Source organism: Biomphalaria glabrata, chromosome 8 (genome assembly GCF_947242115.1).
Source record: "Biomphalaria glabrata chromosome 8, xgBioGlab47.1, whole genome shotgun sequence".
Classification (NCBI taxonomy): domain Eukaryota; kingdom Metazoa; phylum Mollusca; class Gastropoda; family Planorbidae; genus Biomphalaria; species Biomphalaria glabrata.
In genome coordinates, this window is record NC_074718.1 from 23,351,522 (window position 1) to 23,592,083 (window position 240,562).

A 240,562-nucleotide genomic window follows, 5' to 3' on the forward strand; every position below is an offset into this window, starting at 1 on the left:
CAGTGTTTGTATAGTGTTTGTATTGTGATAGATTTTTAAATGTGTTCATTAGTTGAAATGCAGTTAAGTCTTTATGTTTGGTTGAATATTTTTAATTGCTTCAATTTAAATTGTAGGGATTTAAAACAACAACAACAATACTAGCCTACTTGTAGAAGTTATTGTTGTAAATTTAAGAGAAATTGAAGTATAAACGCACATTTTGTTTGCTCTCGTACATTTTGTTTGCTCTCGTACATTTTGTTTGCTCTCGTACATTTTGTTTGCTATCGTACATTTTGTTTGCTATCGTACATTTTGTTTGCTCTCGTACATTTTGTTTGCTCTCGTACATTTTGTTTGCTATCGTACATTTTGTTTGCTATCGTACATTTTGTTTGCTATCGTACATTTTGTTTGCTAGCGTACATTTTGTTTGCTCTCGTACATTTTGTTTGCTATCGTACATTTTGTTTGCTATCGTACATTTTGTTTGCTATCGTACATTTTGTTTGCTATCGTACATTTTGTTTGCTAGCGTACATTTTGTTTGCTCTCGTACATTTTGTTTGCTCTCGTACATTTTGTTTGCTATCGTACATTTTGTTTGCTATCGTACATTTTGTTTGCTCTCGTACATTTTGTTTGCTATCGTACATTTTGTTTGCTAGCGTACATTTTGTTTGCTAGCGTACATTTTGTTTGCTCTCGTACATTTTGTTTGCTATCGTACATTTTGTTTGCTAGCGTACATTTTGTTTGCTATCGAACATTTTGTTTGCTATCGTACATTTTGTTTGCTCTCGTACATTTTGTTTGCTATCGTACATTTTGTTTGCTATCGTACATTTTGTTTGCTAGCGTACATTTTGTTTGCTCTCGTACATTTTGTTTGCTATCGTACATTTTGTTTGCTCTCGTACATTTTGTTTGCTCTCGTACATTTTGTTTGCTATCGTACATTTTGTTTGCTATCGTACATTTTGTTTGCTATCGTACATTTTGTTTGCTATCGTACATTTTGTTTGCTATCGTAGGCCTACATTTTGTTTGCTCTCGTACATTTTGTTTGCTCTCGTACATTTTGTTTGCTCTCGTACATTTTGTTTGCTCTCGTACATTTTGTTTGCTCTCGTACATTTTGTTTGCTCTCGTACATTTTGTTTGCTATCGTACATTTTGTTTGCTAGCGTACATTTTGTTTGCTCTTGTACATTTTGTTTGCTAGCGTACATTTTGTTTGCTCTCGTACATTTTGTTTGCTCTCGTACATTTTGTTTGCTATCGTTCATTTTGTTTGCTATCGTACATTTTGTTTGCTATCGTACATTTTGTTTACTCTCGTACATTTTGTTTGCTAGCGTACATTTTGTTTGCTATCGTAGGCCTACATTTTGTTTGCTCTCGTACATTTTGTTTGCTATCGTACATTTTGTTTGCTCTCGTACATTTTGTTTGCTCTCGTACATTTTGTTTGCTATCGTACATTTTGTTTGCTCTCGTACATTTTGTTTGCTAGCGTACATTTTGTTTGCTAGCGTACATTTTGTTTGCTCTCGTACATTTTGTTTGCTCTCGTACATTTTGTTTGCTAGCGTAAATTTTGTTTGCTCTCGTACATTTTGTTTGCTAGCGTACATTTTGTTTGCTCTCGTACATTTTGTTTGCTATCGTACATTTTGTTTGCTCTCGTACATTTTGTTTGCTAGCGTACATTTTGTTTGCTATCGTAGGCCTACATTTTGTTTGCTCTCGAACATTTTGTTTGCTATCGTACATTTTGTTTGCTCTCGTACATTTTGTTTGCTCTCGTACATTTTGTTTGCTATCGTACATTTTGTTTGCTCTCGTACATTTTGTTTGCTCTCGTACATTTTGTTTGCTCTCGTACATTTTGTTTGCTATCGTACATTTTGTTTGCTAGCGTACATTTTGTTTGCTATCGTACATTTTGTTTGCTATCGTACATTTTGTTTGCTCTCGTACATTTTGTTTGCTCTCGTACATTTTGTTTGCTCTCGTACATTTTGTTTGCTCTCGTACATTTTGTTTGCTCTCGTACATTTTGTTTGCTCTCGTACATTTTGTTTGCTATCGTACATTTTGTTTGCTCTCGTACATTTTGTTTGCTCTCGTACATTTTGTTTGCTCTCGTACATTTTGTTTGCTCTCGTACATTTTGTTTGCTCTCGTACATTTTGTTTGCTCTCGTACATTTTGTTTGCTCTCGTACATTTTGTTTGCTCTCGTACATTTTGTTTGCTCTCGTACATTTTGTTTGCTATCGTACATTTTGTTTGCTCTCGTACATTTTGTTTGCTCTCGTACATTTTGTTTGCTCTCGTACATTTTGTTTGCTCTCGTACATTTTGTTTGCTCTCGTACATTTTGTTTGCTCTCGTACATTTTGTTTGCTATCGTACATTTTGTTTGCTAGCGTACATTTTGTTTGCTCTTGTACATTTCTTTTGCTCTCGTACATTTTGTTTGCTCTCGTACATTTTGTTTGCTCTCGTACATTTTGTTTTCTATCGTACATTTTGTTTGCTCTCGTACATTTTGTTTGCTCTCGTACATTTTGTTTGCTATCGTACATTTTGTTTGTTAGCGTACATTTTGTTTGCTCTCGTACATTTTTTTTGCTATCGTACATTTTGTTTGCTCTCGTACATTTTGTTTGCTCTCGTACATTTTGTTTGCTCTCGTACATTTTGTTTGCTCTCGTACATTTTGTTTGCTCTCGTACATTTTGTTTGCTCTCGTACATTTTGTTTGCTCTCGTACATTTTGTTTGCTCTCGTACATTTTGTTTGCTAGCGTACATTTTGTTTGCTCTCGTACATTGTACATTTTGTTTGCTAGCGTACATTTTGTTGCTAGCGTACATTTTGTTTGCTCTCGTACATTTTGTTTGCTCTCGTACATTTTGTTTGCTCTCGTACATTTTGTTTGCTCTCGTACATTTTGTTTGCTATCGTACATTTTGTTTGCTATCGTACATTTTGTTTGCTAGCGTACATTTTGTTTGCTCTCGTACATTTTCTTTGCTATCGTACATTTTGTTTGCTATCGTACATTTTGTTTGCTCTCGTACATTTTGTTTGCTCTCGTACATTTTGTTTGCTCTCGTACATTTTGTTTGCTAGCGTACATTTTGTTTGCTATCGTACATTTTGTTTGCTATCGTACATTTTGTTTGCTCTCGTACATTTTGTTTGCTAGCGTACATTTTGTTTGCTATCGTAGGCCTACATTTTGTTTGCTCTCGTACATTTTGTTTGCTATCGTACATTTTGACTGCTCTCGTACATTTTGTTTGCTCTCGTACATTTTGATTGCTCTCGTACATTTTGTTTGCTCTCGTACATTTTGTTTGCTAGCGTACATTTTGTTTGCTATCGTAGGCCTACATTTTGTTTGCTCTCGTACATTTTGTTTGCTATCGTACATTTTGTTTGCTCTCGTACATTTTGTTTGCTCTCGTACATTTTGTTTGCTCTCGTACATTTTGTTTGCTCTCGTACATTTTGTTTGCTAGCGTACATTTTGTTTGCTCTTGTACATTTTGTTTGCTAGCGTACATTTTGTTTGCTCTCGTACATTTTGTTTGCTATCGTACATTTTGTTTGCTCTCGTACATTTTGTTTGCTCTCGTACATTTTGTTTGCTCTCGTACATTTTGTTTGCTATCGTACATTTTGTTTGCTATCGTACATTTTGTTTGCTATCGTACATTTTGTTTACTCTCGTACATTTTGTTTGCTAGCGTACATTTTGTTTGCTATCGTAGGCCTACATTTTGTTTGCTATCGAACATTTTGTTTGCTATCGTACATTTTGTTTGCTAGCGTACATTTTGTTTGCTAGCGTACATTTTGTTTGCTCTCGTACATTTTGTTTGCTCTCGTACATTTTGTTTGCTAGCGTAAATTTTGTTTGCTCTCGTACATTTTGTTTGCTAGCGTACATTTTGTTTGCTCTCGTACATTTTGTTTGCTATCGTACATTTTGTTTGCTCTCGTACATTTTGTTTGCTAGCGTACATTTTGTTTGCTATCGTAGGCCTACATTTTGTTTGCTCTCGAACATTTTGTTTGCTATCGTACATTTTGTTTGCTCTCGTACATTTTGTTTGCTCTCGTACATTTTGTTTGCTAGCGTACATTTTGTTTGCTCTCGTACATTTTGTTTGCTCTCGTACATTTTGTTTGCTCTCGTACATTTTGTTTGCTCTCGTACATTTTGTTTGCTCTCGTACATTTTGTTTGCTCTCGTACATTTTGTTTGCTATCGTACATTTTGTTTGCTCTCGTACATTTTGTTTGCTCTCGTACATTTTGTTTGCTCTCGTACATTTTGTTTGCTATCGTACATTTTGTTTGCTAGCGTACATTTTGTTTGCTCTTGTACATTTCTTTTGCTCTCGTACATTTTGTTTGCTCTCGTACATTTTGTTTGCTCTCGTACATTTTGTTTTCTATCGTACATTTTGTTTGCTCTCGTACATTTTGTTTGCTCTCGTACATTTTGTTTGCTATCGTAGATTTTGTTTGTTAGCGTACATTTTGTTTGCTCTCGTACATTTTTTTTGCTATCGTACATTTTGTTTGCTCTCGTACATTTTGTTTGCTCTCGTACATTTTGTTTGCTCTCGTACATTTTGTTTGCTCTCGTACATTTTGTTTGCTCTCGTACATTTTGTTTGCTAGCGTACATTTTGTTTGCTCTCGTACATTGTACATTTTGTTTGCTAGCGTACATTTTGTTGCTAGCGTACATTTTGTTTGCTCTCGTACATTTTGTTTGCTCTCGTACATTTTGTTTGCTCTCGTACATTTTGTTTGCTCTCGTACATTTTGTTTGCTATCGTACATTTTGTTTGCTATCGTACATTTTGTTTGCTAGCGTACATTTTGTTTGCTCTCGTACATTTTCTTTGCTATCGTACATTTTGTTTGCTATCGTACATTTTGTTTGCTCTCGTACATTTTGTTTGCTCTCGTACATTTTGTTTGCTATCGTACATTTTGTTTGCTATCGTACATTTTGTTTGCTATCGTACATTTTGTTTGCTATCGTACATTTTGTTTGCTATCGTACATTTTGTTTGCTATCGTACATTTTGTTTGCTAGCGTACATTTTGTTTGCTAGCGTACATTTTGTTTGCTAGCGTACATTTTGTTTGCTATCGTACATTTTGTTTGCTATCGTACATTTTGTTTGCTCTCGTACATTTTGTTTGCTAGCGTACATTTTGTTTGCTATCGTAGGCCTACATTTTGTTTGCTCTCGTACATTTTGTTTGCTATCGTACATTTTGTTTGCTCTCGTACATTTTGTTTGCTCTCGTACATTTTGTTTGCTCTCGTACATTTTGTTTGCTATCGTACATTTTGTTTGCTAGCGTACATTTTGTTTGCTCTTGTACATTTTGTTTGCTAGCGTACATTTTGTTTGCTCTCGTACATTTTGTTTGCTATCGTACATTTTGTTTGCTCTCGTACATTTTATTTGCTCTCGTATATTTTGTTTGCTCTCGTACATTTTGTTTGCTATCGTACATTTTGTTTGCTAGCGTACATTTTGTTTGCTCTTGTATATTTTGTTTGCTCTCGTACATTTTGTTTGCTAGCGTACATTTTGTTTGCTCTCGTACATTTTGTTTGCTCTCGTACATTTTGTTTGCTATCGTACATTTTGTTTGCTCTCGTACATTTTGTTTGCTAGCGTACATTTTGTTTGCTAGCGTACATTTTGTTTGCTCTCGTACATTTTGTTTGCTCTAGTACATTTTGTTTGCTAGCGTACATTTTGTTTGCTCTCGTACATTTTGTTTGCTAGCGTACATTTTGCTCTCGTACATTTTGTTTGCTATCGTACATTTTGTTTGCTCTCGTACATTTTGTTTGCTAGCGTACATTTTGTTTGCTAGCGTACATTTTGTTTGCTCTTGTACATTTTGTTTGCTATCGTACATTTTGTTTGCTAGCGTACATTTTGTTTGCTATCGTACATTTTGTTTGCTATCGTACATTTTGTTTGCTCTCGTACATTTTGTTTGCTATCGTACATTTTGTTTGCTCTCGTACATTTTGTTTGCTCTCGTACATTTTGTTTGCTATCGTACATTTTGTTTGCTCTCGTACATTTTGTTTGCTCTCGTACATTTTGTTTGCTATCGTACATTTTGTTTGCTATCGTACATTTTGTTTTCTCTCTTACATTTTGTTTGCTAGCGTACATTTTGTTTGCTCTCGTACATTTTGTTTGCTATCGTACATTTTGTTTGCTCTCGTACATTTTGTTTGCTAGCGTACATTTTGTTTGCTCTCGTACATTTTGTTTGCTATCGTACATTTTGTTTGCTATCGTACATTTTGTTTTCTCTCTTACATTTTGTTTGCTAGCGTACATTTTGTTTGCTATCGTACATTTTGTTTGCTATCGTACATTTTGTTTGCTCTCGTACATTTTGTTTGCTCTCGTACATTTTGTTTGCTAGCGTACATTTTGTTTTCTCTCTTACATTTTGTTTGCTAGCGTACATTTTGTTTGCTCTCGTACATTATTTTTGCTAGCGTACATTTTGTTTTCTCTCTTACATTTTGTTTGCTAGCGTACATTTTGTTTGCTCTCGTACATTTTGTTTGCTATCGTACATTTTGTTTGCTCTCGTACATTTTGTTTGCTATCGTACATTTTGTTTGCTCTCGTACATTTTGTTTGCTATCGTACATTTTGTTTGCTATCGTACATTTTGTTTGCTATCGTACATTTTGTTTGCTCTCGTACATTTTGTTTGCTAGCGTACATTTTGTTTGCTAGCGTACATTTTTTTTGCTAGCGTACATTTTGTTTGCTCTCGTACATTTTGTTTGCTCTCGTACATTTTGTTTGCTCTCGTACATTTTGTTTGCTCTCGTACATTTTGTTTGCTCTCGTACATTTTGTTTGCTCTCGTACATTTTGTTTGCTCTCGTACATTTTGTTTGCTCTTTTACATTTTATTTGCTATCGTACATTTTGTTTGCTCTCGTACATTTTGTTTGCTCTCGTACATTTTGTTTGCTCTCGTACATTTTGTTTGCTCTCGTACATTTTGTTTGCTCTCGTACATTTTGTTTGCTCTCGTACATTTTGTTTGCTCTCGTACATTTTGTTTGCTCTCGTACATTTTGTTTGCTCTCGTACATTTTGTTTGCTCTTTTACATTTTATTTGCTATCGTACATTTTGTTTGCTATCGTACATTTTGTTTGCTATCGTACATTTTGTTTTTTGCTAGCGTACATTTTGTTTACTCTCGTACATTTTGTTTGCTCTCGTACATTTTGTTTGCTCTCGTACATTTTGTTTGCTCTCGTACATTTTGTTTGCTAGCGTACATTTTGTTTGCTATCGTACATTTTGTTTGCTATCGTACATTTTGTTTTTTGCTAGCGTACATTTTGTTTGCTATCGTACATTTTGTTTGCTATCGTACATTTTGTTTGCTATCGTACATTTTGTTTGCTAGCGTACATTTTGTTTGCTCTCGTACATTTTGTTTGCTATCGTACATTTTGTTTGCTAGCGTACATTTTGTTTGCTAGCGTACATTTTGTTTGCTATCGTACATTTTGTTTGCTAGCGTACATTTTGTTTGCTATCGTACATTTTGTTTGCTAGCGTACATTTTGTTTGCTAGCGTACATTTTGTTTGCTAGCGTACATTTTGTTTGCTAGCGTACATTTTGTTTGCTATCGTACATTTTGTTTGCTATCGTACATTTTGTTTGCTATCGTACATTTTGTTTGCTATCGTACATTTTGTTTGCTATCGTACATTTTGTTTGCTAGCGTACATTTTGTTTGCTAGCGTACATTTTGTTTGCTATCGTACATTTTGTTTGCTAGCGTACATTTTGTTTGCTATCGTACATTTTGTTTGCTAGCGTACATTTTGTTTGCTAGCGTACATTTTGTTTGCTCTCGTACATTTTGTTTGCTAGCGTACATTTTGTTTGCTATCGTACATTTTGTTTGCTATCGTACATTTTGTTTGCTCTCGTACATTTTGTTTGCTCTCGTACATTTTGTTTGCTCTCGTACATTTTGTTTGCTCTCGTACATTTTGTTTGCTATCGTACATTTTGTTTGCTATCGTACATTTTGTTTGCTCTCGTACATTTTGTTTGCTCTCGTACATTTTGTTTGCTATCGTACATTTTGTTTGCTATCGTACATTTTGTTTGCTATCGTACATTTTGTTTGCTCTCGTACATTTTGTTTGCTCTCGTACATTTTGTTTGCTCTCGTACATTTTGTTTGCTCTCGTACATTTTGTTTGCTCTCGTACATTTTGTTTGCTCTCGTACATTTTGTTTGCTCTCGTACATTTTGTTTGCTAGCGTACATTTTGTTTGCTATCGTACATTTTGTTTGCTATCGTACATTTTGTTTGCTCTCGTACATTTTGTTTGCTATCGTACATTTTGTTTGCTATCGTACATTTTGTTTGCTCTCGTACATTTTGTTTGCTCTCGTACATTTTGTTTGCTATCGTACATTTTGTTTGCTATCGTACATTTTGTTTGCTATCGTACATTTTGTTTGCTCTCGTACATTTTGTTTGCTAGCGTACATTTTGTTTGCTATCGTACATTTTGTTTGCTATCGTACATTTTGTTTGCTCTCGTACATTTTGTTTGCTAGCGTACATTTTGTTTGCTATCGTACATTTTGTTTGCTATCGTACATTTTGTTTGCTAGCGTACATTTTGTTTGCTATCGTACATTTTGTTTGCTATCGTACATTTTGTTTGCTCTTGTACATTTTGTTTGCTAGCGTACATTTTGTTTGCTATCGAACATTTTGTTTGCTATCGTACATTTTGTTTGCTCTCGTACATTTTGTTTGCTAGCGTACATTTTGTTTGCTATCGTACATTTTGTTTGCTATCGTACATTTTGTTTGCTAGCGTACATTTTGTTTGCTCTTGAAATGTATTGTTATGTGTAATGCACAATTGTAAAATCAATTTTCTCAAAATATTATTTGTATATGACTATGACTGTTCACTCTTACAAACACACAATGTATCCATAATATCTAAAAGTAAAAACACATTAAGTCTAATTCATTGGCTGTATAATAATAAAAATAATAATGATAATGATAACAACAATAATAATAGTATAGACCTACATGAGATCATTTAATGAACTCTATTTGAACGTACACAATAATTAATATAACAAAAGAATTCATCACGAGAAGATTCCTCTATACAGTGTGCTCAAGTCTAGTCAGAGTTTGTAGGTGGGATTGGGGGGGGGGGCGGAAGTCTAGTCAGAGTTTGTAGGTGGGATTGGGGGTGGGTGAAGTCTAGTCAGAGTTTGTAGGTGGGATTGGGGGGGGGGCTGAAGTCTAGTCAGAGTTTGTAGGTGGGATTGGGGGGGGGGGGCTGAAGTCTAGTCAGAGTTTGTAGGTGGGATTGGGGGGGGGGCTGAAGTCTAGTCAGAGTTTGTAGGTGGGATTGGGGGGGGGGGGGCTGAAGTCTAGTCAGAGTTTGTAGGTGGGATTGGGGGGGGGGGCTGAAGTCTAAGAGTTTGTAGGTGGGATTGGGGGGGGGGTGCTGAAGTCTAGTCAGAGTTTGTATGTGGGATTCTTTTTTATTGGGGGGGGGTGAAGAGATACATGACACTTGAATTCCCATAACAAAGGTATGGGGGGGGGGCGTTATAAGGCTCCTCCAATGAAACCTAACCTATATCTAAATTCACGGGCTAAAACTACCTAGCTATATGTCACCCTCACTTTTTTTTTTTTACAATTATGTTACGTATTTTCAATGAAATTTTAATTAACTTTTACTTTCCTGCATATTTTAAAAATGGTGTCTTTGTACAAAGGAAATCAATTTGCATGATTGATATGAAAACAAAAGTGTTCACTTTCAGAAGATATAAAGTTGCCCATGCACCTAGATCACATACTGATATGAACAAGAATTTTTCAATTGCTTTTCTAATTTTTCGAGATCTAAACGAGACAGACGGAGAAACGGACAGCCACATTACATAGAAGTGATAGCGGCTCTTCCCCTCGTGGAGGTTGCTAAAAATCATAAAATAGAGAAAGATGAAAAGGTGTATACACAAATGCTCAGCCTATTGACACTACATGCGTTACTAAAGCTAAGGTGAGGCCCAATTGATCTACTACTTTTCTCACATGCAAAAATAATTCTCTTCTGAAATGGTAAATTGTTTATTATGACGCTGTGGCTCCAGACTCTTACCCCAAAGATGACAATGAGTGATCTCCCTTTGAAACGTAGTGTTTGTGTACTTTCCTAGTCCCCCTAGCGGACGTCTGAAGAATGCTCTAAATAAATAGAGTTTACTAAAGCCTTCACTAAAATAAGCTTCTCACATATAAATGAAACATTGGACTAGAAAACAATAGAAAGACAAAAACCAATTAGATATTTCTTAAAAAATACTCCTTGGCTGTCATGCCTTCTAAAAGCTCACACTACTTACTACAAGTATGACAGCTTTGTGCGTAAAAGGGGAGATAAAAGTAACTTTAGTGCATTTTAGAACAAAAGAAAAAAACTAAAAAAAAATACTTAAAAAAAAATAAACAAAGCTTATATGAAGTGTAATTGTATCAATTAGTTTGCATAAATCATGCAATTGAATATGTAACAGATCTAGACTAACTATAGTAAATGTGTGCGATAAGAATTATTTTTAACATTTGTAGTTTGTGCCCACTGGGCTATTTTTATATGCATTTGTTTATATCTAGTACTTGTATAGGCTAGATTTATTCTTATGTATTTATTTTTAAATACTTTTAAAGGTTAGAGCTATTTTTGTATATCCTTCTATTTTTTATAGGCTAGTGCCAAATTTACTATTTGTACTTCCGCCTATGGTTATATAGGTTACCGTGATCGCTTTATAAATGCATTTTATAAAACAAAGTTGTGTGACTTGAGTTCGACCTCAGGGGCTCAAGCCTCCTCAAGGTAATACACTAACCACTGTGCCAAGGAATGCAAATGAAAATTGAAGGTTATGTAGTTATCTTTTTAGTTTCAAATGTTTTAGCGACGACCTATTCCTCTACACAAAGTATCAATGGGTCTAATTGAAATTATACTACCACATTTTCTTTATTGTTCGATCAAAAAAAATTAATTACAAATGCTTAATTACCTTATTGGTTACTTTTTAAATATTGACTTTTGTTTTGTCAGAAACAAGAAATAGTTCAGACAGACAGGCAGACAGACAGAGTGAGTTGATATAAACTTTGTAAAAAAAAAAAAGACTTCTGAAGTTTATTAAACAAGATACACTCCCTTGATTAGTCACAATTTAAATGTTTTTACAGCCTTCATTTTTTTTTTTGACCCATTTGAATTTTTAAAAAGATTTTTTTAAAAATATTTTGGAATCTTTGCCTGCAATGAGGTAATTTCTCGTTTACACATACCGCACGCTAGCAGCTAAACTATGCATCCCTTTATGCGACTGTTTGATACACTAGACACCTTCAAAGTTTGAATAGAGAAAGAAAATACATAGCTCATAGACGATTTCATGCCAGACAAACCCACAACATTAAATTGTTAGCTATAGAAATCAACGTTTGAAACAGTGCTTGGTTGTAACTTTCCCAAATGTTGAAGAAGTTACATGAAGCAGTAATACTCTGACGTTCACTTTGAAGCTATGACTGTAACAGTCAATGCAGAAGAAAAGAAAAAAAAATGTGAAGACGAGATAGTTATCGCCCGTGTTTGGCTACAGCTCATTATACAAGGGAGAGAATCAGCGTGACCTGAACATCTTTGAGCTCGTTCTGACTTCTCGCTTTCACGTTTCTTCAGAGGCGGATCATTTCAGGCTTTAACGTGGCAGCACGCTACTCAATGAGGCTGCTAGGGGGATGGGGTGGAGCAGGGCGTCTGCGAGGGGCAAACCAGACGCAGGATCGTTTCCAGTGGTGAGGGGAGAGACAAGGTTAATCGCTCTGCCGGGGTACCCAAATTGGTCACATTCATATTTTTTTTTAAGTTACCCTTTAGCTAGTAAAATAGTTTTACGCCAAACACAAACTGTATTTCTTGGCTATTACAAGCATTTTTTGATGTCAACTACACTAAGTCTTGAAAGAAAGGAAGCTGTTGGCATGGATGTTTGGATGATTGTCTTCAGTTCTGAGGGGAGGGGAGACTTGTTCAACAGTAGTGGCATGCTTCATTTAAATGTGTGAATTTATTTTATACGGTAGGGAGGAATGTTTCTCAAACTGCAGGACGGCCATACCCAAAAAAAGAGACGCGATAAGGCGCAAATTTGTTTTTCAAGAGATTAAAACTCTGTTGTATTTGTATTGGAGTTATAGATCCCTATTGAATTAGTTATACATCCCCTTGTGAAACAGTTATAGATCCTATTTGAATCAGTTATAGATCCCTATTTGAATCAGTTATAGATCCCTATTTGAATCAGTTATAGATCCCTATTTGAATCAGTTATAGATCCCTATTTGAATCAGTTATAGATCCCTATTTGAATCAGTTATACATCCCTATTTGAATCACTTATAGATCCCTATTTGAATCAGTTATAGATCCCTATTTGAATCAGTTATAGATCCCTATTTGAATCAGTTATAGATCCCTATTTGAATCAGTTATACATCCCTATTTGAATCACTTATAGATCCCTATTTGAATCAGTTATAGATCCCTATTTGAATCAGTTATAGATCCCTATTTGAATCAGTTATAGATCCCTATTTGAATCAGTTATAGATCCTATTTGAATCAGTTATAGATCCCTATTTGAATCAGTTATAGATCCCTATTTGAATCAGTTATAGATCCCTATTTGAATCAGTTATAGATCCCTATTTGAATCACTTATAGATCCCTATTTGAATCAGTTATAGATCCCTATTTGAATCAGTTATAGATCCCTATTTGAATCAGTTATACATCCCATATGAAACAGTTATAGATTCTATTTGAATCAGTTATAGATCCCTATTTGAATCAGTTATAGATACCTACTTGAATCAGTTATAGATCCCTATTTGAATCAGTTATAGATCCCTATTTGAATCAGTTATAGATCCCTACTTGAATCAGTTATAGATCCCTATTTGAATTAGTTATACATCCCATATGAAACAGTTATAGATTCTATTTGAATCAGTTAAAAAAAGTAAAGTTTCCCCTTTCAGACCTTATGATTTATTAGGGCAGATGATATTAAGGTCACCTGTTTCTTTGGCCAACGGTTAACAAGCAGGGTGTTATGTGGCCAGCACAACGACCAACCGCCTTTACTTTCATCAACTAAAGTCAGGTACCCATTAGAGTTGGGTGGACTCAAGGGCGCCCTAAAAATGCCGAAATTCTAAATCCCAGTCTTTACCGGGATTCAAACCCAGGACCTCAGGTTCGGAAGCCAAGCGCTTAACCTCTCGACCACAGCGCCCCCTTGAATCAGTTATAGATCCCTATTTGAATCAGTTATAGATCCCTATTTGAATCAGTTATAGATCCCTATTTGAATCGGTTATTGATCCCTATGTAAAACGATGTAATTAACAATGCTTAAAAATTTCAAATCGTTAAATTAACCGTTTCACCTTCTAGTATTTATACATTTCTGCAATAGACGTCTGCAACAAGATCGACTCAAAATGTTCTATTGTCTCTGATATTTACTATTCTCTAACCGTCTTTTCAAGTCAGAACGAGCACATGTGTCATCGAGTTTGGTCTCATCGTTTTGGCGACAACTTCTGCGCTATCGAAAAAAGTCCGTGCTCCCTGGTTCTTTCGCTGACTCTCATTGCAGACATTTCTGCAGCTCGGAACGCCAGAGAACAGCTTGCAGCGCATTCTACAAAGTTTATATCAACTCACTCTGTCTGTCTGTCTGGTAAAATGTTTGTACACGTTATTTCTCCCACACCCAATCTTGGACCAAGCTGAAAGTTTGCACAATTAATTATATTTACATGACTACACATGAATCAATACAATAAAATAATCAATTAGTTAATTAACTAACTATTGGTAATTAAATATTATGCTTGGAATCTCAATCTGAAGAAAAGATAATTACTAAAAGATACATCTCTGGATTGAATGAACAAATAGGTTCAATACAAAGACTAGATGTTCCTCTGCTCTGTACGCACTAGACACAGGACAATATCTTGTTGTAAAAAGTGAATCATTTCTTCATTTTCTTCGCCTTTCTAATTCTCCTCTCACTGCTGCTATGTTTTTCTTTCTTTTAATTGCTGCCCATGTGATCGAGTGCAAAATGCTCGAAATGTCTTTACGATGTTCGTGTCTCCATTCCACAGATGCAGACGTGTTCTAATCTCTCTCCCCCCTCCCTTCCCAGGTCGTACTCATCTGGCCTAACGACTCGTACAAAGTCTCGTTTAGATCTTGCCGTTCACGTGATTGACTTACAGCATGTAAGACACAAGTCATTAAGATTAAAAGACTTATTTTGATGGACGAAGGAAATATTGAAAGAGGGTGTTTGAATTTATCATTTGTATATCAATAGTGGATCTCGAGGTGAATCTCTGAACAATTTATCTTCACAATTTCTTTTTCCTGGGGCTATTTGTTTTAATCCTATACTGGCTTGGGTTTAGAGGTATTTGTTTCTTTTCTATATTGGCTTGGATTAAATAGTATTTTTTCTAGCTCTATACTGGCTTGGGTTTAAAATTATTTGTTCATGTTAAGATTTGAGTATAAGATGATTAAGATCTACTTTGACTTATCTTTAAAAATCGTGTCCATTTTATTTACGTAAAAACGTCTTTAAATTAGAACAAGATTCTTGTCCACTGACTTTTAAACACAACAAATTAGGTGTTCAACACCAGACGGAAACAAACTATCGGCACATTTAGGCTATCATTGAACACTTGGGTAGGACATAAATAGACCGCCAGTGGACATTTGTCTGCACAAAATACGGGAAAATGTGCAGGTTGCAACTGGGTTTGCTGTAGTCATGTAAAACACTGTACTCATCCTAAATCTTCGGAATCGATGACATTGTGATTTACTTAATAAGTCAGGGTTGTAGTACGCATTTCGACATTTGAAAGACATTTCAACACATTTCATTATAACTGTATTGTTTCGGCTAAAGTTTTAGCAGAGCCATATGAACTGTACAGTTCTGCCAGGAGGTCCAGCCCCAGACCAGCCCCACTTCAGCTGTTCCTGTTTTGACTTAAACGGTTTCTTTATGTTTTCTTTTTTCCACGAGTTTCTTCCATTTAGAAGGAAATGGCCCTTGAAGTGTCTCCAGCCTTTTATTTTCTTGTAAAGCGATCGTTTGACTACGCGCATCTGTTAGCGAGCGAAGCGTCCAGTACCGGAACTGGATCATATGAGAGGGGGGGATGCCGGGATGGGTTTAAAAAAAAAATACGCATGGCTCAAGCTTGGCGGCTCGTCTTACTAATGAGGCGCCTGCTAGAGATGGACGATTCTAACATAGAACCAAAATAGAATCGATTTCGATATTCGATTACCTCTTTAACACTAAAATCCATTCTAGAAAAGATAACACTTTTTGTGTGGTGGTCTGACTCTGAATTATTTTTTTATGGTCACATTTTAAAAATCTGATTTGATTTATTCTAAATAAAAAAAAAAAATTAAAAAATCACATACGCACACACACACACAAACAACACCATACACACCCATGTACAGTACACACAAAAACAACACCCTATACACCTTTGTAACCTAAAAAAAAATACTTAGAAAGACACTAAGATAAAGAAATGTTTTGTCCACATGCTTCAATCAGTCATTAGAGGTATACTTTCTCTCTTAGTGTCATGAGAAGAGTTTTAAAGTGTGTAAAGCGTACAGCTTGATAAACACGGGTAGGATGTCATTACCTTCTTCATGTTTATATTCAGAGATTATGTAATATATAAGTTAACACAAGGATCTGGTTTGTACTTGTAATGTTTAAAAATGTATCGATACTTGCATTGGAATCGTATTCATCACTATATCCCGAGCAGAGAAGGAGAAACATTTTAGGTTGGTTATTTATTGAAATCTCTGTGGGTTCTGTTGGTTTGTAAACATGAGACAAAGCATGATTGGGGTGGGGGGAGGATGGCATGGAACCCTGGGGAAAAGGTGTGTGCGTGTGTGTGGGTACTTTTCATTCATTCCCTTGAGTTCCTGTTAGCGCCTGGCTGATTTAGCGAGACGAGCTGTTCCAGGAATATCACTCAACCGCAGCAGCATGTCTTGTGGCTAAACGGTTTGACAGGGCCAGCCCAGGCTGCAGGCTTGGCGACCCTAAACGATTTATTAGAAGCGGTAGAAGTAGGTGGGTTGTGCAGGCGGGAAGAGAGGGGGTGCTGGCAGCTACAAGATTTTTGTTCCCTCTAATTCCTCCTGCGGTAAGTTGTAATGAGACTCGAGACATATGTCTCAGGAGTTGGAAACACTTAAAAACAAATCCAGAAAAAAGATTTCTTTGGGGGGTCGACCTCTTTTTAGCAAGACTCAATAAGACGTCAACTGTGGGAGATGAAGCTGTAAGATGTTGATGGAAAGACACTAAAGGCCAGGTGTGGGCTGTAAAGCCAATCTGTTGATTAGGCGTGTCCAAACAGTTTTATTTCTATGGACAAAACTTAATTAGGTATGTGATAGACACATTACGGCATTAACATAGACCGAGTACCAAGCACTGCTTTACTCTATGATAAACACACATAACGTTCAGCTCATATTTGCCGTTTTGAGAAAGTAACAACAATGGAACCATGAAATTATCGTCCATTGAAAGTTCAGTAACAATTAATAATATTTGCTTTTTAGTCAATCTTATCTAGTTTAAAACATCTGTTTTAGTCAAGCTTATCTAGTTTGAAGTATCTGTTTCAGTCAAGCTTATCTAGTTTAAAACATCTGTTTTAGTCAAGCTTATCTAGTTTGAAACATCTGTTTTAGTCAAGCTTATCTAGTTTAAAACATCTGTTTTAGTCAAGCTTATCTATTTTGAAGTATCTGTTTTAGTCAAGCTTATCTAGTTTAAAACATCTGTTTTAGTCAAGCTTATCTATTTTGAAGTATCTGTTTTAGTCAAGCTTATCTAGTTTAAAACATCTGTTTTAGTCAAGCTTATCTAGTTTGAAACATCTGTTTCAGTCAAGCTTATCTAGTTTAAAACATCTGTTTTATTCAAGCTTATCTAGTTTGAATCATCTGTTTCAGTCAAGCTTATCTAGTTTAAAACATCTGTTTTAGTCAAGCTTATCTAGTTTAAAACATCTGTTTTAGTCAAGCTTATCTAGTTTGAAACATCTGTTTTAGTCAAGTTTATCTAGTTTAAAACATCTGTTTTAGTCAAGCTTATCTAGTTTGAATCATCTGTTTCAGTCAAGCTTATCTAATTTGAAACATCTGTTTTAGTCAAGCTTATCTAGTTTGAAACATCTATTTTATTCAAGCTTATCTAGTTTGAATCATCTGTTTCAGTCAAACTTATCTAGTTTGAATCATCTGTTTCAGTCAAGCTTATCTAGTTTGAAATGTATTGTATCTGCCATTCCATTAAGCGACATTTGCAATCTGTCTAAAGCAATGAGTTACACATAATGAAAGACACACATATACGTACATACACAGATACATAAAACACATACACGCGACCAGGCTATTTCAGTAGGCGATTTAATTTGTATTACAAAGCTTTATTAACTCACACTGTCTGATTGTCTGTCTGATTGTCTGTCTGATTGTCTGTCTGATCAAAATTTTGAATACGCTATTTTCCCCACACCTATTCTCGGAGCAGGTTGAAACCTAACACAATCATTTATTGTACCTGACAAAACATTAAACAATTAAAAACGTAAACACCTAGTCAATTAATAACTAGTAATTAATTATCTTGCTTGATACCAACAAGTGAAATTCATCCTTTAGTATTAAGCGATATGACTAAATATATGGAGTTTGTTCCCTTAGATAATTGTACACGTTATTTCTCCCTCACCAATTCTAGGATGAAGATGAAATTTCTCACAGCTATTGGTCGTACCTAACAAAACGCCAATCAATACAAAATTAACCAATTAGTGTCTTATTAGTCGTCATTGATTATTTTGTTTGATATCTAAAAAGGGAAATAAATTTTATATTTTAAAGATATATAGTTGTAAATGTGAAGTTCTTCATTTACATAAGCTTTTATTTTCTTTTCAAAGTATATTCTTTATATTTTGCTTGTTTTAAAAGTAAAACTATATCTATTATTATCTTTTGAAACATCTCTCAGTATTCTGAACTCTTGTTCATTATAGAACGATTCACTGATGGCATTTTGTTCAATTACAAAAATAATGAAAGTGTTAGATTTTTGTTTTTGTCACCGTGATATCTTCCGTATTGGTCCAACAGCTCCAGAACAGTTAGCACCTTCCGTATTGGTCCAACAGCTCCAGAACACTTAGCACCTTCCGTATTGGTCCAACAGCTCCAGAACACTTAGCACCTTCCGTATTGGTCCAACAGCTCCATAACACTTAGCACCTTTCGTATTGGTCCAATAGCTCCAGAACACTTAGCACCTTCCGTATTGGTCCAACAGCTCCATAACACTTAGCACCTTTCGTATTGGTCCAACAGCTCCAGAACACTTAGCACCCTAAGCTGTGGAATGATGCTAGTTAATGGTTTTGTTTCATAAACATACGCATATTTTCCTGTTTTCAATGTCTCTGGTCTGGCTTTGGGAGTTCAGCGGGAAATAGAGCAAGTGAAAGAGGAATGACAAGCACGCACACACACACACAGACACAAAGTTTGTGGAGGGGAGAGAACTAAAAAGCTTCACCACATGTCAGAGTTACCGCCTCCTCCATTTAGACACGCAACCATATGACTTCAACTGAACAATATATTAAATGAAGATGGCAAATTTAAACGGAGCATTAAACTCCCAGGGTTTGCCTGGCAGACTTTTATTAGTGACAAGGCGCCCCCCATCCTTACCAGACCCAGAAACACATCTTGAATCATTTGGTCAGCACTTAACTCTGTTGACTCGTAGTAAAATTTTAACTCTAACCAGGGCGCAGGTACTTGTGACGTTAAGGCTAATATAATGAGATAATTGATGAGCATTGGGGGAGTGAAGTCCCCTCATTCACATTGAAATTAACTCTCTTCTTTCTGAACATTCAATTAGTTTGAAAATATTGACATCAGTTGTTTAGAGTGTCCAAAAAAAAAAAGTCGACCGACGTCCCATGCCAAGTCAAGGATTTAATCCACTAGCCAGGACTGAATTTTCATCGACTTCTTCGAGGAGCCTTTTAGTACATTATCATTTAATCAATTTTTTTTTGCAAGGGCCCATCACCATTATCAAAGAGAAACTAAAGGATGCTATCTCCTTTCCCAGAGACTCTTTTCATATTCGTCATCCAGATTCTATATCCCCAAAGAGTGATGCCATAGCTCAGAGGAGCAGGTTCCCTCTCTAACCTATCCATTTCTGGGTGTCTCCCCTAGGGCAACATCCAAGAGAGATTTCCTGACTAACAAGTAAATTTTTTGGAACGATGTCTATGAACACTGTTGACTTAACGATGACTATGACCACTGTGGACTTAAGGGCTTTAGTCAGCCTGTTTGTCTTGAATGTTGATGATTCTAGTTAGAAACTAATGACATTACTGTTGGGCACGTCACAGAAAAAGACACTCATATAGAGAAAAAAATCTGATAGGAGGCACTAATAGAAAAAAGCAATCAAATAGTAGACACAGAAAAGACAATCAAACAGACGAGATTGACAGAAAGAAGACATTGACAGAAAAGATACTTAAATAGTAGACATTGACAGAAACACCTAAATAGTAGACATTGAAAGAAAAGATACCTAAATAGTAGACATTGACAGAAAAGATACCTAAATAGTAGACATTGACAGTAAAGATAACTAAATAGTAGACATTGACAGAAAAGATACCTAAATTGAAGACATTGACAGAAAAGATACCTAAATAGTAGACATTGACAGAAAAAATACCTAAATAGTAGACATTGACAGAAAAGATACCTAAATTGAAGACATTGACAGAAAAGATACCTAATAGAAGACATTGACAGAAAAGATACTTAAATTGAAGACATTGACAGAAAAGATACCTAAATAGTAGACATTGACAGAAAAGATACCTAAATAGTAGACATTGACAGCAAAGATACCTAAATAGTAGACATTGACAGAAAAGATACCTAAATAGTAGACATTGACAGAAAAGATACCTAAATAGTAGACATTGACAGAAAAGATACCTAAATTGAAGACATTGACAGAAAAGATACCTAATAGAAGACATTGACAGAAAAGATACTTAAATTGAAGACATTGACAGAAAAGATACCTAAATAGTAGACATTGACAGAAAAGATACCTAAATAGTAGACATTGAAAGAAAAGATACCAAATAGTAGACATTGACAGAAAAGATACCTAAATAGTAGACATTGAAAGAAAAGATACCAAATAGAAGACATTGACAGAAAAGATACCTAAATAGTAGACATTGACAGAAAAGATACCTAAATTGAAGACATTGACAGAAAAGATACCTAATAGAAGACATTGACAGAAAAGATACTTAAATTGAAGACATTGACAGAAAAGATACCTAAATAGTAGACATTGACAGAAAAGATACCTTAATAGTAGACATTGAAAGAAAAGATACCAAATAGAAGACATTGACAGAAAAGATACCTAAATAGTAGACATTGACAGAAAAGATACCTAAATTGAAGACATTGACAGAAAAGATACCAAATAGAAGACATTGACAGAAAAAATATCAAATAGAAGACATTGACAGAAAAGATACCAAATAGAAGACAAATAGAAGAAAGTAACCGAATAAAAGTTTTTTTTTAAATAATAAAAAAATGTAAGCTGCTTATTTTTTAAATCTTAAAATAATTATTTGTGTCCTTTGTAGATCTCGCTGTCCCAGTCTTGATTAAGGCATGGGTCATCCAGACTATCAACACCTGAGAATACAAGCTCCGTAATTTGGATGTGAAAGAAAGAGAACTTTGGAAATGACTTAGTAGCAACATTTGTGATGATTATGTCCCTTAGCACTAGAGCACCACTACTTGGTGATGCGCATAGACTAGACTTCAGCAGCATACCAATAGCCAACGGGGCTTTAATAGGGATATCAGCATAGTTGGCGAAAGTTGAAAAGTGTCTCTTTTTTTAATTCCTGATAAGGCTAAATTCAGAGTCTTACTCTATTTCAGGCATGGAAAGGTTGATATCGAAGGTATCACTAGCAAATATTCATCAGAAAATTATGAGAGAGGAGATCGATGACTCACCGACATCTGAGGAAGTTGAAACAGCGATTCATAAACTCAACAAAAAAAAACAACAACACTAAGCACCTGGCTCTGATGGACTTTCGGCTGAAATATTTAAAATGGGAGGTGTCGCCCTGACCGAGAGGCTAACAGGCTGGGAGAGGTGCATTGTTCCACCTGAAATTCGAGATGCCGTAATCATATCCCTATACAAAAAAGGGTGGAAAGTCTAGCTGCTCTACCTATCGAGGCATTACACTTCTGTCAGGAGCAGGAAAGATCTTTGCACGAGTCTTGCACTCTTTAGTGGACGAGGGGCTATTCGAGAGCCAATGTGGCTTTAGTGGACGAGGGGCTATCCGAGAACCAATGTGGCTTTAGAGCCCGTAGAGATACAGCTGTGACCTACATATTTTGCCACATCCAGAGCAAGCATAACCATTGTCCACAGGTGGTCTATTTAGATTTTTTTTTGATCTCATAAGTGTATCTCTCGGAATTTGTGAATGACCTCCAGCTGTCTTGTTCTGAGGCCGCATGCAACCAGGTGCTCTCTTCCATGTCAGCTAGGCAAGTTGGCGCCTAAGCTGGTTTTTGATGCGTTTCCGTGGGGCCCCAACTCAATAATAACTGAATGTATGTACAGCCTCTAAGCAGTATAAAACCAAAATCTAGTTCTATGCCCATCAACAGCAGAAGGGCTGGTTGGATTTAAACAAAAGAAGAGAATTGGGAGGTATGAGAAAGAATGGAGACAACTTCTAGAAGATACAAACAATGCTCGGACAATAATGCACCCATCGTTTTACAGTAACTAGTTGTCAAAACATTTCTTGGATAAAGTATTGGCCTTCTGAGTATTGATGTAATGTAATTTATGTAAACATGTTTTTGAAACACACATTTTGTTTTATTCTGAAATGAACAGATGGACTATGTTTTGTCTGTGTATGTCTAATGAAGAGTGGATCTTAGAAGAATTAGATTTAGCCTTGGAGAATCAAAAGATTGCAAGATGTCCTGCTCTGCGCATGCGGTCATGTCACATGTAAATATGGCTATTCGACATTGATACATTAAATTCTAATACTTTCATAGAGTTGGGAAACTTTTTTTAGGGTCTTCAGTTTGTTGTAGGAATGCTTTAAATATGTTAGTTTTACCGTTAATATCCAAGGAACATTTATGCAAAGATCGGTCAAACTGTTTTGAGTTTCATTCGGGACATAAAGACATACATACATACGCATTAGTTTCGTGCTCTACATTATAGATACATAAATATATAGATATCTTAATATATAGAGCAGAAAGTAAGGCGTATGTATGTATGTATGTCCCGCATAGAAATCAAAACCATTTGATCAATCTTGATAAAACTTGGCAAAAAGGTTCCTTAGATCACGGCGGAGACCATAGTATATGTTTGTGGTCCCTACCACAACTGCACGGCCTTAAAAATAAAAATAAACACTAAATTTATCTCTATTAAAAAAACAAAACAATATAAATTAAAAAAAAAACTGTTTAACAAATCGGGAAAACCCCTTTTTAAAGTATTTTATATGTAATACGAATATGTCGGCTGAACGTGTAAACCCATTTTCACACTCTACTTTTATTTTTATGACAAAGTCTAAAACATTTGAAAGAAACATATGTTAGACATCGATCGAAATCCAATTCACTTGATCAGTAATACCCAAACTTAGACCTTCAGGCTGCGGGTCATTTCCGGCTAGTATAAATATATATAGATACATAAATATATAGATACATAAATATATCGAGATATAAATATATAGAGATATAAATATTTAGAGATATAAATGAGTATCCTCGGAGAGTGTGCTATTGCTCCAGTGTTAGACGTTAAGATGTTCCAGTCATCAAAAGACTGAAGTAGGACTTTGAGTTGCTCGCCAGCGACCCACCTCCTAGGCCTAGACAACGACCTTCACGACCATCCTGGCAATCCCTATGTATTGGCGGTTTGTGACATTATCTATGTTTGTACTTTGATTCAGTACGCTTTCTTATGTTTGTGTCTATATTTTATTCTACAGTTATTAGCATGCAGCATTATATATATATATATATATATATATATTTCGATTTGTCGATGTCGCACATTAGAATGACGTGTTTTGAAGTGGGCGGCCTCTGTCTTTTAGGAGAGCCAAATAAAGACTGATACAAAAACAACCAAATCTTCTCAGCGGCCATCTTGTAGGCCTACTATCTAGTTGTAATTATTTGAAACAGAGTTGTGTGGATCGTCTGTGACTAAATCTCTGTGCATAAACATTGGCGCCATATTGGCCGCTGACCTTCTACGTCACGTTCTGGGATTCTAGAGCTAGATCTAGATAGAATAGGCTCTAGTAGGGCGATGAATCTTACCTAAAACTGCAATTCGGCCAATGGGCAGACTGGGCTCTATAGCTTTGGTCAGCAGCCAGTCTAGGAGACGGACACTCCGATATAACACCTACGGCTATCTGTGGTTCACAGCCGTCTCAGACGTGCCACTGTGGCCTACATTTAAAGAGTGGTATTGGCATGCGCGAGCCAGTTATACTTTCAAAATACTTTGCGCAGGCTGGAGGCTATACAATATGACTAGCCCACAAATGTCTAGCCGCAACAGAGTCGATTATATATATATATATATACCACCCTTTAAATCACAGTATAACGAGCGTTACTTCCAGTTATATAAATCACCGGATAACTAGAAAATACATTTCAAACAAGATTTCTTTATAAAATTAGTAATAAAAATATCTAGATACAAAAGTAACCATTTTATTGTCAAAATTCATTGAAATGAAATAGCTCTATTTTTTTCTCATTATCAAATGACCAACAAGAAATATATTGTTAGTGTGAGTATACATTGACGTTTGATCACTTCTAAGGAAGGCGCAATCTAGAATGGGTTCGCGACTCTCATGATTGAAATTAGGGATCAACCGCAGAGCCTTTCTCTTTAATTTCAGCTTCTGTGAGTTGCGTAGCTGTTTTAACAAATTTGACCTCAGGAGAAAGCACTCTACTGGAGAAGCTTGCCCTAGACGCTCCACTAACCCTAAGACCTTCTCTAGAAGCACTGACCCTATCTTCATGGATATTTTGGAGACTTGAAGACCTCCTTGTGTGAAAATGATCAGAATTCGATGGTTTGCTCCGATTCTTTTTTTCAATACCTGATTTTCTAGGACGGGAGTCTTCTGAGTCATTTTGAAAATCGTCATTATTGATCGTTAAGTCCGAGTTGGAATCGCTAGAGGAGTCGCTTCCTTCTCGAAATGTTACTTGGTTTTTCGAAGGGAAAGCTTTCACCGCTGCACCGCTGTTCTCAACAAAAGCTCCAGTCACAGTAGAGTTACGTACTTCAGATATCACAGGTTTAGTGTCCTTTAAGAAAAAAAATATCTATCTATTTATATATTTATCTATCCATCCATCCACTTATCTATCTATCTATCTATCTATCCATCCACTTATCTATTAATCTATCTATCTATCTATCTATCTATCTATCTAACCATCCACTTATCTATTAATCTATCTATCTATCTATCTATCTATCTATCTATCTATCTATCTATCTATCTATCTATCTATCTATCAATCCATCCATCCACTTATCTATCTATCTATCTATCTATCTATCTATCTATCTATCTATCTATCTATCTATCTATCTATCTTTCTATCTATCTATCTATCTATCTATCCATCCACTTATCTATTAATCTATCTATCTATCTATCTATCTATCTATCTATCTATCTATCTATCTATCTATCTATCTATCTATCTATCCATCCATCCACTTATCTATCTATCTATCTATCTATCTATCTATCTATCTATCTATCTATCTATCTATCTATCTATCTATCTATCTATCTATCTATCTGTCTGTCTGTCTGCTTATGTTGTTGTTTTTTGGTTTAAATCTAAGATGTCCACAGAAGTATTTACATAAGGTCTGCTAACCACTGGGGATCCCACTACCCTTTTCTTCTCCTGTTCCTGTTCCTCGTTGTGTTTACTGTCTCTCTTTGTAGTTGTTTGTTGCTTGCTCAATGGCGTCAGTAATTCATCTTTTAGCTAATGAAAAAAAATGTTAACAAAACTATACAATTGATTCTTTTTGGATAACTTAAAAAACTTTTTAGTTTGATTAGAAACTGAAACTTGCGCTCTGCTAATTCATTCAGTCAAGTTTTAAATGCTTAGTATTCTAAGGGTAGCTTTAATTGTAACAGTTGTCCCGGTTATGTGGCGTACGTCACATTGGACTAGAATGTATCTGTCTGGCTAATTCTCTTCACTTTGTGACAATCGACTGCAATCGTTGGTAAGTTATCCCATCATGAATCCCATTGATCAACTGTATCCTTTTGCCCCCCCTTTTTTTTTGTACATAGCTATTATCAACTCTTGTACATAGCTAATATCAACTCTTGTACATAGCTTATATCAACTCACTGGTAAAAATCAAGAGATAAAAGTATTTCTAATCGCAAAGATTTATTATACAATTCAAATGTAATTTCCTGACTAATCTAAACTAATTGATACAACTACGCTTAATATACGCTTTGTTTTATTTTTTTAAAGTATTTTTATACTTGCTTTTCTTTCCTTAGCACCACTGGCAAGTGTTGCACCCTAACACAGGATGGTTCTTGCCAACAAAGTCAAGTTTGTTTTTAGGGTTTAATTACCCATGAAAGACCATAATGTATTATAACATACATTATAGTGTATTATCAAACTGAGTAGTTAAAAGCTTTGTTCAATTTGGTGCCTGATTGATGCTCGGTTAAGTAACTGCTAGAACCCCAGAGGTTTGCTTCTGAAGGAGTTTCATTTTCAGCTTGGTAACAGCTTGGCAGTGCTTCAATCAAATACAAAAGTTCACCTATTTAGGCAGCGTTATCACCAACGATGGAGGTGCATATGCAATGGTGCATGTTGGATAGGGAAAGCAGAAGCCGTCTTCCAAAAAGTAAGGAACCAATGAATTGGCCTTGAGACCAAGATCCACCTCCTCACTACAATCATTATCCCAACAGCCAACTTTGCTTGCCAGACGTGAAATCATCAATAAAGGTTGAAAAGAGGTTGAACGTGGCACAGTAGCGAGTAAGAAGGATCCTTAATATAAGATACCGAGATCATGTCACCAATAGAGAAATCCTTGCCCGAACCGGCACTCACCGTCTCAAGTCTCTAAGTGAAGCGCTGACCTAGAGTCGTATGGCGTTCGCGGAATATATCCTTAGACGAGACATGTTGACCAAAGTCAGCCACAACGAGAAAGCCGAAAAGAAGCAAGAGGTCGTCCACGTCTAACATATAGGGTTTCGAGCTGTGGAAGTCGCCTTTGACCAATCTCTGTGGAGGGAGCTTACTTGTGCTGCTCTTTACGCAGCGCTGGGGGGGGGGGGGAGTAAGTCCATCAGTTTTAGCTCAATGGTTGTTAGGGAAATAATTAAGGCTATTGTCCGACCAAAGCGCAGCAGCGGACCCTTGAATGGTAAGAACGTGTTTGACATTAGACTGTGGTCACACAGTGAAATTGGTTTCTTGCAGGAACTGATAAAAGTTTGTTTTTGAAAGCATAACTACGTGCTCACCTCTACCCCCGAGACGCCATAGAACAAAAACAAGATTATTCCAGTCATGCTGTTGAGCAGTGTAAACAGGTAGCGAAAAACAACACGCTCAATGTACAAACTGAGCAATGCACAAAGTACAGCCCCGTAGAATAACGCAAAGACGACAATGCCAACTAGGAGATGAACCCTGCAAGATAAGAAAACAAATGGTATGGGAAGAAAAAAAAACACAAACAGACGAACGGACAGACAGACAGACCACACAAAACTAATAGCTTCTATTTCTCTTTCAGGGGCCGCTTAGATTTTAATTCATTATAAAGTGAAGGTATTATTGTTTGAAAAATTGTTGGCTCTAATTATGCATTTGTTGTTGTAATACACCATTGTAAAACAAGTTCAACACGATTACTGTCATTATAATTAGACACATATACGTATACTATCATTTACTCATCTTCCTAAATAATTTACATTTTTAATTTACAATATATCCATTAAACATGATCCAGTCCTATCACCACTTTGAACAGTATTTGCATCATAGAAAACAGATGAAAGCCAACAGCACAACTGAAAGCTATAAATTATGGAAAAAAAAATGAATGCCAATTTCGAAAACGCCAAAAATCTTATAAAACATTGACATCGCAAAGAAATGAGAAAATCTGTAGAAATAATTATGGCATTCAATTGAACTAAAGATCGGATCTTTGGAGTTACTTTGATTCATGTGGGGAAAGTTAGGGCGAATGTCATTGAACAGGTTAAATAACATTTTGGTCACGCTTCAACGAAATACATTATTACATTTTAATGCAGAGGTCCCTAATTGATAGACTTAAAAATTGTACTTTTTTTTCACCCCGTCGCAATTACCGCCTGAAACAAAAATCCTGGGAAAGTGAATGAATATATTTAGTAAACACAATAATTTTAATAGGCCTATAGATTCTTACCAAGGATATGGTGCAAAAAATGTTAAAAAAAAAAGATTGTCTAGACTAAATTAATTTAAGAAAATAATATTTAACAAAATTATATCGGTTGAAGTAGAGTTATCCCAATGTGGCCACTTAGCTAGTAATTCTTTCCTCAAAGAAACTGTCAAATTTCTAGGAAAATCGTTAGAACTGTTTTAGAGATCCGTGTCCACCCAGTTTCCAGTTGAAACTGTTGCAAGGTAAGAAGAGGAATAGTACAAAATCTGAACCTTTGAAAACATTTGCCTTGGGTTTTAATGATCATGTTCATTACCACCATGTTTTACTTGAGAGATATTACTGTAAGTACTTTTAGGAGATACAGTTACTTACACAACAGTAACCTTATCTTCCACTTCAAGCTGAGCCACTAGAAGCCCAGAAATGAAGTACATCACCATCATGACCTGAAACAACCAGAACATAAGTAGCAATCATATATACTGTGTACCACTAGGTGTAGCATAAGTAGCAATCATATATACTGTGTACCACTAGGTGTAGCATAAGTAGCAATCATATATACTGTGTACAACTAGGTGTAGCATAAGTAGCAATCATATATACTGTGTACCACTAGGTGTAGCATAAGTAGCAATCATATATACTGTGTACAACTAGGTGTAGCATAAGTAGCAATCATATATACTGTGTACCACTAGGTGTAGCATAAGTAGCAATCATATATACTGTGTACAACTAGGTGTAGCATAAGTAGCAATCATATATACTGTGTACAACTAGGTGTAGCATAAGTAGCAATCATATATACTGTGTACCACTAGGTGTAGCATAAGTAGCAATCATATATACTGTGTACCCCTAGGTGTAGCATAAGTAGCAATCATATATACTGTGTACATCTAGGTGTAGCATAAGTAGCAATCATATATACTGTGTACCACTAGGTGTAGCATAAGTAGCAATCATATATACTGTGTACCACTAGGTGTAGCATAAGTAGCAATCATATATACTGTGTACCACTAGGTGTAGCATAAGTAGCAATCATATATACTGTGTACCCCTAGGTGTAGCATAAGTAGCAATCATATATACTGTGTACCCCTAGGTGTAGCATAAGTAGCAATCATATATACTGTGTACAACTAGGTGTAGCATAAGTAGCAATCATATATACTGTGTACCCCTAGGTGTAGCATAAGTAGCAATCATATATACTGTGTACCACTAGGTGTAGCATAAGTAGCAATCATATATACTGTGTACCACTAGGTGTAGCATAAGTAGCAATCATATATACTGTGTACCCCTAGGTGTAGCATAAGTAGCAATCATATATACTGTGTACCCCTAGGTGTAGCATAAGTAGCAATCATATATACTGTGTACAACTAGGTGTAGCATAAGTAGCAATCATATATACTGTGTACCACTAGGTGTAGCATAAGTAGCAATCATATATACTGTGTACCACTAGGTGTAGCATAAGTAGCAATCATATATACTGTGTACCACTAGGTGTAGCATAAGTAGCAATCATATATACTGTGTACCCCTAGGTGTAGCATAAGTAGCAATCATATATACTGTGTACCCCTAGGTGTAGCATAAGTAGCAATCATATATACTGTGTACAACTAGGTGTAGCATAAGTAGCAATCATATATACTGTGTACCACTAGGTGTAGCATAAGTAGCAATCATATATACTGTGTACCACTAGGTGTAGCATAAGTAGCAATCATATATACTGTGTACCACTAGGTGTAGCATAAGTAGCAATCATATATACTGTGTACCCCTAGGTGTAGCATAAGTAGCAATCATATATACTGTGTACCCCTAGGTGTAGCATAAGTAGCAATCATATATACTGTGTACCCCTAGGTGTAGCATAAGTAGCAATCATATATACTGTGTACAACTAGGTGTAGCATAAGTAGCAATCATATATACTGTGTACCACTAGGTGTAGCATAAGTAGCAATCATATATACTGTGTACCACTAGGTGTAGCATAAGTAGCAATCATATATACTGTGTACCACTAGGTGTAGCATAAGTAGCAATCATATATACTGTGTACCCCTAGGTGTAGCATAAGTAGCAATCATATATACTGTGTACCCCTAGGTGTAGCATAAGTAGCAATCATATATACTGTGTACAACTAGGTGTAGCATAAGTAGCAATCATATATACTGTGTACCACTAGGTGTAGCATAAGTAGCAATCATATATACTGTGTACCACTAGGTGTAGCATAAGTAGCAATCATATATACTGTGTACCACTAGGTGTAGCATAAGTAGCAATCATATATACTGTGTACCCCTAGGTGTAGCATAAGTAGCAATCATATATACTGTGTACCCCTAGGTGTAGCATAAGTAGCAATCATATATACTGTGTACATCTAGGTGTTGCTTAGTAATGCATACCACTTGTTTTAATGTATTTGTAGATCTATGTTTTGCATAGTTATGCATATCACTTCTTGTACTGTCCATACTTATAAGACTAAAAGAGATCTAACTATTGGAGCTTGAAGGAAGTTTTAGTTTAAACAATAGAGGCAAGCACATAACAAAAGACAAACGTCATTGCCAGATGACTCTGTTCTTAAATTTGTAGTTGTCAGGAATTCTCGACTTAAAGTTTCTCGACACACTTTCAGCATTTGGTATTTAAGATTAATGTTAGATGTCATGTTGAAATTAATGTTAGATGTCATGTTGAAATTAATGTTAGATGTCATGTTGAAGATTAATGTTAGATGTCATGTTGAAGATTAATGTTAGATGTCATGTTGAAGATTAATGTTAGATGTCATGTTGAAATTAATGTTAGATGTCATGTTGAAATTAGGGTTAGGTATAGGCTTACTAGACGTGATTGTGAATTTAAATTTAGGGACGTATGTTTTGAAACGCGTAGTCTTTTAGATGTGATTGTGAATTTCATTTTAGGGACGTATGTTTTGGGACGTATAGACTTATTGATGTGATTGGAATTTAGATGTCGGGACCAATGTTTGGGGACGTATAGACTTATTGATGTGATTGGAATTTAGATGTCGGGACCTATGTTTGGGGACGTATAGACTTATTGATGTGATTGGAATTTAGATGTCGGGACCTATGTTTGGGGACGTATAGACTTATTGATGTGATTGGAATTTAGATGTCGGGACCTATGTTTGGGGACGTATAAGACTTATTTATGTGATTTTGAATTTAGATGTCAGGACGTATGTTTGGGGACGTATAGACTTATTGATGTGATTGTGAATTTAGATGTCGGGACGTATGTTTGGGGACGTATAGACTTATTTATCTGATTTTGAATTTAGATGTCTTGTCGTATGTTTGGGGACGTATAAGACTTATTGATGTTATTTTGAATTTAGATGTCGGGACCTCTGTTTGGGGACCTCTGTTTGTGGACGTATTGTTGTGATTGTGAAATTAAGGTTGTGATGTTAAGCTGAAGGAAGTGCTAGTAAGAACAATGTAAGACTAAAGTTTTACAAAATTTTTTTCTCTAATTTGAAGTATCAAGAATTTTGAATTCGAGGTGTAGGGCTAATATTAGGGATATTTTTTATTCTCCCCTAAAAGGTTTAGGATTAGTAAAAGTTTTAGAAAATTTACTTCTGCATTCACTCCTGCAATGAAAAAAAGTGTATGACTCACCCCTGCGACGACTGCAGTTGGAGGAAAAGCGAAAGTCACGAGAATATTTCTAGTCATCAAACAGCTGGGAAGAGAAACACGTGGCCATGGTCATTTCACGTTAAATAGTTACATGTGTATAGAGTTGATACACTGCTGCTGCTCTGTGGTAATAGCCGTAGACTTATGTGTGTTCAATATAGAGACACAAATTAAGTTTAAAGATTATAATATTTAAAAAAAAATCATATCGATCAAATCAGAATATTGCATGTGTTTCAAATTAGCTAACAATTTTTTTCCTAAAGATATAGTAGCTACATAGACTATCAAATTTCTAGGAAATTCGCTAGAGCCGTTTTCGAGAACCGTGTTCGCCCAGATTTTGGCTTTTTTTAAAGCGGAATTGTAATTTTAAAAAAAGGGGTTTCACGGATTTGAAATAAAAGAGGGGCCCGGCCTGGGCATCATTGGTCAGGCTGAACCAATGTGCTGTACAAAGACCTAGCTATCAGTCAAAGGTCAACGCTTTTTTTTCTTACCGTTCAGGCTCCGTGTAAGAGGTTTGGAAGGTGGCCACAATAGCGGCAACAAAAACAATAGGCACAACTGGAAGAAACAATCATAATATTGAGGAGATCACAACATCGTCAAGATGTGTCATATCTAGCTGTCAGTCTTACTGTCTATGTAGCTGTCAGTCTTACTGTCTATCCAGCTGTCAATCTTACTGTCTATCTAGCTGTCAGTCTTACTGTCTATCCAGCTGTCAGTTTTACTGTCTATCTAGCTGTCAATTTCACTGTCTATCTAGCTGTCAGTCTTATTTTCTATCCAGCTGTCGATCTTACTGTCTATCTAGCTGTCAGTCTTACTGTCTATCTAGCTGTCAGTCTTACTGTCTATCTAGCTGTCAATCTTACTGTCTATCTAGCTGTCAATCTTACTGTCTATCTAGCTGTCAATTTCACTGTCTAACTAGCTGTCAATGTTACTTTCTATCTAGTTATCAATCTTACTGTCTATCTAGCTGTCAATCTTACTGTCTATCTAGCTGTCAATCTTACTGTCTATCTAGCTGTCAGTCTTACTGTCTATCTAGCTGTCAGTCTTATTTTCTATCCAGCTGTCGATCTTACTGTCTATCTAGCTGTCAGTCTTACTGTCTATCTAGCTGTCAGTCTTACTGTCTATCTAGCTGTCAATCTTACTGTCTATCTAGCTGTCAATCTTACTGTCTATCTAGCTGTCAGTCTTACTGTCTATCTAGCTGTCAATCTTACTGTCTATCTAGCTGTGAGTCTTACTGTCTATCTAGCTGTCAGTCTTACTGTCTATCTAGCTGTCAATCTTACTGTCTATCTAGCTGTCAATCTTACTGTCTATCTAGCTGTCAGTCTTACTGTCTATCTAGCTGTCAATCTTACTGTCTATCTAGCTTACAGTCTTACTGTCTATCTAGCTGTCAGTCTTACTGTCTATCTAGCTGTCAATCTTACTGTCTATCTAGCTGTCAGTCTTACTGTCTATCCAGCTGTCAATCTTACTGTCTATCTAGCTTTCAGTCTTACTGTCTATCTAGCTGTCAGTCTTACTGTCTATCTAGCTGTCAATCTTACTGTCTATCTAGCTGTCAATCTTACTGTCTATCTAGCTGTCAGTCTTACTGTCTATCTAGCTGTCAATCTTACTGTCTATCTAGCTGTCAGTCTTACTGTCTATCTAGCTGTCAGTCTTACTGTCTATCTAGCTGTCAATCTTACTGTCTATCTAGCTGTCAATCTTACTGTCTATCTAGCTGTCAGTCTTACTGTCTATCTAGCTGTCAATCTTACTGTCTATCTAGCTGTCAGTCTTACTGTCTATCTAGCTGTCAGTCTTACTGTCTATCTAGCTGTCAATCTTACTGTCTATCTAGCTGTCAATCTTACTGTCTATCTAGCTGTCAGTCTTACTGTCTATCTAGCTGTCAATCTTACTGTCTATCTAGCTTACAGTCTTATTGTCTATCTAGCTGTCAGTCTTACTGTCTATCTAGCTGTCAATCTTACTGTCTATCTAGCTGTCAGTCTTACTGTCTATCCAGCTGTCAATCTTACTGTCTATCTAGCTGTCAGTCTTACTGTCTATCTAGCTGTCAGTCTTACTGTCTATCTAGCTGTCAATCTTACTGTCTATCTAGCTGTCAATCTTACTGTCTATCTAGCTGTCAGTTTTACTGTCTATCTAGCTGTCAATCTTACTGTCTATCTAGCTGTCAGTCTTACTGTCTATCTAGCTGTCAGTCTTACTGTCTATCTAGCTGTCAATCTTACTGTCTATCTAGCTGTCAGTCTTACTGTCTATCCAGCTGTCAATCTTACTGTCTATCTAGCTGTCAGTCTTACTGTCTATCCAGCTGTCAGTTTTACTGTTTATCTAGCTGTCAATTTCACTGTCTAACTAGCTGTCAATGTTACTTTCTATCTAGTTGTCAATCTTACTGTCTATCTAGTTGTCAATCTTACTTGCTATCTAGCTCTCAATGTTATTGTCTATCTAGCTGTCAATCTTACTGTCTATCTAGCTGTCAATCTAGCTGACATTTTATCTATATGATAATTATACTGACAATCTATATGTCAGTCAGTCAGACTGTTTATCTAACAGTCTACCCATCTTGTCCTCTGTCAATGAAATTCTCTATCCAACTCTTAAACCTTCTAGTTTTCTATACATTTTTGAAATTAAAGAATCGAGAATTAATCTTTAAAAAAACAACTTCATACCCCATGAAAGGATTTGCATGACACCAATACACAACCCTTTCCAGGCAATTAGTATCAGGAAGATCTGTATGGACAAACAGCAGAACCAGAAGCAGGTGGCGGTAAAACTAAAGTGCACAGGGATCAGTAGGAAGTAGCACAGCACCTGTAAGAGTGAGTGTAAATAGGCTATACACGTCAAAGAACAGTTACAGCTGAGCAGTGATTGACTCGGGTATTGTGTGCATTGTACAATTTTTAACTTTCAGGTATAAGGTCTGATGACTGAAATCATGAAATGAATAAACACACAGAATATTACAACTAAGAAAGCATAGCAACACATTAATTTTAATAACAAATCCACAGAAGCGGACTCATCATGAAGTTTAAAACTTATGGACGCCCCTAACAACCTTGTCTAATCTAATTATACTTTTCGAAGTTGAAGGTTGTCGAAAAAAATTGTAATGGAAATAAAAAAAAAACCAACAGGATTACAAAGAGAGTTTGTGTTATCACACAAACTCAGAGGCGTCCCTGCCCCCTCGAATTCACCCAAGAACCAGGAATATTTATGCCATGTTTTTTTGGGAGTTTAAAGACTTCTGAAAGTGAATCCAATCTAACAATATGACCGAACCAGCTCAGCTTGTGTCTCTTCACAGCGTCTCTTGACAATATAGAACCTGAATGAATATAACCTCTGGAGTCTGAGGGTCAAGTTGACGAGAAGAATTGCTAAACCTCACCCGCCTCCAACATAGAGTAAAAAGTAAAGTAACCCTTTCAGACCTTGCCATCTATATGCTGTAAAGGTCATCTGTTTTTAAGATGACCTCTTACTTAGGGATATATTATATCCAATTTATTTATTCTGCTCCAATTTTTTCCCCTTCAATCGGTAACTACTTACAGTCTAAGTAAGATAACTTTTCGAAAACTATTTCAATACAAAGATAATGAAGGTTTCAAACACAATATGAATACATTATTATACCATGCTTTTTTAAAGACCATGACTTACGAATGTAAAAAAAAAAAAAGTAAAGGTCCCCTTTCAGACCATGCGATCCATGGGGCAGATGATGTTAAGTCATCTGATTCTTTGGCTAACGGTTAATAAAGCAGGGTGTCATGTGGCCAGCACAGCAACCAACCGCCTTTACTTTCCCTAACTAAAGTCAGGTACCCTTTAGAGCAGGGTGGATTCAGGGCGTTCAAAAAATCCCGAATTTCAAAATCCCAGTCTTCACCGAGATTCGAACCCAGGACCCCAGGTTCGGAGGCTAAGTGCTTAACCGCTCAGCCACCGCACCCCCACTCAGGAACGTATAAATGATATATTGGACGTATAAATGGTTTACATCAAGGCAAACAATTGTTCTACTTTAGGCCCTATAAGATATCAAAGACCAAACAATGGGAACAAGAAAAACAAACATAATTTAAAAAAAAACAAAAAACAAGGTAATCTACAACACAGTAGCATCAATTACTTTGAATCAGTTCCGTAATTAAATTTGCGATAAATCTAGACTAACAAGAATAAATCTGTGAGATTAGAAATAATTGTACAAATTGTTTTTGGTTAGCGCAATTTTATGATTTTAGCTTTCTCAATGCACTACGATCCTATCACGGGGGGGGGGGGGGGGGCGGAAGGGCTTAAATGTATGAATGTTGACGTGATCGCTTTTTAAATGCATACAAACAGTTGTACGACTTGAAGTCGAACTCAGAGCTCAAGCCTCCTCAAGGGAAGTAATTAACTTATACCACATCTGTTAAGTGCGATTTCTTTCCCTTGTCCGATATTAAACAAAATAATTTATTACCATAGTTAATTAACTTTTTTAAAAATATACTAGTCGACCGGCGGCGTAGCATACGCCGCTATTTTACAGGGCCGGCCTTAAGCCACTGCAACTTATGCGACCGCAGTGTTAATCTAAAAATACTTTGATATTATCACAAATTACGTAAACATATTTTCCAACTCTCTTCCTATCCATCCCTTCGGCTTCCACCTTTTTAATCCCACTTCCATTCAATATCCAAATTCGCACCATTTTCATTCACAACACCATGCTGCGCTACGACCGTAACAGAGAAATAAGAGAGTGATCTTTCCTTTACTCGTTACTACTCGTTTAAACTTTTAAGGGATGAAGAGAATTATATATATAGATTGATTGTTGTTTTGACAGGTACTAGAAATAATTGTGCAAAAATTTAACTTGATCCGATATTGACTGTGGGAGAAATAACTTGTACACATTTTTTACCAGACATACAGAATGAGTAGATATAAGCTTTGTAATAAAAAGGCTAATTGTGTATTAAAGCAATTAATGTCTTTCGTATTTAAAATTTTGTGTGTGTTTGTATTTATCAGAAAGAAAGGTAGTTATATACACTTTCTGGATAAAGATAAGAACTCGCTGATCACGAAAGAACAAAAGACCTCCACAACCAAGAAGCAAGATAGATCTTACTTTTCTTGAAAGTTAATAAGATGTAAATTATCATGAAGAAGGATCAGAACTTATCCCGAAGGAAGATCAGAACTAACTTTTTTGAAGGAAGATGAAACCTAAATTATCCCGAAGGAAGATCAGAACTAGCCCATCCTGGAGGAAGATCAGAACTAACCTATCCTGAAGGAAGATATAACTAACCTATCCTGAAGGAAGATGAAACTAAATTATCCTGAAGGAAGATATAACTAACCTATCCTGAAGGAAGATCAGAACTAACCTATCCTGAAGGAAGATCAGAACTAACTTATCCTAAAGGAAGCTAAAACTAACTTATCCTGAAGGAAGATCAGGACTAACTTATCCTGAAGGAAGATAGAACTAACTTATCCTGAAGGAAGATAGAACTAACTTATCCTGAAGGAAGATCAGAAGTAACTTATCCTGAAGGAAGATAGAACTAGCCTATCCTGAAGGAAGATAGAACTAACCTATCCTGAAGGAAGATAGAACTAACTTATCCTGAAGGAAGATAGAACTAGCCTATCCTGAACGAAGATAGAACTAACCTATCCTGAAGGAAGATAGAACTAACCTATCCTGAAGGAAGATCAGAACTAACCTATCCTGAAGGAAGATCAGAACTAACTTATCCTGAAGGAAGATATAACTAACCTATCCTGAAGGAAGATAGAATTAACTTAACCTGGAGGTAGATTAGAACTAACTTTTTTGAAGCAAGTTAATACTTATCTTACTGATTCTACAGTTTTGTCGAGCCTGGACATCCAGAAGAACAAAAAACAGATCTCAAATAGTAGTAGAGTCAACCCAAGATTCCAGATGACTACATCCAGGCCTTCACTGAGAAAAAAAAAACGTGTGAAAAATATAGATCACAATAATATTTCATTGTTTCATTCATTTTATGCTGTAAATAATAAAAATGAAATTATGAAGCTTAGAATAGATAACTATAAACTTTCTATTTCAAAAGCGATTCCTTGGCACAGTGGTTAGTGTGTTGGCTCAAGCCCTAAAGTTTGAATTCAGGACTTTCAACTTTTCTTTATAAATGAAATTAAAAAGCGATCACGGTAACAATAACTCAGATACCACTTTTGTTCTCCCCACCCCTTTCCAACTGATCCAGACAAGTGATAGGATCATAGCGTATTGAGAAAGCTAATAGCACGAAATTGCACTAAACAAAAACAATTGGTAAAAATATTTCGTAATCGCACAGATTTATTGTTGTTGAATTTAGTGACAAGACTGATCCAAACTCATTGATACAATTACACTTCGTATAAGCTTTGGTTTGTTTTTTTTAAGAGTATCTTTCTATTTTTCTTGTAATTTTATTTTATTGCTTGTCTGTTTCATATTCTCTCATTTTTATCTTAGTATTTCCAATACACTTCAGTTATGTAGTACCATAGTGTCAACAGCAGGGGTGTGTAACATGTGAGATTGTGTGTGTTTATTTTATTAGTTGTGAGTTGTGAACTGTTTTAGCACGGGGTTTTTAAGGGGGGGGGGGACAATAAGGTTTCCTGTGGTCAGTCTAGCCAGTTGGAGAGCTGGCCTGGTCTGAGTATAGTGTTGGTGATTATTATTCTTGCTATGTCTATACAGAATATTTGGGGTAATGCAACGTACCCTTATCTAGTCTATTATTAAATCTAGCCTATGCGCCCTGGAATACTTAATTTGAGCACATTTAAGACTTTTAGTATTGATGATTATGTATTCTATAGTATTCTATAGTATGCTAATTTTCTACTCCTTTGTTGAATGTACTTTATGATACTTGTAACGCTTTTAATGATCTACAGTTGGGGCATTAAGTTACGCCCCTCAAAGAACTAACTTAAAATCTTTACACATATGTCGCAGTTTGCAACTTTAATATCAATGTATTTTATCCCTGTGAAATGGTGATTATGACAAAGTTAATAACACATTTTATAGAATGTTTTTTTTATTATTGATGATATATACGCAGTCTTTATACAATGTTGACATGAACATTATACAGAAGATAGTCTTTGATATAATCTTGACATGAACATTGAATTCATTAATTTCACTCTAGATATCTTTCAATTCTGGTCACTAATTCTCTACACAAGGTTTATCTAGCCTTAGCTTAATACACCTTATTCTCTACACAAGACTTGTCTAGCTTTAGCTTAATACACCTTCTTCTCTACACAAGACTTGTCTAGCTTTAGTTTAATACACCTTATTCTCTACACAAGACTTGTCTAGCTTTAGTTTAATACACCTTCTTCTCTACACAAGACTTGTCTAGCTTTAGCTTAATACACCTTATTCTCTACACAAGACTTGTCTAGCTTTAGTTTAATACACCTTATTCTCTACACAAGACTTGTCTAGCTTTAGTTTAATACACCTTATTCTCTACACAAGACTTGTCTAGCTTTAGTTTAATACACCTTATTCTCTACACAAGACTTGTCTAGCTTTAGCTTAATACACCTTATTCTCTACACAAGACTTGTCTAGCTTTAGTTTAATACACCTTATTCTCTACACAAGACTTGTCTAGCTTTAGTTTAATACACCTTATTCTCTACACAAGACTTGTCTAGCTTTAGTTTAATACACCTTATTCTCTACACAAGACTTGTCTAGCTTTAGTTTAATACACCTTATTCTCTACACAAGACTTGTCTAGCTTTAGTTTAATACACCTTATTCTCTACACAAGACTTGTCTAGCTTTAGCTTAATACACCTTATTCTCTACACAAGACTTGTCTAGCTTTAGTTTAATACACCTTATTCTCTACACAAGACTTGTCTAGCTTTAGTTTAATACACCTTATTCTCTACACAAGACTTGTCTAGCTTTAGTTTAATACACCTTCTTCTCTACACAAGACTTGTCTAGCTTTAGTTTAATACACCTTATTCTCTACACAAGACTTGTCTAGCTTTAGTTTAATACACCTTCTTCTCTACACAAGACTTGTCTAGCTTTAGCTTAATACACCTTCTTCTCTACACAAGACTTGTCTAGCTTTAGCTTACTGCGTTAGTATTCCTCTATATTAGATATTAAATCAAAACTAATTAATTTTGAGTAATTAATTCATTTTTTGGGGGGGATATCGTGTGTTGTCATAGAGTATGCAAAATTTGATGACCATTAAATAAATAGAATTTGTCGAAAAATCAAATGCAAAAATCAGAGCATCCAAAAACAAAAAAGATATAGAGCGAGTTGATAAAATGGTTGAACAAACAAAGGTGACGCCCAAGGGAAGGAGTGGAAGGCCGGGTGTGCTCATTAACATTCGAAGTCCTAAGGAACAGCTTGAAATAGGGAACATAAAATGTTTCAAACATAAGAGAGTAACGATTAAAACGAATTCATTATATTTGTATCGCTATAAACATTAGAACAGCATCTTAAAGGACACATTTAAAAAAGGATAAAACTTTAATGAAAACAATGTTTATGATGCTGGGAAAATGGTCTTGGGCGCTGCTCTTTAGAATGAACACATAGTGATCGTGGGTTCAACTATCGAAGTTCGAGTGTAACACTTTTAACAACTGTTGTTCTTCACTAACCTCTTAGTTTGCAGCACACCCAGGAGAAAGATGCAAGATAGAATACTGAAGGCGAATCCAACATAAACTTCATTTTCACTCTGACTCTCAGGTTTTTCTGGTTTCTGACAACAAATACATCATGAACGAGATTGATAGGGGAACATCTGAATAGGAAGTAACGCCATACCTTTCCCTCCCCCCGAGTAACATAACAAGAATGTGTCCTAACGGCTAATTAGCAACAGGAATGTTTTGCGATGACGTTTTCATTTTTTTTTTTCAATTCTGCACATATAGATCTACATCGAGCGGCCACCGGCAAACCCGGGAGGAAGGGGGGGGGGGAGGACTCGTGCTGTTTAAAAAAAACGTGAATATTTGTTCAAGTACTATTTTTTGAAGATCCATGGTATAGCCCTTACTGGAAAGTCGGACCCGCGAAAGTCACTTGACCACAGTACCAGTTATTTTATTTGATTATTTTGTGCTTTGTTACGTAGTAAATCTTCATATCTTCTCACCCGTGTAACAAATCCATTACTCCCCCTTTAGTGGTTAGGTAATATCCGAACGTTCCATGGGCGTTTGCGTTAAACCTAACTGTAATAGTTTAACCAAGACTACTCAAGCACAACTTAAATCTAAATCTAAACCACAACATCACTCTGGAATTAAACAGTAGAATCTGTTACTGGAACCAGAGAGAGAGAGAGAGAGAGAGAGAGAGAGAGAGAGAGAGAGAGAGAGAGAGAAAGAGAGACAAGAAGGAAAGGAAAAAAGAAACATGTAACATCAAAAAAGTTTCTTTACAAATCAATTTCTACTTTTACATGATGGTTGTCTCATTCTGTTTATTGCTTCATTATCGTAAGTGAAAGTTTCCAGTAAACAAAATCAAGTGCTTCTTCGTCGTAAATGTTTAAAGAGTTGACTCTAAGATTCTTGTAACTATTAGACAAACGTCAGCTCGCCTTTATCTGCATATCTGAACTAACTTCTGTCTGGGAACCAACGTCAGCTCGCCTTTATCTGCATATCTGAACTAACTTCTGTCTGGGAACCAACGTCAGCTCGCCTTTATCTGCATATCTGAACTAACTTCTGTCTGGGAACCAACGTCAGCTCGCCTTTATCTGCATATCTGAACTAACTTCTGTCTGGGAACCAACGTCAGCTCGCCTTTATCTGCATATCTGAACTAACTTCTGTCTGGGAAAGATCCAAGAACACCTACATTTTCACATCTCTATTATCGATAGCTTTGATCTCAAGATGATCGGATTGGAAGCGATGCTGAAGGCCGAGCACACCGGGGAAGATCCCGCTCATTCATTTCTCTTTAGCACGACATTCGTGAACATGTTCGCCATCATAACGACCCTTTGAGGAACAGTGTGTGGAGAGTAAGATGTTTGTTGGAGTCAGATGTTTGTTGGAGTAAGATAATTGTTGGAGTAAGATGTTTGTTGGAGGAAGATGTTTGTTGGAGTAAGATGTTTGTTGGAGTCAGATGTTTGTTGGAGTCAGATGTTTGTTGGAGTAAGATGCTTGTTGGAGTAAGATGTTTGTTGGAGGCTTTCTTACATATCCGCCAGTATAATGGACTCGATCCATAGGCACCGCAACAGGGTTGTTTTTCTTCCTTATTGGACTATCGCTTCCTCTAACGACCGTTTTCGTCCGAACTCCATGTTCTTCTATTACGAGTCCATCTTTTCATGTCAAAAATGTTCATTACAAAGAAACATTTGAGAGAGAGAGAGAGAGAGAGAGAGAGAGAGGAAAAGAGAGAGAGATGGAGAGAGAGAGAGAGATGAAGAGAGAGTAGAAATAAAAAAATTAAATGACTTCACCTCTTGGGGTATAAGATTAATAATTCCAACATCGACCATTTTTTGACATTGACACACAACACTTGTGACTGTTAAATTAATAAGCGTGCATGCATCGTAATGCCACAGTTTGTCATAGGAGCTAGTCAAAAGGAAAGCAGAAAAAAAAACTTCAACATTGGAAATATTCAATTGGATTTTCTTTATGTACAAAAAGCTAGATTCTCTATAGTCTGCCTTAAGAAGTTTTTTTTTATAGCTTTTATTCCCCTCACTCTTCATGTCCTACATTTCAATGACCTGGCATCTTCATGTTCTAGTTTAGTCATTTCAAATCTCTCAATCATAGTATTTTAATGCTTTTAATTCCCTGATATTTCAAAGCTCTCAATCATAGTATTTAATGCTTTTAATTCCCTGACATTTCAAAGCTCTAATTCCTTGACATTTCAAAGCTCTAATTCCCTGAAATTTCAATTCTTTAATTCCCTGACATTTCAATGCTTTTAATTCCCTGATATTTCAAAGCTCTCAATCATAGTATTTTAATGCTTTTAATTCCCTGACATTTCAATGCTTTAATTCCCAGACATTTCAAAGCTCTCAATCATAGTATTTTAATGCTTTTAATTCCCTGATATTTCAAAGCTTTCAATCATAGTATTTTAATGCTTTTAATTCCCTGATATTTCAAAGCTTTCAATCATAGTATTTTAATGCTTTTAATTCCCTGATATTTCAAAGCTCTCAATCATAGTATTTTAATGCTTTTAATGCCCTGACATTTCAATGCTTTAATTCCCAGACATTTCAAAGCTCCATTCATATATTTCAAAGCTCTAATTCCCTGACATTTCAAAGTTCTTTTCAGATATTTCAAAGCTCCAACTCCCTCATATTTCAGAGCTCTATCCAGATATTGAAAAGGTCTAATTCCCTGACATTTCGAATCTCTATTCAGATATTGAAAAGGTCTAATTCCCTGACATTACGAATCTCTATCCAGATATTGAAAAGGTCTAATTCCCTGACATTTCGAATCTCTATTCAGATATTGAAAAGGTCTAATTCCCTGACATTTCGAATCTCTATCCAGATATTGAAAAGGTTTAATTCCCTGACATTTCGAATCTCTATTCAGATATTGAAAAGGTCTAATTCCCTGACATTTCGAATCTCTATCCAGATATTGAAAAGGTCTAATTCCCTGACATTTCGAATCTCTATCCAGATATTGAAAAGGTCTAATTCCCTGACATTTCGAATCTCTATTCAGATATTGAAAAGGTCTAATTCCCTGACATTTCGAATCTCTATCCAGATATTGAAAAGGTCTAATTCCCTGACATTTCGAATCTCTATTCAGATATTTCAAAGATCCATTTCCCTGAAATTTCATTTCAATTTTTAATTTGAAGATATCTTTTCCAGTCATTTCAAAACTCTATTGCCCTGACTTTTTCAAACTCTGATTTCCTGAAATAAAAAAAAATCTATTTCTCGAATATTTTACAACTCATGTCAAGGACATATAAATATTTAATCTCAAAACATTTCGTCCATTATTTATACTATCTTAGCGTTTGCGATGTATTCATTTCTACAAAACCATGCATTTCGACGTTATTTAAAACTATTAATTTCTCCTTAGTTCTTCTACTGGCACATTGTCAGATTTAACTGCCCACATTTTAACCCTAAACGACTTTTTATCTGTTTTATTTTTAAATCTCATTTTGTAGAAAGTAAACTATATAAATGGTAGTTTTTCTATTATAATTTCCAATTTAAATAGACAGTAAACAAAGTAGGTTTGTGCTGAATGATTGCAACGACGATGCATGGATAATCTACTTTGAGTTGAAATAGTTCTGTATTTTTACAAAGCTTATATCATCTCATTCTGTCTGTTTGGTAGAATGTTTGCACACGTAATTTCTATCACACTCAAATCTCGGATCAAGCTGAATTTTTGACACAATTAATTCTTTTACCTGACAACACAAAATCAATTTTAAAAAAATTAACCAAGTAGTTAATTAACTATTGGTGATTAATTATTTTGTTTGTTATCTCTAACAATGGAAAGAAATTGTACTTGTACTTGACTGATAAGGTGGTAGAAATTGAATTAGTCCCCTTGACACCTTATAGCGAATTAAAAAAAAAGAAACTATCTCATCTCATGTCTGCCTGTGGTTCCTTCTTGGGCATAGGCCACCAGCCAGCTTCCTTCGGGCGTCTTGGTTTTGGGCGAGTCTCTCCAATTGTCCCCGCGTCTTGCATCTGTTTCCAGATCGCGGCGCAATGTATTTCGGGGCCGTCCCCTCTTTCTTTTTTCTTGTGGTTACCAGGTTAGGGCTTGCTTTGTTATGTTGGATGCAGGCTGGCGAAGGGTGTGACTTATCCATCTCCAGCCTCTCTGAAGGATATCTACTGGGCTGCTGCTTTGTTCTTTGCCACAGTTCCTCATTCGAGATCTTGTCTGGCCAGCGGATCATAAGAATCTTCCTCAGCTAGGTATTGTTGAAGACCTGGATTTTTTCCATGGTGGTGATGGTCGTTCTCCGGGTCCCTGCTGCTCCATAAAGTAATATTGGCTTAACAATTGTGTTAAAGAGCCTGCGGTTCTTTCTCTTTTGTAAATAAGCTTTGCTTTTTTATAGCTCTATTTTCCTGACATTTCGTACCGACATTTCAAGGATCTGGTATGGCCATGTTCTATTTCACAGACATTTCATAGCTTTCTATCGCGGTATTTCAAAGCTCTATATCACGGTATTTCCAAGCTCTATCCAGACATTTCATAGCTCTATTCAGATATTTCAAAGCTCTATATCACGGTATTTCAAAGCTCTATTCAGACAGTCCAAAGCTCTATTCAGACATTTCAAAGCTCTATTCAGACATTTCAAAGTTCTATTCAGACATTTCAAAGCTCTATTCAGACAGTCCAAAGCTCTATTCAGACATTTCAAAGCTCTATTCAGACATTTCAAAGCTCTATTCAGACATTTCAAAGTTCTATTCAGACATTTCAAAGCTCTATTCAGACAGTCCAAAGCTCTATTCAGACATTTCAAAGCTCTATTCAGACATTTCAAAGCTCTATTCAGACATTTCAAAGTTCTATTCAGACATTTCAAAGCTCTATTCAGACATTTCAAAGCTCTATTCAGACATTTCAAAGTTCTATTCAGACATTTCAAAGCTCTATTCAGACATTTCAAAGCTCTATTCAGACATTTCAAAGCTCTATTCAGACATTTCAAAGCTCTATTCAGACATTTCAAAGCTCTATTCAGACATTTCAAAGTTCTATTCAGACATTTCAAAGCTCTATTCAGACAGTCCAAAGCTCTATTCAGACATTTCAAAGCTCTATTCAGACATTTCAAAGCTCTATTCAGACATTTCAAAGCTCTATTCAGACATTTCAAAGCTCTATTCAGACATTTCAAAGTTCTATTCAGACATTTCAAAGCTCTATTCAGACAGTCCAAAGCTCTATTCAGACATTTCAAAGTTCTATTCAGACATTTCAAAGCTCTATTCAGACAGTCCAAAGCTCTATTCAGACAGTCCAAAGCTCTATTCAGACATTTCAAAGCTCTATTCAGACATTTCAAAGCTCTATTCAGACATTTCAAAGCTCTATTCAGACAGTCCAAAGCTCTATTCAGACAGTCCAAAGCTCTATTCAGACATTTCAAAGCTCTATTCAGACAGTCCAAAGCTCTATTCAGACATTTCAAAGCTCTCTATCACTCTAATATCCTGCTTGTTTAGCTACAAAAAAAAAAGAGCACCAAAAGATCTGAATATAGTTTTATGTCAAAACAAAACAAAACCAACAACAACGAAATAAAACATGTGTACATGTAAATATAACAAGGACTTACTCGGAGTATAGATTCAGCTCACCACACCGTAACGTCAAGTCAGAAGAGAGTGTAACATTGGATTTTTCCTTAAGTAAGATCAACATTTCACAGTTTGTACAAAAAAGGTAACAACTAAGTTGAGTTCTAATGAGATCAAATCTACAAATATTTGACATGTAAATTTATATCATTAAAGCATGGAATGGGTTGTCAGCAGTAGTGTACTAGGGATTTGACATCGTTTGGGGGCCAGGGGGGCTTGACCTCTTTGGGGACCCCTGCATTTTGTTTAGTATTTAATATTTAATGTAAACAAAATTTCTAACACTCGTTTGGGGGACCCCTAAAGTGGGGGCACGGGGGATTTCCAATTCTCCCCCCTCCCCCACCCTAGCTACGCCACTGTCAATTCGCCGAATGTCCTTAGAGCATGGAACGGGTTGTCAGTTTGCCGAATGTCCTTAGAGCATGGAACGGGTTGTCAGTTTGCCGAATGTCCTTAGAGCATGGAACGGGTTGTCAGTTTGCCGAATGTCCTTAGAGCATGGAACGGGTTGTCAGTTTGCCGAATGTCCTTAGAGCATGGAACGGGTTGTCAGTTTGCCGAATGTCCTTAGAGCATGGAACGGGTTGTCAGTTTGCCGAATGTCCTTAGAGCATGGAACGGGTTGTCAGTTTGCCGAATGTCCTTAGAGCATGGAACGGGTTGTCAGTTTGCCGGATACCGCTAGATTGTCAACGACTTAAAGTCTTTCATTACAATGCACAAATAGAGTAACACATGGATTAGCGATGGTAAATAATAATCAATTGGGAAGGAAACGTCTCTGTATTCTATAAGAGAAAACAAAGATACAAATGAAAGGAAACATTTCAAAAGTTAATGTATATGCATCTTGACATACTGCTTGTTGATTCTTACTGTTAGGCCTATATCATTTTAGTTTTAACAAGGGAGATAATATTCGAAATACATGGCGAATTCGGGCCTTCACCTTTTAGAAATCACTCTGTCTTGGTGACAAAGTTTATACAGGTAATGTCACCCACACCCATCCCTGGACTGTCTTGGTGACAAAGTGTATACAGGTAATGTCACCCACACCCATCCCTGGACTGTCTTGGTGACAAAGTGTATACAGGTAATGTCACCCACACCCATCCCTGGACTGTCTTGGTGACAAAGTGTATACAGGTCATGTCACCCACACCCATCCCTGGACTGTCTTGGTGACAAAGTGTATACAGGTAATGTCACCGACACCCATCCCTGGACTGTCTTGGTGACAAAGTGTATACAGGTAATGTCACCCACACCCATCCCTGGACTGTCTTGGTGACAAAGTGTATACAGGTAATGTCACCCAGACCCATCCCTGGACTGTCTTGGTGACAAAGTGTATACAGGTAATGTCACCCACACCCATCCCTGGACTGTCTTGGTGACAAAGTGTATACAGGTCACCCACACCCATCCCTGGACTGTCTTGGTGACAAAGTGTATACAGGTCATGTCACCCACACCCATCCCTGGACTGTCTTGGTGACAAAGTGTATACAGGTCATGTCACCCAGACCCATCCCTGGACTGTCTTGGTGACAAAGTGTATACAGGTCATGTCACCCAGACCCATCCCTGGACTGTCTTGGTGACAAAGTGTATACAGGTCATGTCACCCAGACCCATCCCTGGACTGTCTTGGTGACAAAGTGTATACAGGTAATGTCACCCAGACCCATCCCTGGACTGTCTTGGTGACAAAGTGTATACAGGTAATGTCACCCACACCCATCCCTGGACTGTCTTGGTGACAAAGTGTATACAGGTCACCCACACCCATCCCTGGACTGTCTTGGTGACAAAGTGTATACAGGTCATGTCACCCACACCCATCCCTGGACTGTCTTGGTGACAAAGTGTATACAGGTCATGTCACCCAGACCCATCCCTGGACTGTCTTGGTGACAAAGTGTATACAGGTCATGTCACCCAGACCCATCCCTGGACTGTCTTGGTGACAAAGTGTATACAGGTCATGTCACCCAGACCCATCCCTGGACTGTCTTGGTGACAAAGTGTATACAGGTCATGTCACCCAGACCCATCCCTGGACTGTCTTGGTGACAAAGTGTATACAGTTCATGTCACCCAGACCCATCCCTGGACTGTCTTGGTGACAAAGTGTATACAGGTCATGTCACCCAGACCCATCCCTGGACTGTCTTGGTGACAAAGTGTATACAGGTCAGGTCACCCAGACCCATCCCTGGACTGTCTTGGTGACAAAGTGTATACAGGTCATGTCACCCAGGCCCATCCCTGGACTGTCTTGGTGACAAAGTGTATACAGGTCATGTCACCCAGACCAATCCCTGGACTGTCTTGGTGACAAAGTGTATACAGGTCATGTCACCCACACCCATCCCTGGACTGTCTTGGTGACAAAGTGTATACAGGTAATGTCACCCAGACCCATCCCTGGACTGTCTTGGTGACAAAGTGTATACTGGTCATGTCACCCAGACCCATCCCTGGACTGTCTTGGTGACAAAGTGTATACTGGTCATGTCACCCAGACCCATCCCTGGACTGTCTTGGTGACAAAGTGTATACAGGTCATGTCACCCACACCCATCCCTGGATCAAGTCGAAACTTTCATTAGTTTACCAACAAAAAAGAATCAATAGAAAAAAAACAACAACTGGTCAATTAATTATTGGTAATTCATTCTTTTTGTTTGATATCAAATAAAGGCAATAACCTCTAAATTCCTGAGTTATTTAGTTGTACATGCGGAGTACTTCCCCTAGTTGAGCATTTTTTTTTAAAGAAAGGGATTTAAAAAATTTTGCTAAGTATTTCTATATAAATATATACATGGGCGTAGCCAGGGAGGTTCTTGGGGTTCAAACCCCCCCCCCCGAAATGAAATCCCCCCCTGGGGGGGGGGGAACGGAATTAAGTGACTGATTTTTGCTTCCATTTTGTTTATTTAAGTTGAGATTTTAATACTAAATCATCACTTACCACAGCACAGACGAGGCAGTTTTGAGTTAAAAACACTCTACCAGGGTGTTTTGAGTTTAAATCCCCCTACCAGGAGGTTTTGAGATTTAAAAAAAACCCTATCAGGGGGTTTTGAGATACAAAACCCTCTGTAGGGGGCTTTGAGTTTAAACCCCCCCCCCCCTACAGAGGGTTTTGAATTTTAAACCCCCTACCAGAGGTTTTTGCAGTTAAATCCCCCTCTCTAAAACAAAACAAAAAAAAATGCAAACAACAATCCGCAAATTCCAACAACACAGTTGAGGAAGATTTTGATTTTAAAACCCCATCCAAAATTTACGCTAAACCCCATCTTCAATATAAAAAAAGCAAATTACACACTCAAAATTCTATGAGCGTAGCCAAAGGGGTTTTGAGTTTAAACCCCCCCCCTCCAGTTGGGGTTTGAAGCTAAAAAGTACCTCTTCAATATAAAAAAAAAGCAAATTACACACTATAAAATCTATGAGCCAAAGGGGTTTTGAGTTTGAATCCCCCTCCTCCAGATGGCTTTTTCTTTAAAGTTTAAAACCCCTCCAGATGGTTTTGAGTTTAAAATTCCCATACAGAGCGTTTAGAGTTGAAAACCTCTCTATATATTATTTTAAAGCAAACTACAGTCACCAAATTCTAAGATCGTAGCTAAATGGGGTTTTGAATTAAAAACAAAACAAAAAAACTTCTTAGTTTAAAACCCCTCAACAGATGATTTGACGAAAAAACTTTCCTTTTCGATATAAAATCTAAAGCGAAATATAGGCATGAGTGAGGCATGTAATTCCAAGAGCGTAGTCAAGAAAGGTTACGAATTTCTACCAGTGGCTTGGGCTCCATTAATAAAGTGTGAATAGTCTTCTGCAGAAATTGAAAATCATTAAATGTCTCAACAAAGATGGCTAAGACAGATTTTAGGAGTCAGTCATAGAGATCGGGTCTAAATCAAAGAAATCATATGCCGAACTGGGAGTCGAATCCTTAGTAAGGTTGTGACAGAGCGTCGCATGAGTTTTTGCGTGACATGTTCTCACACAAAAGGAATTACGCAAAATAAGAGTTGCGGAAACAGCTTGCCGGAAAATGCGCTGAATGGCGCGAGAGGGTCTAAGTCAGTAAGAATAGCACATTAGGTTTTTGAAATAAAACTTTTTAATAGCAAGATAATGCACTGTAGATACCTCAGAATATGCATTTTGTTGGCTTTCAATACCAGAAATAGTGCTCGGCGCGGGGCGAAGCCCCGCGCTGGGGGAGCGCTGCGAACTCCCCCAGATCCCCTTGCTAGCAAGGGCGGGGAGTCTACAATAAACAATAAACGTCTTCCGAAAGGGTCAGAATTTAATAAAGATTAATTATGTACACACACATATATATGTCCCCCCCCCTAAACCCTCCCCGAAAAAAAATCCTGGCTACGCCCATGAATATATATAATACCGGCAAAGTGTGAAGTGCAGGTATTCTATAGAAGGCTGGGCGTTTATAGGCAAAGTACGAAAGGCTATTGCTCACAATGTACCACTATTTCAATCTACACAGTAGTCTTTGACTTTAGAGTCAGCCTACAATACTCGAACTAAATTATTTCATTCTTTTAATAGATTTCTGTCCTTTCTTAAATAGAGCTCGTTTTCTTCTTGAACTAAATCTTTTCTTTTCCAAAACTCTATCCATACACTCTTTTTACTACATCAATTTGTTTTAGTAATAAAACTTTGTAAATATTTCTTTAAATAAAAGCAGGCCATAATTTCATTAGACCTTGTGAATACTTTAGTCTGTAAGGTATCGCTCACGGTGGGAAAGCAGACAAATCATGAAACACTATAGAACTTGGAGATCATGTCAAGCTCATCTCTTTCTATGACCGACGAAAAGGGAGGGTATATTGTGTCCAGGACAGCGACGAATCCGCCTTTGCTTCTTCGAAATATGTCAGGTTAGGGGTGAACTCAAAAATCCCGAATAAAAATCCTAGACTTTGTCAGGAGCATAACCACTCGGCCCGATGCATTAAAAATAATAAATTAATTCTTACATCAAAGAGTTCAAGTTGAGTGATCCTAAACTGAAAGGTCTAGTTCGGTACCAAGCTAACAAATCCACTGATCAATATATTCGCTGTCTCTCGTTACGAAACATATATCGTTTGGGGGAGGGAGGGTGAAAGAAGAGCGATAAACCGATCTCTGATTGGTTGATCAAGTTCAAAGGGGAAGGTCATATTACCGGAAATGTGAATGTGACTTCCACTGGTTCTTTAATGCTGCTGTTATCGTCGTCAAACTCATTTGGGTCCACGAGTCTCATAGATAGTAGCGGACTAATCAGCTGAGCTGTTTCACTTGTTTGGCTGTTTATACAAAACAATTAAAAAAAAAGTAATGGCTCAACCATCAAATATGAAGCCGCTTTTTTTTAGTGTCCCCCAAAAGAGGGAATAGCTGCTATTAGTTTTTGTGGTCTGTCTGTCCGCCAGTCCCGTTTAGATCTCGTAAACTAGAAAAGATATTGAAATATTCCATTTTGAAAATCCATCTTCATGATATTTTAGACCTTTTAAAGTTTTAAAGCAACGATTACTTTTTGCTTTTCTGAAAGCGAAAAATTTAATTTTTAAATCAACTATGCAAGCAGTTTTTGTTTCATACAAATACACCATTGTTTCAACTATCCGCTATTAAAAGTAAGAAACACAGGAGACTATTTAGTAAGGGAGATAGCTCTTTACCATAATTTTTACATATTTATGCAAAAGGTTTAAGATTTTTCATGAATTAAAAAAAAATGGTATTACTAAATTGAGTAATTTCTATCATATATCACTCATTCTGCCTACGAAAATCAATGTCTACCAGGCAGTGATTCTCTCTACCCTTCTATATGGATCTGGGACATGGATACTATATAGTAAGCAACTAAGACTACTTTAGCGCATTCATCAAAGATGCTTGCGCTCCATCATGGGCGAACGCAGGTATGGACAGTATAGAGGTACCTCTTGTGGTCCGACAGCTTCGCTGGGCAGGCAACGTATCCCGTATAGACGATGAACGTATGCCAAAGGCAGTTTTTTTTGTGAGATAAAAGGTGGTCGGCGTAACAGAGGCGCCCCACGGAAACCCTTAGCTTAGGCGTCAACTTGCCTTAGATGACATAGAAGAGAGCACCTGGTTACATGCAGCCTCAGAACGAGACAGCTAAAGGTCACTCACAAAGGCCGCGGGATACACATTTTGGACCAAAAGATATTCCGCTGCCGAGGACAGACACAGACGGCGAAAAGAAAATCTAAATCGACCACCTGCGGACAATGGTTATGCTTGCCATGGAAGTGGCAAAATATGTAGGTGACAGCTGAGGCTGCGCAGCCACGGGAAATACTGCATTCCTCACTAATCTTTGTATTCGGAGACAAGCCATATTATTATTATTATAATTTCTGTCATACTAGCTAATAAATTAAAAATAATATTTATTTTTTTCTCAATAGAAAATGTCTTTTTAGTATGTATATAAATGGAATATAATTTAAAACAACAATTAATAAGTAGTGTTTTATATTATGCATCTAGATAACAATTTAATATAGAGAAGTTTTTTTAAATTTTTTTTTAGAGAGAAACGTTTTCTTTCTTGAAGCTTTGATCTCGAGATTTCACCTGTACAAAACAATTAGATATATTACATTATCATTCAATAACATCAGAGGCTCACATTTAACTTCACCTTCACCTATCCCTTAGTCTGTTGGACCATTGGAGCACCACACAAGATCTGTCTACCATCTTTCTTCATTTCTCTGTCCTTTGCATTTGATAAAATTTCATTCACTGTCTTCCCATCGCTTTCTCTGTCTTCCTCTTCATCTTCTTCCTGGTACTGTTCCCTGAAAGAAGGTCTTTCCAAACCCTGAGGACCTTGTGATGTGGCCATAGAGTTGGAGTTTGGAGTTTACGTTTTTTGACAGTGGTTAGCTGGTCATCGTGGGGATCCAATGGCTGTATTAATCCTGTTTCTAATCTCTTCATTCGTAACGCGGTTTTTGTAAGTGACTCTATCTTTATCAGTTTATCGAATACTTATGAATATTATAAATGTAATAATAGTATCAAGTCGTTAGTCGAACTAACAACACAACAGTATCGGTAACACATCTCTACTTTTTGTATCGACGAAGGGTTGTAGTTGTTGATAGTTTGTACTTCATACTTTATGATATTCTTTCCGAAAATATTCAAACCTGCCTTTTATATACCTGAGCGGACCACTTCGGGGGCCGATTTTGAGTTTGTGTTTCCACACAAACTTTCTTGGTAACCTTGTTTATAAAGTAATTTGACTGACTTTGAAATGAATGTCACATCCCCACGTTCGAAGATGGCCACAAGAATTGTTTATCCTTAGGGATGAGATATGAGACCAGACAGTTCCTTAGGCTTAGCCCGTACCTTACTACCTTAGGATTGTGATTTTCCCTTTGGCTTGTCTTTCTAAAGAGCTGAAAGATTTAACCATTTCAGTTTCCGGTGCTGTCCAAAATCAGCACAAAAGGATTACAGCAGGACTAAAACGATAATCGCCCCTGACAATCGTTGCGGTAGCGCTGACCCCTATTCCAGACAATCAAATTTATAGAATAAACTGCCCTTAAGATATTACCAGTAAACGGATCTCTAAATAATTTTTATCTTATAGTGTTAAGTCTACTCACATGATTTGTGGGCCCGTCCACATTTGCATGATGTCCGATATATGATAATACTTGATGAAAGTCAATCGTTTTTCAAAATCTAGGCAGTTTCAAGTGATAACAGAAGATACGATAGATGTTATATATATATATATATAGACATTACAATATGCAAGATTACGTTATTGAGTTAATATCGAGTTTATCTAAATGTTAAATAAATATTACACAATAACTTTTTATATCCTTTGAAAGCAACAGCCCCCCAATTTTTTTTGCTTGTTTCATTTGTCCACAGGCTTAACACTTCCTTTACTTTTTCCCAACTTTATCAAATCAAATAAAATCTTCCTATCCCTAGTGCACATTCCGAGATCAACAAGGATTTAAACTAGGATCCTAGGTTTTACAAGGAATATATATATATATAAATTGTCCTAACAATATTAGTCTCTAACATAATAATCATTTTGAAAGATTGATTGAAATACACACAAAGTATTCAAAGTCTCGTTCTGTAGCATACAAAGTAGAAGAATGATTTCAAAAAGTTATCTTTGGCGTTATTAGAGTTTCATAAAAAATTCGATTCGGAATAATTAAATTTTGGCGACGATTGGTATGAACATGTAAGTAGTATAGGTTAATTTCTTTTTCAAAACAAAATTCGGAACATTTTTTTACCGATAAAAAGTCTTTTGTGATGTAAAAGAAATTTGAATGTAAAATAAGTCTAAAATGTGATTTTCAACAATTTTTTGATATTTCTGTAAAATAAGTCATTTGACATCAATTTGATTTAAGATGAAAATCCGGAACAATTTGATTATAGGTAATAAAACATAAGTCAGTATACAGATTTTCATTTAGCTTTGAAATGTTATTTATTTATAAAACCTGGTACAACATATTTTTAATCATGAGTATTTGCAACGTATCATCAAGAGAATTTAAAGTAATATACGCTAGAAGGCGCAATACCAAACAGTCATTGGAATTGATTGGTTTTTCACAAAATCATCCAGAATAACTTATTAGAGATATTTTGGAATGAAAATTAAAGGTTAAACCCGATTTTAATAAATTTTAGTCTTTATTCTGACAGACGAACAGATAAAACGCACAAAAGTTAGCGGATGGTGATTTTGGCACAAAGGGAAAAAAATCTGCTAATTTAATTTTTGATGGAACTAATTTGGTATTATGTGGCCGCGGCCGTCACTCTATTGTATGATAGTCAGAAGGACATTTTGCACAAACCTAACAGCGGTTCCCCCCCCCCCCCTTTTTACAAGGGCCACTAAAAACATTAAAAAAAAACATAAAACGTTTGACATTTAGAATCGGGAATGTGGGACGTACCTTGTTTAAAGAATAACTCAGCTTGTTTAGGGGGTATATAGACGTTCACTCCGTCGAAGATAATCTCTTTGGCTGTAGTCCACTCTTGAATCTGTAATTCTGAGGAAAAAAGTAGGTTTAATCTATCTATTTATCTATCTATCTATCTATCTATCTATCTATCTATCTATCTATCTATCTATCTATCTATCTATCTATCTATCTACTATCTATCTATCTATCTATCTATCTATCTACTGTTTATTATGGTTAGTTACCCCTTTTTCTTTTCTTATGCAGCTTAAATAAAAACGGAATGGTCCATGGCAAAATAAACAATATATACCAGAATTGGCGGGTCAATGACATTATGGGGCCTTTTTTTAGCGTCCCCCGAAAAGGGAAATGACGCTATTAGTTTTGTGTGGCTTGTCTGTCTGTCTGTCCGTCCTTTTTAGATCTCAGAAACTAAAAGAGAAAATGAAAAGCAGACATCATGATATTTTAGATCATTCAAAGTTCTGATGCAACGGCTACTATTTTCTCTTCCGAAAGTGAACCATCTAATTTTTAAAATTATATATGCAAGCAGATTTTTCAAAAAATTACACCACTTTTCAATGAAATACTTCAGGGGAGGTAACTTTTTTAAAAAAAAGTCATGGACTTCTTCATTAATAACTCAAGCTTCATTCATAGATTCGCCCAGTGGCGTCACTAGGGGGGGGGTGCGAGGGGTGCGGTCCGCACCGGGTGACACCCGATAGGGGGTGACACCCGAGTGGAAAGAAATGCCCTTTTCCAAAACAAAAAGTATCAACTTTAAAACATGACAAAAGCAAGATCATAAAGCATAAGGATGCTTGAATAAACCTTTTCTTAATGTGGAAAAAATCAATAGCAAGATTTTCTTGTTTGATAACCAGTGGGCATATCCACAATTAGAAACTCTCAAGAAGAGTGAAGAACATTTACCAAGCTTTCAAATTTGGAATATTTTGGCAGCCGGACTTTAGCTTAAAAAAATTGACAGGGAAGTCATTACTATCATTGACGTATAAATGGGAAAACAGAGGAACATCTTGTACTTATATAATGTTAAAAAGTTTCCATTAATAGCTGTTTAATGTTTACTAAGGAAAGGACGATCAGTTGATGTGTAATTTGTTTGTAATTTAAAAATCTTAGATATTAATATATGTAATAATTAAAGATAAAATGTTGTCAAGTCCTAGGGTGATTTGATATTATTAGAATGTTCTCTGTGCTGCTATTAAATTACTTTGCATTTATCAAACTTGTTGTGCCGTAGTGCTACTAAGACTGCTGAGTAATCAGATCACGACACAAGTATATGTTTGTTGTTTTGTTATAAAGAAGTAACACTTTCTCAGCATGGAGTCGCGGTGGCTGAGCGGTAAGGCGCTTGGCTTCCGAACCGGGGACCGGGGTTCGAATCCTGGTGAAGACTGGGATTTTTAATTTCGGGATCTTCGGGCGCCTCTGAGTCCACCCAGCTCTAATGGGTGCCTGACATTAATTAGGGAAAAGTAAAGGTTGGTCGTTGTGCTGACCACATGACACCCTTGTTAACCGTAGGCCACAGAGACAGATGACCTTTATATACAGACCAGAAGGTCTGAAGGGGAACTTTACTTTACTTATAAATGGATATATGGAGATGCTGTGGCTGGGTTTCCACAAAAACTGTCTTTGTAACCTTGTTAAAATTATTATTGTTATAAGTAAGAAAAACTAAGTCACGTGCATGCTCTAATGGGCGATTCGTCTAGCTGCACAAGGACGTAGTCCAATGCAAACAAAGTCAAAAAAGAAGTAATCGAACAGAAAAAAAAAGATTCTTTTGATTTCTGCTTCAAACTTTGTTTTAACAAAAGTGTCTCATTGGTTCATTGACGCGTTGGTGTATAATGTAGTGTGCGCTCATACAACGTATACACATACTAGTCAATGGATTTCAAATGTAAATTATTAGCAAGGTATTAGCCTACATATTTGTCTCGGGAATAAATCTAAATGCTTGCCTAGGGAATAAATCTAAACACTTGCCTAGGGAATAAATCTAAACACTTGCCTAGGGAATAAATCTAAATACTTGCCTGGGGAATAAATCTAAACACTTGCCTAGGGAATAAATCTAAACACTTGCCTAGGGAATAAATCTAAACACTTGCCTAGGGAATAAATCTAAACACTTGCCTAGGAAATAAATCTAAACACTTGCCTAGAGAATAAATCTAAACACTTGCCTAGGGAATAAATCTAAATACTTGCCTAGAGAATAAATCTAAACACTTGCCTAGAGAATAAATCTAAACACTTGCCTAGAGAATAAATCTAAACACTTGCCTAGAGAATAAATCTAAATACTTGCTTAGAGAATAAATCTAAACACTTGCCTAGGGAATAAATCTAAATACTTGCCTAGAGAATAAATCTAAATACTTGCTTAGAGAATAAATCTAAACACTTGCCTAGGGAATAAATCTAAATACTTGCCTAGAGAATAAATCTTAATACTTATCCATGTTATAAATCGAAATACTTGCCTAGGTTTTCAAATTTTAAAGAGTTGATTGAATCCAAAGCATCTGATGTTAAATTTTTCAACAAGACATTTTGAACTAATCTTTGGGCGGAGCTTATTGTCCGTTCCAGCATCTGTAGCACGAGTTTCTGAAAAATTTATAATTTTATATGAAGCATATCGGTGTAAAAACACTAACAAAAACAACAACAACAAAAAAACAGACGATTTAATGTGTAGCATCAAATTCTCATTTAAGGTCTATTGGTGCTTAGGTCAGATAATGTCAAGGGCGTCTGTTTCTGAGGACAACCGTCTTTGCTCTATCTGATCTACTTTTCGTGACGATCGAATGGCTAAGACATCCCCGTTCTTGGGGCACTGCAACCTATGCGGCCGCAGTGGGCCCCACACTTTCATAGGCCCCGAGCTAACCCTAGTAGTAAATTATTAAATTAAACCATTTTAACTTATAACAAGGTTTTCGCGGACTCCTGATTTTCCAGGAACTCCTGGAAATCTGAAATTGCAAAGTATACGAAAAAAGTCATTAAAATCTCCTGAAATTATTAAAATATCAAAACATGTTTTGGGCATGGGCGTAGCCAGGATTTTTTTTCGGGGGGGGGGGGTTGGGGGGGGATCTTTTTCTCACCACCCCGCTCCCCCCACCCGCGAAAAAAATATTTGTATGTATGTATGTGTGTGTACATAATCTTTATTACTTTCTGACCCTTCATTCTTTCGGAACACGTTTATTGTGCCCGTGTATTGTTCTTCCTGTAGTTAGTGGAAAAATTGTTGACTTACAGCCATTGCTACCAAGGGGGTTTGGGGGAGCGCTAGGAGCCCCGCCGCCAAGCACTATTTCTAGTATTGAAAGCTAACAAAATGCATATTCTAAGGTATCTAAGGTATCTACAGTGCATTTTTCTGCTATTAAAAAGTCTGATTTCAAAAACCTAATGTGCTATTCTTACTGACTTAGACCCTCCAGCATCGTTCGGCGGCGCATTTGCCGTCAAGCTGTTTCCACAAAAATCTGTCACTGGTAATTTCTGAAGCCTCTTCCCACCTGCTCTGAAGACCTCCATGAATGTGTGTACTAGGATGTCATCGCAACTCTTATTATGCGTAATTCAATTTGTCGGAGAACATGTCCCCCAAACCTCATGCGACGCTCTGTCACAATCTTACTAAGGGGTCGACTCCCAGTTCGGCATGGGATTTCCTTGATTTAGACCCGATCTCTGTAATTGACTCCTAAAATCTGTCTTAGCCATCTTTGTTGAGCCACATTTAGTGTTTTTCAATTTCGGCAGATGACTATTCACTGCACTTTATTAATGGAGCCCCGCCACTGGTAGAAATGTGTAACTTCTCTTGAATACGCTCTTGGAATTAGGTGACTGTAGTTTGCTTTAGATTTTATATCGAAAAGGGAAGTTTTATCGTCAAAATCATCTGTTAGAGGTTTTAAACTAAAAATCTAAGGACTTTGTTGTTGTTTTTTTAAATTCAAAACCCCATTTAGCTACGATCATAGAATTTGGTAACTAGTTTGCTTTAGAGTAATATTGAAGATAGAGGTTTTCCACCTCAAAACGCTCTGTAGGGGGTTTTAAACTCAAAACCATCTGGAGGAAAGGAGTTTAAACTTAAAACCCCCAATTGGCTTGGCTACGCTAAAATAATTTTAGTGTGTAATTTGTTTTTTTTTATATTGAGGTATTTTTTTTTAGCATCAAACCCTTCTGAAGGGGGATTTAAACTCAAAACCCCTTTTGGCAACGCTGATAGCATTTTGAGTGCGTAATTTGCTTTTTTTTAACATTGAAGATGTATTTTTTATCTTCCAACCCGCTGGCGGGGGGTTTAAACTCAAAACTCTTTTCTACGCTCATAGATTGTAGAGTGTGTAATTTGTTTTTTTTTAATTGAAGATGTATTTTTTAGCTTCAAACTCCACTGGAGGGGAGTTTAAACTTAAAACCCCCAATTGGCTTGGCTACGCTAAAATAATTTTAGTGTGTAATTTGTTTTTTTTTTATATGGAGGTATTTTTTTAGCATCAAACCCTTCTGAAGGGGGATTTAAACTCAAAACCCATTTAGCAACGCTCATAACATTTTGAGTGCATAATTTGCTTTTTTTTATATTGAAGAGGGGGTTTATCGTAAATTTTGGAGGGGGTTTTAAAATCCAAATCTTCCTTAACTGTGCTATTGGAATTTGGGGATTGTCGCTTGCATTTTTTTGTTTTGTTTTATAGAAGAGGGGGATTTAACTACAAAAACCCCTGGCAGGGGGTTTTAAAGTCAAAACCCCCTGGTAGGGGGTTTTAAACTCACCCCCCGGTAGGCGTTTTTAAACTCAAAACCCCCTGTTAGGGGGTTTTAAACTCAAAACCTCCTGGTATGGGTTTTAAACTCAAAATCCTCTTGGCTGCGCTGGGGCAAGTGATGGTTTAGTATTAAAATCTCACCTAAAATAAACAAAATCAAAGCAAAAAAAAACAGTCACTAAAGCCCGTCTCCCCCCCCCCTCCCCGCAGCGGGGGGGGGATTTCATTTCTGGGTTCAAACCCTCCTCCCCCCTGGTTACGCCCATGAATTCTGGTGTGTCATTCAATATGGAAAACGCCAATCTTACTCGCGATAAAAAAAAACGGCATTGTCAGCTTTCATTTAATAAAAATAATAGGGTTAGTTCCAATACTTAATTTACTGTAATAGTCACTGTCATACAAATATAAATCTGTTCCAATACTTAATTAACTGTAATAGTCACTGTCATACAAATATAAATCTATCTCGATCTCTTAAAAAAAATCAAAAGCGATATTTTGATCGTTTATAGTAAATCTAAAAGGCAGATCTGAATGTTCATGGACCTTATGTTGGAAATCTACCTTCTATTGTAGATGGCTCGTAAAGTTAATTTGATTTTGAACTTAGTAAAATACGAATAAAATGCAAAAAAAAAATATTTTCTAACAACATTTTTTTAATTTCTTATTATCCTTATCCCTACCCAGACTAGGCCCCGCGCAATCCGTTTTGCATAGGGCCCCGCAATCTCTACTAACGGCCCTGTGTCTACTGATCGTCGTTTCCACACTGGCCGTATCTTGAATCCTTATTATCTCTGAATCAACCAAAGTATGCGCCTATTGGGCAATGACTGACTCTGAACTGGGATAGGACGGCCAGTTGAACTTGGCTAAGACGGCCTGTTGAACTTGGCTAAGACGGCCAGTTGAACTTGGCTAAGACGGCCTGTTCTTGTTTGAGCTGTTACCACACGTATGTGGTCAGGTCACATTGGCCTTCATAACTCTTTACCATGTTGTTGGACTAGTACATTGTTTCCCAAACTTTTGACATGTGTGTACCCCTTTCATTTTGACATAAATTTAGTTTTGCGATGGCAGCGTTCACTTTATTTTGAACGTGAAACAATACATGTTTTCTTCTCCTTGTAGCGATAAGTTGTCGCAATTTAAAACAGAGAATACATCTGCTAAATATGCAATGTCAACATCGACTTGAACCCACTGTCATTTAGACCTCACCCCAAATGCTCTACAATACTAGAGTTAAAATACATGGCGATCCGAAACTTTTCAAACCACATATATGGAAATGAAACGTCTATTTTAAGATGCGTAATGAACAACCGCTACTCCGCATAATTTAATTTTAAAGTAACTCTCTTATACAATTTTTATGATACATCGAAAACTATAAATCTATTACAATGACGTATTTACTAATTAGTGAAAATATAGATTTTAAAACATTAGTCAATAAAAAGAGTTCTATTTTTATTCATCATTTTAGTCATCTACAGTAGATAGTAGTTTTTCAACAAAAAGCTGAACAAATCTGCCTTTTAGATTTACTATCGACTAGCAAAATATCGCTTTTGTTTTCTTTAAGAGGTCGAGATAGATTTAGATCTATATTTATATGCCAGTGACTGGCAGTGACTATTAAAGTAATTTAAGTATTTGAACTTCTTGTTTTGGTTAAAAGTTGCCTTATTATTACATTTTTTATTAAATGAAAGCTGACAATGCCGTTTTTTTTAAAATGGGTAGTAGGATTGGATTTTTCCACATTGAATGACACCCAGAAATGACAATTTTGTTTGTTATTAAGGAGATTTGCATAAGTTTTCAAAAGATTTTCATGACTTCTTCGTATATTTTACAATTTCAGGAGAATTCCAGAAACCCTTTAATAGTAAGTTAATTTGGTTTATTTTAATAATTTACACCTAGAATTCGCGCGGGGCCTATGAAAGTGCGGATCCCACTGCAGCCGCAAAGGTTGTAGTGGCCTAAGACCGGCCCTGCTTGTTTCTCTATATAATAATAATAATTTTATTTATAAAGCGCTGTTAACAAACAAAATGTAGGCTCAAGGCGCTGTAACAACATTACAAACAAAAACACGAGAGCTAAAATGACAGTTAATCTAAAAAAGTTTTAAACAGATAGGTCTTAATGTTCTTCTTAAAAGTGGTGTAGCATGTTGTCTGTCTGAGATCAATGGGGAGTTAGTTCCAAACGTTTGGTCCGTGAACTGAAAAAGCACGCAGACCATAGCTATTTTGGAAGCCTTCCTTGTATCTAAAGACTATAGGATTACCACGCAAGCTCTTAACATGACAATTTTGGTTTCAAATACCGTTCGGTTTCGGTAAAGACAACATCCTGACTTGTTGGTTCAAGAGGCTATCATTGTTTATTAGTTCACCTTGACATCAATAAAAACATGAAGCCGGAAGCAACCAATTAGTATCGATTATTTCGTAAATAAACGACATCCAATCGGATTTAAATAGAAAAACGAGTAGTGATCAAGTTTGAACCAGTTGTAAGGCTATAGCTATTTCTACAGGAAGAAGTCATAGGTCATTTATATTGTTGTAACAAAAATGTGCAACTTTTGAAAAATTGATTTTTTAAATGAAAATTATTAAAGAAATATAGTGTTTTCATGACTTACTAGAGAGTTACGTTCCGAGGTCGCGCGGGAAAGTAACATTTCTGCGGTATTTAATTTCGTATGAATACACTATTTTTGGATACGAACAGTATCACAAGACATCCCCTAACACGTTTATCTCATAAACAACTATTTTTCATTCTATAAATAACATTTACGTACTAACTTTCTGACGTCACGACCTGTGACGGGGCAACGAGCTATTGGTCTACACAGGCTGCGACGTCTTAGGTCAGTTTTGAGGCCTACTTTAACGATTGGTCTCGAGTGAACCAGTCAATGTGCTATACTGTGTTATTTCAGCCAATCAGCATCCAGGAAGTTTGGCTTTGGCAATGACGTACTCATTCCCCCCCTCCCCCCCCCCAAAAGATACTCTGCATATGGGCGTGGGAAAATTCGTGTTCAAAAAATAAAAAATGTATTTAAAAAAAAATCCGCGAAAGAATTTTGATTTCATTTTGTTCTTTTGAAAACTTTTGAAGTCGTATCTGTGAATGTGAAGGGACAACTGTATCTCCTATCACACACCTTGTTCTTAAAGAGACAACTGTAGCTCCTATCACACACCTTGTTCTTAAAGAGACAACTGTAGCTCCTATCACACACCTTGTTCTTAAAGAGACAACTGTATCTCCTATCACACACCTTGTTCTTAAAGAGACTTCTGTATCTCCTATCACACACCTTGTTCTTAAAGAGACACCTGTAGCTCCCATCACACACCTTGTTCTTAAAGTTGAAACAACTGTAGCTCCCATCACACACCTTGTTGTTAAAGTTGAAACAACTGTATCTCCTATCACACACCTTGTTCTTAAAGAGACAACTGTAGCTCCCATCACACACCTTGTTCTTAAAGAGACAACTGTAGCTCCCATCACACACCTTGTTCTTAAAGAGACAACTGTAGCTCCCATCACACACCTTGTTCTTAAAGAGACAACTGTAGCTCCCATCACACACCTTGTTCTTAAAGAGACAACTGTAGCTCCCATCACACACCTTGTTCTTAAAGAGACAACTGTATCTCCTATCACACACCTTGTTCTTAAAGAGACAACACTGTAGCTCCCATCACACACCTTGTTCTTAAAGAGACAACTGTATCTCCCATCACACACCTTGTTCTTAAAGAGACTTCTGTAGCTCCCATCACACACCTTGTTCTTAAAGAGACAACTGTAGCTCCCATCACACACCTTGTTCTTAAAGAGACAACTGTATCTCCCATCACACACCTTGTTCTTAAAGAGACTTCTGTAGCTCCCATCACACACCTTGTTCTTAAAGAGACAACTGTAGCTCCCATCACACACCTTGTTCTTAAAGAGACAACTGTATCTCCTATCACACACCTTGTTCTTAAAGAAACAACTGTATCTCCTATCACACACCTTGTTCTTAAAGAGACTTCTGTATCTCCTATCACACACCTTGTTCTTAAAGAGACAACTGTAGCTCCTATCACACACCTTGTTCTTAAAGAGACAACTGTAGCTCCTATCACACACCTTGTTCTTAAAGAAACAACTGTAGCTCCTATCACACACCTTGTTCTTAAAGAAACAACTGTATCTCCTATCACACACCTTGTTCTTAAAGAGACAACTGTAGCTTCCATCACACACCTTGTTCCTAAAGAGACTTCTGTATCTCCTATCACACACCTTGTTCTTAAAGAGACACCTGTAGCTCCCATCACACACCTTGTTCTTAAAGTTGAAACAACTGTAGCTCCCATCACACACCTTGTTCTTAAAGTTGAAACAACTGTATCTCCTATCACACACCTTGTTCTTAAAGAGACAACTGTAGCTCCCATCACACACCTTGTTCTTAAAGAGACAACTGTAGCTCCCATCACACACCTTGTTCTTAAAGAGACAACTGTAGCTCCCATCACACACCTTGTTCTTAAAGAGACAACTGTATCTCCTATCACACACCTTGTTCTTAAAGAAACAACTGTATCTCCTATCACACACCTTGTTCTTAAAGAGACAACTGTATCTCCTATCACACACCTTGTTCTTAAAGAGACAACTGTAGCTCCTATCACACACCTTGTTCTTAAAGAGACAACTGTAGCTCCCATCACACACCTTGTTCTTAAAGAGACAACTGTAGCTCCTATCACACACCTTGTTCTTAAAGAGACAACACTGTAGCTCCCATCACACACCTTGTTCTTAAAGAGACAACTGTATCTCCCATCACACACCTTGTTCTTAAAGAGACTTCTGTAGCTCCCATCACACACCTTGTTCTTAAAGAGACAACTGTAGCTCCCATCACACACCTTGTTCTTAAAGAGACAACTGTATCTCCCATCACACACCTTGTTCTTAAAGAGACACCTGTAGCTCCCATCACACACCTTGTTCTTAAAGAGACAACACTGTAGCTCCTATCACACACCTTGTTCTTAAAGAGACACCTGTAGCTCCCATCACACACCTTGTTCTTAAAGAAACAACTGTAGCTCCCATCACACACATTGTTCTTAAAGAGACAACTGTAGCTCCCATCACACACCTTGTTCTTAAAGAGACAACTGTAGCTCCCATCACACACCTTGTTCTTAAAGAAACAACTGTAGCTCCCATCACACACCTTGTTCTTAAAGAGACAACTGTAGCTCCCATCACACACCTTGTTCTTAAAGAGACTTCTGTAGCTCCCATCACACACCTTGTTCTTAAAGAAACAACTGTAGCTCCCATCACACACCTTGTTTTTAAAGAAACAACTGTAGCTCCCATCACACACCTTGTTCTTAAAGAAACAACTGTAGCTCCCATCACACACCTTGTTCTTAAAGAGACAACTGTAGCTCCCATCACACACCTTGTTCTTAAAGAGACAACTGTATCTCCTATCACACATCTTGTTCTTAAAGAAACAACTGTAGCTCCTATCACACACCTTGTTCCTAAAGAGACAACTGTATCTCCTATCACACACCTTGTTCTTAAAGAAACAACTGTATCTCCTATCACACACCTTGTTCTTAAAGAGACAACTGTATCTCCTATCACACACCTTGTTCTTAAAGAGACAACTGTAGCTCCCATCACACACCTTGTTCTTAAAGAGACAACTGTATCTCCTATCACACATCTTGTTCTTAAAGAGACAACTGTATCTCCCATCACACACCTTGTTCTTAAAGAGACAACTGTAGCTCCCATCACACACCTTGTTCTTAAAGAGACAACTGTATCTCCTATCACACATCTTGTTCTTAAAGAAACAACTGTAGCTCCTATCACACACCTTGTTCCTAAAGAGACAACTGTATCTCCTATCACACACCTTGTTCTTAAAGAAACAACTGTATCTCCTATCACACACCTTGTTCTTAAAGAGACAACTGTATCTCCTATCACACACCTTGTTCTTAAAGAGACAACTGTAGCTCCTATCACACACCTTGTTCTTAAAGAGACAACTGTAGCTCCTATCACACACCTTGTTCTTAAAGAAACAACTGTAGCTCCTATCACACACCTTGTTCTTAAAGAAACAACTGTATCTCCTATCACACACCTTGTTCTTAAAGAGACATTTGTAGCTTCCATCACACACCTTGTTCTTAAAGAGACTTCTGTATCTCCTATCACACACCTTGTTCTTAAAGAGACACCTGTAGCTCCCATCACACACCTTGTTCTTAAAGTTGAAACAACTGTAGCTCCCATCACACACCTTGTTCTTAAAGTTGAAACAACTGTATCTCCTATCACACACCTTGTTCTTAAAGAGACAACTGTAGCTCCCATCACACACCTTGTTCTTAAAGAGACAACTGTAGCTCCCATCACACACCTTGTTCTTAAAGAGACAACTGTAGCTCCCATCACACACCTTGTTCTTAAAGTTGAAACAACTGTATCTCCTATCACACACCTTGTTCTTAAAGAGACAACTGTAGCTCCCATCACACACCTTGTTCTTAAAGAGACAACTGTATCTCCTATCACACACATTGTTCTTAAAGAGACAACTGTAGCTCCCATCACACACCTTGTTCTTAAAGAGACAACTGTAGCTCCCATCACACACCTTGTTCTTAAAGAAACAACTGTAGCTCCCATCACACACCTTGTTCTTAAAGAGACAACTGTAGCTCCCATCACACACCTTGTTCTTAAAGAGACTTCTGTAGCTCCCATCACACACCTTGTTCTTAAAGAAACAACTGTAGCTCCCATCACACACCTTGTTTTTAAAGAAACAACTGTATCTCCCATCACACACCTTGTTCTTAAAGAAACAACTGTAGCTCCCATCACACACCTTGTTCTTAAAGAGACAACTGTAGCTCCCATCACACACCTTGTTCTTAAAGAGACAACTGTATCTCCTATCACACATCTTGTTCTTAAAGAAACAACTGTAGCTCCTATCACACACCTTGTTCCTAAAGAGACAACTGTATCTCCTATCACACACCTTGTTCTTAAAGAAACAACTGTATCTCCTATCACACACCTTGTTCTTAAAGAGACAACTGTATCTCCTATCACACACCTTGTTCTTAAAGAGACAACTGTAGCTCCCATCACACACCTTGTTCTTAAAGAGACAACTGTATCTCCTATCACACATCTTGTTCTTAAAGAGACAACTGTATCTCCCATCACACACCTTGTTCTTAAAGAGACAACTGTAGCTCCCATCACACACCTTGTTCTTAAAGAGACAACTGTATCTCCTATCACACATCTTGTTCTTAAAGAAACAACTGTAGCTCCTATCACACACCTTGTTCCTAAAGAGACAACTGTATCTCCTATCACACACCTTGTTCTTAAAGAAACAACTGTATCTCCTATCACACACCTTGTTCTTAAAGAGACAACTGTATCTCCTATCACACACCTTGTTCTTAAAGAGACAACTGTAGCTCCTATCACACACCTTGTTCTTAAAGAGACAACTGTAGCTCCTATCACACACCTTGTTCTTAAAGAAACAACTGTAGCTCCTATCACACACCTTGTTCTTAAAGAAACAACTGTATCTCCTATCACACACCTTGTTCTTAAAGAGACAACTGTAGCTTCCATCACACACCTTGTTCTTAAAGAGACTTCTGTATCTCCTATCACACACCTTGTTCTTAAAGAGACACCTGTAGCTCCCATCACACACCTTGTTCTTAAAGTTGAAACAACTGTAGCTCCCATCACACACCTTGTTCTTAAAGTTGAAACAACTGTATCTCCTATCACACACCTTGTTCTTAAAGAGACAACTGTAGCTCCCATCACACACCTTGTTCTTAAAGAGACAACTGTAGCTCCCATCACACACCTTGTTCTTAAAGAGACAACTGTAGCTCCCATCACACACCTTGTTCTTAAAGTTGAAACAACTGTATCTCCTATCACACACCTTGTTCTTAAAGAGACAACTGTAGCTCCCATCACACACCTTGTTCTTAAAGAGACAACTGTAGCTCCCATCACACACCTTGTTCTTAAAGAGACAACTGTATCTCCTATCACACACCTTGTTCTTAAAGAGACAACACTGTAGCTCCCATCACACACCTTGTTCTTAAAGAGACAACTGTATCTCCCATCACACACCTTGTTCTTAAAGAGACTTCTGTAGCTCCCATCACACACCTTGTTCTTAAAGAGACAACTGTAGCTCCCATCACACACCTTGTTCTTAAAGAGACAACTGTATCTCCCATCACACACCTTGTTCTTAAAGAGACAACTGTAGCTCCCATCACACACCTTGTTCTTAAAGAGACAACTGTATCTCCTATCACACACCTTGTTCTTAAAGAAACAACTGTATCTCCTATCACACACCTTGTTCTTAAAGAGACAACTGTATCTCCTATCACACACCTTGTTCTTAAAGAGACAACTGTAGCTCCTATCACACACCTTGTTCTTAAAGAGACAACTGTAGCTCCTATCACACACCTTGTTCTTAAAGAAACAACTGTAGCTCCTATCACACACCTTGTTCTTAAAGAAACAACTGTATCTCCTATCACACACCTTGTTCTTAAAGAGACAACTGTAGCTTCCATCACACACCTTGTTCTTAAAGAGACTTCTGTATCTCCTATCACACACCTTGTTCTTAAAGAGACACCTGTAGCTCCCATCACACACCTTGTTCTTAAAGTTGAAACAACTGTAGCTCCCATCACACACCTTGTTCTTAAAGTTGAAACAACTGTATCTCCTATCACACACCTTGTTCTTAAAGAGACAACTGTAGCTCCCATCACACACCTTGTTCTTAAAGAGACAACTGTAGCTCCCATCACACACCTTGTTCTTAAAGAGACAACTGTAGCTCCCATCACACACCTTGTTCTTAAAGTTGAAACAACTGTATCTCCTATCACACACCTTGTTCTTAAAGAGACAACTGTAGCTCCCATCACACACCTTGTTCTTAAAGAGACAACTGTAGCTCCCATCACACACCTTGTTCTTAAAGAGACAACTGTATCTCCTATCACACACCTTGTTCTTAAAGAGACAACACTGTAGCTCCCATCACACACCTTGTTCTTAAAGAGACAACTGTATCTCCCATCACACACCTTGTTCTTAAAGAGACTTCTGTAGCTCCCATCACACACCTTGTTCTTAAAGAGACAACTGTAGCTCCCATCACACACCTTGTTCTTAAAGAGACAACTGTATCTCCCATCACACACCTTGTTCTTAAAGAGACTTCTGTAGCTCCCATCACACACCTTGTTCTTAAAGAGAAAACTGTAGCTCCCATCACACACCTTGTTCTTAAAGAGACAACTGTAGCTCCCATCACACACCTTGTTCTTAAAGAGACAACTGTAGCTCCTATCACACACCTTGTTCTTAAAGAGACTTCTGTAGCTCCCATCACACACCTTGTTCTTAAAGAATATCAATTTGGCTTCGGCATTCGGGCCGCGCATCGGGAGAGAAGATTCATTATATTAATATTAGTGCTTATTGACAAGCCAGGAAAGTTCCGTGACTGAATTCGTCTGTGAACGTCTAAGCAACTATTTGGTTACTGCAAGTGTTCGGTTCTCCTCAGTAATTAATACTTACTTTCCGACTCCAGCAGAAATTATCATCATCTAGTTTTTTTTGTATAATTTATGAAAAATGTTTCTGAATCATTAGTTAAGTTTATTAACATGAAAAGGTGAAATGTTTCGTGCAGAACAATTACAATACAGTATGTAATTAGTGAAAGGCCAGTAGAACAATACCTACGTAAAGTACTAAGTTTACTAGCAAAAATAAAGCCTACATAGTACGAGGCGGATGAGCCCGTCAAAGTGATATGGTACAGTATATATAGGCTCAGGGCCCCGCAATCTACTAAGGCTGCCTCTGCAAGTGATCTTCTCGTTGATGGTGGCGCTTACGGAGAGAGGGGGTTGGCAAAGAGCCTTTATCGTCCCTGGTTGTCTGTAAGAAATCCCTTTGATCAAAGGTCCCAATGGCTCGAATCTATGCTTGTTGCCAACTGCAGTGCAGAGGACAACTAATAGACAACAAAAGCAGTGCATTCTAAATCTCCTTCTTTGCAAAATGTGTTGTCAAATGTACAGACTTCGTTTTTTAACACAAAAATAAACGTTTTCTGTTAAACGATTAACTGTTTGTAGCTTATACACCAGAACACACACAAATGAGTAATACATATGTATTTTTATAATACTATTTCGGACAATGACAAAACTGTATGTATACTTTCACGGTTATATAATGTTTTATAAGAGTTGTGTTTTTGTATATAAAAAGGCAGAATTCAATTTTAAGAAGGAAAACGTTTTCCTTCCGAACACAAATAGTAAACTGTCCTCGTTTAATGTGCGTGAAAAGGCCTTGGCTATGTTTTATCACGCTCACATCTGCAATATTTTAAGATTTAATATCACTGCCTGGTATGGCAATCTGAACATTAATGGCAGCTGTTTGAGACAAACATTCATAAAAGCTAAAAAGATTCTAGAAATAATAAGACTTACTTCCCCTTAAGTTTTTCATTGAAAAATGGTGTAATTTTTTGAAAAATCTGCTTGCATATATTATTTAAAAAATTAGATGGTTCACTTTTGGAAAAGAAAAAAGTAGCCGTTGCATCAGAACTTTGAATGATCTAAAATATCATGATGTCCGATTTTCATTTTCTCTTCTAGTTTCTGAGATCTAAATGGGACGGGCGGAAAGACAGGCCACACAGAACTAATAGCGTCTTTTCCCTTTTCGGGGGCCGCTAAAAAATCACTTTTTGAGTTAGGATTTTGTGATTTTACCATTACAATAGAGATACAAGACACCGATAGCAAAGACAAACAAACACAAAAACTATTTTTTTCTTTGGCAATCAAATCATTAAATAGAAACAATCTGATATAAACTTTTCGCATGTAAATTCAGAGTGAGTCTGGTGTGAATGTATCGTTTGATTATCTATTAATATAATGTTTTGTTTGGTGTATTGTAACATAAATTTCCTTATGGATAATAAACATTATTATTATTATTATTAAATGTGGTGAAATGAAAATTGTTTAGTGGCTTTTTTAGATCTAAACGTGACTGAAGGACAGACTATAGACAACTACTAAGCGGCTTTTCCACATACAGGGGCCGCTAAAATAACGCAGATGTTTTGTTTGTAAAATGTTTTACATGTTTCAGATGTTTCTTCAGATTTAAAGACCATTACACCCCAGTTACAAGAAGTTGCAAAGGGAAAAGATCGTCTCTCGAGAAGTAAAATGCCACAGACACCCCAGCCCAAAACCCCAAGAAAGTCGACGGTAAATGGTAGTGGACAGGGTTCGAGTCTTAAACCCGGGACCATCGAGATCATTGAACGACAGTCCAGAGCGCATACCACACAACCAGGTAGCCTACCTTTCTTGTATATTTTAAGTAATGAAAAGTTTGTTGACCTACAAGGCTATCCACGATATTCAATACGTTCTGTGGAAGAGTGAGTTACAATTAGAATCACAATTTTATCTATCTATCTATCTATCTATCTATCTATCTATCTATCTATCTATCTATCTATCTATCTATCTATCTATCTATCTATCTATCTATCTATCATCTATCTATCTATCTATCTATCTATCTATTGTTAAGCGCTACCGCAGTAATGAGTACTTGAAATGTAACCAAACTCCAATGGAGGTAACACCGAACTCAATGCTGGCACATGAACACCGACGGGCTTTCAATAGTTATAATGTTTTGTTTGATGTAGTGCACAAATTGTAAGACCAATTTACTTATGGATAATAAAGATTATTATTAATGGATTTCTAGTAGTTATACCTTCTACCTTTCTAACAATATTTCCCATATGTAGTAATCAAACAATTTACACTTCAGCTGCATTATCAATAAGGCCAAACCTTCCAAAACCAATTTATGGCCATTGAATCATTTTAGTTTGGGCTAAGTTACTACTGTTCCTGTAACCTGACTTACTTTAATATACTGAATAGCGAGTTTCTCTCCCAATTTGGTTACATTTTGAAACTGTTGAAGGAGCTGCTCCAATGTACTGGCCACAATGAAAAAATCTCCAGGCAAGACAACATTAGCTCCAACAGGGGATGACTTGATCGGACTGGTGAAGTCGTCTACTGCTTGTATGAAAGTTGTTAGACTGTTAGACTTGTTACCGTGGCTAGGAAAGATATAAGTACCATTAGACACATCTCTCTCGTTCTTTCTCTCTCTCTTTTCTCTTTCTGGCTGTTTCTTTCCCTGACAGCCTATCAGTTTGCCTACTGACCCTACGTAAACAAACCCTTTTGATTTGATGCTTGAATTGTTTTAACATTGTTGAGAGCTAAGAGTGACGCAGTTCTCCAGATAGCAAAACAAAGTATATCAATGGTTAGAGGTCAGTGGTTAGAGGTCAGTGGTTAGAGGTCATAAAATGATTAGAGCTTTCAAATCTTTCAAGGTGAGAGGACTACTGTAAAAAAAACAATTTTTATTATCCAGTTTTGTTTTGTTTAACTTTTATTTCCCTTGAGACAACAAAACTTAGAACAAATATAGATAGAACTAATTGTTGCCACATACCATCTAGTCATGTTGATCATCTGGAGCCAAAAAGTTTGTCCTTTGACTGAACAAAAGGACATATCCGGATTTAGCCACTTGCCTACTTTGGAACTATTTGTATAGCCAGTACATTGTCTAAGAGATTCACCTGCATATTACCAAGACAAAAACAAACAATTCATGAAACATGTTAAATGCATCTTTGATGTAATAAAAAGAATGAATGTCAATAGTACAACAAACTATCATTATACGTATGAAGGTACAATGCAGACTAATTGCTTCGTTCAAGGTAGGTTTGTGATTTCTAGCCTGGCGAGACATTTCCGGCCTGTAAGAAGTTGCCTCCTGCTTCTTGAAACTACTGCCCAGTGCATGAGACCATAGAGCCTCAGTTCTAAGTCTCTTGAAACTTCTGCCCAGTGCATGAGACCATAGAGCCTCAGTTCTAAGTCAACAATTTGAGGCGGCCTCAATCAATTTTAAAAAATATCTTTAAGACTAAAACACAATGTAGTGAGTAAAAGTAAAACAGTACAACAAGCACATTGGATTTGTTATCTCCCCTTTAAAAATGTAAAATGTTTGACATGTTTCGGATGTTCCTTCAGAGTTGAAGATAATTACTTCCTAGTCCGAACCTCCCGCAGGATGACGGGGGATGGGAGCGGGCAGGGTTTGAATCAGGGACCATCGATAAATCTGAACGACAGTCCAGCGTGCAAACCGCACGACCAGGCAGCCTATTTGTTGTACGCTACAGTGGGCGGTGAATTCGAAACTTTCACTAAAGCTGTCAGTTTTGTACATTTAATTGTGAAAAATAAGCAGAAAAAAACCAATAGCGGCATTTCCTTTGGGGAGCAGCTAAATAGTCTACAATCCTAACTATTGCTCTTACCGACAGCATCGTTTGGACAAATACTGACATCATATTGGCCTACAATTGTGTTGTTCCAAGTGATACTTTTATCTCCACTGCTAGGCGTAGCTTCCGTAGAACAAAAGGGCTGATCTAGACATGAATATATAGTATGCATTATGTCTGGATGAAGTGATCAATATACACATATGTTATAAATCACATAGACAATATTTTAGTAGACAATATTTTAGTAGAGTTATTTCTTTACAATTTATTTAACAAGATTACAGTAAACAATGAACGAGCAGGTAGATACAACATAAGACCAAGGATGAACAGTCCTAATTGCAAGGTCTAAGGTCGTAATGAAATAACTCTACAAAAGTAACCAGCATCTTGGTTTTATTGTACAAGATTACAGTAGACACTGAACAATCACGAATTCGACCTCTGACGTTTGAAACAGACGCTTCGGATATAACAATGGCGGCTACCGTCAAAAACAATCTTCAAAGATGAAAGGCGGTACAAAGCAATAGAAAAAGAGGCCTACGCCATCGTAGAATCTTTAAAGAAATGGCACCACTACTTTGTAGGAAATCGCTTTCCCCTTGTCACGGATCAACGCTCCGTGGCCTTCATGTAGTGCAAACAGAGCAAGGGAAAATAAAGAATGAAAACTATCTAGAGGTGGAGACTGGGACTGAGCTGTTTCCACTACGATGTCTTGTAGAGAAAAGGCTGGGTGTTTCCTCAGGCTTTTTAATATATATATATAGTATAATCCCCGCATTTTAAGGAAGTTCTCGGTCTTGGCCACTTGCTCCAACACTGAATTAAAAGACACACACCTCTGTCAAATTACCATCTCAATAAAATAAATCCCACACAACTCCCCCTTTGTAGACACTGCGCCCGCCCTTATGAATCCGTAAACCATATCCTTTTTGAATGTCCCTTCCTAATCCACCTTAGGCAGACCCTACTACCACTCCAGCCCAACATAACCAACACCCTTTACGGCAGTGTTGAACAACTGAAGAAAACAGCACACTTTTTTTCCTTGGCACAGTCTGCAAAAGAGCTCAACAAGCTCAGCAGCAATCAAGCTGGCTAGAAGAAGAAGAAGAAGTAGAGACAAGGCAAACACAATGTAGCGGCTGCTGATACGTTTTCTAGAAACAGGTGTGTGTGTCAGCTATGAGTCGAAATGAATTGAAACTGATCCACGACTCTCTGTGTCATTCATTTTGGTTCAAATGTCAGAACGTTATTTCGAGTTTGGTGCATCGAAACTCAAACGCAAAGGAGGAGGCGTTTCTTTCAACACAAAGAAGTCGCTTTATTTGAATTTCCTTACTCGTCATCAGCCGCCATATTCGGAAGCATTAGCTTCTAATACTCAGAACGAAGAAGTTATACAATCGACTTATTAGACAAGGTGAGAGTTACGATAAGTGGCTGATGGGGTTTCAAACTCAAAACCTACCTTGGCTACGCTCATAGAATTTGGTGACTGTAGTTGGCTTTAGGTTTATATTGAAGAGGCTGGTTTTAAGCTCAAAACCCTTTGGAGGGGGTTTCTAAATAAAACCCTCTGGAGGGGGTTTCTAAATAAAACCCTCTGGAGGGGGTTTCTAAATAAACCCTCTAGTGGGGGTTTCTAAATAAAACCCTCTGGAGGGAGTTTTAAATTCAAAAACTTTATTGGTGACTTGTTTGCATTAGTTTTACTTTGAAGAGGGCTTTTTTTTTTAACGTCAAAAAAATCTCTGGAGGGGGGAAGGTTTAATCTCAAAAACCACTTTGACTGCGCTGGGGAAGTGATGGTTTAACATTAAAATCTTAATTATAACAAAAAAAGTTAAAGCCAAAAAAAAATCACAGCCACTGCGGGGGGAGGGATTTCATTTCGCAGGGGGATGGGCGTTGAACCCCAATCCACCCCGGTTACGCCTATGACTGTTTTATTCGAACTATTACAATGTCGCCTTTTATTTTTGCTACAGATCGTTGTCTAGCTAACACTGGAAGCAAATAGGCAATTGGAGGAACTTGACCAGTGTCCTAGCAGACCAGCTGATCATGAATCTTCCAAGTAGCACGTTCGTGCTCTCAGTGCTGGATTAATCTGGAAAATGGGTTGAAGGAAAGAAAGACAATTGACAAGGAGACACAGAAACAAAGTTGAAAGAAAGAAAGACAATTGACAAGGAGACACAGAAACAAAGTTGAAAGAAAGAAAGACAATTGACAAGGAGACACAGAAACAAAGTTGAAGGAAAGAAAGACAATTGACAAGGAGACACAGAAACAAAGTTGAAAGAAAGAAAGACAATTGACAAGGAGACACAGAAACAAAGTTGAAAGAAAGAAAGACAATTGACAAGGAGACACAGAAACAAAGTTGAAAGAAAGAAAGACAATTGACAAGGAGACACAGAAACAAAGTTGAAGGAAAGAAAGACAATTGACAAGGAGACACAGAAACAAAGTTGAAAGAAAGAAAGACAATTGACAAGGAGACACAGAAACAAAGTTGAAAGAAAGAAAGACAATTGACAAGGAGACACAGAAACAAAGTTGAAAGAAAGAAAGACAATTGACAAGGAGACACAGAAACAAAGTTGAAAGAAAGAAAGACAATTGACAAGGAGACACAGAAACAAAGTTGAAAGAAAGAAAGACAATTGACAAGGAGACACAGAAACAAAGTTGAAAGAAAGAAAGACAATAGACAAGGAGACACAGAAACAAAGTTGAAAGAAAGAAAGACAATTGACAAGGAGACACAGAAACAAAGTTGAAGGAAAGAAAGACAATTGACAAGGAGACACAGAAACAAAGTTGAAAGAAAGAAAGACAATTGACAAGGAGACACAGAAACAAAGTTGAAGGAAAGAAAGACAATTGACAAGGAGACACAGAAACAAAGTTGAAAGAAAGAAAGACAATTGACAAGGAGACACAGAAACAAAGTTGAAAGAAAGAAAGACAATAGACAAGGAGACACAGAAACAAAGTTGAAGGAAAGAAAGACAATTGACAAGGAGACACAGAAACAAAGTTGAAGGAAAGAAAGACAATTGACAAGGAGACACAGAAACAAAGTTGAAGGAAAGAAAGACAATTGACAAGGAGACACAGAAACAAAGTTGAAGGAAAGAAAGACAATTGACAAGGAGACACAGAAACAAAGTTGAAGGAAAGAAAGACAATTGACAAGGAGACACAGAAACAAAGTTGAAGGAAAGAAAGACAATTGACAAGGAGACACAGAAACAAAGTTGAAGGAAAGAAAGACAATTGACAAGGAGACACAGAAACAAAGTTGAAGGAAAGAAAGACAATTGACAAGGAGACACAGAAACAAAGTTGAAAGAAAGAAAGACAATTGACAAGGAGACACAGAAACAAAGTTGAAGGAAAGAAAGACAATTGACAAGGAGACACAGAAACAAAGTTGAAGGAAAGAAAGACAATTGACAAGGAGACACAGAAACAAAGTTGAAGGAAAGAAAGACAATTGACAAGGAGACAGAAACAAAGTTGAAGGAAAGAAAGACAATTGACAAGGAGACACAGACACGTGTGCTAAAACAAACGAGTTTCTGAACGGTATTGAACACTTCGTGACACTAGCAATGGAAGTGTGTGGGTATTGGTTCAATTGTTAGCAAACGGTCAGGACTGAGCTCTGGTCAGCCTGGGTCTCCTGTTTACTGTAGAGGAGAAGGGGGGCAAGTCAGGGTGTTGACTTCAAAACTCTTTTTGTTTTGGATTGTTTTACTTTGTGAGATGTTTTTTTGAAGTACACATACGTATATTAGAGAAGAAACCAACCTTGACACAAACTATGATTCATTCCAGAGGATCACTTTAACATAACTAGGTCCATTTTCATATTGTCAGACTATTCTGCTAGGCCACGTGATGATAGCTCAGATAATGTCAAACTTATCTTGTTGGCGAGAGAATCCTAGACTAAGTCACTCACCTAGAAAACATTCTTCCACTGTGCACAACTTCTGTGAGTCGCAGATAATGTCAAACATCTTGTTAGCGAGAGAATCCTAGACTAAGTCACTCACCTAGAAAACATTCTTCCACTGTGCACAACTTCTGTGAGTCGCAGATAATGTCAAACTTATCTTGTTGGCGAGAGAATCCTAGACTAAGTCACTCACCTAGAAAACATTTTTATCCACTGTGCAAACCTTCTGTGAGTCGCAGATAATGTCAAACTTATCTTGTTGGCGAGAGACTCCTAGAGTAAGTCACTCACCTAGAAAACATTCTTCCACTGTGCACAACTTCTGTGAGTCGCAGATAATGTCAAACTTATCTTGTTGGCGAGAGAATCCTAGACTAAGTCACTCACCTAGAAAACATTTTTATCCACTGTGCAAACCTTCTGTGAGTCGCAGATAATGTCAAACTTATCTTGTTGGCGAGAGACTCCTAGAGTAAGTCACTCACCTAGAAAACATTCTTCCACTGTGCACAACTTCTGTGAGTCGCAGATAACTAACTTCTGCTTTCGTTTACATATACACTGGTACCGATTGGTCTCTGCAGTGACCTTCACAGTACAGATGTCAGAGTTGCACAGATTCTCGCAATGTCCATAACCTTTTAGTATAAGTCAAATAGAATTCATATACAAGAGAGTAGAACTAAAAGAGCTTTATCTTTCTCTTTTCTTTTCAAAAAAATCAAAAATATATTTTACCGCCCCCCTTACCGGTCCTAAAAAAATAAATTTCTATCCAATGACAAAAAAAGAAAGAAAAGAAATTACTTTATGCATTGAGTATTTCCCATGCTCCTATCAGAGCACTCTGGTCCAATCTCTTTAAAGGACATATAGTGGTGCACGTACTGCCTTTAGGCGCTCACTAGAAGCACAAATCAGTTCAAGTTGAGGCGCTCATTTTATTCCTAGTCTACCTCGGCTTTCGAAATCAAGTTCCTTGGTAAGGCAGTCAGTCGGTTTATGATACTCAGCTACACATCCCATGCATGGTAAAGTATTTCCAAACCACACAGTACACACATACTTACACAAGTCAAACACAACACACACACACACACAGATAACCCTATAATTCCATTCACAACTAGAAGATGTAACGTGTCCATACTCTTTGAACTGCTCCTTCTTCCCTAGTGCTATTAGAGCATGGAATGGGTTGCCTGAGCCAGCCAGGAAAACCAGTGACTTAACATAATTTAGGTCATTGGTTACTATGCATGACTAAATGCATGACGCGTAGGACATAATCATCTTCTTTTTTGAATTAACGTCTGTATTATATAAGATAACTTTCTTTCTATTCCATATAACAAGAAATGAAAGAGGAGTGTCAGGAAGATCAAGTAATAAAGAAAATAATACTCATGACAAGTACATTATATTTAGTGCCCGATTTTAGGGAGGGCAGGCCAGGGGGTACAAAAAGGGGGGGCACAATAGAAAAAAAAATATTTCGGAGGGTCAGCATCTTACTTTTTCTTAAAACATTCTTTTTTAGCATTTTAACCAACACTACTTTCAATCTTACGTTTTGCTAAATTGTCACGTGGTTAATAAGTGTCCGGGTTTAGAGTGCTCGTAACAAAAGCAGCTTCGGATCTACGCCAATGCATAAACCCCCAAAATATACATTTTTAGACCGAAATATGCATATTAAATATTTAAAAAAATAAGTACGTTGGATTAAATGTACAAGTATCGGTATTCTATTTCTGTTTTTTATTGGTACTAAATATGGTATTCTTTTAGATGAAAGTATTACTATTAACAAGTGGATTTCCATTAAAGCTTTTGAAAAAGTGTTGGGGCCTCCACTAAAATCCTTCCATGACTAATGACCACAAAGTTTGAGTTTTTTGGCACATCGGCACTAATGACCACTAAACAATGACGTCCATATTCAGCGTTCGTTTTGCTTTTATTTATTTCTAAAAGACTTTTCTGAATTGTTTCTTAATTCTAGAGATGGGAATCGAATCCAACTTTAAAAGTTCTGGTTCGGTTCGGTCAGATGTAAGTTCGATTTCAGTTTGGTTCAATGGCGAGTATAGTTCGGGTTCGGTTTGGTGAGATCTAAAGTTCGGTTTGGTGAGATCTAAAGTTTGGGCTCGGTTCGAAGTTATAAAATTAGGTAATAGCAAAAACTATGTTATTATAATAATATTCAATTCAATTCATCATTTCAAACAGGGAAAACAGACTCTGCTCAAACCGCAGGCCACATTACAGAAAAGATGCAAAATAATTATGTTGTATAAGATTTAGACATTTACATATGGTTTTGTTTTATACAATTTAGACTTTTCAATATAAATGATGATTGTTAAGTTCTATTCCGAATTTCATGAAGATTGCAGGGGATGGAAGATTGCAGGGGATGGAAGATTGCAGGGGATGGAAGATTGCAGGGGATGGAAGATTGCAGGGGATTGAAAATTGCAGGGGATGGAAGATTGCAGGGGATGGAAGATTGCAGGGGATGGACTATTGCAGGGGATGGAAGGTTGCAGGGGATGGAAGATAGCAGGGGATGGAATAATGCAGTGGATGGAATATTGCAGGGGATGGAAGATTGCAGGGAATGGAAGATTGCAGGGGATGGAAGATTGCAGTGGATGGACTATTGCAGGGGATGGAAGATTGCAGGGGATGGAATAATGCAGTGGATGGAATATTGCAGGGGATGGAATATTGCAGGGGATGTAAGATTGCAGGGGATGGAAGATTGTAGTGGATGGAAGATTGCAGGGGATGGAAGATTGGATAGAATATTGCAGGGGATGGAAGATTGCAGTGGATGGAAGATTGCAGGGGATGGAAGATTGGATAGAATATTGCATGGGATGGAAGATTGGATAGAATATTGCAGGTGATGGAAGATTGCAGTGGATGGAAGATTGCAGGGGATGGAAGATTGGATGGAAGAATGCAGGGGATGGAAGATTGGATAGAATATTGCAGGGGATGGAAGATTGGATAGAATATTGCATGGGATGGAAGATTGGATAGAATATTGCAGGGGATGGAAGATTGCAGGGGATGGAAGATTGGATAGAATATTGCAGGGGATGGAAGATTGCATTGGATGGAAGATTGCAGGGGATGGAAGATTGCAGGGGATGGAATATTGCAGTGGATGGAATATTGCAGGAAATGGAAGATTGCAGGGGATGGAAGATTGCAGGGGATGGAAGATTGCAGTGGATAGAAAATTGCAGGGGATGGAAGATTGCAGTGGATGGAATATTGCAGGGGATGGAAGATTGCAGTGGATGGATGATAGAAGTGGATGGAATATTGCAGGGGATGGAAGATTGCAGGGGATGTAAGTATGCAGTGGATAGAAATTGCAGGTGATGGAAGATTGCAGGGGATGGAAGATAGCAGGGGATGGAAGATTGCAAGGGATGGAAGATTGCAGGGGATGGAAGATTGCAGGGGATTGAAAATTGCAGAGGATGGAAGATTGCAGGGGATGGAAGATTGCAGGGGATGGACTATTGCAGGGGATGGAAGGTTGCAGGGGATGGAAGATAGCAGGGGATGGAATAATGCAGTGGATGGAATATTGCAGGGGATGGAAGATTGCAGTGGATGGAAGATTGCAGGGGATGGAATATTACAGGGGATGGAAGATTGCAAGGGATAGAATATTTCAGGGGATGGAAGGTTGCAGGAAATGGAAGATTGCAGGGGATGGAAGATAGCAGGGGATGGAAGAATGCAGTGGATAGAAAATTGCAAGGGATGGAAGATTGCAGTGGATGGAATATTGCAGGGGATGGAAGATTGCAGTGGATGGAAGATTGCAGTGGATGGAATATTGCAGGGGATGGAAGATTGCAGGGGATGTAAGTATGCAGTGGATAGAAATTGCAGGTGATGGAAGATTGCAGGGGATGGAAGATAGCAGGGGATGGAAGATTGCAGGGGATGGAAGATTGCAAGGGATAGAATATTGCAGGGGATGGAAGGTTGCAGGGGATGGAAGATTGCAGGGAATGGAAGATAGCAGGGGATGGAAGATTGCAGGGGATGGAGGATTGCAGGGGATGGAAGATTGCAGTGGATAGAAAATTGCAAGGGATGGAAGATTGCAGTGGATGGAATATTGCAGGGGATGGAAGATTGCAGTGGATGGAAGATTGCAGTGGATGGAATATTGCAGGGGATGGAAGATTGCAGGGGATGTAAGTAAGCAGTGGATAGAAAATTGCAGGTGATGGAAGATTGCAGGGGATAGAAAATTGCAGGTGATGGAAGATTGCAGGGGATCGAATATTGCAGGGGATGGAAGATTGCAGGGGATGTAAGTATGCAGTGGATAGAAAATTCCAGGTGATGGAAGATTGCAGGGGATCGAATATTGCAGGGGATAGAAGATTGCAGGGGATGGAAGATTGCAGGGGATGTAAGATTGCAGTAGATGGAATATTGCAAGGGATGGAAGATTGCAGGGGATGGAAGATTGCAGTGGATGAAATATTTTAGGGGATGGAAGAATGCAGTGGATAGAATATTGCAGGGGATGGAAGATTGCAGTGGATGGAATATTGCAGGAGATGGAAGATTGCAGGGGATGGAAGATTGCAGGGGATGGAATATTGCAGGAGATGGAAAATTGCAGTGGATAGAATCCTGCAGGGGATGGAAGATTGCAGGGGATGGAATATTGCGAGAGATGGAAGATTGCAGGGGATGTAAGATTGCAGTGGATGGAATATTATAGGGGATGGAAGATTGCAGTGGATGGAATATTGCAGGGGATGGAAGATTGCAGTGGATGGAATATTGCAGTGGATGGAATATTACAGGGGATGGAAGATTGCAGTGGATGGAATATTGCAGTGGATGGAATATTGCAGGAGATGGAAGATTGATGGGGATGGAAGATTGCAGGGGATGGAAGATTGCAGGAGATGGAAGATTGCAGGGGATGTAAGATTGCAGTGAATGGAAAATTGCAAGGGATGGAAGATTGCAGGGGATGGAAGATTGCAGTGGATGGAATATTGCAGGGGATGGAAGGTTGCAGGGGAAGGAAGGTTGCAGGGGATGGAAGATAGCAGGGGATGGAATATTGCAGGAGATGGAAGATTGCAGTGGATGGAAGATTGCAGTGGATGGAATAATGCAGTGGATGGAATATTGCAGAAAATGGAATAATGCAGTGGATGGAAGGTTGCAGGGGATGGAAGATTACAGGGAATGGAAGATTGCAGTGGATAGAATATTGCAGGGGATGGAAGATTGCAGGGCATGGAAGATTGCAGGGGATGGAAGATTGCAGTGGATGGAAGATTGTAGTGGATGGAATATTGCAGGGGATGGAAGATTGCAGGGCATGGAAGATTGCAGGGGATGGAAGATTGCAGGGGATGGAATATTGCAGGAGATGGAAGATTGCAGGGGATGTAAGATTGCAGTGGATGGAATATTGCAAGGGATGGAAGATTGCAGGGGATGGAAGATTGCAGTGGATGAAATATTGCAGGGGATGGAAGATTGCAGGGGATGTAAGTATGCAGTGGATAGAAATTGCAGGTGATGGAAGATTGCAGGGGATGGAAGATAGCAGGGGATGGAAGATTGCAGGGGGTGAAAGATTGCAAGGGATAGAATATTGCAGGGGATGGAAGGTTGCAGGGGATGGAAGATTGCAGGGGATGGAAGATAGCAGGGGATGGAAGATTGCAGGGGATGGAGGATTGCAGGGGATGGAAGATTGCAGTGGATAGAATATTGCAGGGGATGGAAGATTGCAGTGGATGGAAGATTGCAGTGGATGGAATATTGCAGGGGATGGAAGATTGCAGGGGATGTAAGTATGCAGTGGATAGAAAATTGCAGGTGATGGAAGATTGCAGGGGATCGAATATTAAAGGGGATAGAAGATTGCAGGGGATGGAAGATTGCAGGGGATGTAAGATTGCAGTAGATGGAATATTGCAAGGGATGGAAGATTGCAGGGGATGGAAGATTGCAGGGGATGGAATATTTCAGGGGATGGAATATTTCAGGGGATGGAAGATTGCCGTGGATAGAATATTGCAGGGGATGGAAGATTGCAGTGGATGGAATATTGCAGGAGATGGAAGATTGCAGGGGATGGAAGATTGCAGTGGATGGAATATTGCAGGAGATGGAAAATTGCAGTGGATAGAATATTGCAGGGGATGGAAGATTGCAGGGGATGGAATAATGCGGGAGATGGAAGATTGCAGGGGATGTAAGATTGCAGTGGATGGAATATTACAGGGGATGGAAGATTGCAGTGGATGGAATATTGCAGTGGATGGAATATTACAGGGGATAGAAGATTGCAAGGGATGAAAGATTGCAGTGGATGGAATATTGCAGGAGATGGAAGATTGCAGGGAATGGAAGATTGTAGTGGATGGAAGATTGCAGGAGATGGAAGATTGCAGGGGATGGAAGATTGCAGGGGATGGAAGATAGCAGGGGATGGAAGATTGCAGTGGATGGAATATTGCAGGAGATGGAAGATTGCAGGGGATGGAAGATTGCAGTGGATAGAATATTGCAGGGGATGGAAGATTGCAGTGGATGGAAGATTGCAGTGGATGGAAGATTGCAGGGGATGGAATATTGCAGTGGATGGAATATTACAGGGGATGGAAGATTGCAGGGGATGGAAGATTGCAGTGGATGGAATATTGCAGGAGATGGAAGATTGCAGGAGATGGAAGATTGCAGGGGATGGAATATTGCAGGAGATGGAAGATTGCAGGGGATGTAAGATTGCAGTGGATGGAATATTGCAGGAGATGGAATATTACAGGGGATGGAAGATTGCAGGGGATGGAAGATTGCAGTGGATGGAATATTGCAGGAGATGGAAGATTGCAGGGGATAGAAGATTGCAGGGGATGGAATATTGCAGGAGATGGAAGATTGCAGGGGATGTAAGATTGCAGTGGATGGAATATTGCAAGGGATGGAAGATTGCAGGGGATGAAAATTGCAGTGGATGGAATATTGCAGGGAATAGAAGGTTGCAGGGGATTGAAGGTTGCAGGGGATGGAAGATAGCAGGGGATGGAATATTGCAGGAGATGGAAGATTGCAGTGGATGGAAGATTGCAGTGAATGGAATAATGCAGTGGATGGAAGATTGCAGGGAATGGAAGATTGTAGTGGATGGAAGATTGCAGGGGATGGAAGATAGCAGGGGATGGAATATTGCAGGAGATGGAAGATTGCAGTGGATGGAAGATTGCAGTGAATGGAAGATAGCAGGGGATGGAAGATTGCAGGGGATGGAAGATAGCAGGGGATGGAAGATTGCAGGGGATGGAAGATTGCAGGGGATGGAAGATAGCAGGGGATGGAAGATTGCAGGGGATGGAAGAAAGCAGGGGATGGAAGATTGCAGGGGATGGAAGATAGCAGGGGATGGAAGATTGCAGGGGATGGAAGATTGCAGTGGATGGAAGATTGCAGGGGATGGAAGATAGCAGGGGATGGAAGATTGTAGGGGATGGAAGATAGCAGGGGATGGAAGATTGCAGGGGACGGAAGATTGCAGGGGATGGAATATTGCAGTGGATGGAATATGGCAAGGGGATGGAAGATTGCAGTGGATGGAATATTGCAGGAGATGGAAAATTGCAGTGGATAGAATATTGCATGGGATGGAAGATTGCAGGGGATGGAATATTGCGGGAGATGGAAGATTGCAGGGGATGTAAGATTGCAGTGGATGGAAGATTGCAGGGGATGGAAGATTGCAGTGGATGGAATATTGCAGGAGATGGAATATTGCAGGAGATGGAAGATTGATGGGGATGGAAGATTGCAGGGGATGGAATATTGCAGGAGATGGAAGATTGCAGGGGATGTAAGATTGCAGTGGATGGAATATTGCAAGGGATGGAAGATTGCAGGGGATGGAAGATTGCAGTGGATGGAATATTGCAGGGGATGGAAGGTTGCAGGGGATGTAAGGTTGCAGGGGATGGAAGATAGCAGGGGATGGAATATTGCAAGTCTCAACTGGAGACCATCGGACGACAATGGTGAGGCATAAAAATCCATGAATGAATCTACCAAAAAAAAAAACAACTATCTAGAAAACAAAATACTTATATTTCTGCAAAGTACATCAAAAGGTTTGTTTTAATGGGTTTAAAAAAACAACGTATCTGGTCTGGTATCTGGTCTAGTATCCGGTCTGGTACAACTTTATTTCGACCAAAAGCAATGCGTAGCTATTACAAATTGTTTTCATTGTAGGCTTCAACAAAGTGACGAGTATCACCCGTTAGATTGATGAATTATGAAACAGAAAGGAATATTGTTCTTCTAACTATAAATGGTAGATCTTAGCCAATCGAATGAAACTTGTCTCACCTCCTTACTGCCACTACAGCCCATACGGTGCCCAAATGTGGGAGATCTTTATGCCGCACCTTATACAGAAAGATGGGATTACAATATTTTTTTTACCTGATAAAAAATTACTAAATCATTCACGAATATGCCTGTAAATACCTTCGACCTCATTTTGTAAACATTTTGTTAATTTTAAAAATTATATTAGTATAGATCCTATCTAAAAAAGAAAACTTTCACGGGCGCATTGACAATATGCACCCCCTTGAATAAAAAGGACCCTATCGCCTCTGTCCATGCTCTACCATATCTACTCACCGAGTACAGGAGAAATAGTGACGTTGAATTGACCCCACCAGTTGCCCACAGTCTTGTCTTTAATGGTAGTGGGCTGTACAAAATTATAGATCAGAATCAATGCTTGCCTTCTGATAACAGCCATGTTAGACGAACACAGGCTATCGGTATAATTCCTGCTCTCGAATTCACTGTACACCTGAAGATCACACAAAATTCATCAAGTGATCGATTACTAGAGTACTTGAAGGTATTGAGTGTAGACTGGATGCGAGATGGCTGAGTGGTAAAGCGCTCGGCTTTCAAACCGGAGGGTTTCGGGTTTGAATCCTGGTAAAGACTTAGTTTTTTAAATTTCGAGGGCACATCTGAGTCCACCTAGTTCTAATGGGTACCTGACATTAGTTGGGAAAAAATAAATGCGGTTGGTGATTGTACTGGCCACACGACACTTGTTAATAGTGAGCCACAGAAACAGATGACCGCGTGGTCTGAAAGAGAAACTTTTTTTTACTCTGGTGTAAATTTGGGGAATTTTATGACTTCTATCCGCAAATGTCATTACTGCCTTTTCAAATGTTGCTGGGTCTGAATTCAAATTCACAAACTCAAGGTCTCGAGTCTCAATGAAAGCCGACACGCTAGCCACTGAGCTATACAAGGATAACCAATAACTTATCAGGGTTTAAGCTATTAACATGCATGATTAGATTGACCTAGGGACACGCGAGGGACGTAATCATCTCTTTTTAAGTAGCGTCTGCATTTGATAATATAAGAAAACACGAGATGAAAGCGAATTCTGCTACCTTGGATCTACAATTCAAGGTGACCTGTCACTAGAAGAGGAGACAGAATAAAACTCATAGTAAAGGCCGCATCAACCTTCGCTAGACTCCCACCAAGTGTTTGGGAAAACTAGAAGCTCACCACAGCGACCAAAATTGTGGTCTACAAGGCATGCGTTCTTAGCACGTTACTGTACGGCAGTGAGTCGTGAACAACCTACACAAAACAAGAGAGAAAACTAAACTCATTCCACTTGCGCTGCCTTCGAAGAATCTTAAAAATAACATGGAAAGAAAGAGTGAAAAAAAACTGAGATCCTCGCAAGGACAGGCCTTCCCATCATCTGTACGTTCCTCAGGGAACGCCGCCTGCGCTGGCTCGGACATGTTCGCCTGACGGATGACAATTGCATCCCGAAAATCATTCTGTACGGACAACTTGCGACTGGCTCAAGAAAAACTGGTCACCCCACCTCCTTACGTTGATGTGATAAAAAGGGATTGAAAATCAGATCTGATACTGACCAGGGGAAGACATAACCTTAGACCGCACTAGTTGGAGGGAGACGGTGACCAAGAATAGATAGCGAGAAAACATGGGCCTCGATTCTTGAAGAAAAGCGTGCCACACTGAAAATGGCCAGCTCCTCTAGCACCAAATCGAACGCCACCTTGACCTGCAATATATGTGGACGTAAGTGTCTCTATAAAATTCACAGCCATATGAAAAAGTGTTCGCAATGAACCATAGGCGTTTCACGACTGAAGGAGGCCAATGGAAGAAAACACGAAGAAGGAAATTGGGGAAATGAAGAAATGCCAGAAAAATTTCTTTGGAATCGCCATAACGGTTGCCGTGATGAAGAATATATTTATGTTTAGGTCTTAAGTTATGTAGTTTAATTTTACGAATGATCTGGCTAATATAATTTTTAAAGTCACTACAATTTTTATTTATACAATTATTTTTTGTGTGTGAAATTGTGTATCGGAAAATGCAGGGTACATAAAATAAGCTAGTCCTAATAACAATACACAGATCTTGGGTAAAAGACTCATCAAATAAAGTACTGTAAATGTGTACTTTCACAAGCTTTTTTCAGGTCTTTTCCTATTATAGCCTCTATCGGGTTTGATCCCAACTCCCCTATTTTTGTGCACATTTTTGTTTTCTTGATCAGTTACACTTCCATTCACTGCCAAATAATGTCCCTAGATTTAAACAAAGACAATGGAAAAAATGCAAAAGATTGTGTAAGGAAAAGGTCCGGCCCTTTTTAGTTTCGATCCGAGAACCAAGACGCGTCCGAACAATATCGACCATTAATTATTTTATTTTGTTTGGTCCCTCAAACAAGGGAAAGACATAGCACTTGACTAATAAGGTGGTATTAGTCCTCTTTGTGCTTTATAGGTCGCCGCTTTAAAGTTTGAAGCTAACAACTGAGAACTATAAAACCTTCTATTGTCCTATTGCCTAGCACCCAGGCTAGTGTGTACTGGCTTGAAGATGCGGAGCCCTCCAGTTTGAAGTCAAGTCCTTTTTTTTTTGTATATAAATACATTTAAAAGGCGATCACCGAGATACCCCCCTTCTTCCTTTCCCATCCCTTTCCAACAGGTCCAGACAAGTGAAAGGATTATAGCGTATTGAGAAAGATAAAAGCATGAAAGCTAAAACCTAAACAAAAATAATTTGTAAAAATATCTCTAATAGCACAGCTTGTATTGTTAGTCTAGGTCAATTATCTATATATATATAATTCTCTTCTTCCCCCAACAGTTTAAACGAGAAGTAAAGGAAAGATCACTCTCTTATTTCTGCGGATAGTCCACGAGAAGACAAGAGCGGGGGGGGGGGGAGAACACGAAGTCACAAAATAGCAGGGCCGGACCGTTGTAACAAACAAATATCACTGTTTTTTTATTTCTACCTCACGTAAAAAACAAAAAAAAGGGGGGGGGGAATAAATCTACTATGTAGTAACTATCGAGGCGAAAGAGCACGCTTAAGAGTTTGGACACCATGGAAAGATCACTCTTTTATTTTGCAACTCGGACGGAGGGAGTTATCCTAGGTAATTAAAGATGCAAAAAAAAAAAAAAAAGAGGGGGGGGGGGAAGTGGTATTCATCCGTCACTAAATAGCAGAAACGGACTTAACCATTGTAGAGCCCTATGCGAAACGGATTTCGTGTGTCCAAGTTTGGGTAGGGATACGGATAATAAGTGGAAATTAAGATTTTGTATTAGAAAATAAATTTGTCTTTGCATTTTATTCATTCTTTACTATGTACATAATTACTTTACGAGCCTTGCGTGTAGCGAAGTCATACAGTACATCATAAAAATTCTATTTCCTACATAGATCACGCTCAATAGTAAGATTTACCAAATGTTTCAATCTATCTACGAAAATAGTTGATCTCAAGTAATTCTTCATTAGTTTGAGGCGCGAGAAGCTTCTTTCACTAGATTCCACAATTGCGGGCATTGCATAATGCCGTTTTTTTTTTATCGCACTTAGGATTGGGGTTTTCCTTATTAAATGACACCTCAAAATGACAATTTTCGTCTATATATTTCAGGAGATTTGTATGAGTTTTCAAAAGATTTTAATAATTTCCGGATATTTCCAGGACTTTTTCGTATATTTTGCAATTTCAGGAGATTTCCAGGACCACCTGTTAAATCGACAGGAGGCCGCGGGAAATCTGTTATAAGTTATAAAATGGTTTAATTTAATAATTTATACACCTAAAATTAGCGCGGGTCCTATAAAAGTGTTGGGCCCACTGCGGTGGCATAGGTTGCAGTGGCCTACGCCGCCGGATTATAACTAGATCTAATTTATACAATGAGCTGGTTTTTTAGCGGCCCCCGAAAGGGGAAAAGACGCTATTAGTTTTGTGCGAAATGTCTGTCCGTCTGTCCGTCCGTCTCGTTTAGATCTCGTAAACTAGAAAAGATATTGAAAATCCGACATCACAATATTTTAGACCATCAAAGTTCTGATGCAACGGCTACTTTTTTTTTCTGAAAGCGAAAAATCTAATTTTTAAAATCAGTTATGCAAGCAGTTTTTCAAAGAGAAAAAACTAATTAGTATGCATTATAAAATAGACCTAATTTAAAATGAATAGTGATCTTATAAACTTCATTTTTCTAAACATTTTTTTTATTGCGGAATTTTTTATTTTTTTTTTGAGGATTCGAATAAGAGATTGATTAAGTAGCTAACACTTGAGGATTTATTTCTGTGGATTACTTGTGTTTCTGTGGTTTTTTTGTGATTCTGTGGATTTTTGTGTGTTACTGTTTAGAGTGGACGGCGCGAGGGTTGTGTAGTAAAGTACTGTGTAGTTTGTAGTGTAGTTATCGTCTCTTTTCTGTCTCTGTACTTGTGATAAACCTTTGTAAAATGTCAGTTAAGACATTTTTTATTGAAAAAAAAGGACCAGGTACCTTGCTTCTAAAGCTGTCAGGCCAAGGGGCTGTTAAGGCCACTATGGTGAGCCTAATAGAGGGCCTGAAACTAACACCGGACGAAGTGAGTTCTCTCTATCGCTTCGAAAACCCCTTTGTCTGGTTCCTGGTCCAAACATCCGCCCGAGTGAGAACCCGTATACTAGGGAATCATTCGGGAATGATAAGGACTTCAAGGTAGATGTCTGTACCTTAGAAGACGAAAAAATCAGGGTTACCCTTCACTGGGTAGCACCAACCATAAACAAATCAAAGATAGGAGAAATCTTTGGAGCCTTTGCAGAAGAAGGCTCCAAGATAGAGCCAATCAAGCTAGGCAACTCAGATAAGTGGGCGGCTTGGATCAAACTCCGCAAACAGACTGAACTCCCCCATTATATTCAGTTACGATATGAGGACGATCCGAGGACCTAAAAGGTCCTCGTGACCATCCCGGGACGTAGACAACAGTGCTGGCATTGCGGACAGGATCAGCACTGGTCAAACCAGTGTCCAAATAGGGCGAACCCCAGACGGGACCAAAACCCCACAGAAGGTGCAAAGGAGGTAGGAGGGAAAATCTCCTATGCCATGGCCCTTAAAGGGGAGGGAGAGAAAAAGCAATCCGAGATTGATCAACAGCTAAAAAAAGATGGCTTCACAATGGTTGAAAGCAGCAAAGGAGGGGGAAAAAAACAAATAGAAGCTATGGGAGCTACTCCAAGTGGTCTCCCCCCACCTAACAGCCCTGAAAACAAATCTAAGCAAAGTAAAAAAATTAAAACATCCGGAGGGGCAAGTTCAGCACCCACCACCCCAACCAAAATAACAAGAAAGAGGGCCCTCTCTCTCTCTTCCTCATCAGAGGATCTAAACGAGGATCCCCGGGTAGAGGAGGAGAAAAGAGAGGAAGAACAGTTCAAGCTCGAGCTGAACTTTCCAGACTCCCCGTCAGTGCTAGTCATAGATGAGGGCGAGGACCCTAACACACATTCAAACACATAAACAACAAAGCAACTCTTAAAGATAAAACGCACACACACACAATAGAATAACAAACACGCAAACCAATCTCACACACTCATGGCAGACATCAAAATTTTGACACTCAACATCAGAGGGCTTAACTTTAAACACACCTACATAGCACACCTCACAAGGAAATACAAGCCAGATTTTATCTTTCTGCAAGAGACCAACACACAGTTAGAGTACAAGGCCAAAAAAGCAGTCTCTCTTATGGGCCTCCGGGAGCGTTATTTTAGTTTAGGTAGAAAGCCACGAGGGACAGCCATTTTACAAACATCCAATAGGTTTTCAACCACACACTCATATCAAGACAATAGCGGGAGGATAGTAATAATTAGGACAAGCTCACAAAAACACACATACACGTTAGTCAACATTTATGCACCCGCTCAAAAAAAAGAGAAACAAGAGTTTTTTGGAATGCTAAGTGACATTCTACACACTCAGTACGCAGGAGAAAATTTGATAGTAGGAGGTGATTTAAATTACATTGATTCCCAATTAGACAAGCAAAACACAAACACAGAGGGTCCTACTCCTCATGTAACAATTAAAACGCATGACTATTTGGGGGGAGTCATCAAGGCTTTCCGGTTAGTAGATGCCTATAGAGAAGTAGAGGTCACGGGCCGGGTCACCACGTTCAGGGACAAGGCACACCAAATAGAAACACGGATAGATAGAGTGTATGTGCCAAGGGCGTGCGAAACAAAAAGTGTAACACATCTCGTAGAGACGTTACAATATACAGACCACAAAGGAGTCTTAGTGGAACTGCTGAACCCAAAACTAAAAAAGAAAAAACAAAAAACACCGATCTGGAAACTTAACAACGACCTCCTAAATGACCCGCTCTATTTAAAAACAATCGCAAACCTCCTCAAAAATATAATACATGACTCAAACACACCCCATTTCAAAGTCACACAAATATGGACGCTAATTAAAAGCTCCATTAAGCAGCAAAGCCAAATACTGGCCACACTAGTTAACTCAAAAAGGAAAAAAAGAAGAGGAAAGACTTAAAAATTTACTAACACACGAAGAAGACGAAGCAGCCAAAACACATATACTAACACAACTAGAAGAACTATTTAACTATCAATACAAAGGAGCGGAATTGAGGTGCAAAAGTAAAAAAATAACCGAAGGGCCTAACAAACTTTTTTTATCAGCAGAACAAAACATTCAAATTGACAGAACTATTGACAACATTGTTGATAGTAAAGGAGAAACTATACACGACCTGGACAAAATAACAGACACATTTACGAAACACTTTACTAATTTGTATGACAAGGAACAGACGGACGACAACGCACAAAAAGTATTTTTACAGAACTGCAAAGAAATACCAATTACAGAACAGATAGAGACAGACGCTCCCTTTACGCTAGACGAACTGAGGGCTGCTTTAGATACAACACAAAACAACAAATCCCCTGGCCCAGACGGTCTGACGTTTGAATTTTACAAAGCCTTTTTTCCCCAAATAGGACCCCTACTATTAAATCTATACAGCGACATGTTAGTGACAGAACAGTTACCTAGAGATTTCAACTTAGCATACATCACACTTCTACCAAAAAAACAAGAAAACAACACCTCACCTAGCGACTTTCGACCGATCTCACTTCTAAACACCGACTACAAACTCCTGACGAAAATGATTTTTTTAAGACTAAAACCCCTCATACCACACTTAATAGGACAGGACCAATACTGTAGCAACCCAGACAAAAACATCGACGAACTTAACCATTTTTTAAGAGACATTATATATTACTGTAAAGACAAAGACTTGAAAGCAGCCTTCTTTTCTATTGACCAGGAAAAAGCCTTTGACAGAATAGACCATGATTACCTTTTCAAAATACTAGACAAGACGAAGACAGATGGAAGAATGAAGAAATACATAAAGCTAGTTTACACTGATGCCACAAGCAAACTCATAATAAACCAAACCCTTAGTGGCAGTATCCCTATTAGAAGATCTGTTAGACAAGGGTGTCCCCTTTCTCCCTTTTTATACACCCTTTGCCTAGAACCCCTTTTAGAAACCATCAGGCTAGACAGTGGAATCACGGGGATAAAAATCCCAGGCCCCACGCCCGTAGTTAAAGTTAAAGCATACGCTGATGACACCACCCTTTTTCCCTCCTCAGAAAAAGACATAGACGCAATCATAGATAAGTTTATTCAATTTGGGAGGGCAAGCGGGTCAAAAATCAACATAAATAAATCTTGTATTATGGGATTGGGCAGGTGGGAAATCCCCTTAAACATCCCCTTTAACCTTAAAATAGAGAAGGCAATTAAAATATGCGGCATCACGTGGACAAGCAACCCAACATATTACCACACACAGCAGTGGGAAAATATTTTAAACAAAACCAAAAACACACTTAAAAGATTTCATTATACAGCAACTACTATATTTGGTAGAGCAATACTAGTAAACAACCTGGTCATCCCGAAGATAGTTTATTTAGCAAACATCACAGAACCTCCACCAACTTTTATACCAAGCATAAACACAATCATTAGGAATTTTATATTTAAAAGCACTATCAGGAACATTAAACACACAACACTTATACAAAACAAAGAGGATGGGGGGATAAACTTACAGGACATCAGAACCAAAATACAAGCACTTAGATTAAAATACATAGGACAAGTAGCCAAGAACCCAAACAATTTTCCATTAACAATATACTACTACGGCTTAAGGTTAAATAAAATAATTCCAATAAAAAATGACACCCCACACCACTTTGGTACAAACACACATCCATTTTACAGATCCATATCAAGAATACTCCCTGGCAATGAACATCTAATACACAGTAAATTAAAAGACACATATACAACACTTAAGAAACAGTTACAAGAAAGATTATTCAATAGGATCAAATGGAGTAGAGAGTTAGGTGCAATAGATTTCAGAGACACTTTTATAAACCTACACAGCAAACACATTACACCCAAAGCCAGAGAAATAACATACAGACTAATCTTCGGGATGACCCCTGTAGGAAGTAAGAAAAGAAATGTACACACATGTGTTTTCTGTCACACAGATAATGGTAACAATGAAAGCCATATGTTTTTAAAATGTAAAATATTTGATAATGTTAGATGCACTATGAAAGTCCTACTAGAGGCAAACTGTAACCCCAATGTTACTCTTAACCTAGCTATTGTTTTAAATAAATTGCCTAAAATCAAAAGTAAGAGGATTCATAAATTTAATCTAATAATAGTGAGTGAATACAGAAGTCTTGTGTGGCACAGTAGAATTAAAGTTGTTAATAACAATGTATCTTTAAATCCTTATAATCTAGAGTTAATATTTAGAAAAATAATTGAACATAGAATTGATAACTATACTGGTTAGATAGAAATTGTAATTATTGTATAATTTATTGTCCTTGATTAAATTGTCAGACCTCAGAGATAAAAATCTAAATACTGTAATCATTCTGTAAAGTTACTCTATTGGTATTATGTCAGTTAGTTTAAGTGGTTATGCGAGTGTGTGAGAGTGTGTATGTACCTGGGTTAAAGAGAGTGTGGGCTGAGAGATGCGGGATAGGAATCAAATCGAACTTTATTTATCTATGGAAAACTACTCAAGAACTGTTTTTTAAAGGGAAGTCAACACTTTTGAAGAATTATTTCTCCCTCGCGGTTACGTCCTCTTTGATCACATGATCGGAGAGCATGTCACAAGTCAACATCAAGTGTGTCTGTACAACACTCACAGAACACGGCAAGCCCGTGGAAACGTAACAAGAACACTATGACAATGTCTATATCTTAGCGGCAGCCTCATCCTAGACATACCGGGAAACAAAGGAACAAGAAAACAAGACGCAACTGAATGGAGCCTGCGAAGAGACTAGAAACAAAAATAACCAAAACCAATAATCCTAAAGAATATAGACAAGGGCAGACAATTGAAAGTCAAGAATCTTTTATGAATAATGCAATAGTTTAAGACAAATTAACTATTTTTTATTTATTTATCAATTTTTTTTATTTTTTTTTTAAACCCCTCGTAATGAGAGAAAAAAGAATCCTTAATCGACACCCCTATCCTGAAATAATTTACACATGACCCTAACAGAACCCTGAACAATCGTGATACAGCAGTACCTTTGCTTGGTTAACTATCCCAGAACGATTCTAACAGACCCAAGGGCCACCTTGATGATTCCAGAGTAGCCCTCTTACATCTCAAGGAGACCTTTAAAAATTGTCGTGAGAGGGATTAACCTGTTCCCTGATCAGTCTTTTTAAATACACAAGGCATACAAGGCAGCTGTATAAAACCTATATTAGCTTGCCTTGCCTAATTACTTGCTACTACCTGGGAACATAGCATTGCTACAAAGTCAATTTCCGGAAAGATTGTTAATGTTGCTGTGCAGCTTTGTTAATAAACTCATTTATGTAGAAGATTGTTACTGTTAAAGCAAAAATACTGAGGCCACTTATCAAGGAAGTCCTTTTTCTCTGTATTACTTTATAGAAAAGATGTTGTTCTGTTGTGTAAAATTAATTATTATTATATGTCTAAAATACTATTTGACGAGACAGAATGGAGGCTTAGGATGAAATCAGTCACTTTTTCCTTTTCGTACTACCACCAAGAGCAATACATTATGTCCCCTTTAACCATAAAGTGACAATGACAATGCCAAGTGCTTAAAAGGAAACATAAACTAATTGGATACAATCACACTACAGATTTCCCTTTGTTTCGTTTAATTTTTTTGGAAAATGTCTACAAGATAAGATAACTTCAATTCAGTTTGACTACAATTGACAGCGTTGTCAAACTAGTGGATATTAAATGAATTGTAATTTCTTGACCACTCATGTTTTATTTTTATTTTTTTGAAAATGACTACAAATTAGTAGAAATTAAATGAACTGTAATTTGTTGACCACTCATGTTTTATTTTTAATTTTTTGAAAATGACTACAAATTAGTAGATATTAAATGAATTGTAATTTCTTAACCACTATTGTTTTATTTTTATTTTTTGAAAATGACTACAAATTAGTAGATATTGAATGAATTGTAATTTCTTGACCACTCATATTTAATTTTTTTTTTTAATTTTTTTTTTTAAAATGACTACAAATTAGTAGATATTAAATGAATTGTAATTTCTTGACCACTCATGTTTTATTTTTATTTATTTTTAAAATGACTTCAAATTAGTAGATATTAAATGAATTGTAATTTCTTGACCACTATTGTTTTATTTTTATTTTTTTTTTTAAATGACTACAAATTAGTAGAAATTAAATGAATTGTAATTTGTTGATCACTCATGTTTTATTTTTAATTTTTTGAAAATGACTACAAATTAGTAGAAATTAAATGAATTGTAATTTGTTGACCACTCATGTTTTATTTTTAATTTTTTGAAAATGACTACAAATTAGTAGATATTAAATGAATTGTAATTTCTTGAAAAAAAAAAAAAAAAAAAAAAAAAAAAAAGAATAAGAGACCGAGCCTTTTCAAAACAATTAGATCAATTATAAGACATCAGTTAGGCCAGGGAAGGCGCGGTGGCTGAGCAGTAAAGGCTTGGCTTCCGAACCGGGGGTCCCGGGTTCGAATCCTGGTGAAGACTGGGATTTTCAACTTTGGAATCTTTGGGCGCCTCTGAGTCCACTCAGCTCTAATGGGTACCTGACATTAGTTGGGGAAAAGTATAGGCGGTTGGTCGTTGTGCTGGCTACATGACACCCTCGCTAACCGTAGGCCACAAAAACAGATGAACTTTACATCATTTGCCCTATAGACCACAAGGTCTAATAGGGGAACTAGTTAGGCCAGGTTCACATCTAACTTTACATTCACTTACACCTATCCTTTGATATGCGGGACCGTTGGGGCACTACACAAGATCTGTTAACCTTCTTTCTCCATTCTTATCACTCATTTGTCTTTGATATAATTTCATTTGGATGTTCTTTCTGAAAATATTGAAGCCTGCCTGGGTGGACCTCTTCGGGGGCCGATTTTGAATTTGTTTTTCCACACAAACTGTCTTTTGTAACCTTGTTATTTTTTTTTCTATTTTTCTTGTTATATCAACTACTCTGTTCTCCTCTCTTGTATTTATCAACTACTCTGTTCTCCTCTCTGATATATATCAACTACTCTGTTCTCCTCTCTGATATATATCAACTACTCTGATACTCTCTGATATATATCAACTACTCTGTTCTCCTCTCTGATATATATCAACTACTCTGTTCTCCTCTCTGATATATATCAACTACTCTGTTCTCCTCTCTGATATATATCAACTACTCTGTTCTCCTCTCTGGTATATATCAACTAATCTGTTCTCCTCTCTGATAAATATCAACTACTCTGTTCTCCTCTCTGGTATATATCAACGACTCTGTTCTCCTCTCTGATATATATCAACTACTCTGTTCTCCTCTCTGATACATATCAACGACTCTGTTCTCCTCTCTGATATATATCAACTACTCTGTTCTCCTCTCTGGTACATATCAACTACTCTGTTCTCCTCTCTGGTATATATCAACTACTCTGTTCTCCTCTCTGATATATATCAACTACTCTGTTCTCCTATCTGATATATATCAACTACTCTGTTCTCCTCTCTGGTATATATCAACTACTCTGTTCTCCTCTCTGATATATATCAACTACTCTGTTCTCCTCTCTGGTACATATCAACTACTCTATTCTCCTCTCTGGTATATATCAACTACTATGTTCTCCTCTCTGATATATATCAACTACTCTGTTCTCCTCTCTGGTACATATCAACTACTCTGTTCTCCTCTCTGATAAATATCAACTACTCTGTTCTCCTCTCTTGTACATATCAACTACTATGTTCTCCTCTCTGATATATATCAACTACTCTGTTCTCCTCTCTGGTATTTATCAACTACTCTGTTCTCCTCTCTGGTATTTATCAACTACTCTGTTCTCCTCTCTGGTATTTATCAACTACTCTGTTCTCCTCTCTGGTATTTATCAACTACTCTGTTCTCCTCTCTGGTATTTATCAACTACTCTGTTCTCCTCTCTTGTATATATCAACTACTCTGTTCTCCTCTCTTGTATATATCAACTACTCTCTTCTCCTCTCTGGTATATGTCAACTACTCTGTTCTCCTCTCTGATATATATCAACTACTCTCTTCTCCTCTCTGGTATATATCAACTACTCTGTTCTCCTCTCTGGTATATATCAACTACTCTCTTCTCCTCTCTGGTACATATCAACTACTCTGTTCTCCTCTCTGGTATGTATATATCAACTACTCTGTTCTCCTCTCTGGTACATATCAACTACTCTGTTCTCCTCTCTGATATATATCAACTACTCTGTTCTCCTCTCTGATATATATCAACTACTCTGTTCTCCTCTCTGATATATATCAACTACTCTGTTCTCCTCTCTGGTACATATCAACTACTCTGTTCTCCTCTCTGGTACATATCAACTACTCTGTTCTCCTCTCTGATATATATCAACTACTCTGTTCTCCTCTCTGATATATATCAACTACTCTGTTCTCCTCTCTGATATATATCAACTACTCTGTTCTCCTCTCTGATATATATCAACGACTCTGTTCTCCTCTCTGGTATATATCAACTACTCTGTTCTCCTCTCTGATATATATCAACGACTCTGTTCTCCTCTCTGGTATATATCAACTACTCTGTTCTCCTCTCTGATATATATCAACTACTCTGTTCTCCTCTCTGATATATATCAACGACTCTGTTCTCATCTCTGGTACATATCAACTACTCTGTTCTCCTCTCTGGTATATATCAACTACTCTGTTCTCCTCTCTGGTACATATCAACGACTCTGTTCTCCTCTCTGATATATATCAACTACTCTGTTCTCCTCTCTGGTACATATCAACGACTCTGTTCTCCTCTCTGGTATATATCAACTACTCTGTTCTCCTCTCTGATATATATCAACTACTCTGTTCTCCTCTCTGGTACATATCAACTACTCTGTTCTCCTCTCTGGTACATATCAACTACTCTGTTCTCCTCTCTGGTATATATCAACTACTCTGTTCTCCTCTCTGATATATATCAACTACTCTGTTCTCCTCTCTGGTACATATCAACTACTCTGTTCTCCTCTCTGGTACATATCAACGACTCTGTTCTCCTCTCTGGTACATATCAACTACTCTGTTCTCCTCTCTGGTACATATCAACTACTCTGTTCTCCTCTCTGGTACATATCAACTACTCTGTTCTCCTCTCTGTTCTCCTCTCTGGTACATATCAACTACTCTGTTCTCCTCTCTGGTACATATCAACTACTCTGTTCTCCTCTCTGGTATATATCAACTACTCTGTTCTCCTCTCTGGTACATATCAACTACTCTGTTCTCCTCTCTGGTACATATCAACTACTCTGTTCTCCTCTCTGATATATATCAACTACTCTGTTCTCCTCTCTGGTACATATCAACGACTCTGTTCTCCTCTCTGATATATATCAACTACTCTTTTCTCCTCTCTTGTATATATCAACTACTCTGTTCTCCTCTCTGATATATATCAACTACTCTGTTCTCCTCTCTGGTACATATCAACTACTCTGTTCTCCTCTCTGGTACATATCAACTACTCTGTTCTCCTCTCTGGTACATATCAACTACTCTGTTCTCCTCTCTGATATATATCAACTACTCTGTTCTCCTCTCTGATATATATCAACGACTCTGTTCTCCTCTCTGATATATATCAACTACTCTTTTCTCCTCTCTTGTATATATCAACTACTCTGTTCTCCTCTCTTGTATATATCAACTACTCTGTTCTCCTCTCTGGTACATATCAACTACTCTGTTCTCCTCTCTGGTACATATCAACTACTCTGTTCTCCTCTCTGGTATATATCAACTACTCTGTTCTCCTCTCTGATATATATCAACTACTCTTTTCTCCTCTCTGATATATATCAACTACTCTGTTCTCCTCTCTGGTATATATCAACTACTCTGTTCTCCTCTCTGGTACATATCAACTACTCTGTTCTCCTCTCTGGTACATATCAACTACTCTGTTCTCCTCTCTGATATATATCAACTACTCTGTTCTCCTCTCTTGTACAGATCAACTACTCTGTTCTCCTCTCTGATATATATCAACTACTCTGTTCTCCTCTCTGGTACATATCAACTACTCTGTTCTCCTCTCTGATATATATCAACTACTCTGTTCTCCTCTCTTGTACATATCAACTACTCTGTTCTCCTCTCTGATATATATCAACTACTCTGTTCTCCTCTCTGGTACATATCAACTACTCTGTTCTCCTCTCTGGTACATATCAACTACTCTGTTCTCCTCTCTGATACATATCAACTACTCTGTTCTCCTCTCTGATATATATCAACGACTCTGTTCTCCTCTCTGATATATATCAACTACTCTGTTCTCCTCTCTTGTATATATCAACTACTCTGTTCTCCTCTCTTGTATATATCAACTACTCTGTTCTCCTCTCTGGTACATATCAACTACTCTGTTCTCCTCTCTGGTACATATCAACTACTCTGTTCTCCTCTCTGATATATATCAACTACTCTGTTCTCCTCTCTGGTATGAGACTTGTACACGTTATCCCTTGCACTTCCAATTATCGGATCAAGGTGAAACTTTGAACAACACATGAAGTATTCGGAAAAATAATAAACAACTATTGGAGCATTAATTAATTAATTAATTTTGTTTTATATATATTTGCTTTGTTTTTTTTTTTTTTAGTTTTGTCCCTCTTAATGAGTTTTAAGAAATGTTTAAAGTGTTTCAGACGTCGTTAAACAACATGACAGTATAATGTAGAATATGTTCCGTAATAACGTCTTTAAGGTCTAAAATAGAGCACGGGGGGGGGGGGAGCACCATGAGCTGACCGCACCGGGTGACACTCAACATAGTGATGCCACTGTGTTTGACGAATCACATGTGACATAACTACGGTATACGCGGTATACGTATGCTACGCCGCTATTTAGTGACGGGTGAACACTTTCTGAAAGACACAGTGAGAGACGTGTTAGCAAACCAAACCAGCCGGAATGGAAGAGAACAATGGAAAGGCAACGTGGCTCAGACGACTGTTGGGGATACCAAAGTGACTGAGGACACAGTAGTGGCTGAGGTACACACTGCTGCTGGAATACACTGCTGCTGGTACACACTGTTGCGCATGCCTGGAGAGTGAGGGAAAGCGCGGGTGCTGAAGGAAGGGGGCATGGTTGGGCGACGTATAGGGAATTATATATACAGAGACGATTAATTGTTTCTTTTTTTTTCTGAAGCCGCGCTCTATAGAGAAATAACTTTTGTAATTTCTATTACTAAAAATTGGGGCAATTCGCGTCTGACACATATATCATTTTTTACGTTCAGCTACATTGCCCATTACCAATAGTTAATTAACTAGTTGGTATTTTAAAAAAAATTGATTCTTGTTTTGTCAGGTAAAAGAAATAATTGTGCTAAAATTCAGCTTGATCCAAGAATGGGTGTGGGAGAAATAACGTGTAACTTTTTACCAACAGAATAAGCTGTTTAAAAAAAAAAAGACTTGTACCACAGCGGTGTTCATATTACAGCTCGGCAATGGTGACAGTGTTTCGTTGACAACGGCGATGATAGATACATGAAACTCAGATCCCACAAACCAGCGGCACACTGTATTGGATTGTGGAGCACTCGGGTAGTTGGGCGTTCTCAGGAGGACACTGTTCTCGACCACACCTCCACACAAACCTGAAGTAGGGGAGACAAAACAGATATGAATCAAACCCTTTCATGGTCTTCTTTTTCATTTTTGGCGAAATTTTCTATGCAGTTTCGATAGAGAAGAACAAATAAAAATCCTTTTTTAAAAAGCAAAGCTTATCTAGGGGAAAGAACTCTTCCCTTACAACTATATCTATCAATAATATAGAAGTTTTTCTCCCTTATTCGATTTCAAAGAAAATAATTGATTATTAATTAATAATTGACTAATTAAAAAAAATTGATTAACGTTTTTTTAGTTGCAATAAATAATTATTTGAAGTATCAACTTGATCAGAGAATGCGTGTGGGAGAAATTGCGTTAACAATTATTTAAGGGGACTAAACTCTACCGATTTAGCCTTACATGTGAATACTGAAGGATTAATTTCCCTTGTATTTATCAAACAAAATAATTAATTACCAGTAATTATTTGACTAATTCATTAATTTTTTAAATTGATTCATACATTGTCTACGTCAATGAATAATAGTGCAAAGTTTCAACTTGATCCAAGAATGGGCTTGGGAGAAATAACGTACAAACAGTTTTTAACAGACAGACAGACAGATAGAAAGACAGGTAGACAGATAAACAAAGTGACTTGATATAAGCTATGTAAAACGTGACATTTATTAAAGGTTTATACCTTCATATACAGCATTGAATCCAATAGATGTATTTTCATAATCACTGTAAAAAACAACCTGAATCTGATTCTCCAAGGAGGTCACTTGAAAAGGTGTTGTTATGTAACCACAGTCAAAAAACAAGACGCTCTCAGAATCTGTGACCTAGTTTACAGGTATACAAAAAAATGGAAAGGTCGGAATCCTTAAACTTTAAATATTTTAAAGCAATGATAAGAATTAGACATTCACCTCTGACCTGTTGACGGTCTCAGCCTTTTGTTTTCAATGGAATCTCGTACACTAACAGGCCCGCCCATTCTTTGATGTTGTCTTCCCATCGCTTTCTCTGTCTGCATCTTCTTCTTTTCCCTGGTATTGGCTTCCTAAACAAAGGACTTGGCGAGTCATAAGGACCTTTGGATATGGCCATCAAGTTATAGTTTGCGTGTGTTTTTTGACATCGTGGGACCAAATGGTCATTGTGATCCTGTTTTAAATCTCCGCATTTGTGATGAGTGACCTCGTCATTTCTTATATGCATTTATTTCACTGTAACGTATATTATTTCACTGTAACGTATATTATTTCACTGTAACGTATTTTATTTCACTGTAACGTATATTATTCCTGTAAATATTAATTTCCTTAGCACGGAATAAGTATCTAACGATTTATCCGCATGCATGGGTCTACACATGCCAACCACACCATATTATTTTATTGAAATATTTTCCATATTTTAGTTCGGAGACTTTGTTCCAGCTAAAATATCTATTAATATTCCGACGTACATCATCCATTGATCGCCCCTTTTTCTTTTCTCCATACTCTATTATACAGAGTTATTATAGCTTTCATATAGCGCTACTTTCATGCTTATAGCATGCTCAAAACGCTTTTGGTCCAATCTCAGTTGTGGACCAGTGGGGGGAGGGGGGTACCTAGGAGTTGGTTTTCCGTGCTGCCTTTAGGCGCTCAGTAAACACAACTCTGCCCGAGTGTCGAACCTCCAGCCCCCTTCTAGGTAGCCGAGCCAAGCCAAGTTCAAGCACTTGGCCTCTCGACCACGCTTCCCATTAAAGGTTAGTATATATTAGGATAAAGGATATTAAAGGTTACAATTTATTCTGTTAGTTAATATATACACTATGATGGCTTGCCTAAGGGACTTGACCATTCTCATTATTGGAGTTATTACTTTGTTAGCACCCTGTCAATGTTCAATGTTAAACATAGGTTTAATCAGATTTATTCTGAAGATCTCCCCTGAAGGGCCTCTGCACCGCCATAGTGTCATCAAAGCTAATCTGTAGATATAATTCTCTACGTCGCCCAACCATGCGGGACACCACGCACGCACACTGACTCTCTAATTACGTACGTATTCCATTTTGCACATTACTATACAGACACATTCATTGTTCTATAAGCAATGAAAATGAGAACGATTACAGCATGGAAAGTGTTGCATGAGCTAGCCAGGAAAACCAGTGACTTGGCAGAGTTTTAAGTCATTGGTTAATATGCATGCCTAGATGCATGACGCGTAGGACGTAATCATCTTATTTTTTAAAGTAACGTCTATATTTTATAGGATAAGATTAAAACCCTTAATTGCCGTAGTCGCAACTTTCATATGCAATAGTCCCAAGCGGAATATACTCATGTTTGCTCTACGATAACCTACCTCTACATAGTCATCACACTCATTTTCATTACTGTTGAGATTAAAAGTTTTAAAAGTGATTTGGATTTTTGCCGCACTGGGAATATTAATGACCCAGATGCATCGCTGATTGTTGTCATACAGACCACTGTCAAATCCAGGGCTCTTAAACTCTGCTGACCAATTCGACATAGTGGCCGGTTCGGACGGGGTTGAGCCACACTCTGATTGAAAAAATGCATAAAAATTAATCCATTTTATAACTAGTAAAGACTGCTAAGCTAAAATACAAGGAATTTCCTTTTAATGATTACAATTCCTCTATTCAACTTGCAAATTCACTGGACCTGGGAAAATCTGGAGACTGATTTTGAAAACGGCTAAAGATTTTCCTAAAAATTTGACAGTTTGATGTTTATCTTTGGGAAAAGAATGACTAGCATACGCCGTTATTTTGCAAGGCCGGCCTTAGGCAAATGCATGTCGTGAATTTGTTTATTTGATTGTCACCCCTAGTGTTTGTTTACATTTGTAAGACTGTCTACTGACCATTTTTCGTGTCGTGATCTTTACCATGTGTAATTGTTTGTCATACAGTGTACAAAAACATGTTTTTTGTTATGTTAAAGTACGACAATTTATTATACTGAATTTATGAGGTGTGGTATTGATTCTAAGCATGGATAGACTGCTTCGACCGGAAAGTTTGATGTTGAACCTACCGCACCACAAGCATCAGAAAAGTGGTTACACTGGTATGAAACCTTTCAAAACTTTTTGTCTGTTGTTACCATAGAAAACATTGATAACAAGAATCTATTTATAAACTACATTTCGCCATCGGTGTACCAGATGATAAGTGACAAAGGAACGTATGAAGATGCAATTCAGTCACTAATTAACATCTACATTCAGCCTAAGAATGAAGTATTCGCAAAGTACAAGTTAGCCACGTGTGGACAGGAACAGGGTCAAAGTATTCACGTCTTTCTTCAAAAACTCCGCAGTCTATCCAAGGACTGCAACTTCAAAGCCGTGACAGCTCCATACGTGATGCATTCATCACAGGGATTGCCTCCAACAGCATTAGAAAACGTCTCCTAGAGAAAACAGATTTAAAGTTGAAGGATGCATTTGAGGAAGCCAGAGTACTTGAACACGCCTATCAACATTCGTTATTGTACGAGTCACAGTCAGAAACCACTAGTGGGGCTACTACAAATGCTATAAGAGAACACTCTGCTGATTCTGTCGCTCCCCAGCTGCCTGATCTACGAGCCTCAGTTACTTCGGCTAAAAAAAAACAAGAGGTAAACGCTACATCTAGCAAGTGTTACTACTGCGGCAGAGTGCCCCGCACGTGAAGCAACATGTAATCTGTGTGACAAGAAGGGAAATTTCCAGAGATCTTGCAAATCAAGAAAATCTACTGCATTTGCCCTCGCTACGTTGCACTCTTTAGGACAAGGAAAATAAAACCTCGTTGATTCTTCTCAATGGGGTGCTACTTAAAGCTCTGATAGACACTGGAAGCTGTGAGAGTTATGTATCATCACGAGTTGCCAGAAGACTCAAATGGCCGATAAAAACGTCCGTGGATAGAATATTTATGGCTTCTACTCACTTGTCTCGAGTTACTGAAGGCCATATCTTAGGTAATATTCGACTCAAAGATGAAACATATAAAAATATTAAACTGTCACTTTTAGATGGATTATGTTCAGATGTAATTCTAGACTTAGATTTCATAAGCCTGCACGAGAATCTACAGATTCACTTTAGTGGAAAGAGACCACCTCTGTGTGGAAGTACTCTTAGACCAGCTAAAGTAGAGGTGCCTAGTCTTTTTGGTAACATCTTCAAACTGCACTCCATTGGCAACTAAGTCACGCAGACACTCACTACAGGACTCTAAGTTTATTATTGATGAGATTCAGAGACTACTCAAAGAAGAAGTAATAGAACCTTCAAAATCCCCCTGGCGGGCACAGGTTCTAATAACATCCAATGAGAGGCACAAAAGACGGATGGTTATTGACTATAGCCAGACGATAAACAGATTTACGTTGTTAGACGCCTATCCCATGCCAAGAATGGATGAATTAGCAGAGAAGATAGCACAATTTTCTGTCGATAAAAAACACTATGGACCTCAAAAATGCTTATCATCAGATCCCGATTAAAGAAGAAGAAAGGCCGTTTACAGCTTTGGAAGATGGGGGTAGATTTTACCAGTTTCGAAGAATTCCATTTGAGTCAAAAATGGAGTGGCTTGTTTACACCGAACTGTAGATAAAATAATCGACGACGAGCAACTAGAAAATACATTCGCTTATGTGGACAATGTGACCACCAGTGGACATGATACCGAATCTCATGATAGAAACCTGCAGAGATTCTTCAAAGTAGCTCAGAAGTATGGTATTACCTTCAACGAAGCTAAAAGTGAGATCGGAACACATATGGGATACGAAATATCTAAAAATCAGCTCAAGCCTGACCCAGAAAGATTCAGAGCCTTGCGGGAATTAAATACTCAGTCGAACCTGCGAGAATAGAAACGAATAGTGGTCCTGCTGGATTCCTAATTTCTCAGACAAAATCAGCTTGTTAGCTAGAAATAAATGCAACCTATGCGACCGCAGTGGAACCCGCACTTTCAAAGAACCCGCGCTAATTCTAGGTGTAAATTATGAAATTAAACCATTTTATAACTTATAACAGAATTCCCACAGCGTCCTGATTTACCAGGAGCTCCTTGAAATCTCCTGAAATTGCAAAATATACGAAAAAGTCATGGAAATCTCCGGAAATTATTAAAATCTTTTGAAAATTCAAAAAAAAAAATTAAAAAATTTCCTGAAATATAAAAACAAAAAATTGTCATGTTGGGGTGTCATTCAATATGGAAAACGCCAGTCCTACTCGTGATGCAAAAAAAAAAAAGGTATTATGCATTACCCGAAATTGTGTAATCTGGTGAAAGAAGCCCCACTTTCGAGTCACCAAGTACATTCCAACAGGCTACCACAGTAATACGAGAGTGGGTACATGAAAAATGGTTGAAATCCTGGGATGACTCCAACACTTCCTGGGGAGTCTGGCAGCACATGCGTCGCCCAAATCGAGAGGACCCGTGGTGGAGGCTAAAAAGGTCGGAACAAACAACAATAGCGCAGTGGCGTACGGGACACTGCCCATAGGTGCGTACTTCGCCCGGTTCCGGCCAAATTTTGATGCCCGTTGCCGACACTGTGGGGAATCAGAAGAGACGGTGGCGCATGTCTTGCAAGAGTGTCCGCAGCTCCGCGAGCTGCGGGAAGACGTATCCAGTGGTTCACTATGTTTGTATGGAAGCTATGAGGCACTAGGCCAAACAGCAGAGTTCCTTACCAGGGCACTACGGGAGACCTAGGTCTCCCTGCCTTGTCACCAATTGGAGTTCATCTCATGTGAAAGAAGCTTCTCACGCCTCAAACTAATGAAGAATTACGTGAGATCAACAGTTCTCGAAGATAGATTGAAACATTTGGTAGTTCTTGCTATTGAGCGTGATCTATGTAGGAAACATATTTTTTATGATATACTGTATGACTTCGAGACACGCAAGGCTCGTAAAGTAGTTCTGTACGTAGTAAAGAATGAAATAAATGCAAAGATGAATTTATTTTCTAATACAAACTTTTAAATTTCACTTATTATCCCTACCCAAACTTGGACCCGCGAAATCTTTGTACAGTCAATGTTACGTGTTGTCATTTGTGCAGTATTGGCTTTTACGTTGGATTGTCAAGTTCTTTGTGTTTTAGTGTCATGTGGTGCAGTTTGCAGAGAGCCTGGATAGTGATAGCCGTTACAATATATATATATATATATATATATATGGAATATTATTTATTGTTGTTGAAACATTGTTATACGATTATTATCATAAACTTTAATTATTTTCTCTACTACCTATAAAATGCTTCCTAATGGCATGCGTTTCAAATAGCCTCTGACAACCAGTCCAACTCCTGGCCTTCACGTGTGGCTCAGATATTGAGTCCGGCGGAACTGTTCTCACTAACAGAAGAAGGGACAAAGGCGAGTACATGGCGCCTTAGCCAGTAAGCTTTGGGCATGATGGGCTCGTTAGCTATGGCTGGAGAAGGAAAACTCTGAATTCAAAGCTATGTTGCCTTGCAGCTATACCAAATCATGAGAAAGGCTTCGGGAGTCAACCCTGAGGAAAAATCAGGAGATTGCGACCCTAAGGCAGATTGCAGCACCCAGTGCTACACCCTGGCAGAACCTGCGACGTAGCTGACCCCAAACTGTATCGGCACTGCCGTTCCTATAGATACATCTGTTGCGTGGAGAGGGGGGAACTGTTGTGTGGGCGACGTCGTTCCGACCACAGCTAATTCCCAGGCATTTATCTCATTTCCATGAGATGATCCATCCATGAAGGAGGCCATAGTAGTCTACTATTTTCTAAAGCTAGATATTTCATATAGCGGTAGTTCCTGAAATAGTATGTGTCACGAGTCGGTAATGTGACCTAATTCGACCAGTTTCTAGAAGCCGAGGTCAGAAACACGTTAATTTTAGTCATCCAATGAGAGAAAGAGGTTAAGGGAAAAAAAGCATACGTCTGCTTCTAGAAGGTCACAGTTAATAAAATAATGAGGATAGAAGATTCTACGATTCTGGAAAGTACGGTTTAGAAAAGTATAAATTAGGGGAAAGTTAGCTAGTCGGGGACCTCGCATTGTAACTATATTTGCTTTGTAACAGTCTTGTGTTACAATGAGTTTAAACATTTGCTGGTCCATTAGATGAAGTTATACTAGTAAAAGTTTCCCCTGGGGTGTCATCCCCCCTCCGATAGGTGTCACCCGGTGCGACCCGCACCCCCACTGACGCCTAAGGGTTTAATTATATGTTTAAGCGGAAACTATAAAAAGACGTCCATCTAGATTCTCCTGCTATTAACAAATTATAGTTTGGTGCTAATGAATGAATTAAAATCCAATAAATATTGACCTAAAACACATCAGAATCCCACTATAAACTAGCAGAAGGTAACACGGCCGTGTCGCGAGACGTAACAGTGAAAGCAGGAATCGTCTCGCTGTCCAGATGCTATTTCACTACAAAGTGCTGAACAATGCGATGCAAATGTCATAAAACCTCATCTTATTGTAACAAGTCATGAATAATTCACTTCCTATAACACAGTATCAGATTTAGTTACTGGTTTTAAATAACGTTTTTAGCCTAAAGATATGTAATAACGAAATAAAAGCGAAATTTGAAGACATGACCGTTTTCTGGTGTCTTTGGCCAATCGTCCCTTGCCATAGTGTGATTCTAGCTGGGTATTTTTGTTTTCCTGTTGTTGTTTTTTTTTTTAATTAATGATACATTCGTTATTATAGTAAAGTAATAGCACTTTCAAAAAGTCATTAGCTTCATAACTGGGGAATTGTTTTTTTTATAAAGTTTTGTGTGTGTGTGTGTGTTACTTGTTGCTATGACCTGTGACATATCCCAAAAAAGGTGCTGACCTTAACATTATCAAAGCAAAGTCAAAACTTACTCATTGGGGGTCGAAATGTCAAGTGTATTTTCCCAATCCAGCGTTTGATAGTGTTGTTAATTGTCATTTTTAACTTCACTTGTCCTTGCAACAAGACCTCTTCACTGGAACATAGGCGGCTTTGCTGGGTGTTGTTGGAAAGCTTTTTAAAAAAGCAAGAAAAGACAACCTGATGCAAGATCAGAGCAGACGACAGTTCGCAAGAGTGTATGATTTTATCATTGTTAATATACTGACGGCCTGGGTTGAAACGAGTGTTAGTAGAGATAAATAGACTAGTAGAGAAGCAAATTAGAGCCTCGTTTGAGGAACAAAATGGAATCAAGGGCATGGAAGAAAGCCCTAACAGCCTGTAATAATCTGAAACTTTTTCTCAAGAGGTAGTTTTCGCATTGGCGGACACTCACCTTTAATTTTGTGGGTATCACCACCACCTTCATCTGTCCCTTAGTCCTTGGGACCGTTGGGGCACCAAACACGATCTAACGACCGCCTTTCTCCATTCCTCTTTGTCTTTTGCAGTGACTAGAACCATTTTAAATGACAGGCCCGTCAATTCATTTAATATTGTTTTCTCATGTATGGGTATATTCTCCAGGAAGTCCTCGACCGTATTAGTTCTGCACTAGCCAAATGTCTAAGAAAAGGGCTGCCGGAGAAAATTGGTGAAACGAATTTGCATCTGCTTCCAACCTTTTCAGAGAGAACAAAAAAATTGCTTTCATTTTGGCCTTTTGATTGGGAGTTTCCTTTGCTTGGGAGTTTCCTTTGAAATGGAGTTTCAAGAGCCGTAGTTTCAACCCTAATGACAATCACAAATTGACAGTTCGGTCCAACACATAGTGCACACCAACTTTTTATTTTATTTTTGGCCTCCTTCAGTCGTAGAACGACTATGGTTCATCTCGAACACCTTTTCATGTGACTGTGAGCACTATTTTGGAGAGACACTCCTGTCCACATATATTGCAGGTCAAGGTGGTTTTCGCTTTGGTGGTAGAGGAAACGGCCATTTTTCTACGGCACGCTTTTCTTCAAGAGCTGAGGCCCATGTTTTCTAGCTGTCTATAGCTTTCTTGGTCACCGTCTCTCTCCAACTAGTGCGGTCTAGAGCTATGTCTTCCCAATGGTCAGTATCAATGTTCACTGTTCACATGCAAACTATGTTTAGAATAAAATAAAGAAAAGGAAAACAAAAAGAAGCTACCTATCCAGGGTATTCGCTAGTTAGGACTACTCGCTGCCTCTTACCTCCAATGGGGATTGGTCGCAAGCAGGAATCTCCTTGTTTAACCCTTCTAATTGGAGCATGACAATTCTTTGGTCAGCTTCAATAAACCATAAGCAAATCATATTCCAAGTAGGTTTGTTTGGATACCCGGGTGTGAATAGAACCATACTATTGCTGATGTTGCCATCACATATACCTGCAGGAGACCACAAGCACAGAAAAGAACATTTCACAAGCATAGCAAGACGTTTTGGTGCTACATGTTTTAGTCCCAAGTATGTGTGTTAATTTTATCCTATACTCTAAAATAAGCTGTTCTTGTATGTATGTGTACATGTATGTATGTATTGTATATATATTTATATATACATTTTTATTTCGAAAACGGCTGTAACGATTTTCTTTAAAATTTCAAGGTCTACGTGTATAAAGAAAAAAACAAACTAATTCTGAATTATAAACCACATCAGGAAAACTCGAGATCGACCGTTATATCGGTTTGAAAATGTTTCAACATCAAGACATTAATTTTGGCTAGAATGTTTTATGAATGAAAATTTTCCGAATGATGTCAAAGGGAAACAAAAATTGACACTGATTACGTCACTTGGCTTACAGCATTACACTAAAATATTTCTTTACAAATATAAACAAGTTTTAATGAATCAATAGGCTAATTAAGCATTTGTATGCATTATTAACCTTTTCAACAATGTCAAAGCTATCTATACGGTTTTCCGCAATTAAGGTGTAAACAATAAAAAAAAACAACACTTAGACCACAATAACTAACCTCCCCAAGCAAATTTAATTTCATTTTTTTTTTCTTCCATAGTTCCATAATTAATAAATCTACATGAGAGTTTGTAATAGTCTTTGCATTATTAAAGTACAAAATAAAACGATAAATATTTATGAATTGCTTTGTGAATACTCTTTTCAAAGTGCATCTTTCATGCTTATAACTTTCACAGAGTCCAATCTATTTGGTCCAACAGTGAGGGAGGGGAGATCTGGGAGCAGGTTTCTGTCCTTTCTTTAGGGCCCCCCATGACTCAGCCACGCACCGTATACCTTATGACTTGAAGGATACATAAAATGTCACATAAAAGTGTTTTTCTTTCTTTCAAATGACGTGTAATATGGAAAAAACTAAACATTACAAGTAAAGAACTATACATTTAGACGCATGTAAATATTTTTATGTTTGATGGTTTTAAAATGTGCTAATTGGTGACTTCCTTCTCAGTTTGACTCCTTGTTAAGACTTATTTTGACCTGGTTAACAAATAGATATTATTGATAAATCTGATAGATCAAGTTTTCTTTTCAAAACAAATGACTAACTATTCCCAGTTTAGATAACTTTGAATAATTAACATAGTTCTGTTACGGAGGGACCAGGGCAATATTTTATTTTGCTGGTAAATTATTACAGTGTGATCAATCTTCGACGTCCACTGTCCCATACCAAAACAAAGGAAATGATTGTAACACAGCTTCTTGACGTCTTATTTGCTCACTTTGATAATGATTTCCAGCTCGTGGTCAATGAATTTGTGTACGCGGCGGCCTCTATATTATAACTATAAACCTTGGAAAAACCGAAAGTCCTGTTCTAGATATCACCCACACAAACCTACTCAGCCCCAAAGATCACTCTGAACGGACACCCCTTAACGTGGTAGATCTCTTCCCATAGATCAAGGAAGCATGACATCAAATAACGCATTGCTTTTAACGGAGGTTGATAACCGTCTGGTCAGAGCCAGTAGTGCTTTTGGGTGCCTACAGTGGAGAGTGTGGCAGAATAAATCGCTCCGCCTGGCAACAAAAACCAGTGTCTACTAAGTAGTGGTTCTCTCAACCTTTCTATATGGATCTGAGAGATGGGTACTATACAGAGAGACAACTAAGACTTCTTGAACGCTTTCAGCAAAGATGTTTGCCTTCCGTCATGGACATACGGTGCCAAGAGCGCCCCACAAACAGCGATGTTCTTGTGAATGACGGAATGCAGAGGCGTAGTGAGGATATTTGGCGATCAGTGCGCTTCACTTTATTAGCGCCCCACCCACGTTTTCAAGAAACATCACATAGTAATATAGGTTTACATATAGATTTCCTTTTATAATAAGAATACATTACATATATAACAATAGAATATATTAAGTAATTAAAATATCTACACTATACATGTATAAGGAATAATTATTAAAAGTAGCTTCTACAAAATATTAGACTGTTTCTCGTGTTAAAAGGGATACTAATTTCCCGTTAAGTTTCAGATTCACATTTAAAGGTAATGTTGTTGTTTTTTTAAATTCTATCTAGGTACAGTGTCTAAATCTATTGCAACAAATATCAAACTGCATAAAGTCTATGCTCTCCAAGCACGTTACAAGATGGTAGGCCTGTAAACGTTGGAACTCGATACTACTTGTTGTTCAGTTTGATCCACCGCTAATAATCATTTTTTTTAACTCCTTCTCTCCTAATTAACGATACTATCGTTGATTCGACCCCATTAAATAAAATTAGCTTTTGGTTTTATAAACTTGTATTTGTCTTATATAAAAAGAGCATGAATTCTCCTATAATTCTATACCAAAAGTAATGTTTTCTGATTACAAATAAAAATGTTATTAAAGTTGAATGATAACAGGGTAAAATGTACTATTGTGAAAAATGAACAATTCTATCAGAACTTTGACAATTAATTACGGAGATAGACAGAGAGTTAAAATGTCATGGAAACGATAAAAAACTGGTCCCATCTATTACCACAATGTCAAAATAAATTTAAGAGAGTTAAGCATTTAATATAAGAATTAAAGCATAAATTCTGAGAAATAAATATTTTAAACTTTTATTTGATTCGACCTCTATCATCACAAAGCTTATATGAACTCACTCTGTCTGTCTGGTACAAAGTTTGTATTTCTCCAACACCCAGTCTCGGATCAAGTTGACATTTTACACAATTATTTTTTGTGCCAGACATAACTTGAATCAATAAAACAAAGTAAACATTTATTTTATTAACTATTAGTTATTAATTATTTTGTTTGGCACTGAACAAGGGAAAGAAATCGTACTTGATAGATGTGGTGGTATAAGTTGAAGTAGTCCCCTTAAGTTAAGGAGGCTTGAGCCCTGAGTTCAAATTCAAGTCGTTTATTTTTTTTCCACTCATTTAAAAAGCGATCACGGTAACATTGACAGAGATACACCTTTCGGGGGGGGGGGGGGGGGCAAGGGGTTATCTCTGTCAATGTTACCGTGATAGTTTTTTTTCCCTTTCCCAACTGGTCCAGACAAGTGATTGCATCCATTATTATCTTATTTATTTTTTTCACCACCCTTAAATGTGTTCTTTCTCAAAACGACGTCCGCACAGTCGTGGACAACAACAAAAGGTCATGCCTGCCACCTACCTGTGTAAGTGAGTCGAAACCCCTTGTTGTCTTCGTCGTTCTCGTCTGAGTGGAAAGTCACGTTCACCGACGTTTCAAGTGTGGACACAAATTGGGGCGTTTTTCGGGAACCGCAGGTGAATACAAGTGTACTGTTCCCGGTGGAGATCTGGAGATTGGCAAAACTAGTTGCATAATGACATGACAGCTCAAGATTTTAACGATAAGCTTAGATAGCTAACGCATCCTACACTTTATACATGTACAGGGCGGCACAGGGCCAACTCACCATGCGTACCAATTTCTACTTCACTCAAATGGCCATTTTGAGATGTAGTGTCGCGCACTCGTAAAGGATGTGGTTAACCGTTTCAATGTCTTCCTGGCAGTGTCTACAGCGTGAATCGAAGTTTGGTTTAAATTTAACAAAATAAGCTCCGATTGGGCAATGTCCCGTTCTGTACCTCGCAATTGTCACCTGGTCTACTCTATTCAACTGCCACCATTCGTCTCAAGAAAAGATCTACAATATTAGCACTTTCAACAACAAGAGTATATGTGACACACTTTCACAATGATCGCGGTAGGTACAGAGTTAGAGATTGGAACAATTGTTACCATTGTCTAGGTCCATACCATACACACAGCCAGACAACCGCCCCCATTCAATTATACAGAAATGGATGGTTTAAAGATGACATAAAACCTCTTTTTATTTCTAATACTGGGTAGAATGCAAGTAGACAAAGGGTATACAGTCCACACTGGGGACCAGATGATATAACAGACCTTATAGTATAAGCATAACTGAGAAATACATTACGTCACAGACGCCATAGTATAAGCATAACTGAAAAATTATTTAGGTCACAGACCCCCTATAACATAGACAACACAGTATAGCTTATGTTAAGCACACCTGCAGATAATCAGAGCAACTCCCATTCACAGGCTCCTGCAAATCCGTATTCTCTATCGTCAGAATGATCTTTAAGGCACTAGGTAAGATGATATTCCAACGACAAAGTTGATTGTTTGGGTAGCCGCCTTCTAATAGACCAGGACTTGAGATTTTACCCCTCCAAGAGGTCAACGTTTCTACATCCTTCCCTGATGCACACAAGCTGTCTGAAGGTTTAGGAACTATTTGGAAAGAATAATAGAACATCGTGTAAAATATGTATGTATGTATGTATGTATGTATGTATGTATGTATGTATGTATGTATGTATGTATGTATGTATGTATGTATGTATGTATTTTTCTGTCTGTCTGCCTGTCTGTCTGTGTCTATCTATCTATCTATCTATCTATCTATCTATCTATCTATCTATCTATCTATCTATCTATCTATCTATCTATCTATCTATCTATCTATCATCTATCTATCTATCATCTATCTACCTATCTATCTATTTGTCTGCCTGTCTATCTATCTATCTATCTATCTATCTATCTATCTATCTATCTATCTATCTATCTATCTATCTATCTATCTATCTATCTATCTATCTATCTATCTATCTATCTATCTGTCTATCTTTCTATCTATTAGCCATCATTTCTATTTTTCTTTCCATGCGTACAGTACTTTAGTCAGTCTGTATTTAACATCATGTAGATACAGATTTAGATCTATAATCCTTTGTTGAAAGTTTAGTACTTACACATACAAATTAAGAGGAATCGAATTGCGGCGTAACTCTTCATTCAATCTAGACGAGATAGTAGTTCATTACTCAACATCTTGATGTCGAAACTTGAAACTGGATTTAGTCTAGGTCTGATTCCGACCTTAGCTCATGTTTTGTGTTTTGCGACACTAGATTCTAGTAGATCTACATCTAGATCTAGATACTAGATCTAGACTCTAAATTAATCTAATCTCATAATGTAGATCCCTACTCCAAAAAAAAACAAAAAAAAAAACACATTTAGAATGGAATGAAAAGGTCTCTAATAAAAATTATTGATACAAAGGCATTGATGCACTTCCATTAAAGCCTTAAACAGAGGCACTTCAATGCGGATGTTATATCGACAAGAAAGGAAAAGAATTAAGTCGACTTCCGTATGGCACCTTGCAAAGGAAATAATAGTTCTTTATGTACTACGGGACTGAGCAGCCACAGGAAATATTGCATTGTTCACTAATTTTCGGACTCGAAGACTAGACTTATATGTACTACTTTAAACCGGAGTTTTATGTCTCAAAGCTTTATCATGAGGTGCGTACCACGCGGTGCGCAGTGTATGTCTATAGTTATGATTGATTAAAAATATTTTTGTTGTAATTTAACTCAATAGAAGTGAGTTTTATTTGTTTTAAAATATTTTGTATATTTAACTTGTTTTTCTCTTTAAAAAGTAAAGATCTACAGTCTCCTCTAGTTCACTTCCCCCCCCCCTCCCTCGACCTAAATTAGCAACCATGCATCGATTTAATTAAAGTAGGCCTTTGCAGACCAATGGATGCTCTATCACGACTAACATTGAGTCACGCTGCAATCTCTGTCACATAATATTTGACCTCAAAAGTTATTCCTGCAGTTCCCCAGAACTTCTCCCCCCCCCCCTTTACCTGACCTTAGCCTCTGTGATTTTTTCCCCTTTTTCTAAACTGAAAAATGCACTTTAACGACGTCGTTTCTGTAACTTAGAAAACATGATTAATTAATTACTTTGTTTGGTGGCGAATAAGGGAGGCAATTTATATTTGACAAATGTGGTGGTAGGCCTATAAGTTGAATTACTTCCCTTGAGGAGGCTTGAGCTCTGAGTTCGAATTCAGGTCGTACAACTTTTGAAATAATGCATTTACAAAGCGATCACGGTAACATTGTCACAAATACCATCTTTTCCCAACAGATCCAGACAAGTGATAGGATCATAGCGTACTGTGAAAGTTAAAAGCATAAAATTGCGCTCAACAAAAACATTTGCTAAAAAATATTTCTAATCGCAAATATTTATTATTGTTAGTCTAGATCTATTACAACTTGAATTGCATGACTGATCCAAACTAATTTATACAACACTTTATGTTAGCTTTTAAAAAAATATTTTCTTTCCTTTTGATACCTCATCCAGATCTTACTTTGTAACCCAACTGCTCTGAGTAAATCAATCGTTTGAGGCAGATGTCGCACTTGAAACCACTAAACTGTTTGTTTTCCTTGATTATGTAGGTGAATGTTGAGGTAACATAAATGAGTTCAAGCCTAGTTTGTAGCCTAGTTTCAATCAATAAAGTTTTCTTTCATTCCTTGTGTGTACACGTGTACTTTCATTTCCTTCTGGCCTCGTTTCAGTTGGACACTAACATTCATTTAGTCTTTTGAGTCAGCAGTAAAGCTCAGTAGCGAAAAGCTGTCTAGAAGAAGACCAGACCACAGCACTCAGTTGAAACTAGATTCTTATACTTTTATCTGCACTGATATTTCGTAAGTAGTAATCATTACCATGTAAGATGTGTCAGAAAGTCAACACGTGTGTTTTGTTGTTTACAAAGAATTGTTTGGAAAGTTATGTTTACTTTGTACTCCGCTTTCCTCAACGTCATATACCTAGGCAGGCGGATTTTTTAAAAAGTTTAATTTGTATCCTATGCTGTCCTCATGCTTTAGAAAAATTAACAAAGAAACTCGGATTCGGCCCGATCTCTTAACAATCATTTTTGGGGGCAATTATAGAAACAAAAGTTATAATTTATCTCCTGTATGTACATTTAATGTAAAGAAATGAAATATACGACGGTATTAATATGTGACTATCCAGTGAACTAACTACAGTAATAGCAATATGTGACTATCTAGTGAACTAACTACAGTAATAGCAATATGTGACTATCTAGTGAACTAACTACAGTAATAGCAATATGTGACTATCCAGTGAACTAACTACAGTAATAGCAATATGTGACTATCCAGTGAACTAACTACAGTATTAGCAATATGTGACTATCTAGTGAACTAACTACAGTAATAGCAATATGTAACTATCTAGTGAACTAACTACAGTAATAGCAATATGTGACTATCCAGTGAACTAACTACAGTAATAGCAATATGGGACTATCCAGTGAACTAACTACAGTAATAGCAATATGGGACTATCCAGTGAACTAACTACAGTAATAGCAATATGTGACTATCCAGTGAACTAACTACAGTAATAGCAATATGTGACTATCCAGTGAACTAACTACAGTAATAGCAATATGTGACTATCCAGTGAACTAACTACAGTATTAGCAATATGTGACTATCTAGTGAACTAACTACAGTAAAAGCAATATGTGACTATCTAGTGAACTAACTACAGTAATAGCAATATGTGACTATCCAGTGAACTAACTACAGTAATAGCAATATGGGACTATCCAGTGAACTAACTACAGTAATAGCAATATGGGACTATCCTGTGAACTAACTACAGTAATAGCAATATGGGACTATCCAGTGAACTAACTACAGTAATAGCAATATGTGACTATCCAGTGAACTAACTACAGTAATAGCAATATGTGACTATCTAGTGAACTAACTACAGTAATAGCAATATGTGACTATCCAGTGAACTAACTACAGTAATAGCAATATGGGACTATCCAGTGAACTAACTACAGTAATAGCAATATGGGACTATCCAGTGAACTAACTACAGTAATAGCAATATGGGACTATCCAGTGAACTAACTACAGTAATAGCAATATGTGACTATCCAGTGAACTAACTACAGTAATAGCAATATGTGACTATCCAGTGAACTAACTACAGTAATAGCAATATGGGACTATCCAGTGAACTAACTACAGTAATAGTGTTGATGGTCTATTTTGTTGATGAGTCTATCTATGTTACTGGTGCATGCGAGTCCATATGACACAACAACAGAATGAATCAAGAATATACTTAATAACGCAGGCTGATAACTTCAACAATTTAATAAACAATAAAAAGGGCACAGTCCTCTGTCGTCGCTAGCCTAGCGTCGTCCTCTTAGGCGTCTTGTCCGTTATTCTTCTTGTTCATCAACCTACTCTGTTCTTACTCTTCACATTACTTAGGAAAAACCCGATTCACATCAACTTCTACGCATCTTGTGTCATTACATATTTCCTCCCCCCTTTATCAAAAAAAAAATTTTGTCAATTTTTTTTTTTCAGTCTAAAACACTATCCCTACTGTCATGTCTGTACAATATATATGGCCAAAATTTTGGGGAAAGACAAAACAAACATATATCTTGATCTTGATGGACATCATCATGTTTCCCATCTTCATCAGTTCCCTGGTGAAATTGTCCATGTTCCTATGTCACAAAGTTCACACTGTAGTTGAATGTTGACACCAAGAAAACAATACAGTTCCAATACAGTTATTAGTAAGAAAATATCTGGTATGCGGTGTTCTAATCATCACTCATTGACGATAAAATAGTATAGTACAGTGTAATAGTTTCACCAACCAATAGTACTAAGTCCATCAAGACATGTATACAGTCCCCATACGACGATGCCTTTGTCGATTCCACAGACATAAAACAGTTTTTCAGAGTAAATACACATGTATATAGTCCACATACGAAGATGCCTTTGCTGACTCCATAGGCATAAAACAGAGTTTTTCAGAGTAAATACTGTTATTGGCTATATGTACGTTGGTGGTTGCCTCATATCACACCAAACCCCTCCTGTCAGACAAAATGTAATATTTGTGTCAAAACAACTTTCCAAATTATTCTACCTAACTTTTTTGTTGGGTACCAATAAGTATATTTTCTCTCCACTTACCATTTCCAAACTGACCTAGCCTTTTACTAATGGATGATAATGATTATATAAAAAAATAATGACTGTAGATGATCATACTTACTTTAATTTACACCTTTGACTTCAATTATTGAAATTTTATAATTATCTCCCTTGATTTAATAAAATTCCCAATTTATATTTTACTGAGTTATCTTCCTTTAAAGGAAATAAAATATATATAGTCCATATATAAACAACTTATTCATACCCATTGACTAGAACATATACATATATATACATGCATAAACAAATCAAAATGAATAATCATTATTTACAACAGTTTATCTCACTGTAACTCTTGACAACATGTCAGCTACAATATTAATTTCTCCCCTAATAGCCTCCAATTGAAAATTATATTCTTGTAAAATTAGAAACCACCTGTATAATCTACCATTTTTAATACTTTTTTCTTGCATAAACTTAAGAGGCCTGTGATCAGATAACAATATGAATTTGTTTCCCAGTAAATAGCTTTCCAACTTAGTTACAACCCAAACAACAGCTAAAGCCTCCTTCTCTATGACACTGTATCTCTTCTCAGTATCAGATAATTTCCTACTTACATAAATTATTGGGTGTAATTTATCATACTGTTGCATCAAACAACCTCCTATAGCACTACCAGAAGCATCAGTAGTGACATAGAATATTTTAGAAACATCCGGTAATCTCAATATCAAATTTGTAGAAAAAATATGCTTAACTTTCTCTATAGCTTCTACACACTTTCTATTACAAGTCACTTTTCTAGGCTGTCCTTTCTTTAATAACTGGTTTAATGGATCAACTATCTCTGCTAAATTTGGTATGTATTTTCTATAATAGTTTATCATCCCTAGTATTGATTTAATCTGTTTTTGTGTTGTTGGTATTTCTATTTCTAATATCTTCTTTACATTATCTTCAATGGGACTGATAGTATTATTTTTAACTCTATGTCCTAAAAATGTGATTTCTTCTAAGCCTATCTCTACCTTTTCTGCTTGAACTGTTAGACCATTTTGTTTAATTAACTCAAAAATCTCCCTAATTCCTTTTAAATGTTCTTTCCAATCCTCATGAAAAATGCATATATCATCTAAGTAACAGATTACATTTTTTCTATGACCTATAACCGACATCATCATCCTATTAAAGGTAGCTGGAGCATTTATAAGCCCAAAGCTCATAAAGTTCCATTGGAATATTCCATAAGGAGTGATAAATGCAGTATAAGGTTTAGCTCTATTGGTTAAAGGAATTTGCCAATATCCTTTTGTCAGATCCAATTTTGTAAATACTTTAGCATTGGACAATTTGTGTAATATGTCATCAATGTTAGGCATAGGGTAAGGATCAAATTCAGTTATTTTATTTAACTGTCTATAATCTATGCATAACCTTATATCCCCATTCTTTTTCTTTGCTATAACTATTGGTGAAGCATAAGCTGAATTGGATGGTTCTATTATTCCTAGTTTTAATAAGTTGTCTATTTCATCTTTAACTTTTCCCTGTAAGTGTAATGGAATCCTATAAGGCTTCATGAAAATAGGTTTGTCACTAGTTAACTTTATGTCATGCTTTATGATATTTGTTTTTCCTGGCAAACTGGAAAAAATTTCTTTAAAATCACTGATTACATTTATTATGTCTTTTGTTTTTTCTGGAGATAAATTTTCTAAATTCAGTTTTTCCCATGTTTGGTTATCTTTAGTTTCTAGTATAGGAATATTTTTAATATCATTTTCATTAGTTTCCTCATTGATTAAAACAATTAAACATTCATCTACTTGATTTTCATTTTCCACAGTTTCTGTATCTAACTTTTGAGTTTGATTTTCATTGTTTACTTCTGTATCCAAATTTTGAAATTGATTTTCATTTCTCTCATTGTATAACTTCAAATTATTTATATGATATGTTTTTATTTTTCCATTCATATTAATCTTATAGTTTACTTCACTTGTTTTATTTGTAACAACAAATGGACCCTTCCACTGTTTTCCTAATTTGTTTTTTAAGTCAATTACCAAAAGTAATACCTTGTCTCCTACCTCCAATGTTCTTAATTTTCTTTTTTCATTTAAGTTCTCATGTACTGTTTCTTTATATTTCATGTTATTCTCAAAAGCTTCCGCCCATATTTGTTTTAAATCTAAAGCTGTTTCATTGTCATTTTCCTTTTCTATTTTATTTAAGATCAAACTTTCTTTAAAAATTTGTATTTCATCCCTAGGTTTCCTTCCATGTACTAACTCATATGGTGAAAATTGAGTTGCCTCATGAATATTATTTCTAATAGAAAATAGAACAAAATTAATATATTGATCCCAGTTTTTCTGATTATTTTCTACAATTTTAGCTAAGGATCTTTTTATAACACCGTTAAGGCGTTCACAAAGCCCGTTGGCTTCCGGGTGGAATGGCGATGATTTAATGTGTTCTATACCATATTTTAATATCCATCTTTTAAATAACTCAGATGTAAACATAGAAGCATTGTCTGATAGTAATGTTTTTGGTATCCCATGTCTGACTATGAACTTTTGATCTAAAGCATTAATAATATTTTCTGTGTCTATATTGGATAATACCACTGCTTCAGGATATCTACTGAACATGTCTACTATTGTCAATATGTACTTATTATTATGTTCTGTTTTAGTTAAAGGTCCTATGATGTCTATTGCTATTTTTTGAAATGGTTTATTTGGTTCATCCATTGACTGTAATGGAGCTTTACCTAATTTACCCTTAAGTCCCCTTCTTTGACACATATCACATGATCTTATGTATTTTGATATGGTTCCTTTCATTTTAGGCCAAAATACTTGAGTTGCTAAATTTCTAAAACATTTCTTTATACCTCTATGTCCACTTAAATTACTGTCATGTGACAAAATCATGACATCCTTCCAATACTTTTGTGGTAAGACTAATTGTTTTATTTCTCTATCATTTATTTTTGTTTTCCTAAATAGTATTCCTTCTTCTATGACATATTTCTCCATTGGGTTATTATTTCTCCTGTCACTAATTCTGTCATATGTTTTCCCAATGATGTTATCTTGTTTTTGTTCTTGAGCCAATTTGTTTATTCCTTTCAATTCTTCTGTTTTCATTTCTTCAGTTCCATCTTTCTGTTTTTCTGCTTGCGTTTCGTCTTGTTTTTGACCTTGTATTTCAACTTCTTTCTCTTTATCTTCTTCACCATTAACTATTTCATCATTCATATCAATAAGTTCCTGAGTTTCTTGTTTTGGCTTGTTCTTAGATCTGGTTATTACCATATTACTAATGTAATTTTCTGTTTCAGTATTCCTATTCTGCTGTAACCTTTCATATTTCTTTTCCCATGCTTCAATTTCCTGTCTTGAACATTCCTTCAAACCTGTTAAGTTTCCAATTAACATATCATGTCTCATGTTAGGCATGGCTACTCCCTCACAATGGCCAGTGTAAAAAGGTGTCTCAATAAACACTTTAAATACTTTAAATTCCTTTATACTGCCATCTGCTAACTCCACTTTCCTTGTATATCCCCTATAATATTGCGCCTCAATGAGATCAGCCCGAACCACGAGTGTGTTACAGCCACTATCTCGGATTGCCTTTATTGGAACATTGTTAATAAAAGCTGGGTAGAAAGCAAAATTGTTTTTATTTTCCCTAACAAAAAACACTCTGTCAGAATCTCTATTTTTATATTCCCTGCTTTTACTCCTATTGTATGTGTTATTATTGTAATTGTTGTTGTAATTGCTGTACCTATTCCTACTGTCTGCTCTGTAATTATTTCTACTATCTGTCCTATTGTAATTATGTGTACTACTTGATCTATTATAATTATTCCTACTGTTTGACCTGTTTTGTGTTCCCCTGCATCTCATAGCCATATGTCCTTTTTTCCCACATCTATAACATGTAACATCCCTGTTGTTTGACCTATCTCTACTATTGCTATATCTAAAATGTTGGCTATCCCTACTTCTATTTCTACTTCTTTCATTGTTTTCCTGTGTATATCCCACGAGATCAATATTCTTTTTATCTTTACATGAAAAAAGGTTGTTGGGATAGGCATTTTTATATGTTCTTATTATCTCAGTAACATCATCCAAAACTTTGGGATTCCTTTCTTTGATAAATGATTGTAATTGCGGGTCACACTTAGCTACAAAATTATCAAGTAATATAAAATTTTTTAATCCCTCAAAGGTACTGTCAATCTTCTCAAATCCCAGCCATTTATTAAAATAGTCTTTTTCCAAATTTATAGTGGTTTGTGGTTCTATCTGATTGGAAGGTGTGTTTTCAAAATATTTTTTTCTGAATGTGCTGGCATTGTGTCCATATGCATTCAGCAATTCCTTTTTTAAAATTTGGTAGCTATTTTGTACAGTATGATTATGGTTTTGACAAATTGTAAGAGCTTGCCCTTGTACAAAGTCTAACAAAATTTGAGACCACTCTTCCTCCCTTATATTGCAATTAACCATTTTAATTTCATATCTCTTTAGGTAGTCTGAAATACAATCTCTAGCCTCCTGAAAGGGTTGTAGTTTTTTCCTCAACCAATGGTTGTTATCACTTGAAATATTAGTGTTGTTTGTGTGATTATTACAATTATTGGTTTCAATGTGATTGTCTGGGGCATTGGTAGTATTAGTATTAGATCTATCATTAGTATTATTGCTATTAACTTTTTGTTTATTTTGTTCAGCTTCAATTCTCAATTTCTCAAGATCATATTGTAATTTCCTATCTGCTTCTTCTTTTATTAATTGTGCATCTAGTTTATTCTTTTCCATTTCTATCTTATCTATTCTATCTCTCTCTATTGTCACCATTTGCTGTACATAGCTAGTTAGGTCCTTTCCTTTAAGTTCTAGCTGTTTAGCCTCAGCAATAATTTGCTGGCGAAAAGTCTCCATATAATCAAAGTTTGGAGCTGTTGCCATTATGCTTATTTTATTTTAAACAATGTCTCGATATAGTTTTGATATGGCCTCCCTATTGGCCTAAATATCCCAATTTAGTTTTCACAAAAACTCACTTTCAAATACTTCTTGTAATATATATATATTTAAATACCTTTGCTCAATGTTATATTAACAAATATTACCTCAGTGGACTTACTCACAGCCACAATACTTGAATACAACTCAAAATTTTATATCACCTTAATTCAGTGGACTTACTTTAGGCCACATAAACAAATATCAATACCTCAATACTTAATTCAATGGACTTACTTCTTGCCAATAAATACCCCTAGGACTATTCTAGTCACTAGTCTAGATTCAATACAACTTCAATACAACTTCAAATAGATAAATCAATATTATACCTCCAACAGTAAATCACAATCCAGTGATACTGACAAAAAATTTTATTCTGACCAATTAGACTGTGTTTAAACACATCTATAAAATAATGTCAACCGATTAATCGGGACAAAAAGATCTATATATAAATAATTACTCCTTAGACTCAATTGTCCTCAGGATAAAATAGATCTAAGGCTCTCATAGGTATAACAATTTAGTTAATACCTGGAAACAATCTAGAATTTATAATCTAGATTAAACGTGGCTTACCTTATCTACTTAAGATAAAATTACTAATATATAATAAGAATAGTGTAAAATAAACGTAATAAGACACAAAAAAAATAAATCTATTCTAATGAGATGAGACTTTTTAGAGGAAGTATACACTGAAAGAGACAAATAAAGATAACTTCACTTGACTTCTAAAAAAAAATAAAATGTACGTGGATACGAACAAAACAAGACAATCTAAACAATCATCGAGACTTTATTAAATGGAGCAGGTCCACTTTCTAATGTGTCCTATAATGACGCCCTTATCAGGCAACCTGCTCTTAACAAAGATCTACTGTCCCTAATAGACTTAATTTAATAATAATGGAGAGAAAAAATAAACTTATCTTTAGTTAGATCCCCTTTGTTCAGTCCACGGAGCTACAACGGTCAGTTCCACACAAGTTCCCCACTGTCTTAGTCTTAGGCAAGGCAAGGTGTGCTCCCACAAAGGCTATTCGACAGGCAGTACTGAGTTAGGCCAATCTCTCCTGGTGCTGCCACAGTATGGTACGGTTCTCAGATAAAGTCCTCTGGTCAGGTTCCAAGGTTCCGGTTCCACTTGATGATCTGTTGGTGCTGGCTTCTGTCTTCAGGTCAGGAACATAAGTCAATACTGAGACAAGCTGGTGGTGCTGTCTCAAGAGAGGTAAAAAAAATGACTAAGTCCAACTCTCTCTTTTGATGAATATAAATTAGTCAACTTTACAAGTTGAATAGATGGTCACGCAGTGTGGTAGTAGGGTATACCATCACTCGTGTGTAGATTAGATTGTAAGCTCAGCAACACTGCAACAGTCAATTAATAGCTTGAAAAACAAACCTGACAAGGTGACTCCAACGATCAGCTTGTAGATACTAGATATGTAGACTCAGGTGACTTCCCGTACTCACAATAAACAGATAAACCTGACAAAATGAGGTATCTTCACTCTTGAGGTATATAGGTAGAGGTATACTGACGACGGACTGCCCTAAATCACTTACACGGACGAAATAGTTCTGGGTTCAGACACAATAGATATAGATCTAGTCAATATAGATCCAAGTTCAATCTAAAAATATCCAACATGGCTGACAAAGCTAGACGCTGGTAACGGTTTCGAATTTTCTCTAATAGAAAGTCTAGATCCACTGGAACAAAGATGCCAAAATCCAGCTGCAGTCCAGATAATTAGCACAGACGTAGGGTAGATCTAGTAGAAATAAACGAATGTTAATCCAGTACTTCTCCAGTGTACTTCGCCAAGTGTAGAATTGTAGATAGATATATCCAGAACACGAAGTTAACTAGATTGTAGATCAAAATGACGCCCTGGCCGTCGTGGGTCGCCACATCTGTTGATGGTCTATTTTGTTGATGAGTCTATCTATGTTACTGGTGCATGCGAGTCCATATGACACAACAACAGAATGAATCAAGAATATACTTAATAACGCAGGCTGATAACTTCAACAATTTAATAAACAATAAAAAGGGCACAGTCCTCTGTCGTCGCTAGCCTAGCGTCGTCCTCTTAGGCGTCTTGTCCGTTATTCTTCTTGTTCATCAACCTACTCTGTTCTTACTCTTCACATTACTTAGGAAAAACCCGATTCACATCAACTTCTACGCATCTTGTGTCATTACAATAGCAATATGGGAATATCTAGTGAACTAACCCGTTGTCGGTAAACGATTAGTCGTGTTCCCGAACGTTTCGGGTGAATAAATTGTAACTGAATGTCTGGTGAACAATTTGTCGGGTGAACGAATGGTCGTGAACGATTTGTCGGTGAACGAAACGTTATTCAACGATTTGTCGTGGGTACCCCAGACGAGTCAAGGATGCCATTTTGTAAAGACATGTTTTCCATAGTGTAAAGACATGTTGTAGTAGTGAGTTACATTTTGTAGAAAATACCATTTTATATTATGACTAAATGCTACTACATTCATTTCATCTCAACTTGAGTTTGTCTATGTTGCAATAATAATTATATTTAGTTTTCTTCACAAAAAAAGTTATTCGAGTTATTTCAAGATATAATACGCCTACAGTGTTTTAGTTACCTACCAGCAGTTTGGTGCTACAAGTCAACGACCGTCAACAACACACGAATAACACCAAACAGCCCTCAACATGTAGGAACTTTTCCTGCATATGGTTGTCATAAGATGTCATCTTTCTGTCCTGCAAATGATTTCCTACTGCTAAACTGCTCAAACAACTGAACATTGTTTTCATTCATATCACATCCAAGGACTAAGATGATGTATCGATGGATAGAGATCGATTGAAGTAAATAACAGACTAAAAGGCGGACATCTTAGTCCACTCAGTATAATGCCAGTTGTCAACAAAACCCCAAAAAGAAAAAAAAACTTAAAAGAACTACTTATCTTTTGCATGGTAAACACAGACTAAAAACTCAAAAAATTCCTAGGTTTTATAATTAATGAAAAGTTACCATAATGACGAAATTATTATTTTTTAAATGAAAGAGATATTTAGTCTTCATTCTAAGACATTTTACAGATTGCAACACTATTTAATGTTGGTTAGAACACTATTAAAATATGCCATTTCTGTTTGTACTTCTTAACACAGACAAAAAAAAATGAGGCCATGGGATTTTTAACAAACAAATATTCACATTTGACTAGAGTAATAGCTTTAGTAAAATTAGTCAATTTAGAGATACTTTAGGACAGCATAAGAAGAAGTAAAGTAACATAATACATTCAATATTGAATCATAACTTACAAATAAATTTGAAAAAATAATAGTATACTCATTAAGAAACAAAGATAAAGGCACATTTCGTATCCCATATGCTAGGACAAAATCTTACAAGTGCTCTTTCTTGCCAAGTGCCACTAGAGCATTGAATAGATCGCCTGAATCAGAAATAACAAAGAATTTAGCAGTTTAAGTCTTTAATTAACATGCACCTCTAGATTAACACATGAGCACATATAGGACGTCATTATCTTCACTTTTGAAGGAACGTCTTTAATTTATAAGATATGGTAAGATACAATGCCTAGTAAATATCCTTTAGCTGGACGTCTGGTACCTCTAAGCATACTGTAGATAACTTTTTTATATTACATATTTTTTTTAAATACAATATACTATCTGAAAAATAAGTAGATTTTAAAGGAGCATGCCTTGCCTATTTTGCTTTTGGCTTTAACTAGCAACTAAGTAATCTCTAATTATAACAACTCATACCGAAACATTAGACGAAACCGATGACAGAGTGATCACTTTATCTTTTGTAGTAATGGGGAAAAAATGTTGCTATTTATAGGTACTATATACACTATAAAAGAAAAAAGGGGAATTTCCGAATTTTCAAAGCGTTAGTAAATGAATGCTGTATGTTATTTTTAGAGCCTATCTCAATCGAACATTTTCCTCTGTATATATAACAGAAACAAAACTTGAGATGTCCAAAGAAATACAAATCTGAAGCGAATTACAAAGTTAATTGGAACTAAGTCTCAACAAAATGGAACAATGCTGGCTAATTGTACTTGTGCTCTCTGTACTATTATCAGTAGTAGGGTTGACGTTGCTAGGCTTACTGATACAGAAAATCGTGAGTATAAATAGTTAATGTTAATATAAAATCACACTCTGTGAGCAAGAAAATATCAATTCATTAATGTCCAACATTTGAAGACCAAACATTAAAATCTTATTCATTGAGTAGTATGAGTCAATGTTACCTTATCTATACACATAATAGAGCAATTACAAGAGCTGTGTAGTATTATAGTTGTTGTTTTTATTTAGATAAACTATAGGAGGATGTTGTTTTTTATACCCAGCGATTTTTTGTTTAAATTTGTAATTCAATTAGGGTTAGTTTTAAAAAAGTCCATATGTGTGTTGTTATGTTAGTATTAATGTCTAGCCCACACTGGCTCACAGAGTGTGTGATATTATGTTAGTATTAATGTCTAGCCCACACTGGCTCACAGAGTGTATGATGTTATGTTAGTATTAATGTCTAGCCCACACTGGCCTACAGAGTGTGTGATGTTATGTTAGTATTAATGTCTAGCCCACAGAGTGTGTGATGTTATGTAAGTATTAATGTCTAGCACACAGAGTGTGTGATGTTATGTTAGTATTAATGTCTAGCCCACACTGGCTCACGGAGTGTGTGTTGTTATGTTAGTATTAATGTCTAGCCCACAGAGTGTGTGATGTTATGTGATGTTATGTCTAGCCCACAGAGTGTGTGATGTTATGTTAGTATTAATGTCTAGCACACAGAGTGTGTGTTGTTATGTTAGTATTAATGTCTAGCACACAGAGTGTGTGATGTTATGTTAGTATTAATGTCTAGTACACAGAGTGTGTGTTGTTATGTTAGTATTAATGTCTAGCACACAGAGTGTGTGATGTTATGTTAGTATTAATGTCTAGCCCACAGAGTGTGTGATGTTATGTTAGTATTAATGTCTAGCACACAGAGTGTGTGATGTTATGTTAGTATTAATGTCTAGCACACAGAGTGTGTGTTGTTATGTTAGTATTAATGTCTAGCACACAGAGTGTGTGATGTTATGTTAGTATTAATGTCTAGCCCACAGAGTGTGTGATGTTATGTTAGTATTAATGTCTAGCCCACACTGGCTCACAGAGTGTGTGTTGTTATGTTAGTATTAATGTCTAGCCCACAGAGTGTGTGATGTTATGTTAGTATTAATGTCTAGCCCACACTGGCTCACAGAGTGTGTGATGTTATGTTAGTATTAATGTCTAGCCCACAGAGTGTGTGATGTTATGTTAGTATTAATGTCTAGCCCACACTGGCTCACAGAGTGTGTGTTGTTATGTTAGTATTAATGTCTAGCCCACAGAGTGTGTGATGTTATGTTAGTATTAATGTCTAGCACACAGAGTGTGTGATGTTATGTTAGTATTAATGTCTAGCCCACAGAGTGTGTGTTGTTATGTTAGTATTAATGTCTAGCCCACAGAGTGTGTGATGTTATGTTAGTATTAATGTCTAGCCCACACTGGCTCACAGAGTGTGTGATGTTATGTTAGTATTAATGTCTAGCCCACACTGGCTCACAGAGTGTGTGATGTTATGTTAGTATTAATGTCTAGCCCACACTGGCTCACAGAGTGTGTGTTGTTATGTTAGTATTAATGTCTAGCCCACAGAGTGTGTGTTGTTATGTTAGTATTAATGTCTAGCCCACAGAGTGTGTGATGTTATGTTAGTATTAATGTCTAGCCCACACTGGCTCACAGAGTGTGTGATGTTATGTTAGTATTAATGTCTAGCCCACACTGGCTCACAGAGTGTGTGTTGTTATGTTAGTATTAATGTCTAGCCCACAGAGTGTGTGATGTTATGTTAGTATTAATGTCTAGCCCACACTGGCTCACAGAGTGTGTGATGTTATGTTAGTATTAATGTCTAGCCCACAGAGTGTGTGATGTTATGTTAGTATTAATGTCTAGCACACAGAGTGTATGATGTTATGTTAGTATTAATGTCTAGCCCACAGAGTGTGTGTTGTTATGTTAGTATTAATGTCTAGCCCACAGAGTGTGTGATGTTATGTTAGTATTAATGTCTAGCACACAGAGTGTATGATGTTATGTTAGTATTAATGTCTAGCCCACAGAGTGTGTGTTGTTATGTTAGTATTAATGTCTAGCCCACAGAGTGTGTGATGTTATGTTAGTATTAATGTCTAGCACACAGAGTGTGTGATGTTATGTTAGTATTAATGTCTAGCCCACAGAGTGTGTGTTGTTATGTTAGTATTAATGTCTAGCCCACAGAGTGTGTGATGTTATGTTAGTATTAATGTCTAGCCCACACTGGCTCACAGAGTGTGTGATGTTATGTTAGTATTAATGTTTTACATCCAGTCACATCTAGTTACAGTTAAAACTCTTCATACTGAGCTTCGTTGGGCGCAAATGCGTAAGGCTAATTTGAACTTATGGACCTTGCTTCAGAAATGAGAATACTTACTACCTAGCCCAGAGTTATCAAACCTTGGGCAGAGCAGCGTTAGTTGACAGTGAGCAGGGTTCGAACTGTGCCCCATCGATACGTTTCAAATCGCATACCACATTTCAAAGTTCTCTACACAACGAGTTATGGCTAAAACTAGATTTGACTGTTAGTTGCTAATATTAACGCATGTATCTGGATTAAGCTAGTATTTTTAACGAAACAATAATTTAATACAATCTAGCAGTCCTTGTTTTAATAATAATTTTATGAAATTGTATTTAATATATTATTTGTTATATTTAAATTTTTAATACATTTTGTTGTCCTATTTTATAGAGAAAGTGCTGTCGCAGAGAAGACAAGGTATATAGTGACAGTGTGTATACATTGACAAAACAATTACCTTAAATATATATTAAAATAGTAATTAAATAGTAATTAAATAGTAGTCAGGCAAACATTATTTAGAATTTTGTATTTAAATACTTGAATACTATATGATACAAATGAGCAATGTTTCTATCTATGTTCTAGCCTTATGGGCTCAAGAAACACCAAACTGGAGACTACTCTCTACTTGAAATTCTTGATGAGGACGATGCCGTAGATGGTGGTCAAGCGGCCCAGCGTAGGCCAACACTTGACCTTCATGGTAAAACAAGACAGGAGGCGCTACAGGCGGTGGATCAGTTCATCCTGTCCAACCAAAACAGTGAGTGGAAATGTATTGCCTTTGATTGGACTGATTGCGTTCGTTTGTTAATATGTATGTGTATGGAAGACATTGTCTCTCGCTATCTAAAAGATGATTCTCTAGTCATACGGAGGTTGCTGCTGTTGGTAGCTCAAACCACAAACTGTGTACTTACTTCAGCCAGTCTTGTAGAACAACGTTTGGAACTCAATGTCTACAACGCTAAACTCTTAGGGTTAAAACCTCTATCCTTAAAAGTGCAGCTTGTTTTGTGTGTTAGTTTACTTCAACATTTTTTTTTGTATTTCTTTCGCTTCATTTGCTGGCAAATCAAATCATTCAATACAATTCATCTGATATAAACAAATCTTAAGTTATATTTATTGCGAAGTATCAATTCTAAGATCCAGTACTTGAGAAAAATATTATTATAATGTGTACCTTTAAAAAAAACGAATGCTAGAAATTGATGCTACCTTAGAAACATTTGGATGGGGGGAAATATTTATTAAGGTGTCTAGGAAATAAAAAACTATTATCTTCTTGTAAATTTTTTTTCTATATATCCATATTTATATTTATTATCTTTACAGGTTATCATAAAAATAAGACTAGTAGCAGACTTGTAAATATCATCACTGGTAGAGGCCTGCACAGTGTTAACAATTTTCCTGTTTTAAAGATGGAGACCCAAAAATACCTGGAGAAAAAGGGATTAAAGTTAGTACAAAGATAGGTTTTCAAATCAGGTTTTTAAGTTTTCATATTTTCAAATTAGGTTTTCAAATTTTCAAATTAGGTTTTCAAATTAGGTTTTCAAATTTTCAAATTAGGTTTTCAAATTAGGTTTTCAAATTTTCAAATTAGGTTTTCAATACTCAGTTTAAGTCGATCTTTCACAAAATTGTGTAAATTTGTGAAAATCCTAGGAACAAATGTGGCTACCTGAAACTTGGGAGTAACTGAAGTGTTGTATTTCAGGGGCATAGCCTAACGTTAAAAGAGAGAGTTCGCTGAGAGAGGCCATTGTGACATTATTTTCGCTTATAATGCCGTCCAAAGAGTTTCACGTGTTTGGTGACTCGAATGATATATGTGTTCATTAAAGTGTTTATAGTCACTGCTACTGAGAACTATAATATACTTAATGTTAGAGGTTTTCATGCTAAAGTTTATTTACAGTGGTCTTCTTTTTAAAATATTTCTTATGATTCGGTGTTTAATTTGATTCTACAGTGCTTAAAAACAACACAAAAATTAATCCGTAGTTTTCACAATGTACACCGGAGACACCACTAAGCTTCCTACTTATGACTTAGCCTCCACCATGGTTGTTATAAAGTTAATGATTTACAGAGATGTTTCTGTTGCTATAAGTAACTGAAGTGGTTTAATCCTAGTCTACACAGTTCTTTGTTTCTTTTCCTCTTCAGCTATTCTATAAACAGTAAAGGAGGTCAACTAACTGTCGATCTAAAGAGCTGAGAGATAAAGGCAGCTCTGAGACATTAACGGCAAATAGAATCTCAAACGTTAAAGAATTAAATTGTCACTCTGAACAGCAAGATTCCTATTTACTGATATGAATTCAAGTGGTTACCTCATTGACTAACAAGTTCTCCTCGCTAAGTGGCTCATCTCTGAATCCTTTACGCTCAGTCACTGCCAAGCTAGCACAATATCTGATTGATGAGCCAAAAAAGAAGAAAAAGAAAATAACACATGTGTCTTTATGAATGGTTAATTACTTTTTGTTTATATATTTATCCGTTTTTACATTTTAAATTAATGTCCAAATGTATATTGTTTATGTTTTTATAAACAAATTATGCTTATTTTTAATTTGATTCTTTGATTTCTTTATTATAAAAAACAAAATATTTATAGAATATATTGTGTACAAATTAACTGTGATATTTACCAACACTGTAGAAATTATTATTTTATGTTGAGAAACAGTTTGAGAGACAATATTTACAACCTTCAAGCCATGCAGCGGCATCGGCTCCCAGGTTGTATGACATGTGCTCCGGGCTGTAGGGCCACAATGTCAATTTGATACCTGGTTCAATTCTTGTCGACTAGGATCTTGAGCCTTCCGGGAGGAGGTTTCGTCATTTCGAAGAAAATTCCGAAACTTGATAAAAAACAAAACAAATAAAACTCGTTTCTCCTGTATTATTTTGTAGAAGATCTTGTTACAGTGTAAGAAAGTGGAGATGTGCATAAATTATAATTCTTTCAAAGGTGGCATTGTTTGATGTTACAATTTTTAGTTTGATTTGAGATCATTAGTAATGAAACATCCCTTTACATGTATGTCTGCCCTGTAGTATGTGAACACTTTTATGATAGAGACAAAAAGTCATTACTCAGACAAACAAAATACATGTATTTAATAAAACAAAAAAAAACAAAAAAAAAACCCATAAAGTCATGTAATTATGTTTGCTAATAAATTTAACTACTATTAGAACTAGAACTGTTTGCTTTTGTGACTTCCATATAACAAGTATATTCCTTTTTAAATTGGAAATAATTATACATGACTATTTGTCCATTGCTTCTCTGGTGATGGCGGAAGACTAATTGTACCTTATTAACGTATTTTAAAATAAAAAATGGCTTTAGTACAACACTGGTATTGACTTGTTTTAATGTGCGCGACTCGATAAACTCATAGATTAATGTTGCTCGGTTTAAAATTTGAAGTAGTTCTGAAATAAATTTGAAAAAAAATATTAAAGAAAAAGAATGATTATTAAACTTTACTGCGCTACAATTAATGATAGAAAATTGACTGCTCTCCCCTGCAGTTATGATATACTGCTGGTAGTTATGTCGCACCGAGTTGTAATTTAAAAAAAATCAATATTTTTCTCCGAAAGCTTTAAGTTTGGTCGGAATATTGTATCTTGGTCATACTATAAGCAAACTTTAAACAAAAATCTACATTTTCATATGTTCATATATGCAAAATCTTCTAAAGAAGTTGTTACTAACAACCTCGTTGAACATGGGTTATTTTGTTAGTAGCGAAATCTTGGGAGAAATAATCTTCGACGTCAGATTTGGGATCTTATTTCCCCTTGCTTTTATTGGTATGATCACTAATACACTAACTCTTTTGGTCTTTTATAAACAAGGTTTTCAAGAAGGAACAACAATCACAATGACATCTATTGCATTATGGAATTGGTTGAAATGCGTTTGTGGACTGATGGCCAAGATGTACTTTATCATCAGCTTCGTCGATCAAGCGTTTGGTGTCACGTGGGACAACATTACATTTCCTTACATAGAGTACACCACAATATACGCCGGCTACGTGACTTTCTCCTTGGCAGCTTTTCTCTCAGTGGAAAGATTCTTGTGTGTCTGGAAACCTTTCACAGCCAAGTCTTTGTTAACGCCCACAACGATCTTTCTTTCCGTGGTCATCATTTCCATTGGCACATTCGGCGCCTACGTTGTGGTTTATTTTGCATACACCATCAAGTTTGAATATAGTCAGACTTTTAACACAACTGTGGCCATCTACGTCTTCAGTTACTTTTATTATCAGAAATCAGCGGTTTTCATGGTGTATTATCAAGTCCAAGCCATTCTAATTCCAGCCATTAGTTTTATCCTAATGTCTCTTTTCTCTCTTGCCACGGTTTATTACCTGAAGAAAAACTCGCAATATTTACATAAACAACCGTCTCTTAAAACCAAGGCACCAAGTCGAGAGAAACAAGTCTCGAAAGCTTTATTAGTTGTTGTTCTAGTGTACATCATAAATCTGTTCCCTAGATTTGTATTTTACATCGCGCAACTTGCTGAGCCCGAGTTTTACATGCTTCGTAAGTACAACGATGAATTTACAACAGCAGCTGTGTTTATATTTATAATTGACTTAATCAACGCATGCAGTCACTTGTTCATATTTGCAGCTTTTAGTTCAACCTTCAGAGAGCATGTTATGAGTTTGTTCTTATTGAAAACGTTTTAAAACCATCTAAATCAGTGGTGGGCAAACTTTTTTAAAAAGGATAAAATCAAGAAAGAAATGTTTAATTTTTTTTTAGTTGATGATAAAGTGGTTTGATAAGGATTGTCGTAATTTGGTACCTTTTTGGGACGCAGTTATACTTACGAATGAACTGTGGTGTGCATTTCTCAATCTATTTATGAGGCACAGTTGTCTAATTTTTTTGTTTAAAAAAAGATGCTCTCAAATAAATGAAGATGCAAAATATTCACATGAAATATTAAATTGGGATAGTATGATTTTGACAAGACCTTGTAAAGCTATATCAATGCAACATTCTAAAAACATTGTTTGCGATGATTATAAGATTGAAGTTCAATTAATTCAAACCTTAGTTTTGGATTGACAATTTCAAAGTCGATATAAAAAGGTCAAGCTGATATGCCTTTACAATTGCTTTAACTTTTTAAAATCTTCTGGTTACAATTTTTCGTTAAGTTATCTACGTATTGCCTGGCATGTCTTCCTGAAAAAAACTTTATGAAACGATATATTTTTTACATAGCTTATATAAACTTACTCTGTCTGTCCGTCTGTCTGGTAGAAACACGTCATTTCTCGAACATCCAACCTCGGATCAAGTTGAAAATTGGCACAATTATTCATTGGCATAGACAAGACAAGAATTTAAAAACATTAACAAATTAATCGATTTATTTCTGGTATTTAATTATTTTGTTTCAAACCAACGAGGGAATTAATCTTTCAGTATGTCGGTGTTCAAAGGTATGGCTAAATATGTAGGGTTTGGCCCCCCTTAGATGATGTACTCGTTATTGCTACCACACCCCATTCTCCGAGGAAGTGGAAAAAATTAGTTATTGTACATACAAACATGAATCAATTTAAAAACTAACCAATTTGTCAATCAAATATTCGTAACTACTTATTAATGAATTTTAGAAATAACTTCTACATTATTGAGAGATTGAGTTGTAAGTGCTGAGTTCCTGCTCTGAAATTAGCTTTGCTTTGTTTCTTTTTTTTAATATTGTTTCTTAAGATGTAGTTAATTGATGTTACATCAAATCCTACTGTAACATTTTTACATTGTTAGTTTGTTATTTCAAATTATTAAATTATATATCGGTAGGATTGAACCTTTAATTGGGGTGAAGTTGGTCCTAGGGCCATAGTTTTCCCCTCACTGCTTTAGATATTTAAAAAATATATTTACTCGTTCTACAACTCCTCAGTTTTATTTAAGCTTAAAAATAAAGATTGAATATGTTAATTTAATCTTTAAAAAGCTGGGTTTAGCATTTAATAATAAAGTACATGAACCCTACGATCTTTTTAGTTTCTGGCTTATTCCAATTTAGTCATTGGGTTTCTATTAAAATTATTTTAGTGAAGTAGTTTCCTATTACACTGATTCATACCATTTGTAATACACAAATATACAAAAGACTGCCTGTTTGAGTGGTATGCGCTCTGCTTGTCATTTTGATGGTCCTGGGTTGAAACCTTGACCGCTGCCATCCCTCGTCGTTCTTCTGGAGGTTTGGTTTAGGAAGCAATCATCAATATTGCTTTTCTAAATTGTACACTTGTGCCAAACAAATAATGAAACTCTTATCTCTAGTTACAAGGTTGAATAAATAATATATTCTCAACAGTGTCATGTCACTGATGTTGTAAAGGACATCAATCCAATAATTAAGTAACGTTGTATTTTAGTCAGGAAAAAGAGCTATCCTTAATTTAAAGGCTTCTTACCTCTAATTAAGCTTGCATCTAATTTTTTTTCTTAATATATTTATGCATGTGTACTCTAGTCACTCTAGAAAAATCATGAGATCCTTTTTTTTTGCATACTACAGCTCTAGAAGACAACTTTCATTTTTCACTGAGGATGTGGTGTTGGTCACAAGCTTCCAAAGAATAACTTTGTTCTGCTGTTGAATTATAAGATGTACAAAAGAAACCAATTTTTAAATCACTAATAATATTGAAATATCATTTAGGACATGCATTTATTTCTAAATATTTAACATATTAAAAGAAGAAAATCGAAATAAATTGTGATAGTTATTTTGATGTTCATATTGTTAAGACGTGGGGGTTGAATTAAAGAAAACAACTCACCGATTCTCAGATCGCTGGTATCTCTTCGATTGCAGAAGCACAATCCAACTATGATCAATCAATATCTCCGATAAAAAGAAATAATGTCACAATCTCCAAATCAAATTTACATATCCCGATTCACTAACACTAAAACAATCCTCAGTCAAGAAATAAAAAAAAAATCATCTAAAGTTTCTTAACACATTTACACTCTAGTCAATGTCATTTACGCCCAACATCATAAGCAAAAACCACCCTACTTTGCACGTGGATAAAAATGGTTAGTCAGGGTAGTCAGAGAGGAACAGGGTTACAACAATATGCAAAAATTTAAAGAGAATGTAAACAAATGTTATTTACAAAGACATAAATGATATTTTAATCCTAAAAGGCTAGCTACTGATATCATTAACTAGTTGAATTATTAAATTATATATCAAATTTTATTATACATATAATTTGAATCATTTATTCTGGGAGTGACACCTGCATTATTGTGTTCAATTTTATTTCAGATATACTTTATGTTGCTTTGGAACCATTCAATTAAAAGAATTACTTTTGTAGGTCTTCTAATATTTCGTATCAACTGAATGTTCACGCTATAACGATTTCAACAGCCTCATCATAACGTATAGTTCTTTAGAATGTATAGCCCCCCCCCCCCACCTCACTTTATCTGAGAGGCACACCTGTGACAGACGACAGAAAAACTTTAAATGGTTTGATTTTCATAGACTATACTTTAAAGCAGGTGTGGGCGAATTACGACCCGCTGGCCACATACGTCCCGCCGGAGTGTTTTATGTGGACACCTACAGATATTAGGTGTGCCTACAGATTATGTATATAAAAAAATGCATATATATTAAAAATAAATAATTTAAAATATCTATATAAACTAATGAAACTTCCGATTCGTATGACTTATGATGAAGAGGCTAAAGAAATAGTATCTCTACATGACATTCTAAAGAGCTTAAAATTGTTTAGTTAATTTATCAAGCAAATTCTTGTGTAATGATGGGATTGTTATAGATTTTGCGATGCGATTGCATATATTGTGGTTGAGATTGTGATGTTACAACTTAGTATAACTTTCCCATAGGATTGTGTACAATGACTCAAGCACCATCGTAATGCTGGATATACTTCGGTATTTTAAAGTATAAAGTCAGCCAAACATAAATATTCTTTATTAAACTATAAAGCATTCATTCTAAAACTTGGAATCCCTATAATGATGAACACACTTCATAAAGAAACAATATAATTTTATTTCTAAACATTTACAATAGTCACTGAGGAGCCAAGACAGTTAATTAATGCATCCCCTGATATAGTCTGTGCACACTACGTCTCCCTTGGCTTGAACCATCTACGCTCTCTTTGGGATGTATGGAAACTTCTTCATGTCAACTGAGTTTTAAACTAACTTGTAAAGTGTACACAATCTTCAACTACGACCTTGCTGTGCAATGACCCTATGTCCTCGAACACACCAGTGACGAACAAAATAAGATTCTATTTAAACATATAACTTTGACGTTACACTTAATTAAGAGTTTTTGATAGAGATGCTAAATAATAGCCTAATGTAAATTGGAAATAAATGTATATGATTAGGGTTACCAGAAACTTAGACGCCTATAAGAGGAGAAAGCCTTAAAAAAGGAGGGCAATTAAGAAAAAAGACATGGCCCCCCAATCAAAGACCATCTATATTAAGGGATAATTAAGGTCGTGTGTTATGCAATCTTGTGTGCCATTTTGATGATCCCATGTTTGAACAGTACCAGTCATCCCCCGCCGTCCTCAGGTAGGTACGGTTTGTCCGTAGCATATATGCAGTGGCGTAGCTAGGTACTCGTGGGCCCGGTTCAAGAATATGTTGGTGGCCCCCCTCTTTCCACTGAGACAACTTTTGTGTGTGGCGTAAAATATCGTGTAGTCTGTATGCATCGGTACATTTTCCAGGTAATAAAGTCATTACGTTTGATTCAGTTCTGACTCTGTTCAAGTAATAGTGTCTTAAAACTCAGTGTTTGAATAAATTCTAATGATAAAAAAAGCTTCAATTATAAGTTTAAATCAAATGTTTTTGTTGTTGTTGTTTTTTTTTTTTGCTCATTATAAATATATGACTTCAGAAAAAAAAAACTTCTCTGTGTCAAACTATTAAACATTGATAGCAACAATTACCTAGTTCTTTGTAAATCAGTTAACAGTAAATAGATATCACACTTATTTACTAAAAGTTCATTTTTCTGGCCTTATGATTAGCAAAGTCCAAAATCAGTGCCGGTACGTCAAATTCTATAGTTTTGTCTCATTGGAAAGAACATCAAGTCAAGCCAACGTTCTCTGTGCAGAATTTCTTCAATATTTTTTATCTATCGCAACTTCGAGAATGGCCGAAACTTCGAGAATGACCGTAACGTCAAGAAAGACCGCTCTTCTGAAGAAACTGTCACAAAGTCAGAAATAACATGCATACTGAGACAATGTTTAGAAAACTTGATGATAAAATCTAGTTGTCTATGATTTTTATATAAGTCAAACTTCGTATTGAGCATAGATTTGGTAGGCTTCTTTGAAGGATTGCATCTCTGAACAATATTCTTTGGTACTTATATCTGGGTAAGATGAGACTAGTTTATCATGGTGACATCATATAACTCTTTGCCGTTTGCACGAGAAATGAAACTGAGAATTAACAACTGAAACATATTGACAATTTTTATATACCCATAAAATCTGTCATGTTATTGAGAAACAATGACATCGATAGTTCGGTAAAATTTTGATTTCGAAAGTCTCTGCATCTTGATTTATCTCTTCGCTGTAGTCAGAGGTAGACTCAGCAAATTGTCTTTTAATTGTCAGAGTTCGATAGGAGTGAAAACTGGACCAACAGTCATAAATCGAGCTACTTCAGAAGCCACATCTGTACACTCTCTAAGTCAGTTCTCAAATGAATTACTTCATTATAGATCTTCTCAGATTGACGCATAGCTTTATGTAGGTCTTGCTGCTTATTTTCAACATTTTTTTCAAACAAAGTTGATTGAGCTTACAATTTTTTACTTGACAATAAACAGAACAATAGAATCGAATGTTTCTAATTTTACTCTAGGTGCTGCAGCTTCGTGACGTTCGTTTTTCCTTTGGGGACAAAAAATGTCTTGAGTACATCAAAATATCTCGTTGCTTTTAGAACATCTATTCTAGTTTACTACATTGCAGGGCACAATTTTTTAAGTGTCCTAGAAACTTTGCTCTCCATTGTAGATTTAATAAGCGCCCATCTTGCTTTGTTGTAAGCATAAAACACCTACCCTTTTTTTTTTACCAAGCCATAGAAACTTCTTAAACACAGCTGACGGAATCATTCAAGACCAAGTTGAAGTTGTAGAGCTAGCTACCATTATATATATATGTGAGCCCGGAATGTTCGACCTCACACTGGGCAGGTTATTCCAGCTGGAGCTGGTGTCGTGGGCCTTGCTTTTCTTTTCTGGCGTTTTTCTTCTGCCAGCGTTGTTCTTTTTTCCTCAGCAACCTGTGCGCCAGTTTTCACAGCGCGACGCCATGATGCTCTGTCATGTGCCTCTGTCTCCCAGGTGCTTGGGTCTATGCTGAACGCCTTCAGAGAAGCTTTGAGGGTGTCCCTGAAGCGCTTTCTTTGACCACCTTGCGAGCACTTTCCTTCGCTTAGTTGGCCATACAAGAGTCGTTTAGGGATGCGGTGGTCTTCCATTCTGTAGACGTGACCTGCCCATCGCAGCTGGGACTGCATCAGGATTGTGTGGATGCTTTGCAGACACGCTCTTCGAAGGACTTCTGTATATGGTATTTTGTCTTTCCCTTTGGCATTTAGTATTTTTCTCAGACATTACAATAAACCTGATGAAAGCATTTTTTGTGTACATCATAGCAGCCCAAGCTGCTGGTGTACCGACTGGAGCTGAGAACACGGGTTAACGTCTTCAAGTTCATATAAAGTTTGGTATAACATTTAGGATATTTGAAATAGTTTTTTTTTTTAAAAGAAAATTCAGCTTTTACAAAAGTTCAAATTATATTTCATTTCCTTGGTTAAAGCTCGGACCTCAATTGGTCCTACTCATGGGCCCAAGCGCAATAAAGGCCCCTTTAATGGTCAAGGGCCCGGGTTCATTGAACCCCTTCGCGCCATAGATGCTACGCCACTGCATGTATGGCCAGATTGAATGCATTGTTTCATTATTTTTATTTAGGTCTAAAAGAGTTATATCCCTTTGTTTATGTAGTCCCAGGGTATGAATTTGAATGGTATGCACGGGATGTAAACTGAATGTTTTAAGCTTGTTGTATCTCATCTCTGCCTGTGGTCCCTGCTAGGGCATAGGCCACCAGCTTCCAGGCACCTCGGTTCTGGGCGAGTCTCTCCCACTGCCCAACGTCTTTCCCATCTGCTTTCAAATTAACGTTATGAGGCCAGCACAACGACCAACCGCCTTTACTTTCCCCAACTTAAGCCAGGTTATTAGAGTTGGGTGGACTCAGGGGGCCCTAAAAATCCCGAGATTCAAAATCCAAGTCTTCACCGGGATTCGAACCCAGGACCTCAGGCTCGGAAACCAAGCGCTTAGCCACTCGACCACTGCGCCCTCTATCGATATGTAATAACGAATGATGAACTATTTTTATCATACAAAATCTATTGCTTTTTACGCAGCTGAATAGAAGTACTGTCGCTTCAATGGCAACTATGTAGTAAGTGATTGTCTGAAGACACGGTTTAAACAAAATATTCTTTAACTCGTTTTAAGAAAATTAATTTAAACACAATGTATAATATTATAGTAAATCTAAGGCAAGCGCTTAACAAAAGTTTAATTATTACTAAAAGAAAAACGAATATGGCCAAATAGAGGCCACCATCACACAGATCACTCTGCCTGCAGAATTAGCAAATCTCAACCATAACTATTCAAACCGATAAGAAATAAGAGATTTGAAACATGTAGTTGGTCAATCGTAGTTCTATGGACAGGTTATTCCAACTGGAACTAGTGTTCCGTATTCGGTTCAGCCGAGCGGGAGCGGGAACTAAGGTCGCCTTTTGGGGAGTTTGATGAGGTAGCCCCCCTAAACCTCTGGTGGCACTCTGATGTCATTCAAGAGGCTGAGGGCTGGGTTTTTTTGTGTTCCTGATGTGGCTGGTGAGACCCATGAAATTAGAAATGTGAGAGGGCTCACTGGACAGTTTATTCCAGCTGGAGCTAGTGTCTCTGGCCTTGCTTTTTTCTCTGACGCTTTTCTACTGCCAGCGCTGATTTCTTGTCCTCTGCAATTTGTGTGCCAGTTTTCACAGCGCGACGCCATGATGCACAAATAAGACAAATTGACAACTTCGATCTGCTCACCAATATCTAATGATTATTTCTGTATAAAAATCCTAGAAAGTTTTGCCTAGTTTGTAAACTACAAACTACTTTAAAAAAAAAAAAATTTCAGACGTGAGAATCCAGGCTATAAGCTTAACTTGTTACAAAAAACAAAACAAAACTACAAAGAGAGTTTGTGTTATCACACAAATTCAAAGGTGGTCTCCGTCGGATCCCTGTCGGATCCGCCTTTTTACAAGGAATATTCAAGACGTGATTTTTTTTTATTGTCAAAAGTAATATTGTTTCAAAGATTCAGTTGCCGTTGTAGAAAAATGTTTTTCTTCTGTTTTACATGTTTCGGATGTTCCTTCAAAGTTAAAGATAATAACTTTCTTGTCCAAACCTCCCGCTGGACGACGGGGGATGGCAGCGAACAGGATATGAACCCGGGACCGTCGAGATAATCAGTTCAGCTAAATAACCGAAGGCATTGCTGTTAACTTAATAACAAACTGGTTACAACACGAGAGATTTAACGAGGGTTCATAGACATTGGTGCACTGAGTTCTTATAGAATTCATTTAAAGAGGATTAAAGCCGCATTATTTTGTTTCTTTTGTCTGTCCGTCTGTCTGTCCTTCATGTTAATATAAAAAAAACAATAAAAGCTATTGAAAATTTATTTAACCTTTAATTTTCCTTCAGAAACATCGCAATAGTTTTAAGTATGTATAATAGATTGTTCCGGATGTGTGTATATATAGTGAGACGAAAAGAGAATTCCAGATAAATATAATACCGTTAATTAAATTTTTGGAATGGCCTCGTATGAAAATTAGATGTACCATAGCCTTGTGGAGAGATTTTCATACCATACTTTGGTGTTAGGAAGTTGTTTTCCTTAAAAATTGGTACATAATATAAACGATTTTGTAACGTTTTAACTAGAAAATTAAATGTACTGTAATAGAGAAGTGAAATTTAACATAAAGAAATTTTTCATAACAAATCCGGAACAACCCATTTTGTAAAAGGAAAGAAGATTATTTGTTTTATTTATTAAAAGAAGGATTTCAAACAATTATTTGGCGTTAGTAGATTTTTCATATAAAATTCGGAAATATTTGGCGACGATTTGTAAGAAAATTAAAGTAATGAAGGTCGATTTCTTTTTCAAAACAAAATCCGGAAATTCTTTACCGATTAAAAAACTTTTTGTTATGTTTCAGCAAGAAAATCAAATGTAAAATAAGTCTAAAAAGTGATTTTCAATAATTGTTTATAGTAAATTACTTTCTTATTTTAAAATCCTCAACAACCTATTGTCGATATTTAAAAAAAAAAGTCATTTGACATTAATGGTGAAAATACGGAACAATTGATATCGATAATTAAACTATAGTTACGTTTTGTCAAAGAATATAAGTGTAATATTAGTCAATTATGTGATTTCAAACATTATTTTGACATAATTTAATTTGTATAAAATAATATCCGGAACAACTTTATAGTTAATGAAATATACGTCAGTATAGAGATTTTGTGTTTTTGCAACGTTTAAGCATGGAAATTAAATGTAATTTAAGTTAGAAGAAAAAACAAACATTGGTTGGCATTGATTTGTTTTTCACAAAAACATCCGCAATATATTATAGATACTTATAGATACTTAAAACTATTGAGATGTTTCGGAAGGAACATTAAAGGTTAAATCAAATTTTCAATAGCTTTTATAGATGTTTTTTTTTATCTATTCGTGACGGACAGACCAACCGACGGACAAAACGCACAAAAATAAGCGTCTTTTATTCTGATGGGGGCGCTAAACAAAAAATAAGTAAAATCTGATTATTTTAAAATTTTTGACGGAACTGATTAGTACCATGTCTTACCGCTGCTTGTCACGCTGCTTCACGAATGTCGCTGCTTCAAAAGTCTATTTTTAAGAATGTGCTTGATATTTACTAACAAAGTGCATTCTTAGCCTTTATAAACAAACATAAATGTTTTCTTTTAATTTTAGCAGCTAGTTGATCAGAAAAAACACCTCTAACTAATATTTATATTTGTTATATTTGTTGTGAACATTTCTTGCACATTTTATAAATAAATAAATTTGACTTAGTGATACTGAAAATACAAAAAAAAAATTGTTGTTCTTAGTTAACATATTGTAACATTATCTCCCTTACATTTATGTATTGTTTTTAAATTGGTGTATTTTTATGAAAAAAATCGCTTACATAATTAATTTTATAAATTAAACGGTTTGCTTTTAGAAAACCAAAAGTAGCCAATGTACCTAAACTTATCAAGCCGCATCGCATGGTGAAATAATATTTGTCATTTCTCTTCTAGTTTTCAAGATCTGAGTGTGACAGACGGACATTTCGCACAAACCTAATAGCGTCTTTTCCTCTTACGGAGCCGTTAAAAATGAAGGCCTTGGAGCCTATGGTCGTCGATACATTCAACTAATTCAACTACTGGTAAGAATCCTATTATCCTTTTGCATCCTGGCATTTTTTTTCTTTCATCTACATCTTTTAAAATTACCCAAAGCCCTTGTACTATAAGTACAAGAAAAGACATTTAACAATTTGTTTATAGCATGGTTACAATACATTTGTTAAATATTCAATTCTTTGTACGTTTGAAAAAGGACGTTAGAGGAGACGATTAGGCCGATAGGGAAACAAAACAGAATTCCGGTTGGAGTGTCAAATGGAGCAGAGCTCATTGCACTGGAAGGGGGAGGGTTGGAGGATAGAAGAGAGCCCCAACTGTCAGTCCATACATCTATCCTCAATGGGTCGTTCTTTGGCGAAGACCCGCATGGCCAATGTGGTGCAGGAAAAAAAATGGAAATGATGAGTTTCTACGGTGTGCTTGGCCTCGCCACATTATTATTTAGTTTCAAAAGCTTCAATACTTTTTTTTTAAAGATGATAAACTACTATTTTCACTACTTTCACCATTTCCAGGGATGATTTCAGTTTCAACTCAAATTTGATATAAATGAAAAGTCGCACTCGAACTAACTAGCCTCAAAAACTGAAAATCTGCACCAGATGATAGTCCTTTGGCCGCCTTTAAGTTTTTGACAAGAACAAACTCAACAGGTGGTCTTTGAAATTGGAACTAAACACTGTAAAAATAAAAAAGTGACTGCACGAATTGACAGAGTCAATGATAAATATTAACAAAGCTACGGTCACAAATAGATTGTTATACTTTCGAAGAACATAAAATTCGGGTTCAGCAAGTTGCGCGATGTAAAATACAAATCTAGGGAACAGATTTATGATATACACTAAAATAACAATTAATAATGTCTTTGACACTTGTTTCTCTCGACTTGGTGCGTTGGTTTTGAAAGACTGGTGATTGTATAAATATTGCGAGTTTTTCTTCAAGCAATAAACCGTGGCAAGAGAGAAAAGAGACATTAGGATAAAACTAATGGCTGGAATTAGAATGGCTTGGACTTGATAATACACCATGAAAACCGCTGATTTCTGATAATAAAAGTCACTGAAGACGTAGATGGCCACAGTTGTGTTAAAAGTCTGACTATATTCAAACTTGATGGTGTATGCAAAATAAACCACAACGTAGGCGCCGAATGTACCAATGGAAATGATGACCACGGAAAGAAAGATCGTTGTGGGCGTTAACAAAGACTTGGCTGTGAAAGGTTTCCAGACACACAAGAATCTTTCCACTGAGAGAAAAGCTGCCAAGGAGAAAGTCACGTAGCCAGCGTATATTGTGGTGTATTCAATGTAAGGGAATGTAATGTTGTCCCACGTGACACCAAACGCTTGATCGACGAAACTGATTGGGTAAGAAAACTTAGTTACCAGGCCGCAAAGGCATTTTAGCAGATTCCAGAATGCAATAGCTGTCACGGAGATATTCGTACCATCCTTGAAACCTTGTTTATAAAAGACCAAAACATTAAGTGTATTTGTGACTGTTCCAATGAAGGCCAGAGGAAACAAGATCCCACATTTAATGATGAAAGTTACTTCTTTTAAGAGTTCATAGCTGACAAAGCTGCTCATAGTTAATGCTGGGTTACCAATTATAACAAGTTCTGTTGAAGACGTTTGCCAAAGTAACAAATGTTATATCGACTCTCAATACTTCAGAAATATGCTATAGTCAATTAAATTAATTTTCTCCTGGTAAGGAAACTTCAGGAGATTCTCATTGATTACTTAATAACTTGAATAATAGGCTACAGTTACAAAGCATGTATCTTACATTATTTATTTAAACCTATACTAATTGTTCAGACTAAAATCTGGAATAATAATCTCTAAAAAGTATGTATTGCTTACTATAGAACGGTTAAGTACTCTAATTGCTGTATTGATTTTTTAATTTACTAATCTGATAAAAATTCATTTGTGATTCTTACTCTAATAGCATATAATTAGTTCCTCACATTGTTATAGCCTATGGAGAAGGTAATTATTATTATTTAAATGTCTATAACTCACCAACAATGAAAATAGAAATACATTTTTTGTCTACTTCTGTTACATTATTTGTTAAACTTATTGAAGAACATAATGACATTAATTGTGTTGCCAATAGTTTTCAAATGTGAAATTAAACCATACTATTAATCTTCATTTATAATGATTATGTCTTGATTTCTTTTCACTATATTTAGAGGAAAAATCAATCAATTTTTTTTGCGTGGAACAAGGTCTGATGATGATATTGTTGTAACTCTGCTCCATCGCCTATGCTTATGGTGCACACCAGTGACTGGCAAGTTGATACTAGAAGGACTCAGCAAAAGGTAAGGGTATGACTTGTCTGGAACTAAGAGACGTCCTTCGTGCTACAAGCCAACTGGATTAAGGACCTAGAGCGACACTGGGAACTATGTCGGTTGTCGGCATTAAGGTTTGGGTAAGAAAGTTTCAGGCTCAATGAACGCTTCTACCAAAAGGTGCATTCGCTCCTTAATGGGCATGCTCTGGCAAGACTACATTTAACATTACAAATAATTATATTCTGCTGGAGGCCGGTGTGGACAGTATAGAAGCACTAATTACCATTCGACAGCTGCGCTGGGTCTAACATTTATCTCGCATAAGAGACGACTGCATGCCGCAATCTTGTTTGGCGATCTGAAAGGAGAACGACATAGTTTGATTACTGCCGTCCCAAAATGTCTTTATTGCTCTTCGTAGTGTATTGAGCATTCCGTTCAGCGTTGCATCGAGTCAAAAAAAAAAAGATTTTCCAAGTTGAATATCATTAAAAACTATGTGAGAAAGACTATGACTAAGGCCCGTATTGCCACCTAAAGGTACGTCTATAACAGGTATTAAAATGTTCAAGGTTTTATAATATCTATATTATAAAGTAGAATGTGTGGTGTATGTATGTATGTATGTTACTTATAGACATCAAAACCGCTTGACCAATCTTGATAAAACTAGGCAGGAATGTTCCTTGGGTACCAACTTAGACCGTAGTGTATGTATTGTAGCCCTAAAACAAACTTAAGACCCTCAAAAAAAATAAAGTTGTCCGACTCTATAACAGCTATAGTATTTTATGGATCTAGGCCATGGTTAACAATGTTGACATGAGAAAAGATCGAAAGGATTTAGACCTAGATCTAATTTTTAGAAATACACTTTGCGCACATAGTTTTTTTTACTTTGACACATGAAAATACAAAAAAGGATCCATTGAATTCATTATGTAATAAAATTAACCTTCAATTTTGTGTTTCAAAAGCATTTTTTACATAAATTAGTTCCTTATATCTGTGACTACAGATTTCCTGACGAACATTCTTTCATTAGACAATACGTAATGAATCGCGTACTAAATATTAATTCGTTTAATTGTTTACTTTATAATCCCATCCCTAGATCTAAAACTCTAATTCAACTCTAAGATGATAAAACTTCTCTTCGCACAGATAGTTTTATACTTTAACACATAAACATATTAATTAAAGTCCATTCATTTCATATTTTGATCAAATAAACATTCAAATTTGGTTTTCTAAAGCTACATTCATCTACGAAAGCTGCGAAGCCGAGTTGAGATAGGCCTAGATCTATATTCATTCATGAATCGCGTACTAAAAATTATTTCGTTTAATTGTTCACTTTATAATCCCATTCATCTTATCTTCTTATCTTATATAATACAGACGTTACTTCAAAAAAAGAAGATGATTACGTCCTACGCGTCATGCATTTAGTCATGCATATTAACCAATGACTTAAATTCTGCTTTCATTGAACAAAGCTATCGCTCTTTTCGTTTTTAATAGATAAGAATGTATCGACTTCGGGTAAACCCTTCTTCGCAAAACTAATTTTATTTTCGTAGCGAAAGAGAAATAACGTGAAAGGATCATTACCTACGTTTAACATACATCTAAATCCAATCCACTAGATTATTCAAAAGCATTTTTTACATAAATTAGTTCCTGATATCTGTGACTACAGATTTCCTGGCAAACATTCTTTCATTAGACATTACCAAATGGTTACACATTAACACATCTCTCTACTGAGTCTATTCCTAGGCCTAGGTCTAAAACTCTTCTTGAACTCTAAGATGATAAAATTTCTTTTCGCAAAGATAGTTTTATGCTTTAACACATAAACATACTAATTATTGTCCATTTATTTCATATTTTAATCAAATTAACATTCAAATTTGTTTTTCTAAAGCATTTGTAATACATTCGTTCGCTAAAGCTGCGTATCCGTGTTGAGATAGGTCTATATTCATTCATGAAAAAAGGTCACGCATGCGCAGCACAGAATGAGCTCTATAAAAGCCAATTTTTAACTCTAGATTAGTGTAGATTTAGATGTCTACCTCAAGATCTACTTTATACTTTAACACATGAACATACAAAGTCTATTCATCTCAAATTTTAATCAAATATATATAGGCCTACAAGCAAATGTTTTAATGTGAAAAAATGGATTTAAGCCTATTAGCTATTTTGATTTGATAGCTTCATTCACACTATTTTTATATTGACACATTCGCTTTACTTATTACATTATTATTTCGTTTAATTGTTTACAAAACACTCTCAGTGACTATATCGAAAGTAATGCGCAAATAAAGACCCGCGGGTCGCGGGTAACATATGTCTAGTTCTCTTATAAAAGTGACCCCTTGAGAACGTCTTGTTTAAAGAAATCTTTACAGGCTCTACAGTGCAATACTAATTTAATCTAATACATTTCCCGACATAATGTAATAGCCTACATCCCTAGACAGTGCTACAACTTAGCGATTAAAAAGCAAAATAAGGCCTATATTTCTTATAAAGATATAGAGCATGTGTACAGTTAGCATATCGATACATTATCAAACTTAACATAATGATTTTGAGGCAGGTAGACCTAGAATTGGATGCCCATCATATAATATAATTTGTGGGACGGATTGAATAGAAATGCCTTTCGGTGCGTAGGTTATGATATTCTAGCACCAATGTTTGTTAGGTGCACACTTTTTTAACGCACCTTCTTTGTTGCCTTGCTTTTAAGCTTATGAAGGGGTCTTGTTATGTTATGTCTTGTGTAACGTTTCTTTCGTCTGTGTCCCCCTGTTTAGGGTGAGTATCTAAGGCATTACTGCAGTTCACAGTTGTTTCCCTGCCATAACGTATTAGACTAGACCTTTCAATTTGTCGCTTCTTACGTCTCTACAGGGAGTTAGTTCTGGGATTACCAAGTCTACACTTGAGACAAGAGTCAGAAGTGGGCCAGTGCTGTGTGTACTTATGTGTTACGTTGCGCAACAGCCAGGTGCAGAATGATTGTTTAATTAATATAATCATAATATTATAATATTCTTAAGTCAAAGATATTATTCCATCAGTTTGTCATTATAACTTATATTCATATCATTAAACAATTTACATTGTTAACAGCGAGTCAATTATTTATTGTAAGCAAGAAGGTGCCTGTTGAATGTCAGGGGTCCGGGCAAACGAGCTAAGGCTTTAACACAACCCTGACAATGTCCGAACCGATTTTGATATCCAGTCTGCTTGTGAGTCTGGCAATAAGCAATGATATCTATCGAAAGATATACCGTTCAGTCTCTTGATTATTTCACAATTTATTCTAGAATGTACAGCCATCAAATTACGAAAAGTTGATCTTTTGTTGAAGTTTAATGACCTTTGCATAAATATGTTTAAGTTTAAGGAGCTCACGGAACACTTTTGTAATTACGCTAGATATCTATTTCAGTTATTTGTTGATAGAGAGGATACAAGTAGGTGTTATAAACACAGCTCGTAATTTCATTTTTCGGTGTTTATTTTATATTTTTTAAACATTTTATTGGGGGCCACTAAGTTCACTACGATTAGGGCCTTCAATTATCTAAGGCGGGGCGGGGTTTAAACTCAAATCTCTCTGAAAAAAAAGGGGGGGGGGGAGTTAAATTCAAAATCCTTTTAAAGGGAGGCGGTTTAATCTCAACAACTCTTTTGGCTTAACTGATAGAATTCGGTGACAGTAGTTTGTTTGCTTTCGAAGCTTTAGACTCAAAACTTCTAGAGTAGGTCTAATCAAACACACACCTTGGATACGCTCATGGGATTTGGTGACTGTAGTTATAGCTTCTTTTTTTTTTAAATTGAAGAAGGGGATTTTAAAGTAAAAAAACTTCAAAGGGGATTTTAACTCAAAACCCTCCAGAGAGTGGGGTTAAATTCAAAGTCCATACCCCCTTTGGCTAAGACTGTGGAATTAGGTAACTCCATTTTGATTTAGTTTTTTTTTAATTATTGAGAGGGGGTTTTAACCTCAAATTCCGGTTGGCAACGCTAGTGATTGTTTAACATTAAAATTTCCCTTAAATAAAAAGAAAATAAAGCAAAACAACAAGCACGAAATTCTACCTCTATATCCAGTGTGTGTGTGTGTTGGGGGGGGGGTGTTCATTTCGGGGTTGAACCGTGACCGAAGGCGCCGGTAGAACCCGAAATCATCCCATGGCATACAGGTGTATAAGTGTGTCATAAGGGACGGTACTCTAATATTTCTAAACAATTTTTCTTGCTTTAGAGGTAAAGAAATGTTCACTTCCGGCATTTTCAAACGAAAACAAATCTTGTCAAAACATGTTCCCTTCTTATAATTTACATTGATATTTAATGTTTTGGGAGTTTAGATTCTAATTATTGTTAAGAATATTCAAAATAATTACGTACTGGCATTGGTAAATATTTGTGGCAGAATCAGTGGATCATCAGTAAGAAATTTGTTAAATTCAAAGCATTATAATATTAGATCTAATCTATTTATAGACTATAAGACACTACCGTAGTCTCACTACGTGACTATAGAGACTATAGTAAACTATCATACTATAGTATCTATAGACTATATATATACTATATAATATAGACTTATACTAATAAATAATAGACATAAAAAAAAGAGATAATTTTTTTAAAATCTAGCTTTAGAATTTGAGTATTAATGTGTGTGTGTATCTAATATAATTTTTTTTATAGGTTTATTGATGTTTTGTATAGAATGGATTTGGACACTCTTGGCACTCTTGCAAGCCTTTGGATGATAAAAATAGATTTTTTTATGTTTTCTTTCTAACATTATATTTAAATTCAAAATTCAAGTCAGCTTGCAGTAAGGTCTGAGCGGAATTGCAAATTTATAAATGCATTTTTTGTGAATTCAAAATGAACAAATACTGATATTTTGGGGGGGGGGGGGGGGGGATAGTGAAAATATTGAAAATATATATACGTAACATGTATAAAAAATGTTATTAGCTTTTAAATTCTTCCATTTTAATTTTTACACCTGCTTCAGTTGTTTACTCATTTTGTTGTCACTTTTCCCACACTCCATGTCTTCCTTCTTGTCTTTTAATTGACATCACAAGGCCATATTACCATAAAACAGTTCGACTTGATCTCTAGCATAACCTATGATACTTGTCATTCAATATTTAAAGGTCTCCATCCTCCTCTCTTCCTTTAGACTATGAAAACAACAATTTTCCTTATAGTTTACTTCACCCTTCTCTCCCTCTTGTTACAGTCTCTTAAATTCTTATACTATACCTCATTTTATCATTATTGGTCTAGTGGTATTAATTTTATTGCTTTTAAGGTTGTTGTAGTCAAGGGTTTCATTAGGAATAAGCTATTATTGTCATTAAAATTCTCTGAATCATATGCAACCAAATCCAAGCCTTGACTGCTCATGTAGTTTAGACAAAACACCTATCAAAACTGCTTTTACTTACTTTTAATGGTTTTATGGTGGATAAAACTGGATTTTTGGGTAAATGGCGTTTTTGTTTTCAGCTTAGAAAGAAGGAAATGTCTTGAAAGAAAAAATGGGGGAAATGTTAGAATTATCAGCTCTGTCAACCGAGTTGATGCCAAGTGTTTATGCATTTATTTGAATCCTACTAGTAAGAGAGATGATGATATATATGGGTAACCCATGATCCTTTTGTCTTCACTTAGATATAAATTTAAATTTGTTTACTTGATAATTTTGTTTTAAATTGATGATGACATTCTATACATATGATAATTTGTGCAATAAATAGATCTGATGGACTGAAAATGGGTACATTAAATCCCATGTGGATACTTTAGGGAAATTTGGGTTCCTCATGTGTCATCTTAGGGCTCTAACATACCTCACATCTACTTTAGTAAAAAAATATTGCTTTCAATTTTTATTGAGACTAATAATATGGTTTTTATTTATATTAGATATATATATATAATATAATAATAACAATTTACATTTGTTAAGTTAAGTAAGTCTCACATATTTTTAACTTAACACATTACATTTGTGCGCACTGCAACACAATATAACCTACACAATTTTAATATTAAATCACAAGGGAAAAGATTTATTTATATCAATCATTTTATATTATGTTTTATTGTCTTGCTAGAGATGGATTCCACTGTTTCTGCCCAAGCCCAGCAAAAGTTCAGTAACCTCCGCCGAAGGCTTGATCAGTTGGGCTACAAGCAATCACTGGGAATAGAATCCTTGCCTCTGGTGGAGAAATTGTTTGTTGACCTGTTGCATACCACGGAAAGTCTCAAAAATGCAAAAATTGAGCTGGCCAAAAAGGTAGACTTGAAACAAGATTCTAATATTAAAATTGTCAATATAAGAAGGTTCTAGGGGGAAAAAAGAGCACAAATGAAAAAAAATAATACATCTCATTTGAAAAAATCTGTTTATTTTTTAACAAGCAAATATAGAATTAAAAAAAAAAAAGTTTATAATCTTGGAAAATGAAACGACAGTGGGGAAAACTAATGTGGAGAAATTATTATCTTATTATACACTGGAAGAAAAAAAGATGCATTGAGAACAGAATTCAGCATTCAGAATGGTTGTTTTTTAAAGGGCATACACGTAGAATTTGTAGTTAAATATATTTATTAAAATTTAAATTTCAGAAGCAATGTTTCTTTCACTGGCTCTATTTCTCTATTAACTTTTTGTCTCTGTACCAGCTTTGTGATGCTTGTCTGTCTGTCTTTTCATCAATCACTTTTGTTATACTTTTGCTGCTGTTTTCTTTCTATCTCTTTCACTTTATCTGAACTTTACTCCCATCATCATCTCCTCTACCTACAGCTACCTCCTATCTATTCTTATCCATTCTCTCTCACTGAAACTCCCTTTGTCAGATCTACATCTCAAGTTGTGCAAGAACCTGTCAGATGAGAAGCTTCATGTTGTGAAAAATAGTTAGGAAACAATTACTGGCATATAACTTCATATAATGAATAGGAAGTACAACCATAACCAATGTTTAGGGGAATAGCATCTAGTTGCATTAAAAAATGGATTTCAAAGTTTAGTATAAGTACTGAATCCTAAGGATAATACAATATAAATACATTGACTCATTTGAGTGGGGAAAAAACTTTACAAAACAAAAGAAAGAAAAATAAAACAAATTGTTTTTTCTCTGTTTTTCTTAACTTTTCCCCCAACATTAGAAGGACTAAAATTTGTTACAGTTATCACTCTTTATTATTGAATTTTTTTTGAATGCATTGTGGGTGAAGTAAAATTGACTATTAAAATATTGTCATAATCATATAACAAAATATTTACTTCATTTTATTTCCAATTAAATAGACTGAGGTATACACAGATGTAGACTCTGCTGTTGAGCCATACAAGAGTGACAATGCCAGACTTATAAGGGAGAATAATGAAATTCACATGACTTTAGTGAAACGAAAGGAAGAATCTGAAGCAGCTGTGAGAGGTACAATACCACTGAACTTTTGAAGAAACATCAAATAACATAAAAACATAACGTGTTTGATTTTGATAATAAGGATTTATTACACATTTTATTTTAGAATCATCCCTTGCTGATTTCAATCAAGTGCCTGCCTTGCAGGGCCGGTCTTAGGCCACTGCAACCTATGCGGTCGCAATGGGCCCCGCACTTTCATAGGCCAAGTGCCAAGGGTGTAAATATCAAATTGCAAAATATATACGAAAAACTCCTGGAAGTCTCCTGAATGTATTAAAATCTCTTGAAAACTCTTTAAAATCTGCAGAAAAATAGACAAAATTGTCCTTTATGGGTGTCATTCAATTTGGAAAACGCCAATCCTACGCGTGATAAAAGGAAAAAAGGCATTGTCACCTTTCATGTAATAATCGGGCAACTTTATACCTTAATCGGAAGTTCCAATACTTTATTTATATAAATATGCCATTGGTTACAAGGTTCGTAAAGTACAGATCGCAATATTTAACTTAGTCGATTTTTTTTCTTATACAAAATCTTAATTTTCACTTATTATCCTTATTCCCACACAGACTATGCCCCGCGCAATCAGTTTCGCATAGGGCCCTGCAATTGCTAGGACCTGCCCTGCTGCCTTGTAATTGGCTTTTGAAGGTTGTGTCCTATCCAGCTCCACTTTGGCTTTTTAATATCTAGGGCAATGTGTTTTTGCTTGGTTCTCTCCCACAAGTTGACAGTAGATATCCACCTAATTCACAATCTGGCGAAGGCAAATGTTGTCGAAGTTCTGGAGTTTTTCTATATTTTTTTGTAAATTTTCTGGTCTTGGAACTGAATAGGAGAACCGGATCTTGTTCTTTAAAGACAATGCTATGGAGCGCCATATTGTTTGAAAAGTATTAAAAGTAATTTGTTACTAAGTTTAAAAAGGATTCCAAACAGCACAAAATTAATGAAAGAAAACATTGAAAGAATCCTGGACTGTCGTTCGGAGGGTCAAGGGTTCAAACCCTGCCCACTCCTATTCTGCATCATCCTGTGGAACGTTTGGACTAGGAAGTGAATTATCTTCATCTCTGAAGGAACATATGAAACGTAAAACAATTTACAAACAAACATTTTAATATAATGACTGATTTGGGTAATAATGTTGTATAATAATTCTTACTTAAGCCTGTAACTTTAAAATGTTCAATGTTATGTCATACATTTTTACAGAGTTGAAAGCTTCACTGCGAGATATGGAACACAAAAATGCTGACTTGAGATTTCTCAACAATCAGTATGTTCACAAAGTGAAGCAGCTAGAGAGAGAATCTAAAGATAAATCAGAGACTATTCTGAAGTTACAGGAAAAAAATTTCCATGCAGTTGTCCAAACTCCAGGTATCTAATTATGTCTACTTCATGTGTTAGTCAAGCATTTCTAATTTATTGTGTTGTTTCTTTTTAACTCACCAATTGTTGTTTTCAAACATTGAGAGTAAAAATTACTTTGTCATCCATTTCACTGATTTTACATTAGATTGACTTGTATGTAAAGATTAGTAATATTTCAATATATTGTTTCTGTGAACTTTATATTTTAATAACCTATTCTGGTTTGAAAAGGTTTTATTTATTTATTTATTTATATGTGTGTGTGCTCACAGGAGGTCGAAAGAAAAATATTCCATTTAGAAGACAGAGAATGGAAATAGATCAAACTGTGCCAGAGAGTGACATCTTTGGGTTTAAAATTCCTCCACCTGAAGATCCATATGTTGCTGATTTGTTACAGGTAAGAGTACTGCTACAACTGTGAACATTTTGTTTTCATTAGAAGACAATTTTTTTCATTGAACACATTTTAAATGCCCATAATTTGTTTTCATTCATTGCTATCTCAACAACAATACATGTCTATATGCAAGCCTTTGAATGGTACTTATGTCTGCTAGCACTTTTTGTGAAACATTAGTCATAGAAGAAATATTTTGTTCATAACATTGATCAGTGAAACCTGAATCACATTTTCATTCATAATGATATCTGTATAATTATTTCCAGCACAAAAGTGACTATTAACAATGTAACTCATTTTTTCTTTGCTGATGCTATTGATCTCTAGCTTGACTTGGAGTTAAATAGTTATTTCATATAAAATTAGTTTGACATCCAATATTTATTAATTTGATTTAATCAATTTTTTTTTTCATTACAAAAGAACTAATTAATTTTATTTAAGGTGGCTGATGCTAGAATAGCTGAACTGGAGGCTGCTGTTAATTCTGCTGCTGATCAAAAGGAGGTGATGGACAGAAAGCTAAAGAACTTTAGAGAACAGGTAAGATTCATACTCTATTGTCATAGACTATCCAAGAGATAACACTTAAGAGTACAGGTAAGAAAGTTCTTTAATTTATTGTCATAGACTAGCCAAGAGATAAAGCACTTAATATGCTCTAGAACTTGTGACATCATGAGAAATAATATGATATTCATTCAAGTTGATTAGAATGAAATTGTGTGAATGTAATATGTACATGGCTATAATTAAAAAAAAAAGAATATACATATAACCCTTTTGTTAACATTTTTGAGACAAGCACCTGTACGATTAAGGCTTAGCAAGAAAGTAAATTCTTCAAATTACTTAGGCAGTGAGGGGTATTTATACAGGATTTTCAGTTGAATAGTCATTTTTCCTCCTTGACAAATTTCCCCGATAATGCATCTCTCCTTGCCCTGCTATCAGAGAGCTAGCTCAGACTTAAATGAAATGATTATTTCAGAGAAATTAAAAATATTGAAAAATACTGTAATGATAATTTAATTAATCTTAAATGTAAAAATAAAATGCCATTCAATTTGGTACTATCTTAGATGATAAATTAAATTTTACTGCCAATACTTTTTATGTCAGTTGAGATGAACTCCAATTGGGGGAGTGGTTTAACATAGGTTTCTCGATAGCCCCAATATTAGAACTGTCACTGGGTTGATGCATTCCTCTACTACAACATCCACTTTTCCAAGATCCCATGATGTCTCTTACTAAACCTGTGCACAACAAGGGGGGGGGGACTGGGTGTCTCTGTTATCAACATCTCACATGTAATGTTTGAGTACAACTGGTGTAAATGTTTATTTTGTTTTCAATAGTTACAATGTACTGCGTAAATTGTAAGACAAATTTCCTCATGCATAATAAAGATTGTTATTATTATAAATAGCATTGAGTATTAACTTTTAATTTTGAGTAACTTATATGTATAGTTAAGTTTCTGCTAAAAGAATATATGATTTCCATAGACATAGAAATATCTGGACTGGCATGAAGCTTTTTTTTTTTTTTTTAAATTTGAATTTCAAATAAAGAAAAGTAATTTTTTTTCCCATGCTTTCTCTGTTAATAATGTTAAAACTTTTAAAACATGTGACTGAACTCTTCCAGCTTGTTTTGTAGTATTTAAAACTTTAATGAATACATTTCCTTTTTGTTAAATTTATTGTGTAATTTTTAAATGTGACAGAAATCGTTATACAAAAAATAGATTTAAAAATGTTTAAATTACATTACTTTATTTATGTGAATATTCAGTTCATAAAGAACAATAATTACATAGTACGAGTCTCAGACTAACTTTACATTCATACCAAGGGCGTAGCCTGGTGGGTTCTTGAGCTTCAACCCCCCCCCCCCCTCTCTGGAAATGAAATCCCCCCCCCCCCTTTTCCCCTTGTAGGGGGAGGGTGGAATTTTGTGACTGATTTTTTTGCTTTGATTTAGTTTATTTTAGGTGAGATTTTAATGTTATATCATCACTTGCCCCAGCGCAACCAAGGGAATTTTGAGTTTAAAATCCCTTTCCAGGGGGTTTTGCGATTAAACCCCCCTCTTATATAAAACAAAAATAATGCAAACGAAAATACCCCAATTCCAAGATCATGGCTAAGGGGAATTTGATTTTTAAAAAACCTTCAAAATTTTTTAAATGATATAACCCCTTCTTCAGTATAAGGCTAAAGCACCAGATTCTATGAGCGTAGCTCCAGAGAGCTTTAAGTTAAAACCCCATCCAGAGGGTTTTGAGTTTAACCCCGCCCCCCTCCAGCGGGGTTTGAAGCTAAAAGCCACCACTTCAATATAAAAAAAAGCAAATTACTCACTCAAAATTCTATGAGCGTAGCTAAGGGTGTTTTGATGTTGTTTAAAAAAAAAACCTCAATGATTTTTTTAGTTTAACCCCCCCACCCCCCCAAACAGATGGTTTTGACGATAAAACTTCCCCTTTAGATATAAAATCTAAAGCAAACTACAATCACCTAATTCCAAGAGCGTAGCCAAGAGAGGTTACACATTTCTACCAGTGGCTGGGCTCCATTAATAAAGTGCAGTGAATAGCATGGAAGTCATCTGCTGGAATTGAAAAAAAAAAGACTAAATGTCGCTCAACAAAGACGGCTAAAACGGATTTTAGGAGTCAGTTATAGAGATCGGGTCTCAATCAAGGAAATCCTATGCCGAACTGGAAGTCGAACACTTAGTGAGGTTGTGACAGAGCGTCTCATGAGGTTTGCGGGACATGTTCTCTGACATAATGAATTACGCATACCAAGAGTTGCGATGACATGGAGGCTATTACGAGGAAAGCGGAAACGGGGAATCCTAATATAACTTGGTGCCACACTTTCATGGAGGACCTCAGTGCAGTGGACACGGGGTGGGAAAAGGCTTCAGGCATTGCCAGAGACAGATTTTTGTGGAGAAAGCTTGCTGCCCAATGCGCAAACGGCGCGGGAGGATCTAAGTCCTAAGTAAGAATAGCAGATTAGATTTTTGAAGTAAAAATTTTTAATAGCATGATAATGCACTTTAGATGCCTCAGAATATGCATTTTTTTTGTTTTAATACCGGCCCGAACTCCGCTATGGGAGCTCACAGCGCTCCCTCAGACCCCCTTGCTGGCAAGGACGGGGTGTTTACAGTTTATTCCACTCACCCCAGGGAAAACCTGTTCTAGGTTACAATGAACTTCTTCCGAAAGAATGAAGGGTCGGAATGTAATTGAGATTAATTATGCGCGCGCGCGCTCACACATATATTTGGCTGGGGGGAGGGGGAGACCAAAGCGCCCCCCCCCCCCCCCCACCCGAAAAAAATCCATGCTAAACCCATGATTCATACACAATACAATTTAAATATGTTTGGATTACAAATACTTTCGTCTTATAAAATCTTAACTATTATCATAAATTGATTAATATATTGTCACTGTCCAATGTCCTGTAGTCTGTTGAATTTTTGGAGCACAAGTAATTTTCTGACTTCCATGGGTTCTTTCCCTATTTCTGGATGTGTTTCCTTCCATTTCGCACACATTTCTCACTATCCTATGGTACTGTCACATGTAGCCATGGTTTGGCATGTCTACCAACCTGGCCAAATATAGGTTTACTCTTTTAACAATGGTATCAATAATAGTATGAAAAATAATTTCTCATAATAAAAAGCAGAAAAACATTGCTAACATGAATCTACATTAATGAACTCATGGGTGACCCTGTATGTCAGTTGTATTCACATATTTGGTTTTACATAAGGTGATGAATATTTTGAGTATTCTATGTAAAAGATGCAGATAGACATAGGATGCCTATTACATCTGTTTTTTTTTTAATGTGAATGCGTACGTGTATATATTATGCAAAGGTTTCTTGTTGTTTCTCTAGTGCACTCTATTAGAAGAGTGACAAGCTCCAAGAAGCACATTGTTGACTTTTTTAAATTATACAATTTCTGTGAGGTATATCTACTTTGGTCTACAGTGAAATGAATAGAAAACAAAACAGTTCAATACATTTTTCTTTCGTTTACTTTCTAGTGATCCCTAGTATCAAAGACCTTTACTTTCTAGTGGTCCCTAGTATCAAAGACCTTTACTTTCTAGTGGTTCTATAGTATCAAATACCTTTACTTTCTAGTGGTCCCTAGTATCAAAGACCTTTACTTTCTTGTGGTCCCTAGTATCAAAGACCTTTACTTTCTAGTGGTCCCTAGTATCAAAGACCTTTAATTTCTAGTGGTCCCTAGTATCTAAGACCTTTACTTGCTTTTAAAAATGGTGTATATTAAACATGTATGAAAAAACAAAAGACCCGCAGCAGATACAGGCAATAGTGATATTGGGTTTACAATAGCTCTTTTTATGAGAGCTTATATAAGACATTGACAGTTAGACAGACAGATATCACAAAACCAAAGGCATCTTTGGCCACATGACACCCTCTTTAACTGCCAAAGAAACAGATGAGCTTTACAGTATCTGCTATAGTGCTGTCTAAAGTTTATACTAAAAATATTTTTTTTAGTGTAATCTATCTATTTTATCTTGTGTACTATCTCCCTATATTGCATTATTGTTTATTTTTTAAACAAAGATAAATTTCTTACTGTGTAATCAATAAAAAAATGTATTTAGACCACATTCATTCTGTACAGAAATGTATCTCTGGGCTCAGCATTCAACCTACATTTACAGACCTAGCCAAATAATTGCATGTTTGGCTTGCTAACAAGACATGAGTAGGTAGGACTCTCTTTACGAGGTCTACTTTATGAGTGTGTGTTTAAAAAAAAAGATTATGTAGAAGGTCATGTTAAGTATTCAACTTTGAAAGCCTTATCCTAATTAGTTGATGATTAGAATTTGTCACGGGATTAGAAAGAGAAGGAATTTCAGTTTCAATCCCTATCCTGCTTAGATGTTGCATGGCTGTAATTTTCTTGTCAATTTTTTGACTTTGTTGTATGTCTGTGCATTGTAACTTGTTAAGAGAACTAAACAGCTGTTGTGTTATCTAAGACGTTTCTCAGACTTGTCACAACTGTCTAAAAAAAAACTTTTTCATTGAATCAATACCAATAACTTTTGTAAATTCTGTCATCGTATTAGATCAATTACAAGTGCAATGGTAGCTGCATAATGCAGTGATGCCCAAAATACGGCCCGCGGGCCAGATCAGCCCTTGACGTGGTCCCATTTATTTTTATTTCTGTCATCTGATATTCTGTATGGACGATATTTGTGGTGTGTATAACCTGTCACTTCCCCCTATCATCTGATATTCTGTATAGACGATATTTGTGGTGTGTAGAACCTGTCACACTCCCTCCTTTCCTTAAAGTTTACTTCACAGTTCCTCGAATAAACTGCTCTCATCAAATTTTGACTAGATCGGAATCTGTTGTTTGGTTTTTTATTTTGTATGCACACCTCGAGACTTGTCTATCGACTGATCAGTTGAAACATTGGACCACTGTTCGTCATACTTGAATAATAATGTCTGTGTTGTAGGCGCCTGGTTAGGTTATTCTCTGCAGGAAAAACTTTGTTATTCTAGGACAGGGGTGGGAAAGTTACGGACCGCGGGCCACATGCGGCCCGCGGACACCCAAAGAAATCAGGTGTGCCACACATTACACATATAAAAATGCAAACAATATATTAAAAATAAATAATTGTAAATATCTATAGACATTATTGAAACTTTTGATTCTTATCTCTTATAATGGAGAGCTGGAGAGGCTAAAGAAACACTTTCTCTAAACGTCATTCTAAAAAGTTCAAAGTAAACGAAGATTATTTTAAATGGCAATATTTCGAAAAATTCACTCAAGTAATAAGTTAAACACACTACAAATATCGTCTATACAGAATATCAGATGACAGGTTGTACCAGTGATTCCCAAAGTGGTCTATATAGACCCCAGGGGGTATACGAAAGTGAAAAAATAAATTGGGGGTCTATGAGATGTCCACGGGGGTCTACGATAATAGATTTCATTAAAGTAGGTCGTGACTTTATTTTTCACATTCCATAAATGTAATTATTTCATACACTAATAATTTGTATAGAATATTCAATACTTTAAATATTTTTCCTGATGTTCAAAAACGAACAATTGTTCTATTTAATTTCAATACTTAGGCATATTTCAATAGCTTAATTTTGCCTACGTGTAACTAATGTTTAAAGAAAAAGCAATGTAGACTGTACAGCGTTAATTATTTAAAATTGGGATTCATTCCTTCCATGTCAAACAAGCGGTTGCTTAAGTACCAATTACACAGACAATGGCACGCTGACAAAATAGATACAGATTTGAAAAACTTTCGAACACTCAAAGATAAAGTTCAGAATAGACCCACAAAATCTCTCTTCGACAGCACATAGAGAAGTTGATGGTTTGTGAGCGTCTGACAATATCCCTTTACTAATAACAAAATACGGAAAACACTAAAGGCAAAACATTGATTTCACCTGCCGTTTTACATAAAGCTAAATCTGATAGTATTAAAAGAATTTCTTTCAGCAACCAGTTCAAGGTCACATCGGTGGCATGAGTTCTACAATTAAACGCTTCTAATGTAATTCATGACAAACGACCTATATAGGCCTACAGTTTGGGATCAGCGGCTTCACAAGCTCTCACAGGGTGTAGTGCCGTGTGCTACAAACTACCTAATGGTCGCCGTCTCCTTATTTTTCCGCAGGGTTGACCTACGAAACCTTTCCCATGTTTTCCATATCGTCTACACAGAATATCAGTTAATAGGTTATACACATCATAAATAAAACTGGTCCGGAACATTATGCACGAGAGTAAACAGTTATATACTTCATATTAAGTACAACTATACATTTGTGGTGAAATGTGATGAAATGTAAACAGATACCGTCACAATTTAAACAAAAATTAGTTCAAGAAATTGGTAAGTCTTTGTTATAATTCCTCAATTGGAAGTGCAACACACACACACACACATATATATATATATATATATATATATATATATATATATATATATATATATATCACATATATATATATATATATATATATATATCCCCCCCCCCAGTCTCCAAATTTTTTTAATGCGGCGATCGGCAGAAAAAGGTTGCCCACCCCTGTTCTAGGAGGTTAAACCGGAAGTGCCTGCAGTACACAATTGAAGTCAATAACATTCCAACTAATATTCAATTAGACTGGTTTATTCAATTCTAATTGTTCTTGACGTTGAAAGAATAATCTCTGCAAGACTAATTCTTTTTAATGAAAAGTTAACTCTTTGTAGTATTGTATTACAAAACTAGAGTGGCTCGACATAAATGTCCTTCACCTAGACATGGTACCTTGCATTGTTTTTGTTTTGAAAGAAAAGGGAACGAACTTCGTCGTGTAGTTGAAGGAATGGCAGTTCGATAACTTCTGGCACTCTTAGTGAAGTCTAAGGAGTCTCTAGCTTGTCTTCAATACATGTATACTGTCGGTCATATTCATTTACTCTTTTCAAATGTTTGACTGGTTTAAAAACTTTGAAGCTTTTAGAAGAAACTTGCAACCATATGGCGGGTTCTGTTTTCTTACCATTCTCCGTGCTTCAGTGGCTTATCTCCGATACGTTTAACAGTTAAGCTGAAAAAACAACTGTGCTTTTGATAATGTTTTAAACTCGTAAAGCACCAAGTAAATATCTGATAGACATGTTGTACCTTTTTTTTTTCTTCTAGAAATTGAACATTGCTAAATGGCTGTATGCATACGGTAATCGCGAAACAATGTGTACATTTTGTATAATGTGTATTTCTTCCCTAGATTCGGCTAAAAGAACCTCCTTACAAATATTGCATTGTTTTCCTGCTTGAACTCTTAAAGCCAAACCATACCGTAAAAAAAACAACAAAAAAACAACAACCGGGTCTTATATTTTCTTTTCTTAACGTTCCCTTTCTGGAACTACATGTTCACATGGGTTGTTCCAAAATGAAAACATTGACTTCAGCACTAGGGATGTGAAAACGATGACGTATTTCGAATGAACAACAAAAACTCCCTTTCAATGACGTGTGTCACTGTTCACCACAGAATTACAAATCTAGGATTCACAGCACTGGCGATACGTGTTCTTACTCTACGCCGCTTGATTGACTAGTCATTTGTAAGTGTTGAAAGTATTTAGGCTGGGACTAGTAAAATATTCGAAATCATTCTGGTTCACTTGTCTGCTACATCTATCCTCGAATGACAAGTATATTTAAAAATAAATAAATAAAGTAAAAACTTTGTACAGTGTCAAGTTTTTCAGGTTAAAATATCCCCCCCCTCCCAAAAAACAAAAAATTGAAGAAAAAAATCCACGTTTCCTGTGATCTTAGTCAACCACTGGCAAATCGTCATTCGACGCCCAATGGGTGTCGTGACGATGCACATGTTGAGAACCAAGTAATAGTGCATGTGGACCGACATTTTAACAGTAGTATTGAATCTTCCCTTGTACTCATTTTGGGGCAGCAAAAACTTCAGATTTTCTAGCTAATGAATGTGTCGCATACATGGACATACCTTAACCCAATTCTTTTGTCTTCGTTAGATTTCAGTGGCTGCTGAGACGCCCTTCTCTCAAGTACCTGTCACTTTTAGCAACACGGGATTGGGTTCATTGTTAAGCCTATATATTAAAGTCAAGCTTTGTGACCGGTAGTCCTAGCTGTGCTAATCTCCCCTTCCTCCTTCTTGCCATACGCTTCGCATACGTAGTTCAGTTGTCGTCTAGTCAGTCTTCTAACCTATCTGATCAGGAATTTAATGGTTCGATCGATGTATCGATCCTCCGTTCGATCATTTTTAAGCGTCTGTGCAAATTTAATTGTCTATTGGCATATCAGCACCGCAGTATCTCGCTCGTGGTCTGTTATTCAATTTGTTTTGAATTGGAAACTAGATTGAAGTGTTGACCTTATTGAGTAGTAAAAGAATCACAAGACACGTCATAAATATGGATGTGCTGTAGCGAAGGTTTCTCGAACGCTTCCATCAAAGATGCCTTCGCACCATAATGGGCATACGCTGGCAAGACTACATTACAAATAACTATGTTCTGATGGAGCCCGGTATGGACAGTATAGAAACACTAATTAACATTAAACAGCTGCGCTGGGTCGGATATATATCCCACATGTGGGAAACGACCTGATGCCAATTGCGATCTTCTTTGGCGAGCTTAAAGAAGGACGGCGTAACAGAGGTGTCAGTAAGCGCTATAAAGATAAACTCAGGCGCCATTTCACCCTCACTGGCATAAAGGAAAGTAGCTGGCATCAAATGGCCTGTGAAAGAGACAGTTGGAGATCACTGAAAGTCTGCGAGACACATTTGTGACCAAAGGAAGACAGGCGATGAAAACTAGAAGAAAACTTAATATTGACCGCCGGGGGACAATGGCTTTGTTTGCACAAGATGCGGAAGAATATGCAGGTCGCAACTGGGTTTGCATAGACATGTGAAACACTGGACTCCTCCTTTATCTTCGGAATCGAAGACTTTACCATTATCTATCTAAGAGAGAGGGAGGAAGGGAGGGATGTAATTGACAGCACAATTCTCTTTTCATTCAGCGCTAGGTTTCTCTAAATGCCATTATTATTTATTATTTCCTTTTATCCCTCTGACTTTTCATTTCTGATCTATTTGATTTACAGGAAAGTATAGATTGTAAGATTTTATTTATAATAACAGCCTAAACATTAGTGTTAACAAACATGATGTCAACTCTCAATGCGCTGTGATCAAACAATTAAAACGGCAATCGAATAAGTTTTCCTGTTCTTCGTAAATGTAGTGAAATATGCAAGCTGCTTTGTAACTTTCGCGCTGAAGGTTATGAGTGGAAAAACGCGGTGCAACTAGAAGAGATCTAGGACTTCATTAAGAGTTTACACAAGCACTTTTCCCCACATTTCTGTATGGAATATATAAATATATAACTCTATGTAAGAGATATCGGTCTTGGACGCGGTTAGTTTATTCTATATACTGTTGGTACTCAACCTTTTTTTTTCTCGGGGGACATGTGAAGAGCCTCCACAAAAATTATTGAGGCCAATGGAGTTGAGCCTCTGTGGCTTCATTTTGGGCAGACATTTTACCAGAACGGAATCAATCGCGTCATAGGCCATAGATGGCTCTCGGGCCGTAGTATGGGCATCACTGATATAAAGCAAGTTTGTGTCAGTGTGCGGCCCCTGCATATACGAACAGTTTTTTTTTTTTTTTGTTGAAAGTATTACATTCAATTCAATGACATAGTATGTCATAGAAACAAAATCATTGAATTCTTACGTTCACCAACTATGTCATCACCATTCAGTGACAGTACTAGAGATGGGAAACGAACCGAACCCGAACCGAACGAACCGAACTCGAACCTCACTTATGACCGAACCGAACCGAACACGAACTTTGAAACTGCTTGGTCCGAACCGAACGAACCCTCCTTTTCTTAACCGAACTAATTTTGCAATTTTTGCATCCCTTTTTTATATTTTGTGTTTTAAAAAAATAATTACTTAAATATTTTATTTAAATTCTAATGATTCCATTATACTTTGAAAACTTGGGAGGGGGTGGTGGTATTTTGAAAAAAAAGCGTCGCTCTTTGATTCCCATGTGTTTTTCCGTACGTGCCGACTCTCCCCCTAACCTTGAATTTTCGCGGGCTGTTTGCATTATTGGTTTTGAGTCGAATAGGCGCCCTCTAATTAGATCTAGATCTAGATTCAAGATCCTAGTAAGTAGAAAGTCATTAAAAAGACATTAAAATATTGTCACTTTTATTTGAGATGGCTGTTAGTTGAGAGTAGAATATTTTTTGCCGATTAGAGAGTGTAGATATCTACAATAAGTTCATTTGTGTTCTAGTTTAAAATAAATTTTAATTATCTTCTATTAAGTGATTTATTTTTACAAAATTGTGAAGTATTCCATATTGGAATATTGTCAGTGGCGTAGAAAGGGTTGGGGAGGAGGGGGAGAAATGTAAAATCCCCCAGAGCCCCCACTTGAAGGGTGACTCAAATTAGTGTTTTTTTTACAATAAATATTCAATATTACGCAAAATGCAGGGGCCCCCAAAGAGGTCCAGCCCCTCCCGGGCCCCCAAATGATGAAAAATTCCTATCTACGCCCCTGAATATTTTTACTATTATTCTGTTTTGCATTATTGATCATCAGTATTTTTAATGCAGCGTTTCTCAAACTTTGGGTCCTCTTCCGTGGGTGGGGATGGTTAGTACCTTGAATTGGGCGATGGGGAGACGCAACTTCTTGACAAAAAGGAGTGTCATAGAGTGTGTGTGTGTGTGTTCTGGTGGCGGTAAGAAGAGGTTAAGCGATTGATTGGTGTTAATGCATTAAGGATGATGAAATTAGCGTAATGCAAATGTGAAAGGGCAGACAATCTTGAGACATGAAAGAGTAAAGACGTTGTTTTGTGGTGACCTAGATTTTGTTTAAATATCAATATATTTCATTAATATTACATCTCTATCTCAAATTAAATATGTGAATATTGTAATAATAGTTAGGCTATATTGAGTTGTTCACGTAATAACTTTATTTTAAAGTTTATTAAGTTTATATATTATTATAAGGCTTGTCTTTGAGTCCGAAGATTAGTGAGGAATGCAGTTTTTCCCATGGCTGCGCTTGCCCAGCTGTGACCTACATATTTTGCCACATCCAGGGCAAGCATAACCACTGTTCGCAGGTGGTCGATTTAGTTTTTCTTTTCGCGTCTGCGTTTGTCCTCGGCAGCGGATTTTCTTTTGGTCTCAAATGTGTATCCCGCGGCCTTCGGGAGTGAACTCCAACTGACTCGTTCTAAGGCCGCATGCAACCAGGTGCTCTTTTCTATGTCAGCTAAGCAAAGTTGACGCCTAAGCTGGTCTTTGAGGCGTTTTCGTGGGGTGCCTCTGTAACGTCGACCACCTTTTAGCTCACCAAAACAAAAAGACTGCCTTTGGCATACGTTCGTCTCTCATACGGGATACGTGCCCTGCCCAGCATAACTGTCGGACCATAAGAAGTCCATCTATACTAACCTTACCGGTAAAAATATAAAACGCCTATATTGGTTCAATTGTACTAGCTGTTTGTAAGCGACAAACCAACGACCAACTAACAAAGAGAGGGGGCATAGAAAAAAAAAGTTTTATTTTTAGTGTAACTTATCTGAATATTAGTATAATTACATGTTTAAAAATTAAAATATATTAAGTGGAGATGTCATTTTATCTTCTAATAAGACCTTATCAACTGAAGACTGCTTTTTGCGAGGCGCGTATGCACAATATGGGGCAAAACGTTTTGAAGAAAACATTTTAAAACATCTCCGCTAGTGTGATTCTTCTGCATTTTTTTTGTCTCAGAATAGTCGAATTTCTTCCGTATATTGCAATTTATAATAGTGACGACTTATGTGTGAACAAAAAAATCCCCCGATAGAGACGTCTTTACAAGAAGAATATTTCTTTAAAAAGATCATGCCCATTATAGAAGTACGTGCGCAATATGTAGGCCTACCTAGAATGTCCCTTGCATAATTCTATTGGCCAGGTCTGCCTCTTTATTATTAGATTTAATATGGCCCTCGACTTTTTTTTTATTATGATGAATAGTGCTTTCTGAAAGAAAGCACATCGATATTTGCCTTTTTAAAAAATTCGCCGAGTCACGCCCTGAATTAAACCACTTGCCGACTTGAGCGAAAACCTGCCGCATCTTCATTTCTATCTCCATTAAGAAATTTTTACAACGCTTTAAATGTATTTAGGCAACATTATTTTTGAAAAAGTATTGCCCATAGGCCTATTATATGTTGCAAAGTATTTGTTTCATGTAAAAATTCAAATAAAAAAGTTTTAACTAATAAATTGCATTAAACCTTATAACTTAATTTTGCTATTACATAATTTCATAGCATCGAACCGAGCCGAACCCGAACTTTAGACCTGACCGAACCGAACCCGAACTATACTCGTCATCGAACCGAACCGAACTCGAACTTAAATCTAACCGAACCGAACCCGAACTTTAAAAGTTGGGTTCGATTCCCATCTCTAGACAGTACTAGTCTAACGTTTTGGAGACTTCTTTTCAAAATGGTGTATGTGTATGGAAAATAGTTGGCACATGAAATTTAAAAAAAAAAAATAATAGACGTAAGTTCTATTTCAGAAGACCAGAGGTAGATGTAGCATTCATGTTGATATAGGCGAGGATATCTCAACTGGCGGCTATACGAACAGAAAGATGGCATAAAATCAAAAACTGCCGCCGCTAATATAATCATTTGACTGTGTCCAACACTTGGCGGCATACAGTTATGTCAAAAGGAAAACAAAACATGCCATTGTTTTTGTACATTGTTCTATCTAGAAACAAGACAGTCAGTGGACTTGGTGCCGGTATGTTCAGTTGAGAAATATGTTTTTGTACATTGTTCTATCTAGAAACAAGACAGTCAGTGGACTTGGTGCCGGTATGTTCAGTTGAGAAATATGTTTTTGTACATTGTTCTATCTAGAAACAAGACAGTCAGTGGACTTGGTGCCGGTATGTTCAGTTGAGAAATATGTTTTTGTACATTGTTCTATCTAGAAACAAGACAGTCAGTGGACTTGGTGCCGGTATGTTCAGTTGAGAAATATGTTTTTGTACATTGTTCTATCTAGAAACAAGACAGTCAGTGGACTTGGTGCCGGTATGTTCAGTTGAGAAATATGTTTTTGTACATTGTTCTATCTAGAAACAAGACAGTCAGTGGACTTGGTGCCGGTATGTTCAGTTGAGAAATATGTTTTTGGTAAGTGTGGATTTAATCATCTGTGTGTTGGGTTCGTAAGATATTGGTGCGGGCAAAGATCAGACTGTGGAGTATTGTGTGTATGGGGTCGGGTGTCGGTAATGATCAAACTGTGAGGTATGTGTGTTCAGGGGTAAGTGTGTGTGTGTGATCGATCTCTAGGTAAGAAAAGGAGATATGCCTTACACCGCCCGGGTCTTATCGCCAGGGGACGTAAGCGGTATATTGATTCGGTCCCCGAGAGAGGGAGTTTACAAACCTTGCGTGGACTTGTTTTTCAGACACAGCACACTGGAAAGTCTTGTGTGTTCTGCAGACACTCTCTGGAGACGGCGTCAGATTTCTGCCCAGGTTTTCATAAAGTATACAGAAATATTTCTCATTCATTTAGACTTTTTTTTGTTCATATTAATGTTACGTTTTTCCGTGGAGTATCTAGAGATAGTATTGAGCTATTTCCTTTGAGATCTGTAGTGACTGTAGGTGTCGGCAAGTTTCTTGCCTTGGTTCTTATTTCCATTGGGATATAGTGTCAATGATCTGTTTGCACACAGATACTTGCTTATGAAATCGTTGAGTGACACCAAGTTCTATCTTTGTGTTGTTTGTGTAATACTGTTGTAGACACTTACAGTGGAGCTGAAATAACAACATTCTAACTTGAGTATACTGATCGTTTGTTGTTGTCGTCTCTAAATATCTTAATGTACTTTGTGTAATAACGCTTGTAACAAAACAACCTGATAACAACTTTCTCGTAGTTGCAAGCAACTTGACTTGGCTTTTGCGCTTCACAATTGAAAGACTAGTTGAAATAGTGGTTAGAATTATTAATTAAGTATTGTTTATATACTTAAATGTATCATACGCATCTTTTGTTTCTTTCAATTCTTGAAATAACATGAGAAATAAAGAATATATTTTTTGTTCCATCTACACCTACATGACCGATCATGTGCGGGGCACACTTTAGGGGTAGTAAGTCTATGTACGGTATCTTTAAAGGTTCTTTAAACCATGTCAGGGCATGTTTTCAAGTCCCCCTCTCCGACCTGACTAAGTACACACTCTCCGATACTGTGTATGCTTATGACAAACTCAGCCAGATCGAAGTATCGATCATTAAAAATGACACACACACGCACAAAAGTTTTAATTTTGTATTAGTTCAGCACCGCGTTCAAGTTTTGACATTTGCCGCGACTCCAGAGCGCAAGTCTAGCGAGACTAATGGGTTTTCTTTCTGACACATTTGTTTCGTGAACCATTTTGTTTAATCGTCAACAAGTGACCTAAGTCTTGAACTGAGTGGAACACCGCGAGGCAAGACTATTAGTCTCTTTAGGGGTATGAACACAAGTTGCTAGCAACTGTAGCATTCATAGATCTAGCGAGCTGTGCTCTCTTAGTGTTTTGGAAAGAGGGTGGGAAGATGATCTAATGAACTCCTTGAGAAATGATTGCCAGTGTATCATGTCACGTGAAGTAGGCTTTACACTGAAATAATTACTACAACTTACCGCCATAGAGTCAAATGCAAGTTCACATCAGTTACAACACAATAGGCCGACCAACATGCAAAATAACTACTGAATTAATCATAGATCTTAGAATGTCACTTTAGTTTTGACAAAGTCTGTTTGGTAAAAACCTGTGCTTTCATTTCATTCGTTTTTTTTTCTAATCAGATTTGTAGGTACTGGTGGTTTCTCTTTGGCTCTCAAAGTCTGCTCTCTCTGTCATCAATCATCTATCAATCAACTAAAAATCTGCTCTCTCTGCCATCAATCATCTATCAATCAACTAAAAATCTGCTCTATCTGCCATCAATCATTTTAAAGTGTGCTCTCTCTCTGCCATCAATCATCTATCAATCAACTAAAAATCTGCTCTATCTGCCATCAATCATTTTAAAGTGTGCTCTCTATCTGCCATCAATCATCTATCATTCAACTAAAAATCTGCTCTCTCTGCCATCAATCATCTATCAATCAACTAAAAATCTGCTCTCTCTGCCATCAATCATCTATCAATCAACTAAAAATCTGCTCTATCTGCCATCAATCATTTTAAAGTGTGCTCTCTCTCTGCCATCAATCATCTATCAATCAACTAAAAATCTGCTCTATCTGCCATCAATCATTTTAAAGTGTGCTCTCTATCTGCCATCAATCATCTATCATTCAACTAAAAATCTGCTCTCTCTGCCATCAATCATCTATCAATCAACTAAAAATCTGCTCTCTCTGCCATTAATCATCTATCAATCAACTAAAAATCTGCTCTATCTGCCATCAATCATCTATCAATCAACTAAAAATCTGCTCTATCTGCCATCAATCATTTTAAAGTGTGCTCTCTCTCTGCCATCAATTATCATAAAGTTAACTTCCTCTGCCATCAATCATCATTTTTCTTGCCAGGTTTTCAGGTACTGGTGCTTTTTCTTTGGCTCTCCAAGTCTCTCTCTCTGTCATCAATCATTTTAAAGTCCACTCCCTCTGCCATCAATCATCTTGAAGTTACTTTTGGAGCTACAATCCTAATGTAGCTTGAGCAGCACACTGAAGAGTTTGAAAATCAATTGCTTTATTTTAGATATTGGGATACTAATGTTTCAACCATAGAGCCAGTTTTCATCTTTTAGAAGCACTGAAACTAATGCTGTATATCTAAAAAAAAAGTTGTTTAAGTGGAAAATATCCTTCTCAAGATGTGATGCATTTCCCTCCATAGGAAGTATTGTGTACAGATTTGTTTTCATAAAAACAAAATGGGCCTGTCAAAAATGGAAAAGTTTCTACTTTCATATTTTCTAAATCAAGCATATTACACACTTGCATTCATGTGCACACACACACACACAGAGTGATTGAGTATGGTTTAGAAAAGTTTACGTATTCTAAGCTCAGACTTTAAAAAATTAGATTTACATACTTAGTACAATACCCCCTCCCCTGAACCCAAAATTCAAAAAACATAGAAAGGTAGGGTGCTGGTAGCTGGGTGATCATTTCATGAGAGACTTTCCAGCACCCTATATCTATGACAATCTATTCACCAAATTTCTGAATACCTTTGACCTCTGGAATCATAGGAATGGTTTAGTAGGAGTAAGGATCATCCACTGGTTTATTTCCTACTTTAATTAACTTTAACAAGCGCGATACATTTACATGTGATTAGTAAAAAGAGGCTTGGAAAAGTTATATAATTGTTGCTGGCACTGACGCTCCTTCACTTGGGGACTTAAAGTTTTAAACACATTTTAAAAATTGTGGTAGAAATTGTGCATAAATAGTAATGCTTACAAATCTTTAGAAATCTATGTGCCTAGTTTTTTAAAAGATTAAAGAAATTCTAAAAATTAAAAGATAAATGTCTGTGATAAAACTTGATGTAATGGTGTATATAAAATGTGTTGTTTTTAAAACTTTAAAAAAATTTTTTTATTCCAGCTGTCTAATCGTGATGCAGAGATAGACAGACTGACCAGAATGTTGGACGGAGGACGACCAAGTGATGTTGTGGCCCTGGAGGCTAAGAATCGGGCCAATGAGCGAATGATTTCACACCTCAATATTCAGGTGAGGTTCCGATCTTGACTTTTATGTAAATCTATATCTTCAATTCATCAGTAACAATATTAACAAATGGAAGTTAAACTATAAATAGGATCAGGTTCTAAAAGATTGATGAGGTTAAAAAATGTGAATTTTTTTTTAAAATGTGGAATCACAGTACAAAATAAAAATAGAAACAAACAATAAGCAAAAACCCTAGTATATGTGTATAGGGAAATAAGTATGTGTCAAGTGTGTGTAGGGAGATGTATGTGTGTATCATTGATTCATTGGCCCCCTTCAGTTATAAGAGCACTATGGCGCATCTCATGGAGGACTGTTACATCCAAAAGAATGTCTTCATACAGGGTAAGCAGTGTCACTGGGTTTGTCAATGTATAGCACAGTGTTCTGCAAGCTGCCTAAGGTCCACTGTAGGACTTAATTTTTTGCAGGGTTGATGCTTGGCAGAACTGTTAACGCTAACAGGAGGAGGGGGCAAAAGTGAGTACCTGGTGCCTAAATGAAAGATTTGGGCAGGATGGGCTTGTTAGCCTTGGATAACTAGCCACCTTGGAGCAGGAAGACTCAGAATCCAAACTTCTGCTGTATTGTAGCTAAACCCATGTGTGTATAGAGCAATAGCTATCTATGTCTTATGTGTGTGTGTTAAGAAATGTGTGTACAGAGATTGTTATTTATGTAGCTAGGTAAGTATGTATAGAATGATTGGTAGGTTTTGCTTTTTATCAGTCATTCTATTTCAGTATGATTACACATTTTTCCATATAAGAGATGAATTATAATTATTATCCCTTTATGGCGTTTGATTTGAATAATCTCTATTGAATGCAGATTGATTACCTTCAAAATAAGAATCGTGATTATGAACGGAAGTTAAGGGAGGCAAACCTTGAGCTGGAGACTGTACTCTCTGACAAGGAGCGTGTGGCCAAGAAACTCCAGGCTGATAAACAGATAGTTGTTCAAGCTGCCGACAGAGAAATGAGTGAAGCCAAGGTCATTAGTGTTACCACACTTGATTATGTAAAGTAAAGTTCCCCTTTCAGACCTTGTGATCTATAGGGCAGATGATGTTAAGGTCATCTGTTTCTTTGACTAATGGTTAATGAGCATGGTGTCAACAACTAACCACCTTTACTTTCCCCAACTTAAGTCAGATACTCATTAGAGTTGGGTGGATTCAGGGGAGTCCTAAAAATCCTGAAAATCAAAATCCCAATCTTCACCCAGATTCAAACCCAGGACCCCAGTTTTGGAAGCCAACTGCTTAATCACTCAGTCACTGCTCCCTCATTACACTTAATTGACCTTTATCATACTATGCATTATAAAAGCATTATAGAAAATCATATACCAACTAAATACACATCAAACAAAATAAATAAATGCTGGTTTAATAATAGACTAAAGAAGCTTTGTAAACAGAAGGAAAACCTATATAGAAAATTTAAAGAAACTAATGCAGAAAGAGTTTACAAAAAGTATATAAACTAATGCAGACAGAGTTTACAAAAAGTATATAAAAATTAAACACTTAACCCAAAAAGTAAGCAGACATCTGCAGAGTGAATAGCCCCAGTGTTCAAAATACTTTTTCAGATTATTTGCAGATGATTGCATAATATATAGAACAATAAAAACAACACAAGACACAGATATTTTACAAAGAGAATTAGATGAATTACAGAAATGGGAATCAAATTGGAGCATGTCTTTCCACCCAGAAAAATGTCAGTTGTTAAGAGTAACAAAAAAACTAAAACAAATTAATTCCACTTATCTTAAATTATGGTGTCCGGAATCAAACCAGTAACACAGACTAAAAACGCAAAATACCTAGGTGTTATAATAAATGAAAAACTGTCATGGAATCCACATATTGATGAAACTACAAAAAAATCAAACAAAACATTAGGATTTATTAAAAGAAATTTCTATAAATCAAATAAGAACATAAAACTAAAATGTTATTTAACTTTGGTTAGGCCAATAATAGAATATGCATCCTCCGTTTGGGACCCCTCAACTCAAGAAAACATTAAGAAACTGGAACAGACACAAAATAGAGCAGTGAGATTCATAACAAACGAATATTCACATTTGACTAGAGTAACACCATTATTAAAATCACTAAATTTAGAAAGCCTTCAGGACAGACGACTCAAAAGTAAAGTAGCAATTATACATAAAACACTGAACCATAATCTTCAAATACAAAAACAAAATTTAATAAAATACTCTGAAAGACACAAAGATAAAGGCACATTCCTCGTGCCATATGCTAGGACAAATTTTTACAAATACTTCTTCTTCCCTAGTGCTATTAGAGCATGGAATGGGTTGCCTGAGCTATCCAGGAAAACCAGTGACTTGGCAGAATTTAAGTCATTGGTTAATATGAATGACTAAATGCATGATGCGTAGGACGTAATCATCTTCTTTTTTGAAGTAACGTCTGTATTATATAAGATAAGAAGATATGCTCACTATCTTTTATGATTTTCCATAAACTTCATTCCCTCAGAGCAAGAATTATTTTAATCTTTTAGATTTGGGCTGGCTAGTAGCACATTTCTGTTCATAAGGGTAGCTAGCTGAAATGACTATGAATTTGATGCTGTATTTGAAGTATTTTATCTGACATTCTTACCCCTGATCCTTGAAATAAGTGGAACCTACTCCATCTGCCCCCTAGTTAACTGTTGATGATAGAAATAGGTGAACCGTATAATATCTACCTCATCTACCTACAGAACACTTTACTTTAATTTAAACAAAAAAAATAGATGGACAAGGAATGAAGGCACCCATGTGCTAGTCATGTGTTCTGGTAACACAGGTTCGTCTGAACCTTTAGGATGTATGCCAAACATTTTCTTAACTGGTAATGTTGGGTGATCTAATGCTGGCCTTGGAATAACCTGATGTAAACAACATCTTTTGTTGATAAGACAATATAGAAAAGTTAAATAGGTTTACATATAGGGGGCAAAAGTGAATTAAGTGTCGACAGCAAATAGATCAGAAAATTTTGTCATTCGTTTATAATGTAATAGACAAAAATGTTAATAATGTGACTTAAATAACTTATAACATTTTTTTAATGCAATAAATGTATTCTGTACTATTTTGTATTTGTGTGCTACAGGATGAACTGGAGAAATCTCGCTTTGAGTTGGAAGACATGGATCTGACGGTGGCCCAGCTCAAAGCTGTAAGTTCCTCATTTACTTGTATGTAAACACTTTATACTTATTGGGAGCATTCCATTGGTTGTTAAACTATAAAAGATAAACAGCTTACTACATTCCCTGGTGTACTCATTATAGGACATGGTTCTACCACTCAACCAGTGTTAGCTTGGTTAAAAGGGCCTTAGCTTATTGTTTGAAGCTGCATGACAACTACATGCCTTGACTTTTCTTGTATGTTACCTGTAATGTGCAAGCTATGAACTATGAATGGTAAGGATTTGTTGTAACTTGCACACCTTTGAAAAATAGGCTTCCTTTAAAATTTGTTATGGATAAGGTTGCTTCACCTCTGTTTTGTAGAAGTGCCTCTCTATGCCATTATGAGTAAGTTGCAAGAAGATTTTAAAATTATTGTAAAACTGGTTTTGATGAATGATAGCTTTATAATATCTAATTCAGAGAATAACACTTAGGTTTAGGCCTTCATGTGACATCACAATGTTTGTGTTTGCCTTTGTACCAATCTGCCCCCAATGGGGATGAACATCAAGGGATGCAATTTAGTGACAAGATTCATACATTATGTCACAAACACCATCTACCAAAATTACTATTACAATGCTAGGAGTTTGAAAGGTAATGTGGACTATACTGTTTCGTCTTCACCTTTACTGGCAATTTTTAGAATTAATGGCACAACAATCTGCCAAAATTGACAATAAATCAAGCATGTAGAATTGATCTACTACTGAAAGAATGGTGAAAATGCAACCGGCGCCTGGTAATACATATGCCCAACCTGTGTCCGCAGCTGTGTATTAAGGATTGGTCTCTTTAGTCACACAAGAAGTTGCAAAGGGAAAAGATGGTCTCTTGAGATGTAAAATGCCACAGATGATGATGAGAGTTTATCTCTATCCATTAGCAAGTATTAAAGATATATTTGCAGAATTAAGGGAAAAGGACAATCATGTGAGAATTTATATAAATCAAACCTATAATTGAATTCTAATGGATACCAGAATTATTTTTAAAGTGACTTCTGTCAAGGTTGTTTTTTTGTGTGACTTTATACATTAAATTGCTTTTGATTCAGTTGCATTTGTCTCTTGTTATATTTGATATGTTGAAATATATTTTTTCAATGTTAAAATATTCTACAATAAAACAGTCATTTTACTATTAGTGCTGCATCGGTTACCTTGTTTGCTTTCCTGCAGGAACAAAACAGATTAATCAAAGAACTTGGAGACCTAAAAGCAAGACTGTCCACCAGAGAGGCAGACAATGTTCGGCTGGAAGGTCTGCTGGACAGAGTGACAGAAGAGAAGAAACGTCTTGGACAGCGAGTCAATAAACTTACAGCCAATGGTAATATTTTAACTTTTTTTTTTATTATCGGCTAGACAATACTAAATTAAAAATTAAAAAAATGATTAATATTAGGTAGAGAGTTACTATGTCTATTTCTATGTCTCTAGACATTACTAAATTAAAAAAATAAAAATGATTAATATTAGGTAGAGAGTTACTATGTCTGTTTCTATGTCTCTATGCCCATCCCAGATCAATCCCTACCTAGTCATGTAAAAGATGCTACATAGTTTGTATTTTATCTTAAGCAATGACATACACATAGATATTGAGAAACAATTACAAGATATCTTCTTAACATGTCAACCACAAACAACATGCACTAATTACAGCCAACCATTCCAATATCTTGAATATGTGGATTACCAGGAGAAAGAAAGAAATCACAAAAGCTTCTATTGAATAGTACAAGGTATGCAGGAAACCAAAAGCATGACGATGTCCTCGTGTGAACCGGAAAAAAAAATGTTTTAAAAAGTTCATAATATTTCATCTGTTTAAATGTTTGAGGTCTTTGAAATGTAAAAGTTAGCCATGACATATTGACAGCTTTAAACATCTTTATTATTACATAGAAAGCCTTTTATAAAACAACAATCAAACCAGTATTAATGAAAAGAATGGTGCTAGACATCAACAAATACCTTATTGAACACTTAGGATAATTGATCTTTATGAAAAAAGAAACAATACAGAAGTAAATGCATGAAAAATACAAACTAAAGAAGGATTTTAAAATGTTAAAGAGATTACAATAATTGGGTCTCTTATTTATACTTTGGAGAGCATTACAGAACAGCACAAAACTTGACAGAGATTCTTTCAAATAACTAGTTAAAGTGATACATAATCAATATTCCAGTGAAACAATGTTATCATGCTAATGTAAGTCTAACTTAGATGGATGGATAGGAGAGAAAAACAATGGTGTTATATAGAGATGGTTTGGGGCACTAGAAAATATAAAAAGCTACTAGATGTGTGATAAAAAAAAGGTATAATGCCACAGTTCTCACAAAGAAGGAATGGGTTGTCAGTTTGTGCTCATTGAGTTCCTGATGATAGGATGTGAGAAACACAGATTTGCTCTCTGTAAAACTCAAGCTAGAAACATTTTTGTTTAAGTTTGGGTGTGAAGGGGACATATGGGAGATAACAGATAGCAAAGTATTTAGATATTGATTTCTAATCCCTACACTTAGGCAGTGAAAAAAAGAAAATTCAACACATACTTGAACGAGAAAACAACATTAAATAAACAATTCCACTCATTTTATTTTTGACTCACATGAATAGAATTCAGGTATTGGCAGAGTTTTTAGAGAATGTTCCTGCCAGTTGTAATTAGTTATAAATACAATCCTATATTCTTTTTCTAATCCTCATGAGATTCTTCTATCTCCTCAGAAAAAGAGCTAGTCCTTGAGATAGAGAGGCTGAAGAAGAAAAATGGACCAGTAATCAAGAAAACCAAGATTCCCAGTAAACTTGATATGTTCATACGCAGCATAGAAGAAGACAGGGATTACTACAAGACCCAGTCAGAGTTTTTAGAGGTCTGTTGTTGTTTTTTCTTGCTGTAACCTTAAGATTATAATTTAGTCAACATTTTGCTTAGTTACATGAAAAATAGACTCTGAGGATTGAAAGAATTTATCTAAGACATCATACATTTCTTTCTCAATATATTTTGTCCATGTATACATTTCACTTGAAAAGACAAGTGTTAGGGCAACACAAACCAGTGGCAATGCAAGTTCTGAAACAGAAGTAACTAGTTGTCATTTATTGTGTCACTGTTTTTTAACTGGCTATAAAACACTCAGATCAGAGGTCAGAGTCTGCAAAGTAGTGAGAGTTCCTTATAGGTGATCCATGAGGCAGATCATGTAAAGAGTGAATGAAATATTTAAAGCATGATAACTTTTTTATTGTCATTTTGTTGTAATTCTTGCTAATCTCACCCCTTCACTTTGGGATGACTGGGAATGCACTGTGGCTGCTAAACCATTGATAAATAGTGTTGTGGGCTAGTATTATGTAATTTAGGATGCTAGAAAATTGAGTTTACCAAGCTCTTATAAGATTGTGACATTTGTTTTGGAAAGGTAGAGGGTGTTTAGTCATTGTGCTGACCGCCGTAGAACTATTTTTCTTAAGTGACCCATAGGGGTGCACAAAAACTATGTACAAATAACTCAACTTCATAATACAGAATAGAATGTTTTTAAAGATAAATCATAGTCTTATCTCAATAGTCTGAATGGTAGGACTTGATATATTTTCTATTTTGGGATTTGTAGTTTTCTTTATTTGCAATAAATAAAGAGTTGAGTTTCAATAACTATATCTCTCTTTGCAACACTTTTTAAGGCTCTCCTAAAGGGTGAAGCCCCTATCAGTAACCAGAAAGTCCCTCTTAGAGCACGATCAGCATCATCATCAAGGGCACAGAGTCCAGCTAGGAAAGATACAGCAGTAAAATCTAACAAAAAGGTAAAAAGTTATTTTGATTTGGGCACATCGGCACAATTTAGGCCATGTCGTAAAAAGTTATTAAGAAGGCTTAAAATGTTAAATTATATATTTATATCAACTACAGAAATCTTAGCCTGGATGGGAAGAAAAAAAAAGTACTTCATAGCTATCTCTTCATTTTTTAGAATGTGTGTCTTTGCTCTTTGACTTGCGGAAAAGGAATTATGCAGTTTCTTTGTTTATAACATATATTAATTCTTAAAGGATTTGTAACTTAAATTTTTTTTGTGTGTAAATTTTAAAGATCTAGGTAAAGAGTCTTTCTGAAAAATATATATATCTTATGCATTTCAAAATCATAAAATTGTTTATGATAAAATAACAAAACAGAAATAATAGGAAACTTCAAAGAGCTGTCACCAAAATTGATGATTTGGCTTAAGGTAGATACCTTATTCAAACTATGACAAAACTTCTGACACAATGAGATTGAGATGATAACTCCTAGTTAAAAATGCTCATTTACAGTGGATAATTTCAAGACAAATATGTTTGTTTGGAATTGGTCCAAAATGTTTGCTGTAAAAAGGTTTAAAAACTCCAGTAACCTTTTGAGCACTGAAAAATATAATTGGGCTGCTTTGAAATATTAAAGACAGACACGTTAGTTCCACCCATGAGTTTTGTGTGTATCATTCAGCAACTGTATTATCTTTTTTAAGTTTTAAATGGGCATGTCCTGATTATTTAAGCTTTAAATAGGTATATCATGATTTGCATTTATACATTAAAGCATTCTTTTCTATCAATGTAAACTTTGGACTATTCATTTATTATTTTGCTCATCTACCACAAAAGCTTTTGTTCAATGTTTTATTCAACATTTTGTGATCAATGTAGGATGTAGCACAGTATGAGGCTATCATTAGAGTAATGGAAGAGGAGAAAGACTACTACAAGAAAGAGTATGAAGCTCTAAAAGCCTCCCGCCGCTCAACGCCTCCAGTTAAAATAGTTCCTAAAAAGGTTAGTGGGAAACTTAATGAACATTCTGAGTATGTTGGAGGAAATGAATGAATGTAGGTCAAGGACATAATGGAAACTAAAAAAATAAAATTAACCTTTTATTTACAGTGTTTCACAATGTGACTGAATTATAAAATGTACTTTCCTTTTCTTAGAGTGTGGCTGAAGAGGTAGAGCTGGCCAGACTGACCAGAGAGAGGGATGAGCTCAAGTCTTTATTAGACAAGTTTGAGAGGCACATGTCAGAGGTACAGTGATTACAGTTTCTTTAAACTAGTCAATTAATTCTTTGACACCATTAGGTTATTAATACTAGACGTTAGCAATTTATGTTTTTTGGAACTGATTTCATTTCCTTTTTTTTTTTGTCCCCCTAGATTCAAGCCAATGTGAAAGTGTTGACATGTGAGAGAGACAAACTCAACACTATGTATGAAGAAGTAAGTCAGCAGATTAATTCCCCTCTTTCCAAATCCCTTCTATGCAACTTATTTCCAAAGTTAAGTTATATGCCATTTCTTGAACAAGTTTTGTAACTAGAAATCAAACATAGGTAGCTGTCATCTTTAAAGTAAGTTACTGACATTTTTAGTTTGTTCTTTTCCAAATTTAGTATTTTCTATATTCTATATTTTATTTAGTTGTTCAAGGACTGAATTATCACATGACATTGACTAAAGATCCGTGGTAGAATAATTGAAAATAATTAGGGATAAAAAGTTGTTAGAATGCTACTTTTTAATGTGTGATCTTCCTTGATGGCTAGAAAGCTGGATTGGGAGTCGGTATCCATCATTGCCGTAGTTGCAAAGGTTTCTTTATTGAGCCTTTGGAGTCATGATTTGCTTGAATGCTTTGGTTATCCCTATTATTTATCTTTAGTTATGGTACTGATTTTTAGTTCTTTTTTTTTTTTTTGCAGTCAGTTGACTTTAAAAAGTGTTTTGTTTGTAAATTGGTTTCCAGCTCCAGAATTAAAATCATAACAAATGGTGACAAGCTAGTTTTATGATTGCATTTAAAATTATCCTTCTTTATGATAAATCTTAAACAATTTGTTTAAGTATATACAAATGCATACAACTTCAAGTACAAGTTCAAAAGAGTGATGATAGTGATGATGATTGACTTAAACACTTTTAATGTACTGGAATCTTCTTTATTACTGACTCCAGTTTTGGGACTCATGAGGCAGCATTCATAAGTTTTTTACACTCCAAAGATGGACCAGACTTAGATTTCATTTCTTAGTATTAAGATGATATTATTTAATTATTATTTATGTTCTATGTTTCTCTGTTTTATTGAGTTTTGAAAGTTTTTTTGTTGAATGAAGACTTACTGTAGTTAATGTTTGTGTGTCTAGAGTAAAGAGGAACTCATGAAGCTACGCAGAGAGATGATTTCTTCACCTAAACAGTCTAAGACTTCCCTCGCAGCCCAGGCCATCCTGAGGAGGATAGAAAATGAGAGGGACGATGCCATCTCTGATCTGAGAAGAATGACTACAGAGAGGGATAGCCTCAGAGAGAGATTGAAGGTAAGGAATTTTTTAAGCAGCTGGAAGTCATTTCCTTAGTAGCATATTTTAGCATCTTCTTCATTTATCATAGATCTAGGATGATATGTTCTTCTTTTTCAATGGGTTTTCTTTTTTTTTTTTTCACTTAGTAGTTGCTGAGGTCATATAAATTAATACAAAAAAGACTTGGTAAATTAATACTTGGTTACTGATGTTCCCACATCCAGTCTCACTCATTTTATCAAGCTTATCACAGCTTTATCATAAGCAATAATTTTATTTTTTCTAAAAATCTAGAGTTTGGATATTTAAATAACACATGGAATCATTTTAGTTAGCACAAAATTTTATTTCTTTTTTATATCAGTAGAAATGTTTAAAACTTTTCAGATAGCAACAGAAACATCGCTTTCAGATAGAGCAAAGCTGGAGCAGCAAGTAGAAGATTTAGAGACAACATTACACACAGTAAGCTTTCTGACTACTCCATATATGCAGCTAGCATTAGCATTCTTATGAGAAATAAAAAATAGTTTTGTTTTTATAAATGCTATTTATTAATTTGACAACATCCTAGAATTTATTTTGAAATGAGAATATTGGATTTGAATTACAATGAAATGATTAATGAGCTAAAAATATTTTTCAAATAAGATTTTATTACTAGTAAAAAGTTTTAACTTAAATATATATGTCTTTTGAAAGCAATTTTCATTTTCACCCGACTCATAACTCTTCAATTAAATTGATATTTGACTTAATGTCGTCATATTCTCTAAAAGAGAATTCGAATAGATCTGTGGCAGTGTTAAATCTGAAAAAAACTATAGGTTACATCTCGTTCTGCTTACTCTTCTTTAATCTTTAGATTCAAAGACTATGCCTTATTATCCCTGAAAAAAATGACACCATTATACTGACATCTAGTTGCTATTTGTTGCCCAGGTTGAACAGGAGAGAAATGAATTAACTATCAGAATGAACACACTCAAAGATGAAATTAAAATCATGGAAGAGCAGATCAAAGATCAACTGATGAGGTTGAATGAAGTGGTGGATGAAGCCACAAAGAACAAGTCAAATGCTAATCAAATGAGGTGTGTACATGAATTATATACTCAGCTGAGACATTTCATTTAACTCATTTTAACATATATAACAAATAAATAAAGCTTTTGTTCATTATTAATTATTCCTTTTAGAGTTATTTTTATATACATGGGGAACTACATTAGTTTAAAGGTGTTTTTGTCAGATATTGAATTTCTTTTTTATAACTTAGTTAAAAATGTTTTTAAAAAAATTAATATTTCACTGGAAATTCAAAAAAAGCTAAAACTAAATGTTTTGTGTGCAACAAGCGTGTTGATGATTTTGTTTTACCTTCTTTAATTTTCAAGTACAAGAATTCTTAAACTTATTCCCTCCATTTTAATTTTATCCTGGGATCCAACTTATACGTTCATTTAAAATGTACCTATGAAAATGTCATTCTTTCTAATTGTCAATTTTGCTGCTTTCCTATTTGAGGCTTCTTGTTGAAGAGACTGAGAAAACATTAGAGGATGCTTCACGACGACTCACAAGACGGGAAGAAGAACTACAGAGTCAGGGGGAGAGGGTGGGGAGTCTGGAAGAGAAACTATTAGATCTTCAGAGATTAACTCAGGTCAGCAGGGTTTGGATTTTTTTTGACTGGGGACATAGTATTGCATTAACAATCTGTACTTCATATCCTTCATGTAGTCTAAGTCTGTTCTGTACTTCTTTTTTTCTTTGGAAAGTTCATTCTCTTTATTTATCTTCAGATTCAAAAACAAAGCCTTATTATGACCAAGATTATATCATCAACTCACTCTGTCTGTCTGGTACAATATTTGTAGACATTATTTCTTTCACTCCAATTCTCAGATCAAGTTGAAACTTTACACAATTATTTGTTGTACCTAATAAATCATGAATCAATTAAAAAAAAAACAATTATTAATTAATTGTTTTGTTTGGTATCGAACTAGAAATATAAATGCTACTTATTAATAGATGTGGCTGTATATTTGAAGTCATCTTTTCCTGATTAGCTATTGTACAAGCTTTTTCAACCACTTTCTGTTCTGGGATCAAGTTGAAATTTCGCATAATTATTCATACTAGATGACAATACATGAATCAATTTTTAAAAATTAACAAATTAGTTAATCAATTAGTGATAATAAATAAATTTAGTTTTATATAGAAAAAGGGAGATTATTCATGCAGATACATGCCAGAAATGTTTGCAGTTCTTCCCCTTAAATAACTTTTGGTTTTAGAAAAAGATTTTTTTAAAATAATCTTTTACTTGTTAAGATGATAATTGAAGTTTTGACAATTGGTAAATCTAGAGCTTAATGTCAGTAACAAGAATCAAATATATTACTTTTAGAGTTAATCTTTAAAGTGTTTCTTGTAAGATACTAGGGTAAAAAAAATGTCTTCAGATCTCTACACATGATAACTAGTCATTAGACTAAATATTTTTGCTTTACAAATTTAGGTTCAGAAAGAAGAAATAGATGTCTTGAGGTCCAACTTGAAATCAATGGATAGAGAGAAGGACTCTTTGCAGACAGCTGTTGATGAAAAAACAGAAAAAATTGCTCACTTGAATAGTCAGATACATGACAGGGTGAGTAATGCTTCTACTGTCTGCTTAGTGTGGGAGAGTGCATGTCTACACTAGAAAAGAGAAAAAGTGATGTTGATATGTCTGTCTAATAACTTCCATGTTCCATTTTTTTAGAATGTTTTATTTTTATTAATTTTTTTTTTTAGATTTTCAAGTAAAATGTATATTTTATAATGGCATTTCTTTTTATTAAACTTTTTTTTTATGTTTTTTTTTTTTACAGGAGCGTTATATTGGTGATCTAAAGTTGAGGATTGGAGAGGTGGAAGCACAGCTTGAGTAAGTTTTTTTTTTTTTCTTATATCTCTAGTTCTTTAAAATGGAAATTTTTGAGCAGGCTCTAGCTTGTTCTTTCTAATTGACTGTACATTTTCAGACATGCTAATGAAACCTTAAACCTGAAAGATAGAGAGCTTAAAAGTATGCGTCGACAACTGGACTCCCTTTCTGAGGATCTTACTGAGACAGCAAGAACAAAGGATGTCACTGGTAGAGAGAACCGACGTCTGCAAGATGATTTAGCTGTAATGACCAAAGAAAACCAGGTTGATAGATTTGTGTGTCTTTAAACATTGCAACAAAGTTTAATTGCTTAGTATTTTGTTTTTCAATGATAAAAGTTGTCTGATCATTTTCACTGTTTAGAAATTGAACCAAGAACTAGAAGATGCTATTGAAGAGAAGGAAGCCTTAAAGACGCAGGTCCAACAATACATATTGGAAGTGAGAAGATTTGAAGATGCTCTGAGCTCTAAAGTATGTATAACTATTGAAGATATATATTGTTACAACATTTTAAAGGAGGCAACTCAACGAGGTATGGGAACAAAGATAATACAAAGTTTAATCAACATAGATCACCAAAAACAAGAACCGTTCCAATCTCCATCTTCTCGCACTTCCTCTTCCTCTCTCCCCGTTCATTTAGTCCATCCTCGTGCGCTGGTGCGCAACCATAGAGTCACTACAGAACATGGTCATTACACTGCCCCCTTCTTATGTTTGTTCGTCCCGAACTGACTCTGTTCCTCTCTCCTCTCCACAATACCGATACAACCGATCGACGTGTACCACCTTGCATTTAGTTCGAGAACCCCTCTGGATACGGTATACCACGTCGTTGATTCTCTTCACAATCCGATACGGGCCTTCCCAATCCTTTTGTAATTTAGGCGATCTTCCCTTCCTTCTCTTTGGGTTGTACAGCCAAACGAGATCATGCTCTACAAACCCCGTAGAATTGGCTCTTCTATCATATCTGGTCTTCATGAGGTCGCTACTGTCTTTTATCCTACTCCGTGCAAGTACATGAACCCTCTCAAGTCTCCCCCTAAGTTCTGTTACGTATTCGCTAGCTGTCGTTTGTTTTTCTCCTGGCAACCCGAATAAAAGGTCTGCTGGCAGCCGAAGTTCCCGACCAAATAATAATTTGGCTGGCGTATAACCAGTGGTTGCATGAACGGCTCCTCTATAAGACATGAGGAATAGAGGAATGTAGTCATCCCAATCGTTTTGCTGTTCTACTGTCATCTTAGCCAAGTGTTGTATCAATGTGCGATTAAAGCGTTCCACCATCCTGTCTGACTGAGGGCGAAGTGGCGTTGTTCGAGTCTTTTCAATTTTTAAGATTTTACAAATCTCCTGGAATAGCTTGGATTCAAAGTTGTGTCCTTGATCTGAATGTAGTTCCATAGGTACACCAAAGCGGCTAATCCAGTGTTCCACTAAAACATCGACTATTGTTGTGGTTTCTTGGTTTGGTATCGCGAAAGCCTCAGGCCATTTACTAAAATAGTCCATTATTACTAGAATATATCTGTTGCCTTTTAGTGTCTCAGGAAACGGGCCAGCTATATCCAGTGCGATTCTTTCGAATGGAACACCTACGTTGTACTGTTGTAGGGGTCCCCTTGTTCGACGTTGTGGGCCTTTGGTTGCTGCACATCGATCACATCTTCTGCACCAATCCTCTACGTCTTCCTTGTACCGACACCAATAAAACCTTTGTCTCACTTTCTCCAACGTCTTGTTAATACCCAAGTGACCACCCGTGGAACCATTGTGCAACTCTCGGAGTACTTCTTGGATTCTAACTTTTGGGAGAACTATTTGTAATCGTGTTGATGTCCCATCAGTAGATTCCCACATTCGCTTAAGAACACCGTTTTCCACTATCATTGAGTCCCATTGTGCCCAGTACGCCTTCATGGCAGCCCCTTTTTCAGCAATGTGTTGCCAATCTGGCCGTTGTCCCTTCTCCTTCCAAACAAAAACGATTGCCAGATCCTCATCTTTCAGCTGATCCTCTCGGATATTCTCATCGGACCAAGGTCCTAAAACATTCAGGTCCAGACGTTGACAATCGATTATCTCTTCCTTTTCCTCAGCTTTATTACAATGTTTGCATTCTGTTTTGCAAGGTCGTCGATCAGCATTCTGGTGAATTAGTCCTTTTCGATGGTGAATTTCAAATTCATAGGTTTGCAGACGTTCGATCCACCTAGCGACCTGACCTTCAGGGCACTTAAAAGAAAGAAGCCATTGTATTGCTGCGTGATCTGTCCTTAAAATAAATTTCTGCCCATAAAGGTACTTATGAAAATGTTTTATTGCATCGACGGCGGCCAGGAGTTCACGTCTTGTGACACAGTAGTTCCTTTCAGCCTTTGACAAACTTCGACTGAAGTAAGCGATGACTCGTTCCGTTCCATCAATCTTTTGGGAAAGGACGGCGTCTATTCCGGTATTGCTTGCATCCGTATCCAAAATGAACGTCATGCCTGGTATCGGATAGGCAAGTATGGATGATGAGACAAGTGTGTCTTTTAACATTTCAAAGGACTCTTGACACTCCTGTGTCCAGTTGAATGACCTCTTTTGTTCTGTCAATCGATGAAGGGGTGCACATATATTGGAGAAATTTGGCACAAACCGTCTATAGTACGAACAGAGTCCTAAAAACTTTTTTTGTTCTCGAATATTGGATGGTGTAGGCCAACGTTTTACTGCCTCAGTCTTGTCAGGATCAGTGCTGATGCCGTCCCCTGATACTATGTGGCCAAGATATTTGACACTCTTCCTGAAAAACGAGCACTTCTTTGGATTGATTTTCATACCCGCATTCCTGATCCGTCCAAAAACTTCATGTAGATTTGCCAGATGCTCTTCAAACATCCTACCAGTGACTATAATGTCATCCAGGTATACAAGACACGTGTTCCAATGAAGTCCCTGTAAAACGCGCTCCATCAATCTTTCAAAAGTGGCGGGAGCATTACAGAGACCAAAAGGCATCACAGTGAACTGCCAAAGACCGTTGCCAGCAGAGAAAGCCGTTTTCTCTTTATCCTCAGGATGCATTCCCACCTGCCAGTATCCGCTCTTTAGATCAAGAGTAGAAAAAATCTGTGATCCAGCAAGCGTATCCAAAGTATCGTCTATTCTTGGGAGTGGATATGCGTGACTTCATTAAGTGCTCTGTAGTCTACACAAAATCGCATGGATCCATCTTTTTTTTTTACTAGGACGATTGGTGAACACCAAGGGCCATTAGAGGGCTCTATGACCCCTTGCTGTCTCATTTGTTCTATCAGGTCTGTAGTCTCCTGTTGTTTTGCGAGAGGAAGGCGGCGTGGTGGCTGCCGAATCCGTCTATTTATTCCAGTATCGATCCTATGTTGTACCATGTCTGTTCTTCCCCATTCTGACTCATCAGATGTAAAGATGTCTGCAAATTTCATTATCAACTCTTTGGCTTTGCTATACTGCTCTTCAGATAGATTCCCCTTGGTTTCTGTCAAAAGCCTGGTAATTTGAGGGTTGATCGATTCAGTGGGCGTAAAAGAAACGTTGTTAATGTTGCAATTCTTAATTAGGTCGATTGTATGGCATTTAGCAATGTAACTATCTCTTCGTAGATGCTTCTCCCTCAAACCAAGGTTCATGATTCTGACAGGTACTCTCTGATGATCTTTACCGATCATGACCAGCGTTTTCCCTACAGCCACTCCATCGTAATTGTCTTCCGTTCCTTCGATTAGCGCCATTCCCGACTTTTCATGTCCGTTCTCTAACTTTCCCCAAATAATTGATTCAGACTGTGCAGGCAGACTTGTATCCTCCGTCAATAGTATTTTCATCATCCGATTGTTTCCTTCTTCACTATCACCTAACAAAGGAATCTCCACATTTCCATACAACAAAGTTCCTCCGCTAATGTTAATGGAAAATCCAAATTTCTGTAGAAAATCTAGACCTAAAATGCAATCATCAGTTATGTTTGCTATCAAAAATTCATGACCGAATGAATGACACCCGAGCTCAAATTCTAAGTCTGCCAGTCCTTTTATGGGCATCAGTTCTCCACTGGCTGTTTTCAGGGAGAAAAGACTCACATTTGTAGTATTATTGCTGTTTGCGACATTTGGCCGAATGACTGAACGTGAAGCACCAGTGTCTATGAGAAACCGATACCAAATTCCAATCCTTCATTCTACCATAAGACTCCTACTCTGTCCCAGCACAGCTATTGGAGTGACATTGACAGGGGCTCCCATTTCCTGGATCGCCGGTTTCTGCCCCTTGAAGCCGACGAATGTTAGTTTTCCTGATAGCCATTGGCTCCAGGCCATGCACCCCTTTCTGATCAGTGCTTAATCGCTTCTTGCTGATTAGGTATTCTTCTACACATCCTTTGTATATGCCTAGATTCACCACAGTTCCAGCAACGGACCCTGGTCGCACGATGAGCTCCCTGTGCCCGGCTTGGCTTATACTCTTCAAGAACATCCGTCTGAGTACTTGTGTTAGATCTTCTTCCTGAACTTCCAGTCTCCGACCATGATGACTGTTGATGGATGCGTTCTTAGCGGTTTCATAGGACAGAGCGTACACAAGGGCTTCGCTGGCCTTACGCTTGCCACTAACTCTAATAACTTTTTTTAGCTCTGGATCTCGAACGGCATCGATGAAGGCATCAGTGACGATTACTTCGAGGAACTCCTGTGCTGCTGTGGGGTATGCCAGATGGGCAAGTCGTTCAATGTCCGTCTTTAGCTCTTGTAGGGTTTCACTTAACCCGCTGTTGTCTGGTCTTCAGCTGGACCCTATAAACTTCCTGTAAGTGCTCGTCCCCGTATCGAAGCTCCATAGCCTGGACGAGAGCAGCATAATCCTGCTGGTTTGGAATGGATTGGAGTACTTCAGAAGCCTTTCCTCTAAGGGCCAGTACTAGAGCGGTCGCTTTTTCCTCCTGGCTGCCCCATTTGTTGACCTTAGCAGCTGCCTCAAACTGTCTTCTGTAGACTGACCAGGAGACGGACCCATCAAACACAGGGGGGTTCATCTTTACAAGCCCTTCGGGTAACATTGATCCTGTATTCATCTTTACAAGCCCTTCGGGTAACATTGATCCTGTATTACTCACCGGCGCCTTTCTGAGCCCTTCTCTAACTTGAACTTTCAGTTCTTCTATGTCTTTTTCTACCACATCGACTCTCTGGTTCATCGTGACCTCCATCGTGGTTATTTTCTGGTTAACCGATACCAATTCAGTCCTGATCCCTAAATCGAGTGTGTCTATTTTGTCCTGCATGGTTCTAATCCCTATATCAAGTGTATCCATTTTTTTCTGCATCTTACCTAAGAGTTCCATCTTTTCCTGCATCTTACCTAGGAGTTCAGTTATATCTGGCCCTACTTCGAATTGATAACTGTCCGGGTCTTCTTTTTCCTCAATCAGGGCCTGCCAGAGACGAGCTGTAAGTGTCTCCTTGCTACCACCAAGCTTTAGACCTCGATACCGAAGCTCTTGTTTTAGTTCTTTAATCAAGAGTTGGTCTAGTTGTTTCATAATAGGGGAAGCCATTACTAACTTACCTCCCGTTCGTTGAGTCGCCTATAATCCCACTTCTGATACCAATGTTACAACATTTAAAGGAGGCAACTCAAAGAGGTATGGGAACAAAGATAATACAAAGTTTAATCAACATAGATCACCAAAATCAAGAACGTTCCAATCTCCATCTTCTCGCACTTCCTCTTCCTCTCTCCCCGTTCATTTAGTCCATCCTCGTGCGCTGGTGCGCAACCATAGAGTCACTACAGAACATGGTCATTACAATATATAATTTGTCCATCATGGTTCGATGATGACCACTTTGTCATCCAGGGGGCTGAGGGCTTTGCACTGGTGTTTTATGCCTCATCGTGTGGCTGGTGAGACCTATGTAGCCCAGAATATTAGGCTGCACACTGGGCAGGTTATTCCAGCTGGAGCTAGTGTCATTGGCCTAGCTTTTCTTCTCTGGCGTTTTTCTTCTGCCAGCGTTGTTCTCTTTTCTTCAGCAACCTGTGGGCCAATTTTCACATCGCGACGCCATGATGCTCTGTCATGTGCCTCCGTCTCCCAGGTGGCTGGGTCTATCGCCGAATGCCTTCAGAGAAGCTTTGAAGCTTTCCATCTGTTTTTTTGAATTCCTTGAGATTGTTGCCTCTAATTTAACTATCATAATTTACTTGGTTTGATCTATTAGGTTGTGCTGTTAGACATATATCTTCTTGTCTTTGTTTTCTCTGAATGTGCATCTAATGCATTTCCACCTGTCTAGAATCTTCTATTTCTCCTACACTATTCATTGCTTAATCTTTTTGTTGAAAATAATTATTAACTACTGCATTCTTGTCAAATAATTAACATTGAACTCTTTATATGTTCAAGTTTAAAACACAAATCAATATCTTCACATTATGGCTACATTTGCGTTGACAGCATTTCTTTTTCAATCTAGGAACAAGAGAGGTCTGATCTTCTTGACCAGTACCGCAAGCTCTCTGCAGAGGCAGAGCAGTACCAGACAGCCAGCCACCAGTTAGAAAGTGAGGGCTCCAACCTCAGGCTAGAAATAATGACCAAAGATTCAGAGCTGAGAAGGTACAGAGACAAAGTGGACACCCTAGAGAGAGAAATACAGGAGGTTGGTTTGGACTTGCCCATTCTATTTTCATGCAAAGTGTTATATGCTGTTCTTTGTGTTGTTTGAATTGTTAGTCTTTACTGACAATTATTAAAATTTTAATGTCTATTTTCTAGCTTTGTTCTTCTCATTTTGTCATTAAAATGTTTAATATCTGAACATTATAAATGATAGAAATTTTTTTGTATCAGAGAAAAACAAATATTTTCAAGATTTAAAGAACTCTTTTTCTTTCATTTCTTAAGTTTTATGCAAATGTTTACAAGCCGTATGCATGATTTTAATAATAAAATTTTAATCTAATCCACAGCACCTTCAGTCACATCAAGCTTATGAGATACAAGTGTCCAATCTGACAAGGTCTGTAGCTCACCTGGAGGAGAATCTGCGGGTAACAGAAGATGACAAACAAGAATTGCTGTCTGATGTGTCAGCTGCCAGGGAACTCTGCTCAAGGCTTGAAACCAGCAAAGAAAACTTAAACAGACAGCTGGCCGCTATTGAGATGGATAAGGAACAAGTAAGTGATAGAGATAAATTGAATAGAAATTTTTATTGTGCTTGTATATTGTACCACCTGAGTGAGAGAAATTTCTTATTAATAAGCTTGATAATTCATTAATTATTAAAACCAGTTTGGTCATAAACCTCATCAATAGTTAAACCAGTAATGCCACTTCTAGTTTTAACATTTTTTATCTAACTCCTAAGAAAAAAGAAGTAACTTTAGATTTTTAAAATTATTATTATTATTGTTATACAAACCAAAAAAAAAAAAAAATTGAACAATACTAGTTTGAAGAATATAAATACTTCACTCTGTGGAACAAAAGAAGCTTTATAGACATTTATTTTCTAAAAAGTTGGCTGTATACACTGCTGTTTTTTTTAATGCTGTTATCTTTTGTTGAAATATCCAGTGCTGTTACAATGTGAATGTAATGATGTCAACAGTTGTCATTATGATCCCAAAGAATTTGTTAGTTACCCAGGTCACTGACATATTCACTCTCACCCAGCCACTCAGATTGCATGTGAAGCAAGTGATTAATTTACAACAAAAGGACATAGGATTGAAAAATGAGTTTTTATAGATGAGCATATTACTTTGAGCTGCATCAAATCAAAACATGCTATATAGGGAGGTGCTTCCCTTGTCAATATTTCTTGGATGTTATTGCATCCCAAAATATGACAGGAAAATACACCATGAGGATATTACAATTAGGCCTGTTAGAATGTGAGAACATAAGAAAGTATACAGCCATCAATTAATCAAGAAATATGAAAATTTCATCTTGGACTTTCATTGGACTAACAATAATATTTTTTTCTGACATTAATATTTTCCATAAATTAGTGAAAGTTTTCACTGTTTTTTTCTTTTTAACTCTTTTTCTCCCGATCGACGATGCCATCGTTGATTTGACCCCATTAAATTAACTGAATTTTTTGGTTTGTAAACTTTAATTTGTGTTATTTAAAAAGGGCAAGCATTTATCTATTCCAATTTAACATTTTCTGAAGATTAACCCTAACAGGCTTGTAAAATAGAAATGAGAAAAATGAATACTTCCTTCTGAATATGAAAAATAATTACGGAGAGATAGAGTTAATATGAGACCATCTCAAAGTTTTTGAATGCAGTTTGTTTGATCATGTGTTCATCTGTATCTTTTGTTTCTCAGCTTCAGAATATTATTGCTGACCTGCGACAGGAAGCTGAATGCCTGAGGTCACAGATTGATGATGAACGCAACCAGGTGAAGAGTCTGGAGAGCATCCTTCAGGACAACAGAGAGAAAGATTTCCACAGCCAGTTGTCATCACAGGAAAAGAACACAGAGATTCAGATGTTGAAAGATCGTTTGTCATTGAACGAAAGCAAATTGTAAGCTTTGCCAAATTAAATCAACTTCTAAATTTATAGTACGAGATATATGGTTGAGTGGTAAATGGTTGACTTCCAAATCGAGGGTGCTTGTGTTAAAATCTTGCTGAAAGACTTGGATTTTAACTTCAAGATTTGTAGTACACCCCTGAGTCCTGACATTAGTTAAGAAAGTAAAGGCAGTTCATCATTGTCCTGGCCACATGATACCCTCCTTAATGTTGCTAATTGTGTATAACTAGATATTATGGACTGCTTTACATTTCTTTTTTACTGAAAAAGTTTTGCCCCAATAAAAAATTCCTGCTTTCAAGTTAATTGAATTATTTGTTTGATGGAGTACTTAATTGAATCAGATCATTTGTTTTATAGTTTTAAAATTATATATTGTTGTTTGTTTTACAGACAAAGTCAGAGCAGGGAAATAGCCTCACTGAGAACAAGAAATGTGGAGCTAGAAGGTGATATTGAAAGGATGAGAAGACAGCTGACCAGTGAAAGGTTTGAAAGGTATGTACAAGCTGACTAGCAAAAGGTTTTAGAGGTTTGTGGAAGCTGACAAGAGAAAGTTTCTAGAATTATTTTCAGCTAATCATGTAACAATGCTACTAGTAAATATTGAAACTTATGAACTGATTTACTTGTTTGCAGAGACAGGGTTGTACAGGAGCTACGCCGTAATGGGATTCAACCACCTGTCATGATTAGTGACTATGCTGGCACTCGATCACTCAGTCCATCCAGGTCCCGCAGTCCAGGTCGTTCATTTAGTCCCAGTTCCAACACTAGGCCTAGGTCAAGATCTCGATCGAAGTCCCCTACTGTTAGGTAAATATCACTTTAATTGTTTAATGAAAACTAAATCACTAGATTGAAATATAATGCTGATAATTTTAACTGAAAATTCACTAACTACACTCAGCGGATGACTTGATGTAATTGGATGAGAGAAAAAAACTTTTTGGTTTCCAGATATTATATCTTACTAGAAGTGATTCAGCCTCATCACTTCTATCAAAATACTTAATGTTTATATCTTTCTTTAGGTTTCGAACTAGCCCCAACACTTCCTTGCTGAACACAAGTCGGCGCAGCTACCTGTATGACGATGATTACTCTTCTACATCCGCCAAGACACCTTATTCCCAAGACCTTCTTTAGATTTATTTAATGGATACTTCAGCATTGTACTTTAATGTTTTTAGTGACTTTGTTCTAATGTTTTTTAATGGTGATAAAAGAATTTACAGAACATGTGCTTGAATTGTCATTGACACTAGAATTTTAAAAAATAATAATTTTTACTGCACATGATGCATAGTCAATGTTATAATTAGAGCCTTTCTTTGGTAAAAGTTTCAGTTGATGTGACACTTTTAGCATATGTTTTTTTTTTTAACAGGTCACTTATTGATCTTTTTTTACAATTTGAAGCATGCAGAAGTTTTTTTTTTATCTTACTTTAGTTTTTAATCACATTTATTCTTTGGTAATATTTACTAAATAATTAGTTCATACATTAATATTTTACATGCAAATATGTTAGAATTATGTTGCAAATATCTTTGATAAGTAATTCTGATACCAAGTCAGCCACACTTTAGCCATTTAGATTGAGGTTAGGACCAAGACAATTAGTTTGTAGTTTATGTGCACTGAGCAGATGCAAACATTTCCAAACCATAAAAAAGAAAGACACTTTCTATATCGTTTCATATTGTAAGAATGAAATCTCCTCAATTTCCTTACACAATGTCCATCTAAGTATGAATTGTTTTAAGTACTGTATTTCAAGACCATACAATAATTGAATGGTTGACACATTTGAAGAACATGATTCAACATATTTAGGCTGAACCACAGTCTCCATCTCCAAAGTATTTCAAGATCATAGGAAACAAAGTTTGATTATGTAGTTTTGTGTACTAGACTTGGTCCCAGACATTTGAGTTCAATGCAATGATGTGGTAAAGATATTGTTTAATTTAGTTTGTCCAATGTTGACTGTGTCTACACTTTAAATCTATGCACATGTAACAAAGAACACTATTCACTAGCTGTCATTTCTTCTATCATACTGTAGTAAGTCAGATTAGTTCAATACTTCCAGTGTTTGTACAGCATATACATATATTTTTATATAATGATATATTTCAAGTTAGATGACAGAGATGTAGCCGTATGTGTATGATTGTATATTACCTCAGCAATTAAAAAATTATGAACTTTTTTTTTTAAATGTCTTCCAGAAAAAGAAATTTAAGGAAAAAAAGACATTTTTATTTAGACTAACTAATATCACAGAAATGAATTGCTTCAAAGTTTAAACTTGGCCTGTGACTTAAGTGGAAAATACTAGTAGAGCTTTCACCACTGTCACAACTTGAGTCAAAGCTGCAGGCTGTGATAGATCTTTTGTCATATTTTTTAAATATTTTTGCTTTCTACTTAACTTGTTTTTTTTTTAAGATTTACATTGAAATTTAAAAAAAAAAATGGTTTTAATCTTTTTTTTTTTAAACAAAATGATGTTTAATAGATTACTTAAAATTTATTTTGCAAAGATTTTAGCTGTTACATAAATTAATGTGTATTATTTTTATAATTTGTTGTTGTTGCAGTCTTATTATTTTGTAAAAACTATGAATGAAATGAACAAAGAGATAAACTGTAACAAAGTCCACAGACTAGACAAGTTTGAGATTGTTCTAAATATTCTCTTTTTTATTGTCATATCATTTTTACAAAATGAAAGCAATTGTAAGTTGAGTCAAGAGGTTTATGTTTTTACATGACATTAAGTATTGGCAATGGTTACAATAAAATTTATAACAAATTACCCAGTCAATATCTGTCTTCTAGGTTCTAAGAACTTTTCAATCAAAATTTTATTTTGACAAATATGTGGGGAAAAAAAAAGGGTATCAAAAAGACTTGCTGAGCTTCAAGCCCATTCTTCTTACATACGCTGTGAAATATGATGCAACATTTCAATTTGTTGCTTTTTAAACTCCGTCCACTGATTATTTATTTATTGGTTTTGATAATGGTTGACTTGTCCACTTGCTACATGCCAACCTGTCTATTAGTACGTCTTCAGTTTTTGTTTTAGCTTAGCAGATAGAAAGTCTTGAACATTGCTTTTGTGGTTGGTCTCCGTTTGTTTCATTCCAACTAAGAAGCACAGTTAGTGTATGTAGGAACTAATTTTAAATGACATGTCTAATTCTTATTCTCTGCCAAAATGTTCAAACTAGATTGTTTTCTCATGTGGAACATTCCTCAGCCAAATATAAATGTTGTATAACTTTACATATTATTTTATTTTAAATATATCCATCATTTTAGTAAAAAAAACAATTTTTAAAAAATAAAATTTTTGAAATAAAAAGAATGTTGATTTTTATTGTGTGTGTGTGTAAATCAAGACATGAAGAGCAGACAGTAATAAACTTAGGGAATAGATACATGAGTAATGACCTTAGTGAAGTACTGACCTTAGTGAAGATAGACCTTTGTACTGACCTTAGTAAAGAAAGACATCTGAAATGACCTTAGTGAAGATAGTCATGTGAAATGACCTTAGTGAAGTAATGACCTATGTACTGACCTTAGTGAAGATAGACCTGAGTAATGATCTTAGTGAACTACTGACCTATGTACTGGCCTTATTGAAGATAGACCTGTGTAAAGTAGAACGAGACATGTGTGATTTGAGACTTAGTCTGCTTTACAGATCCTTATTGGAAGTTTGTTATAAAAACATTTTTTTTTTCTTCATTTGACAACAACATTCCATAAAAGAGTTTCCAATGGGGGAGGCTAAAACGAAATAAAAGATGGAGCATCTGAGATTAATATGAAGTGAAACAATAGTAGCGAAGTGTCTACAAACATAAATAACATTCACAACGCAAACACGAACAAATTTATTTTGTCCATAAGCTCCTCAAGTTCTACACGGGCTTGAAACGTGTTTCCTGAATCAGCTTGAAAGAAAAAACAAGAGAACAAATACAGTTTGTGTTATCACATAAACTCAAAGAGGCTGCCCCCAACTGACGATACGCAACAAATACAGTTTGTGTTAGCACATAAACTCAAAGAGGCTGCCCCCCAACTGACGATACACAACAAATACAGTTTGTGTTACCACATAACCTCAAAGAGGCTGCCCCCAACTGACGATACACAACAAATACAGTTTGTGCTATCACATAAACTTAGAGAGGCTGCCCCCAACTGACGATACATAAGAAATACAGTTTGTGCTATCACATTAACTTAGAGAGGCTGCCCCCAACTGACGATACATAAGAAATACAGTTTGTGTTACCACATAAACTTAAAGAGGCTGCCCCCAACTGACGATATATAAGAAATATTCCGAATGACTTCTAAGGAAAAAATATTCACTACGTCACACGGCTTAGACTAAAAAAAAAGTCTTTAAATATGAAAGAGCTATCGATGGAGAATATCTATAATAAAATATGTCATTTGAGAAATGATTTTGAGAAAGCAAAAAAATAAGGCTGCTGAAAACAACTGATCCTGGGATGATGATCCAGCTTCTGGCTCAACACGATTGCGGAAACTTGGAAGCCAATTTGTTTGATGAGCCGCTGACTACCGTTCAGAAAATTCAAAAGGCAGAGAAAACTTTCAAAATCAACGACCGAACTATCCATGTCATTGTTTCTCAATCACGTGACAGATTTCCTAGACTTGACGAAAATTTTCAAGTTTCAGTCTTTAATGCCAAGTTTCATGTCTACATGCTTCTAGTGTCATCTTACCCATAGGATACTGCAAAGAATATTGTTCAGAGATGCAATCCTCCATAAGCTTTCCATAACGACTTGTCAAGTCTGTGTACAACACGAGATTTGGCTGTTGTTGTTGTTTTATCATATACAACTACATCTGATCATCAAATTTTCGAAACATTGTCACAACATGCATGCTATTTCTTACTTTGCGTGAGATATCCATTTTCGAATTTTCGATTAATCAAACATTATTTAAGAAATTCGTTTAATACTAGGCTATAAAGAAGTTGTATAAATATTGAGTTTTAAAGTCTATTTTTTGTATGGACTACTAACGAAATCACACAAAATGACATTATTTTTTACATGCTCGATTTTTTTCGTACTCTAAATTTGTCTTATTTAGGTAGGGGTCTGTCAAGACTCCTTTCCTCCCTAATATATGTATGTGTACTCCAATGCTGATTACTAAATGTACCCAAGTCCTGGGCAATACCATAACGACACATACAACGACAGAATAAAGATTCACAATGCCAATTCACAGACATATAACATGTTTATTACATACTCTGTACTATAATACAGAATCAGTTCAGACAATTGAAATATCCAGTATCAATAAAAAATATAACAGCTTAATATTCCATAGACTGAATAATGACAACACAGAAAAATAATTAGAGTCTACACTTCGACTCTATCTATATCCAAAAGTCCAACTGTCCTGGACTAGGAACAAAACCACACTGCCTTATTATGAGTTAATTATATTCAACAAAAACATCTCACCAAGTAAAACAATCCAAAACAAGAACAGTTTTGAAGTCAACAACCTGAATTGCCCCCTTTCTCCCCTACAGTTAACAGAAGACCCAGACTGACCAGAACTCAGTCCTGACAGGGTCCACCAATATATTCTTGAACCCGGGTCCACTGGTACCTTGCTTCGCAACTGACCTCCATTAAGAGTAAAACTTCCCAACACTCTATTTGATTATACGTGTAAGAACTTCAGTCATTTTCTGACTCTCTGATATGAAAGATCAAATTTTCCTGAATAAGAGATCGTCACAAAAGTTGTTTGTTTTTTTTCGATCTCCCTGAAAAACGCCTATTGTTCCAAAATTAGATGTTTTCAGTGCTTATGCATTTAAGTATTTTACACAAAATCTGGAACTTTTTCAGCAGTCAATTCGCTAGAAAAAAGACCGCCAGTACACAAGTACAGCTTTGACCCTCTATGATACGGATTTTATTCAGGATTTTTTTCCTATATTATAAACGCCCTTACTGTTCAATATAAACTAAGTTTAGTAATCTAGATCTATTAGAAATGAAGATACCGGTAATTTATTCAATAAGAAAAAAAAACATTCTAATGAATGGTAATCGTATTGGCAAAATCAACTTTTGACGTCGCTTTATTACTAAGAACAGGAAAAGCCTAGTCTTATAAATGTGTAAGGAGCACACTGAGTGCTGTTCAGTCGATAATTAATTAATTAACACTCTTAAGTATGGACTAATGACAAAGGTGGCTAATCGTTTGAAACAACAGCCTTTTTTATTGAACCTTGATGAAATGTTAGAAAGACTTGATACTAATTGAATTTTAAACCAAGTTTAAACTCAGAACCGAACTGTTCAGCAAACTGTTAAGTATCTCAGAAAGTAAACATTTCCTTCTTTTCTTGGAATTTTATATTCACATAAGATATAAAGTCCAGGCAAGTATTTTAATTAGTGCAAACCAATAGCAGCTCATCTCTGTGACTGGGGGAGGCCACAGTACAAACCAATTGATCTTAAAATTACTTTTTTTGTTTGTGAAAGGCATTGGAAGGGAAAGCAAACTTCGTTGCCAATATTGATATCGAAATGATTTTTTTAAATTCCAGCCAATATTGACATCTTGAATTTAAAGCCATACTAACATTAAACGGCTCCAAATATTATGACCAAGCCTACATTATTACAAAGCTTGTATCAACTCTGTCTGTCTGGTAAAAAGTTTGTACACGTTATTTTTACCACACCCAATCGCGGAACAAGCTGAAATTTCGAGCAATTATTTCTTTTACCTGACAACACAAGAATAAAATAAAATAGTTAATTAACTATTTTTGGTATCGAACAAAGGAAAGAAATTGTATTTGACTGATGGGGTGGTAAAGTTGATTTAGTCCCCTTTAAAATATGTAGAAAGAAATAGGTGACCTCTTTAAAGTTAGAAGCTAACAATAGATAAATATAAAACCTTCTATTTTCATAAGCACTTCCCTGGCACAGTGGTTAGTGTGTTAATTTGTGTGAGGCTTTGGCCCTCGAGTTCGAATTCAGGTCGTTCGAACTTTTTTTATAAATGCATTTAAAACCTTCACTCAAATATTCTTTTCTTTCTCCCCCCTCCTTTTTTCCCCCCAATAGTCGTAGCGCATTGAGCAAGCTTAAAGCATGAAATTGCACTAAACAAAAGAAATAGGTAAAATAATTTCTAATCGCTATGACTATAATAGTTATGCTAGTAAAGTACATGTGTTACATTACATCAGTAAACTTTAAAAAATACAATCTCATTTATTTAGGACATTTTCCTAAAATTAGCCTAAAAAAAACGCTAGTATATAATTACAAAACAAGATTACAAAGAGGCTGCTCCCGATGTGCCCACACATTGGTTATCTTCTTGGTAGGCATAGCAGGATAGAAGACAGGCTTCAATCATTGGCTTCTGAAAGAAAAGTAATTGTACGAAGACAATCTTAACATAAATAGAACCCGGACAGGCAACGGCTTTGTCTGTTCCCCAAAAAATGCAGTGTGTAAGCGGGTGTACGAGTCAAGTGACATACTGCACTCATCCTAAATCTTGGGACCTGGAAACAATGTCAAGTGACATACTGCACTCATCCTAAATCTTGGGACCTGGAAACAATGTCAAGTGACATACTGCACTCATCCTAAATCTTGGGACCTGGAAACAATGTCAAGTGACATACTGCACTCATCCTAAATCTTGGGACCTGGAAACAATGTCAAGTGACATACTGCTATCATCCTAAATCTGTCTGTTTACATTCTTAAAACTGAAGATTTTACAAGTTTTGTTCTGGATGAGCCTCTAGCGGATCCAGAACTTTTGAAAAGGGGAAGGGGTCATTTTTATCCAATTCCTAACGCCAGGAGGATCTTCTCTTGACAGGTAAGTTCTGTGGGAGTGTCGTAAGTTCTGTGGGAGTGTCGTAAGTTCTGTGGGTCGTAAGTTCTGTGGGTCGTAAGCTCAACACCGACTCGGCCAACATACCAGAACGTCCAGAAGGGAGCTAATTTACATAATACTTAACGTCCATTGTGTTCTTCCCTATCAATAGACACAAAAATATTAAAATGAGCAAATTAAAATTGTCTCGTTGGCCAGCATGTACATTTCTGTGTTTTGGTTGGTGCGTGCACTGTTAGTTGCGCCCATAGACTTGTATATACTGTTGTAACTCTAAGGCAGGCACTCAACGAAAGGCAGGTCGGCAACAGTAGACGATGTATTTATTTATTATAAGAAAAAAGAATCAACAAATAGTAATAGTTACTAGTTAGACTTGGACGTCTGCTATAAAGTCACAGGGTGTAATATGTCTTAAGTTCTAAAAGTCCTACTTCATACCAGAACTCAGAACAGACCACCGACACACTTCCCAGTGTCGCTCCAGGTCTCCCAAACAGTTTCCTAGTATCACACAGGACAGCACTCAGCACCAGACTGTTCAGACTCGCATTACCCTTTAGCCGGCTCACAACAGTCCTTCTTCCAGTCTAACCATGTCTTATACTACTTGTGTTGAATGGCGCTCTGATACGCACCATCAGTTTGGCTCGGGAGAGGAGTTACAACAACAATACTATATCTAGACTAAACATGGAGATTTTTTAACACTACAAAAAATGTCGTGAAAATTTTGTAGAAAGTTGGATCAAGGCGTTGTTTTGTAAAGTAGTTAAAAGAAGTAAGGTTGTTGTTTTTTTTCAACCCTAACCTATGCAACATATAATTTAATTTTTAGATATAGATCTAGTAATTGAACATCAAAAATAAGAATACTCTCATCTCATAATTAATATTTTGCAATTTTTAGATGCATAATTTAGAAAGATCTAGGTAATCAATCTATTTAAATGTACATAAGATGATTTAAATCAACATGAATTATTTCCATCATGGATTTCTGAAACATTAACTCAATGGAAACAAACAGGAAATGGCTTTGTTTCATATGTTTGCGTGAATATCCGAGAAATGATTTTGCATTATTTCTAAACTTTGAAAACTAAAGATCATTACTTTTCTAAGACAGAAAAGATTGATTGGGGCGACTTCCCTTAGAGCCTGAAAAAAGAGTTTACGTACATAAAAATCTATATATGTATAGGTCTGTGAATCGATCAATCGCGGATAAGAATTTATTTCCGGTTTCCAGTCTAGATATAATATATAAGTCTATGGTTGCGCCTTTCAGTTGGACATAAAAGTTGACAAAGTTATAAATGCAAGGATAAAAGTACTGAGTACAAGAAAGCATACTAGGCCTAGATCTATTTAAAGTAACTTTTACCATCGAATGCACAGACTCAAGAAATATGTATTTGGACATAGAGACGAAAAAAAAAAGCTCACCTTTTTGTCGATACTTTTTTTTTTTTAAAGTGATGCTTCACGTCAAGATTATCCGTGACTGTGTTGTTTGTGTAGAATATTTGTGCTATACAAATAACAGACTAGTGTTTATGAATGAAGACATATTGGGAACTCTATTTATTACGTAAACACAAGCGGTGTTGTACTGTCGCGCTAGTGTGCAAATGTACATATAATACTAATTTGTTTACATCTCTCTTCCTTAGTTCATTAAATCTATTTATCTGAATAAGTAACAAACTATTCAATGATTAAATTCAATTCAACTTATCACAAATCATATCTTATCTTATCTTATATAATACAGAAATACAAAAAATCAAAAAAAATGATTACGTCCTATGCATCATGCATCCAAATCAAGTCTCTAGGGTTTGTTCACTATTCTGCCTGAGCAACAATCCCACTTCTGAAACCATGTAGAAAATTTGTGTTATAGAAATAACAAACTAGTGTTAATGAGGGAAAACATATTGGGAAATCCAATTATTACGTAAACACAAGCAGTGTTGCACTGTCGCGTTAGTGTGCAAATGTACTTATAATACCAACATGTTACAGTTTGCCAAATGTGACAGGTGGGGAAATGTGACGTGTGTTTGGCGCGTTTTATGTCTAGGGGATGATTATTTTTAATGCTATCACACACCAACCTATCAGCATATGAATCGGGAGCAGACACGCAACGAGACAAAGCAATGAAAGATAGATACAAAAGTTAAAAATAAAGAGTATTTATTTACATAAATATACATATAAGAATAAAAAGGGGGAGGGTTTGCATCTATCTCTAAATAATACTAGATTTAATCATCACTCTTGCACTCAATAAGAGAGTATGTCACTTTGTCCTCTGACTTAGCTGGTTTTCCTGTTGATGTCGCAGCTGGCTGTGTCCTGGCTTGAGGTTCTGCAGCTGGAGGTGGCGCTCTAGCGGATAGAGGGACGCCGGTGATATAGTTCTTGTGGAGTCTCAATCCCAAGCTCTAGTATCTGTAGTGGGCACAGTAGGGCGGGTGGCCGGCTACCGTGGGCACAAGGTTACTGCGGACAGAACTGATCTGCCGTGGGCAGCGTAGTTGACAGGATATGTCCAGTGAGTTGCAGAGGGTTGGCGTAGCTATGACGTCTCGCACAGACCTGAGTCCATAGGGACGTCGCACCTAATAAGATGAAAGGTGGGCTGTCGAATAGGCGGGCAATGCCGATAGCGCCAAGTAGTAGAGTTGAGTAGTGTCTTGTAGACACTGAACAGCGAATAAATAGGCAGGTAAATAGATCGTTGATCCAATAAATAGATAGGCAGACACCTGAGGGAGGCTGTACGACGGAGCATTTAATTCCCGCAAGGCTGTAAATCTTTGAATCTTTCTGGGTTAGGCTTGAGCTGACCTTTAGATATTTCGTATTTCAGCAGTCTGACACTATGTGTTTCAATCTCACTTTTAGCTTCGTTGAAGTTAATACCATACTTCTGAGCTACTTTAAAGAATCTCTGCAGTTTTCTATCATGAGATTCAGTATCATGTCCACAGGTGGTCACAGTGTCCACATAAGCGAATGTATTTTCTAGTTGCTCGTCGTCGATTATTTTATCTACAGTTCGGTGGAAACAAGCCACTCCATTTGTAACTCCAAATGGAATTCTTCGAAACTGGTAAAGTATACCCCCAGCCTCGAAAGCTGTAAACGGCCTTTCTTCTTCTTTAATCGGGATCTGGTGATAAGCATTTTTGAGGTCCAGAGTGCTGATGACAGAAAATTGTGCTATTTTCTCTGCTAATTCATCCATTCTTGGCATGGGATAGGCGTCTAACAGTGTAAATCTGTTGATCGTCTGGCTATAGTCAATAACCATACGTCTTTTGTGCCTCTCATTGGATGTTATTAGAACCTGTGCCCGCCAGGGGGACTTTGAGGGTTCTATTACTTCTTCTTTTAGTAATCTCTGAATCTCAGCATTAATAAACTTAGTGTCCTGTAGTGAGTGTCTGCGTGACTTAGTTGCCACTGGAGTGCAGTTTGGAGATAAGTTACCAAAAAGACTAGGCGCCTCTACTTTAGCTGGTCTAAGGGTACTTATACACAGAGGTGGTCTCTTTCCACTAAAAGGAATCTGTAGATTCTCGTGTAGGTTTATGAAATCTAAGCCTAGAATTACATCTGAACATAATCCATCTAAAAGTGACTTTAATATTTTCATATCACAATACCTGCTATGGGTGGGTTTTTTTTTGAGGAGGCTGTGACAAGTCAAAAACTCGCTGTCAGAGTCACTCAATTTTATCACAGCATTAATTATTATTTATCATTATTTATTTATTTTATTTTAATTATTTCCCCATCCTACCTCCAAATTCTTCCCCCGCACCACCTTTTCCGCACCAGGCTAGACTTAGTGGACCATAAATATTGAGTCTCAATCCCAAGCTCTAGTATCTGTAGTGGGCACAGTAGGGCGGGTGGCCGGCTACCGTGGGCACAAGGTTACTGCGGACAGAACTGATCTGCCGTGGGCAGCGTAGTTGACAGGATATGTCCAGTGAGTTGCAGAGGGTTGGCGTAGCTATGACGTCTCGCACAGACCTGAGTCCATAGGGACGTCGCACCTAATAAGATGAAAGGTGGGCTGTCGAATAGGCGGGCAATGCCGATAGCGCCAAGTAGTAGAGTTGAGTAGTGTCTTGTAGACACTGAACAGCGAATAAATAGGCAGGTAAATAGATCGTTGATCCAATAAACAGATAGGCAGACACCTGAGGGAGGCTGTACGACGGAGCATTTAATTCCCGCAAGGCTGTAAATCTTTGAATCTTTCTGGGTTAGGCTTGAGCTGACCTTTAGATATTTCGTATTTCAGCAGTCTGACACTATGTGTTTCAATCTCACTTTTAGCTTCGTTGAAGTTAATACCATACTTCTGAGCTACTTTAAAGAATCTCTGCAGTTTTCTATCATGAGATTCAGTATCATGTCCACAGGTGGTCACAGTGTCCACATAAGCGAATGTATTTTCTAGTTGCTCGTCGTCGATTATTTTATCTACAGTTCGGTGGAAACAAGCCACTCCATTTGTAACTCCAAATGGAATTCTTCGAAACTGGTAAAGTATACCCCCAGCCTCGAAAGCTGTAAACGGCCTTTCTTCTTCTTTAATCGGGATCTGGTGATAAGCATTTTTGAGGTCCAGAGTGCTGATGACAGAAAATTGTGCTATCTTCTCTGCTAATTCATCCATTCTGGGCATGGGATAGGCGTCTAACAGCGTAAATCTGTTGATCGTCTGGCTATAGTCAATAACCATACGTCTTTTGTGCCTCTCATTGGATGTTATTAGAACCTGTGCCCGCCAGGGGGACTTTGAGGGTTCTATTACTTCTTCTTTTAGTAATCTCTGAATCTCAGCATTAATAAACTTAGTGTCCTGTAGTGAGTGTCTGCGTGACTTAGTTGCCACTGGAGTGCAGTTTGGAGATAAGTTACCAAAAAGACTAGGCGCCTCTACTTTAGCTGGTCTAAGGGTACTTATACACAGAGGTGGTCTCTTTTCACTAAAAGGAATCTGTAGATTCTCGTGTAGGCTTATGAAATCTAAGCCTAGAATTACATCTGAACATAATCCATCTAAAAGTGACTTTAATATTTTCATATCACAATACCTGCTATGGGTGGGTTTTTTTTTGAGGAGGCTGTGACAAGTCAAAAACTCGCTGTCAGAGTCACTCAATTTTATCACAGCATTAATTATTATTTATCATTATTTATTTATTTTATTTTAATTATTTCCCCATCCTACCTCCAAATTCTTCCCCCGCACCACCTTTTCCGCACCAGGCTAGACTTAGTGGACCATAAATATTGAGTCTCAATCCCAAGCTCTAGTATCTATAGTGGGCACAGTAGGGCGGGTGGCCGGCTACCGTGGGCACAAGGTTACTGCGGACAGAGCTGATCTGCCGTGGGCAGCGTAGTTGACAGGATATGTCCAGTGAGTTGCAGAGGGTTGGCGTAGCTATGACGTCTCGCACAGACCTGAGTCCATAGGGACGTCGCACCTAATAAGATGAAAGGTGGGCTGTCGAATAGGCGGGCAATGCCGATAGCGCCAAGTAGTAGAGTTGAGTAGTGTCGTATAGACACTGAACAGCGAATAAATAGGCAGGTAAATAGATCGTTGATCCAATAAATAGATAGGCAGACACCTGAGGGAGGCTGCGGATAAATAAAGACAAGTTAGGACATGTCTCTCATGCATCTTATAGATGCTCTCGACTGAGGTGCATTCGTCAGATTGGTAAAGAAACGAATAGTGGTCCTACTGGCTTATTATTCTCTATGCATTTCTAATTTCTCAGACAAAATCAGCCTCTTAGCTAGAAATAAACGATTTCCTGTCCCTGAGGAAGTCAAACAAGCATTCCAGGACCTAAAGGACAAGCTCGAGGAATCCGCCGTGTACACCATTGATCACACTCGCCCGCTAACAGTGGCGACAGATGCGTCTGACATAGCTATAGCAGCTACACTTAATCAAGATGGCCGGCCTGTGGCTTTCTTTTCCTGGACACTATCGCAAAGCGAAAGGAGGCACTCATCGGTGGAAAAAGAAGCGTATGCAATAGTAGAATCTTTGAGAAAGTGGAAACACTCTCTTATTGGAAGACCCTTTACCCTTGTCACAGACCAGCGATCCGTGTCCTTTATGTATTGTAGAGATAAAGGCAAGATCAAGAATGAGAAGATCCAAAGGTGAAGGTTAGAGCTATCCTGCTTTCACTACGACGTCGTTTACAGACCAGGTACACAGAACACTGCTGCTGACACTTTCAGCAGACTTCGCTACTTATCCGCAATGTCACGTAACGACCTAAAATTACTCCACAATAGTTTGTGTCACTCTGGTGTAACTCGAATGCTACATTTCGTGAGATCAAAAAAATTACATTTTTCCACCGATGACGTCAGAACTGTGATTGACCAGTGCCAGACATGTGCTGAACTTAAACCTCGATTTTTCAGGCAACAGGACAGTTAATCAAAGTCACTTAGCCATTCGAAAGAATGGACTTTAAGGGGCCTCACCCTTCCAATTCACACAATAAATATCTACTTACCATGATCGACGAATTCTCTACTCTAGGTTTCCTTTTGCCTTTGTATTTCCAGATATGTCATCTGCTACTGTTGTTAATTGCCTAAATGAGTTATTCGCCTTATTCGACTTCCCTCTTATGTCCATACTGACAGAGGTACTTCCTTTATGTCTGCTGAAGTACAGAAGTATCTTAACGAAAGAGGAGTGGCTACGAGCAGGACCACGCCTTATAATCCTAGAGGAATGGGGAAATAGAGAAGCTGAACAGTAGTCTCTGGAAAGCTATAACCTTAGCTTTACACTCCCAGGACTTGAGTACGTCTCAGTGGGAACTAGTATTGCAAGACGCGCTCTACTCAATTCGGTCACTTCTGTGTACGGCGACGAATAAAACTCCGCACGAGAGACTCTTTGGATTCTATAGCTGAAGTAGTTCTGGGACATCCCTACCAACGTGGTTAATATCTCCTGGTCCCGTATTGTTAAAAAGAAATAATAGATCCTCTAAGTATGACCCATCAACAGAAGAGGTAGAACTTGTGAACAGCAACCCTCAACACGCTCTTATCAGAACATTTACGGCCGAGAAGAAACAGTTTCTTTAAGATTGTTGGCGCCCAAAGAAAAAGACTGTTTCACAGAAAATGTAAGACCCCCTGTGCTGAGAGACGGTTCTTTCGGGGATGCGACACCCTCATTTCAAAGCGAAACAGAAAAAAACGCAGAGAACTCTATTCTGAACCCTCCAGTTAACCGAACAACCAAGCCATTCTTATCGAGGGAAGTGGACCCGGTTGAAGCCCCGACCATCGAGTCACCAAGTAACGTTGTTAGTACTGTTACTGATAGTACTGATAATGCCAATCCAAACTGCCGATACAACCGAAGAGAAAGAAAATCAAAACCCAACTACAGGGTTTAACAGACGAATGTGTTTGATAAGCAGTTGCTGTATAATAGACTAATGTGTTTGATAAACAGTTTGCTATTAACCAGTATTGCAGATGTGTTTAGATGTTTATGTTTTATTGATCTTTGTATTTTGCTTTGACTACTTAATGTTGTGTTATATGTATAAAATTTAAACGTGGGGTGAATGTCGTGAATTTGCTTATTTGGTTGTCGCCCCTTAGTGTTTGTTTACATTTGTTCGCCTGTGTACTGGCCGTATTACGTGTCGTGTTCTCTACTATGTGTTTAGTTGTTTGTCATTCAGTGAAATAAAGCTTTGAATGTAACAGGGTATTGTTATTATTAAGTACAACACAATAGCTCCAAGGTATTTAAAGCTACTGGCATTTATCAGCTTTTCACCTCTTATGCTGAAGTTCCCTTTAAAGCCCTGCTGGCTATTGGTCATAATTTGCGTTAATAAATTAATGAATAACTTATTACTTATCATGGGCGTAGCCAGGATTTTTTTTCGGGGGGGGGGGGGTTTGGGGTGGTGGTGGTATTAAAATCTCACCTAAAATAAACAAAATCAAAGCAAAAAATCAGTCACTAAGTTCCGATCCCCACCACCCGGGGGGGGATTTCATTTCGGGGATGGGGGGTGGGGTGGGGGGTCGAACCCCCCCCCCCCTCTGGCTACGCCCATGTTACTTATTAATCATCGCATTGTCCAGTGATTATTGTAAATTACTTCCAGATAAAATATTTCTATTTATTCTAGTTATTTAACGCACTTCAAGATTGTGTTCATTTGTAAATCGTTCATCCTGTACAAAAAGAAAGAATACTTGCAATTTATTGTTTTTTTTTAAAATCTGGTAACATTGCACTCTAGGAAACTTTTGAACACGGAACTAAAATGTGCACTTTATCTGACCTCAACTACAGACCTAGAATTGAATGTAGATCTACAGATTTTGATGACAAATTTTATGTGTTTCTTTTTTATCACTGACTTCACACTTTCAATCTTTTGGCCATTTTTTACTAGATAGTCTACTAGATTTTACAAATTGTGCACATTAATAAAGAAGTGAAGAATGAGAGGGAAAGACCTTTTAAAAACGTCTTCGGCAAAAAGAAAATTGTTAGGTAAGTAGACTCGATGTTCTATTATAATAGATAATAATAAATTATAAAATATTTACATTTTCTTTCACACATTACTTAGTTTTAAATAGTTTATATCAAAGAATGATGGAAAAGCTAATTCAATGTTCCAAGTTCAAACACTAATAACAACAAAATATTTGTTCTGTATTAGCAAGAGTCGAGAAGAAGCTGTGTAGGTAGCACACACTTTTTGAAATAGAGATCAATCTGTAAGGAAACATTTTTGTTGTTAGAAGAACCTGGTTGCGATTACTAACTTTAAAACTTATAGTAATGCTATAGTGATCACTTGTAGTCAAACCGCATTACCATTTGTTTGAAACATTAATATTATCTTATCTTATGAGACTGTAAAGCTGTTAACAAGCCACCATTTTTAGCCAACACCATCGTTATGGAGTCATTCACTAAACCCTTAACAGATAGAGGACAACTAAGAACAGTTGTAGTTAAAAACCATAATGTTTGCTGACAGAAAACTAAGTGCGAGAGCGGAAAGATGCGAAGGATGCAAATTTTTATTAAAAAAAAAAAGCGGGGGGGGGGGGGGAGGGGGTTGCCTTTCTATTTTTTGACAGTAACAGAAAACGTTTACTGGTAAAAAGAAAACAAAATTTATACCCAGGGAAAAAATCGACTGGATTAGATGGTGTTGCATGCTAGTAGCTTAATATATATTTCAAAAACTATTTTAAAATTCTGTTTTAAGAAGGAAGATTTTCAAAGTTTGTTTTTCAATGTTGAGACTTCCACATAAAGCATGAAACATCTCGGCTAGTAGAGTGTATTTAATGATACAAAAATAATACAATTAGGACTTTTGAATGTGCTGCCTGGCTGCCCTACTTCCAACATCTACCGGGGGTTTTTTAAAACTTCAAATGGGTGGATGTTAGACTTTTTACAACGATCTCCTTTAATGACAGGCCCGTAGATTCTGTTGATTTCCCATCGTTTTCTGTCTGCCTCTATTTCCCTGGTACTTTTCCCTGAAGGAAGACCTTTGCGAGCTCCAAGGACCTTGTGATAATTCCATACAAACTATGCAAACCAGAGATTTTAGGATCTAATTCTTCTTCTTCTTCTTCGTTCTCATTGTTTTGTTGGAGTGTTCAGATGACTAGACCAATACATGAGATGAACTGCGCAGTGGTTTCCAAATCAGGGAGCTCTCCATATAGTTTTCTTTCTATTGGGGTGTTTTGGGGCCAGTGTCTTATACGGGCCTCTTGGTAAAGAGAGCAGTTTTGGAGGAGGTGGTCGGCATTCTCTGGTGATACTCCACATGGGCAGATTTCACTGGTTCCAATTTTGAGCTTCCGGTACATGTGTGTGTCGCATTCTGAGGATCTAATTGATAGCGCGCTCCACGACACCTGTTAATTAACAACTTTGTAGGTATTAAAAAAAAAACAACTCTTAAGGAAAAGCCAAATGTGGTAACTCAATTGTACAATTTAATCACAACTTGAGTAATTGTTTCATTTTTTCTAATTGTTTTGAAATGTTTCATTCCTATAGTTTATTTTTCCACAGGTGCCCCTGTCTTGTGCGCTGTACTCATTGTACTGGTCATTGTGCCGGGTCTGAATGGACATTCAGAAAGAAGCAGACAGAAGAGATCCGATGATATTTTGTCTCGAGTTCCTTTAATTGATGGGTAACTATCACAAAACTTTGATTAAAGGAAATCTGTCTTACAGTCGTGCATTACCCTATTGTGCTGGTAGTTTAATCTTAGATTCTCACCGAGCTCTAATGTCTAGACTCACCTGTAAAAATGCCTCTCTCTTGTTTTTTTTACAAAGCTTATATCAACTCATTCTGTCTGTCTGGTAAAAAAAAGTTTGTAGCCTAGACACTATTTCTCCGAGTCCCAACCTTGGGTCAGGCTGAATTTTTTTTTTATTTTTTTTTTTGTAAATGCTTTTAAAAACCGATTACGTTAAAATTCACACAGATCTCCCTTTCTTCATCCACCACCCTCCAACCCCGTTTTCCCAATAGGTCCAGGCAAGTGATAGAATCATAGCGTATCAAGAACGCTAAAAGCATGAAATAGCGTTAAACATAAACAATTGGTAAAAATATTTATAATCGCACAGATTTATTGTTGCTGGTCTAGATCAATTACAAATTTAATTACATGACTGATTTTAAAATGTTTTTCTTGTTTGTAATATATTTTTACTTTATATGGTTCTAAATATTCTAATTTAGGCTTAAGATCAGATGTAAACTCTTATCAAAACTCTAATTAAAAAAATAGTATTACTTGTGTGAAAACACAAACTCTCAATGAAATTTTTTTAAAAGTCTTTTCGATAACAAAAGAAATAAACTACTAACTAGCAGTTTTGAGGCTTAATTCTAGGAAAAGGAATATCTATATTATATTTGTAAATTTACATTTCTTTTACTGCTTCGTTATTTGTTACAATAGTGTAGACTTTTTGGTCGCAAGATTTCTAGGACAGTAGTGGAACGAGAATTGCTTCTTGCCTCTTGGTCATGTGAGATGCGCTCAGGACTGTTGTCTCAACGGTCTCTGTTTTGAAACTAATCGTCATTTTCCGCATTTCAGTGGAAGGTTTGGGCTAGGTTGTAATAATCTTCAATTATTACAGAATAAGCCGAAAAATATAAAGTAAAATGCTAATTAGTTTTGTGATTTCTTAAGATTATTGTTTTTCTTCCAGCCACAACGACCTGCCGTACCAATACCGTGTTCTAAAGAACAACTCTGTCAATACAGTGGATCTTTTCACATGGGCGGATGTTCACACGAATATTCAGAAACTTCGTCAAGGAAAAGTGGGCGCCCAGGTGATTCTAACCTTCCTTGGCGAATAAAACCTCTACTATCGTGAGATGGATTTGTATCAGTGCTGAAAATGACCGTTAAATTTCCAGAGAAAAATAATTGATAGCTTAAACCTGCATTTAAAAAAAAAAAAAATCTTAATGATAGTGTTTCCGAACAACAGTTTTATGGCGTTAGTCTCACACTGAAGGCGGATTTTGTTTTTGAAATATACTTTTTATGTGAAACACTGCAAACAAGAAAGTAATTTTTAAAAATTGAAAAAAAAAACAACAACAACCTTAGTTGTGATCAAACGTTGTTGAGTTAACTGCCAAAAATAAATGGACTAATTGGTGTAGTAGTTATTCTATAAGTTATTACCTTTAATAACTCTGTCCTACCAAACTAACAAATATCACATGAAAGGTAATATACTTTAGCAAATGAATTATACTATTCTTTCTCTTAATTTTTGTTTAAAAAGTGAAGTTTTTGTCTTTGTTTTATTTTTGTTTCAACAGTTTTGGGCCGCCTACGTTGACTGCGGCACTCAGTACAAAGATGCTGTCCGGGTTTCGATGGAACAAATTGACACAATCAAGAGATTTATAGCTCGTTACCCAGAAGTGTTTCAATTTGTAACTACAGCACAGGGTAATATTTGTATTTCATATAAGCTATATAAATATATATTCATCAAAACAGGAGTTAGAAGAGCGTGGTGGTTATGAGAAATATTTGTAGGGGAGAGAATATCTAAAGACCAGAGAGGAATTGCAGAGTGGATAAGTCTCATGACGGCCGCCAAGAAGGATCAGATTGGTGCTATGTATGTTTGTGTGTGTGTGTGTGTATGTATAAAACTTCTATGTTGAGAAATAAATCGTCTAAACTTCAATTTTAGTGCCTTACTGAATTTCTATTCATAGAGTTCAAACTTCTTCCTTTGTGTCCATATGACTTGTTGTCCTCAAAACAAATGATTTAGCTGACTGCTACATGATGACAGTTTTAGCTATTATACAGATTTCTTTTAAATCATTTTAGTTTGGAAAGATATATTATTCTTTAGATGTGACTCTATGTGTTATTACAAAGCTTATATTCACTCAATCAGTCTGTTAGTCGGTCTGCTTGGTACAAAAATTTGATCCAGTCCCCATTATTTCTCTCTCGGATCAAGTTGCAACTTTCCACAAATATTTATTGTATCTAAAAAAACATGAATCAATTTAAAAATTAACCAATTAGCCAATTAATTATTGGTAATGAATTATTTTGTTTGATATCGAAAAACGGAAATAATATTGATAGATCAAGTTGTAAATGTGTTTTTCTACTCATTATATAAGCTTTATTTTTTAAAAGTATTTTTTTCTCTTGCTAATTTTTTCACTAAGCTTTTGTGTGTTCTGATGAGACACGTTCTGTTGACATTGACTGCCTGGACACGTATTATCACGTGACACCAGACTATACAATTATTGCCACACTTTTCAATATTAGAACTAAAAGTCACCTTCCTTCACGCAAAATCTTACCTCTAGACCAGGGGTTCTCAACCTGTGGATCGCCACCACCTTGGGGGTCGATTGACTATTTGCCAGGGGTCGCCAAAGACCATTGAAAAAATGGATTGTTATTGTCTATTCTTCTATAGCTGTGTGTGTGTGCGGGTGGGGGGGGGGTCGCGGCTTAGTGGAGGATTGTAAAAAGGGGTCGCCGAGCATAAAAGGTTGAGAACCGCTGCTCTAGACCATAAAGTAAAGTGATGGCGTAGATGGTGTAAAGGTAAATTCTTTTTGACCTACGGTTAACGAGGGTGTCATGTGACCAGGACAACGACCAACCTATCAGACTAGAGTGGACTCAGGAGTGCCATTCTAATATCCCGAAATTCAAAACCTTAGTCCTCACGAGACCGAGACCCCTCGCGATTTATCACTAAGCCACTAAGCAGACCAAAGAGGTAGTCACTCTTTTACAATGTGAGTAGTTCCCCCTTTTTAATCACTGTTCTTGTATGTGATCAACTTTTGTATCGTGATCAAGGAGATAAACAGTAATGCTGATCTTACATCTCATCTACAGGTATACTTGATGCTTTTGCTGCAGGTAAAATAGGGAGTCTGATCGGATTAGAGGGAGGCCACTCTATTGACAGCAGTTTGGGAAACCTTCGTATATTTTATGAGCTAGGTGTGCGCTATATGACCTTGACTCACAGCTGCAATACACCCTGGTAAGAAATGTTTAATATAATTTTAGGAGTGATGTTGTAACCAGTGCTAGATAGTTGCATAGCGATGTCCATCCATCTCCTTGCCTGACCACAGCCGAATACCGTCAATTAGGTGGTTCGCCTTGGTCGTGACATGTGGCCGTTGCAGTCCATCGTTGGATTGGCCGGTTATCTTGCTAACACCACCCAATCACATGGCTTCGTCCGCTAGCTGAAACGGTTTTCCAGTGCATGACGCTAGGAGGCACATAGGAGAAATTGGGTTGGAAGGGGAGCAGTTAAGCTGTCCACCAGAAGTTGCACCATGCCGGACCATCAAATGTACTGCCCCCTTTCCAGTACTCCCCCCTATGCATCACAAACGAGGAGGTTAGAAACACGATGACAAAGACAAATGGGCCCCACGATGACCTGCTGACTACAAAGACTATTGGGCCCCACGATGACCTGCTGACTACAAAGACAACTGGGCCCCAAGATGACCTGCTGACTACAAAGACAACTGGGCCCCACGATGACCTGCTGACTACAAAGACAATTGGGCCCCACGATGACCTGCTGACTACAAAGACAATTGGGCCCCACGATGACCTGCTGACTACAAAGACAATTGGGCCCCACGATGACCTGCTGACTACAAAGACAATTGGGCCCCACGATGACCTGCTGACTACAAATGCAGACTTTATGGTCATAACACAATGTCTTGAGGGCTCGCAAAGATCTTCCTTTAGGGAACAGTATTAGGAAAAGAAGAAGAGAAAAAGCGATGGGAAGACAACATTAAAGAATGGACGGGCCTTTCAGTGAAAGAGATTCTGTTCAAGGCAAAAGACAAAGAGGAATTAGGAAAAAAGGTCGACAGATCTTGTGTGGTGCCTCAACGGTTCAATGGACTAAGGGGTAGGTGAAGGTGAAGCTTTGAAAAAAAAAGTTAACAGTTAACATATAATGTAAATATCTTATGTTTCTGTTGTCCACGATTAACGAGGGTGCCATATGGTAAGCTCAACGACCAAACACCTTTACTTTTCCTCAACTTTTGTCAGGTACCCATTAAAGCTAAGATCCCTAAATTAAAAATCCCAGTCTTCACCAGCAGTTGAACCCAAATTCCCCTGTTCGGAAGACAAGCGCTATATCGCTCAGCCACCTCGCCAGCAAATGTGAAGCTTTAGAAGACATTTGTTAGTGTAGTAAAGCTTTATGTGACATTGACTTTATGCGCCTGAGTAAGAAATGTTGTTACTAGTCAATGAATTGAAAGGCTATATTGAGGTATAGTGTTAAATTTATTTTTAAAATATTGATGAATGTCTTGTTATGTTAATTTTTGTGTGTTTTCTTTTTCCAGGGCAGATAATTGGAAGGTAGACAATGACAATTCTTATCAGTTTGATGGACTTACACCTTTTGGCGAGGTTCGAATAGAGTTTACTGAAGACATACAAATTATTATTATATTGAACTTAGAAAATATTATTGTGTTTTGTGAGGAGAAAATGATTTTGTACCTGTTGTAGTAACATTAATAACTTTTACTTGGAATAATTGTGCCAACTGCTCTTCATCAATTCCATAAGAGTTCATGACAATGGCCTAGACCACATTTCGATGGGTGTTAGGGATCAATCACTTTCACATTTATTCAAAGTGTTTTTTTTTAAGAAATTCGTGCCTGGTGTTGAGCTCGAGATCTCAATTGACTTTCTATTCATTTCTACTGAGTAGATAAAACATAGAACTTTAGATAAACATAGTTCTTAGATAAACATAGTTCTTAGATAAACATAGATCTTAGATAAACATAGATCTTAGATAAACACAGTTCTTAGATAAACATAGATCATAACAAAAGTGCATCAAAAATGTTTTGTCTCTCGTGAAGTTGGTGTCAACCATTCAGTTAGGACTTTATTTCTGTTGTCCTGAGCATTAGATACAGTATGGCTCCATGTGGGTTCAGTCAGACAACCAGTGCCCACAGATTCCTCAATACGCTAATAGTTTCAGGTCGCTTTAGAAGACGTAAGACGGTCACATCTGTAAGTAAGGAATGCCTGGAATAGAGACGAACAATTCTAAAAGAGTTTTAAAAGTTTGATAATAATCAATTAAAGAGAGCGAATTAATAATTTACAGCTTCTCAATGTCATGGAACTCGAAAAAGCAAAAACACATAGTGGTTATCAAAAAGGATTTTATTTTTCAAATTAGCGAAAGATAAAATCAAAAAGAAGATAATTACGTCCTACGCTTATCCCTGTATCAGTCTAGTCAGGCTTGTTAGTATTAGTAAGTGACTTAGAATCTTCCAAGTCGTTGGTCTTCCTGCCTGGTATAGGGATCCCATTCCATGCTCTAACAGCACTAGGGAAGAAATAATTAATGTACCTTTGTCTTCGTGTCTTTCTGGGTATTTTATTAGGTTTTTCTATTGGCATTTATGGTTCAGTGTTATGCATGTTATTGCTATTTTATTTTTTTAATATTCTGTCCTGAATTGTCTCTAAATGTAGGGATTTTACAATTACTTATAGTGTTACTCTAATCAAATGATAATACTTGTTTATTATAAATACCATGGATCTATTTTGCACATGTTTTAGTTTCTTTATGTGTTCTTGTGCTGAGGGGTCCCAAACAGAGGACGCATATTCTAATATTGGCCTAACAAAGGTTAAATAATATTTAAGTTTTATGTTCTTATTTGATTTGTAAAAATGTATTTTAATAAGCTCTAATGCTTTGTTTGATTTTTAAAATAATTTCTTCAATATGGAGCTTTCATGATAACTTTTCATTTATATAACACCTAAGTATTTTGAGTTTTGAGTTGGTGTTACTGGTTTACCATGAATAAGATAAGTAGTATTTATTTTAGTTTTTTGTTTATTTTGTTTTTGCTTTGGCGATTTACTGGGTGGAAAGACATACTACTCCAATTTGATTCCCATTTTTGTAATTCTCTTTGTAAAATGATAGCATCTTGTGTTGTTTTTATTGTTTTGTATATTATGCAATCGTCTGCAAATAATGTAATTTTCCTGAACTAAAGGGATTTATGTAAAACAGAAGAGTAAAGTGCCTAAGACTGTTCATTGAGGTAACACCAGACGTTTAATTCTATGTAGATTTTGGGGCCACTTGTTATTACAGTTTGTTCTTTCCATATTAGGAAATCCCTAATCCATTGTTGTAGTGAGCCAGTTATACCGAAATAATTAAAATCTTTTAGGCAAGCTTTGGTGGTGCCTTCGAAAAGTCTAAGATCTAGAGAGCATGGTAGCCAAATATGAAATTATAGTTCGTCCATCGTGGTTCGATGATGACCACTTTGTCATCCAGGGGGCTGAGGGCTTTGAACTGGGGTTTTGTGCCTCCTCATGTGGCTGGTGAGACCTATGTTGGCCCGGAATGTTCGGCCGCACACTGGGCAGGTTATTCCAGCTGAAGCTAGTGTCGTTTGTCTTGCTTTTCTTTTCTGGCGTTTTTCTTCTGCCAGCGTTGTTCTTTTTTCCTCAGCAACCTGTGCGCCAGTTTTCACAGCGCGACGCCATGATGCTCTGTCATGTGCCTCTGTCTCCCAGGTGCCTGGGTCTATGCTGAACGCCTTCAGAGAAGCTTTGAGGGTGTCCCTGAAGCGCTTTCTTTGCCCACCTTGCGAGCGCTTTCCTTCGCTTAGTTGGCTATACAAGAGTCGTTTAGGGATGCGGTGGTCTTCCATTCTGTAGACGTGACCTGCCTATCGCAGCTGGGACTGCATCAGGATTGTGTGGATGCTTTGCAGACACGCTCTACGAAGGACTTCTGTATCTGGTATTTTGTCTTGCCATTTGACATTTAGTATTTTTCTCAGACATGTCATGTGGAAGTGGTTTAGTTTCTTTGTATGTTTACTGTACACTGTCCATGTTTCTGAGGCATATAGCAATGTAGGGAGGATGACGGCTCTATAGACCCCTAGCTTTGTGTTTGTGGTGATACCACGTCTGTTCCAGACATTTTTAGACAGTCTGCCATAGGATGCACTGGCCTTGGCGATACACTATCGATTTTTCCATTTCTGGAGAGTGTGCTGCCAAGATATGTGAATTTGTCCACTGCGTTTATATCCTGTCCATTTATAGTAATGCTTGGATCCGAGTAGGCTTTCCCAGGAGCAGGTAGATATAAGACTTCAGTCTTGTTCGTATTGATGGTAAGGCCAAAGTCTGAGCATGCTCTTGAGAATTCACTGACGATGCTCTGCAGATCGTTTTCAGAGCAGGCATTTAGGGCACAGTCGTCAGCAAATAGCAAGTCTCTGATTACTGCTGCATTTGTTTTTGATTTTGCTTTAAGCCGCCTCGGGTTGAATAGGCCACCATCAAATCTGTATGATATATTTATCCCGTTGTTTTCTCTATTTGTGAATGCATCTGTCAGCATAGAGGAGAACATGATACTGAACAGTGTAGGTGCTAGGACACAGCCTTGTTTTACCCCGTTTGATACTTTGAAGGGCTCTGATGGTTCTCCACTTTCTTGGACACGAGCCTTCATTCCATCATGAAATAGTCTCACCATGGTTATGAATTTTTGTGGACAGCCATACTTTGACATGATCTTCCAGAGTCCTTCTCTGCTAACAGTGTCGAATGCCTTTGTTAAGTCGACATATATTGAGAACAGGTCAGCATTTTGTTCTTGGCATTTTTCCTTGAGCTGCCTTGCTGCAAAGATCATGTCAATGTTCCACGCTCTTTTCTGAAGCCGCACTGGCTTTCTGGTAGTAGACCATATTCTATGTGTTACATGAGCCGATTTAGTAGGATGCGTGCAAGGATTTTCCCAGCAATAGAGAGAAGAAATATTCCTCTGTGGTAGTCGCAGATCTGTCGGTTTCCTTTTCGCTTGTATAAGTGAACAATTGTGGCATCTTTAAAGTCTTGTGGTATTGACTCTTTTTCCCACATAATTAAGAAGAGCTCATGAAGTCTTTCAATCAGGGCTAATCCACCTTTTTTTGTAGACCTCTGCGGGAATGGAGTCAGCTCCTGGGGCTTTTCCGCTTGCGAGCTGTTGAATGGCAAGATCGGTTTCCTTTAGCGTAGGTGGGTCATCCATTTTTTCATTTATTGGTACTTGCTGTAGCCTGTCTATGGCCGCTTCATTTATGATGGAAGGTGTATTGAGAACCTTTTCGAAGTGCTCTGCCCAGCGTTTTAGGATTTCTTCCTTATCTGTCAATAGGATTGTCCCATCAGCATTTAATAGAGGGGATGAGCCTGACTTTGTGGGTCCATAGATTTCGTTTATGGCATGGTAGAAGTTCTTCATATCGTGCTTGTCAGCAAATTCCTGTATTGTTTCCACTTTCTTGCTAAGCCAGGTATCCTTGCATTTGGCGTAGCTGTTTTTGCACATTTTGCGGATGTTAGTGAATGCATCTTCAGTGGACTGGGAGTTTGGGTTGTTCAGACACAATTTGTGGAGCTTGTGCTTTTCGTCTAATAGTTTTCTGATCTCAGTACTGTTTTCATCAAACCAGTTCTGATGCTTTCTCTCCATAGGACCGAGTATGTTTAATGCTGTGCTATAGATAGCTTCTTTGAAGCATTTCCAGCTATTATCTACATTTGATTCAGTTAGAAGGGTGGACTTTGCGGACGTCTCTTTGGTTGGATACGAATGTTTAGTTTTGTGATGATGAGGCGGTGGTCTGTTCCACACTCTGCATCACAGAATGAAATACTTACACGGACGTGACACACTAATGTCAGCTCTTGGAGTAGAAAATAGATCCAGAAGCTTCTTCGTGGGAGTTGATAATGTTTTCCTTTGTTCTGTTTTACTTTTGTTTCGTCATGCTTCCGTGTTGCTTTCAACTATTTTTTTTTACTTTTTGTTTCTGAAGCTTGTTGTTAAAGAAATGAATCGCCTCGGCATGATGGTAGACTTGTCACATGTAAGTTACAAAACAATGGAAGACGCCATTGCTGTTTCTCGGGCGCCAGTGATATTTAGCCACTCCGGCGCCTACGCGAAATGTGCACACAATCGAAATGTTAGAGACCAAATATTGAACAAGCTGGTAAGTATTGACTTGTGTGTGTAGGCCTAGAAGTGACAGTGTGTTGACCTGCGTGTGTTGGCCTAGGAGGGACAGTGTGTTAACCTACGTGTAACAGTGTATTGAATTGTGTGTGTTGACCTATGTGCGAAAGTGTGTTGACCTACGCGTAACAGTGTGTTGACCTACGTGTGACAGTGTCTTGACCTTTGTGTGACAGTGTGTTGACTCGTGTGTGTTGACCTATGTGTGGCACTGTGTTGACCTACGCGTGACAGTGTGTTGTCATATGTGTGACAGTGTGTTGACCTATGTGTGACAGTGTGTTGACTCGTGTGTGTTGACCTATGTGTGACAGTGTGTTGACATAGTGTGACAATGTGTTGACTCGTGTGTGTTGACCTATGTGTGACAGTGTGTTGACCTATGTGTGACAGTGTTTTGACCTACGTTTGACAGTGTGTTGACTTATGTGTGTTGACCTACGAGTGACATTATGTTAGCATCTGTGTGTAGACCTATGTTAGTATTTCTAACATAAAAAAAACAACATAAAAATACACTTTTTAAGTAGACAATTCTTTACCTCCATTACACAACTTAAAATTTAAAAAAAAATATTTAAAAATTAATTTTAAAAAATTTCTTTTGATTTAGTCTAGATCTAGATTTACTTATAGATCTAGTATCTAGATGTAATCTATATTAGATTTACGTACAAATTAAGCAAAGCTTACTCTATTAATAAACTTAAAGCAACTTTAAATGTAATAAATAAACAACTGTTAGTTTTCGGTACACTACGGCAGACGGCGCAATGTTTCTTTGAAGCCAAATATATATTTCTTTCTTTTTACTTTGAAAATGAAAACGGTCAAACGGTCCCAGTGTGGCCAACGAGGGAGCATTCTTTTCTCAGTGATATAGCCTACATCAACGGTTAAATATCTATGAAAATAGTTAGCGCCGTTTTTTGAGACCCGTGTCCAGGTTTCACTATTTATGTTCAGACTGCTGAACTGCTTTTCAAGAAAGGTATGTCTGTCACTTCTTCACTGTGCTTACCCCCACCCCATCGCTTTTATGATGCCACGTGATATTACGGACCCTAGAATCTCCCACAGGTCATCTGCTTTGTGCGCTGTCAAGCTGGTCGTTATTTCTTATGTAGTTTACACACCAGGGGCGGACTGGCTATATGGGCAAACGGTCTAATGCCCTTGGGCCGGCATCAAATGGGCCAGTCTAGTCACGACCAAAGAATTTTTTTTTTTATTTAGACAGCTTAAAAAAAAAGTGACAGCAGCAAGGCACAGTTGCCCGAACACGTTTTATTTTATTTATTTTTTCTCTACAATCATTTTTATTTAAAAATTCAACAATAATATAAAAAAATTACACTATACAATATACGTATTATCATTTGCAAAACGTTAGACCGTACTTTTTGCTATGTACGAGCTGCAGAGACTTCAACACTGCTTTGATGTCTTCGAGGTTGTGTTTGCATTGTCTAATCATTTTGCTGGTCAGTCTGGACGTTTGATGGCACTCTCATTTGTTTTTGCTCCTTTTCTTCCCCGTCTTTTGATAGTTCCATTCACAATGTTACCGAAAACTAGGGATGTGAGAGGTTAAGTTGGAAGACATTAATGTTATGTAGCAAAGGGCGACAATTAGCACAAATTGTAAGACAAATTTCCTTATGGATAATAAAGATTATTATTATTATTATTATTATTAACAATACTTGATAGAAGTTAACTTTAACATACACAGCAGCGAAATTGTGAACCACACAACTTAAATCTCATTATGGATATAGAGTTCTTCTTTCTCAATTTTTTTGCGATTCGGTAAGGAAAAGAAAGCTTTCTTTTTGTTTATTATTAAAAACATATATCTAAAAATACTACACTTAATCTTAGACCATAGACATAAATAAATATAGACTGGAAAAAGGAAGTAACTTCATGTAACTTGAAAACATGTATATCTATTGTATTCGGATTTCCGAATTAAGAAAAATTGCATGATCTTCACGCTGAGAGATTTAAAAAAATCACTAGTGAAAATATTGTAATACTTATATAGGTTTTGGCTGAAATAGATCTGAATGCTTAACTTTTATACTGCTCATAAATGCTGTATAATAAAGTACACAAAATTGCAATTCACAAATTTTCGTTTCATAAAACTCTTTAATCGGCCACTCTATATTTATTTATGTCTATGGCTTAGACAAAAAAAAATATATTGTATCTTTTTAAAAAACCAAATCTAGATCTAGATCGAAATAATTTTTATTGCTTTTATAATTAATGGAAAACGTATGCTTAGTATGAAAAGCCTTAGCAAGAAGTCATTAATGACGGGAACTCTTAAAATAATTGTCTGGTTTTATAATGTATTTCACATCCGATATTTAATGAAATGAGATTTATATTTATATTTTAAATAATTGGTCATGGTATATTCATGTAAAATTCGCGTTTTTTTTAATTCCCGCAATGGCTAGGGCCTGCCCTGCTTCATATTACTTAGTGATAGACAACTGCTGTATTATTAAATTTTTTTACTCTAGCCAAAAAACGGTGGCATTGTGATGGTAGTGTTCTACAATGACTATATCAACTGTTCTTCAACTGCTTCGGTGGAGCAAGTCGCTGGTAGGACTTTAAATCTAGATACGTCAATGTGTTTGTGAAGTGAGATGCTGTGCTACAAAGTTTATGTTTATGTATTAAACATCTGCTATATAAAAATACTATAATAAAATACTATATTGGTTAGGAACTGTCATCAATTTAAGAGAGTGTGGTGGCTGACTTGGTCGCTTGGCTTTCGAATCTAGCATCTTGACTTCGAATCTTGGTGAAGACTGGGATTTTGATTTTCAGGATTTTTAGGGCGCCCTTGAGTCCAACCAACTCTAATGGGTACCTAACTTTAGTTGGGGAAAGTGAGCGGTTGGTCATTGTGCTGGTCACTTAACACCTTGCTCGTAAACCGTTGGCCAAAGAAACTGATGACTTTAACATCATCTGATCTATAGATGGCAATGTCTGAAAGGAGAACTTAACTTCTATTAAGCTCTACCTAGCAGGGAATAACTCTACTCTGGGCTATGAAAAAGTGTAGTTTTTATTTTCAAACTCACCATAAGCCATTAAGTTTCGAAAAAATTGGGTGGTGGAAAATCAAATGAGGAAAGAGGGTTTGGCGAAAACGTTCACATATATTTGAAGTATACAAATATAACTACAGGAATTCTGGGTTGCATTAATCGCTTTAGAAAACTGAATTTGAACAATATAGGAGACTGATGCGAATTATAGCACAGAGGCAGAGGTTGAGAGAAATATGTAGAAAGAGATATGTAGAGTGTGATAAGATAAGAAGATGAAGAAATATAGAGGTGATGAACGGGGGGAAAAGAAAAAAAAAGGAATACATCTTAATGTATTTTATATTTCAGATCATATAGATCACATTAAAAACTTGATAGGTGTAGACCATGTTGGCATTGGTTCAGATTATGACGGTGTCCCCAGGTAAATAAGAAAAGGTTAATCCGTTGGAGCTATTGTTTGTTTTTTGTCTTTCTCCCACACCAATTCTCAGATCAAGTTAAAACTTGTTGTACCTAATAAAATACGAATCATTAAAAAAAATGAACCAATTAGTAAATCAATTATTTGCAATTAATTATTTTGTTTGGTATCGATATCAAATAAGGGAAATAAATGCTACTTATCGAGAGATGTTGCTATATATGTAGAGTTATTTCCCTTATTACATTTTGTAGACGTTTTTCTCTCCCACTTCTCATTCTCGAATCGAGTCGAAATGTTGTCTAATTATTCATAGTCATGAATCAATCAAAAATGTAAACAATTAATCAGTGGTAATTAATTAATTTTGTTTCATATAAAAAGGGAGCTTATTCGTGCAGTATTGAGGGTGTATTGTGTATTGTGTTGTTTGTTTTTCTCTTAGTTGAGATTCGTTTATTTTTTAAGATTTTTTTTATTTTCCTTGTTGATTCAAATAATACGACTGTAATACGACATTAAAACCGAAGTCACAACTTTACGATACAGACTTGCTAACAACAACACATTTCTTGTTCCATATGCTAGGACACATTTTTATAAATACTCTTTCTTCCTTAGAGCTAATAGATCTTGGAATAGGTTGCCTGAATCAGCCAGGAAAACCAGCGACCTGGTAGAATTTGTCATTGATTAACATGCATGACTAGATTGACCTTTGGACTCGATAAGGACGTTATCATCTTCTTATTTTAAGTAACGTCTGTATTTTATAAATTACTCTGCCAAACATAGCCTTTATTCAGGGGCGTAGTTAGAAATTTTCCATCGTTTGGGGGCCCGTGGGGGGCTTGACCTCTTTGTGGGGCCCTGCATTTTTGCGCAATATTTAATTTTTAATGTAAAAAACACTCATTTTGGGGCCTCCTTCAAGTGGGGGCCCGGGGGAATTTTCAAATTCTTCTCCCCCACCCTAGCTACGTCGCTGCCTCTAGTCACACTTTACGATACAGACACTGCAAAACAAAAAGGGCCTGACTTGCATGTAATGAATTTCATCTGCATGAAAATCAAGAAAAATATTCAAAATTAAAAGAAAAAAGCTTTTGTAAGGCGAAGAATGCATTCACAACTAACTATTATGAGTTATGTTGTGTTAGGTACAATAAATACTTGTTTAAAGTTCCATCTTGATCCGAGATTGGGTGGGGGCGAAATAACGTGTACAGTTATAAAAATGAGGTAAAACCCTAAATATTTAGTCAAATCTCTGAATACTGAAGAAAGAATTTCCTTTGTATAAAAACAGTTCATAATCAGTAAAAAATTGACTAACATGTTGATTTTTTTTAAAATTGATTCATGTTTTGTCTTTTTGCCAATGAATAATTTAGCAAAATTTCAACTTGATCCGAGAATGGATGTGAGAGAAATACCGTGTTCAAACATTTGACCAGACAGACAGAATAGGTTGAAGTAATAAAACTGTACCTTGAAAACAGAGCTATTATAGACCCTTTCAGAAACGCGATAGTGACGACGATGTTTCAAGGGAGCTCATTTGACATCTTCGGGAAATCAACTCAGCTCCTTCAATTATAATTCAGTTCAGATCTATTTTTACAGAGCTTATATAAACTCACTCCTTCAGTCTGTCTGAGTGGAATCGTTCCCCCTTTATTTCTATAGCTTCTATTTTCGGATCAAGTTGATACTTTGGACAATTATTCATGATCGATGACGATACATGAATCAATCAAAAAATTAACCAATTAGTTAATCAATTAGTCGTAATTAATTATGTTTTATCTGTACAAACTTGTTTGCTACCTAGTGAGTAAGCTAAAATAGTCTATAAAACCTTCTATTTTTATAAGTACTTGAATAACTCAGTCGCTAGGACGCCGAGGTTCCATCCTCGAGTTCGAATTCAGACCCGAGCAACTTTTTACTTTTGAAATAGCAGCACGGATACCCCCCCCCCCCCAACTGGTATACAAAAGTGATTGGACCTTAGCGCACTGAACATGATATATGCATGAAAAATGCGCTAAACAAAAAAAGTAAAAAAAAATATTTCTAATCCCCACATTTTTATTGTTACTCTAGATCTATTAAAAATTAATTACTTGACTGATTTAAAATATAACTAGCAATTTCACTCAATATAAGCCAGTTTTTTAAAAGTATTTTTTTTTGCTTTATCAAAATCTATCAGAAACTAATGTGTCTTTAAGTCATTATTTATCTGCTGTGTTATTATGTTGTTAATCCAGTATTTCTTTATAACATTCACTTGACTATATATTTTGAAACATACAGAATGCCAGAAGGGCTGGAAGACGTCTCCAAATTTCCCAATTTAATCGCTGAGCTCCAGAAACGTGGTTGGTCATCAGAAGACCTGGAGAAGTTGGCGGGCAGAAACCTGTTAAGAGTTTTTAAGGAAGTCGACAAGGTTAGTATTGTCACGTGATTTTAAGTAAGTATTGTCTCCCGATTGTACTGTTTCGTTTCTCTCTATCCTAATCAGGCTTTCTGTAAACACTGCTCAACATACAACACATCTAACTCAAGAACTTGACAACAAGAGTTCCAAAAGAATCTGGTACTTTAATGCGCGGCGTTCCAGTACCACCTCATCGTGGTCGCCGCGTGAACACTCCGCTCTCAGGGAGTGGCCAAGGGTACTGGTTGCTTGCCGCTAATGAATGAGCAGCCGGCAAGTGTAAAAGGAACTCAAAGGGGTTATGTCCAGCCCCCCCCCCATCCTGTGGGGCCCCGGGGCAACGGTTAGTAAGAGACCACGGGTTCTCCGAAAAGCGGATAGCGCTGGACACCAACTCGAGGGTTGGTTGGGTTCTCCTGGGACTCGGCTGATTCGCGGGTCTCTCTTTGGGCAAAGACTGGACTGACTGGCGCGGCCTTAGCGGGCTGCGTCGGGCGGACCGGTTGGCGTCCACGAGCTAGGCTCTATCTAGCCCGTTCCCTGGCGCGCTAGTGGAGGAATCCGCCGCGACCAATGGCGACTCTGACACTGGGAATATCGAGAAACGCGCGCCACCCCACTCCTGCCTTGCAGGAAACTTATATGCCAATCTGTGGCGGTGATTGCTTGGGCAGGTCTCTGCCTTGCCCTTAGTGGCGACATAAGTATAGGCCATGCACGCTGCTGCATTAGAGCAGTAACTAAGCCCGCCAACGGCCTTAACCATACAACCATGATTGACACAGACACAGTAAAAAGCGGGCACGAGCAGACCCGAACAGGCTCCGTGCGCCGGGTATTGGGCGTCAGGCCTGGACACGAAAAGTCAGCTACTAGTCGCCCCGCGACCTCGATGAGGGGGAATTTGTCAGGTCGTGAAAAGTTAGCTAAAATTCCTCCACCTAAGTCCTCTTCTCAACGAACACTGCATTCGTACCTCCTTCGGAGGTCCGATTCGAATAAGGTTGATGGAAGTCTGCCACAACCTCCTGCGGAACTAGATACACCGCAGGCAAATATGACTGGAAGCGAAATAGTGACGGGAGCCTCCGGCCCCCAAACAACCCAAACTGACACTAGTGGGATCCAACCCACTCCAGGGACTAAGCCCATAAACACAAGGTCCCTCCTGATCTTACAAATTAACATCTGCGGGGTCATCCCAAAGGTGTTAGAGCTCTCAAAACTCCTCCACGAGAGGGCAATAGACGTGGCTTTATTACAAGAGACACTAACTGGCAAACGCAATGCCAGTATTACCGGTTATACTGCATTTAAGTGTAAATGCACAGACTGCCGGGGGCTCATTACTTATGTACGCAACAACCTGGTTGCTACACAAGTCCCCGGTACACGAGTGCATGGGCGTACCGACGCCATCACCCTCGAGATACATAAATTAGGGCGTAAACTCACGGTAACTAATCTGTACAACCCCCCCCCCCCCAAGCATGAAATTAGTCTCGAATATGACTGTACTAATATCAACACTCACAACGTCATCGCAGGAGACTTTAATGCTAAGTCTCAGCAGTGGGGCTATGACTCAACCGACTCATCGGGACATAAAATTCATGAACTTCTAAATAACTCTAATTTGTTCTGTCTGCAAAATAAACATACTCCCCCAACTCTATACCATACCGGAAATGGCAGCCAATCTAGACCAGACCTTACTCTAATCACAGCTAATCTAGAATCACATACTCAGTTTCAAGTCCTAGATGACATTGGAAGCGACCATAGACCCATACTAGTCACAATTGCCCTCTCAGAGGCCAGTGGTGTAACCCCAAAAGCCCCGCGTAGATGGAGTTACACCAAGGCGAACTGGCCAGCCTACGAGGCAGCAGTCAACACTGCCCTTATGAATATTGCAGTGGAGGATAGGGACGTTGACATCATATACGGCGAAATAACAGCAGCTATGTTGGGTGCGGCCAAGAGGTTTGTCCCGCGGACTTATCCTGGCGTAAGGCAGAAACGCGTGTGGTCTCAGGAATTGAATAAGCTGGTCCTGAGACGTAAGCGAGCCCGGAGGCTTGCTGAACGGAAGGGTACCCCTGAAATCCGGCGGGAGTACAATCGGCTCTGCAGAGCCACGAGTGAACTGGCCCGACGCGTCCGGTCGGACCATTGGAACGCTGCCTGCGCCGGGATGGATCTTCGGGATACCTCGAAAGCCTGGCGTCTTCTGCGAAACATAGAGGCCAAAGACACAGCGCGAACGGCTGCCCCTCTATTGTCACCCGGAGGGCCGGTCTCGACGGTAACCAAAATGGCCGGCTTGTTGAATCGACATTTTGCTAAAATCAGCAAGCCCAAAAAGAAGTCTGCCATGTCCAAAGCCCTCAACAAAGAACGTAAGAGGCTCGAGAGGGAGCCAGATGAGCCGGAAAGCCAAGCAACGTGCAACGCGCCCTTCTGTCGTGCTGAGCTGGACAGAGCGATAGCTAAGTGCAAAAATCGAAAAGCTCCGGGGCCAGACAAGGTTACCCCCGAGATGGTAAAACACCTTGGGGGCATTGCGAGAGATAAACTCCTGGAGTTTATGAATCGAACCTGGCAGAGTCCAGACTGCCCGGGGCCTGGAAGAGTGCTATCATTGTGTCAGTCCTTAAGAATGGAAAAGACGCGACTAACGTGGAATCCTACAGACCCATTTCACTAACCTCAACCCTTGGCAAAGTTGCTGAGCGAATGGTTAACAAGCGGCTAGTTTGGTGCTTTGAGAGTGCCGGTATCCTGGCGCCAGAACAGACCGGCTTTAGGGCAGGCTTGAGCCCGATCGACCAGGTCACGACATTCGCACAGGAGGTGGCCGACGGGTTCCAGAGGTCCGAGAGCACATACGCGGTGTTCATAGACCTAAAACAGGCCTACGATCGTGTGTGGAAGCAAGGCCTCTATCTTAAGCTAAGAGCTATGGGTGTGCGGGGCAAGATATATAATTGGATACAATCCTTTCTGTCAGGGAGGAGCACACGTACAAAATACCAGCACTCCCTTAGCAAGCCAAAACAACAACTTAATGGCCTGCCTCAGGGCTCTGACCTGTCCTGTACACTTTTCATAGCCTTTCTTAATGATTTGCCCAGCTCACTACGGTCCAAAAAACTGCTATATGCTGACGATATTGTCCTCTGGTCAACCGGGAAGAAAGCCGACCAAATTCAGGCGGCACTTCAAGCAGACCTCCATACCATCTCCTCGTATTGCGACAAATGGCAGATTCAGATAAACGTTGCCAAAACGACCTGGTCCCTGTTCAGCCTAGGAATCGACATCCTTAAGGCTCCATTCGAGCTTCAACTCGGTGGGCTGCGACTCCAGCGTGAAAATACGCCAAAATATCTAGGGGTGACCCTGGATAGAAAACTGTCAATGCTCCAGCACGTCCAGGAAGTTGAACGAAAAGCCTCGGAGAAGTTAGCGTTATTAAGAAAGCTGGCCAGCACAAAGTGGGGTGCCAAAGCTGACATGCTACGCACATTGTATCTAGGGGCAGTCAGATCACAAATTGAATACAGCTATACAGTTCAAGTATACGCTAGTAAAACTGCCCTCGAATCACTCGACCGGGTACAAGCACAGGCTCTACGGTTCATTTGTGGCACCTTTAGGACAAGCCCAACAAACGCTGCTGAAATCTTTACAAACGTGGCACCCTTACATCTTAGGAGGGAGAGGGCAGTACTTACGGCCTACGAGCGCTACAAAAGGGGCGACTCTAGGCTACCCACCTCAATTTTAGTGCGACAGTGGAGAGAGAGGAACCGCATTAAAATGCGATCGTTCCTACATATAGCGGCCAATTTGTCAAATTCAGCTGGACTCTCCACTGATAGAATCCCTATAAGGAGAATCAGTACGTGCCCTCCGTGGAGGAGATTGCCGGCCCCACAAATAAACATGTCCCTGTTAGGGCAAGAGGGAGCCACCAAGAGGCGATTAACACCTGCCATTCTCCAAAATTTGGCATCCATAACTATAAAATCCTACCCATCAGATGCCATATTCTGTTATACCGATGGGTCGGTAATGAGGGACCCCGATAGATCGGGGTATGGGGCCCTTATTGTCTACCCCGACCGGACTGAACCAGATAGGCTCTCTGGTCCATGCGGCTACGCTGCATGCTCCATGGATGCCGAACTTACAGGGATAACTAGGGCGTTCGAGGCCATTAGGGCCCGAATGCTCCAACGCGAGACTAGCGCCACTACGGTGGTGTTGGTCACTGACTCTCGCTCCAGTCTCCTAGTTATGGGTGGCGGCGGGGGAGGGTCGCCCGTAATAGAAGAGGCAATCGGCGCCGCAGATAACATCCGCCGAGCTATTGGAGCTGTCGTTTTTATGCAGTGGGCGCCTTCACATTGCGGCGTGAGGGGCAATGAAACGGCAGACGCCCTCGCAAGGGAGGGTGCAATGGCAGCCACACACCTCGAAGCACCAAGCACGTACTTACAAGCAACGGCACAAATCCGAGCACTCATTCATGAGAAGTGGTTAAAGTTCTGGGAGGAATCCGACAGAGCACGTGGTGTCTGGCAGCGCATGCGTCACCCAGATCGCGACGATCCATGGTGGCGACTGAGGAGGTCAGAGCAGTCAATAGTTGCGCAGTGCAGAACGGAACATTGTCCTATTGGGGCATACTTTGCCCGGTTCCGCACTAACTTTGACTCCCGATGCCGTCACTGTGGAGAGAGCGTCGAAACAGTGTCGCATGTCTTGTACGAGTGTCCCCAGCTCAGCGAGCTAAGGGGGGTCTTGCCTGTGCAGTCACTCGACTTGTATAGCTATGAGGCACTACGCCGGACGGCTAAGTTTCTTGCCAGAGCACTACGGGAGGACTAGTCCTTCCTGCTCTGATTTTTCAATAGGAGTTCATCTCAGGTACTTTAATGAGTAAATAAAATAGCCAATACGACGCTATTGGCAACACAATAAACTGCCTACAAATGTTACACTGTACATCACCGTATTGCCGTACTAAACTCTTCTGTCTCTCTATCTCATCCTGGACTCGTACTGCTTCATTCGAAGATTCACTCCACCGAGTCCACCCCGGACTGACTTCATGGTAGACTAAAGAGTCCGGCCTCCTCGCTGTCCTGTATTGAACTCCTTATACACACTCTGTTTCTGGTCCACGAAGGCTTCTGATCACATGACCATACCATATTATTACTTTGGACAATCAAAACAAAATATTTCTTGAATATTCCTTGCAAATAGACGGATCCTATTGGGATCCGACTGGGGCCGCCTCTGTAAACTCTCTTTGTAATCTTGTTTATATTTTACTTGTTGCCTATAATGATGGGTCGGCTTCAACAGACTCTGAAATAGCAGGACACGTTTGTCTATATTGAGTTCTCTAGCTCTGATATAGTAAACCACACGCTTTACAGACTCTGAAATAGCAGGACACGTTTGTCTATATTGAGTTCTCTAGCTCTGATATAGTAAACCACACGCTTTACAGACTCTGAAATAGCAGGACACGTTTGTCTATATTGAGTTCTCTAGCTCTGATATAGTAAACCACACGCTTTACAGACTCTGAAATAGCAGGACACGTTTGTCTATATTGAGTTCTCTAGCTCTGAGATAGTCAACCACACTCTTTACGTGCAGCTTAGAAGCAGAAGCCACTGCGAGATCCCGAAAACTATTGACGAAGAGCACACCATTGGGTGGCAGAATGTCATATCCCAGATTTACAAAGCCTTGGACTCTTGCCTATATCGGCATTATCATCATAACCTCACGTGTAAAAGTCAACGCTACGGCGTCCCGGTAGCTTTGCACTCTGCTGTGGGTAACCAATGATGAAATGTAAATGGAAATGTCATTGCAGGCTCTCTGGGAACTATTCCAAATACAGAAGTAGAACGATGGTTTCGAGTGGCTAGGTCTCGTCGTGCTGAGGTGCGGTGGCAGAGTGGTAAAGCGCTTGGCTTCCGAAACGTGAGGGTTCCTTGTTCGAATGCTGGTGAAGACTTGGATTTTTACTTTTTAGTTATATATAACTATATCTTTAGGGCGCCTCTAAGTCCACCCAGCTCTAATGGGCGCCTCTAAGTCCACCCAGCTCTAATGGGCGCCTCTAAGTCCACCCAGCTCTAATGGGCGCCTCTAAGTCCACCCAGCTCTAATGGGCGCCTCTAAGTCCAGCCAGCTCTAATGGGCGCCGCTAAGTCCAGCCAGCTCTAATGGGCGCCGCTAAGTCCACCCAGCTCTAATGGGCGCCTCTAAGTCCAGCCAGCTCTAATGGGCGCCTCTAAGTCCACCCAGCTCTAATGGGCGCCTCTAAGTCCACCCAGCTCTAATGGGCGCCTCTAAGTCCAGCCAGCTCTAATGGGCGCCGCTAAGTCCACCCAGCTCTAATGGGCGCCTCTAAGTCCAGCCAGCTCTAATGGGCGCCTCTAAGTCCACCCAGCTCTAATGGGCGCCTCTAAGTCCACCCAGCTCTAATGGGCGCCTCTAAGTCCAGCCAGCTCTAATGGGCGCCGCTAAGTCCAGCCAGCTCTAATGGGCGCCGCTAAGTCCACCCAGCTCTAATGGGCGCCTCTAAGTCCACCCAGCTCTATTGGGCGCCTCTAAGTCCACCCAGCTCTAATGGGCGCCTCTAAGTCCAGCCAGCTCTAATGGGCGCCTCTAAGTCCACCCAGCTCTAATGGGCGCCTCTAAGTCCAGCCAGCTCTAATGGGCGCCTCCAAGTCCCCACCCAGCTCTAATGGGCGCCTCTAAGTCCACCCAGCTCTAATGGGCGCCTCTAAGTCCACCCAGCTCTAATGGGCGCCTCTAAGTCCAGCCAGCTCTAATGGGCGCCTCTAAGTCCACCCAGCTCTAATGGGCGCCTCTAAGTCCAGCCAGCTCTAATGGGCGCCTCTAAGTCCACCCAGCTCTAATGGGCGCCTCTAAGTCCACCCAGCTCTAATGGGCGCCTCTAAGTCCACCCAGCTCTAATGGGCGCCTCTAAGTCCACCCAGCTCTAATGGGCGCCTCTAAGTCCACCCAGCTCTAATGGGTACCTGACATTAGGTGGGGAAAAGTAAAGGCGGTTGGTTATTGTGCTAACCGCATGACACCCTCGTTAACCGTGGGCCCCAGAATCAGATTATCTTTACATCATCTGCCCCATAGAAAGCAAGGTCTGAAACAGGTACTTTGTAAGCCTCTTCGTTTAGTAGCGGCAGCCAAGTGCGTCGTCCAGTTGAGTTTTATATTTAGTTTCCACGATTCAGCCCTTCCTCCCCCCCCACACACACACATATACTGGGAGGAAGAAAAGGAAAACGTGTCTCTTATTTACTGTCTCAGATTTGAGGAATTCCGATCCGACCAATACTGAGTGGCCACTTACTCTTGATTTGTATGGAACACTACACGCAATGCGATAGAAGATTTGAGCCTCTCTGAAGAGAAGATTTGAGAGTCCAAATTTAAAGTAATTGGATTATGATTATTATTATATTTTTACCCATTAATTTATCCGTTGTTGAACATTTCTATTCTACCTAATTGTTTTAATTGTGTTCTTTATATGTTTTGTTTCGTATCTAGGTCAGAGACCAACTGTCTAAAGAAGAAGCTATTGAATATGAGCTACCACTTGAACTATCAATGAATCAGACTTGTAGAACAAACATTAAGTAGACCTGGCGATGCACCATTTCCTTCAAGCACTGTAAAGTAGAGAGCTACTAGAGCCATGGTTTTAACTTAGTTCCTTAACCATCTTCAGTAATTGTAACATTTTTTGTTGTTATTTTCTTTCTAGGGACGTTCAGATCTTATAATACTATTTTTAACATGGCACTTGAGAATATTGTTATCATGATATCATCAATGAACTGAATGATATCAAAAATATCTTTTCAATAATTAATAAACGGTTAAAAAGTTAGACAATGAATATTTCTTTTAAATATGTATATTCTTTGTTTATTTTTTTATTACTATGAAAAGTTGTTTTTTTTTTAAGATGACAGCCTCTTTCTCAAGTAAAGGAATTAATATTTGTAATGGAACCTATATTGGGATTTATTAAGAAAGTTTCAATCGTTGAATTCTGTTGTAAGAAGTGCCTACATACACATGAGGATATATTACGTGATTTCCAATATTGTCTGTTTAGATACACAAAACGGGTTCCTGGCGAGTGGTAAAACTCTTGGATTCCGAACCCAGGTGTCTAGGGTTCGTACCTCGGTGATGTCTGAGATTTTCAATTCCGTGATTTTAGGTCGCCCCTGAGTCCACCCAACTCTGATGGGTACCTGAAATTAGTTGGGGAAAGGTAAAGGCGGTTTGTCGTTTTTTCTGGCCCGTTGACCATTCCATTATCTACCCCATTGATCGCAAGGTCTGAAAGGGGTACTTTAAATGTTACTAGTTACATAAAAGAAAAATTCTTCATAACAGCCAAGACTACAGATGTGAAATTATGATCACGACAATTTAGGTCTCCTGAAACAGCGTGTCCGATCAACGGCTGTGTTCACGAAAACAGTACTCCAACCGATCGACCTCTACCTGAACTGTCGAACCTCCACGGCATTGTTTCTTTTCGGGACGAAAAGCGCTAAGAAGGGGGCGATGTTATAACTCTGCCATGCGCACCGCCATTCAAGATAGTGCAGAAGGTGCGCACTGCCAGAAACTAGACAGAAAAGGATGTTGACATTAGAAGAATAACGATTTCCGCCTAAGTCTAGAGCCGATATGAAGAGACTGGGCTAAAAGAAGATGTTGTTTTGTGTACTTGTAATGTCCCTGTAAATAAACATCTATATCTCGTTGAGTTGCCTCCCTTAAGTTATAACAGTATATTAAGATTATTGATACTTGTCTTTAAATGAATTCTGTTTTTTTTTAACGAATGAATTATGTGGAGGGCTTCTGGTGGTGTGTTTATTAAATGGCGGGTTAATAGAAGCTCCAATTGCGGATAAACTCAAACAGGGGAAATGCTTTGATAGTCCATGGAAAGCTGTGACAACCATAAGTCCATAGCCAAGGCCTATATTCTCATATCGTGCTCCATGCGATGAGCCATAGTCATCCAACGACTCATGTAGGAGGCCAATAATTAGTAACGCAATTATTACATAATTTGTGCCGTTTGTATGAAGTGTCATTTCTAGTATTCAATAAAATTAAAACTAAATGATTCCTACAGACGCAGTTAGTAACTGATATGATAGATACCATTTCGTTTATACTAAGTGAGACACGACTAAGCACTACTTAGTATAACGACTTTTAAATTGCCGCTTTACTTATTAAAAAGCTGTAAATAAGTAAATAAATTCAACGCCTAATGTATTGGTGGATACAGAGCCGGTCTTAGGCCACTG

At 37.0% G+C, this 240,562-nt stretch overlaps 4 protein-coding genes and 1 long non-coding RNA gene across 15 annotated transcripts; 4 read left to right on the forward strand and 1 right to left on the reverse strand.

Annotated features, from left to right (window-relative positions):
• Nucleotides 1–24,214: 24,214 nt before the first annotated feature.
• Nucleotides 24,215–117,313, reverse strand: LOC106050871 (uncharacterized). Of its 3 annotated transcripts, none has more exons than XM_056038919.1 (29): nucleotides 116,814–117,313; nucleotides 116,066–116,289; nucleotides 115,168–115,315; nucleotides 111,751–111,926; nucleotides 110,500–110,641; nucleotides 104,937–105,139; nucleotides 103,267–103,411; nucleotides 102,426–102,604; nucleotides 86,507–86,684; nucleotides 78,277–78,429; nucleotides 73,834–73,947; nucleotides 72,951–73,080; nucleotides 72,345–72,546; nucleotides 71,763–71,831; nucleotides 57,861–57,987; nucleotides 55,312–55,410; nucleotides 53,971–54,049; nucleotides 51,486–51,609; nucleotides 46,231–46,298; nucleotides 42,350–42,470; nucleotides 40,515–40,618; nucleotides 37,668–37,773; nucleotides 34,451–34,595; nucleotides 32,225–32,291; nucleotides 31,704–31,767; nucleotides 28,378–28,451; nucleotides 27,080–27,248; nucleotides 25,431–25,544; nucleotides 24,215–24,842 (listed from the first exon to the last, which is right to left on the reverse strand). In XM_056038919.1, the coding sequence occupies exons 1-29, from the start codon at nucleotides 116,854–116,856 to the stop codon at nucleotides 24,387–24,389; spliced, it is 4,023 nt and encodes a 1,340-aa protein (XP_055894894.1). In that variant the 5' UTR covers nucleotides 116,857–117,313; the 3' UTR covers nucleotides 24,215–24,386. The 3 variants fall into 3 exon arrangements, with proteins under 3 accessions (XP_055894894.1, XP_055894893.1, XP_055894895.1); XM_056038918.1 differs by having other exon boundaries at nucleotides 25,416–25,544; nucleotides 116,814–117,312; XM_056038920.1 differs by lacking the exons at nucleotides 40,515–40,618; nucleotides 42,350–42,470; nucleotides 46,231–46,298; nucleotides 51,486–51,609 and having other exon boundaries at nucleotides 25,416–25,544; nucleotides 116,814–117,312.
• A 1,134-nt stretch (nucleotides 117,314–118,447) lies between these two features.
• Nucleotides 118,448–135,867, forward strand: LOC106054570 (uncharacterized). Of its 2 annotated transcripts, none has more exons than XM_013210492.2 (6): nucleotides 118,448–118,589; nucleotides 129,975–130,141; nucleotides 132,872–132,898; nucleotides 133,070–133,247; nucleotides 133,823–133,949; nucleotides 134,663–135,867. In XM_013210492.2, the coding sequence occupies exons 2-6, from the start codon at nucleotides 130,052–130,054 to the stop codon at nucleotides 134,712–134,714; spliced, it is 474 nt and encodes a 157-aa protein (XP_013065946.2). In that variant the 5' UTR covers nucleotides 118,448–118,589; nucleotides 129,975–130,051; the 3' UTR covers nucleotides 134,715–135,867. The 2 variants fall into 2 exon arrangements, with proteins under 2 accessions (XP_013065946.2, XP_055893487.1); XM_056037512.1 differs by lacking the exon at nucleotides 118,448–118,589 and adding an exon at nucleotides 128,930–128,946.
• Nucleotides 135,868–153,832: 17,965 nt separating this feature from the next.
• On the forward strand, nucleotides 153,833–200,473 carry LOC106054678 (centrosomal protein of 135 kDa-like). 6 transcript variants are annotated; one of them, XM_056037796.1, is made up of 29 exons: nucleotides 153,833–153,986; nucleotides 155,682–155,866; nucleotides 156,893–157,025; nucleotides 158,238–158,405; nucleotides 158,672–158,799; nucleotides 159,247–159,345; nucleotides 176,167–176,295; nucleotides 177,127–177,291; nucleotides 179,444–179,509; nucleotides 180,710–180,860; nucleotides 182,271–182,419; nucleotides 183,237–183,359; nucleotides 184,242–184,367; nucleotides 184,523–184,615; nucleotides 184,745–184,807; nucleotides 185,734–185,907; nucleotides 186,280–186,357; nucleotides 186,835–186,986; nucleotides 187,420–187,558; nucleotides 188,423–188,554; nucleotides 188,778–188,833; nucleotides 188,931–189,099; nucleotides 189,200–189,310; nucleotides 195,343–195,528; nucleotides 195,839–196,048; nucleotides 197,217–197,419; nucleotides 197,825–197,929; nucleotides 198,071–198,247; nucleotides 198,466–200,473. In XM_056037796.1, the coding sequence occupies exons 2-29, from the start codon at nucleotides 155,684–155,686 to the stop codon at nucleotides 198,578–198,580; spliced, it is 3,783 nt and encodes a 1,260-aa protein (XP_055893771.1). In that variant the 5' UTR covers nucleotides 153,833–153,986; nucleotides 155,682–155,683; the 3' UTR covers nucleotides 198,581–200,473. The 6 variants fall into 6 exon arrangements, with proteins under 6 accessions (XP_055893771.1, XP_055893773.1, XP_055893772.1 ...); XM_056037798.1 differs by lacking the exons at nucleotides 153,833–153,986; nucleotides 155,682–155,866; nucleotides 156,893–157,025; ... (1 more) ...; nucleotides 158,672–158,799; nucleotides 159,247–159,345 and adding an exon at nucleotides 172,685–172,708; XM_056037797.1 differs by lacking the exons at nucleotides 153,833–153,986; nucleotides 155,682–155,866; nucleotides 156,893–157,025; ... (1 more) ...; nucleotides 158,672–158,799; nucleotides 159,247–159,345 and adding an exon at nucleotides 172,871–173,059.
• A 3,264-nt stretch (nucleotides 200,474–203,737) lies between these two features.
• Nucleotides 203,738–239,137, forward strand: LOC106054568 (dipeptidase 1-like). 3 transcript variants are annotated; one of them, XM_013210489.2, is made up of 12 exons: nucleotides 203,738–203,865; nucleotides 213,925–214,025; nucleotides 215,583–215,706; nucleotides 216,746–216,872; nucleotides 217,374–217,506; nucleotides 218,944–219,094; nucleotides 220,449–220,515; nucleotides 224,994–225,170; nucleotides 227,734–227,818; nucleotides 228,628–228,703; nucleotides 231,026–231,161; nucleotides 238,767–239,137. In XM_013210489.2, the coding sequence occupies exons 2-12, from the start codon at nucleotides 213,974–213,976 to the stop codon at nucleotides 238,857–238,859; spliced, it is 1,221 nt and encodes a 406-aa protein (XP_013065943.2). In that variant the 5' UTR covers nucleotides 203,738–203,865; nucleotides 213,925–213,973; the 3' UTR covers nucleotides 238,860–239,137. The 3 variants fall into 3 exon arrangements, with proteins under 3 accessions (XP_013065943.2, XP_013065944.2, XP_055894852.1); XM_013210490.2 differs by having other exon boundaries at nucleotides 203,739–203,848; XM_056038877.1 differs by lacking the exon at nucleotides 203,738–203,865 and adding an exon at nucleotides 213,240–213,258.
• Nucleotides 231,168–236,145, forward strand: LOC129927774 (uncharacterized). The gene is made up of 2 exons (XR_008779443.1): nucleotides 231,168–231,311; nucleotides 236,091–236,145. It is a non-coding gene; the product is annotated as an uncharacterized LOC129927774 (long non-coding RNA).
• Nucleotides 239,138–240,562: the final 1,425 nt, after the last annotated feature.

What these genes read in the sequence shown, in the direction of transcription:
- LOC106054570 (XM_013210492.2), top strand. Translation starts at nt 130,052, where the DNA reads ATGGAACAATGCTGGCTAATTGTACTTGTGCTCTCTGTACTATTATCA. An exon ending in GCTTACTGATACAGAAAATC is followed by an intron (nt 130,142 to 132,871) that starts GTGAGTATAAAT and finishes CCTATTTTATAG; the next exon opens with AGAAAGTGCTGTCGCAGAGA. An exon ending in GCTGTCGCAGAGAAGACAAG is followed by an intron (nt 132,899 to 133,069) that starts GTATATAGTGAC and finishes TCTATGTTCTAG; the next exon opens with CCTTATGGGCTCAAGAAACA.
- LOC106054568 (XM_013210489.2), top strand. Translation starts at nt 213,974, where the DNA reads ATGAGAGGGAAAGACCTTTTAAAAACGTCTTCGGCAAAAAGAAAATTG. An exon ending in GGCAAAAAGAAAATTGTTAG is followed by an intron (nt 214,026 to 215,582) that starts GTAAGTAGACTC and finishes ATTTTTCCACAG; the next exon opens with GTGCCCCTGTCTTGTGCGCT. An exon ending in CGAGTTCCTTTAATTGATGG is followed by an intron (nt 215,707 to 216,745) that starts GTAACTATCACA and finishes TTTTTCTTCCAG; the next exon opens with CCACAACGACCTGCCGTACC.
- LOC106054678 (XM_056037796.1), top strand. Translation starts at nt 155,684, where the DNA reads ATGGATTCCACTGTTTCTGCCCAAGCCCAGCAAAAGTTCAGTAACCTC. An exon ending in TTAAAATAGTTCCTAAAAAG is followed by an intron (nt 184,368 to 184,522) that starts GTTAGTGGGAAA and finishes TCCTTTTCTTAG; the next exon opens with AGTGTGGCTGAAGAGGTAGA. An exon ending in TCATTGAACGAAAGCAAATT is followed by an intron (nt 197,420 to 197,824) that starts GTAAGCTTTGCC and finishes TTTGTTTTACAG; the next exon opens with ACAAAGTCAGAGCAGGGAAA.
- LOC106050871 (XM_056038918.1), bottom strand. Translation starts at nt 116,856, where the DNA reads ATGAAGAGTTACGCCGCAATTCGATTCCTCTTAATTTGTATGT. An exon ending in TGAGTTATTCTTTAAACAAG is followed by an intron (nt 54,050 to 55,311) that starts GTACGTCCCACA and finishes GAAACTGCCTAG; the next exon opens with ATTTTGAAAAACGATTGACT. An exon ending in ATGGCGTCTCGGGGGTAGAG is followed by an intron (nt 25,545 to 27,079) that starts GTGAGCACGTAG and finishes TTTTTTCATTAG; the next exon opens with CTAAAAGATGAATTACTGAC.